We start from the raw sequence: 278,730 nt of genomic DNA on the forward strand, positions 1-278,730 counted from the left end.
TCTAGCTTCCTAATTTGCTTTTTGCAACAGATGACGACTTTTGATTCCTGGTACCTGTAGACTAGCTTCCACGCTTGGCCCTGTTTGTGGCTAGATTCCACGCTAGCCCTCTTTGGTTTTTGCCGTCCGTGCTTTGAGCACGTTTTTGTTTGCTCCCGTATGATTGAAAAAAAAATGATAATAATAATTTCCTACCTGCACGCTGTGTCCGAAGTCCGATATCATTCTGGGAGAACAAACCCTGCATTACCATGCGACCCGGACGTCACAATATATATATGAAGTGAAGTGAATTATATTTATATAGCGCTTTTCTCTAGTGACTCAAAGCGCTTTACATAGTGAAACCCAATATCTAAGTTACATTTAAACCAATGTGGGTGGCACTGGGAGCAGGAGGGTAAAGTGTCTTGCCCAAGAACACAACGGCAGTGACTAGGATGGCGGAAGCGGGAATCGAACCTGCAACCCTCAAGTTGCTGGCACGGCCACTCTACCAACCGAGCTATACCGCTATATATATATATATATATATATATATATATATATATATATATATATATATATATAATGTGTGTGTGTATACATATTTGTGTATATGTATATGCAAACACATAAATATATATATAGATATACCAGTCACTGGACACATTTTTTTCCTCTAAATTTAACCTAACACCCCCCACCACCACACACACTCAAAATAATTGCTTAGGCCTGCCAAAGATGAATTTTCTTGAAATCTTTTACAAACTGACACTATTCAGGCAGTCAATTTAGGGTGTTTAGCCCAATCACCATAAGATTTGGTGCACACCTTTAGGGGTCTGAGAAACACACGTCTTTAAATTTAAGCAAGATTGATTTTATGGCCACAACATCAAACAAAATATCTTTCCATGGCTGGATGGTCCATGATTTTTGGCCGATTAATTGTTATAAAATTACAGGATGTGTCTTACATGTGTGCTAGCTTGTCCTACAAAGCATTTTCAGCTGCAAACCATAGGAGGTGACAAAAAACCCCATGGAGTTTCTGAATTGAATTTGAAACTACTAAAAGACTGTACTAAGAATATCCTACATATAACAAGCATGACATTGTGAAATTTACCACTGATGTTAAAAGATTGTCAATATGAGTCCCTGTGACCTACTGGTAGTGATATGAGTGGGTCCCGAAATAAATTAAATGGTTCCCCCAATTTGGGAAAAAAAAATATTTATAACATTTTTTTTCTTAAATCGTAGAGTTATAATCCTTTGATGGTGGCATGGTATGATATGGTTATATTTAACAGTTTAAAACATGTCTAAAATTAAACAAAACTCTAAATCTGAATATTTTATTGCAGAACAACTGTCACAATGGAATGACGTACACAATTTAAAAAAAAATATTGTTGTAGCAGCATAAAATAAATAACTAAAATAAAATTAAATGGTATCAGTACCAAAGTACATTATCAAAGTGATGTTTTTAATGCATAAACAGAGATTACTCAACTGCTTTGTTGTGAATAGAGCAAATGTTGCAGTGCATATAATTGTCATCTTAGAAACAAGCCACTATTTTATTACAACTTGTTCCTAACACAGTAAAGCACCATTATCACAACACACATTTTAATATTGCATCACCAAGGAGCACATAATCATGCAGTGAATATATGGATTCATTTAGTATGAAATTTGTATCTTTAATTGTTGAACTAAAATCCGTGGCAACTTGATAGTTTGGCAGCGGTGAAACTAATATGTCGAAATATTGTGCGCAGGTGATCACATTTGAGCGTCGAAACAGCGATTATTCTGGTTTGTGGATATGATTTTTTGGCGAGTTATTGTGTTTTTAAACACAAGTTGTTCACAATGTATCGTTTTTTTATGGAAAAATGAGGTGCGTCACTGGGACGGATGGATTGTGAGTTTCCTGCTTCCTTTCAGGTTTGAATGTGTCAGGGGTGCAAGGACGTGTACCAAGAGACATCACTGTATACTAATTTTGTCCCGATACCAATATTTTGGTACAGGTACCAAAACTATTTTGATACTTGACCACAAAAAATTTTGTTATTGGCTTTATTTTAACCAGCAATGACACACCGTGACGACGACGGGGGTGTGTTTCAGAGCCGGTACAGTACCGAATATGATTCATTAGTTTTGCGGTACCATACTTATACCAGTATACCGTACAACCCTACTGTATACATTTTAGCATCTTAATGTTTTAAAATTACCAGCACATGTTGAGTTTAATTAACAAAAGAGTATGATGGAACTGAGGTTACCCTAGGCCTATTACTTTGAAGGCCAAAAGTCCAGAGCAAAGTCCAAATCAGCAAGCCAACCAATTGTTAAAACATGTACTACTTCAATGAATAATAAATGCTACGCAACACTACTTGTGTACTTGCACATAGCAAACACAACTCTGCCAGGGAGTAGCGGCCCTTTGTGTACTCAACACATCTGTCAGTGCAGTTCAAAACCTAAAAAACCTAGCACTTTGGAGGGTTAGTCACCTATGGGATCTCTAGATTCCAGACCCAACTAGTGGGCATTTATTCTTTGAAGGAGATGACAACAAAAAGTCCAATTTCAATGGCTCTTCTTTCGTGAAAAAGCAAGTTAAAAGTTGAAAGTGTCAAAATAAGTCAGGATAGCAGGAACAGACCCATTTATTTGATGAATACCTTTTTGTTACTGACAGTCTCTGGAGATTCCTAACACCAGGAACACTTCGAGCAAACATAAATCAGAGACAAACAAAAAAACAGGTGGAAAACAAGGAGAAAAGGGATGCGGAAAGCTTTGAGGATGAGACGAGGTGATGTATCGATCAGCCATTGACAAACACAATAGAAATTTTAGATGTGAGATGTGAGAGGCTCCCATCCATAATTTAGCGGCGGGCCAAATGTGAGTGACGTGGGGTGTGTGTAGAGGGGAGTATTGATTAGTGGGGAGGAGGCCGGGAGGAGAGAGCAGCGCAAAGAAGGTTCCGGAGAGACATGAAGGAGAGAGGGGGTAACCGACGCGGAAGGCTAAGATGGAGCACAAGAAAGCCATTAAGGCTGGCAGTGTTACCAGACACTGGCAGAGTGCAAAAAGAGAGGAGCGCAAAGATTGAAGAAGCAGAATGATAAAGAGGTCAGCAACCACCCCACCAACACCCACTTTCCTATCCTCCATCCCCAGACTAGGCCCAATCAATATGACCATGTCAAAACACAAAATGCATGCTTTTGCTCTTAAGTAAAAGATGTTTTAAGATTTTTAAAAGCATTGATTTTGGGAGAGGTCGATGGAAATCAAGGTGCTTTTTTTTTTTTTTTTTTACTTTTGCAAAGAGGGGTAATAACACCGGGCTGTTAATAGCACAACAGAGAGGACTTGGTAGTGTCGCTCAGGAGTGAAGCTGCACAGATTACTGCATGTCACGCGGACGGGGGAAAAGGGTCAAGGGGGCGGAACACGGCCTGTAAAAACGGCCTCTGAGATTTGTCTATTGGGAAAGTGATGATGGCAACAGAGCATCTGCCTTAAACCTTTTTTACACATTAAAGTGAGGCGGAACGGGACCAGAAGTTCTCACAGCTTCCAGTCCTGGGGGGTTATAGTCCATTAAGCACACATGAAGAGAAGCGATACTGTCAGTTTTGCAATAGCGACTCCATGGAGGAAGATGCCAGTTATGTTTTCAGCAAAGAATCCTTCAACTTTGATGTGACTTTCGTCGAATTTAATGCTAACTTTTTTGATTGCTAGTTGGCTGGGAGCTGGGTTCTTGTGTTTGGCTAATAACACATTGTGTTGGATGAAACATTGTTCCACAAATTATAGCTGATAAACGATTTTTTCAGCATTAATTTTCGAACAAATTAAGCACTGATGTAATCATAAATATAAATGCAAGTGACCATGCAAAAGGATATATATACACTTTGATTTATCGTGACTGTACTGTAGGACTGTTTACTGTAATTAAATGGTAAATGATAAATGGTAAATTGTAAATTGGAAGTTTATCCTCAACAAATTTACAAAAAAATTAAATGGAAGCATCTCTGTAAGTAAAAATGTACCGTATTTTCCGGACTATAAGGCACAATTAAAATCTTTTTTTTAATCAAAACTCAACAGTGCGCCTTATAACGCGGTGCGTTTAATGTACGGAATAATTCTGGTTTGCTTACCAACTTGTAAGTTATTTTATTTGGTAGATGGTGTAATGATAATTGTGACCAGTAGATGATAGCAAACATAAGGGATACGTGTAGACTGCACGATGATGGCAGTCACACACAAGAGATATGTGCAGACTGCAATATGACTCAAGTAAACAACACTAATATTAGATATGTTCCATTTAGAATAAGGAACACGGCTTTCAAAAATCTATAAAAATATTTTAGTACAACTTTGGTAAGCTATGAAGCCCCACCTGTTGATGGAATGTACTGTGCTTCAACATATGAGCATTATTATGTATAAGGTAAGACATATTATCTGGCGTTTTGTTTCGCAATATTATGCAAACACAACTTTTCTTACCTTCTGGTACCTGCTGATCCGTATTTGGGATCTGCATGAGTCCTGAAAAATTGCGCGAGAATGCCTTTGTAGTCCGTGCCGACTACGAAGTCGATAAGCTTCTTCTTTTTCTTTATCTTCTTGTTATAGGACATTCATCATCCGCTCTTGCCATTTCTAATATAAAGTAGTGTAAAGTTCTTACTTATACCTGCCATGAAAAAACTAAAACATAACGATAGGGCGAGTTTACATTATTCACCCAATAAACTTTAACTATTAGATTTCCGGTCGGATACATTTCGGGTGTTGTTGTTTCCGGATGAGGAAACACTCCTCCGTTATTGATTTAAGTAAAGTCTGAATGTCATTAAAACAGTTAGCTCCATCTTTTGACACTTCTTCCACACCCGTCCTTGCACGCTACACAGCTACCAACAAAAATGACGGAGAAAAGACGCTGTCAAAGGTGAGCCACATATATAAGACCGCCCACAAAACAGCACATCCGGAAGCAACTGTCAGAAAGCGGCAGTCTAAATTACAGCATGAAGATTTGGGGTAGTAACGTTTAACTCCACAACTCTTACAATTAAAATAGTACTTAGTGAAAAAAATGGCAGAATATATCGTGATTTTTAAACAATTAAAAAAAGTTAATTAATAGGACCATATACTTTCACTTTTTCAACATTGTGGTTCCGGTGCAGATTTTGTACATACATTAACATAAGTCTAACCTAATGAAAAATCAAAAAAGAGTAATAAATAATACATATCTACCCCGAGAGGGACAAGCGGTAGAAATGGATGGACGGATGGATGGACATATTGAGCATCAATGATTGTGCTATATATAAATAGATAATAAAATAAAACAAGGGACAGGTAGGTGAACATAACATGGGAGATTAAAAAAAACAAAAAAACAATAATGTGATTAAAAAGCGGGCGGTAAATTTGACTAACTTATTACAATTAATATGATGAATTGACACCCCTAATAATGTAGAATCACCATTGTATTATTAGGATATATTATTCACATATTATAAAAAGGGACAAACTTCCCACAAAGGTGTACAACAAAATACCAAACTGTTTTCGGGGCCAGCATCTAAACTACCGTAAATTCAGACTATTAGCATCTACATTTTCCTGGGATTTAAACCCTGTGGCTTAAAAAAACAGTGCAGCTAATTTATGGATGTTCCTTTGCTGAAAGCCATAATGCAAAAAACTAACAAAAAAAACAAGCAAATACACTGACTAGGTGTGTTATTGTTTGTGTTTTGGAAGCATCTTATGGACGAGTTTATGAACTGCATCTACTGCATTGCACTTCTGTTTAGTCTAGAGCTTTCAACCGGAAAATGTTGTCTATCTGTGTTGGCTTTGTGATGAAGTGGCAACTTGTCGAGGGTGTACCCCGCTTCTGCCTGACTGCAGCTGGGACAGGCTCCAGCACCCCCACGACCCCGAGAGGGACAAGCGGTAGAAAATGGATGGATGGATGGAATTTATTCTCACTAAAACGTCACATGTGTGATACCTGTGGAAATGTTTCCATGTACATTGTTCATGCTATTGCGATGTATGAAGCTAGCATCATTAGTATTAACTAATATGTTAACACGTTTACGAGTGTTTTGGTCAGAATGATTAACTTACAATGACATTCTTTTTGTATTGTTTCAGTATTGTACATTCACCAAAACATCTTCTTGAACTTATTAATAAGTCTGTTTAGCTGATTGGAGAGCTAGGTTCCGCAGCTAGTGGGTCCATGGCGATGACTTCTGTTTTGTTTGATCAGCTGTTTTACTGCCGTGTTACAGACACCGTTTGGAAACAATTAAGGTCTGCAAATAAGCATTTAATAAATATTTCCGTGTAAATAACTCATTTAAGAACGCATCTGCGGCCTGTAGTCTGGTGCGGCTACTTATGGAAACTTTTTTTTTTCTTTTAAAATTTAGTGGGTGCGGCTTAAATACGGGTGCGGTCTACAGTATGAAAAAATATGATAATACAATTATTTGCTTTTCTATTTACCAAGCGGGAAACCAAAACCTTGAATGACCAGATTAACTAATCACTTATGTGAGGGTCCACCTTTGGCAATGACTGGAATGAGGAACATGCTTGAAAAGGAAAATTGGGCCATAGCAGATCCAATGCCAAATCAGACACTTAAAGACAGTCTCTGAGGACCAGCTTGAGACATGTGTCGTTGAAATCAAAGCCAAGAAACTAGTTGGTCACTCAACCCGATTGGACGTGATCCGTGTTCGGTGCCAAAATGTGAGAATGTGGGAAATGGAAGCCAGCTGGGAAGTAATCTGGTCACCTGACCGTGGCTTGCTGGAGGAAATGATCGCCATGCTGTGCCACCGTGTGTCATCCAGGACCTCGGCATCATCAAGACATAGTCCAACAAGAAAATGGAGAAGTTCATTTATCTTTTGTTTTCAAGAGCATGACAAGTACAACAACGACAAACAATTTATGAGCCAAAAAGGAGAGCGCGACTTGCCTGCAACCAGCAGAGACATAGTTGATTCAGCCTGAACCAGTTGGTTGGCTTCACATACGTACATACACATATATACTCTACTGTCAGTTGGCATCAAAACAGGTTTTCAGATAATTGAAATTAAAATATCTACACTTTTTTTTAATTACACATTTTCCTTATTAATAATCTCATTGTATCCCATTGGGTTGAGTTTTTTCTTGCCCTGATGTGGAATCTGAGTCGAGGATGTCGTTGTGGCTTGTGCAGCCCTTTGAGACACGTGATTAAGGGCTACATAAATAAACTTTGATTAACTGATTGAAAATTAAGGATTTTTTTTTCCTGGTTACTACCTATACTCTCTAGTGTAAAACTTTGTTTTCAACGTGATTAAATTCTTCACATAAAGTGAAAAATTACTTTTGACCAATAAAATGTTTTCTGGTTTACCATACTGGCACTAGTACTATGTCGAACCATAATTGAAATGTGCAATATATATATATATATATTTTTTTTTTTCTTTCAAAAAGGCCAGATTTTTATATTTTGCTAAGCAAACTTGGTTCTCTTGGGAGATTATTTTGCTTATTTTCATTAATATATCTCACGTTTTTGTACATAATTCATATCATGAGCAATTGATTTGTTAATCTAACATTTTATCTATTGCAGTGTCCACATTTTGCTAATTCCCATATTACGATATACAGTAATATGTGCGTACTAATGGCTACTTTAGTGACCTGATTTTGATCTGTGTGCATTAGTTGGGCTTAGTTCAGCAAAATTAGACCTTGACAATCAATGTCCAGCTAAAAGAACACTTCATTATCCAGAGTGGTCTTCTGTTGCTGTAGTAAAAGCAAGGACAAGTGCAGCATTACAGTGTAGGGATATAACAGTATGAACATTTCCTATCACGGTTATTCTCGCCAAAATTATTATCCATCCATCCATCCATCATCTTCCGCTTATCCGAGGTCGGGTCGCGGGGGCAACAGCCTAAGCAGGGAAACCCAGACTTCCCTCTCCCCAGCCACTTTGTCTAGCTCTTCCCGGGGGATCCCGAGGCGTTCCCAGGCCAGCCGGGAGACATAGTCTTCCCAACGTGTCCTGGGTCTTCCCCGTGGCCTCCTACCGGTTGGACGTGCCCTAAACACCTCCCTAGGGAGGCGTTCGGGTGGCATCCTGACCAGATGCCCGAACCACCTCATCTGGCTCCTCTCGATGTGAAGGAGCAGCGGCTTTATTTTGAGTTCCTCCCGGATGGCAGAGCTTCTCACCCTATCTCTAAGGGAGAGCCCCGCCACACGGCGGAGGAAACTCATTTCGGCTGCTTGTACCCGTGATCTTATCCTTTCGGTCATGACCCAAAGCTCATGACCATAGGTGAGGATGGGAACGTAGATCGACCGGTAAATTGAGAGCTTTGCCTTCCGGCTCAGCTCCTTCTTCACCACAACGGATCGGTACAACGTCCGCATTACTGAAGACGCCGCACCGATCCGCCTGTCGATCTCACGATCCACTCTTCCCTCACTCGTGAACAAGACTCCTAGGTACTTGAACTCCTCCACTTGGGGCAGGGTCTCCTCCCCAACCCGGAGATGGTATTCCACCCTTTTCCGGGCGAGAACCATGGACTCGGACTTGGAGGTTCTGATTCTCATTCCGGTCGCTTCACACTCGGCTGCGAACCGATCCAGCGAGAGCTGAAGATCCCGGTCAGATGAAGCCATCAGGACCACATCATCTGCAAAAAGCAGAGACCTAATCCTGCGGTCACCAAACCGGAACCCCTCAACGCCTTGACTGCGCCTAGAAATTCTGTCCGTAAAAGTTATGAACAGAATCGGTGACATAGGACAGCCTTGGCGGAGTCCAACCCTCACTGTAAATGTGTTGTTGAATGTGCTCAAAAAGTAAAAGTAATATATTTATATTTGAGTGGTTGAATCAGGGGTGTCCAAACTACAGCCTGTGGGCCAAGTGCGGCCCGCCATTGTCTTCGATTTGGCCCACGAGTCCGTACAAGTTCAATAAAACATGGCAGCCCGTTAAATTCATATCTATACAAATAGGAAGAGGTCTGATGGCTGCCATTTTGTTGCCATCTGGTGGCCAACTAAAGTACCGCAACCATTAATTATACTTGCAAGAAAAATAGCACAGCAAATACTTATATGACCCAATCCGAACAACCTTCCGTCGTCATGATGCAGGAAAAAAAATCAACCAGCAGAAAAAGTCAACAAACATGGTCACACATAACACAACCTGCTCATTGAACTTTGTGGATATTATTCAAAAACATGCATAAACATTAATCAAATTTACACAAATTTAAATCCATTACAAGGGATGAAAAACTCTCCACACTTATCCACGCATTTTAGCTGTTAGATATTTCCGATTGTTCAAAAAACTTTAGTGAACAAGGTAAGAGTTTAACTTCCACATAATCTTAATTGCCAATTCAAATAATTATTAATTATAGATCAAATGTACACACATTATATATATATATATATATATATATATATATATATATATATATATATATATATATATATATATATAAATATATATATATAAATAATACTGCTGCAACGATATATTGGGCTTCACGGTGGCAGAGGGGTTAGTGCGTCTGCCTCACAATACGAAGTTCCTGCAGTCCTGGGTTCAAATCCAGGCTCGGGATCTTTCTGTGTGGAGTTTGCATGTGCTCCCCGTGAATGCGTGGGTTCCCTCCGGGTACTCCGGCTTCCTCCCACTTCCAAAGACATGCACCTGGGGATAGGTTGATTGGCAACACTAAATTGGCCCTAGTGTGTGAATGTGAGTGTGAATGTTGTCTGTCTATCTGTGTTGGCCCTGCGATGAGGTGGCGACTTGTCCAGGTTGTACCCTGCCTTCCGCCCGATTGTAGCTGAGATAGGCGCCAGCGCCCCCCGCGACCCCGAAAGGGAATAAGCGGTAGAAAATGGATGGATGGATGGATGGATATATATATATAAATATAATATAAATATTTTTTCAAAAGTATTTCAATAAACGTTATTGGCTACATAGACTGATATTATACAGCAATGATATGAACCCTAATGGTACGTCTCCGTAATCCAGGCCTGGGCCATTATTTTGACTCGGGGGGCCCAATTTAGAGCAAAAAATGTGTCTGGGGGCCGATATATCTATTTTTAGGAACACTTACACAAAACCTTACAATAATGTCTGATTGAATGCTAAAATCATTATGACAGACCACCTTAAAAACAGAATGGAATTGTACTTTTTTTACTGAATGAGACACCCAGAAATTACATGACAATAAAGAATGTGGGGTTTACATCATTAACTATGAAGGTTAAAACACTGAATATTGACAACATGTGAACGTCACAACTCCTCTCGATCGACATGTTTTACAATCAATCGAAATGCAACAAAAATGCAATGAACAGTGAAATATTAACGCGAAAGGTAAAAAAAAACAAAAAAAACTCCACCAACAATCTGATATATCACTAAGCTTTAGAACTTTTTTCTAAAAATCTCCTTCCGCGTCTGTCCCTGACATCCGTATTTCAGGCTGGCCGCTTTGGAAACACTCTGTGGAAATGCTCCCCACTCACGCTGAGCTGCTGTGACTTAAATTACCATAATACCTAATTAGATGACCATAGTAACTAGTACATCATGCAAAAGCGAAGATTCCAATCATTGAAATACTTGGTATAGTTCAAGACTTACGGTTATTTGAAATCATCACTGCACAGCATAATGGCGGGTACAGTTTTGATCTTAAAGATCCCCAGAAAATATTTGCGGGCAAAGTTGAAAAGATTAACAGGCCGCATGTGGCCCCCGGGCCTTAATTTGCCCAGGTCTGGTGTGACGGCACAATGCAAACTTTAAATATACTCAGATTCTAACACTATGAATTGGATTCGGGATTAGAGCTATCTGGTAGCAGTCAGTCATTAGTATTACCACACAAACAAATCTACATTACCATCTTGTATTGATACAGTGGCACAAGATAATTAGCCCAAAAGCGCTAAAGAGCCAGGCAATATTGTGCACACCCTCATAAATACAGATGTTCTGCTGATGCGCTACAGCTGTTTTCCAGCAAACCTTTTCCATTAAATAAAACTGCTGCAACGGTAACAGCGTTCAAGGAAGCGGGGTATGAAAAGCGCGTTAGCCCCGTTAAGGAAATTCAATTGCGCACATTAGACAGCAATCTGTCAGCGAGGCCGGAACATAATAACATCCACAAAAGGCGTCCTGATTGAAATGCACTTAAAACGGATCATGCTGACGAATGTGATTGTATCAGGGCGCTAATGTGGATGTCCCTCCTCTCCCTTAGCCACTTGAAATCCAATGAAATTCAAATATCCTTTGTTGCCATCTGATATAATCAGCTGGCTAGTCAGCAGCCAAACCCAAGCAGCACAGGAAGGGGTTGAAAGGATTTGGGGAAAAAAAGAAGAGGCAGGTAATCAATTTAAACCCGAGCATCGCTCCTATTGCCTTGACCATGTCATGACTGTAGATAACGAGGCATTTAAAGCCTTTTTTTTTTAAATAAAAGAAAGCTTTTTTGATCTTTGAGCTCATAATTACACTAAATTGGACTATTGGGACATTGAAGAAGAAGCTGTTCATTTGACTTATTTTAATATGTATACACCAGTGGCGGGCCGTGCATTTCCCACCTAGGCCTTCAATGATTACATGTCAAAATACCATCATTGATGTCACCACATTACCATTGCTGGAGAAACACTACACAGAAACAGATTTACTAAGCATTGAACCACCTCAACAGTGTACAAAATGGGTTATTTTCTGGCGCATTAAAAAATCAATAAGCCTGCATCAGCAATTAAAACATATCTTAAGTGGTATTGTCAAAATTTAAATTGTAAAAAAAAAAACATTAAACGTAAAAAATATATTTAGATAATAAAATATATAAAATACATTAACAAATGAAAAAAAAAAAAATACCGGTAGTCAAAAACAATAGTACCATTGGATAAGGCACACTTAAAATCTTTTATCTCTTAAAACGTGAGAGTGGGCCCCATAACCCGGTGCGCCTAACGTACGCTTTAATTCTGGTTTTACTTACCCACTTCAAAACTATTTTATTTGGTACATGGTGTGATGATAAGTGTGACCGGTAAATTGCAGTCAAACATAAGAGATACGTCTACACTGCAATATGATGGCAATATGACTGAAGTAAACAACACCAACATTTTCTATGTTCCACTGAAAATACAGAACATTACACACAACACTCAAAAATCTATCAAAAGGTTATAGTGCAACTTTGGTAAGCTATGAAGCCGCACCGCTTGATGGATTGTACTGTGCTTCAACACACGAGTATTATTATGGTGCGTGTATGAGGTAAGACATTATCTGGCGTTTTGTTTCGCATTATAGTGCAAAAGAAACTTTTCTTACCTTCTGGTACCTGCAAATGTGTATTTGTGATCTGCGTAAATCCTAAAAAATTGTGTGCATCCGCCTTTGTAGGTTATGTCGACAACGTAGTCGATAACCTTCTCCTTTTTCTCTATGTTCTTGTTATAGGACATTCATCCTCCGCTGTTGCCATTTCTAATATAAAGTAGTGCAAAGTTCTTAGTTATATATGCCATAGTTATTAGAGGGTTCCGGTCGGACGGTTTTTCACTGGTCATATTTCCAGCGGATGAGGAGATGCTGCTCCGTTATTGATTTAAGTAAATGGAAATGGGAAAAAAATGGAAAATCGGTTGTACTTGTATAGCGCTTTTCTACCCCTTTTTAAAGGAGCCCAAAGCGCTACACTACTTCCACATTCACCCATTCACACACACATTCACACACTGTTGGCGAGAGCTGCCATGCAAGGCGCTCACCAGGACCCATCAGGAGCAAGAGTAAAGTGTCTTGCCCAAGGACACAACGGACGTGAGTAGGATGGTAGAAGGTGGGGATTGAACCAGTAACCCTCAGATTGCTGGCACAGCCACTCTATTAACTTCGCCACGCCGTCTGGATGTCATTAAAACAGTTAGCTTTATCTTTTGACACTTCTTCCACTCCTGTCCTTGCACGCTACACCGCTACAACAAAGATGACGGGGAGAAGACGCTGCCGAAGGTGAGCCACATAAGACCACCCACAAAACAGCGCTTCTGAAAGCGACTGTCAGAAAGCGGCTTAAAGATGATCTGTAAAACGTAACCTATGGAACATTTTGACCATTACATGTTTTCCATTTAGAAAAAAATAATAAAAAAGGACTGCTTTAATGCACCCTACGTTTGAAAAAAGATTGAAAATAGACCATTCATCGGCAGTGCGCCTTATAAACTGGTGTGCCCTATGGTCTGAAACATACGGTAATATTACCAATAAATACAAATTAACCTTAGAATATAAAATGATCACCCGAAAATATTTAAAACAAATATTTTTTGAAATATATATTTTTTTCAGTGTTTTACAACGCCCAGTAAAACCCCTATATTTACCACCAATGTAACATACTGTCATTATTAAAAGGGACAACTTATAACAATGCGACTCCCATCCCAGGAACAAGCAGCAATCTTCATCCCTCATTTTATGTTATGTATTTTTATACTTGAGACTGTAAAATTTTAAAAATGTGATTTCAAACTTTGCCTGCACATTAAGAGGTTTTGCGTTGGTGAAAGTTTACCCTTTGACCCTTAAACCTCTTCTTTCTTATTTTTTTTAATTACGTGAATTTTAACAACACTGAAAATTTTGAGGGTTTATTACTGTTGCGATTAAAAAAACACTACTGGAGCTCGAACTGTAGTGGGAAAAGAGAAGCATGAAAATCAATGTTAAAATTTGTGTATACATATGTCTCCCTTAACGCTTGTACTTTACTTAGCAGTGCATGATGAGAACATTGTACTGGAATTGCCGACACTAAATACCAACACAGTATTTGTGCTTACTGCACACAAAGCTTTTCCCCTCTAATATATATATATATATTTGCAATACGTGTAAGCAAACACAAATAGACTGCTGATAAGAAAACAAAAAAAGTGTGCTATTTTTTGTGCCATTAGAGCATGTTTGCTGCTGAGCTGAGCAGTACTCTCCAAGGTAATTCTCCAGAGATGCCACTAGGGGAGCTTCTAACCCCCCTGAACACAAACTACGGGCAGACACAGCACAACACTCCGGGTTGTGGTTGACACAAAAAAAGGGGAAAAAAGAAAGAAAACGCGGGCTTACAAGTTTCGAGCATTACTGGAAGCTTTGTCGTTTTTGCATCAAGTCCCGAGCATTAACTTCTCACTGCTGATGAACAAGCCGCACATGTTGTATCATAAGAGGAATACATTGCAAACACGGAAAGACCTCCCTTTATGTATTACACATTAAGATATTTAAGCTCTTTGTGAGGGTTAAGACTTGGAGCCGTGCCGTGTCATTCTGTGGGGGATGATATGGAGCTTTAGTCATGTCTGTATTAGCGGGATGACTTCCAAAGCCTCTGGGATGGTGTGTTACAAGTGCTAGCTCCACTCAGTCCCCGTGTTGATACCCAATTCTGTCTAGGCCTAAGCGCCAGATGAGCGCCCCAAATAGGCCTTAGCATTCAAAAGGGCGGGTGGTGGGATAAGCCTTACCACGGGGACAGGCCAGTCATTCACTCACAAATCGAATCAGTAGAGGTTTATTGTGAGTTGAAAATAGCACATTTCCCCAAATAGTCGGCCCTCGCTCTCCATTAATCACTGTGTTGATTCACAGTAATAAATACCTCAAGTAGGTATGTATCCATCCATCCATTTTCTGCCGCTTATTCCCTTTGGGGTCGCTGGGGGCGCTGGTGCCTATCTCAGCTACAATCGGGCGGAAGGCGGCGTACACCCTGGACAAGTCACCACCTCATCGCAGGGCCAACACAGATAGACAGACAACATTCACACTCACATTCACACACTAGGGCCAATTTAGTGTTGCCAATCAACCTATCCCCAGGTGCATGTCTTTGGAAGTGGGAGGAAGCTGGAGTACCCAGAGGGAACCCACGCATTCACGGGGAGAACATGCAAACTCCACACAGAAAGATCCCGAGCCTGGGATTGAACAGACTACTCAGGACCTTCGTATTGTGAGGCAGACGCACTAACCCCTCTGCCACCGTGAAGCCCCAAGTAGGTGTGTACTTACCTTTAAAATACCACGAGGTGGTACAGTTTTATTCTGATTTTTAATGTGTGACGTTGGAGGGGAAATTCTCCTTTTGCCTATAATTCACAATCCCTAAGTAAGACAGAATCAAATATGTATTTCTGTTTTATGCGTTTTAAGTTTTAAAATACAGAAAGTATGAGGTGGCTAACAATGCAGTAAAACAGGAGTTGTGCCTCTAAAGCCCTCTAAAAACAACATTCGAAAACCGACAATACTCCATTTACAGTACATCTCCTGACCTGAATAATAACCAAGTCCGTCCATCTATTCAACTTCTTCCGCTTAACCGAAGTCGAGTCGCCTAAGCAGAGCAGCCCAGACTTCCCTCTCCCCAGCCACTTTGTCCAGCTCCTCCCGAGGGATTCCGAGGCGTTCTCAGGCCAGCCAGAAGACATAGTCTTGCCAACGTGTCCTGGGTCTTTCCTGTGGCCTCCTATCGGTCAGCATTCTGGTGGCATCCTGACCAGATGCCGGAACCATCTCATTTGGCTCCTCTCGATGTGGAGGAGCAGCGGCTGTACTTTGAGATCCTCCCGGATGACAGAGCTTCTCACCCTATCTCTAAGGGAGAAGCCTAACAGCCGGTGGAGGAAACTAATTTCGGCCACTTGTACCCGTGATCTTGTCCTTTTGGTCATAACCCAAAGCTCATGACCATAGGTGAGGATGGGAATGTAGATTGACCGGTAAATTGAGGGCTTTGCCTTCCCGCTCAGCTCTTTCTTCACTACAACGGATCGATACAGCATCTGCAATACTGAAGACACCAAACCGACCCCCCTGTTGATCTCACAATCCACTCTTCCCTCACTCGTGAGCAAGACACTGAGGTACTTGAACTCCTCCACTTTGGGCAAGATCTCCTACCCAACCCGGAGATGGCACTCCACCCTTTCCCGGGCGAGAACCCTGGACTCGGATTAGGAGAGACTGAAAAAGTGCAGGAATGCTCATCAAACACTTATTTGGAACATCCCACAGGTGAACAGGCTAATTGGGAACAGGTGGGTGCCATGGTTGGGTATAAAAGCAGCTTCCATGCAATGCTAAGTCATTCACACACGGATGGGGCGAGGGTCAGAACAACATTTCTCAACCAGCTATTGGAAGGAATTTAGGGGTTTCACCATCTACAGTGCGTAATATCATCAAAAGGTTCAGAGAATCTGGAGAAATCACTGCACGTAAGCAGCAAGGCTGAAAACCAACACTTTAGAAAAACACTGTCAGTAACTACAGTTCGTTGCTACATCTGTAAGTGTGAGTTAAACTCTACTACGCAAAGCGAAAGCCACTTATCAACAACACCCAGAAACGCCGCCGGCTTCGCTAAGCCTGTGCTCATCTAAGATGGACTGATGCAAAGTGTAAAAGTGTTCTGTGGTCTGACAAGTCCACTTTTCAAATCGTTTTCTGAAACTGTGGACGTCGTGTCCTCCGGAACAAAGAGGAAAAGAACCACCCGGATTGTTATAGGCACAAAGTTCAAAAGCCAGCATCTGTGATGGTATGGGGTTTATTAGTGCCTAAGGAATGGGTAACTTACACATGTGTGAAGGCACCATTAATGCTGAAAGGTACATACAGGTTTTGGAGCAACTATCCAATCAACGTTATCATGGAAGCTCCTGCTTTTTTCAGTGAGACAATGCCAAGCCAGGTGTTACAAAAGCGTGGCTTCATAGTAAAAGAGTGCAGTCCAGACCTGTCTCCCATTGAAAATGTGTGGCACAATATGAAGCCTAAAATACCACAAAGGAGACCCCGGACTGTTGAACAACTTAAGCTGAACATCAAGCAAGAATGGGAAAGAATTCCACCTGAAAAGCCTAAAAAATTGGTCTCCTCAGTTCCCAAACGTTTACTGAGTGTTGTTAAAAGGAAAAGCCATGTTACACAGTGGTAAAAATGCCTCTGTGCCAAGTGGTAAAAATGCCTCTGTGCCAACTGTTTTGCAATTTGAGGCTGCCATTAAATTCGAAGTTAATGATTGTTTGCAAAAAAATTAAGTTTCTTAGTTCGAACATAAAATATCTGATCTTTACTGTCTATTCAATTGATTATAAGTTGAAATGGATTTGCTAATCATTGTATTCTGTTTTTATTAACGATTTACACAATGTGTCAACTTCACTGGTTTTGGTTTTTGTAGAAGGATCTGGCCAAAAACCGACAAGTTGGTCAACCTAAACCTGAAGATGGCGAGAAGGACACTAAAAAAATAATGTTTGTTTGCAGAACTTTTTTTTTTACCGTTTGAGGATTTTGATTAATTCTTCATCCATACGGGAAAATTTAAACATCCTATCAGTCTGCAACCCAGTGAGAGTACACCTTTTAGTGGTTGTTTGATTATGTTTGAAGCTATACTGCTGCATGATCCTTAGTGTTGTTGTTGAAGGGAAAAGAGAACATTGATTGATTGATTGATTGATTGATTGAAACTTTTATTAGTAGATTGCACAGTTCAGTACATATTCCGTACAATTGATCACTAAATGGTAACACCCGAATATTTTTTTTTTTACTTGTTTAAGTCTGAGTCCACGTTATTCAATTCATGGTAAATTGTAATGCGCCAGAAATTAATACAGCACTGTATGCTTAAAATCAGCAAAACACAAAAATAGTGCATGTTATTATAATAAATGTGCCTGTTACTTCATTATACATTCACAGCATGTATATAAAATAATGATGGCGGCTTATGAATGTTTTTATATTTGTATAGAGCGACTTTCTTTGGCTCCAATTAAGCTCATATTGTTTATTTACGAGTTACAATGCATAAAAAAACAACATGTTACGGTCATGTATAAGTATGGCGAAAAATAGACAATCAAAAAAGCACAGTTACCCTTTAACAGTAGGGCTACTAAAGTTACATTTATGATTAATCACAAAAAATATCACTTAAATCATGTACAAACGCAGATTAATCAAGCACTTTATTTTGACTACTTAACTACTTTACCTTAACCAGGGATGTCTACCTAAAAGGTGGAACGTGTTGCTGTTTTGCCTGCGCAAAGATGACTCAAACTAGTGTACTCTGTGGCAAACTTCACTTCATAACACAGCCCAACTGGACTTTAGTTAATACTGTTAGCCCCTTTTGGTCAAATAAATAGCTTGCAATTAAGTAAAACATAGAACATAAATTATTTTGAAATTTCCGACGATAAAATTGCACTTGTTCCAAAATGTTGGAGTCTTTATTAGTTTAAATTATGTAAGCATGTAATTTACTGTGATTAATTGTGATTATGGTTTTGGATCAAAAGTGTGAAGATGTGATTTTTGAAAATGTATGTTTTGACAGCACTAGTTAGCTATGCCACATCTTAGAAGCAGGACAGCATGTACTTTAATTTCAGAATTGGATGCTGCGAGATCGTTATTATGAAAAACAATGACCGAGAGGAAGGCGAGAAACACTTTTTATTTCAACAGACTCTCGCGCCATACCTGCCGTCAAAAGCCTAAAGACCGACGGCACATTTCCTATCTTCACAATAAAAGCCCTGCTTCATGCTGCGTGTGCTAACAAAATAAAGAGTCTCGGAAAGCTGGCGTGCACCAGGTCATTTTTTTCTTGATAATGATCTCGCAGCAGCCAGCGTCATCTCACAAGACCTTCGGGTGCTGTGAATGTCAATCAAGTGACCGCTTGGTGAAGATTGATGATCGCTAATTTTTAGGTCTATTTTTTTAAAAGCCTGGCTGGCGATCGACTGACACACCCCCCGCGGTCGACTGGTAGCTCGAGATCGACGTAATGGGCATCCCTGATCTAGAAGGCCTTACTGACAACAACTCGATCTGATTGGCTATCGCAACTGTCTGTCAAATGTTTGTCCCCGTTCGGTTACAGTGCACAGACGCCCGCATTGTTGATTCTGAAGGCCTCTGGCAGATCTGTACAGCATGGCAACATAAGCTCGCTGAATTCTGATTGGATACGAACTAAAACTAAAAAACACAGCACTGGAACGAACATAATGACATGAAGAGAATATGAATACTTTTAGATATTTAGAGAAAGTAAATAAAAAAATAATTGGATCTTTAATTATGATCATGATTTCTGGTTATGTTAGGCCAGCAGAGAAGGCCTTGCTGGCCCACCACTGCCTGCCACGTGACTAGAAGGCGCCTTTTTTTGGGACCAACTCTGAGCCTGGGTTATGAATATTCTCGATGGACGGCTGTGGTTTGGTCAAATAGGGAACAAATGAAATTCTCCAATAAACTCCCGGTACTCTTTTCAGTCTGGTAGATTAAGGGGGGGAAAAAAGTCAGAACATCCTCCCTAAGGATTGAGCAAAGGCGCAAAGGTTGCGTTTTGGTTTCATGCACTGATCCAGCTTTACCAGACAGTTTAAGCAACGATGTGGTGAAGCAGGACCACAAACATCAACCAAGACAAATTCCAGGTCATGTGTCATCTTCACAAGTGAAAGCAGCAAGTGCCGCCCCCTGCCCACTCCTTCTCAGAGCATTAGAACACAATTCTCTTTCTGAGATAAATACCGCCCCATCTGTCTGGCGCTGTAGCGCTACGAGTGCCAACAGCAGAGCCCTTAAGGAGACACTTAACGTCTGTGTGTATATTTCCACAGTCTGATTGAAGTAAAACACAGCTTTTTAAATGTATCATTTCAAGTCAACGCCGTGCCCTGAATGAAAACACCTTCTCATAAAAAGCACACTTAATTGAAGGCTACAGCTTTTCACATAAAATATTTTTATTGTCTTCCAAATCAATATTCTCAACTTGTTTCCCAACAAATTAAAGCAGCCATTGTAAGAATGATCTCCCGAAGGACCGAGACTGAGAGACTGAAAGCAGTTTTAAATTTCAAGACACAAAACAACCCGATGGAAACCCAATCCTGCATGATCTCACATCGAGATATATGGGGTGATATATCAACCAAAAAGAGAGCAGGGATGCTATTTCTGTTTTGAGACTGAATATTCAAAAAGCCGAGGTAGAAAATAACCATGAAATCACAATTCCAAATGTTCTGCATACATTTGTCCTTATACTATAATATAATTAAAAAAAAGTGTGTCACAATAACAACCAGTTGACATACTTTCTATCACGAAAGACGACACTCCTCGTGTCATTCCTGTATTTTCGCCATAAAAACAAGATCTACAGGAAGCTTCGCCGGTACCTAAAAACCTCAATTAGGTTAATCAATATTTGATGGAATCGCTGCAATGTCCCCTTCCTCCCCCTTCCAGAGCCCCTGTGTCTTTAATTGTTGGCCCAAAGCGCTGGAGGCAGACATTACTTGCTCCGTAATGGAAGGCTGTGGTCCCTAACACGATATTGAGTTTAGCTGTCTGAGTGTGCGGCGGATGGAGAAAGGTGGATAAAAGTCATAGGGTGGTGAATAAAATATTAAACATGAAGCGTTAAGGAAGGTGGCCAAACTTTTTTTTTTCCTGTCAAGAGCCACAAACAGAACTGAAGAGAAATTACAAAAATCAAAGGATGAATGGTCCCCACTTTGATGTGACATGTGTTTATTAAACACACTAAAACCAACCTAAGGCAATTAGATATACAGTTGTGGTCAAAAGTTTACACACACTTGTAAAGAACACAATGTCATGGCTGTTTTGAGTTTCCAATAATTTCTAGAACTCTTATTTTTTTGTGATAGATGGATTGGAGCACAGACAAAAAAAAAATCATGAAGTTTGGTTCTTTTATGAATTTGTTATGGGTCTACTGACAATGTGACCAAATCTGCTCGGTCAAAAGTATAGATAGAACAATGTTAATATTTGGTTACGTGTCGCTTGGCAAGTTTAAATGCAATAAGGCACATTTGGTAGCCATCCACAAACTTCTGGTTGAATTTTTGACCACTCCTCTTGACAAAATTGGTGCAGTTCAGCTAAATGTGTTGATTTTCTGAGATGGACTTGTTTCTTCAACATTGTCCACATGTCAGGACTTTGGGAAGGCCATTCTAAAACCTCAAAGCTAGCCTGATTTAGCCATTCCTTTACCTTTTTTGATGTGTGTTTGGGGTCATTGTGCTGTTGGAACACCCAACTCCACCCAAGACCCAACCTCCGGGCTGATGATTTTAGGTTGTCCTGAAGAATTTGGAGGTAATCCTCCTTTGTCAAAGTCCAATTTACTCTCTGGAAAACACCAGTTCCATTGGCAGCAAAACAGGCCCAGAGCATAATACTACCACCACCATGCTTGACGGTAGGGTTGGTGTTCGTGCGATTAAGGGCCTCACCTTTTCTACTCTAAACATATTGCTGGGTATTGTGGCCGACCAGCTCAATTTTTGTTTCATCCAACATCACGTGGACAAAGATAAGACCTTCTGGAGGAAAGTTCTGTGGTCATTATGTGACGTTATGTTCTTTACGAGTGCATCTAAACTTTTGACCACGACTGTTGCAATTTGATACAATATTTGTGGTTGCCAATATGATTCAGGGACAACATTTTTTTTAGAACGATTCGAAATGATACAGTGAGTTGACATTCATTCAGTAACTTCTAAGCAAAACAAATCATTATGACAGTGAGATAAATCCAGCATTCTGTAAAATATAGGTGAAGTTTGTTATATTTATTGTAAGGGAGTTTTGTATAAATTAAAAATGGATACAAACAGGCAAGTAAACAATCAATGGCCAATGTTTTACTTCGACATCTTATTTGAGTAAAGTGCAACCGACACTTTAGGTTGAATTAACAAGAGAAAACATGTTCTGCGCACATCTCAAACATTCAAGCAATTTTCAAGGAAAGTACAGTAACCAACATTTCAACAGTAGAATTACCCGATTAATAAAGTTCCCTGACCCTGGTATACAGTATCTGTCCTCTGCCCTGGTATCGCCAATGAAGGTCAGCCTCCCAGTATGCCCCCTCATCCCTGTTGATGGTGTTTCCCCCTTGCTTCCTAATTTCCATTACCTCCTTCACCCTATTTTTGTATTTACTTCTGTCTTATGAAATGACATTTCCTTGTGTTCCGGGAGTCGGTGCTTCACAGTAACGTGCATGAGCTGTCATTTCCTTTTTCTCGGCAGTGTCTTTTGTGGTGTAAAGTTGTGTTGTGGCTTTTGCAATCATGCTGTAGCTGAAAGTTATGATATTGTAATGCCTGGCAGCAGAGAAGGAAATACAGTTGGAAATATTCTCTCAGACGGTTTCTTAAAAAGCGGTAACAAACTCAGGACACGGAGTCAAAACACACATATGCTAGAGTTGCCACAACTCAGGTTTAGACACTCGCCACACAGACACCCTAGCTTGTACATGTCACACACAACTCTAAAATGCCCACAGACACACATATCATATCAAAGACTATAAAAATGATGGCCATTTCCTCCCTGCTTGACACTTAGCATCACGGGTTGGAATTGGGGGTTAAATCACCAAAAATGATTCTCGGGCGCGGACACCACTGCTGCTCACTACTCCCCATCAAGGGTGATGGGTCAAATGCCGAGAATAATTTTGCCACACTTAGTGTGTGTGACAATCATTGGTACTTTAACTTTATATTACGAATATTACACTATTGTCTAGTGGCGTTTGCGTTTGTTATGACATTTTAGACCACCTTAAATATCCGCCAGTCTAACTTCTCTATTATTAAAAATGCTGAATGTCATGTGAAGGCTGCAGTTCTGAAATCCAAAATGTGACCGATTCCTAACAGTTTTCTTTGACAATAAAGAGCTGGAAACTAACAAAAAAACAACATTTAAAAAAACCAACCTTAGACGGATAGATCTGAAGCTGATGTAGACTCTAGAGATTGAAGGGTTAAATAAATAATGTATGAATACCCTGGCACACCATTATCATCATTTCATGATCCAAGCAAAAATAAATGTACACTTTTATACTGAAAAAAATACACCTACAACTTATTAAATACAAATCTAGAAACAAACTACCAGCAGCGGTAAAGTTTATATCCATGATGGAAAAAAGAAAGTGAATAAATGTTTATAACTGAAGACATTATACAAAATAAAACATTAGTTTTATTTTGTATTATGTTTTTAATGAATTAAGTAACGTTTATGACAACCTTTTTTCCGAAACACAATATAGAATGTGAGATATAACAGGATAATGCATACATTTATCATTTGTTTTCACATTGCTTACAAAAAAGTGGGACCCCATTTTTAAAAATTCCTAGCGCCAACACTATATATATATTTTTTAGAGATCAATAAAAAAATACTGCAATTATGGGAATGTGATGAGTAAAATGTGTATTATTGTATGTAAATATTTAATGTCTTTATTTGGAGTATGCTTAATAGAGTTTTTCATTCTGTGCATACAGATTGATAATGGAGATTTCTTGAAATGTATTGATTGAAAATACATTTTTTTATCACATTATCGTATGGTATAACTACTGTTGCCAAAATATGACCAGTTAGCCAGCAATTCCAACCACTAGTGAACACAGTTTGATTGGCCTTATTTCCTAAAGTGGCCATTGGTGCAAATGCTTCCTATTAGCTAGAAAGCCCAAATGGTTAAAGGGGAACATTATCACCAAACCTATGCAAGCGTCAATATATACCTTGATGTTGCAGAAAAAAGACCATGTATTTTTTTAACCGATTTCCGAACTCTAAATGGGTGAATTTTGGCAAGTTAAACGCCTTTCTGTTTATCGGTCTTTTAGCGATGACGTCAGAACGTGACGTCACCGAGGTAACACACCCGCCATATTCATTCTCACATTACAAACACCGGGTGTCAGCTTTGGTATTTTCCATTTTTTTGACTATTTTCTGGAACCTTGGAGACATCATGCCTCGTCGGTGTGTTGTCGGAGGATGTAACAACACTAACAGGGAGGGATTCAAGTTGCACCACTGGCAAGAAATCTGCCGCCAGACCCCCATTGAATGTACCAAAGAGTCTTCACATTTGACCGGCGATGTATGGATAACCTGCAGATGCATTTGCAACGATTAAGACAAATACATCACAAAGGTGAGTTTTGTTGATGTTGTTGACTTATGTGCTAATCAGACATATTTGGTCACGGCATGACTGCCAGCTAATCGATGCTAACATGCTATTTACGCTAGCTGTTTGTACATTTGAAACTAGATACCCACATTTAATGCGAAACAAACACTTACCAATCGACGGATTTAAGTTGCTCCAATGTCACAAGAGGCGAAAGTCCTGATCGTTTGGTCCGCACATTTTACCGGCGATGTTAATAAGGCAGCCATGCTATGGGCAACTTCATTAAGTACACCCACGCTATGGCCGAATAGCGTCAATAGCTTCAATTTCTTCTTCAATTTCGTTTTCGCTATCTGCCTCCATACTCCGACCATCTGTTTCAATACATGCGTAATCTGTTGAATCGCTTAAGCCGCTGAAATCCGAGTCTGAATCCGAGCTAATGTCGCTATATCTTGCTGTGGTAACCGCCATGTTGTTTGTATTGGCAGGCCTGTATGACGTCACAGGGAAATGGATAGTAGTTTCGAAGATAGCGAAAATAAGGCACTTTAAAGCTTTATTTAGGGATATTCCGAGACCGTTAAAATTTTGAAAAAAACTTCAAAAAATACAACAAGCCACTGGGAACTGATTTTTATTGTTTTTAACCCTTTTGAAATTGTGATAATGTTCCCCTTTAACTAGTGGTAGCCCTACTCTACACATGCACATGCTCTGTGTGAACCTGAAACAGATTTCTCCTGTCAGACAAAGAGTGTCTAGTTCAGGGGTTTCGAACTCATTTTAGCTCAGGGATCGCATGGAGGAAAATCTATTCCCAAATAGGCCGGAATGGCAATATCATGGCATGATAACTTAAAAATAAAGAAGAATCCAAGGTTGTTTTCTTTATTCACCTTTGGCTAAAAAATAGAACAAGCACATTCTGAAAAAGTACAAATCACAAATAATCCTCTGGACAAAACACTTCATGTTTGTTGAACATTCTGAGGAAATTGGTGCAGTTTAAAAAAACACAATGAGCTTAGACTCTGTCTCGGTGTATCCACAAAGCCAAAAATAAACTTTAAGTCACAGTCTTTCCCGGATTGAACAAAAAAACACAATATATAAACTCTTTTAGGTATCAAATAACTCCTTTCTCATGTCCACGTATCAATCCAGTGCTAAATCAACAAACCATAGGAATCGGAAGTAAAAACCATTCAAAAGATTCAAGTTTTCTCGTGTTGGACGGAGACATTATGGGGGACTAAGGGTGCCAAATAACGATGTGTTAAAAGCAGAAGACATAAAACGGCAGGTTTTAAGTTTAATTTGGGTTGAGGAGGAGCCACTGTCACCCTTTACAGTGTGGACCATTCGCTCGTCCTAACAGAATTGCTATTGTGACATCAAGTGGACACATTTAGAACAGCAGTTTCTTTCATAAAAAAAAAAAAAAAATGCACCTCATTTTAATACTTGGCAAACTCATCACGCGGGCCGGATAAAACCTGTTCAGGCCGAACGTATGACACCCCTGTTCTAAAGTGTATTTTATCTGATTTAAAAAAAAGTCTTGCACCCATCACTGCTCATATTGCTTTCTTTCCCGCTCTCGTCAATAGTGCCTTTTTAAGATTGTCAAGTCAAGGCATCAACAACATTAACAATTCATAAGTTGACACCCCTGGTCTAGGTCTACATGACCATCTCCGCCTCCCTTTCACCTTCTTGGCATCAAGCAGTGGCTTCCTCCTCCTCCTCCTCCTCCTCTATCTCCCTCTCAGGACCTCTGAGCTTGTCCTGGAAGGTGCCTTCACTGGAGGGATTCCTCTTCATTGACTTCTGGGCTAAATTGATTTAATAGCCAACGCTCGGGTCCCGTTTCTCAGTCTCCTCTTTCAAACAGTGGCAGGCTCCGTCACGCCCTGCCATATTTTCTCCACTCAGGATGCCTGGGCTATTTTCCAGGGCGTATTGGAATAAGAACTGACGAATCCCTTCCAAGGTCCCAAAGAGATAATCTCCTGTCATTTCTGATTTGCATAATATTATTTAAAATTTAATGTAATGGCATTAAGCTATGGAGGACCCTCCCTTTCCTGTGAGCCCACATCTGTTTGCGGTGTGTGTGTGTGTGTGTGTGTGTATGCATGTATGTGTGTGTGTGTGTGTGTGTGTAAGGACAATACCGGGGGAGTTTGTCTGTGATAGAGTAAAAGGAATCCCCCCGTCTCTTCCTATCTTCCCGGAGCGACCCCCACCTTCCAATCTGTGCCAGCGAACACAGACTAGGGCCGCAATGTGCAGAGATAATCAACAGATAGCTCAAAGTAGATGAAAGAGGCATCAGATCTCTCCTCGCACAGAGAGAGACACAGTGAAGCGCTATAACAAAGCAGGGTGGGTACAGGGGGTACGGGGCCAAGGCATAGCCCAAAGGACAGGAATGCCGGATAGCAATCCATTTGTCAGATGTGTACGTGTCCTACTTAGATGGCTGCGATGGGACTCAATTAACTCAAACCAAGACGGGCTGATAAATTAATGTATTAATGAATACAATGGAAGGAAGAAATAAAAGGACAGGAGCTTGTTTATTTTCTGGTTGGCCAGGCCAAACAGCTCCCATGCAAAACAATATTCTTGTTTGGCTCGGGCGGGGGTCAGCAACCCGATATGTTGCTCTTGAGTGCCGCCCTTGTGGCTCCCTGGAGAATTTTTTTTAAAATATTGAAAATAGAAAAAGATGGGGGAAAAATATATTTTTTTCGTTTTTAGTAAGTTTTTTGTTTGAAGACAATACTTCCCAATTGTTAGAAAGCCCACTGTTTGTATACAAACTCTGTTTCCATGAGTTGGGAAATTGTGTTGGATGTAAATATACACAGAATACAATGATTTGCAAATACTTTTCAACCCAAATTCAATTGAATGCACTACAAAGACAAGATATTTGATGTTCAAACTCAAACTTTTTTTTTCTAATAATAATTAACTTAGAATTTCATGGCTGCAACACGTGCCAAAGTAGTTGGGAAAGGGCATGTTCGCCACTGTGTTACAACACCTTTTCTTTTAACAACACTCAATAAACGTTTGGGAACTGAGAAAAACTAATTGTTGAAGCTTTGAAAGTGAAATTCTTTCCCATTGTTGTTTTATGTAGAGCTTCAGTCGTTCAAAAGTCCGGGTCTCTGCTGTCGTATTTTACGCTTCATAATGCAGCACACATTTTCAATGGGAGACAGGTCTGGACTGCAGGCGGACCAGGAAAGTACCCGCACTCTTTTTTTTTACGAAGCCACGCTGTTGTAACACGTGCTGAATGTGGCTTGGCATTGTCTTGCGGAAATAAGCGCCGTCCATGAAAAAGACGGCGCTTTGATGGCAGCATATGTTGTTCCAATACCTGTATGTACCTTTCAGCAATAATGATGCCTTCACAGATGTGTAAGTTACCCATGCATTGGGCACTAATGCACGCCCATACCATCACAGATGCTGGCTTTTGAACTTTGCATCAGTCCATTTTCGACGATCTCGAGCCCAGAGAAGCCGGCGGCGTTTCTGGATGTTGTTGATGAATGGCTTTCGCTTTGCATATAGAGCTTTAACTTGCACTTACAGATGTAGCGACAAACTGTATTTAGTGACAGTGGTTTTCTGAAGTGTTCCTGAGCCCATGTGGTGATATCCTTTAGATATTGATGTCAGTTTTTGATCCAGTGCCGTCTGAGGGATCGAAGGTGACGGTCATTCAATGTTGGTTTCCGGCCATGCCGCTTAAATGGAGTGATTTCTCCAGATTCTCTGAACCTTTTGATGATATTATAGACCGTAGATGTTGAAATCCTTGAATTTCTTGCAATTGTACTTTGAGAAACGTTTTTCTTTAACTGTTTGACTATTTTCTCACGCAGTTGTGGACAAAGGTGTGCTTACATATTGGTGACCCTCGGCCCATCCTTTCTTGTGAAAGACTGAGCATTTTTTGGGAAGCTGTTTTTATACCCAATCATGACACCCACTTGTTCCCAATTAGCCTGCACATCTGTGGAATATTCCAAATAGGTGTTTGATGAGCTATCCTCAACTTTATCAGTATGTATTACCACCTTTCCCAACTATTTTGTCATGCGTTGCTGGCATCAAATTCTAGAGTTAATGAATATTTGCAAACAAAAAAAATGTTTCAGTTTGAATATCAAATATGTTGTCTTTGTAGCATATTCAACTGAATATGGGCTAAAAATTATTTGCAAATCATTGTATTCTGTTTATATTTACATCTAATACAATTTCCCAACTCATATGTAACGGGGTTTGTAAGTTTGTGTGTGTGCCTCACTGAACATCGTTTTGTCCTACTAATTTTGGCAGTTCTTGAACTCACCATAATGAGGAATGTGACACAACAGTTTGTTTACATGTAAAATGTTCCACTTCTTCTTTGTCTCATTTTGTCCACCATAAGTTTTATACTGTGTGTGAATGCACTTAGAAGCGCTTTGTTGATGTTAGTGACTTGTTGGAGTGCTAATTAGACATAAGACGTAAGATCTATAACTTATTTACTCTTTTGATTTTTTTTTTTTTTCATCGAATAGACAAGTCGGTATTTCATGTTGTTGTTTGGAGGTGTGTCATTTGAGCGCGTCTCAATGAAACTGCTTCTTTTAGATGTTGCAAATGTTTCAGCATGAAGGAGAAAGGAATGTTTGGCCGCACTTTGCATTCTAAAAATCTCTGTGGCTTGTGCAGCCCTTTGAGACACTCGTGATTTAGGGATATATAAATAAACTTTGATTGATTGATTGATATTTGGCCAGTGCATGAATGACTGGAGACTAATAAATGCTAACATGCTATTTTTGCTAGCTTTAGGTACATATTGCGTCATTATGTCTCATTTGTAGGTATATTTGAGCTCATTTAATATCATTTACTTTGATCGTCTTTGTATGTATGTATGTATCTCTCTCTATATATATATATGTGTGTATATATATATATATATATATATATATATATATATACACACACACACATATATATATACACACACATATACATATATATATATATATATATATATATATATATATATACACACACATATACATATATATATATATATATATATATATATATATATATATATATATATATATATATATATATATATATATATATATATATGATGGGTTCCCACTTCTCTGTGAGCGCTTTGAGTATCTAACAATACAAAAGCGCGATATAAATCTAATCCATTATCATTATATATATATATATATATATATATGTATATATATATATATATATATATATATATATATATATATATATATATATATTTCAACAGTGTTGTTCTTTAATAAGTTTGTCACATTTTAAAGTTTAATTTGGGTGTATAAGTTCTTTATTTTGTGTTTTTATAATGTTTTTTTTTTCCAAAATTTTTAATTTTGGGGGTGATAGTTGAAAGATTGACACGTTGCTGCATGGAGCACCACTGATGCCACATCTGCTCTAAGGGTTGTGGTCAAGACATGTGACACATGGCAGCATTGGTCAAGGTAAAGGTAATTACAGCCATCTCGTGGCACAATCTCTCTATTTTTCACCTGAAGGGAGGTTATTTGCACAAGTGGAAAATTGGGGTGATTTGGTGTAATGATAGGGAGAAAGCTACATCAGGACATAATAGTAATAATGTGTCATACATAAAATGTATTTAGGGTATTGAGGAGATTATGTCGATAAACCTTCATGGTAATATGTAAATGATGTAACATTAGATTACAAATATAGAGGTTAATCATTAAATAAGGCCCTAGTGTGTGAATGTCTGTCTATCTGTGTTGGCCCTGTGATAAGGTGGCGACTTGTCCAGGGTGTACCCTGCCTTCCGCCCGAATGCACCTGAGATAGGCTCCAGCACCCCCCGCTACCCCAAAAGGGACAAACGGTAGAAAATGGATGGATAGATGCACATATCAACGTAAAAGGCAAAGGTCTACAACAGGGGTCGGGAACCTTTTTTGGCTGGGAGAGCCAAGAAGCCAAATATTTTAAAATGTATTTCCGTAAGACCCATATATTTTTTTTTATTAACACAGAACACAACTAAATGCGTGCATTTTTAAGTAATACCAAAATTTCTAGAGTCTAGGTCTCTTATTCTTTGTAATAACATTCTTATTCTGAAGCTAACTGAGGAGGGGCGTGGCCTGCAGGCCTGCAGCGAAGCGGGGTGTGCCAGGACCGGCCTCGAAATCAGCGACAGGTGCGTAGACGGCCCACCTGGGCATTGTTATCTAATCACCAGTCGCTATGTTATAGGCAGCAGCCAGGAGGAGAGACGGGGTTGGGGCTAGAGCCAGAGCGCGAGCGAGAACGAAATAGAAAAAGACAATTGCTGGAAAGCAACTGAGAGACTTATTGAACAATAAAACAATATTGTAACCCTGAAACAGGCTCTCATGTCGGTGCTTGGTGGTCTGAAAAAACCCCAGGAGGGCAAGCCCCACACTAACCAATAATAAATAAATTACTTCTTACCATTAACGCAACTTCTTGAACATAAAAAAGCATGAGAATGTTTTATATTTCGAACGTTATTTTTAACACTGTGATTACAAGTGGATTTATTCATTACTTATCGTGTCAAGCAATGTCAGCTCAGATGTATCCGAGAGCCAGATGCAGTCATCAGAAGAGCCACATCTGGCTCGCGAGCCATAGTTTCCCTACCCCTGGTCTACAACATCACTGCTCAAAATCAACAATACAAACACACCTAAACTTTTTATGTGCACACACACACATCTCTATTCTCCATGGTGGAATATTTTACAGACATTAGAAAATAAATTCATTCAGAGTTAATTTGGTGAATGTTTGCCAACGCGGGGCAGGAATACAATACATGTGAGCTTAGGGAATTGCAGATTGCTTTCCCCTCTCCCGAAGGCATTCCCTTTGTCTATCTATTTGGTGTGATTAAAAATACAATGATGAATGCATATTTCTTCCAGATGAATAACTTGAAGCAGTTGGCAGCAGATGAATCGGGGAGCAGACTGTTGGAAGTAGGGGGTGAGGGTTGAAGGGGGGGATAGCCAGGTCAAAGAGATTCACAACCAGATCCTTTGCAGGATGGACTCCCTCAGTCTGGTCACCTGGACAACAGTCTTCTCCTCCAGGCTTGTGTTAGTTTGGATTCTCAGTAGATTTTTATAGTAAAAACATCTGACTGTTTGGAGAACAGTGTTGCATTATTTCTTACTTGCTTCAATTAGTTCCAGATAAACATAATTGCATTAACGCTCCTAATTAGTAAATGCAACCCCTGCAGTTCAACCTTAGCGCGTCCACGGTGTGTCTAAGAACCGAAACATGGGAAACGTAAGCTTTCCCCAATGCCTGGGGAGAGTTTGGTGCTTGAAGGGGAGCGGTTGAGGCGTGTATCCCCCGTAGAGATCACTCCTGGCTGGGCTAGCTAGTAGAGGGCCCTCCTCCCCTTACATGTCAACTTCAGAGAGCATGCCTTTCGCTGCCTCAAAGCTTTGATACCAAAATAGTTCAGGAAGCCTCTGTCTTAAAAAAAAGTTTTTAAAAAAATCCCCCAACAGGCCATGGGTGTAGGGATGGAGGGCTAAAGCAGAGTGATTGAAAGCAAACAGAATGAAAGAAAAATGTGGAGAAACTATATGGGTTTGTTGTAACATTACTTGTTAAAATGTCGCACTCAACTTTGGACAACAAACCACCGCTATGCATGGCATCAGTGTATGTCACAAGAGATCACTTCCACGAGCATCCATGTTTTGTTTTTACATTTGACTTTCTGTTGCTGTTGATTCAGTCAAAACTGTCATAAACAAACTAACTGGCATGTATTTCCCTAAACTACGAGGAGGACTTCGTATTAATCATTTAGGTACAAAATATGAGCATGCTTGTCCCGATACCAATATTTTAGTACCGGTACCAAAATGTATTGATGCTTAGATACATTTTTAAAACTAAACAAATCTCATAATTGGCTTTATTTTTTTATTAATCGTACCATACATTAAACATATGTTTCTCATTGCAATCAAAGAACAACTTTGGCATTAAATAATAGGGGTGTCAGAAAAAAGATTTTCAAATTCATCATGTTTCTTAATTTATTAAAAATAAATAAAAATTTATTAAAAAAATATATACATATATATATATATATATATATACAAATATATACATATATACATGGATACATATATATATTTATATAAACACATATTGTAGCTGAGATAGGCGCCAGCGCCCCCCGCAACCCCGAAAGGGAATAAGCGGTAGAAAATGGATGGATGGATAAACACATACATAGATAAACAAATATATATATATACACATAAATATATACATATATACATGTATATATATATATTTATATAAACACATAAATATATAAACATAAATATATATATTTATATATACACATGTGTACATATATAAACACATCTACAAACATAAATATATATATATATATATATATATATATATATATATATATATATATATATATATATATATATATATATATATATATATATATATTTGAAAAAATTCCCTGAAGAGCAGGGAAACCTGTGAAACAGGCTTGTAGGGATGAAATAGCCTGTGTTTTTTTTCCCCGACCTAACATATATTCCGCTCAACCCTGGTATTGAGCACTGTATAACGGATAAACCACAGAAACCCCAACTATGAATGTATATATTCTTTTCTTTTTTAATCTCTCTTGTCCAGCCTTTCAGGCAAATCATATTGTTGTGGATGCTCATATCTGCTCTACACATTTACTTTAAAAAAAGGGAAGTGTGGAATACTTCTCTTGTTGCCTTATTAGTATTTGACTTTATGATATGTTCGGGTATAATTGTATAATTTTCTTTTAAGTAAAATAATAATAATGTATTAGATTTATATAACGAGAACCCATCATTAATTCACTCCACATTTCCAATGTGCTGGTGGTAAGCTACATTTGTAGCCGCAGCTGCTCTGGGGTAGGCAGACAGAACTGTGGCTGACAGTTTGCATCTGTGGCCCCTTTGACCACCACCAGACATTCATATTCATTTATAAACCAGTGTGAGTGGCATTGGGAGCAAGGGTGTATATGCCCATGTGGTAATTTTTTTCAACAGTTTGACATCAGCGGATTATCCATATTTGGTATTAATTTACCCAAAATGCTTCGCAGAAGCTCCATTGTAATCTGACGCTGTAGTCAGTGAGCTCCTTCTCTTTCATTATCCTCTTGTTGTGGGGCTGACTGGCTCATACATGCACATGCATCCTCCGGTAATTCCATTTCTTACACAAAGTATTATATCATTCGAAGTGAATCTGTCAGTAGACTCACTATGAAAAATGGCGGGAACAAGACGCAGTAAAGTGGAGCCATGTAAATCAAACCGGCCCACAAACGGCGAATCCTGAAGAGACGGTCAGAAAGTGTCTTTTTAACCAAAGAACCACCACTACATGTTATGTTGGTGACAAGGAAGTGTTTTAAATGTAGAAAAAAAAGGACGTTCCGGCTGAAAGTAACTAGCTATAACCTGGAAGATAGCAGAGAAAATAATAAAACTATGCACTTTTGAAATCTCACAGCCAGACCTGTGTGTTTATTTCTCTACCTGACAGTTTTGGATAAAACTGTTGCCTTCCTCAGAGGTTGTCACGTAAACACATAAGTCTGGCTATAACACGGGGTGTCAAACCTACGGCCCAGGGGCCGGATAAGGCTCGTGAACAGGTTTTACCCGGCCCGCATGATGTGTTTACCAAGTATTAAAATTAGCTGCTTTTTTGTTTTTAACAAAAGAAATTGTTGTTCTAAATGTGTCCAATGGATGTCACAATAGCAATTCTGTCAGGCAAGCAAACGGGGCCAAGCAAGAGGTACACAGTAAAGGGGGACTGTGGTTCCTCCTCCTCGACCCACATGAAACTTAAAACCTGCCGTTTTATGTGTTCTGCTTCAAACACATCGTCATTTCGGACCCTCGTTGCCCGAAAATGTCTCTGTCAAACACGAAAAAAGTGAACTTATCCCTTTTGAATAGTTTTTACCTCCGTTTTTTACGGTTTGTTGAGTTAGCACAGGATTGACACGTGGACATGACAAAGGAGGTATTTGATACTTAGAAGAGTTTACATGTTGTGTCTTTTGTTCAATCCCAGAAAGACTGTGACAAAATGTTTAATCCTGGCTTTGTAGATACACTAAGATACAGGTTCTAAGATCATTGTGTTTCTGAAACTGCACCAATTTCCTCAGAACTGTAAACAAACTTGACGTTTTTTGTCCAGAGGATTATTTGTGATTTGTACCTTTTCATAATGTGCTAGTTCTATTTTTGTCCGAAGTAAAACAAAGAACAACCTGGAGTTGTCTTTATTTTTAAGTTATCACGCCAGGGGATTAATAAAGTATTTCTGATTCTGATGATTTTACCATTATGGCCCACTTGGGGAATAGATTTTCTTCCATGCAGCCCTTGAGTTAAAATGAGTTTGACGCCCCAGGGCTGTAAGAATAAAAAAAATAAAAAAAAGCATAATTATTTGAGGACCTAATGAACCTAATTGGAGATTAATAAGAGTCCAGTGAAATAATATTTCACAAGATGTATCGTAATATGCATTTTAGGCCATATCCCCATTTATGGTTTATGGTAATTAGCGGTCTAAAGAAGGACGGGGAATCTATGTTGAGCTACCACATCCAATACGCTAAAATTCAATTTTTGGTGAATTGTACCAACAGATAAAGAGCAAAATCGAGTCCAATCCCTTCTCCAAAGTTTTGTGAAACTTGTTAAAGACTGCTGCACAAAAAAGCTGCAGAAAACATAACCTTCTCGTCTGCGGTAACTAAACTCCAGCAATGCATGCTTTGAGAGAAGAGGACACTTATGCTATAACCACACAAGAGAATGTTAGTAAATCAAGACTTCACACAAAAACCAAAACCGATTCATTATTTATCTGCAGAGTGTGTCTGTAGCTTCACAGCAGCAGATCGTGTGTTTCTCTGTCTGATTGTCAGGCAAGGGGGGGATTTGTTATGGCCTTTGAGGAAAAAGGAAAATGGTGTCAAAAAAGCCAGTTTGTAAACAACAAGCTAGGATTGTACGGTATACCGGTATTAGTATAGTACCATGATATAATTTATAATCATTTTCGGTACGATACCGCCTCTGAAAAGTACCGGTCCCACCCCCCCCACGCCGCGCCTGCGTCGAAGTCACGTCGTGACATTGCTGGTATACGAGAAGACGAACATGTTCGGCAGCGCACAATCACAGAGTACACCTACAAGCAGACACAGCGTGTAGACAGAAAAGGGAGAATGGACACACTTTGGCTTAAAAACTAACGATAAAGGTGACGTTATAACACTGAAACGTCCTCAGGAAGAGGTGCTTTAAGACATGGCTAGCTAGCTAGCGGCTAACGTCCATCCGCCGTCGGCAGTGTTTTAGCTACTTCTAAATCACTAATCCTCCCCTCAATGGCAACAAATAAAGTCAGTTTCTTATAAGTATCATCCCTGCAGGACGAGGAATAGCTAAACATGCTTCACTGCACACCGTAGCTCACTGGTATCAAAATGTAAACAAACCCCATGGGTGGATCTACACCTAACATCCACTGTCATCCACAAGTAGGCACTTATCTAGCCGATACTACTATGATAATGTCAATATTTTGTTTATATCTTGTTTAGGACTTTGAGTAGGACCAATGAATGATCCTGTAACGACTTGGTATCAGATTGATACCCAAATTTGTGGTGTCATCCAAAACTAATGTAAAGTATCAAACAACAGAAGAATAAGTGATTATTACATTTTAACATAAAAGTAGACAGAACATGTTAAAAGAGAAAGTAAGCTGATATTAACAGTAAATGAACAAGTATATTAGTAATTAATTTTCTCCCACTTGTCCTTAATAATGTTGACAAAAAAATAGAATGATAAATGATAAAATATGTCAGCAGACTAATTAGGAGCCTTTGTTTGTTTATTTACTAATAAAAGACAAGTTGTCTAGTACAGTGGTTCTCAAATGGGGGTACGTGTACCCCTGGGGGTACTTGAACGTATGCCAAGGGGTACGTGGGATTTTTCAAAAATATTCTAAAATGAGCAACATTTCAAAAATCCTTTATAAATATATTTATTGAATAATACTTCAACAAAATATGAATGTAAGTTCATAAACTGTGAAAAGAAATGCAACAATGGAATATTCAGTGTTGACAGCTAGATTTTTTGTGGACATGTTCCATAAATATTGATGTTAAAGATTTTTTTTTTTTGTGAAGAAATGTTTAGAATTAACTTCATGAACCTGGATGGATCTCTATTACAATCCCCAAAGAGGGCACTTTAAGTTGATGACTACTTATATGTGTAGAAATCTTTATTTATAATTCAATCACTTGTTTATTTTTCAACAAGTTTTTAGTTATTTTTATATCTTTTTTTTCCAAATAGTTCAAGAAAGACCACTACAAATGAGCAATATTTTGCACTGTTATACACTTTAATAAATCAGAAACTGGTGACATAATGCTGTATTTTACTTCTTTATCTCTTTTTTTCAACCAAAAATGCTTTGCTCTGATACTTGATGGTACTTGAAGTGAAGTGAATTATATTTATATAGTGCTTTTCTCAAATGACTCAAAGCGCTTTACATAGTGAAACCCAATATCTAAGTTACATTTAAACAAGTGAGGGTGGCACTGGGAGCAGGTGGGTAAAGTGTCTTGCCCAAGGACACAACGGCAGAGACTAGGATGGCGGAAGCGGGGATCAAACCTGCAACCCTCAAGTTGCTGGCACGGCCGCTCTACCAACCGAGCTGTACTGCCCCAATGGTAACAATGTAACAAAGATTGTCACACCCACAATAGGTGTGTTGAAATTATTCTCCGCATTTGACCAATCACCCTTGGTTATCCTCCTGAGAGGTGAGGGGAGCACTGAGCAGCAGCAGTGGCCGCGCCCCGGACTCATTTTTGGTGATTTTAACCCCCAATTCTAACCCTTGATGCTGAGTGCTTAGCAGGGAGGTAATGGGTCCCGTTTTTATAGTCTTTGGTATGACTCCGCCGGGGTTTGAACTCGCGACCTACCGATCTCAGGGCGGACACACTAACCACTAGGCCACTGAGCAGGTTTATTAATGGTGCCTTCGCAGATGTGTAAGTTACCCACGCCTTGGGCTCTAATACACATACTTGAATTAAAAAAAATGTTCACAGGGAGTGCATCACTGAAAAAAGGTTGAGAACCACTGGTCTAGTATGTTCACTCTTTTATTTAAGGACTTAACTGCAATAAGAAACATATGTTTAATGTACACTAAGTGTTTTTTTTAAATAAAGCCACTAAAGCAATTTTGTTATGGTCCCCTTTATTTAGAAAAGTAACAAAATAATTTCAGTACCGGTCCCAAAATATTGGTATCGTGACAACACTACAACAAGCTTAAAAGTACCAGCAACTTTGTGCATACTTCCACTCCTTAGCGTATTTCCCCCGTCTTCCATCATGATGTCCGGGCATTGCGATGAGGCGGCTCATCTCACATGCACTTATCCCGCTAATGACCAGCCACGGCCGTGCTTCTTCCACCGGCCTTTGATCACAACAGAGGGGAATTAAAATTGTGACGCTGAATTATGAATCCAATGACAAGATGCACTCTGAAGGCTCTTTCGAAGCACTGCAATCTCTCAAGATTGCTCTTATTTTTTTACTTCTTTCTTTTATTTAACGCCACCTCCCGTCCTCTTTCGGTCGCTCCCACATTCTTAAGGAGAAAAAGTTTCAAACGCTGATAACACACATTTTGATAAAACTGACAAGGGACTCAATTAAGGCCTCCCCCTCCCCCTGTCAAAACCCGTGTGATATTTTATTAAGTGGCGGCACGCCATACGACGAATACATCAAGCGACAACATCTGTAGACGAGAAGACGGCAGCAGTCGGGTAAGAGGGACACGTGTTGCCACTTTCAGGAAACATCAGTCAAAGCTCACTTCATCACTCAACATTTCAGAGGCCTCCGTATTTGGATGCGCGCTGAAATTTCTAATAAAGTCGTGGAGTCTACAGAGCATATCGCTGCCCTCATTTCCGCAGCTTCATTTTCAACACACGAAACACAAAAGGCCGCTGGTATTGTGCTTTTGATAACGAACCAAAAGAACAAGCGCAATGAGGATTCTGGCAACGCTAAAAAAAACAAGGAAAAACAAGCAAAGGCTGATTTTATCTTTTAGAAAGCAGATTTTTGGGTCAACCAAAGTTTCGGACGATTCTAAGTCAAATATACCACAAGCATAGCATGCAAATTTAAGCACAATATAGACTAGGGGTGTAACGGTACACAAAAATGTTGGTTCGGTATGTACCTCGGTTTAGAGGTCACGGTTCAGTTCATTTTCAGTACAGCAAGAAAACAACAAAATATTAATTTGGGGTTTATTTTTTTACCAAATTTGTAAACAATGGCATGACATACATATACACACAGGGTCCATTGCCAGGGTTAATGTGGTCAACATGTATAAAATAAAAACTAAATAAGGTAAGGCTCTGAATGGTTTTTTAACAAAACCTTTCTACATATAAAGTGCTTTTTTTGATTGATTGATTGATTGAGACTTGTATTAACCTGGCTAACTTGGCAGTAAGAGGATACATGGGCTCATTTTTCTTCCACCATATAAGTGGGTCAAAATTTACTTTTTAATGTAATATGGACTTAAATCTGCTGCTGTAAAAACATTTGTTATTGCTTTAGCCCTGCCTGACTCGCCGAGGAGAGGCTGCTTGAATGCGGTGGTGACGCTTCAAATGGGCTAGCATGTGTTATGAGAGTAGCGTATGTGTGTGTGGCCCTTTAATATGTGACAGCATGTGAGGTCACTGAGTGTGTGGGCGAGCGAGGTGAGGGAGCTTAGACCTCAATAAAGCCACGATTTGCAACTAATCGCTGGACTCTTCATTTACCCTGTAGTCCGGAGCTGTGGAGACCCACTGCCGGGTAGAGTGAAGGGTGTTGCCCCCGAGAATACACCAGCCCTGGAAGAGTGTCTCCCCTGCGCTGCTCGACCATGGTTTGAGAGCCGTAAGCAGGAAAGGTGCAAGACATGTTTGACGTGTTGTCAGAAGCAGCTGCTGAACAATATCGGCAAAACTTCCGTCCCCCATTGTTGTATCGCGCAGCCAAAGTGTTCCCAAACGGGAGATCTTAACGAGGCATGAGGGTCTTCCAAGCCTGGCTTTTACATGTTGTCCTAGTCCGGTCGCTGCTAGCATGTTTACTCGTTCGGTACACCTCCGAACCAAACCGAAACCCCCGTACCGAAACGGTTCAATACAAATACACGTACCGTTACACCCCTAATATAGACTAATTAGAAAGTCAAGAAAAAGACCAAAGTAGATTCAGGCCAAATGAGGCATACTGTGGTCAAGTGCAAGCTGATACCATGTAAAGACCAACACTTTGGAGAGTCGAGATTGAGTTACCTATTAAAGTTGTCACGATACCAATATTTTGGTACAGTTACCAAAATGTATTTTGGTACTTTGATATTTTTTTTTATATATAGGGAACGCAAAAATTGTTATTAGTAGCTTTATTTTAACAAAAAATCTTGGGGTACATTAAACATATGTTTCTTATTGCAAGTTTGTCCTTTAATAAAATAGTGAACAAACACGACAACTTGTCTTTCATATGTAAGAAAACAAAGGCTCCTAAATTAGCTGCTGATGTATGAAGTAACATATTGTGTCATTTATCATTCTAATATTTTGTCAAAATTATGAGATACAAGCTGTAAAAAGAGTATTATTAATCCATCCATCCATCCATTTTCTACCGCTTATTCCCTTTTGGGGTCGCGGGGGGGCGCTGTCGCCTATCTCAGCTACAATCGGGCGGAAGGTGGGGTACAAGTCGCCACTCATCGCAGGGCCAACACAGATAGACAGACAACATTCACACTCACATTCACACACTAGGGCCAATTTAGTGTTGCCAATCAACCTATCCCCAGGTGCATGTCTTTGGAAGTGGGAGGAAGCCGGAGTACCCGGAGGGAACCCACGCATTCACGGGGAGAACATGCAAACTCCACACAGAAAGATCCCGAGCCTGGATTTGAACCCAGGACTGCAGGAACTTCGTATTGTGAGGCAGACGCACTAACCCCTCTGCCACCGTGAAGCCCGAGTATTATTAATCTACTTGTTCATTTCATGTTAATATCAGGTTATTATTAATCTACTTGTTCATTTCATGTTAATATCAGGTTATTTTCTGATTTAACATGTTCTATCTACATTTCTGTTAAAATGTAATAATAATTTATTCTTCTGTAGTTTGGATGTTTTACATTAGTTTTGGATGATACCACAAACTTGGGTATCAATCCAATACCAAGTAGTTACAGGACCATACATTGGCCAAATTCAAAGTCCTCATGCGTCTAGGAACACATTTCTTGAGTTTATAAATATAATATAAATAAAAAACAAAAACAAAAAATATTATGCCATAAAATATCGATGTAATCATAGTAATATCAACTAGATAAGCTCCTGTACTTGGTATCATTACTGTGGATGTTAGGTGTGAATCCACCAATGGCTTTAGTTTACATTTTGACGCCGGTGAGCTACGGTGTGTAGTGAAGCATGTTTAGCTATTCCTCGTCCTGCAGGGATGATACTTGTAAGAAACTTACTTTATTTGTCGCCATGGAGACAAGGATTAGTGATTTAGGGATTTACATACCATGAATTGATTAACGTGGACCCCGACTTAAACAAGTTGAAAAACTTATTCGGGTGTTACCATTTAGTGGTCAATTGTACGGAATATGTACTGAACTGTGCAATCTACTAATAAAAGTATCAATCAATCAACCAGTAGAAGTAGCTAAAACACTGCAGACTGCGGATGGACTTTACCCGCCAGCTCATAAAGGGCCTTTCAATGTTATAACTTCATCTGTATCGTTAGTTTTTAAGACAAAATGTGTTCGTACTCACGGGGCTTCACGGTGGCAGAGGGGTTAGTGCGTCTGCCTCACAATACGAAGGTCCTGCAGTCCTGGGTTCAAATCCAGGCTCGGGATCTTTCTGTGTGGAGTTTGCATGTTCTCCCCGTGAATGCGTGGGTTCCCTCCGGGTACTCCGGCTTCCTCCCACCTCCAAAGACATGCACCTGGGGATAGGTTGATTGGCAACACTAAATTGACCCTAGTGTGTGAATGTGAGTGTGAATGTTGTCTGTCTATCTGTGTTGGCCCTGCGATGAGGTGGCAACTTGTCCAGGGTGTACCCCGCCTTCCGCCCGATTGTAGCTGAGATAGGCGCCAGCGCCCCCCGCGACCCCGAAAGGGAATAAGCGGTAGAAAATGGATGGATGGGATGGGTTTTCGTACTCCCTTTTCTGTCTACACACTGTCTGCTTGGAAGTACTTCGCAATTGTGCGCTGCTGTCTGCTGGTGAACCAGCAATGACACAAAAAGACGCTGACGGGGGGTGTGGATAGGTGTGGCGGGTTTTTAGAGGCGGTAGAGTACCAAATATGATTCATTAGTATTACGGTTCTATACTACTAGAGGTATACCGTACAACCGTCGGACATATTATGCAAAACCAATGTGTTATACCTACCGGTACCTGCTTTTGTGCACTTGGGATGTGCATAAGTCCTGAAAATGTGTAATCAAACAATGGAGGGATTGCAGAGATTTATAAAACAATCTTGACTTCCTTCATACTTCCTCCAAACGAGCCATTTGGAATTTGTCAAATTTGAGACATTTTTACCATTTGTGACGTTAGCAGATATCTCCATATGTAGCAGATATTTAGCCAAAGAGCTTTGCGCGAGTCCAGCTTTGTAGTCCGACCCTTAGTCAATAAGTTCGTTTTTTTCCCATGTTGTTGTGGGGCAAACTGGCTCGTACATGCACATGATTCCTCCGCTGTTGCCATTTCTGATACAAACGTATGGTATAGTACAAAGTTTGGTCATGCTTAGAGTCAGGAACAAACATGGTGAGAATGTGTTTCAGTAATATGTTCCTCAAATGTGGACTGGTCTTCCAGCAGATGTGAGAAAGGCATCAACCTTGGCGATGCTCAAATCCAGGCTAAAAAGTACTTGTATGTAATTGTGCATATTACAACTAAAAGTATTTAAAATACACTTTTTGACTGATTTAATTTTATGGGAATTATGATTATACAAAAGGGAATAAGCGGTAGAAAATGGATGGATGGATGATTATACATTTGTATGTTTGTGCCTACTTACAATTTTCTGTTAAGCATATTGAATTGCCTTGTGTACAAATTGTGTTCTGTCCCAAATTTGCCTTGCCAAATAGACTAAAAACTACAACATGGCTTACGGGGAATAAACGCAGTCGAAGTGGAGCCGTGTAAATAAGACCGCCCACAAAATGAAGCATCCTGAAGAGGGGGGCTTGAAGACTGTGAAACAAGCTATACAACATTCTGACCGAAAAACCACCATTACATTTCATGTAGACCACAAGGAAGTGTTTTAAATGTAGAAAAAAAAAAATATTAATATGATCCTTTTAAGACCAAGATCAAAGCAACGTTTGACCAAAAGGCTGAAGACTCAAGACCAAGATTGGACCAATGTGAGATAGTCAAGACCGAGACTTTGAGGAGCAAGACCAAAATAAAGCTACTGTAATGCGACATGCACCTGGGGATAGGTTGATTGGCAACAAAAAAAAAAAATTGGCCCTAGTGTGTGAATGTGAGTGTGAATGTTGTCTATCTGTGTTGGCCCTGCGATGAGGTGGCGACTTGTCCAGGGTGTACCCCGCCTTCCGCCTGATTGTAGCTGAGATAGGCGCCAGCGCCCCCCGTGACCCCGAAAGGGAATAAGCGGTAGAAAATGGATGGATGGATGGATTTCAGAAAAAGACCAAGGCAGATTAATACTAAATTAAGACTTTAAGACTTTGCGAAGTTGTCTTGGCTGAATGAGCATGTATCGACGCATTCTTGCTCATCCATGCAGACTGGACACTGGCCGAGAGTTAGTGGGCGGCAGAGGGTTGGGTCTGCTCCTATCTCTGGCCCAAACATTTTTTTTTCTGTTTGCCGCAATGGGGACTATACAAATGACAACATGAAGGGATGTAACAATATCAATATTTCACACTAAAATTTGTACAATTATTATCACAGTATTGTGGTTAAACATTTTTTTTTAATTACTTATTCACCTATTGAAATAGTCAGCCAAGTTTGTTTTCTTTTAAAATAGCCATCATTTTATTGTTAAGAGTTTTTAATTGTTTATCATCTTCTGTCTTAACTTGTAAATGTTTTAAGTGTTTAATGATGTTGGCAAATCCAGTTTATGTGACGTCATGGAGAATGACTTCCTGTTGTAAACACGTCCGTGTATGGCTCTTCACATGTATCACTCTAAGTAGGTTCAATGTGAAAACTTAATCGCACAGACAGCAATGGGTTCATATATGTTTAGATCAGGGTACGACGTTTGTAACAGGGAAAGCTAGCGATTAGTGTGCCAGATGCTTCTCCATCAAATGAAAAGCATCACCGGACCTTGGGTTTATCAAAGTGTGGTAATCCATCATAGTTTTATGACATTTCTAATTTGAAACGGTAATAAAACAGTTGGGAATTTTACCACAGTGTATAATTAATTTTGCGTACATCCCGAGCTACATCACAAAGAAGCATAAGCAAAACACGGTTGAAAGCTATTCAATAATTTAAAAGTCACAACATGGGACGTCTTGTAAGATTTGCACGAGTTGGTGATAGAAACCATTTAAGTAGCCTTACGTTGAAAGTGACTGATTGGATACTCAACTGTCACTCCCAAGTATCCAATCACAAGTTGTGATTTACAAAAGCAGAAAGTGGCACCGTAGCCATACCCGAAAAAAGCAGAGAAATCAGCGGTACTTAATTTTCTAACCAACAAAGAGGCAGAGCAAAACGTTGATTAGGAGGCGGATTTATATTTGCAAGGGCATTTGAAAGAAGGATATTTAAAGAGAAACCCTGAAAACGAGTTAAGATGTCCTGGCGGTGAAATGGTTTGTCTGCCACTTCAACTCAAATCAACCAACTACAAGCGGTATCAATGGCTTATACGGCATGATATAGCCGTTAAAAATTGTGAGTTCAAATATATTTTTTCACATTGAATATGTTATTTACAATTATTTTACTTTCGACAGTACCACGTCCGATTTGGGTTTATTGATTTTTAAATGCGCCAAAAAATATCCCGTTTTGTACAAACCCTGTTTCCATATGAGTTGGAAAATTGTGTTGGATGTAAATATTAACGGAATACAATGATTTGCAAATTATTTTCAACCCATATTCATATTTGATGTTAAAACTGATAAACATTTTTAATTTTTTTGCAAATAATTATTAACTTTAGAATTTGATGCCAGCAACATGTGACAAAGAAGTTGGGAAAGGTGGCAATGAATACTGATAAAGTTGAGGAATGCTCATAAAACACTTACTTGGAACATCCCACAGGTGTGTAGGCTAATAGGGAACAGGTAGGTGCCATGATTGGGTATAAAATCAGCTTCCATGAAATGCTAAGTAATGCACAAACAAGGACGGGGTGAGGGTCACCAATTTGTAAGCAAATTGTCAAACAGTTTTAGAACAACATTTCTCAAAAAGCTATTGCAAGGAATTTAGGGATTTTACCATCTACGGTCCGTAAAATCATCAAAAGGTTCAGAGAATCTGGAGAAATCACTGCACGTAAGCGATAATATTACGGACCTTTGAGCCCTCAAGCAGTACTGCATCAAAAACTGACATTAGTGTGTAAAGGATATCACCACATAGGCTCAGGAACACTTCATAAAACCACTGTCAGTAACTACAGTTGGTCGCTACATCTTTAAGTGCAAGTTAAAACTCTACCCTGCAAAGCGAAAGCCATTTATCAACAACACACAGGAATGCCGCCGGCTTCGCTGGGCCCGAGCTCACCTAAGATGGACTGATGCAAAGTGGAAAAGTGTTCTGTGGTCTGACGAGTCCACTTTTCAAATTATGTTTGGAAACTGTGGATGTGGTGTCCTCCAGAACAAAGAGGAAAATAACCATTCGGATTGTTTTAGGTGCAAAGTTCAAAAGCCAGCATCTGTGATGGTATGGGGGTGTATTAGTGCCCAAGGCATGGGTAAGCTACACATCTGTGAAGGCACCATTAATGCTGAATGGTGAGCAACATATGTTGTCATCCAAGCTACGTTATCATGGATGCCCCTGCTTATTTCAGCCAAACAATGCCAAGCCATGTGTTAAAACAGTGTGGCTTCGTAGTAAAAAAGTGCGGGTACTTTCCTGGCCCGCCTGCAGTCCAGACATGTCTCCTATCGAAAATGTGTGGCACATTATGAAGCATAAAATACTACAAGACCCCGGACTATTGAACAACTTAAGCTGTACATCAAGAAGGAATGGTAAAGAATTCCACTTTCAATGCTTCAAAAATTAGTTTCCTCAGTTCCCAAACGTTTATTGAGTGTTGTTAAAAGAAAATGTAAAGTAACACATTGGTGAACATGCCCTTTCCCAACTACTAATTCTAAGTTAATTATTGTTTGCAAAAAAAAAAAAAAAAAGTTTATGAGTTTGAACATCAAATATCTTGTCATTGTAGTGCATTCAATTGAAAATGGGTTTGAAATGGATTTGCAAATTATTGTATTCCGTTTATATTTACATCTAACACAATTTCCCAACTCATATGGTAATGGGGTTTGTACACTAGTGACAAATTAAGGTGGTTCAATGCCCAGTAGTGTGTTTCTGTATGGAATTTTTCAAGCCGTGGTCATGTGGCGAGGTAAATTATTGTATTTTGAGTGGTATTTGTCAAAGTCAGACTAAGTAGGACATCATTGAAGGCCTAGGTGGGAAACGCATGGCCCGCCACTGGTATATATACACATTTGCGTCCATTATAATTTGTTTTGTGCGTGGTGGACTACCACAACTATCTGGGTGCAGAAGTGTTCTTATTTTCCTCTTGCCTGAAGATAGCGTACAAATTAAAAGTCAGCCTACCGTTGTGTGCTCATTTTAAGTTGCTCTGGTTGAGAGCCTCTGTAAAATACAACCAAATGTAAAAGTGGATGTAGCTCTCTGAATAACATGACATGCAGGTCTAGGCATAGTATATTTGGAAAGTTCCTTCCTACTTTAAATTTCTCTCTAAATAAAAGTAAATCCTTGTGAGAGAGCAAACATTGTGGTGGTGTTAAAAAGAAAACAGCGTTGCTCTGATGCGCGAGGAAGACGCCACTGTGTTGCAGTAAGATGAAACTTTAATGTCGTTGTCTTTCTTGTAATTGAGATTGATCTTGCAGGATGCTGCACTCTGGTAAACAACACAAACGCGATAAAAAAATAGATATATTCATATGTGTGCGTTGGTGCTAAAGCGGGTCTACAGTATGTGTCATCTGATCTGCGGGATTTTTGTGTGCCGCCGCCTTCATCTTCAAAATGTGTCCTGCACGAGCCCTTGGCGGAACTGACACTTGCTCGTACGGGATCTGGGCGCTGACCATACATAGTCTGTTTCATCCAGAACAAAAGCTCTGTCGGAGGACAGAAAAGACACAGGTTCAAAAGCAAACTCAGGCGGTAGGGGTTGCCCGGCCCTGGAAACATGAAACAATCAGTGTAAAAGTGTCCACTGCTAAGAGGGCCATGAAGCAACAGTGCAGGAATCAGTCACTATGAGGCAATATTGGAAGATCAAACACTGTTGTGTTGCTACTACTGATTAGTATGTTGCCATCGACATGATTAATGCATGATGTGTACAATCAAAGCATCCCCTTTGTGTAGATATATTTGGGACGGGGGATTGGGGTTCAGAGGACATATGCTAATGTGTGGATTGCACCTCACATGAATGGTAAATGGCAATAGGTTATACTCGTATAGCGCTTTTCTACCTTCAAGGTACTCAAAGCGCTTTGACACTATTTCCACATTCACCCATTCACACACTGATGGCGGGAGGCCCTAACCATGACCCATCAGGAGCAAGGGTGAGGTGCTAAAGGACACAACGGATGTGACGAGGTTGGTAGAAGTTGGGGATCGAACCAGGAACCCTCAGGTTTCTGACATGGCCACTCTCCCAATCAGGGGTGTCAAACTCCTTTTAGATCGAGAGAAAAATACACTCCCAAGTGGGCCGGACTGGTAAAATCACGGCACGATAACTTTAAAAAAATAAAGACAACTTCAGACTGTTTTCTTTGTTTAAAAATGGAACAAGCACACTCTGAAAATTTACAAATCATGTTGTTGGTTGTTGTTTTTTTACACTTACAAGTTGCGGTTAATAGTACTCTCTTTATTTGTAGTTATTTATACTTTCTGAATAAATTATGCGCTAATGTTAATCAGTCAACTCTTAATTTTTAATCTATCAAGATAAAAAATATAATATTAAAATCAAATTACAGTATGTTTTTTATGTAGTTTGCTCATTTTCCTCGGCTGGTGCACTAAAGTCATGTGGTTTATTTTCTTTACATGTGTAGCGTAATCTACAAAGATACAAAGAATTGCAATTGCGACATCTAGTGGACACATTTTGAACAGCGTTTTCTTTCATTCAAAAATTCTGGCTCATTATAATACTTAGCAAACTCACTCTGCGGGCCGGATAAAACCTGTTCGCGGGCCTGATCCCGCCCGCAGGACTCTGGTTTGACACCCTTGTTGTGACGCTCAGCTGGCATCGTTATGCGGGTGGAGCTCTTTCAGGGTGCAGATCGGGCACGGACACAGCGTAAAGGTAAGAAGTATTGTTTTATTAAAACTAAAAACAGGCTAAGAACAAAAACACTGGTGCTAGGCAGAAAAAGGCAAACAAATAGCTACTAGCATGTGAGCTGGAGAAACAAAAAACTTGCACAAGGCACAACAGGTAAAACAAAGAGCTAGCATATGAGCTAGAAAACACAAAAGGCTAAGCGTGGAAGCTAGCGAGTCCAAATACAGAAACAGAGTCGTCACTTGTGAACACAAACAGTGTGTAACACAAACTACGAGGAAAGAACGTGTGAACGGAAAGGACAGGCTTAAATACAGAACGTGATTTATAAACACAGGTGTGCGTCGAGGCAGGTGAAAATTAAGTTACCATGGTGACAAAAACAAACAAGGAAGTGCACAAACTAAGAATCGGAAGAGTCTAAGAACAAACAAGATACACAACGGGACTCAAAAACCAAAACTATATATGATCCGGCCGGCGGATCATAACACCTGGCCTATACTGTGACAGTTGATACCACCTGGTATCACCGTCCACGTACTTAGCCCAACAGTCTGCAGGTTTGACATGGCATCTGTGAAGCTGAGGAGTTTAAAGAAAAACCCTGGTGTACGCACCGACATCAGATAAATATTAAAAACTATAATTTTAGACCGCGACAATCCCAAAAAAAGCCTGCGAAATCCCAGAGGGAGGCTCAATGCTTCATTGCAATGATCAGCTTGGGCCCTGACTGGCAGCTGTGCTATTTTAATAAAAACTTAAATCATATCATCAAACAATAAGCTAACCAGCCCTCCCGTCCCTTCATCAGTTTCTTCCTCCGTCTCTCCCGGGTTATTTACCGCTGATGAATCTGTGAGCGCCGCTGCCGAACAAATAATGCTTGCCACTTGTGCCGTCATCAGCGTTTGAAGTGTACCGGCGCAGCACTTGATGAGCTAATACTCTGCAACATGACATTTACATACAGCCAGCCCGCGCCACTAAGTGTGTTTATTTGATCGGCTGCAGGCGGGAACCCGATAGGGTATTACATAGTCTGTCATACGACTAACCTCTAATATAAAATTAATTTTGGCTTTGGCACTCTTGGATTCTTACCATATGAGTCATGGTGGCAACACAGCGGTATCGAGTAGCAACATGTGAGTAGGTGAAGGCCTTTTGGATATGAGGATTGGTGGTATTAATGTGGTGTATCAGCACAATAAACGGTCTATGAAGGAAGTCTGACTCATGGAAATGCACTCAAAGTTCTATATAACGCGGTCGTTGGGTCCATAAAATACCGATAGTTATTCCCGAGATTGTGTTATAAGGAAACTACGGGTGTAACGGTGCGGGTATTTCATCGAACCGTTTCGGTACGGGGTTTACGGTTTGGTGCGGAGGTGTACCGAACGAGTTTCCACACGGACATGTTAAGTAGCGTACTGCACGTTGTGTAACAATACTCAAAATGCCGGACATTTGAGGTATTTAAGAAACTCCACCCTGACAGCTCCACAAATATAGGACATGTCCGGTGAAAAGAGGACGTATGGTCAGTCTATGAGCTAGCCCGGTCGCTGCTAGCGTGCTAGTAGCGACCGGGCTAGGTCCTGACCACACATCCTCCCCTCACCGGACCCAAATCCCCCTCCTACCCGCGTGGACGCCAGGGCGGAGCCCTCCAAACGCTCCAAGTGTCCGACCCCGTGAGTTATGGTTGCGTGTATTTTCAATGTACGTTCAGTGTTAAGAAGGTTAAAAACAAAACAAATTGCACACGAGAGGGAAGGGCAGAGACAGAGAGAGCGCATGAGTCTGCTTTTTATCCATAGATTTATCAGATTTATTTTTTGTGTCAAAAGTGTGCCCCGGAGGCCATTTGCAGCCCACAGCTAATGTTTTAAAGGCCCACGGCACATTCTAAAAATACTATTAAAATAAACAAAAACTTAACAAAAGGGAAATAAAAAAGCTTAAAGGTTAAATGTAATTTAGAAAAAGTTGCAATGTTGACTAATAAAACAAAGATGTTTTTTCGTTTTTATTCTTTCAAACTGTCATTGCTCAAAACATAAACATATGTAGAGTATATGTAGTATATGTAGAATATATTTATATTATTTTTTTATTATATATATATATATATATATATATATATATATATATATATATATATAATATATATTATATTATTTATTATTATTTTGTCTATTGTGAGCGAACTGTGGTGCTGAATTTCCCCCAGGGATCAATTAGGTACTTTCTATTCCATTCTATAATATTGAATCAAAATCAATGTTATTATGAATTATTGACCTATCCAAGGTTCCCATTAATTCACATCCAATACTCCACTAAAAAAAATATTTCTGGTGGAAGATTTTGCAAATTTCGTAAATAAACAAAAAAGTATATTTTGTTGTTTTCTTACTATACCGAAAATGAACCGAACCATGACCTCTGAACCGAGGTACATACCGAACCGAAATGTTTGTGTACCGTTACACCCCTAATAGAAACCCCTATGTTTTACCTTTTTATTTTTGAAGGAATAGAACAATCCCCAAACCAGATGTGACCTGAAGGGTGGATTGTGCTCCCAGGTCACAGAATATGGCGGGCAATCTCAACCAGCGGGATTGGACATAACTGGGTCGATATTTTGTCAATTTTATTCAGTAACATTTTTATTTAATAACTTTCAGTTTGTAAAGGAAACATTTAATGTTCACATTGCTAATCATTCCCGCTGCTGTTTGGCTGTGCTCCTTTATTAGCAAAGTGAAGTGATATATTTCTACTTTGTGTGCTTCCTAACATTTCATAGCATTATTTAGCCCTTTGCCAACACATTTTGTAGTCCCAATGAATTGACAAAACACTTGCCCTGTGTGTTTCACCACTAGCTGCTAAGCTGGCCCCGGTCCAAAGCGCCTCTGCTCCGAAGACAGCAAGACCTTAAAAAATTGTGAGTTTGGCTTCGTGTTCATCTTGCACCCTTCTCATGGAGAGGCTGTGCCTGCTAGAGGGATGGGTCCGCCAGTTAAAACAGAGTAACTTCGCGACTTTAGATGCCGTGATCACGCTTGCTAGCTTTAGCTGTATTGAAGTAACTAGCCCAGTTTTTAGCAGCCCTAAAGTGGAGTTAAGTGACGAGAATGGCGGAAGCAGGATCGAACCTGGAACCCTCAAGTTGCTGGTCGGTCCACTTTTTATTAACAAGTCAAAACAACAAAAACAGCAAGCTAAACTGTCCTGTATGATATCTGCTCTGCCAACACGCGCACACACACAGAACTCCCTTTGGTGCCCACACAAATGATCAGAACTAAATAATCCATTACTTTAACAACCCTATTGCTACACTAGTAAAAGTAAAATCCATATACACAGACGCATATATACATACACAGACATATATATTATTTATATATATATATATATATATATATATATATATACATACACACAGACATATATACACACACATATACATAAACATATATATTATATAAGGGCTGGGCGATATATCGATAGGTTTGTGTCTGTGCGATATAGAAAATTATTTTAACCCAATGCGGCCCCCGAGTCAAAAAGTTTAGGGACCCCTGCTGTAGTGTAATGACAGCAGCTAAAAGCAACTGTGTGAGAACATATACTCGAAAGTTATGATATAGTCATTTTCTATATCGCACAAAGACAAACCTATCGAGTATATCGATATATCGCCCAGCCCTTATATATATATATATATATATATATATATATATATATATATATATATATATATATATATATATATATATATATATATATATATATAAAGATATATATCATATCACGCCATCGATTGGAAATTGCATTTTTAGACAATGTGATTTGCCTGAGCGGCTTGGAGACTCTAAGAGTATCAAGCAACAAGCGGTAGAAAATGGATTAGAAAGGACAGATTGGAAAAAAAATATATATATATTTTTTTTTTTTTTACTTGGGACTTCCCGCGGGCCAGATCTCAAACGCTGGGGGGCCGGATTTGGCCCACGGTACGTAGTTTGGGGACCACTGCACTCTGCTTTCGCGGAGCAGAGACGTAACAGCATGGGTAACGTTAGCTGTGATGCTAGCGGAGCCGTGCGAGTGGTAATTCTAGAGAAAGAAGGCGCCAATCTGGTATTAATGAGGGAAGAATTAATTCCCAAGAAAAACAGCAAGGGGTCCATCGTCTGGCGGTGGTTTGGCTTCAAGTGGAAATATGTCGAATAGACGACTTTAATTGGTCAAGTGTGGGGCACAAGCGTGACTACAAAAAGTAGCATTACTGCTAATATGTAGGATCATTTCAAAAGTCACCCGCTAGAGAATGAAGAGTGCTTACTCTGCATGTCAACATCTCCATTTGGTGCCACACGCCCACAACATCAAAATGCCGAGGCAAACATTCCCAGATCAACACCGTATGAGAAAAATAGTCAACAGAGGGAGATAATGTCCGCAGTAATCTACCACATAGCGAAGGATGAACACTATTTGATTTCCTATTATTTGACAGTTATTGAAATATCTTGTGTGACATCATGCACAAAAGTGCACTTTATTTGTTTTAAGCTATTGTATATATATTGTATTTATACACACACACGTGCATTTAAATATATATACATACATAAAAAAAAACAGTGGAAAATGACAACCGGTTTAGAATCACAACCTCTTTGGATAAGTCTCACTCACTTACTGTATTTGTGATTTCCTAATGATGAAACTGCTTTTAATGTGGATAAAAGACTCATTCCTGAGCAGGAGGCAACCAAACTTCACACACACACAACGAAAAAATGCAATTTAATCAATAAAATCAATATGGGCAAATTAACCACAGTATGATGTCAATTGTACCAGATTTAATTAGACTGAATTAAATAAAAAAAAACATCAAAGGAGTAGACATTAAAAAAAATGAATGACCACCTGCGTATTTTGTATTTCGAATACATCGGGAGCAAATAATGTCAGTGTGAATGTGTGATGGTTGAGATAGTGTTAGGTTCCCTGGTATAACCTCCGGGCTGCTGTGGTCTAACAAGGTACCAGGTGTGTTGTCAGCCCAGGGGCACTGTGTCTTTGTCGGCCAAGCTTTGGTCCCCTCACTGATGATTTTTTTTTGTGTGTGGTTTTTTTTCACAAGCAGCAGACTTTCACAACTCTCCAGCCGCTGTGTTTTACATGTCGAGTTGTGCCTGGCTTTGCTTTGTTCGGTTTCTCATGCAATATGCACCAATGTCACCCCGATGTTGACCATATGTTGGCTTTGATTCCAATGGTACAACTTGTTCAAATGAGAGGATTAACAAGTTTAACAGCAATGTTTAATAATTGCTTTTGCTGCAACTACATGAAGATATGCGCAGGAACACAATAAAAAACAAAAATCATTATTAGCTTCGGCCCGGCGCTCTAATTGGATCCACACAAACTTGTGCAGAAGAACTTAGTTGGCCTTTAAATGTTGCATTAATCAAACAACGCTTAATGTGAGCTGACACAACGCTGAGCCATTCGGCAGCCATCTGGAAGACAGGCCTGTCAGTCACGGCGAGGTACAAAAGAGGGATGGCTGAACTTTGGGTTAACCCGGACAGAACAATGGAGAAGAAAGACGGCGAACAAATAAGATAAAAAATATGTAATTACCCCAGGGGTGTCAAAGTCCTTTTAGCTCAGAGGCCGCATGGAGGAAAATCTACTCCCAAGTGGGCAGTAATAGTAAAATCATGGCATGATAACTTAAAAATAAAGACAACTCCAGGGTTGTCTTCTTTGTTCGACTTTGGCCAAAAATACAACAAGCACATTCTGAAAACATACAAATCACAAATAATCCTCTGGACTAAACACTTGAAGTTCTGTTGAAAATTCTAAAGAAATTGGTGCAGCTTCAAAAACACCATGAGTTTAGACTTTGTCTCAGTGTTTCTACAAAGCCAGGATTAAACATTAAGTCACAGTCTTTCTGGGATAGAACAAAAACAAATGTAAACTCTTTGAGGTGTCAAATACCTCCTTTGTCATGTCCACGTATCGAAACAATGCTAACTCAACAAACCGTAAGGATCAGAGGTAAAAACTATTCAAAAGGGTTAAAGGCCTACTGAAATGAGATGTTCTTATTTAAACGGGGATAGCAGGTCCATTCTGTGTGTCATACTTGATCATTTTGCAATATTGCCATATTTTTGCTGAAAGGATTTAGTAGAGAACATCGACGATAAAGTTCGCAACTTTTGGTCGCTAATAAAAAAGCCTTGCCTTTACTGGAAGTAGCAGACGATGTGCGCGTGACGTCACGGCTTGTGGAGCTCCTCACATCTGAACATTGTTTACAATCATGGCCTCAAGCAGCAAGAACTATTCGGACCAAGAAAGCGACGATTTCCCCATTAATTTGAGTGAGGATGAAAGATTTGTGGATAAGGAATGTTAGAGTGAAGCACAAAAAAGAAAAAAAAAAGAAAAAGCGACGGCTCCGGGCGGCAGCAGTGTGAGCGTTTCAGATGTAATTAGACACATTTACTAGGATAATTCTGGAAGATCTCTTATCTGCTTATTGTTTTAATAGTGTTTTAGTGAGATTGTAAAGTCATACCTCAAAGTCGGATGGCTGCGGTGAGCGGCAGTGTCTTTGATGGAAGCCATGGAGGAGCCAAGCTCACAGCTGCCTTTTTTGACAGCTGCTGCAGGAGGAGGTCCAGTAATCCACTGATGTATCCGGTAAGAGCCAACTTAATATCACAATTTTCCCATCCAAAAACATGCTGGTTGACGTAGAGAAACATGTTCGCTTGACCGCTCTGTGTTAAAGCTTCACAACACACAAAGAAACACCGGCTGTGTCTTGGTGCTAAATGCAGCTGCAATCCACCGTTTTCCACCAACAGCATTCTTCTTTATAGACTCCATTATTAATTGAACAAATTGCAAAAGATTCAGCAACACAGATGTCATAATTACTGTGTAATTATGCGATGAAAAGAAATGACTTTTAGCCCTAAGTGGTGCTGGGCTAATATGTCCCCTCCAACAAATAACGTCACAAGCATGCATCATCATACGCATCATCATTCCCTGACGTTTTCAACCAGAAACTCCGCAGGAAATTTAAAATTGTAATTTAGTAAACTAAAAAGGCCGTATTGGCATGTGTTGCAATGTTAATATTTCATCATTGATATATAAACTATCAGACTGCGTGGTCGGTAGTAGTGGGTTTCAGTTGGCCTTGAAGTTCACTTTTTTCGCGTTTGACAGACATTTTGGGGGAGTAAGGGTGCCAAATGACGATGTGTTCGAAGCAGAAGACATAAAACGGCAGGTTTTATGTTTGATGTGGGTCGAGGAGGAGGAGCCACAGTCATCCTTTACTGTGTAACTCCTGCTTGGCCTCGGTATAAACTGTTTGCTTGCCTAACATATTTTCTATTGTGACATCCAGTGGACACATTTAGAACAGCAGTTTGTTTCGTTAATTTTTTTTTTTTAAAAAGCAGCTATTTTTTATACTTGGCAAACTCATCAGGCAGGCCGGATAAAACCTGTTTGCGAGCCAGATTCGGCCCGCGGGCCAAACGTTTGATACCCCTGAATCAGCTGTTTCTGGATAGAAACCCTAAAAGCTGTAGGAAAATAAATGTTGGGTGCAGACGGACACAGTGTACCTATAAGTTGTGTTGTTTTTATTTTTTCCTCACGCACAGGCTTCAATCCACATTCCAACGTTAAGAGTCCCAGCTGAACTTACTTAATAGAAAAGTTGTGGTGTGACTGCAGCCCAGGAATCTTGTTTGTATGTAACTCTTTATTGTCCCGAATCACATTGTTGCCTGAAGATGGTGTTTAGAAACAAACTTAATTGATCACATATTTTTGTTTGGCTAAAGTTTATTTCAAACGTGTATACAGTTACAACATAATACATTATATATTTAACATGTCTGAAAAGGAGGAGGAAGAAGCAAAGCTTATTTAGCCCCACCCCTTTTCTACTTCATAGCAATTACGAGCACATATGTTCACTTCCTGTTCTCAATGTGCACACAGTTTACATCAATGCATGCTTAATACAACAGTTCTCTTGGTAAATGCTTAAGTCAGTTATGATTTACATAATGAGATAAATCATATTATTTTCATTAAGCTCAAGATGTCTGTCATAAATTCTTCTTTCTTGTACTTTGTAAACACTAAGTTTGAACAGCCTCTTAAACTGGTTCATATTAGTACGTTGTTTCCATTGCTTATCCCATTCCATAATTTAATTCCACATACTGATATACTAAAGGTTTTAAGTGTTGTATATGCATAAAAAATATTGATTTTTCTCCAAGGTTATATTTCTCCTCTTTTGTTGAGAATAATTATTGGGTAGCAGGTTATAATTAGCTTATTACATATATTTAGCTGTTTACGAATGAATCAGTTCATTGAATTTCAATGTTTTATTTAATAAATAAAGGGTTTGCATGTTCTCCATGTCCAGCATTATGAAATATGGTATATTTTTGGTAATACAATAGGTGAATGCAATTTTGTAGTTATTTCCCCAACTTACCGTATTTTTTGGACTATAAGTCGCAGTTTTTTTCATAGTTAGCCCTGCGACTTGTACTCAGGAGGGACTTAAGTGTGAAATTATTAACACATTACCAAAAAATATAAAATAATATTATCTAGTTCATTCACGTAAGAGACTAGATGTATAAGATTTCATCGGATTTAGCAATTAGGAGTGACAGATTGTTAAGTAAATGTATAGCATGTTCTATATGTTATAGTTATTTGAATGACTCTTACCATAATATGTTACATTAACATACCAGACACCTTCTCAGTTGGTTATTTATGCGTCATATAACGTACACTTATTCAGGCTGTAGTTCCCTATTCTTTATTTATTTTAAATTGCCTTTCAAATGTCTATTCTTGGTGTTGGGTTTTATCAAATAAATTTCCCCAGAAAATGCAACTTATACTCCAGTGTGACCTATATATGTTTTTTCCGTCTTTATTATGCATTTTCGGCAGGTGCGACTTATACTCCGAAAAATACGGTAAATATGGTAACACTATAGAGAACATGGAGTGATTTTGGTTTCCAACAAAATTTGTGCTTTATTCATTATAGAAGTATTTCTTGTCACCCTTTGTTGTAAATTTTTTATATGAGATTTCCAATTCATTTTATCATATATTATTACATTTAAAAATCTGATTTATTTTACTCTTTCAATGTCTACTCTGTCTATTTGTATATGTGTTTGACTTTCTCTCCTTAGTAATTGCATTATTTAGTTTGACTTGAGATTCAATGAGTTTTTTTTTGTTTTTTTTGTCACACCATATCTTAAATAGTTTAATTTATTCTGTTGTTGTTTACACACTTTTATTTACTGACTATCAGGACCAGATTTTGCTATGGGCAATGTGGGCGACCACTCAGAGCGCAATTTATGTGAAGCTGCACGCACACATAAAAAATATAAAAACAAAACTCACCAGTTTTCTACACTACTGCTACACTAGAAGGCGGCACATTTTCTCCAAGGTATGGGCAGCAATTTGCCAGTCTGTCTTTCAAAAACGGAGGTGTGGTAGTCCTCAGTTCCCAAATACGCCTCTGGTGCAGGTCATCCACGGGCCAGCACATTTCCGCCTCGAGTTCTATATAAAACTGAGGTGGTCGAAAACAGCTCCTGCATGAAAACAATTACCGAGCTGCCAAAAAACGGGTAAATCGCCGGCTATGTGCTCTGTAAGACAAGGGATACTGACACCGCAACTCCATGCTGAGACCAATATAGGACAACATACTTAAGGTCCACCATGTCACAGGAGCGTCTTTCTGGACTTGCCATCATCAGTGTCAATCATACAGTTGCAAAATAGATTTTGTATGATATTGTAATTGATGATTTTGCATCAAAGATGGTTAGGAAAGTCATGTTTTACATTCAATGTTAATGCCAGTTGCAAACAGGGTGAAAAATCTGCTCCGGTCATATTATGCTAATTATCTGCTGTTTCTCCATGTACAAAACTGGAGTGTTATAACTGAAACAGTTCAGATGCTTTAATTAGGATGCTGCAAAACAAAACTTTTACGTAAAATATGGAATAGTTTTTGCAGGAATTGTTTTACATGCTCGATGGAGTAGGTTTATTTTGTTAGCTTCCCTCAGGGATTTTTTTAAGCATGGTTATTGGATCTTGTGATGAAGGGTTTGTGCAATTCAGGTCAGTTCAGTTCAGTTTATTTCGAAATGCATACGATTCAATGGAATGCACCACATATGTCCAGTTGTTTTATTACAGCACGTCCAAAAAGGAGTAGGAATTGATTAACGTGGACCCCGACTTAAACAAGTTGAAAAACTTATTCGGGTGTTACCATTTAGTGGTCAATTGTACGGAATATGTACTGTACAGTGCAATCTACTAATAAAAGTATCAATCAATCAATCAAAAGAAGCTGAACTTATTTAATCCTACCCATTTTCATACCATAGCAGTTGTATAACATTTCCTTGTTCTCTGTAACAGAACAGTGAATAAATAAATAATATACAAATAATATACCGTAGTAAGTTAACAAATATTACATGCATAAATAAAAAACAAAAAATAACACAAAAAAAAAAACATTTAAAAAAAGGGTTCAAGATGTTTATCATAATTATTGTTTTGTGTACTTTGTGAACACTTGTTTGAACAGTTTCTTAAACTGAATCAGCCCTTGGAGACACTTGTGATTATGGGCTTTAAAAATAAACTGTAATTGATTGATTGATATCGGTGCTTTGATTTCTTTGGTTAATCCATTCCATAATTTAGTTCCACATACGGATGTGCTAAAGGTTTTAAGTGTTGTACGAGCATATAAATGTTTTAAATTAGAATTTCCTCTCAAGTTTTATTTCTCCTCTTTTGTTGAGAAGATTCACACTTTATATACTGAATTTAATTTATATTTATGTATCTTGTTTTTTTTTTATCTGTTCTTGTTACCTTTTTGTATTCAAGATTATATAATAAAATAAAATAAATTGGGAGGGCCATGTTGTTTTATTTTAAAAAAGAAGCTAAAAACAGGTGTTATATATATTTAAAAAGAAAACTGTGTTGTAGGTGACTTGTATTATTAATTAATAGTTTAAAAATGTCAGATTTTTCTCAATACGTTCCGATTTTTTTTTTCTGACATTTTTTTTACCGTTGCTTGATATCTAAAAATATATATATATATTTTTAAATATTAGCAGACACATTTGATGTATTTACACTAAGTATTAATATTGGATCGGTATCGCACATCACTAATGGCGACATCCGCTGATGAAAGCAAAAAACATCACAGAAAAGAGAAAATTTTGGCGGAAGTATGAAAGAAGGCAAGATTATTTTCAGTTAAAGTTTAAAGTTAAAGTAGCAATGATTGTCACACACACACACACACTAGGTGTGGTGAAATTTGTCCTCTGCATTTGACCCATCCCCTTGATCACCCCCTTGGGAAATGAGGGGAGCAGTGGGCAGCAGCGGTGCCGCGCCCGGGAATCATTTTATGGTGATTTCACCGCCAATTCCAACCCTTGATGCTGAGTGCCAAGCAGGAAGGCAACGGGTCCCATTTTTTTATAGTCTTTGGTATGACTCGGCCGGGGTTTGAACTCCCAACCTACCGATCTCAGGGCGGACACTCTAACCACCAGGCCATATCTTTGCAATCCTTCGACGGTTCTATTTCAAATGTTCAGGATTGGTGGGGATCCCAAACACACAGCACAAAACACATAAGCAAGTACCATCAGGTTAGAAAGTTGGCTTCGCATATTAGATCTCCTTTAATGCAGTGATCTGAAAATGGTGTTTCTGAAGTTGACTAATTTGCAGGTTGAACAGCTGCAAGGAACGTACTGTTGTCCATTTTTAAACTTCCACCACTGACTTGCGCTCGCAGCTAAGCCGCAGACAGGGGACACAAGCAGTAAGGAAAGAACAAGAAGCAAAGTGACACGACTGTGATACAAGCAACTTAAGATTCTTCTAGTCACTCGTGCTGCACTTTGATTCACTTGCTCCGGTGGTTAGAGCCATTTTGATTTTACCCGCCTGAAGTGTACTTAAGACTTTTCTCTTTTTGAAATCCTCAAGTCTGATATCCCATTGTTCTCCGACCTAAGTTATGTATGACAAACGCCTGAGGCCAAATCCCCATCAAAGGAGCCCGTCGCAGGAATACGGCGCTTCCGAGCTTCCAAAAGTGATGACAGATGTCACTTGAGAACCGAGCGAGGGGATGAAAGTGACGGGCGGCGTGAGGACAGCGCGTCCGCCGTGACCCGCCGCCGTCAGCGGCGCCGAGGCGTAATGGAGAGAGACCCGTCGGCCTCGGCCAGGTCTTAAATGTCACAGCCACCTAGATTACAAGCAAGCAACCTGGCAGCCCACCAGGCGAACACACGGGGCCTGGGCCAGCCTTCATCACGCTGCCACCGAAACGGGGATGGAAGTGTCTCCCTCGGTTTCACTGGCTGCTCTGGCATTAAATACGTCAGGGGGTATAGAGAGAATAGCTAATCTGAGGGAAGTAGCAGGCGGGAATCAAAAGGGCCACGGGCTTCTCTATTCCATGTGTAGCGGCGCTCACCTGGGTACTATCCCCGTTGTGACAGAGCGAGCGGCAGGAGGACTCGACAAACAAGGAAGAGCAGTGCAACTTTGAAACAAACAGGCAGCAGAGTGCAGGCGAACCAAAACAAACTTAAGTGAAGAAATCCACAGAATGCTCCCCTCCACTGCATTCTCCCTGCGTCTTTATTGTGGGCTTGATATGACACCACTGTCTATATATTTTACTTACTCAGGACTTCAAGTGGCTGTCTGTATTTTGCTGCGCCATAAATTATTCAGCGCCATGTGTCTCCTTAGTATCTGCGCCTTTCCGCTGGGTTGCTGTCTTGAAACAGAGCGGGGAGGCTAGCGGAGGAGGGGGGTTTTGGATGACGCTTTGAGAGAGAGTTTGCAAAAGGTAACACAGGAACTTCAGCATCGACAACCACTTTCTTAGTCGGAGCTCTTGTCAAGTACGTATATTTGTTCCAGCACAAGGAAAATATGTAAGAGGAAAAAAGTTGTACCTGAATAGGACAAGGAAATCAACAAGCACCACTGCTGCTACAACAACTTGGACCAGAAGCGCAGCTAAAAATAATGTGTGTCGCCTTTCCCCGGTGCACATGTGAGCCCACTAGGCTTGTACGGTGTACCGATATTAGTATAGTACCGTGGTACTAATGAATCAATGTCGGTACGATACCGTCTCTGAAACGTACCAGTCCCGCATCCCCCCCTCACCCAAAACATTACCGGTTTACAAGCAGACAAGCATGTTCGGCGGCACACAATCACTGAGTACTTACATGCAGACACAGGGTGTAGGCAGGACAGGGTGAACGGACGCATATTGGCTTAAAAACTAACGATAAAGGTGAAGTTATAGCATTAAAACGCCCTCAGGAAGAGGTGCTTTAAGGCATGACTAGCTAGTGGCTAACGTCCGTAAGTCGTCGGCAGCGTTTTAACTTATAAAAAATACTCACCTCCATGGCAAACAATTAAGTAAGTTTCTGACAATTATCATCTCTGCAAAGACGAGGAATAGCTAAACATGCTTCACTACACACCGTAGCTCACCGGCATCAAAATGTAAACAAACGCCATGGGTGGATCTACACCTGACATCTACTGTAATCTAGTCGATACTACTATGATTACGTCAACATGTTTTGGCATCACAACATCTTTTTTCAAATTTAAAAAATGTATGTTTATAAACTCAGGAAATATGTCCCTGGACACATGAAGACTTTGAATATGACCAATGTATGATCCTGTAACTACTTGGTATCCGATAGATACCCAAATTTGTGGTATCATCCAAAACTAATGTAAAATATCAAACAACAGAAGAATAAGTGATTATTACATCTTAACAGAAGTGTAGACATAACATGTTAACAGAGAAAGTTTGCAGGTATTAACAGTTAATGAACAAGTAGATCAATAATGTTCTATCACTTGTCCTTAATAATGTTGACAAAAAAATAGAATGATAAATTACACAATATGTGTATCAGCCGATTAATTAGGAGCCTTTGTTTGTTTACTTACTACTAAAAGACAAGATGTCTTTTAAGTTCACTATTTTATTTAAGGACCTAACTGTAATAAGAAAATATGTGTAATGTACTCTAAGATTTTTTGTTAAAATAAAGGCAATGATGCAATTTTTTGTGGTCCCCTTTATTTAGAAAAGTAACAAAATAATTTTAGTACTGGTATCAAAATATTGGTATCGTTACAACACTAGAGTCCACTGTATGTAAATAGCCATATGAGACTGCATAACATTACTGTCCAGACATCGAGAGGTGACCTGATCCCAATTAATCACACAATCCCGGGGAGAAGTGTCACATCCCATCTCCATCAGCTCTACCACCCTGCTCTGTCACCCCCTCCTGCTCCTCCATCTCGTCTGCTCTGCGTTCACTTGTTTCTTCCACGTCCACGCATTGCATGCATAACCTAAGCAGGCCCGACCCTCCCCCCCGCCTCCCGATCCCTCCTCTTATTTAAAACACACAAGCGTCTGAAGCTGACAGGTCAGCTGGCACGGGCCAGTCGGTCCCCACCTGTCCCCCCGGCCTCGTCCCCCAGAAGGCGTAGAGCCAGAAGAGCTGCCAAAACAGGACGAAGACTTGGGCTTTGTATCCCCCAAAGAGCTTCGGTGTTTGTGGTAGGGGAATATGTTTATTTTGAACACATGCACTACGCAAGAAGAACATAGAAACTCACATGCGGACATTTTAAGGTCGTCAAAGCAAATAAAATATGATACAAATTGGTGATGCCAATGACACATAACACCTTCCTGATGTTACAATGCATTCAGGTAGAACAGTGTTTTTCAATCTTTTTTGAACAATGGCTCATTTTTTTCATTGAAAAAATCCGGAGGCACACCAGCAAAAATCATTAAAAAATAAACTCAGTAAACAATCAAAAGTTGTCACAATTGCTGCATATGACTTTAAACCAAAACCAACCATGCATCACTATAGCTCTTGTCTCAAAGTAGGTGTACTGTCACGACCTGTCATATCACGCCCTGACTTATTTTGAGTTTCTTGGTGTTTTCATGTGCGTAGTGTTATAATTGTTGTCTTGTGCTCCTATTTTTGTGGCTTTGCCTGTGTTGTTGGTATTTTCCTGTTGGAGCTTCATGTCTTCCTTTGAGCGCTTTTCCCCGCATCTGCTTTGTTTCAGCAATCAAGAATATTTAAGTTGTTGCTATCTTTTTTTGTGACATGGTTGATTGTCATGTCATGTACAGCTGTACTTTGTGGACGCTGTCTCTTCTTCACACGCTGTAAGTCTTTGCTGTTGTCCAGCATTCCGTTTTTGTTTACTTTGTAGCCAGTTCAGTTTTAGTTTTGTTTTGCATAACCATCCCTAAGCTTCAATGCTTTTTCTTAGGGGCAATCACCTTTTGTTTATTTTTGGATTAAGCATATGATAGCTTTTTACCTGCACACTGTCTCCCGCTGTCGCATGCACATTGTGCTCACGACAATCGTCCTCTCACACAACATGTTCCCGACATCTACAAAGCAATGGTATGGTATAACAGTTACTCTGCCGAGCTCTAGACAGCACAGACACTCAACAAAGGCACACTATTTGCAGATTATAATTACTGGTTTGCAAAAAATATTTTTAACCCAACTAGGTGAAACTGCATAGTCTCCCAAGGCACACCAGACTGTATCTCACGGCACACTAGTGTGCTGCGGCTCAGTGGTTGAAAAACACTGAGGTAGACTATATGGTCTTAATTTGATTTGTTCATACATGTATTTCTTCAAAAGTCTATGAAACAAATGCAATATAATCCATTCCTGTTGCCATTAGGGATGTAAATAGATTTGTGATGAATGATTCACATCTTGATGCATAGGTTACAATGCCATTCAAAAACGAACTGTTTATTAAAAACTGAATGATTTGATGCTATTCAATTTAGGAACAATTCATTAAGATTTAAGACGGTGTATGAATAATTCAATTCCATGGTTAACATTTGTTGATGGACACATCACAAAAGAACAAAACCATTCCTTTCGGTCTATACGCTACTCCTCATGTTAGAGCATGCGTGTCCAATGTACGGCCCGCAAACAGGTTTCTCCGGCCCGCGAGATGAGTTTGCTAATATATATATATATATATATATATATATATATATATATATATATATATATATATATATAAAATCTGTTCATGAATGAGTATATACGTTCGGCCACCGTGTTCAATGGAAAAGTTCGATCTACAAAATTTGCAGGCAGCATACCCTTCCCCTTCGAGCTGTCCTCGATGAACTGAAATTATTTTTTCCAATCATTTTTGAACTTGCAAGCGTACTTCTTACTCGTTGTCGCCATGGCTCTTCTTTTTTCTACTGCTTCGTCTCTGTTATGTTTTTGGACATTACTACTTGCCGTAATTTTGAAGCAATGCATTATGGGAATCCGGATGTTGTGTGTCAGTGTATTAACGTGCCGGTTGGAATAAACACATGCTGAGAAATAGCTCCGTACCTGCCTACTTTATGGGTTATAGATACATCTATGCATAACGGAGACATATATAATAGTCTCATTTTCAGGTTGTAGAGGACGCTAAAGGCAGTGCCCCCAATATTGTCGTCCAGGTGGAAATCGTGAGAAATCCGGGAGAATGGTTGCCACGGGAGATTTGAAAATCAGGAGGATTGGTAGGTATGTTTCGCATTATTTTAAAGATTAACTGTCTACTGATTGCTAGTCTGGGCTTCACGGTGGCAGGGGGGTTAGTGCGTCTGCGTCACAATACGAAGGTCCTGCAGTCCTGGGTTCAATCCCAGGCTCAGGATTTTTCTGTGTGGAGTTTCCATGTTCTCCCCGTGAATGCGTGGGTTCCCTCCGGGTACGCCGGATTCCTCCCACTTCCAAAGACATGCACCTGGGGATAGGTTGATTGGCAACACTAAAATTGGCCCTAGTGTTTGAATGTGAGTGTGAATGTTGTCTGTTTATCCGTGTTGGCCCTGCGATGAGGTGGCGACTTGTCCAGGGTGTACCCCGCCTTCCGCCCGATTGTAGCTGAGATAGGCGCCGGCGCCACCCGCGACCCCAAAAGGGAATAAGCGGTAGAAAATGGATGGATGGATGATTGCTAGTCTCACGCGGCACCCGGGCCATGTATTTACGTCTTCTCTCGTCTCCAGTTATGTAGGTGACATAACAAACCGCGTAGTTTTGAAGACAAAAAACGTCAACGGATTTCTATTTTGGCGGGATAACCAGTTTAGGTGTCTATACTCACTTAACCTAAGGATTCACAGCTGAATCATATTGATTGAGGGGGCTGTAACTGGCGTAGTTGTACCGGTCACTTCTCGAACGGGATGTCTGGTCGCATTGGTTTATCCTTAACAAGCAGAGTTGCAATAATAAAACATTTATTTTATTATACAGTAACATGCAGAACGGGACATCCTGAATAGACTGTCAGAAAGGGACTTGAAAATGGTCTGTAAAACAATCTATGCAAAATGTTGACCAAAATGTTGACCAGTTATAAAGACTACAAGGAAGTGTTTAATATGTAGAAAAACATTATGATAAAACTCTGTTAAGCTTTCTATAAAAAGCGTTGCATGCCAGTGAGCATAAACGCCACTATGACAATAACTTCAAATGTGGTGCAAGAAGTCTTGGTTTTGCCTCAGTTCCAGACTTCCAAATGCGCCAAACGACTAGTGGCGTCATTGTGCGCGGGGCAGAGATCATCAAATAAGTATCCGTGCATAACAAAGTAATGTTTTAGAACGGTGTACAGTACATTGTTGTGATTTTCAAAATAAGACTTCACTCAGCTGCAGGCTCCCGTGATATGCTGACCTCTTGAAACTAGCTGAGATCTTGCAATACGGTATATACAGTTCAAACTTTGGGTCGTATTTTTCCTGAAAACATTTAGCTGTAGGGCTAAATATTGGCAAGGACTATGTCATGCGTATCATGGTGCTTGAGTCACAATACATTACAGTATTGTGATATGGCAATAAATTGACATTCTGCATAGTTCACAGATACATTTAAAATGACGTTGAAAATACAAGTTGTATATATGGACACTAGAAGACCGTAATAATTCATCCAGAGATGTGAGCACCCTTTTTGAAAAAAGAGAGAAACATTTGGGGAAAAATACTTATAAATAAAATTGGGGCGGCATGGCGTAGTGGGTACAGCGGCCGTACCAGAAACCTGAGGGTTGCAGGTTCGCTTCCCACCTATTGACATCCAAAATCGCTGCCGTTGTCTCCTTGGGCAGGACACTTCACCCTTGCCCCCGGTGCCACTCACACTGGTGAATGAATGATGAATGAATGATTAGTGGTGGTCGTAGGGGCCGTAGGCGCAAACTGGCAACCACACTTCCGTCAGTCTACCCCAGGGCAGATGTGGCTACAAATGTAGCTTACCACCACCAGGTGTGAATGAATGATGGGTTCCCACTGCTCTGAGAGCGCTTTGAGTATCTAACAATAGGAAAGTGCTATATAAATCTAATCCATTATTATTATTATTATTACTATTATTATTATTATTATTAAAATAAAAAATGAAATACAAACTATATTGCCTGCAATTGGGTGCATTTGTACACTATATTTTACCTTTATTCTCCTGCGATGAGGTGTAGCCCGCCTTACGCCCTAATACTGCTGGGATAGGCTCCAGCCACCCCCACAACCCCAAGAGGGACAAGCGGTAGAAAATGGTTGGATGGATTTATTTGCATTTCATTCTCAAGCACCAACTCTTTTGGCTGTTTTTTTACACTTATGTCCCTTGTAATGTACCACAGCAGGGTTTCCCCCTTAATGAAATGATTGTGGTGCACCGCCATGTGAACATCATAGCTGCCACACCTTGAAAACAAAGGGCTTTTTTTAACGTGAAAACAAATGAAAGCAATATAATGTATTGTAGCCTCCAAAATAAGTCATACAAAGTCAGACGCTATTTTTAACTTGTATTGCCAATCTTATGCTAACAAACTGCACAATTCCAACAGGTTTTACCTCCCGTGCAAACACTTTTGTCTCCGTGCTTCCCCAGACACACCACACTTCCTTATCCTACGCCAATCTGCTTTCAGGCACGTGCTCGCATACCCTTGTTAATGGTTTATGAACATGGGAAAAAATAACATTGAATCAAAACCACACAAACAATAAACATTACCAAAAGTAGGTCGTTACAGTATAAATGGATATATCGCCTATTATGTGTGCACTATTCAATGGTGATGCACCAAAAACCCGGCCAACGGAAAAAGACTTAGCAACCTAAAACAGCGCTTCCAAAACTGGATGTAAAGAAAACACACACGCCATTGTCTGGCACATTGTCAGCGATGTGGACTTAGCTGTAATATACTGTATCCCAATTATACCCAGAGACAGCAATCTACAAAATGTGCAAATATTAAGACAGGAGAGAAAATCCAACTTTAGCAGCAGTGCGAAGCAAGTATGACGTCATGCTCGCTGACGCTCTCTTTTCGTCAAGGGCATTGAGGGACAGAAGTAGTCCCTAAACACATTTACATTTTATAATAACAACAGAAAGATACTGGATTTTCTGACAGTCGTTTCTAATGAAAAAAATAATTAAGTCTCTCAACACGTGAACAATTCTCAGCAAAGTACATTGTACAATAAACAGCAATAAAAATATATGTTAATATTAATTTGTTTTGCGATGCATGTATACATTTTTTGAGACTTTTTAAAGAAAAGAAAATCATAGCATTGGTGACCATTCCCAACCACCACGAGTATCTTGGCAATTTAGGGAAAACCCACCACATAATTTGTAGGTTTTTTTCGTTGATAATTTACAAACATTATTATCATTGAAATTTTGATGTAAAATTATATAAAATGCATGCAAATAACTCAAAAGTTTCCCTTTCGGCAAATCTATTCCGTAGCTACGCTCCATCAGGTAATGTACTTTCTGTGTTGTGACCTCTGTTTACAAACGTTACGTCAAACATATACCTTCTCGCTGGGTACTAATAAATACTTAATAACTACAAATGATTGGGAACTAACTATGTTCGGGTTGTAATCATTCAAATATGATTGGCAGCAAAGTTGACAGCCGTCAACGTTGTGGCTCGGAGAACAAACAGAGGCGACAACAAATAAGCTGGCTAAATGGTCACCTAACTATTAATTTTGATTAGATCGTATTATTATTGAAAATTAGTCCCAAAAAAAATGTGCAAGTTATATTTTGACGCCAATATTAATGTTTAAAAACAAAGATTTGGCGGAATTTTCACAAACCATGACAAACTAGCTCAAAAAATATAGTCATTTAAAAAAAAATCAACCCTGCACAAAGTAGTAGTATAGCGGCACTCTGCACAGCAGATGTGTCAAAGTCGCCGTAGAGTTACAATTGGCCTAAACATGACTGAGAAAACAAATATAATAAAACCTAATGTTATATCGTTAGAAAATATATAGCGATATATTGCTGCATCGATATTTTTGTCCACCCCTATTAAGTTGACTACTGAATTGCACGTTGAAGGCAAACCTTTGACTTTTCTTACAAAGCATACTCATACCTGATCCCATACTTCCCTCTCTGAAGTCGTCTTGTGTCTGATATTTCATGCTTATGCGAGGTAATTTACATGTACATTAATATTCACCAAAAAAATCAACGCTCTGTAACTCAAAGGATAGCTTTAATAAGGCCCCGTCAGTCAAGTACATTCGTAAGATTAAACACGCCATAGTTGTTTTATTCTATTTCTTACAAAAGATGCCAACAGAGATCAGAACGGCAGGCAGGGATGTAGCGCACTGGATACAGGAGTCATGTCGAAGCTTTGTCTTAATTCATCATGAAGTACAGCCATTCCTAGTATTCTCTTTGAAAAAAGCTGAGAACTTGCATCTGGTGAAAATAACACACCAAGTGAAGTGTATTACACGTTAGAATTCTATTGTTGCGGCTCATACACTTGTTTTATATCAGCTAAAGTGTTATTTAAATTTTCAGTCGTCGTTTGGCTTATATTGTGAAAGTTGATGGTTTTAGAAAATTGTATTTTAGAACATAAATTGTGTTATTGTTATGCAGTAAATTACACCCCAAATTGAAAACTTCAGGGTTAAGACTTGGCCTACTGTAAACTACTTATTTATACTGGATTCAAAGAGGATTTATGATGGCGCAGCTCCCTCTGTTACATCCAAGTCCTCATTAGTGTTTGGTTTTTGGATGAAAAGCGCAGTATTGGTTGCTAAAGAACTTGAGTGGGAGCTCAGGGAAAGTGATCTAGGAAGCAGGGATCCAGGGGGTGCAATGTAAGACCTACATAGGGACCTGTGAAGGAGGGGAAAGCCCACATCCCAGGGAACCAACCTTTGGGGAGAGGAGGAGGAGTAAGGCAGGCTTGCATTCCCCAAACACCCAAGACTCCCCCCTCTTTCCACAATGTACCATGGAAAAGTGGGAAAATAGTAAAAATGGAACAGAGGGATGTGTATTTACTATGCTAATGAAGCCCCCAGTGTTTTGCACAGGTGTAAACCTTGATAATCATCTGCAGGTGAGTGAGAGCTGTTCTAAAAGGAATCCACAGAGGACCTTCAGCCGGATGTGTGTCTGCGTAACCACATATAATATACACTCTTTGATAACACCACATACTGTATGTGTACTTACCACTGAGAGAAACCCATGTGAGAGGTTATAGCAGGTCATTTATTTGGAAGGCTGGCAGGTCCCCGGTCATCTGGACAAACTTTGCAACTGCCTGACAATCATTCGAAGCCACTTGCTGCAGTTATTCCTTGCACAATTAAAAAACTGTCATGTAAAAAAACACTATAAAGCTTAGGTTCCCAGCTTTAGGGTACAGATAGTGGCGGGTGGTAATTTTGAAAAACATAGTATAGTGTAGCTGAGTCATAGAAATTTGAGGCCTCAAAAATAATAATCCACAGAGTCAAATGCCAAAGCACCCTTACTCAGAGTTCCTTGGGCTAATATGGGCTTTGTTTTGTCTCAGAGAGGATACTTGGGACAATTAATGTATTAAAGGGGTCTCATATGTCTATTTTTTCTACATTTAAAATACCTATTTGTGGTCTACATAACATGTAACGGTGGTTCTCTTGTCAACTTTTTGCATAGATTTTGTTTCACAGACCATTTTTAATGCACCGTTTTGTTGGCGCTCTTGTTTACATGCCAAAATCATCCTCCAGACCAAGCCCACTTCGACTGTGTCTCCATCTCGTCAGCTATGTTACAGTTTTTAGCGCTTCCATATCTAGGGAATTTATTGACTACATGTTTGGATTACAGCGTAATACAAACAGTGGACTAGCACAAAGCTCTTTGTGTAAACCTGTACAATATATAGAGATATCAACCTTATGTAACTAAGGCAACACATTTCACCAGTCTTAAATTCCAAAGAGCTTGTTCAAAGCAAGTTTGGAAGAAGGCAGGATTGTTTTATAAATATCTCCGCAATGCCTCTATAGTTTGATAAACATTTTTTGGAGGGTGATTGGATTTTCAAATACCGTATTTTCCAGACTATAAGGCGCACTTAAAGTCCTTATTTTTTCCTCAAAACTCAACATAGCACCTTATAACCTGGTGCGCTTAATGTAAGGAATAAGTTTGGTTGAGCTTACCCACCTCGAAAGTGATGTATTTGGTACATGGTGTAATGATAAGTGTAACCAGCAGATGGGAGTCAAACATAAGAAATAAGCGTAGGTTGCACAATGATGGCAATATGACTCAAGAAAACATCAACTTTTGATATGTTCCATTGAAAATGTAGAACATTACACACGGCACTCAAAAATCTATCAAAATGTTTTAGTACAACTTTGGTAAACTGTGAAGCCGCACCGCTTAAAGGGTTGTGCTGCGCTTCAACATACGAGTATTAATATGGTGTGTGTAAATGTTAAGACAATGTATTATCTGGTGTTTTGTTTCGCATTATTATGCAGAAGCAATTTTTCTTATCTTCATGTACCTCCTGATCGGTATTTGGGATTTGCATGAATCCTAAAAAATTGTGCGATTCCACCTTTGTAGTCCGTGGGGACGCCATAGTCGATAACCTTCTTCTTTTTCTCTATCTTCTTGTTATGGGAGATTCATCCTCCCCTGTTGCCGTTTCTAATATAAAGTAGTGTAAAGTTCTTACTTATATCTGTCAGTAAACTCGCCATAAAAGTGCTAAAACATACCGGTGCAGTGAGTTTACGTTATTCACCGAAGGAACTTTAGTTATTAGAGAATTGTGGTCGGACGGTTTTTCAGGGGACACATTTCCGGTGTTGTTGTTTCCCGATGAGGAGATACTGCTATGTTATTGATTTAAGTAAAGTCTGAATGTGATTAAAACAGTTAGCTCCATCTTTTTACACTTCTTACACTCCCGTCCTTGCACGCTACAACAAAGATGACTTTGATTGATTGAAACTTTTAATTGACCACTAAATGGTAACACCCGAATAAGTTTTTCAACTTGTTTAAGTCGGGGTCCACGTTAATCAATTCATGTTAAGGAGACCGGCAGAAGATGCTTCCAAAGATGAGCCACGTTAATAAAACTGCCCACAAAACGGCGCATCTGGAAGCGACTGTCAGAAAGCGGTTTGAAGATGATCTGTAAAACATAATCTTTAATTTTTATCCAATTTGATTTTCTTGTTTTGATTTTGTACGGGGTCCTTGAGTGCCCAGAAAGGCGCCTTAGAAATAAAATGTATTATTATTATTATTATAATCTATGCAACATTTTGACCAAAAAAACACCATTACATGTTATGTAGACCACGAGGAAGTGTTTTCAATTTTGAAAAAAAAATAAGAATAATATGACTCCTTTAATGCGCCCTATAATCTTGTGCGCCTTATATATGAAAAAAATATAAAAAATAGACCATTCATCGGAAGTGCGTCCTATGGTCCACAAAATACTGTACACAAAACAGATACCAACAGGTAAGAAAAGTTAGATTTGTATAAAAGGAGACCCCTTTATAGTTCAGTTTACCATGTCTGGGAGTACAAAAGGTAGGAGCTATCATTATCACCTCTATTTGTGGCATAAGCAAAATCATGCAAAAGCTACAGCCCTGTTGTAATGCAAGTTCCATTTAAATCAGGGATGTCGTTTTGAGTCAATGGCACATGTGACAAGCAAGCAAACATTTAAAAAATGAGCATTTGTAAGATTAAAGTTCCAGCAGTCCTGGGTCCAAATCCAGGCTCGGGATCTTTCTGTGTGGAGTTTGCATGTTCTCCACGTGAATGCGTGGGTTCCCTCCGGGTACTCCGGCTTCCTCCCACTTCCAAAGACATGCACCTGGGGATAGGCTGATTGGCAACACTAAATTGGCCCTAGTGTGTGAATGTTGCCTGTCTATCTGTGTTGGCCCTGCGATGAGGTGAAGTGAATTGTGAAGTGAATTGTATTTATATAGCGCTTTTCTCTAGTGACTCAAAGCGCTTTACATAGTGAAACCCAATATCTAAGTTACATTTAAACCAGTGTGGGTGGCACTGGGAGCAGGTGGGTAAAGTGCCTTGCCCAAGGACACAACGGCAGTGACTAGAATGGCGGAAGCGGGAATCGAACCTGCAACCCTCAAGTTGCTGGCACGGCCACTCTACCAACCGAGCTATGCGACTTGTCCAGGGTGTACCCTGCCTTCCGCCCGATTGTAGCTGAGATAGGCGCCAGCACCCCCCGCGACCCCGAAAGGGAATAAGCGGTAGAAAATGGATGGATGGATGGATTGATTTTCATCTTGCCAAATGTGAGCATTACGTGCATTACTTGGCTGCAACCAGTAGAGGCACTCAGTAAGTGTATTCTAAAAAAAAAAAAAAAAAAAAAAAAAAAAAAAAATTGTTAATTTGACCAATAGCCCATCGAAGAAACTTAGTCAAATGTCCGTTCTGAGACTAACGTTGCATCTCCTTCTCATGTACGGTCTGAGCAGTGCATGGTCCAGCTGCTTTGACATATCTACTGTAGACCAAGGCTTGGTAATTATGAGCTACAAAGCTCACTGACCTTGTCAAGATCCTCTTGCCCTTTCCCGGCAAGAGCAGTGTTTTGAGGGGGAGGGACATTTTTTGGGGGGGTGGGGTGGGGGGGGGGGGGCATTTTGCGGCTGTCTGAAGGCCCACAACACACACACACATGTACACACACACACACACACACACACACACACACACACATACACCTGCAACATAGCAGTTTACCCGGCAGGTTAAAGGGCTGAAGTCGGTGACAGAGGGAGGCTTTAACAAGGATGGAAGGAGGGTATAATATGCCGGTATAGAACGAAGGAGAGGGAGAGTGCAAAGAGGAGAACAAAAAAAAAAAAAGAGTGTGAGGGTGAATGGGGGTCACAAAGTAATGCGGGGGTTAAATGCCACAAATGCCATGTCTCAAAGCCTCATAAAGACAAGCTCTGCAGTGCTCCCAAGGTCAGGGCGTGCACCTGTGCAGTGCTAGTGGCGGTGCTAGCATGGGCAAGTTGCATCCACTATGAATGTGTTAGCACAGGCTGTAAATAAACCCTGCACTGCATTAAACTGGAATTAAAGATATATGGAGGTTCTCGCTGTGGCTAGTGACAATTCAAAAGGTGGACACTTGGAAGCAAGACTTGATGGAGGGGCGCTGGATTCAATTGCCATTTGATTAAGTTTTATTAAATTGACTCGGTGGGAAACATGTTTTAATTGGCATATACATTTCTCTAGAAAAAAAAAATCCGAAAAAGACCTTAATTACCTCCCTGCACACCTTTTACATCCGTAGTGATGGGGATCGAATCCGGTGATGTTGCGGTACCTGGGTTGTGTGTGACGTCACGTCCAGTTGGAGATTCAGCCGGCCTTTAACTAAGAATGCAGCTATAAACTGTAATAATGATGACCTTTTTGACGACGGTACATTGTTAGGTAGCTTGTATGCTAACATGACAAAAAGAGGCATTAATCGTTTCACCCATTAAGAAACACCTTGATATAAAGTTGTATAAATACATTGCTGTTTGAACAACTAAGATATTAAATTGTGCACATTGAACCTACAAGCTTTGTTTTCATTGCACAAAATGATCGATCCGAAAAAATATGAGAGGGAAGTGGTTTCACGGTGCAATCAATGATCACTTAAAAAGAGTAGGACAACCAAATAGGAGAACACATTACATAAATAATACAAGATAATATATTTTATTCGCAACACACTTTTAATTCAATTAAATAATGAAAGTACTACAGTACTAAATTAAAATCCCCACAATAAAAGTTTAGCCATTAAAACAGATAAAAAACTAAGATTAAAACATCAGCGAAGCATAAGAAACAGAAAATAGCGGGGTTTTCTAATAGTGTTTATTAATTTTGGATATTAAAAATATCCAAGGATTTCAGTGTGTGTCTAAGTATTTTGAGCACATTCAACACTAATGTTATGATAATAACGGTGCTAATTTGGTCATGATAGCCGTGACACAAAATGTTCATATAAAATGTTCATATAGTAACATCCCTAACACAAACACTTAACAGACTAGCAGACTTAACAAAACTGCTTCTAGGTAATGTTGCAATTTTCAATGCCAACAAAGAAATTGACTCAGAAATCTGACAATAAAACAAGATTTACCAACTTGACAGAGGTTGTCATCAATCAATCAATCAAAGTTTACTTATGTCTCAAAGGGTCGCACAAGCCACAGCGACATCCTCGGCTCAGATGCTACATCAGGGCAAGGAAAAACTCTATCCAATGGGCTACAATGAGAAACCTCGTAGGGGACCGCAGATGTGAGGGTTGAGTTTTTTCTTGCCCTAATGTGGGATCTGAGATGAGGATGTCGTTGTGGCTTGTGCAGCCCTTGGGCTATATAAATAAACTTTGATTGAATGATTGATTGATTGATGGTATACAACGGACATCTTGAAAACTTATCTGGCTCGGCAGTCAAAAGTTTGAAAATTCACGTCCAATGGTCCAAAGGTAAAACAAGAAACCAGAATTAAAAACAGGACATACAATTCCTTTTGATCAATGGATGAAATGTTTTGTGTGAAGGCAATTATTGTTTTTCTTGTTTGACAAACACTTTGTGAAGTTACTCACGGACCACTCAGGGTTTCTTGGGTGCCACCTGTGGGACCCAAATTGCCAAACACTGCCACATCCTTGTGAAGACTGAATCAACAATGACTTCCACACCACCAAAGCCCCACCAGCGGACCAGCTACAACCCCAAACAAAACATGACTGTGCATGACAGCCCGAGTTAGAAAGCCGCCATGATCATGACAGCGATTAAAAGCTCTCGACTTATCCTGATAGATTCGGTTAGAGCTTATGGAAGGAAAGAGACTGAAGTGTGCTATCTTCAGGCTAGCCCAAATTAGAGAACTTTTTTTAATAAGTACGCACACAAAAAGAACATACCCGAGAGTCTGACCGGCCCTAAAAACAGTACCCAAAGCCAGACAATCAGTGTGAGTCTGATCCGCTGATTAGGTCCAATATGCGGTAAAACGTTGCCACCTAAACCATTATTGTCTCATGGACTTAACAGCGCAGGCAGCCTTCAGCCAATTACAGGGTGGCATTTGTGTTAAGCAGGAGTGTGTGTTATTTGAGACAACCAATTAAAATCACTTATGGGCAGGGTAATATCCAGTGAAGAAAAACGGCTTTGGAGGGAGGGGGTGGGGGATTATCCTCAGCGTAACCTGATCTCATTCTCTTCTACTCATTCGGGAGCAACAGGCTTGTCTCACACACATTGCAACACACAGCAGACAGATGATGAGGCAACCTTGGCGTGCGTTGGTGCACATGCCTTTGTCATTCCCAGACGGGCAATGACGCGGATCGTTCTTATCTAGACGGTTGTCATTAACGACGCATATTTGATTAGATTTGCTAACCACCCTGCTTTCCAGGCATTCTAAACCCCAGACAGAATTAATGCAGAAGTGGTTTCAAAAGGTATGGTGATGTCAAATGGCTAATTGTATTCGGACATGTGAATTTTGAATGAAAGTGAACAAAGTGCCATCAAACCAACATGGCTACTGTGCAGCAAACAGAGTGCAAACTATCTGTGTACGCAAGGGGCCTAGATCTTACCTATAAAAGCAGATGCGAGCAAAAAAAACAAACTATGCAATATAATCTATCCCTGTCCGTTATCAAAATAAAATTCATGTGATCTAGAGGATTATCCGTCGATCGCGTTCCCAGACATGTTTAACTATCTGGTGCTCCAGACGTCATTCTACACGACAAAACAGATGAAAACTTGGAAAAGCATGGAGGTCTACAACTTCTTTGTGTGGCTGGGTCAAGGAGATTGGTATCAAGACTCTCCGGGATAAATCCTGCGTTGTTTTTGCTCGGGTAAAGTTGCATTTCATGGTTTAACTTCACGTCTACAGCCACGTTTGTTGCTTTGTCTTTGTTGTACGGGCCATTTGTGAGTTCCCCCGTCTTTATCAAATTATAACGTTAGATGTCAACACTGTGTGTGCTGAAAGATTCATTTATGAATTTTGCCTTTGGTAAAAGCTTGACTCTTTTAGGTTTTGCTCACATTTGCTTTCTTTTATTCAGACTTGCCGAGTTGATGCTTTGCGAAACATTTTTAGCGAAAATGTGTTTAAGAAATATAAATACTAAGAGTCGCGATCAAAAGTTTACATACACTTATATAGAACATAATGTCATGGCTGTCTTGAGTTTCCAATACTTTGCACAACTCTTATTTTTTTGTGATAGAGTTTTTGGGGCACATACTTGCTAGTCACAGAAAACATTCATGAAGTTTGGTTCTTTTATGAATTTATTATGGGTTTACTGAAAATGTGACCAAATCTAGTGGGTCAAAAGTATACATACAGCAATGTTAATATTTGGTTACATGTCCCTTGGCAAGTTTCACTGCAATAAGGCACTTTTGGTAGACATCCACAAGCTTCTGGAGAGCTTCTGGTTGAATGTTTGACCACTCCTCTTGACAAAATTGGTGCAGTACAGCTAAATGTGTTGGTTTTCTGACATGGACTTGTTTCTTCAGCATTGTCCACACATTTAAGTCAGGACTTGGGGAAGGCCATTCCAAACCCTTAATTCTAGCCTGATTTTGACATTCCTTTACCAATTTTGACATGTGTTTGGGGTCATTGTCCTGATGATTTTAGGTTGTCCTGAAGAATTTGGAGGTAATCCTCATTTTTCATGGTCCCATTTAAAAAAAACAGTTCCATTGGCAGCAAAACAGGCCCAGAGTATATAATACAACCACCACCATGCTTGACGGCAGGATGGTGTTCCTGGGATTAAAGGCCTCACCTTTTCTTCTCAAAACATATTGTTAAGTATTGTGGCCAAACCGCTCAATTTGTGTTCTATCTGACCACAGAATTTTCCTCCAGAAGGTCTTATCTTTGGCCATGTGATGTCAGATGAAACAAAAATTGAGCTGTTTGGCCACAATACCTAGCAATATGTTTGGAGGAGAAAAAGTGAGGCCTTTAGTTCCAGGAACATTATTTACGGTAAGTGTGTTTACCCTTAACATAACTAGCACTTAATTTTCCACACTAAGGCGTTTCTTTTATTAAATTTTTTTCAAATTACTGCAATATTATCATACAATGGCCTTAATACCGTGATGTCTTTACATCCCTACTGAACAATAACGGTAGACAGCGATAGTCATTCCTGCTTTAATACCCATACACTGGTTTATAATATAGAGGTGTATTACAAAGTAACTAACACTCTTGTACAGATGTACAAAAATAATCATGTAATAAATAACTCCGTTAACATGCAGGCATGACCTTCCGCCTCACGCTTTCCTCTTGGCAGCAGAAAAAAGCTTTTCAGGCACAGTGTTTGAACGAAATGAGTCATTGCACTGCTTACAGTATTCCCATGGTCTCAGCAAAAAGCTGTCACCTCCCTACTAGTTATACATTATATACACAGGCCTTAACCCAGCATGTAGCCTGGTGCACTAAGAATGACACCAGCAGTCAGTGGTGCTGTTTTTCTTTTCACCTATTTGTGGCTTCACTGTACTGCCAAAGCTGCCTTTAATTCTCCCAATGGGTCCTTAGAAGCATCTGGAGGAAAAAAAACATTGTCCACATCCCAAAAACCTTACATGGACATGCCCGTGTATGTGGGCTAAGTTTAAACCGGTAAAAGCAGAGTGTAGTGACATGCTCGGAAGACGGATTAAAAGATTCTTGTACTGGTTGCCTTGGCTAAATGTGTCTGCTGACTGTCAGGAAGGACAGCATTGTGGGTTTGTTGTGGTGGGCTCTGTGGCGTGACTGGACCTTGCTGTCTTACCACAAGCTCAATAAGTAAAGATAAACACAGAAACGACAAAGTAGAAAAGAGGACTATTAGGGATAAGGCATGAATGGGCAAAGACCATTATTGATAAAGCTGTTGCACAAATACAAACCCTGTTTCCGTATGAGAAATTGTGTTAGATGTAAATATAAACAGAATACAATGATTTGCAAATCCTTTTCAACCCATATTCAATTGAATGCACTACAAATGCAAGATATTTGATGTTCAAACTCATAACTGACAAACTGGCTCACCTGCACTGGCTTCCTGTGCACTTAAGATGTGACTTTAAGATTTTACTAATTACGTATAAAATACTACACGGTCTAGCTCCATCCTATCTTGCCGATTGTATTGTACCATATGTCCCGGCAAGAAATCTGCGTTCAAAAGACTCCGGCTTATTAGTGATTCCTAGAGCCCAAAAAAAGTCTGCGGGCTAAAGAGCGTTTTCCGTTCGGGCTCCAGTACTCTGGAATGCCCTCCCGGTAACAGTTCGAGATGCTACCTCAGTAGAAGCATTTAAGTCTCACCTTAAAACTCATCTGTATACTCTAGCCGTTAAATAGACCTCCTTTTTAGACCAGTTGATCTGCCGCTTCTTTTCTTTCTCCTATGTCCCCCCTTCCCCTGTGGAAGGGGTCCGGTCCGATGACCATGGATGAAGTACTGGCTGTCCGGAGTCGAGACCCAGGATGGACCGCTCGCCTGTATCGATTGGGGACATCTCTACGCTGCTGATCCGCCTCCGCTTGAGATGGTCTCCTGTGGACGGGACTCTCGCTGCTGTCTTGGATCCGCTTTGAACTGAACTCTCGCGGCTGTGTTGGAGCCACTATGGATTGAACTTCCACAGTATCATGTTAGACCCGCTCGACATCCATTGCTTTCGGTCCCACATCTGAGGTCCTCTCCAAGGTTTCTCATAGTCAGCATTGTCACTGGCGTCCCACTGGATGTGAATTCTCCCTGCCCACTGGGTGTGAGTTTTCCTTGCCCTTTTGTGGGTTCTTCCGAGGATGTTGTAGTCGTAATGATTTGTGCAGTCCTTTGAGACATTTGTGATTTGGGGCTATATAAATAAACATTGATTGATTGATTGATTGATTGATTGATTGATTGATTGATAAACTTTATTTTTTTTGCAACTAACAATTAACTTAGAATTTCATGGCTGCAACACATGCCAAAGTAGTTGGGAAAGGGCATGTTCACCACTGTGTTACATCACCTTTTCTTTTAACAACACTCAATAAACGTTTGGGAACTGAGGAAACTAATTGTTGAAGCTTTGAAAGTGGAATTCTTTCTCATTCTTATTTTATGTAGAGCTTCAGTCCTTCAACAGTCCAGGGTATCCGCTGCAGTATTTTACGCTTCATAATGTGCCACACATTTTCGATGGGAGACAGGTCTGGACTGTAGGCGGGCCAGCAAAGTACTCGCACTCTTTTACTATGAAACCAAGCTGTTGTAACACGTGGCTTGGCATTGTCTTGCTGAAATAAGCAGGGGCATTCATGATAACGTTGTTTGGATGACAACAAATGTTGCTCCAAAACCTGTATGGGCCATTCAGCGTTAATGGCGCCTTCACAGATGTGTAATTTACCCATGCCTTGGGCACTAATGAACCCCCATACCATCACAGATGCTGGCTTTTGAACTTTGCGCCTATAACAATCCGGATGGTTATTTTCCTCTTTGTTCCGGAGGACACCACGTCCAAAGTTTCCAAATATAATTTGAAATGTGGACTCGTCAGACCACAGAACACTTTTCCACATTGCATCAGTCCATCTTAGATGAGCTTGTGCCCAGCGAAGCCAGCAGCATTCCTTGGTGTTGTTGATAAATGGGTTTTGCTTTACCCACCTGTTCCCAATTAGCCTGCACACCTGTGGGATGTTCCAATTAAGTGTTTGATGAGCATTCCTCAACTTTATCAGTATTTATTGCCACCTTTCCCAACTTCTTTGTCACGTGTTGCTGGCATCAAATTCTAAAGTTAATGATTATTTGCAAAAAAAAATGTTTATCAGTTTGAACATCAATTATGTTGTCTTTGTAGCATATTCAACTGAATACGGTTTGAAAATGATTAGCAAATAATAGTATTCTGTTTATATTTACATCCATCACAATTTCCCAACTCATATGGAAACGGGGTTTGTAAAAACAATGCTTTAACATGTATCATAATGCTATGATTCTAGTTTGAATGGTCCCGCAATTGTCCTGTTGTGTGCCTCACATATTTTAGGAAAAATAAACGCCTTTTTTTTCCACATTATGCAATCATTGGTCATTATGGGGTTAACTCCTCAGCCCATTTGTCTTTTGCTAGTGTAACGGAGGCCAGGCAGTGTGGCTGGGCAGTGTGTACGTTGGTAAACCTCACCTCCTGACAACTTTAAAAGCTAGTGTTGAACACCATTTGAGCTTTTAGCTCGATGCCTCAACTCTCAGGCCGTAGGACTCAGGTTCAAATCTCGGGCTGACCGAAAGCAGGGACTGGACCAGGTGGGTTGAATTGGTGTCGTGACCCGGATGGAAGTGAGGTTGGCGGGTGGGTTGTAACAGAGACCAACCAGTGTGGATTGGCTATATCTGTACGTTGGTAAACCTCACTCCCTGACAACATTAAGAGCTAGAACCGGACAATGAGTTGACTGCTCTATGCCAAGTACGCTCGACTCTCATTCTGGAGGGCCCAGGTTCAAGTCACAGAAGAAAAAACTGAATCAGGTGGGTTACACCTGAGTCACAGTACCTAAAGAGTCAATGGGAATTCAACTATGATCTTCAATTTTGAGTTACAGTACAACCTGCACAGTATTAAGGATGACAGTGTCATTATTAACAATTAACATGAACTGCAACTAACAATAAATTAAATGGTCATCTAGTCACTGATTATTTTTCTGATTAGTCAAACTATAATTTCTAATATAATCGTATGTACAGTTTTGAGCTCACAGCTGAATTTTACTTAATTTTCAAAGGCTAGTATAGTAAAAATACTTAATGCTTTCCACTTACTACAAAAATATTGCCACAGTGAAATATAAATAAATGCTTAAAGTGCAAGATGTCCTATAAACGTTACATTTAGTGGAAAATAAATGTAAAGGATAGAAAATATTTATTTTATTCTACAATTGGGAAGCTCCACGGTTGCAGGGCACATAGAAAAAATTACCAATATTGCACCCATAAGCACAATAATGGTATTAAAACAGTTTTCACCCTTTACTGGGAGTTAGGATTATTAAATTGCATGCCATTATTTAGATGAATGAATTGTGGTTTACATATGAACCTTACTTGTAGTCATACTATTTTAGGTGCTATTTATTTACCACAAGTCATATCTGTGTAAACATGAAAAAATCTCATTATATTTAAAAATGTTAAGCCATACTACAAATTTGGGTATCAATACAATACCAAGTAGTTATAGGGACAAGACTGGTGATATGATTACAGTTACCTTTGATTGAACATATTCAATATGATTCGATCATTTTGTAATTTTGCCTTTTAATTTTTTATCACAATTTGGAGGGGAAAAACAGACCAGTATTGTCATATTATGAATTCAATATTTAAATGTCCTTATTTTCCTATCCATACAATCATCCTATGTCCAAAGCCTCATTTCATGAGATTATATATAATAACAAAACCAGAAAAAAAATGTTGTAGTAATAATAATAATTAAAATAAATTATGTAATCACGCTAGCATCAATCATATAGCAAGACTATGCAAGCTATCGGTACAATCGATATACATAGATCAATCTGCCCACCTTTAATATTCACAAATTAGCAGCCTGCTTAACGATTTGTTGTTCTTATACTTAGCAAAATAAAAGTTAAAACTAGATTGCATATTTGAACATTATCTCTTTTTATTATCTCTTATTATTATCTTAATAGATTTAGACAAAGTGGCGGGGGGAGGGAAGTCTGGGCTTCCCTGCTTAGGCTGCTGCCCACGCGACCCGACCTCGGTTAAGCGGAAGATGGATGGATGGATTTAATCAATTGAGTAAGTAACATAATGTCACACGGTACTTTAGCACCGCATTATATATCCGCTCTGTTGGCACACTACTAATAGTTGGAAAAACAATTGCATGTTGTGTGAATACTACAAAAATGATAGAGTCCATGCTTTATAGGGTGAGCGTTGGCTCAAGCTTACATGTGCAGCGGCGGTGTTTGTGATGGAGACGATACAACAGCCGGGTGTTCGTGTTTACGTCGTACAGTCGTGAAACAGGAGTTCAGCTTTGTCACTGACTTTGCTCGCTTATTTTGGAGGAAGAATTGTTTTCCAAGAAAAACATCACGGGGTCCATCGTCTGGCGGTGGTTTAGCTTCAAGTGGGAATATGTTGAACATTTATGCGGCAAAAGCGTAGCTACAAAAAGTAGCAGCACTGCTAATTTGTAGCATCACTATAGAGAAAGAAGAGTGGGTTGTACAAAAAGTGCACTTTAATTTAGTGTTGTTTTGATATGTCATCTTAGTGACATCATGCACAAAAGTGCACTAATAGCATGTTTTTAAATGTCTGACCATCTTGCACTTTTTTGGGAAATGACATGAATGTCTGCACCACTGCTTAATAACTGTTTAATAATTACAGTTTTGCTAAATTGACTTAGTTGGGATTTCCCTCTCTGCATGAAAGTTTACAATTAGCAAATATTAATGCAGTATGAACAATAATGTTTTAATGTAGACACATAGAATCATCATACTGATGAGATTATATGCATCAAGTGTTCATCCAAGGCTAAGGCAAAATATTGCAATATAAATCGTGAAATGGCCCAAAAATATCAAGATATTAATAAAAGGCCATATCGCCCAGCCCTATACCGCATATGAATCATTAGTATCGCAGTACTATACTAATACCTGTATACTGTACAACCCTATTTAATACACATTATTAGAACCACATATTACTGAATTTTGTTTCCTGCCGTTTTAGGGGAGAGGCATTGTTTAGCCCGTGGGCCACTAATAAAGAAAACATGTTACAAGATAAAGAAATCTATGTTTAAATTCAAGGTGTCAAGTGATATTTGTCTCACACAAATGGAATGGACCAAAACAATGCAGGGACACAGTTGTCCGAGTCGTAATAGAAACAGCTGACTTGCACAAAGCCGGTTAATCTTTGTCATTTCAATTCATCAGTCTAAAACATATTGACAGTCTGCCAAAATGTATGACACAGACACTCCATGACAACATAAATCCAGCAATTTGAAACCTTCGCTCACAAGCGACCATACAACGAACAAACACAGGGGATCAAAGGAAAACTGACCTTTCAAATGATTAAGCTGAAACATTATCATCATGTTCTCATATTTGCTCTTATTGCCTGCAACTGGATCAGAACAACTGGTCTGCCCAGTTTAGTGCTGGCATGGACAAAAAGCGCCATCTATGATTTCAATGCAGAGCTCGCCCGGGCTGCCGGGGGCCGCCCAGCTGGCCGGTGCCCATCTGGAGCGGCCTGAATGTCTGGCTCACTCGGGCTCAATGCACAGTGGTGATTACTGCCAGGGTCAACGGCAGTCATGCTAGCGTGGTTATAAATATAAGCCCCCGGTCTGATCGCTGTTGTTCATAAACAGAGGTTCCGAGCTGCTGTGGGGAAGCGAGCACAAAGGCTGGTTGGCCTCCGAGGGAAGTAGGCTCCGCTGCCAAGACACCAGCTCAGGTTTGTCTGGCCAGCTGTTGGCTTTCTCACAGGAAGGATCATTAGGGCAACTGAACGACAACACAAGCATAGAGGAAGTGCTGGCATTGAGAAAGATTGATGGAGGAAGTGATCTAAAGCTTGGAAGGAACACAAGCCACAGAGCACTGAATCAAGGATGCTCTGACAAGACTTTGAGAGAGTAAAGATGTTCCCATGAATCTACAATCACATTTTTTACATTTGCTGGTGACCACTTAGCTTAAACCCGCTTCATCTAATTAGAGGGGCAGCGGTTAAAGCGGCGACACTCTCTGGTCAAACTCTTGCCATGTTGCCCGCTAAGCTCGGCACGAGCAGCCCTCATCCGCTTTCTTAACCTCGATGGCTCATATTGTCTGCTCAAAGCCCAATCCTATATTAGCGTTAGCATTGAGGCTTAAGCCACTAATGCTGCCAGCTGTGCTCAAATGCTGAATATCAAAAAAAAAAAAAAAAAAAAAAACATGAAGCAGCATCAGGGCATGGCAGTGTGGGCGGGGTATCCCCTGGGGGGATAGGCAGGGCTTTGGTGCCCTCGTGTGCCAAGTTGTTTTTTTGGCTTGTTTCGTTTTTATTTGTAGGACTGTGGTAGTAGAAGATACCTCAAACAATATACAGCTAGAGTGGTTGTTAGATGACAACAGTAGGTTGGTACTGCCTGAAGCGGATGTACGCATTTTGAAGGACAGTGTCAACCACTCGAAGACATGGCAGTTTCCAATAATTCAACAGCAGAAGGAAGAAATACCCCGAAACATAATTATGTTGGAAAGTAAGGTGAAATTACATGATTTTCACCAGAAAGCAGTGCTGTGCCATCAGTGCCAGGAAAGCCTTCTCTGCTGGCCTAACATAACCAGAAATCATGATCATAATTAAAGATAAAAGTTTTTTTTTTTATTTACTTTCCTTAAATATCTAAAAGTATTCATATTCTCTTTATGTCATATTATGCTCCTTTCAGCGCTGTTGTTTTTAGGTTTTAGAGTTTTCATCCAATCAAAATTCAGCTAGCTTATGTTGCTATGCTGCACCAAATCTGCCCGAAGCCTTCAGAATCAAAAATGCGGGCGTTTGTGTACTTTAAGTGACCGGGAACATACAGTTGACAGACAGTTGCGATAGCCAATCAAATCACGAGTTGTTGTCAGTAAAGCATCATAGCTGGCCAAAGGCAAACATATATTGTGATGTTATGAGCCAGGTAACATAAGAACTCCACTACCCAGCATGCCACAGTAGTGAAGAACATGCACAGTAGCCCCGTATAAAAGCCATGCAGGCTGCGGGATGTTTTTGATGAGCACCTTGTGGAGTAACCTTTAAGAACTCAGCCAACAAGCCTTGTCTGTATCTTTCATGATTAGACAACACAAAACGTATTTGCAAGGCCATTTTCAAGAAGGATATTTAAAGAGAAACTACATCTTGTGAGACAATGTCGGCCAACCCCAGAAGCTTGAATGGGTTCTACAGATTGTGAGTTCAGATATTTTATTTCTTTATATTTTCACGTTTAATATGTTTTTTGCAATTTTAATTTTGACAGTACCACATAAGATATGTTTTAATTGCTGATGAGAGTTTATTAGCAGTGTAACGGAACGGGTGTTTTATCAAACCGTTTTCGGTACGGGGTTTCCAGTTCGGTTCGGAGGTGTAACGAACGAGTTTCTACACGGACATATTAAGTAGCGCACTGCACTTTGTGTAAACAATACTCAAAATGCCGGACATTTGAGGCATTTAAGAAACTCTGCCCTGACAGCTCCACAAAAGGGGACATGTCCGGTGAAAAGAGGACGAATGTTCAGTCAATGACTTAGCCCGGTCGCTGCTAGCATGCTAGCAACAACCTGGCTAGGTCCTGAACACATTTCCTCCTCTCACCGGATCCAAAACCCCCCAACCCCCACAGGGCCGCCCGGGCGGAGCCCCCCAAACGCCCCAAATGTCCGGCACCTCAAGTTATTGTTGCGGGTATTTTCAATGTACGTTCAGTGTTAAGAAGGTTACAAACAAAACAAATTGCGCGCGCAGCTGCATTCGTGAGGGAGGGGGAGAGACAGAGAGAGCGCATGCGTCTGCTTTTTATCCATGGATTTATCAGATTAAAGTTTGTGTCAAAAGTGTGCCCCTAATGCCATTTGCAGCCCACAGCTAATGTTTAAAGGCCCACAGCACATTCTAAAAATACTATTAAAATAAACATAAATATAACAAAAGTGAATGAAAAAGCTTAAAGGTTAAATGTAATTTAGAAAATGTTGACTAATAAAACAAAGCTGTTTTTTTTTTCTTTCAAACAGTCATTGCTCAAAACAAACATATGTAGAGTATATGTACTATATGTAGAATATATTTATATTATTTATGTATTATATATTATATATATTATATTATTATTTATTATTCTTGTCTATTGTGAGCCAACTGTGGTGCTGAATTTCCCCCAAAGATCAATAAAGTACTTTTTATTCTATTGTATTCTATAATATAGAATCAAAATCAATGTTATTATGAATTATTGACCAAGGTTCGCATTACTTCACATCAAATATTCTGCTAAGAAAAATATTTTTGGTGGAAGATTTTGCAAATTTTGTAAATAAATAACCAAAAAATGTATATTTGTTTTTTTCTTACTGTACCGAAAATGAACCAAACCGTGACCTCTAAACAGAGGTACGTACCGAACCAAAATTTTCGTGTACCGTTACACCACTAGGGTTTATTGATTTTTAAATGAGCCAGTTGTACACTGTTGGTGGGGATTCAATGCCCAGTAGTGCGTAAATGTGTTTTTGTATAGTATTTCCCCAGCAACGGTCGTGTGGGGACATAAATGATGGTATTTTGAGAGGTGATCATTGAAGTCGGACATCACTGAAGGCCTAAGTGGGAAACGCATGACCTGCCACTGCCAAACAGTGAAGTGGGAATAACTTTTCTTTTTTTAGCTTGTTTTTCAACTTCCAAATATATGTTTAGCAGAATTTGAACAGGCGAATATGTCATCCCAAGTTCCAAGCAGGATTTTAAGACGAATAACGACTTTTAGGTACACGTTTTGTTTCAACGGTATTAACAGGAAATACTAAAACTATCATGTTAAAAAGTTTTTGTTTTTTTTACAAAATGGACTTGCCAGGTTTTCAATGAACAGCAAATTAAGTATAACATACTATTTTATAGTGATTGATCATGCTTCAGTCTGTTCAGGCTCGATTTAGAGTTGGACGACTGACTTTTGAATGGGCAACCATCACAAAGAATGATATCGAACAATTACAGGATTGGGATGTTTGTTTGGCTGGAACAGATGAAGTGCGACTATATTTGAGTTTGTCCTCACTGTGCCTGTGCATCATTTTAGCATTAACATCAACGACCACAGACGGCATTAATTAGCTGATAATTTTGACATTTGGAAAGTAACAAAAACAACAACCTAAATGTGCCGATGAGCACTTCAATCAAAACATTCAGACTTTCTTTTGAGGGGAATTTACTCAGTCGGAATTTAAAAATAACACTCCTCGTGGAACTCCTACGGTGCATGCCCACATTTATTCTGAAGACCGATACATTTCAAATAAAAACACCCATTTTATATAAGTTGTTTTAGAAAATCTAGCTTGGCTCGTGCACTGGTATACTTAAGGCATGCCAAGGCTGTGTGGAAAAGGGCAGGGTTGTGCTGGCAACGCTGCTTTCTCAGTTAAGTTGATAATTGCCCTTACTGATGTATAAAAGATATCCCACAGAGCCTTGTGAAATACTATTAGCAGGCGGAGGCTGAATTGTTCATGAGCTGCCTCCAGATGAGGAAGAAGGGCTAAAAGGAGAGAAAAAAAGACTTCCCTTTCAGCGGTATAATGTGATGTATGCATGTGTGTTTGTGTGTAAATGTATTTTTTTTTAGCCATGCCTCTAAAGAGTTTCTATTACTGAAATGTTTGTGTTTTTTTTTTTCTAGATGGCTAATCAAATCAAGCGCTCTTAAATTAGGGAAAATAAAGTAATGTGTTTTAGCATACACATAAGACGGGTAATTTTCGTCATCATTTCTCGTTCTACTCATCTTAAAGAAATACATATGCACATAGTTAATAGTGAGGGCAAACTGTGGGGTCAAAGATTCTGTGTCGATGGTGTTTTTATTATTGACTGACATGAAAGGAAGTACTGGAGCAGGGGTGTCAAAGTAGTTTTAAATCGGGGGCTAAATGGAGAAAAATCTACTCCCGGCATGATAAATCTATTATTGTGACTATTAGTGGTACTTTAACCCTCTGTTTTCTTTTGTAGTTTTTACCGTAAACCAAAATCATAATTTAAAATACAATAAAAACATTTGGCCAAAATCGTGCAGCCCTGTAGTTAGTTACATACACATTTGTAATGAACTGTGTGTGGAAAATTAACATTGTAATACACATTTCAAAAGGATAGGAGAATCCCTTTGAAAGACCCAATCCTGTTTCGACAACAGTATTTTGTCAGTATTTGCCCTGAAGAGTTGTACCATAGCTGGGCTAAACTTAATTGAGTCGTAATTAACGTCATTTTGGTTGATTATTGCTGCGATGAATTATGGGGAAACTTCAAACATTTGTTATATTTAATGGGATGAAATAATACAACTGTTTCCAGTGGTTTATTAGGCAGACTAATGCAAGACAGGAGTCCCTTACCAGGGTCTGCAAATTTACCTTAGCTTCCACCGTAACGTTCCTCTGTTATAAAGTACCAGAAGAGTGGAAAGACAAGTTGTCTGTATATTAAATCTGTTACAACATATATCTTATTTATGACACCAGAAGAATTTCAACGTTTGCGAATAAATAGATATGATCAAAAGCATCAATCTCACTGAGATTCCCGAGCCATCTCGAGAGATAATGAGGAAGTCAGTCACGTGATCTATGAAGTAGCGTTATAAACCACATATATCTTCCCCATCAATAACTAAGCTAATCAAGCAGACTTTGTGAGAGCTAAAAAAATTTGATATTTTAAATTTTTGAGCCTGAACACAAAGAGGATGAGTAATACGTTTTAGAAGCTGAGCGCTAAATGGATGCAGTTTTTCTGTAACATTATAGCATCAGTGGCATTGCTAGGTGCTAAACCTAAAAACTAACTATAGTAAACCATAATAAAACAAGCACTCGCTGTACAATTTCCACTCTTGCTGGGATTCCGACGGACGGGACGCTAATATAATTCCGTTTAGATAAGGATTTAATCGCAATCTTCACAAAGGGTTAAAAAAACTGCTGCAACAACGTATTTTTTGCCATCTCGGGGGACGTGAAAGCCAACCAGCCTCTCAGTCCATGGCCACATTTGTCTAGCACCAGGTGAGAGATGCATAAATTATAATTTAGAATTTACTTTAGCAAGTTTGAGACAAAAAAAGCGGCCGCCATCTTAGTGTGTCAACAATAGCAGTGTTAGCTAGCATTGGCCCACTGCTATCAATGCGCCGCTAAATAGGCCGTATGTGTTGGCGCTTGTAACAATGTCGCTCATATTTGGTTAATATTCAGGTCACGATATGTAAATGGAGTATTGTTAGCAGTTGCTAGATGATTTAAAAGGGTTTAATGGGCACAGAAGTGGACCCTCCATCTTTTGACTCAATTGTTAGCTATTTATTTACGATTTCGAATGCATAAAAAAGCAAAGCATTTGTGTTCTTAGCTTACATAAGGATTGTGAATGATGAACACCACGTCTCATTACAATTTTTGTGTATTTTCAGTATGACTGATCTAATTATATGGTCAGGGTACAGAAGCGTTGCTCCAGTGACGGAGCAATATACGGAAATTACCAAAGATATTTGCAGTGGAATATTCAAAATGGCAGACTGAATTTGTGACATTTTGTGATGTCTGGACCGTATTTTCACATTCTATGCGAATTGTAAATACAATTGGATATGGTCTAATGGCTACAATGAAACAATTGGGCATGTTCTGTTATAACTAAAAGTTGTAAACTCTTGTTGTTGAAGTGTGTAATGCTTGTTATCTAATTTGCATTATTACATGTGTATTTATCGTCACCATGTGGTTAGGGCAGTTACTACACATTTGAGAAGTGTGTACTTTGAATCAAACTTTATTGACCGGAAGTTGCAGAAGCCAAGCAGAGAAGTTTACAACGTCAGCATGTACTTCATGGTGGTTATTTTCGAATAAATACTACAAATGTCATTTGTTTAAGGTTGCATCGCCTGTATCCAAAATAAGCTAAACTTGGAAACTTGGTTTTTGTCTAAAATATTTATAGCTAAATTCTCGATTTGTTATGTATAATGACATCTTTGTTATGCTCCTTGCCGATAATTTTCGATGTCATCTAAGATGGCATTGGTAGTACAACTTTACATTTGTTTACCTTCTTCATGCCTTGTAAGGTACCATTGAAGCATGTATATGTATACATGTGCATAACATATGTATACAGGTATATTGACTGTATTGTTTGTCTTTTTAGTTTCACCCTTTTGATTGTTAGAGGGGAACATTATCACAATCTCAAAAGGGTTAAAAACAATAAAAATCAGTTCCCAGTGGCTTGTTGTATTTTTTAAAGTTTTTTTCAAAATTTTACCAGTCCCGGAATATCCCTAAATAAAGCTTTAAAGTGCCTTAGTTTTGCCATCTTCGAAACCACTATCCATTTCCCTGTGACGTCATACAGGCCTGCCAATACAAACAACATGGCGGTTACCACAGCAAGATATAGCGACATTAGCTCAGATTCCGACTCGGATTTCAGCGGCTTAAGCGATTCAACAGATTACGCATGTATTGAAACAGATGGTCGGAGTATAGAGGCAGATAGTGAAAACGAAATTGAAGAAGAAATTGAAGCTATTGAGCGAATAGCTATTGACGCTATTCGGCCATAGCGTGGGTGTACCTAATGAAGTGGCCCATAGCATGGCTGCCTTATTAGCATCGCCGGTAAAATGTGCAGACCAAACGATCAGGACTTTCGCATCCTGTGACAATGGAGCAACTTAAAAACCGTAGATTGGTAAGTGTTTGTTTCGCATTAAATGTGGTTATCTAGCTTCAAATGTACATACAGCTAGCGTAAATAGCATGTTAGCATCAATTAGCGTAGCATGTTAGCATCGATTAGCAGGCAGTCATGCCGTGACCAAATATGTCTGATTAGCACATAAGTCAACAACATCAACAAAACTCACCTTTGTGATTTTGTTGACTTAGTCGTTGCAAATGCATCTGCAGGTTATCCATACATCTCTGTGCCATGTCTGTCTTAGCATCGCCGGTCAAATGTGAAGACACTCTGCTACATTCAATGGGGGTCTGGCGGCAGATTTCTTGCCAGTGGTGCAACTTGAATCCCTCCCTGTTAGTGTTGTTACACCCTCCGACAACACACCGACGAGGCATGATGTCTCCAAGGTTCCAAAAATTGTCGAAAAAACGGAAAATAACAGAGCTGAGACCCGGTGTTTGTAATGTGAAAATGAATATGGCGGGTGTGTTACCTCGGTGACGTCACGTTCTGACGTCATCGCTAAAAGACCGATAAACAGAAAGGCGTTTAATTTGCCCAAATTCACCCATTTAGAGTTCGGAAATTGGTTAAAAAAATACATGGTCTTTTTTCTGCAACATCAAGGTATATATTGACGCTTACATAGGTTTGGTGATAATGTTCCCTTTTAATAAACCTGCTGACGTAAGAAAGGTGTTAAACAGCCCTTACATCAGACATGCACCCCTAATGGCACAAGGCATATAAAGTAGGGCGATATATCAAATATACTCAATATATGGCAGGTTTGTCTCTGTGCGATACAGAAAATGACTATCATGATACTCGAGTATACATTCTCACGCAGTTGCTTTTAGTTGCAGGCTCTCCTCACTAAGACATAAAACAAGCGCACCTTCTTACATATGTCACATACTGTTGCGCGTGCAACGTCATACGCTCTCGCGGAGCAGAGAGGTAGCAGTGTGGGTAATGTTGCCTGTGATGCAAGCGGTAAGAGTGGTAATACGAGAGAGAGAAGGTGCAAATCTGGTGATAAATGAAGGAATAATTAATTCCCTAGAAAAACATCACGGGGTCCATCGGTGGTTTGGTTTCAAGCGAAAATATGTCGAACAGACAACCGTAATATGTCAAGTATGCGGAAAAAGCATCGCTACAAAAAGTAGTAGCTCCACTAATGTAGCATCATTTGAAAAGTTTGCTGAATATCCCCAGGGATCAATAAAGTACTTTCTATTCTATTCTAAAGTCACCCATTAGAGATCGAAGAGTGCTTGAAACTCTGCATGTCAACATCTCCGTTCTGTGCCACAGCCAACAAAATGCCGAAGCAACCATTTCCACATCCACACTGTAAAAAAAAACTGTCACCAACAAAAGGAGATAACGTTCGCAGGTACCTACCACATCGCGAAGCACATACACTATTTGATTTCCTATTATGCAGCTCATTTTTATTTGACAGTTATTAAAATATGTTGGTGACATCATGCACTTAATTTGTTTTAAACGATTGTAGTGGCGTTCTGTACAAAAAGTACACTTTAGTTTAGTGTTGTGTTAATAAGTCATCTAAGTGACATCATGCACAAAAGTGCACTAATAGCTTGTTTAAAAATGTCTGACAATCTTGCACTTTCTGTTATGGAAATGACAAATGTTTGTGCCACTGCTTAATGACTATATAATACATACCGTTTTGGTAAATTGACTTAGTTGTGATTTCCTTCTCTGCATGAAAGTTTAAAATGAGCATATATTAATGAAGTATGAACAATGTTTTAATGTAGACACATTGGATCATCATACTAGTGTGATTATATGTATCAAGTGTTCATTCAAGGCTAAGGCAAAGGCAACATATCGAGATATATATCGTGTATCATGACATGGCCTAAAACAAATTCAGACTGGACTCTTGCGGCTCGTACCAATGCACATCATTTTGTTTAAGTTGCCTTAAATCTCAATCAATGTTGTACAATTGACCACATTATTAGCCAGTTTTCTATAACCAGGTTTACTACATAGTTTAAGGTCAACAATAGATCCCGTTCAATCTTGGTCTCCCAACCTGCAGGAATTCTTGAATATTCTATTAAACTTAATAACTATGAGAAACTCTGACAGGGTTATCAATGAGAAATGTCATCTTGTCTTGAAAGCTAAGAATTCCCTTTGTGTTAGCAGGAGTCTTCCAGTTAATCCGGCATTTTTTTTTGATCTACTGAGAGGTTTTTGAAATGCACTGTGAGAATGCATTCGCCAGCGTGCACTATGAAAGGACATGGCTTTACGGAGTTGTGATCAATCCTAATGAGGACATGGAATAAGCATCCACTTAGACATCAAGTGGAGTTATTGCTTTGTTTTTGAAGCGTTGCTGGTTTGCACGTGTTGTGCACATGTTGTCAACAGAAAGTCTATAAATGAAGCGGGTATGACAGTTTCTACTGTGGGTATATACGCTCTGAAGAAATGCATGTAATCCCGTCATTACACCCCCACTGCCCGGCATGGAGCAAAATGGGGGGGTGAAGGGGTCAGGTCAGCGTCCTTTTTTTCCCCTGTAGCAAAGTGTCATCTTTTGGGCAGGGTAAACAAACAAACAGGGCAAAGTAGGTCTGGATGGGTGGCATTGCCAGGTCAGGTTTTAGGTTGGGACATGAGAACAAGGTTGGCAGGCCTCTGATAGATGCTGCTCATTATTTTTAACCTCCCTGAACCGGGACAATTACAAACAGAGACACTGTGGCAACTGGGGAAACGGTTCACAGGAAGGCGTCTTGTCGCTGCTGCCAGACTGCCAAATGAATACAAATGGCAGGTGCGTGTGTATTAAAACGCTTCAACTCTGTAAATCCACATTTGACATTCTTAACTTATTTCTTAAAGTTTTTCCTGCATTGAATTTATTGTGAAAACAGGGAAGCTCAATGATTAGTATTAGAACTGGCCCGCAGGCCACAGCCGTCTGCTGCTGTTTTACACGCACCAATACTCTTATCAGTGTTGGCGCTAGGATTTTTCAAAAATGGGACCCCATCAAGTTATGAAAATGGGGTCCCACAGTAAATATTTGGGGTCCCAATTTTCTGTAACCGTTTTGAAAACCTGATAAATGTATGCATTACCCTGTTTTATCGCACATTCTATATTGTCTTTTGGAAAAAGTTAGTCATAAACGTTACTTAATTCATGAAAAACACATTTTTATGCATTTGTAAATGTATTCAGTCATAAACATTAATTCACTTTAGACTTTCCTTCATGGATCTAAACTTTACTTCTTTTCTATATTTTTTATTGTAATATTTTCAGAAAATGTTTGTTGTATTTTTGGCCAAAGTAAGACAGACAAAACAATCTGAAATTGTTTTTATTTTTTAGTTTTAATGCGGATATTTTAATAGTCGGTCCCGCGTTTACCATGAATTCATTATCGTGGACCCAGACTTAAACAAGTTGAAAAACTTATTTGGGTGTTACCATTTAGTGGTCAATTGTATGGAATATGCACTGATCTGTGCAATCTACTAATAAAAGTATCAATCAATCAATCAATCAATCAAAAAAAGCGTGTGCACAGATGTTCCTCCATGCGGCCCTGAGCTAAAATGACTTTGAAACCCCTGTTCTGTTACAGTGGATATCGTCATTGCCTACTATAACTCTAACTTGCCTACTATAACTCTAACTTGCATACGCGCTCACTTCAGATCACTTTTCAGCCATTCACTTTTACGAGCAAAACTGTAAAATATCATTAAAATATGCTTTCTAACTCTGTTGAAATAAACCAAGTCACCAGGCAGTTACCAGCAACCCTAAATAATGTACAGCATGATTTAGCCGAAATTGGAGGCAAAGTTTGGCTGAGCTGATGTATGCATGTGTGCAGGGGAAAATCAGGTGGTTAAATTCCATGTAAAAAGTCGTAGCAAAGTTTTGAGAACTTTGGAAACATTGTTGAATTACGTTGTTTTAGTTTGCTAACCATGCATACAAGCCAAATTTACCGTTCATTTATTCGTCATAAGAAACACTTTTTCTGACACAATAAAAAAATCTTTGACATTTTGGAAGGATCTTCGATGTCTACGGGTATATACTAATTTAACTAGCTACTATGAACAGCCTAAAATGATAAAAACGCAAATGTATAACAGATAGTGACAGTTAAATCTGTTGATTTTTTGGGGTTGTAAATATATAAGTATAGGAAATTCAAAATGGTTCGCTAATTGAGCACTCAAAACACGTGTTTAAATGTAAGGTTATTGTTTAGGTTTGTTAAATCTCAAACTGTAACTATATACTTAAATCAGTTAAACTTGACCGCAAAATGTACGTTTATTCCTTATCGGTGCATTCTTTTTAATAAAACCTGCCCATTTGATGAGGATGTTTAATAAAAAAATAAATAAGTCAGTGAGAACGAGAGGCAATGAGGGAATCGTGCGTCACGTTGTCTCTCTGAACTACCTATATTTACTAGTGAAAGTGAATTCTTGATGAGCGCGGAGGAATCAAAGTCAAGTCCGATCAAAGAGGATTTAATAAGCTACCCACTGTTTGACGAAAAAACTGAACTTTAATGTTATGCGTTCTTTTTTTTTCCCTTCCCCATTCACTGGTTTTTGGGCTGACGCCAAAGAAGAAAAACCAACACTAGTGCCGCACCAGTCTTTGATTTGTACGTTTGTAAACTGTGTAACAGAGCGGTGGCATACAGCTAATGATTAATTTAGAATGTCACTTGATGTTCGTACCACGTGTTTAATTTGATCTGCTTGTAATGTTCATTTTTGTACAAGACCTGTTCTACTTTTCAGGCGAGATATGTTGCTGTACATTAGATGTTAAGGAACATGCCCTAAAACATCCACATACCGATAAGAAAAAAATAAATACAAATCTTAAAGCGAGCATAGCCATACGCTGGGGCACATACCCTAACTCGAATCTTCCAAGTCATATGTGGAAGTTCTTTATACTGTAGAAGGACCTCAGGAGGTACAGTATATGGTGTTATGTATTCCGTTCCTTGCTCCCTGAGGATTTACTGTAGCTCACGGTGCACGTCAGCTTGTGTCTTAGGGTACTGACATGTACTTTGGCTACTATAGTTCAGTGCCTAGTGCCTGTGTTACCCATCAGTGACTTGTGAATACATTGTGTGTGCCTCCAACAAACATGCACGGTATCAGGAATACATTGCAGGCTGCATTTGCAATTGTCATCACTTTTGTAACACAAGTGTGGAGTATACAGTGAACAGCAAAGGTGGGATTGTCTTGTGAGAGGATACCAAAAAGCGATGAGTAACGTAACCACAAAAATGTAATAACAGCTACATTATAAAACATTAAATGTCCAAAGCAGTGGTTCTCTACCTTTTTTCAGTGATGTAAACCCTGTGAACATTTTTTTAATTCAAGTACCCCCTAATCAGAGCAAAGCATTTTTAGTTGAAAAAAAGAGATAAAGAAGTAAAATACAGCACTATGTCATCAGTTTCGGATTTATTAAATTGTATGACAGTGCAAAATATTGGTCATTTGTAGTGGTCTTTCTTGAACTACTTGGAAAAAAAGATATAAAAATAACTAAAAACTTGTTGAAAAATAAACGATTGATTCAATTATATATAAAGACTTCTACACAGGGCTTCACGGTGGATGAGGGGTTAGTGTGTCTGCCTCACAATACGAAGGTCCTGCAGACCTGGGTTCAAATCCAGGCTCGGGATCTTTCTGTGTGGAGTTTGCATGTTCTCCCCGTGAATGCGTGGGTTCCCTCCGGGTACTCCGGCTTCCTCCCACCTCCAAAGACATGCACCTGGGGATAGGTTGATTGGCAACACTAAATTGGCCCTAGTGTGTGAATGTGAGTGTGAATGTTGTCTGTCTATCTGTGTTGGCCCTGCGATGAGGTGGCGACTTGTTCAGGGTGTACCCCGCCTTCCGCCCGATTGTAGCTGAGATAGGCGCCAGCGCCCCCCGTGACCCCAAAAAAGGGAATAAGCGGTAGAAAATGGATGGACTTCTACACATAGAAGAAATCATCAACTTAAAGTGCCTTCTTTGGGGATTGTAATAGAGATCCATCTGGATTCATGAACTTAATTTTAAATATTTCTTCACAAAAAAAAAGAAATCTTTAACATCAATATTTATGGAACACGTCCACAAACAATCTAGCTGTCAACACTGAATATTGCATTTCACAGTTTATGAACTTACATTCATATTTTGTTGTAGTATTATTCAATAAATATACTTATAAAGGATTTTTGAATTGTTGCTATTTCTAGAATTTTTTTTTTTTAAATCTCACATACCCCTTGGCATAACTTCAAGTACCCCCAGGGGTACGTGTACCCCCATTTGAGAACCACTGCTCTAATGTACCGTTTTAATATTCAAAGGATGGCAATCAGAGCTTCTCACTTCTTCATATGTTGCCGCATCGTTTACTTCACTAAAATGGAACATGGCGGAATGCAAATCAATTGTTTAAAGGCATTTTATAATGCAAGAGCAACTTTTCTCAACTGTTGGTACCGGTTTTTGTGTATTTAGGTTTCTCATTTGCCCCAAAAATTTGAAATCAAACCATAAAGGCAATATTGTGATATTCGAACAACACACTTGCCTTCTTCCAAACTTTCTTCTAACATCTGGAATTTGAGACGTTAGTGACATATTTGGCCTGAGGTACATTAACGGATATTTGCATACATAGTGAAATGAAGTGAATCATATTTATATACTGCTCGTCTCAAGAGACTCAAATCGCTTCACATAGTGAAACTCATTATCTTCATCTTAAAGCTATATTTAAACCAGTGTGGGTGGAACTGAGAGCAAGTGGGTACAGTGTCTTGCCCAAGGACACAACAGCAGTGACCTAGAAGGCGGAAGGAAGCAAGGCTCGAACTTGGAGCCCTCAAATGGCTGGCACGGCCACTGTGCCAACCAAGCCACACCCCACTTTGCGCAAAGAACACCGTAGTCAAAGGGTTCCTTACTTTTAATCTATCTTGTTGTGGGGCAGACTGGCTCGTACATGCACATGCATGCTAAAATCCTCTGCTGTTGCCATTTGTGACACAGAGTACTGCATAGTTTGAACTTATATCTGCCAATAGATGGGACGGCGTGGCGCAGTGGGAGAGCGGCCGTGTGAAACCCGAGGGTCCCTGGTTCAAATCCCACCTAGTACCAACCTCGTCACGTCCGTTGTGTCCTGAGCAAGACACTTCACCCTTGCTCCTGATGGGTGCTAGTTAGCGCCTTGCATGGCAGCTCCCTCCATCAGTGTGTGGATGTGTGTGTGAATGGGTAAATGTGGAAGTAGTGTCAAAGCGCTTTGAGTACCTTGAAGGTAGAAAAGCGCTATACAAGTACAACCCATTTAATTTATTTATCATTTAGATTCTATCTATAAGCACTACAAACTACAACACGGCTGACTGGGTGGGAACTTGGCCTGGAGCACGACTTTGGTACTCCATCCATCCATCCATTTTCTACCGCTTATTCCCTTTCGGGGTGGCGGGGGGCGCTGGCGCCTATCTCAGCTACAATTGGGCGGAAGGCAGGGTACACCCTGGACAATTCGCCAACTTATCGCAGGGCCAACACAGATAGACAGACAACATTCACACTCACATTCACACACTAGGGCCAATTTAGTGTTGCCAATCAACCTATCCCCAGGTGTATGTCTTTGGAGGTGGGAGGAAGCCGGAGTACCCGGAGGGAACCCACGCATTCACGGGGAGAACATGCAAACTCCACACAGAAAGATCCCGAGCCTGGATTTGAACCCAGGACTGCAGGAACTTCGTATTGTGAGGCAGACACACTACTCCCTCTGCCACCGTGAAGCCCGACTTTGGTACTAAATTAAAAAAAAGACCACCCACAAAATGGCAGCTTCCGATGGGAGTCAGAAAGCAGATTATAAATGGTCTGTAAAAAAAGAATCTATGCAGAAATTGCAACGAAGCACCACCATCACATGTTGTGTATACTACAAGAAAATGTTTCAAATGTAAAAAAAAAAAAAAATCTAAATAGGATTCCTTTTGGACATTTTTGCGCATATGAAATGAATACGGTCGAAATTCAGGCACATCTTCTGAAAATCTTAACAACATTCTGATAATATTGATTCTGTCATATTGGTCCATTTCATTTCTGGATGTTTACATAGAATTAAAATTTCATCATTATATGAGAAACTTGCTTGAACAGTGGTTGGTGTGTTGATACTGTACAATTAGCGATAATGATGCAATAAACTAAACAATGCTTTACAGTGCGACAAATGTACACACAAATGTGACAAAAATATAGGCATCGCGACTAAAAAAAAAAAAAAAAAATTGTGTCGCACATTTGCAAAAAAGGGATTTCAACCCTTTTATCGCATTTTGTTCCTGAAATAAAACCATCCAAATTTGATAAAACTAGAGTAACATGTTTGCCCATCTATAAAGCAAGTTTGAAATAAATGTAAATCATAACTAAATGAGAGCTGTGGTCATACCGCCAAGGGGAGGCTCCTTCTCACTCACACACTTGATGCAAACTAGATCTTGGTTGAAGGAAATGGTTAGTAAAAGACAACGTTTTTTTAACCACCACTTGACACCAACTGCGTTGCGCGTTAGTAACTAAGAGGGTCGGAGGGTTTATTGAACAAATCAATGATAGAAATTACAAACTTGCCATTCAAATAATGCCACGTTTGATGACAAGAACATTCAGCCACGGAAGCATATTCAATCTATTTATCAAGCAGATGTAACACAAACCAGTGAAAAAATCTAAAGAGCTGCTGTCACAGCCAACCAACTGGTGCTGCTAGCCTGCTAAGCCAAGGGTCTGCAACCCACCATATTGAAAGAGCCATACTGGACCAAAAATACAAAAAACAAACCTGTCTGGAGCCGCAAAAAGTTAAGAGCCTTATTTAAGTGTTATAATGAAGGCAACACATTAAGTAAGTATCACAGAGGGTGAGATAACTCCTGGAAATTACTGGCTTAAAGCTGCTAAAGGTATACATGTATGTGCCCAAGTTAAAGGAAAGGACAGGCGGTCTTCTTCTAATGGATTTATTACAATCATTGAAATCTGGGTAATGTTTGCTGTGGTCTGGAACAACATGGCACACATTCAGAAATGCAGCCAATATTACATACAGATAATGTGTCATGAGACATGCAAATGTAATTTAAATAGACAGAGGACATAAATAAAGTAAATTAAATTAACTCGAATATACTTACAAGTAGGGCTGGGCGATATTGCCTTCCTTTAATATCGCAATATTTTTAGGCCATATCGCTATATACGATAAATATTACAATATTTTGCCATGGCCTTGAATGAACACTTGATGCATATAATCACAGCAGTAAGATTCTATGTCTATAAATTAAAACATTCTTCTTCATACTGCATTACTATATGCTACTTTTAACTGTCATGCAGAGAAGGAAATCACAACAAAGTCAATTGACCAAAAGTGTATTTATTAAAGTTATTAAGCAATGGCCCAAACATTCAAGTCAGTTCCAAAACATAAATTGCAAGATTGTCGGAGACATTTTAAGTGTCAAATAAAAATGAGCTGCATAATAGGAAATCAAATAGTATTCATCCTTCACTATGTGGTATGTTAGTAATAAATGATAAATGGGTTGTACTTGTATAGCGCTTTTCTACCTTCAAAGTACTCAAAGCGCTTTGACACTACTTCCACATTTACCCATTCACACACACATTCACACACTGATGGAGGGAGCTGCCATGCAAGGCGCCAACCAGCACCCATCAGGAGCAAGGGTGAAGTGTCTTGCTCAGGACACAACGGACGTGACGAGGTTGGTACTAGGGGGGATTTGAACCAGGGACGCTCGGATTGCGCACGCCCACTCTTCCACTGCGCCACGCCGTCCCCCGTTAGTAAGGTTATGAAAGTCTCTTCATACTCTAGCGAGTGACTTTACAAATGATGCTACATATTAGCAGTAATGCTACTTTTTATAGCAACGGTTTTTCCCCCCACACTTGACAAATTACGCACGCCCACTCTTCCACTGCGCCACGCCGTCCCCCGTTAGTAAGGTTATGAAAGTCTCTTCATACTCTAGCGAGTGACTTTACAAATGATGCTACATATTAGCAGTAATGCTACTTTTTATAGCAACGGTTTTTCCCCCCACACTTGACAAATTACGGTTGTCTGTTCGACATATTCCCACTTGAAGCCAAACCACCGCCTGACGATGGAAACCCTGCTGTTTTTATTGGGAATTAAGTCTTCCTTCATTTGTTACCAGATCCGCACCATCTTTCTCTCGTACGGCTATGTCAGTAGCTAATGTTAGCCACGCCTCTATCCTCTCTGCTCTGCGAAGGCGAGTATGTGACGTATGACGTGACAGTTTGTAAAAATGTTGTACACATAAACCAACTACGGTGAGTTCAAAGACCGCCAAAATTAGTAGGACAAAACAGCACAGGCCAAATACTGTCATCAGTGAAGCATAAACATAGACATAGTAAACAGTAGGCTTTTTAACATTTAGGAAAGTTGGTGTCCTGTGTTTCTTTCTACAGAGACATTAGTAAAACAACAAATATATCTTTCCCCATCTTTTTCCATTTTTGAAAAAGCTCCAGGGAGCCACTAGTGTGGTGCCAAAGGGCCGCATTCGGCTCGAGAGCCGCGGGTTGCTGACCCCGTGTTAAGCAAACAAAAACAACTCAAACTCAGACAACTGAGTGGACTAGCTGACATCACACGCCACTCAGCTTTTTCAAAGAACATTTCAGAACACAGCATCATGAAGCAGTTGGCAGGTTGGTGTTGATGGCTAACTTTGTGTGTATGTCCTATAATAATGTTTATTGTTAAAGGTCAATTATATTTATGTTGCTGCTGACATTTAAACATGTCTTTTTAAACCAGGGCACTTTATTTCTCATTTTGTTCTTTTGTATTTATCTTAAATTATTTTCAAGGTATTTTCTTTGATATCTTTAAACACCACCTAAGTTGGCACCCTATTATGCAAAACCTACTTGTTTTACTTGTGGACGGCGTGGCACAGTTGAAAGAGTGGCCGTGCCAGCAATCTGAGGGTTACTGGTTCAATCCCCACCTTCTACCATCCGAGTCACGTCTGTTGTGTCCTTGAGCAAGACACTCCACCCTTGCTCCTGATGGGTCCTTGTTAGCGCCTTGCATGGCAGCTCCCGCCATCAATGTGTGAATGTGTGTGTGAATGTGGAAATAGTGTCAAAGCGCTTTGAGTTCCTTAAAAAAAAAGGTAAAAAAGTGCTATGTAAGTATAACCCATTTAACCCATTTACTTGTTGGTACTTGTTCGTGTATTTGGGATCCCCGTCAGTCGCGAAACTTGAAAAACAAGGCGAGGTGGAGATATTTAGTTACGTCAACGGATATTTCCATATATGGGTTAGTGTATGGGCCAAACTTTATCGGGATATGAGTTCTAAATAATATCGCCCAGCTCTACATCCATGTTAGCGACTGTTAGGGAAGTTATCTGTGTTTAATTAAGCGTTGCAGTAGGCCTTACGATGGCATTGTGTTTCAGTTTTTGGTCCGGCCCTCACTGACTTGGGACCATTGCAAAATTATGTGCGTCCCAAAGTCACCAGCCTTGGCGTCACTATAGACAGCGATTTTAAACTTGACAAACAAGTCAATGGCGTTTTAAAATCGTGTTTTTATCACCTTCGTCTTTTAGTAAAGGTTAAACCGTTTTTATCTTTTAACCTTTTTGAAATTAATCGCGCATGCTTTTATTTCAAGTCGCCTGGACTACTGCAATGCACTTTATGCTGGCATTAGCCAAAAAGCTCTCTCCCGGTTGCAGTTAGTCCAGAACGCGGCAGCACGGCTTTAAACAGGGGCCAGGAAACGCCAGCATATAACCCCAATTCTTCAGAGTTTGCACCTGTTCATTTTAGAATTGATTTTAAAACATTGCTGTTTGTTTTTAAATACTTACATGGACTGGCACCTCAGTATATCTCGGACCTCATCCAAATTTACATTCCTGCGCGTGCTCTGAGGTCAGAAAGCCAGTTCCAGCTCGTGGTGCCCAAGACCAGACTTAAAAATAGGGGAGACAGGGCCTTCTCTGTGGTCGGCCCTAAGCTCTGGAACACTCTGCCCCTCCATGTTCAAACTGCTTCCACAGTGGAGTGTTTTAAGTCTCGTCTTAAGACCCACTTTTATTCTTTGGCTTTTAACACTAAGTGAGTTGTGTGGTCCTCTGTCCTCTTCTTTGTTTTTTATACACTTTGATTTCTATTTTACTGTTTTAATTGATTTTACCCTTTAAAATTTTTTTTAATTATATTTATTTTATACTGTTTTTATATTGGTTTTATATTTATTTATTTTTTGTTTTTATTCAGTCATTGGTGGGGCATAATATTGTTTTTTAATATTGTTTTTAACATGGCTGTGCAGCACTTTGGAAACGTTGTTGTTGTTTAAATGTGCTATATAAATAAAGTGGATTGGATTATATTACTTATTTTGTGTCATATGTGTTTATGTTGCACAATCGCACCAAGAAAAATTCCTGGTTTGTAAACTACGTTTTAGGTTTTTAGCACCAAAGGCTTGGAATAACGTACAATTGAATCTTCAACTTCAAACCCTTGTTACATTAAATGAGTTTGAAGCTTCTGTGAAAAGATTGCAGTCGACCTTGTCCATATGCACATGTGTTGTGTGAGCAAGTTTTAATGTTGTAAATGTTATGTTTTATGTGTTGTTTACCGTTTTTAATGTAACTTTGCTGCTGCCCTCTTGGCCAGGTCCCCCTTGGAAAAGAGATCTTTGATCTCAATGGGATTTCAACCTGGTTAAATAAAGGCTAAATAATAGAAAAAATATGTTTGTTCTCAAACAAAAGCAACGAAAACTATTCTGATATGTATGCGTGCACAAGTGTACGTTGTTTGAATGTTAATAAGAAATATTCGACAAGACCGTGAGGACGCAGGGTATTAAAATCACCAGTGACCCACACCACATACTTCATAGTGAAATTGTGTTGATGCCAAATGATAAATGGTACAGATCAGCAACATAAAAACTCAACAGGTATAGATGTTCCTTTGTCCCACTGGCAATCAAAGCACTTAACAACAGTAAACTTTTGTCATCACCGGATGCAATAATAAGGAGTGCAATATTGGGATAGTGCAATACGAGAGGTGTGCAATACGGGGGGCGTCTAATGTGTGATCTCATAACGAACTGATGTACCTGCGCACTGTTCACTGCCGTCACTGTATTGCCGGATGAACTGTAAGTGTGTATGTAGAACGCTGTGTCTTGATGTCGAATACAAATGTATCCTGAGAGACAATAACCCTATATATTTTTTATTATTTTTAATAATAAAAATGTGATATTTATGACATTTCCTATTGCTACAAAACTGTGTCTGTGCTATGAAAAAAATTATGTGCTACTATTTTTTTTTTCTGTAGCAGCGGAGCTACGAGTGAAAAAAGCTAAGCTTACAGCACTGCCAAATCGATACTTTTATTGACACGAAATATAATTATCATTGTTGCTATAAAACAAGTACATTGAAAATGAGGAGTTTGCTAGGAATTAAGATAGAAGGAGAATATGGTTTACTATATACACTGTAAGAGGCTTACGGTAACACAGCCACTGGGGTTAAGTGACAATAATAGTGATAATATTAGCACAGCCTTCATCAAATATAATCAGTGAATACATTTAAATTTGTTTATTAAATTAACCTAAGGAGCAAAATCTGGGTCAAATTCCTGAAACGGTTATTCCTTTCAAGGCTGACGGGACCGGGTGGTCATCTATTAAGCTGTGTTTACTGAGACGATGAAACAACATCATCCATCATTCCTAAAGACTTGTGCTCAGATGGGAGACAATTAGAATGCATTACACACGTCATGCATCATCAGGCTAAACATGTCATTTCTATCTTGCTGTGAGCTTTTGTCTGCGCCGTGTCTGGCTCTTTGTATTTCACGCGTTTGTGTATTTTGGGTTTTTTTGGAAGCGCGTTTACATCTAAGTGCTCTGGTGGCTGCTCTCCCTAGGGCGAGTTATCCATCACCATCCAAGCGGTTTGCCACTGGCCAAGTCTTAGGCCTTGGAGCCTACTCTCTGTCCCATGAATATCTCCCCGGGGCCTCCCCCAGCCAATGTCAAGGGATACCACCTGCCCCAAACACACACACACATTCACACTCACACAAATCACTGTGACCCTCACACTCACTTAATGCCCTCATTAGGTGATTAGTCCCACAGGCGGGCCCATTCCCAAATAGAACCAGCTTTGCCCCTGTGGTTGATAGTGGAGTCAGGTGCAGGTACAATACACAAATAAACAAAACATTACTATTTGATTAAATTAACAGTGATATTTTATAATAATAAGAAGAACAAAAACATAATATCAATAGGAGTGGTAGTATCATTATTACATAATTTTGTTTAGTATTTATTAAAAAGTACCTTTTTATAAACAAACCTTTGGTCTTTAAAGATTCTTAGCCCATGTTTGGTTTGCGAAATGTGTATTGATTAATTTACATTAATGTATGTTGTACTACATAACCATGCGACCAATGATGGCTTAGAGGCAGATTTCGAGTTGGGGATGTTTACTAGAACCAACTTTAGGTCACCAGTGCAGAGCGGGCAAAAAATATATACAGTGCAACAATTAGTAAAAATGAAAAGTAAATACTACAAAAATAATAAAATTTACAAGTAGCAGCAAGGAAAAAATACATCTGCCGCTCACCAATCACCAACCACTGTCTGTTCTATTCTCCAACTCTCCACAACCAACCTGCTTACCTACTTCCACCCGACTGAATGAACAGTCTTCCTTTAAAAGTCCTAGCCCCTGCCTCGGGCATACCACTGACAGGTGAAAAGAGCGAAAAACAAGCTTGTACCCTCAATGTGTAATTGATAATATTTCATGCTGAACATGATTCAATATAAGTCTATATATCCATTACATATCAAATGGAACTTAATATTTAGCAACTCCATGAGTAAATAAGTCCACCTTACGACCACTTGGTCTGGTATACTGGTCAGGTGACCCCAAGGCGCAGTTATATGACGTCATCTTAAAATTACAATTAAAATTCTTGCAACATGCATTTTCTTATCCCTAGATCATTCCAGACGTACCGTCACAAGACTCGGCGCCTCCCAAAACGCACCTTTTTTGTGCTAAAAATAGGTTTTGTTGTCTACATGGCACTTCCATATACAGTAGGCCGGAAAAGATGGTACAAATTATATTGTGCAGTGAGGATGTGCAGTAAATCCTAATTTAAATAAGACTGTCTGCACCACTTGTTATCAAATGCATATGCAGTCTAAGTAGATCACCCGCATCATGCCCACTAATAATACATGCAATATTTTACACATGCTTATTTATGATCTTAGATAACTACTATGTATAGAATGGAAAACAATAAAAGAATTGACCGAGGGTGAAGCCTTTTGTGCGGAGTAATGAGTTGTGTCACAGATGTATACCAACACACCTTAATTTTTAACATCACTACATCAAAATAAGTGTAAAATAAATGTAACCACCATATTTGGTAACATGACAAAACAATAACACACCATGACATAACAATAACACACTCTGGGTCTACTTCACTTTAGGTAAGTTCAAGTTTTTCTTCTTAAAGGGGAACTGCACTTTTATGGAGTTTTGTCTATTGTTTTCTATCATTTTGAGAGACAAGAAGACAGATGTGTTTTTTTCCATGCATTGTAACATGGAAATAAACAAATCAAAGTCAGCTTACAATGGAGTCAACGGGAGGGCCTCTCTTCTGCCTAGAAAGCCCAAAAAATAACCATCCGAAACTCGGATTTACAGTTTGCGAGTGAATATTAACCAAGTGCAGCTGCTGACAGAAGCACATTGTATATTTGTTATATAATTTCATAGTTGGTTAAAATAAATAAATACAATGTATAAATAAAAGTTCATATTTACATTTAATGTGATTAAAAATGTATTTTCTTTGGTAATTTCATGGAGGGGAAAATATTTTTTGTTCCGGTTTGGTTACATTGTTGGGGAGATAATATGTGACGGAATAAGGGAAGCAGCATGAAACAACAAGCATTTGATGGAAGAGGTTAATAGAGTCTCGGCTTCAAAAGAAACGTTATTCCCTTGGAGTTTGTGAGGCCAATGAGTTATGATTCTTTCTGATAATGTATGTGAAATCAATATGTTATCTTTTACTGTATTTGATGTTAGACTAATTGTATGTTCTGTTTTTCTTATTCATTAGTTCTGACAGCATTATTTTGGCATCGTTGTTAGCGAGAAGAAGGCGTGGCTGAAATAAATGTCTGTGTAAGAAAAACGAACAACTTAAGCCTTGATTAAGACCTCGGAGGGAGTAACAATAAGTGATATTGTTATTGTAAGCGCTAACGAAGTCAAACTATCCATAGCTGTGCCGTGGTCACAGAGAGCTAACTAGCTTGTGCTGCTATTCTGACATCGGCTGGTGAGCTGCTTTCTCGCCTCGGAGCTTGTGAAAGTGTGTTCTAGCTCATAAATAATCCTTCTCACCTTGATAGTAGAAGGATGAGGACAGTATCCGACAACTGGTCAACTTTCGCATCCAATTTAAACCCGGGAATGGCGAGAAAGAAACAACACCATTTTTACTTTGCAAAGGTTATGAGTCATTCTTCATCCAAACAGGAATATATCAACCTCCAATCAGTTGGCATCCTAGTGACAGCGAGCAATGTAAAGTAAGTGATGTTTTATTAAGTTTGGAGGCACTCAAGAAGTCCGTAGTGAGTAGTAATCAGTAAAGTTGAAAAAGCGAACGTTGTGATGCATTTGTGAAATTAATGTGCAGCTGTATGCCTAAAATGTTCAAAATACATGCATATTACATGTTATTATGAATGTGTCTTTTACTACAGTATACTTACAGTGTGTGTACAAAACCTTGATGAAGGTGTTTACATGTTTTCTAAACGCATTTTAGGCTAAATAGACCTAGGTTCCATTGTAGGTAGACATTGCTCGCATTTACGAGTTAAAGTGCATGAAAAAAGAAAAACACAAGTGTGCTTGTTTGATTGTTCCCCCTTTAAGCAAGTCCTAAGAGTCACAAGACATGCAAAATATGTCCTTACATGAACTGAGGTCTCCCACTATAAAATTAATGTAGTAATGTGATATATGAACATATGCAATATTGCATTTAGAGCAACAGGTTTATTTCAAAATACATCCAGTATTACTATTTACCAAAAAAAAAGCCCAATAAGCATCCAAGACAGGCCTCAGGTATCCTTTGCAGAAATAATAACAAGCCAGTGACTTTGCTGTCATAATTAAGTATAAAATATTGATGTCCACATTGTACGTAGTGGTCACTGAAAGGGATGACTTACAGAAACACATGATAAAGAAGAAGAAAACATGTATGTCTATAAGCTACAGCCTCGGATGAATAATTGACAGCAACATAATTAACTCTGTGCTTTATTGTGTTGGCAATATTTTCAAACATCCTGGAGACATGTTCTACTCAGCAAAAAAAAAACAAATAAACACTGACAACACTTTGAGGTTGTTAGAAGTGAAATTATTGCTTAGTTCTCTTCTTGTTGCAGGTTCACTTAAATACTACCACAGGATATGAGATTGAAATGAAAGAAAAAGTTATTCCCCCTCCAGGCTGAATTCAGTTGATTTTAAGGTGTGTCCCAAGCCGACAAAGTGTATTTATCGAGCATGCATTTGCATGCATTAAGGTCAGACGCCTTCAGCAGCCCATTTAATACTAGTTTGTTAACTAATATATTACCCTACATTGGAAGCTCCAAAAGCAAACATGTCATAAAGCCTTGACTCATTATTTTAATAGATTGTTTTATAACTCAAACCAAACGTATTACACTGGAAACTTGGGATACAAGTGCCAGGCTCACAAGTTTTTCAGGCACTTTAGGTCACCGCCTTTTCATGTAAAAAATAACAACAAAAAACCCCTCTTTTTTAAGGTATAGTGGCCATTTTTTTTCCGTGGTGCACAGCCACAATAAAATACATTAAGGGGAAACCCTATAATATAGGATCTGGCACACACTGTTGAAAGACATTTCATGAAGGCCGAGTGTGTGCCTTTAATCGGCGGTGCCTGTTGCCAAGTGACGTGTGACGTCAGCAAGCGGGACATATAGAGGAGCATTAGCTCAGCTGCGCTTGTTAGGTCTTGCGGGACGGCAGCTCTGTTGTATCTTTTCATTGGATTGTGTTTCCTCTGGTTAATAAAGATATATGTGATTCCATGGTTCTAATTTCCTTGTCCACAAACAGGAATTGCAAGCAAGCTTTTCACTTTAATCATTGATTTGTTGTTTACCATTCCCACATAGTAGTAGTAGTAGTAGTAGTAGTAGTGTGTGTGTACTTGCTGTATGATGTTGGCCTCTCTAATTTGATATCTAGTTAATTTTAGCGTGGTGCTGGTTTTTGATTTCAATTGTAAAAGGATATTTCCTGCAATGAACTTGCGGTACTTCTGATGCTGTCATGTTGACATAAAACCAAATCAAAAGTAGCGTGCCACGTTAAATCAAACGTATTAGCAATGACCTTCTACATCAATATAGATTGATTACTTGTTACGAGTAAAAGTCACACACAAACCCTGGTGTTCAACAATGTTCAAAAATCGTGTTTTTATTTTGGTAGCGTTGTACTACCTGTTTTTGCTCACATTCCTATTGGTTTGATAGACAAGACATTTAGCCAATGTTTTCTAGCTTTCTATGAACAAAGAACTTTAATTTGGATGTTGTTTTAGAGTTGTTTACTTCCTTTGAATACGTTTTTGTTTTAGGTATTTACTGTAAGTAAGCACAAAAGTTATGAGCCCGTGTATATCTAGAAAAGAAAGCCTTACTTTGCTACCAGTCTACTGAAGACACTTAAAGGCCTACTGAAACCCACTACTACCGACCACACAGTCTGATAGTTTATATATCAATGATGAAATATTAACATTGCAACACATGCCAATACGGCCTTTTTAGTTTACTAAATTGCAATTTTAAATTTCCCGGGAGTTTCTTGTTGAAAACGTCACGGAATGATGATGTGTACGTGTGACGTCACGGACTGTTAGGAAATATTAGCGCTGTGCACACACACAGCTAAAAGTCGTCTGCTTTAACCAGATAATTACACAGTATTTTGGACATCTGTGTTGCTGAATCTTTTGCAATTTGTTCAATTAATAATGGAGGAGTCAAAGTAGAAAGATGGAGTTGGGAAGCTTTAGCCTTTAGCCACACAAACACACGGTGATTCCTTGTTTAAAATTCCCGGAGGTGAAGCTTTCCCATGGATCACAGCGGTCAAGCGAAAATTGATCCCGACCAAATGTCAACCAGCAGTTTTTGGTGAGAAAATTGTGGTAAAAAGTCGCCACTTACTGGAGATCAGCTGAGCTTGTGCAGTCCACACAGCTGCCGCCGACTTCCATCAGACACTGGCCTCAAGACACCAGTGGACACACACTTCCGACTATCAGGTACTATTTAACTCACTAAAACACTAGCAACACAATAGAAAAATAAGAGATTTCCCAGAATTATCCTAGTAAATGTGTCTAAAAACATCTGAATCCGTCCCAATGCAATCGCATTTGTTTTTTTTTAAACTTGATTTATTTATTTTTTTTCTAGTCCGTCGCTATCAATATCCTCAAACACAAATCTTTCATTCTCGCTCAAATTAATGGGGAAATTGTCGTTTTCTCGGTCCGAATAGCTCTTTTTGTTGGAGGCTCCCATTAAAAACAATGTGAGGAGCCCTCAAATGGTGACGTCATCGTCTGCCACTTCCGGTAAAGGCAGGGCTTTTCTATTAGCGACTAAATGTTGCGAACTTTATTGTTGATGTGCTCTGCTAAATCCTTTCAGCAAAAATATGGCAACATCGCAAAATGATCAAGTATGACACATAGAATGGACCTGCTATCCCCATTTAAATAAGAAAATCTAATTTCAGTGGTCCTTTAAACCAGCTTTATACTCCCAACTGTCTGAAAAAACACAAGTAAATGACTGGAAGAACACAAATCCACATTCATCTCTGCCATGGAATAAAATAATCCTGTTCATCTGCTCGGACTTGTAAACAAAACTGTTGACTCGCCGCTATCATCGCTACCAAACAGCTCTCGATTAGACGCTCTTGACAGTGTGGCATTCTGGCTGCAGACTCCATGTGAAGCTCTCCTCTCAATAGCAACACATGCAAACATAACCCCCTTCCCTTGTCGATTGAATGTCAGCGCTCCTGACATACAGCCTTGTTTGGAGCCAATGATTACCTCATAGCTAATTAATCCGGATTCAATCAATGCAAACCGTTCTGATACGGTGCTATGTTGACAGAGTAATCAGAGGGGAGGACCGCTGGGGGAGATGATGATGGATGGCACTGGGTGAGAGAGGCCTCAAACGTTCTAATCAGCAGGACCTTTTTTCTCTGTAGTAGAGGAGGTGGCTGCAGAGAGGATGGGGACTGATGATTGACAGTGGAGGAGTGTGTGTGTGTGTGTGTGTGTGTGTGTGTGTGTGTGTGTGTGTGTGTGTGTGTGTGTGTGTGTGTTTACAGGGGATTACTTGTGGAAAAAAATAGCATGGGGTAAAGATGAGTGACGATATGCTAATTAAGGAGTCACTATTCAACTTCAAACAGCCAGTGTATACATTCTTACATCTCTAAACAATCACTTTGCAACTAAGTATGTTATAATGATGCATGATAATTACATCAATGAGTTTGATACCTGTGTTTTAATGTTACCGACACATAAGTCTACATGTCATTTTTACACCTTTGCAGATAATATCAGTGTTGAAACAGAGGCCGCTCCTGTGTGTAAAGAGGCTTTTACACATTCCCGGTTTTGGTGGCAGTTTATGGCATTTGTCAAACCGCCATGAACCATGTCTTAACAATGGTGGAAAGACTGACAGTAAGTTTTGAGCAGGGTGCCAACGCAGAGGCGGGGTAGTACAACAGATCTCCAAGATAGGCGGTGGAGTCATTCACCCTGTATTTTGCACCAACCACAGCACGTCCGTGTAGCTCCTTGATGCATCAGTGTTTAATCGAGAAGTTATGGTGTTTACACCATGAAACTCCAGGAAAGAAAATGTGACTGGTGAAATAAGTCTTTATAAACACAATATTATCCCAGATCTTGTGGCGCAAATACGTACGTAGGCTGCATTTCTTTACGTGTCGTTAAGCATTTTGAACACAGCTCATTTCAGGACTATAATGACAAATTGAACATGTTATATTTTTGTTGGGTCACCGCGGCTCTGTGGGTTCATAGCAGTTGAGTAACAGATTACCAGATTTTGTGTTACTTTTAACAGTCTTTGGGGGAGCACGCCAAATTGTCGAACCGCCATCTAAACCGGTGCTCTGACGAATCAAGCTGCTTTGTCAAAAAGAGCTAGCCAACGCTACATAGCATCCGCACACATGCGCATCAATGCGAAAGTTTTCCTTTAAAAAAAATAAAAATGAATAAAATTAACTACTTTGTGCAGACTTTGTCACTTATGCTACAAGTAAGTAGTTATTTTAAATGATACTTCTTTAATTGTGTTTTCTGACTCTAGTAAGCATGCAGAAACTTGCAAAAAGAGGAAGATCATATTGTACATTAACGGATAGCAAGAAAAACATGTAGACAGTTACAGCTTGAGAAATGTCCCATTGACGCAAATGATGTTTGCAATAATGTTAAACAAGAATAGCAACAGGTATGTCTTTTTTTGACAGTACACTGGCTATGTATAAACGCCCCTTAAGGGAATTTTCACAGACGAATGATTTGTCATTTCATCGCACATTGTATTATCTGATTGTACAATGCAGGGTCGCTGTTTGAAAGCAAAATTTCAGCAATACCAGTTCTTTGTAAAAGGCAGGAGTGGATAAATGCTGGATTATATGTTATACTTGTTGGCCCTCTGTGTGAAAGAGGTTTTGTATAGCTATGTTGTATTTTTTAGTCAAACATGATTCAAGTCTTTGTTAAGACGCCAATCCTACAATGTGAGTGAGTATGTGTCGTTGATTCCATTTTCAAGAAAAGCACATTGCCAAAGAACTGCTTTTCTTTTTATAGTCACTCCTAGTCAACAGCACAAAACCACAAGAGATCCAGTGCATACATCAACTATCAAACAGCAAAGGCTCGGAGAATTAAAAGATGTTTGTCTTCTGCGGTCTTTTATTCATTAGCAGCGCTGAAGGAATTGTCCCCCGGCTCATGGGCCGTGTTGCTGGACTCACTTTAGAGAATCTCTATCAACGGCCTGTTTAAAAGAGCATGTGTAGATGTTCAACACAAACAAGCTCATTTAAAATTTCCAGGCCATGGTTTGTTTGTTTGTTATGGTTTGTTTGCATTTGAGTAAACATGGATGTCACAAACGTGTTTTATGAAAATATGAGAGTTCTAATTTATTTGGAGATTCTTTTTGAAATAAATCTTGTGTAATTAGTTGGTGAGCATCAATAAGTGAAAGGAAAAGCTGTCGCCTTTTGATATATATATATATATTCTTTTTTACACCAAGAGCCAGTAAGAGATTAAAGCTCGCTTTATGAACCACACAGTAGTTTGCCACTTTGCAAAAAGTCAGTGTACACACACACACACACACACACACAACTCAGCTTAGCTGTCGATTAATTTGCTTTGGGAAATACCTGTATGTGTGTCCTTAAATTCAATGGTGGGCCGTCGGGGCCAGCAAGTCTTTCTCTGCTGGCCTAACATAAATCATGATCATAAATTAATAGCAATTAATATTGATATACTTTCCGTAAAGTATACATCTTATTCTCTTCATGTCTCTTTAGGTTCCAGTGTTGCTTGTTGTTAGATTAGAGTTCTTATCCAATCAGAATTCAGCAAGCTTGTTGCCAGCGCTGTATGAATTCTGCCGGTTGATGGACAGTAGCGATAGCCAATCAGATGACCAGTTGCTAACAGTAGCCCATCAAGGTAGCCTAACACTAAACATGACTGTGATTGGATTTTCACTTGTCACTCCCAAGTGAGTATCCAATCACAAGTTTTAATTTGCAAAAAGCAGAAAGTGGCACCGAGGTCATACCCGGCCAGCAGAGAAATCATAGGTAAACAACAATGTCAAGTAAACAACACCAAAACTATAAAAGTACATTCACGGTCAGACATATCATTATATTTTTGTTAAAAAAAGTACGGAGGACATGACCTTTTTGACATCAGTGGTAGTTACGGCCATGTTTGGGTCACACAGTAAACATCGGAATTAGGGATGTGCCACAAATTGGTGTAGGCTGATTTTGTGAAAAAGTACATGATCAGTCATTGTAGATTAACGCTCTTTAACTACGGCGGGACATTTATGGCAACATAATAATCACTATTATTTTGATAGATATTATAATTACACAACTATTTGTTCATCTGAAAACATTAGTATGTATTGTGTCACCAAAACTAAAATTTTGTAAAAAAAACAAAAAACGCTATAAATTACTCCTAAACTACAAGTAAAATAATAACAAATCAATCATAGCAATATAAAAAAAATTAAATTCAGTTTTTCCGTTTTGTTTTTATTTTTTATTGTTTTACCTTTTACGCTTATTTTATCATCACAGTGTGCGCTTTTGTGTAAAAAAAAATAAAAAAAATATGCAAGATCAAATGTTTATTAATTGAATTAAAAAATCCTTACATCTATTGGGGCAACAAAGTTATGGACAATTTTGACCAATAGTTTAGGTCAAAGCATAATAATTGTGGAAACATATCAATAAGTACCTTATACTCGTTCGTGTAAGGGATACTTTTTTTTTAAAATCTCTTTTGTTATGGCGTACCATGCTTTTATTGTGGAGGGAGGAAGTACGATGTGCTGTTCAAGTGCAGGACTAATAGACTCAAGAACTCCTCTGTCCCACACGCCATTAGACTGTACAACTCTTCTCTGGGACGGGGGACGGGGGGTACTAGGATGACAGGGGATGCAAAACATTAACAGTGCAATATGTTTTCATAACATGGTCACTACTGCCTACTTTGTCTTGTTATATTCTTATTTTACTGTTATATTGTTATTCCCATTGTTTTTATTCTTTTTGTAATATTTCTCTATTTTGTTTCCATTTAAACCCCCATTATTTACTTTTTTCTTTAAATTGATCTCAACTCTGTACACTGCTGCTGGAATTTTAATTTTCCTGAAGGAACTCTCCTGAAGGAATCAATAAAGTACTATCTATCTATCTATCTATCTATCTATGACGAATGAGGACACAATTTGATGCTGTAAAAAAAGAGCGCTCCTGAAGTTGCGACTGCTGTTTGCACATTGATCTTACTTCCATGATGTCGTTCACAACAACACACGCTGATTAGATGTGTTGTAGGTGTAAGTTGAGTGTGTCGGGAATACATGAGTGATACACACAAATATCCATTCTCCTCACAATGACAGCATTACACTTACATGTATATTTATATCATATGTAAGCAGCCAAATTAGGAGCTTTTGTTTGCTTACATACTAATAAAAGAGAAGTTGTGTATTATATTTACAATGTTATTTAATGACAAAAGTGGAATTTGATTCTAAAATTAAATGTATGTTTAATGTATCATTGGATTTTATGTTAAAGTTGAGCCAATAATGAAATGTTTGTGGTTTTTATTTTAAAAAGTGTCAAAATACATTTTGCTACTGGTAACAAAATATTGTTAGCGGGACAACCCTACTACAGAGAGACAAGAACAACAAAAACAACCGGTGGAGTGTCAACATTGTCAGAGTCAGTACACAACATGTAAGAGGAGGGCAGCTGATTCGTATGGAGATGTTAAGAGCAGTATCAGTCTATGATCCATGCTAGACCGATTAGGTCACTATTTGTATTTCATAAAAATCTCTTATGCTTTTTGTGAATTTTTACAAACTCATGAATAATTTCCTTGGCTGGCACAGGAGGACTGTGAAGGCAAAATCAAAATAATATAGATTAATACATTTGGCTTTTGTTTAGTTATTGGTACTATCTACTTTGTTTTGTATATAAAGGAGGATGCAGAACTATCTAAAATAAATCAACAAGTGAATCATTTGCAGTTAATGCATGCGAACGGTTTCGGCCGATCTCACTCATGGATGGCCGGTATCAAAATCGTCGGGATAAAACCCTAATTGGAACGTTTAATCAAAATGTATAATTACTTGGTGATGTCTCGATAAGTGACGTCTACCATTTTCAGCAGCACTTTCCATCCAATCTGAATCATAAAATGTGTGGGAATCATTTTACACACAATCAAAATTGATGTGGTCAGAGGGAGGATAGGTAGTGATGTAAAAAATGAAGTGTATAAAACGCCTGAGAAATAGTACCTTCTGTCCATACTACATGGCTCCGAAAGTAGCTTAAACTATTTGATGTAGAAAACAGGTCGAGGTTAAGATCTACCAATAAATGTAGTTAAACCTGTAACGCAGCTATTTGTAACACCGCTACTGCCCAACACAGGTTATGAGAAAGTAAACATAACTGACCTCAGACTACTGTTTTTTCACTTGTCATGTACCATATTTTTGGACTATAAAGTGCACTTAAAATCCTTTCATTTTCTCAAAACTCGACAGTGCCCCTTACAATACGATGCACCTAGTGTACAGAATAAATTTGGTTGTGCGACCTCGAAGCTATTCTATTTGGTACAAGGTGAAATGATAAGTGTGACGGGTAAATGGCAGTCACACATCAGAGATACGTGTGGACTCCCATATAGTGGCAGTCACACATAAGACATACGTGGAGACTGCAATATCACTCATGTTTACCATGAATTGATTTACGTGGACCCCGACTTAAACAAGTTAAAAAACTTATTGGGGTGTTACCATTTAGTGGTCAATTGTACGGAATGTGTACTGAACTGTGCAATCTGCTAATAAAAGTTTCAATCAATCAAAACAACAACAAAATTGTATATATTCCATTGAAAATAAAGAACATTACACACGACGGTCAAAACTCTATCAAAATGTTTTAGTGCAACTTTTGGTAAGCTATGAAGCCGCACCGCTTGAAAGATTGTACTGTGCTTTAACATCAGAGTATTATTATGGCGTGTGTAAGGCAACTTTTCTTACTTTCTTACCTTATGGTACCTGCCATTCTTTATTTGGGATCTGCATAAGTCCTGAAACTGTGCGCGGGTCTGCCTTTGAAGTCCGTAACGACTCCGTAGTTGATAAGCTTCTTCTTTTTGTCTATATTCTTGTTATGGGACATTCATTCTCCGCTTTTGCCATTTCTAATATAAAGTAAAGTTCTTACTTATATCTGTCGGTAAACTTGCCATGTAAGCGCTAAAACGTACGGGAGTAGTGGGTTTAGATTATTCACCCAAGGAACTTTAATTATTAGAGAGTTCCGGTCGGACGGTTTTTCACGGGACACATTTCTGCCGTTTTATTGTACTAGTGAGTCACGGAGGAGGAGATTCTGCTCAGTTATTGATTGAAGTAAAGCCTGAATGTCATTAAAACAGTTAGCTCCATCTTTTGACACTTCTTCCACTCCCATCCTTGCACGCTACACCGCTACAACAAAGATGGCGGGGAGAAGACGCTGCCGAAGGTGAGCCACGTAAATAAGACCGCCCACAAAACGGCTAATCCTGAAGCGACTGTCAGAAAGCGGCTTGAAGATGATCTGTAAAACATAATCTATTCAAAATTTTGACCAAAGAACCACCATTACATGTTATATAGACCACAAGGTAGTGTTTTCAATTTAGAAAAAAAAAATATGACTCCTTTAATGTGCCTTTTGTATGAAAATAGACCTGACTAGACCCGCTCATCGGCAGTGCGCCTGATAATCCGGTGCGCCCTATGGTCCGGAAAATATGGAATGTTGTTGCCAATATCAATACAAACAAGACCAACTGGAAATGGTTCTCTTTTTAGTGAAATACTTTTGATGTAAAATTCAGGATGCAACCAAAATGTTGTCTTAAAAAACCCTTCTAAAATGAAACTAAAACCAGTTTGAGTCTTGCTTAACTCATAACTAATGGTGACAGCACACTTTCATGTAAGTTTGTGGCAGTCCTTTAGAATATCTTGTGTAAAACTGTCACAAACTGTGTTTACTGAACTCAGGTGAGGAATCATTAGGGCGAGCGTGGCATCAAAAGGCGGCGACACGACGCTGCCACCGCACATCAGACTGCTGCAATCATTACAATCCTACGTTAAATTTTTTCAAGGCCATCCTAATCCCTCTGGTACAGGAGCTGGAGGTGGATGATTACACACAGGCTTCACACAATTCAAAATGGCAGACACCGACAACATGCCGTCAACACGAAAAAGCTACGCCCACGTGGTTCAATTTGCACAGGGTATACAGGTGGCGCTTGGTGCGAGGACCGACTCCACATCAAAGGAACACCTCTGACACCTGCGATTGCTTGCAAATGATGACGCGCGGGGATGTTTTGCCACTACAAAGGCAGAACAGAAGAAGCGACATGAAAGGGAAGTCAATAAACATAAGGCGTTTGATAAAACATTTAGTTTTCGCTGCTGAATTCTTGCGCAAAGGTTGGCACGGTTCTCCTGTCAAACTGTACACTGTAAAAGTCCTGAGTCACCTTACTGACTGACGAGAACCAGAAGAGGTCCTCTTATTTAAAAGATAATTATAGATTTAACACAAAGCAGGAAAAACATTACTGAAAAGGGAGTATATATATTTTTGGAGTAATTTACCCAATGTGAGCTTTTTGACGTTTTCTTCTTTCACACTAGTGCATACTTGCCAACCCTCCCGATTTTCCGAGTAGACTCCCGAATTTCAGTGCCCCTCCCGAAAATCTCCCGCGGCAACCATTCTCATGAATTTCTCCCTATTTCCACCAAGACAACAATATTGGGGGCGTGCCTTTAAGGCACTGACTTTAGCGTCCTCTCTCACCTGAAACATTCACCCCTTAACAACCGCATGCTGCCCTCACTCAGGTCCGTATGCTGACCTGCGGACAGCCTGTTGTCACGTCCGCTTTTCCTCCATACAAACAGCGTGCCGACCCAATCACATAACATCTACGGCTTTTCACACACACAAGTGAATGCAATTCATACTTGGTCAACAGCCATAAGGTCACACTGACGGTGGCCGTATGAACAACTTTAACACTGTTGCAAATCTGCGCCACACTGTGAACCCACACCAAACAAGAATGACAAACACATTTCGGGAGAACATCCGCACTGTAACCCAACATAAACACAACAGAACAAATACCCAGAATCCCTTGCAGCACTAACTCTTCCGGGACGCTACAATATAACCCCCTCCCCCCCACACACACACACGACCCCGCTCCCACCCATCTCCCAAATTCGGAGGTTGGCAGGTATGCACTAGGGGTGTCCATACCTTTTTGACTGTGGAGGCCGCACTGGACTTAAAACATTTGGCCAGGGTCCCAAAGTTAACTACATGCAAAGTAACATGTAAACTAAGTACGTAAATGCTGTACTTTTTCGATTTGAACGTACAATTATTGGAAGAGTTACCTTTTTTGGCCACCTGATGGCGACAAAAAGGCAGCGGTCAGACCACTGGGTATTGTATATAGTAGATAGAAAAGCGCTATATAAATCAAATCCATTATATTATTATCATTATTACTATATGGATACACCGCTTCTGATCAAATTGTTTATTGAACTTGTGCCATCTTGTGGGCCAAATTGAAAACACTAGTGGGCCGCATTTGGCCCGCGGGCCGTAGTTTGGACACAACTGCTTTACAGTATCGTCAGTCATAACAAAAATAACACATAACTAAGCTGTAAAGGACGGGAAGAAAAGCTCTCACTCGCTTACAGGAAAGTTTTTTGGACACCCCTGCTGTTTTTCATGTCTAATACTACATTACTACACCTCAACTATAAAAAAATAACATTATAAAGACTTTTCAAGGGGAAAATGCTAGTATTTTATTGAGGCCAATAGAACATGAACTTGATATGAACACAATTATAATGAGGTACCCAAAAAATAAATTGATTCACACCAAAATCCTGATTCTTATTTATTTTTGATTTCATCCACCCATCCATTTTCTACCACTTGTCCCCTTTGGGGTCACGAGGAGTGCTGGAGCCTATCTCAGCAGCATTTAGGCAGAAGGCAGGGTGCACCCTGGACTACTCGTCACCTCATCGCGGGGCCAACACAGATAGACAGACAACATTCACACACTAAGTCCAATTTAGTGTTGCCAATTGATTTATGATGAAATAATCGCGATAAAAAAAAATTAAATGTACTTTATTTGTAAGAATTAATTTCAAAAATATGTTTTTTCAGCCATCTCTGCGCTTATTTGCTGCTTGTGCATGATTAATAGTTAATTTTCTACCACTTGTCCTTATTAATTTTGACAAAATAATAGAATGATAAATGACACAATATGTTACTGCATATGTCTGCAGACTAATTAGGAGTTACTAAAAGACAAGTTGTCTAGTATGTTCAGAATTTTATTTAAAGACAAACTAGCGGTAAGAAACATATGTTTAATGTACTGTAAGATTTGTGGTTATAATAAAGCCAATTAGGACATGTTTGGTGGTCCCCTTTATTTAGAAAAGTACGGAAATACTTTTGGTACCGGTACCAAAATATTGGTATAGGGACAACACTAATATGTATTAAATACTATTATAAGTTATCCATCTTTCAATGCAGTTTATTGACCACATACCCCCAATACAAACTGCAATTATTACATTATTTTTGGTGTAGGCGTGTGCTCTCTACAGAGTTGCACCATGCATTTACTCCAAAAGTCACTCAAAACAAACAAACAGAACAAACGGACAGCCAGTAACAGAGAATTCTGAACAGCAAACATGCCCAATGCAAAATAGGCCACAGAACCACTGAAGCTGCACACCAAAAGTACAAGCATAGCGGCAGCTGCACTCGTGCCCAGTGCAGGGGCAGCTGCTGCCTTACAGATGTTCACTGTCCCACAGCAGTTGTTGGATTTATGGCGGAACGTCTGCCCAGGAGGACCAAGAGCACAGAAACAGAATGGAACATGAGGTCACACTCAAAGCTTCAAAGCCCGCAGCACCTCAAACTGCCAACAGTCTGTGAGCAGCAACATGGAGTGAACACAAGGCACATGACTAATCTGGATGTCTTCACTTTCATGTATTCTTTTTATGGACAATCAAACTTGCCTACACTTTAAAGTCATAATAAAATGTTGTCCATATGGAAAACATAAGGCCTGCATTTTTCTTGAGTTAATGGGTCAACCAAAAGCAAAGACATGGAGCGTGAGATAAAAGTTATTACGCAAGTACTGCAAACATTCAACATAATTTAGGGCATATTTTCGAGCATATATGTCCATCCATCCATCCATTTTATACCGCTTTTCCCATTCAGGGTCACTGGGGCCTATCTTAGCTGCATTCGGGCGGAAGGCGGGGTACACCCTGAACAAGTTGCCACCTCATCACAGGGCCAACACATATACTGTAGACCAGGGGCGCTCACACTTTTTCTGCAGGCGAGCTACTTTTCAATTGACCAAGTCGAGGAGATCTACCTCATTCCTATTTATAATTTATATTTATTTATTTATGAAAGAGACATTTTTGTTAACAAGTTAATGGTGTTTAATGATAATACAAGCATGTTTAACACACATTGATTCCTTTCTTTCATGAAGACAAGAATATAAGTTGGTGTATTTGATTCTGATGACTTGCATTGATTGGAATTAGACAGTGGTGCTGATAACGTCCGCATTTTCAAATGGAGGAAAAAAAAAGTCCTCCTTTCTGTCCAATACCACATGAAAGTGGTTGGATTTGGCATCTCATTTGTCAAACTTGCATACTCGTTTTTAAACACTTTGTTATGAGAGTAGCATATGTGTGTGGCCCTTTAATGTCTGGCAGCAGGTGAGTGACGTCAGTGAGTGTGCGGGTGGGCAAGCAAGTGAGAAAGCGGTCGCTGAGGGCGGGGGAGAAATACATTGGCATCAAACTCCGTAGCTTGCTAGCTTGTGCACGCTAGCTTTCTGAGACTCTTATTTTGTTAGCACAGGCAGGATGAAACAGGTCTTTTATGGTGAAGACAGGAACCGTGCAGTCGGTCTTTAGAGTTTTGACAGTAGGTACGGAGTCTCTAGAAATAAAATGTGTTTCTCTGCGTCCGCCCTGTTAGTGATTTTTTTCTTAAATATAAGCCGCAGCAGCCAGCGTCATCTCACAATATCCTCGGGTGCCGAGAACGTCAAACAAGTGACGAAAGTGAAGTCTTGGTATGATTGATGATTGCTCATTTTATGTATATTTTTTAATGCCTGGCTTGAGATCGACTGACACACCCTCCGAGATCGACCAGTCGATCACGATCGACATAATGCCCACCCCTGCTGTAGACAAACATTCAGACTCACATTCATACACTAGGGCTCATTTTACTGTTACCAATCAACCTAACCCCAGGTGTTATGAAAGTAAATTGTTCTTACGCTAATGTATACCACATCAAAGGCCAAACTATAGCGGGCTGGCCAATTGTCCGCTACAATCGCGTGAGCCGTAAGTTTGCATTTGGGCACTTGGCAAAACTACCTCTAGATTATGTTGCAATTTTCAATGCCAACAAAGAAATAGACTGACAAAACGGTCCAACATACTGTATGTAAGGTAAGACTACACTTTTCCACAAATGCGCTAGCTTGATGCTAATATACATCGGCTTTGCTTTTAACATACTACTGATGAGCATTAGCGTATTTAACTTTTTAATTTTAACAACTTAAAATGTATCAATGAAAACTACAATTGAAATGCATGTTAGAATGAAACACCCGGACACAACTCTCGCTTTGGTTCTACAGAGATTGGATGGCTCTCAACAGGGTTGCCCTCACCCCGTACTCCCTCAGCACCTCCCACAAAATCTCATGGGGGACCCGGTCATACGCCTTCTCCAAATCCACAAAGCACATGTAGACTGGATAGGCATTCTCCCAGGCCTTCTGGCCACAGCTCGCAGATGCAGATTTTGCAATAGAGGCTTTGAACTAGGGCGGGGCAATATATCGATATACGGGTTTGTCTCTGTGCAATATAGAAAATGACTATATCGTGATATTCGAGTATACATTCTCACGCAGTTGCTTTTAGCTACGGGCATTACATTACAGGCTCTTCTCGCTCTTTCCTGTCTATCCTTCTCACAGACAGCAAACGCTTCTTCTTACACACGTCACATACTCTCACGTCATACATCACATACGTATACGTCCTCGCGGAGCAGAGAGATAGCAGCATGGGTAACGTTAGCTGTGATGCTAGCAGAGCCGTGCGAGTGGTAATACGAGAGAAAGAAGGTGCGAAGAAAGAAGAAGTAATTCCCAATAAAAACAGCAGAGGGTCCATCATCTGGCGGTGGTTTGGCTTCAAGTGGGAATATGTCAAACAGACAACCGTAATAAGTCAAGCATGCGGCAAAAGCGTTGCCATAAAAAGTAGCATTGCTGCTGATATGTAGCATCATTTGAAAAGTAACCTGCTAGAGAATGAAGAGTGATTACTCCGCATGTAGACATCTCCATTTGGTGCCATACGCCCACACCATCAAAATGCCGTGGCAAACAATTCCAGATCAACACCGTATGAAAAAAATAGTCAACAACAGAATTTAAAAACGTCCGTAGTAACCTACCACATGGGCGGCATAGCTCGGTTGGTAGAGCGGCCATGACAGCAACTTGAGGGTTGCAGGTTCGATTCCCGCTTGTGCCATCCTAGTTACTGCCGTTGTGTCCTTGGGTAAGACACTTTACCCACCTGCTCCCAGTGCCACCCACACTGGTTTAAATGTAACTTAGATATTGGGTTTCACTATGTAAAGCGCTTTGAGTCACTTGAGAAAAGCGCTATATAAAATATAATTCACTTCACATAGCGAAGGACGAACACTTTAATTGATTTCCTATTATGCAGCTCATTTTTATTTGACACAAAAAATGTTTGACAATCTTGCACTTTCTGTTTTGGAAATGACATGAATGTTTGTGCCATTGCTTAATAACTATTTAATAAATACAGTTTTGGTTAATTGACTTAGTTGTGATTTCCTTCTGTGCATGAAAGTTTAAAATTAGCATATATTAATGCAGTATGAACAAGAATGTTTTAATGTAGACACATTGGATCATCATACTGCTGTGATTAAAAGCATCAAGTGTTGATTCGAGGCCAAGGCAAAATATTGAGATATATATCGTGTATCGAGATAGGGCCTAAAAATATCGAGATATTAAAAAAAAGGCCATATCGCACAGCCCTACTTTGAACATTGTCCATTCCTGTTCAATGTCCCCAACCTCCACAGGGATGGCAGAGAAGTCCCGCAAGAGGTGGGAGTTGAAGTCCCTCCGGACAGAGGACTCCTCCAAACGTTCCCAGTTCATCCGCACTACACGCTTCGGTTTGCCGGGTCTGTCCAGAGGTCTCCCCCACCATCTGACCCAAGAAAGTGAACAACGCCAAAAGTCATAGATCAAGCATCAAACCTTTACCATAATTTCCCCATTGTGGGATAAATAAAAGTCTAAAAAGTCTATCTTAATTAATTGTTGGATTCAAAACAGCTCTTGAAGCATTTCATTTTTACAATCACCCATTACATAACCACGTCCAAGCTCCTGTAAGGCCTAATGACTCAACTAATTGTCCTTAATTATTCTAGTTTGAATAGATGTTGCAACTGGATTCAAGGGATTGACTTATTTAAAACTAAACTTGTTCCTGTTGCTCATTACTTCAGGTTGTATGTTTAAACGTTTGTGTTGCGTGTGTGTGTGTATAAACTGATGAATAAAACACACATACACACTCAAGGTGGTGTTATATGAATATGTTTGCTTTGCTGTGGTCTCCCTCAGCATGGGGAGCCTGGTACCTGGGGATGGAGGTGGGGGTGGTCGGGTCGTGGGGGTACACACTCTAATGGGCTACCAGGGGACCTGACGCCATTCTCCAGAGGGACATAGCAGGGGGGCCTGCACGCCTTTGTCAAAATGCACACTTCCTCAAATATTCCCTTTCAGTTCCATTAACACCAAACACAAATGCACGTCCAATTAGGCAAAGCAGGCCCACTTCTTAGGAGGGATACCATATCGTACAGAAATAGACACTGTACATGTAGCCTTAGAAAACACTAGTCAATTTGATTCAATTCTTGGGGGTAACTATTCCATTCAGAATCGATTCTCGATTCTAAATCAATACTTTTTGAATAACACTGGGTCCCAGTTCTATGATTAACTACATTACTCAATAAAATAGATAAACAGTTCTGATAAATGTATATATTACTTAAAAGAAAGCTATTTTTGTTGAATACAATTCTACCCAAACATTGAATGAATAAAATTCAAATAAGGCAACAAGAGAAGTATCCAACACTTACTAAACTAAATCTGTACAGCAGATATGGGCATCCACACCAACAATATGATTTGCCAGAATGGCTGGACAGGACATATTCACAAAAATATATGTTGGTTTTAAGAATTGTTACAAATAAGAATCACGATTAATTTGAAAATACATTTTTTGATGTTGAGCTTGTTGAGTTTGTTAATCATGACTTGAGGCAAAAATGATTGTACTATTCAGTTGCAGAAAGCAATCACACGATTCATCCATCCATCCATTCATATTCTACCGCGTATTCCCTTTGGGGTCACGGGGGGCGCTGGTGCCTATCTCAGCTACAATCGGGCAGAAGGCGGTGTACACCATGGACAAGTCGCCACCTCATCGCAGGGCCAACACAGATAGACAGACAACATTCACACTCACGTTCACACACTAGGGCCAATTTAGTGTTGCCAATCAACCTATCCCCCAGGTGCATGTCTTTGGAAGCCGGAGTACCCGGAGGGAACCCACACATTCACGGGGAGGACATGCAAACTCCACACATTGAACCTCAGACTACTCAGGACCTTCGTATTGTGAGGCAGACGCTCTAACCCCTCTCCCAGCGTGAAGCCCTGACACGATTCATTCAGTCTCAATTTCTGTGTAAATAACTTCCACCCATTTGCTACCTCTTGTCCCTTTCGGGGTCGCTGGAGCCTATCTCAGTTGCATTCGGGCGGAAGGCGGCGTACACCCTGGACAAGTCCCCATCTAATCACAGGGCTAACACAGACAGACAACATTCACACTCACATTCACACACTAGGGGCAATTTAGTGTTGCCAATCAACCTATGAGAAAGGTTGTCATAAACGTTAATTCATGGAAAAAAAAAATACAAAAGAAAACACACTTTTATGCATATGTAAATGTACCGGTATTCAGTTATAAACATTCATTCACTTTTTACTCTCCTTTATGGATCTAAACTTTACCACTGCCAGTATTTTTTTCTATATTTTTATTGTAATATTTTCAGAATGTGTTTGTTCTATATTTGGCCAAAGTAAGACAAAGAAAACAATCTGAAGTTGTATTTATTTTTTTGTTTTAATTCCATGAATTTAATAGTCTGGCCCACGTGTGCACAGATTTTCCTCCATGTGGCCCCTGAGCGAAAATGAGTTTGCGATCCCGGTCATAGAATATTGTATTGTAGACAATATTTCTTATTTTCCTTTTATTGAGACATGTTCCATGTTAAAATTGTGGTGTGTAGGGAAGAACAAGCGCCAATTAATTTGATTTGAACTCATTTCAATGAGCGAGACCGTTTCGCAATAGAGGTTTATCGAAGTACGAGCTGTGTCAGAGAACTAGTTAAATGTATTATTTATTTGTACTGTACTCACAGAAAAATATTGTTCAGGACATGTGTAAGTAATTGGGGATGCAGTACTACCTTCCAAACAGTAGATGCACTGTTGATTCACTATTGACCAGTTTGCTTATTGTAATAATATTAGTAATTGTGTAGGCTTTATTCTTAAATATATTTTTCTAAAAATATGTACATTAGTCTTACAAAGTGTGCGAAAACAATTTTTTTTTTGCCATAAAATATCAGCGCATTCTTGTGTCTGATCGACATGATTCATCACAATCACCTGTTCACGTTTGCCATAAAAGTGAGAACAATGCATTAAGTTACTCACGTCATTACATTTCTTGATGAATTGGACATTTTCAAATCAAAACAAGTGTGGGGAAAATAAAGTCAGGCTTATTTTTTGTGAATATTCCATATTTTGAATAAAAAATAACTGATCCTGAGTTTTTTGCAATTTAACACCACGGTGTATTTAGGGAAGTGTGCTAATTAATGACATCTAAAGTGTGTGTGCGTGACCATGCTGCGCAGTAAAAACATTCATGCAGCAGTAATCACGTTCTCTATATGTGTCAATCAAGAAGTTACACACATTTTGCGTGCCTGTATGCAATTGTGTATGCACTTCACCTGCACGTCGCCTCCTGCCCCTTTAATCAGCGTAGCACAATAGTAGGGGCTAAATCCGCTTTATCTGGACACAATCAGATTAGAGAGGATTGTTGCGCGGCTAAGCACCAGCAAAACTCAAGCGGGGCCTCCTACTTACGGATCAAGATGATTTGATTAATAATTTGGGACGGTATTATCCTTTAAGAAGCATAAATTGTTTCATTCTTATTCATTTATTTTCTATTTGTGTGTGTTATTTTTTCTCCTGCAGAGTTCCTAAGGCTAACAGAGATTGAAAGATTATTTCTCCCCACCTGGCAGAATGCTCCCTCCCATTTGATGGCCTGTACTTCATGTCAGCGCTGACAGTACTGAGAATTACCAGATGGGGGAGCTATGGCTGCTGCTGCACACAATGGAATGGGGAAAGGGGTGTGTGCCTCGTCCCCGCCTAATCTCATCAAAATAAACATGCCAGCAGTTGTCAGCTTCCTCGGCAGCGAGGAGGCGAGGAGGGAGGGTGCTATAGAAACAGGTCAGGCTAATCATGCATATAATTGCATTTTGACATTTTGGGCTACTGGGACCAGACCTTTGGATATCAGCTTCTCCTCCGAGCACTTAAGTGATTAACAAATGAAAATGCAGCTCTGAAACTTAATTAGATATTATGTCTTATCCTTGCCTACAGGGTGGGGTGCTAAGTTAGATGTTGCCAGTGGGTAAAGGTAGGGGGAGGTTTCTACTCTACATCGACAAACACATCACAAGGTGAGAGATGCAAAGGGCACATCATCGTTGAAAAATTGTTTTTCTTCAATGTTTTCATTTTGCAAATAAAAAAAACAGTCATGGATAGTTTGCTGGAGATTATTACAAAGTACAAGATCATTTATGTAATTGCAGTATGCTCGTCTATTTATGACCTATCCGTACTTAGTATGTCTGTTCCAGAGTCAAACTGTGATCGTCGTAAAACCTACAGTCGTGGTCAAAAGTGTACATACACTTGAAAAGAACATGATGTCATGGCTGTCTTGAGTTTCCAATAATGTCTACAACTCTTTTTTTTTTTTTTTTGATAGAGTGATTGAAGCACATACTTGTTTGTCACAAAAAACATTCATGAAGTTTGGTTCTTTTATGAATTTATTATGAACTTTATGAACAGAACTTTCCTCCAGAAGGTCTTATCTTTGTCCATGTGATGATGTCAGATGAAACAAAAAAATGCGCTGTTTGGCCAAAATACCCAGGAATATGTTTGAAGGAGAAAAGGTGAGGCCTACATCCAAGGAACACCAATCCTACCTTCAAGTATGGTGGTGGTAGTATTATGCGCTGGGCCTGTTTTGCTGCCAATGGAACTGGTGCTTTACAGAGAGTAAATGGGACAATGAAAAATGAGCATTACCTCCAAATTCTTCAGGACTACCTAAAATCATCAGCCCGGAAGTTGGGTCTTGGGCGCAGTTGCGTGTTTCAACAGGACAACGACCCCAAACACACGTACAACGTGGTAAAGGAATTGCTAAATCAGGCTAGAATTAAGTTTGTAGAATGACCTTCCCAAAGTCCTGACTTAAACGTGTGGACAATGCTGAAGAAACAAGTCCATGTCAGAAAACCAACAAATTTAACTGAACTGCATACATTTTGTCAAGAGAAGTTGGCAAAAATTTAACCAGTAACCAACAAGTATGTGGTCCAATCACTCTCACAAAAAAATAAGAGTTGTAGAAATTATTGGAAACTCAAGACAACCATGACATAATGTTCGTTACAAGTGTTTGTACATTTTTGACCATGACTGTATATTAACAGTAATGTGTTAAACATTTTCAATATTTTTAACTGTTGTACAGGTGTACAAACAAGTTAAATCGAGGGTCGGCAAACCAAAATGTTGAAAGAGCCATATTGGACCAAAAATACAAAAAAGAAATCTGTCTGGAGCCGCAAAAAATGAAAAGCCATATACAAGTGTTATAATGAAGGCAACACATGACGCAAGTGTCTATATTAGCTATAATATCATGTTCGTCCTTCGTTTTCGAAGATGACCAGGTGACTTCTCGATGATTTGTGTGTGCGAAGATGGCTGATGAGGCCAATCCTAGCACAGAATGACCGGCTGCAGTGAGGGCAGGTTATGGCTGGGGGGTGGCTGGCTGAGAGGGAGGAACAGTCCCTGGTCTTGCGGAGCTGTCGCTTTTGTTTGGCTTCATGGATGCATTTTTCCTCAAAGTCTGCTACACCATGCAAGACTGCAGAGCGCCAGTTTGAACGGTGTTGGGCATCGGCTTCCCAGGTCTCTGGGTCCAGACCACAGCCCTTGAGACTGGTCTTTAGGGTGTCTTTGAAGCGTTTCCGCTGTCCGCCGCGTGAGTGCTTTCCATGGTGCAGTTCACCGTACAGAAGTATTTCTGGTAGGCGTTTGTTTGACATATGGCAGACATGGCCAGCCCATCTCAGCTGGGAACGCTTGAGGATGGCATAGATGCTCTCCATCTCTGCCCTGTAGAGGACCTCAGTGTCTGGGATCTTGTCCTGCCACCTGATGTTGAGCAGCCTCCTGAGGGATCTCATGTGGAAGGCGTTGAGTTGTTTAGCATGCCGGCTGTATACAGTCCAGGTCTCACAGGTATACAGCAGGGCGGGTAGGACAACAGCACGGTAGACCTTAAGTTTGGTCCGTAGGCTGAGCCCTCTGCGCTCCCAGACAGAGCTGCGGAGTCGGCCGAATGCAGCACTTCCATGCGCTATCCTATGCATGACTTCCTCGTCGATGTTGCCCATGCGTGACAAGGTGCTACCAAGGTAGACAAACTTTTCAACAGTTTTGAGATCTTCACCATTCACGCTGACGAGGGGCTCAGTGTACGGGTCTCCAGGAGCATGTTGATGCATCACCTCTGTTTTCTTTGAACTGATGGTGAGTCCGAAGTCTGAGCATGCTGTGGCGAAGTTGTTCATACACAGTTGCATTTCCAGCTCGTTGGAAGCATTCAGGACACAGTCGTCCGCAAAGAGGACGTTGCGAACCTTGGTGGTCTGTACTTTTGTCTTTGCATGGAGTCGTCGCAGATTAAACAGCTTGCCATCAGTACGGTAGCGCAGGTCTAACCCCATGTCCCCAGACCGAAAAGCATCCGTTAGCATGGCTGAGAACATCATGCTAAACAGAGTGGGTGCCAGAACACAGCCTTGTTTGACACCATTTTCCACATGGAAAGGCTCAGATGATGAGACGTTGTCCTGGACTTGTGCCTGCATTCCATCATGGAATTCACGGACCATGTTAATGAAGATGTTTGAGCAGCCAAACTTGGCCATGATCTTCCAGAGGCCCGCTCGGCTGACAGTGTCGAAGGCCTTTGTCAGATCTACAAAGGTGGAGTATAGAGTGACGTTCTGTTCTTGGCACTTCTCTTGGAGTTGGCGAGTGGCGATGATCATGTCAACTGTACCACGACCCTGCCTGAATTCACATTGGCTCTCCGGTAGGAGGTCTTCATGTTCAAGATGTTCCGTCAGGCGGTTTAGCAGAATTCTGGCCAGGATCTTTCCTGCTAGACAGCAGAGCAGTGTCGCGGTGGTTGTTGCAGTCCTGCCTGTTGCCCTTGCGTTTGTATAAGTGGATGATGGAGGCGTCTTTGAACTCCTGTGGCAGTTTCCCTTGGTTCCACATGGTGCAGAATAGGACTACCAGTTGTTTGGTCAGAGGTGGTCCACCAGCTTTGTAGATTTCTGCTGGAATTGCATCAGCACAAGGTGCTTTGCCATTTGGAAGTCTTCTGATGGCTTTGATGACCTCAACTTCCGTTCGTGGTTCGTCAAGGGAGGTGTTGACAGGGACTTGAGGGAGGCGTGCAATGGCTTCCTCATTAATGGCTGAGGGGCGGTTGAGAACAGTGTGGAAGTGCTCAGCCCAGCGCTCAAGGATCTTCTGTCTGTGACCAGTGTGCTGCCATCAGGACTGAGGAGAGGGGAAGATCCTGATGTTGTGGGCCCATAGATGGCCTTGAGGGTGCTGTAGAACTTCTTGCTGTCAATCTGGTCTGTATAGGACTGATTCTCGTCAGATTTTCGGCAGAGCCAGTCGTCCTGCATCCGACGCAGCTCTCGCTGGATGGTTGTTTTGATGTTCTTGAGGGCAGACTGTTTTTGAGAGGATGTTGGATCACTGAGGTGGGCTTTGTGCAGACGATGTTTCTCCTGATCATCATTCTCATCAAACCAGTCCTGTTGCCTGCGGGCTGTAGGTCCTACTGCATTGAGAGCAGCAGTGTAGACGGTGTCTCTGAATGCAGCCCAGTCCTCCTCGAGGTTCCCAGAGGGTTTCAGGTCCTGCAGTTTGCTGTTGAGCTCTTCAGTCAGCGATTGGTTGACAAAGGCATTGGTGAGTCTGGAAACGTTCAAGCGCTGCGGAACTTTGGAACCTTGAAGCCTTCTGGGAGGATGGATCTTGATGTTCAGCTTAAACACAAGGAGCCTATGGTAAATCCAACACTCTGCACCGCACACCGCCTTTGTAACCCTGATATCCTGTCTGTCCCTTTGCCTCACGATGGCATAGTCCAGTAGGTGCCAGTGTCTTGAGCGGGGATGCATCCATGAGGTCCTGTTGCGCTTTGGGAGGCTGAAAACTGAGTTGGTGATCAAGAGTTCATGTGCCACACAGGTCTCCAGCAGAAGGGTGCCATTATTGTTACAGCTGCCGATGCCATTTTTTGCCGAGGACTCTTTCCCATGATTTGTGATCAGTGCCGACCCTGGCATTGAAGTCACCGAGGATGATGAGCTTGTTTGCCTTGGGCACTGCCACGATTTTAGCGTTCAGGTCTTCATAGAACCTCTCCTTCACATCGTCTGTGTTCGTCATCGTGGGAGCATAGGCACTGATGAGCGTGGCATAGTGTTTTCCTGGAAGAGGCAGGCGCAGCGTCATCAGGCCGTCACTGACGCCTTTGGGAAGTGCAGCCAGCTTATTGACCAAGTTGGATTTAATGGCAAAGCAAACTCCTGCTTCACACCGCTCTGCTTCAGTGCGGCCTATCCAGAAGAATGTATAGCCAGCACCAGTCTCTGTCAACTGTCCCTCTCCAGCTAGACATGTTTCGCTGAGAACAGCGATCTGGATGCCATACCGGTCCAGCTCTCTGGCGATCAGGCCAGTTCTCCTCCCAGGTCTTGATAGGTCACCAGCCCTATCAAGTGTGCGGACGTTCCATGCGCCAAGGGTGATCGGTGTAACCTTTTTCCTGTTTCCTTGTTTCTTACCGCTAGTTATGGGACGCCTGCCAGCTGCGGCTAGCTGGCCAGGTAGAAGTGAGGCAGGCAATTTTTGGGGCACCTTTTCTCGCCCGTTCCTCATGCCAGGAGGTAGGCAGTGCATACCTAAAGAGGGCTGCCTAGTCGCTCAGGGGGCTGCCGAAGTCCACTGCTGCCTCAATCATTGCACAGCGACCCTATGGCCTAAGCCGCCTACGTGCGAGTTTGTGACTATGGCTTCCACTGAAGTCCACACCTGCCACTTGGCCACGTGCCCGACGCCGCAGGACTTGGGTAAGGTTGGGGGAGATTGCGGGGGTTGTGTGTGTGTAAAGTCATGACTTGCACGGTGCATTGGATTTAAGTGAGGGTGGGTTGCGCAGCACCGACCTCACTCTCTCGCCCGAGTCCACCTGTATCCAGTGGCAAGACAGAGTTGAGACGGCTGGAGGTGGATCCAGGTGCAGTGGACGGCCTGGACACATTATAACATCCAGCCCGTAGCGCTCCACAGAGCCTGCTGGTGTCACCATTCAGCCCGTTGAACCTCTGAGGGTTTCTTCCGCGCAGTCAGCCGAGAACCAGTCTTCTATCCCAGTGTGCTGGCTATGCTAGGCACCACGGGAAGTGCCATACAGGCATGCAGGAGGACCAGGACTATCAGTAGGGATATTTCCTTGGCCAGAGGACCCTTGCTGAGGTAAGGTACTACCTCTCTACAGCCTGCGGTCTTAGTTTAACGTCATACCCAGGACTCAATTAGCTATAATAGCCTACTATTCAAATGACTATATGTCGCAAGCTGACGCAAATCTTCGTTGACAGAAATGTTGAAATGTAATATTTATTGTACACATTTTTACAACATTAGAAACCATTAGTAAATCAGAAGCTACTCTGAAGGTGAGAAAACTCTTGGAAATGACAGGCTTTTAATGGAAAATTGTATAGATGATTGCGTACAAGTTAAAGGAAACAGCAGGCTGTCTTCTTCTAATGGATTTATTACAATCTTTGGCAAGCTAGGTAATATTTGCTGTGGTCTGGAACAACATGGCGCAAAAACACAACTATCAGAAATGCAGCCAATATTACATACAGATAATGTGTCATGAGACATGCAAAACTAAATTATATACAAAGAGGATAAAAGTAAAGGATATTAAATGAGCTCAAATATACCTACACATGAGGCATAATGATGCAATATGTACATACAGCTAGCCTAAATATCATGTAATTGATTAACTTGCAGTCATGCCAGGACAAAATATGCCTGATTAGCACTCAACACAAGTCAGTAACATCAACAAAGTGCGCCTTTGTGCATTCATCTATAAAACGTTTGGTGGACAAAATGAGGAAAAAAGGAGTGGAAGATTTTACTTGTAAACAAACTGTTGCATTTGTTTATTATTCCACCTCCTTTTTCCATTTACAATCATTTTTTAGAAAATCTTCCAGGGAGTTACTAGGGCAGCACTAAAGAGACGCATGCAGTTCGAGAGCCACGTGTTGCCGACCCCTGAGTTAAATGCTAAGATTAAAATGGCTTTGTAGTGATTTAGTGATAATGTCACAGATACCGAAGTCAAACACTGTACATTTTAAAGGGGGCAATTTATGATATGTTTCTACATTTAAAACACTTCCTTGTGGTCTATATAACACACAATAGTGGTTCTTTGGTCAACATTCCAAATAGGTTATGTTTTATAGACAAGCCACTCTCTGACATTCTTTTCAGGATGCGCCGTTTTTTTGTGCAATCTTATTTACGTGCCTCCACTTCGATAGTGTATTCTCCCCTTCATACAGGTTTTTGTAGTTTTTTAGCGCTTCTATAGTGAGTCTACTATAACTCCAAAGTATATGCTAATTTGTACAACAAATGTCAACAACGGAGGATGCATGTGCATGTACGAGCCAGTCTGCCCAATGACAAAAGGACAGAGGAAAAAGAAGACGCTAATTGAGGACAGTAAGGGACTACAATGGCAGACTCAAGCAAAGCACTTTGGGTACATTTCTACCATATTTAGAGATAGCCGCTGACGTCACACTTGGGAAAAGAAAAATGAATTGGGCAAATTACAAACAACTCGTTTGGAGGAAATATGAAGGAAAGCGGTATTGTTTTATAAATATATTTCCCATGCATCCATGGTTTAATTCCAAATTGTTTGCACTTGTGGCAATCCCAAAATACACAAAAGCAGGTACCAGTAGGTAAGAAACGGTTTTGCGTATCAGGGCCCCTTTAACACAAATTATTATATGTACTTCCATAAATGCTCTATTATACGATGGCATTTGTTGACCTAGACCGCAAAGCACATGCACTCATGCATATAATCACGTTTCAAACATATACGTTGTTACTCCCCCGGGGGAAACTGGATAGAAACACGCTACAGTGCGAGCGCTTAACCTATTTTACCATAACAATGTAAAAGGTTAATACAATGCTCTACTTTTTCTTCCCCTCTATCTGCTTTCTTTTGTAATTCAGGTATTCCTTTTATTTCTATATTGCTGCATTTGAAGCAATTTTAAAGTTGACAATTGAGGTAATTGTTATCATTAATTCATTATCAATAGCATTATTTCTTTTGGTATTGTTGTTGCTCATTTTGTAGTGCAATAATGTTTATTGTAATTTCTGTGTTATTACTATCTGCTTCAGTAACCGGTTATTTGCTATAATTGCTGGTATATTTGTGCATATTGTATTTGCTGATGTTGTGTCTTTCTCTTATTCCCCCTCTTGTCACCATCATTTCCCCCACTGTCTTTTTTCCCCCTTATTTCTACCCCCACCTCCTCCGGTCTGGCTGTGCCAAACATTAAATTCATAAAGTCAAATACAAATAAAGCAACAAGAAATAGCCCACATTTCTCTTTTATAAAGTAAATCTTCACAGCCGATATAATATAATTTGCCTGAGTGGCTGGACAAGACATGCTTGAGGAAAAAAAAGCAAAGAAAAAAGACCTTGATCACAATGACAACATGGTGTGATTAGAAATTGGACATGAGAAATGGAGAGGCTAATATTTCCTAAATCTAAGGTGTATTTTTTAACTTTAGCAAATATTTGAAGTGCATAAAAAAAGTAGAAAGGGAATCTTAGCTCTCTATGTTATTTATAAACATGTAAAATACCGTATTTTCTGGACCATAAGGCGCACAGGATAATAAGGCGCACTGTTGATGGTCGAGTGTTGATCTTTTTTCATGTGTAAGGTGCACCGAATTATAGGGAGCATTAAAGGAGTCTTTTTTTTTTTCCTAATTTCAAACACTTCCTTGTGGTCCACATAATGTTGGCGATGGTGGTTTTTTGGTCAAAATATTGCATGAATTATGTTTTACTGATCATCTTCAAGCCGCTTTCCAATATTTGCTTTCGGATGCGCCGTTAGATGGGCGGTCTTATTTACGTGGCTCACGTTTGGCAGCTTCTTCTCCCCGTCATCTTTGTTGTAGCGGTGTAGCGTGCAAGGACGGGAGTGGAAGAAATGTCCAAAGATGGAGCTAACTGTTTTAATGACATTCAGACTTTACTTAAATCAACAACAGAGCAGCCTCTCCTCATTCGGAAACAACCACACCGGAAATGTGTCTCGTGAAAAACCGTCTGACCGGAACTCTCTAACAACTAAAGTTCCTTGGGTGAAAAATATAAATCTTACTACACCGCTATGCTTTAGCGCTTTCATGGAGAGTATAATGACAGATAAAGTAAGAACTTTACACTACTTTATTTAAGAAATGGCAACAGCAGAGGATGAATGTCCCATAACAAGAAGATAGAGAATTAAAAGAAGCTTATAAACTATGGTGTCGGAACGGACTATAAATTTTCAGGATTTACGCAGATCCCAAATACATATCAGCAGGTATTAGAAGATGAGAAAAGTTGCTTTTGCATAGTATTGCGAAACAAAACGCCAGATAATATGTCTCACCTTATACACACACCAAAATAATACTCGTATGTTGAAGCACATCAAGCAGTGCGGCTTCATAGCTTACCAAAGTCGTACTAAAACATTTTGATAGATTTTTGAGCGCTATGTGTAATGTTCTATGTTTTCAATGGCACATATAAAATGTTGGTGTTGTTTTATTGAGTCATATTGCCATCATACATCTACACGTATCACTTATGTTTGACGGCCATTTACTGGTCAAACGAATTATTACACCATGTGAAATGAAGTGAATTATATTTATATAGCACTTTTCTCAAGTGAATCAAAGCGATTTACATTGTGAAACCCAATATCTAAGTTAAATTTTTAAACTAGCGTGGGTGGCACTGGGAGCAGGTGGGCAAAGTGTCTTGCCCAAGGACACAACAGCAGTGACTAGGATGGCGGACGACAGACCGAGCTATACCGCCCCGTACCAAATAAAACTGCTTTGAGGTCGGTAAGGAAAACCAAAACTATTCCGTACATCAGGCGCACTGGGTTATAATGCGCACTGTCGAATTTTGAGGAAAAGAAAGGATTTTAAGTGTGCCGTATAGTACAAGAAACAACTCTTTAACGCAGTAGTCACTGCAAACGTATGCGTTCTTTGACTTTGCTCCCTTGTCCTGGAGTGTGTGCCACTTTTGTAGTCGCCGTTAGTGAAATCTTGCACTAGTCTGCCCTTCTTGATTACCTCTCGAAGAACTCTGAAGAAAAGTTTATCCTTTTTACGATTTGAACGTTTTGTACAGCCGAAAAGAACGCAAGCAGAGGGCCTTTGAAAAAGGATAAAAGGCACCTAGTAACCATTGAGAACAGACGCTGCTTGACCACCATGCATATTTAATAAACTAGCCATGACATCAATAAAATCCAAACAATTTGTTGTTTTGAAATAGCGGTTGTGAAACACACACAGAAAAGAGAGTGGCAGTCGCAGACTTGTGCATAGTATTGTATTGTATTGTTAGTCAGTAAAGCGCAAGTGCTTCGTCCAACAATAATGTCAACAATGTAAATACAAGTACCAATGACTTCTGTTCAGAACTCCTTCAATGAAAAAAGACAATGATAATAGCACTGTGACTGTTTCACGACAAAGCAGCCAGTCAGAGAGGGGAGGGATGTGAGGGAGGGGGGATGCTCAAGAGGCTTGAGGTGGAGGATGTGGAAGGATAGACCTGCAGGGAAGACTGGGACTCAGCTGTCAACTCTGTGACATCACATATGGTTCAGTGTCCTAGTGGCACGGTGCTAAATGACAACAAGGCCTCCTCTCCCTCAGCATTGCATAGACTGGTTTGAACATCTGTGTGGAGCTGCATACTTGAAGTAGCACTACATATACGCACATATACCCCCTGTCCCGCATATGCCAACACAACATTTCGAGTATAAACTCAAATACACTGCGATACACTCAGCGGCAATCTTGCTCATCTCCTGCATTTTGCATAGGTGACACTTTTCATTATTCAAAGCTTCTTTCTTAGGAATGCAGTGTGCACATAGAGGGGAGACGTCTCTCTCTCTCTCCCTCTCTAAACAAGGCAAGCCATTATGCATGCACAGACTACAGACAATGTGCGTGTGTGTGTGTCTGTGCATGTGTGTGTATGCGTGCGTGTCAAGGACAGTGTGTTGTAGCCAGGTGTCCAATTGTGAATGTTTTTCAATGTCTGACAAGACAGACATCATCTGGCTTTTCTCCATCAAGAAACATTTGAGTGTTTATTAGGTACTCTCAAGACCATACTTAATTTATTATTGCATTTATTGAGCATTTAGTTAACTTCTAGGAAAATTGTTATTCTTATTTGTTTTCAGAATTGTAGGGCACACCGTGTCAAATCTCCGAAGGACCACATACAAAATAGCCACAGGTTGCCCACCAGACGACCCTGTGTAAAGGTAACGAAGACCAACCAGTGTGGCTGGGCCATGTGTACGTTGGTAAACCTCACACCCTAGAGCTTTTAGACAGTATGCTCGTCTCTCATGCCGGACAACCATGGTTTAAGTTCCAGATGTAAGAGAAAGTAAGGCAGGTAACAGTGGTGCCGTGACCCAGACAAGAGGGTTTAACGGGGTGAGTCTAACTGAGGCCAGCTGGTGTGGCTAGGTCATTTTTACGTTGGTCAACCTCACTCCCAGATAACCTCTGGAGTACTGCTGGTTACCAGGTAGTAGTGTTGTCCTGATACCTGTACCAAAATTATTTTGATACTTTTCGGTACTTTTCTAAATAAAGGGGACCACAAATAAATTGCAATATTGGCTTTATTTTGACAAAAAATCTTAGGGTATATTAAACATATGATTCTTATTGCAAGTTTTTCCTTAAATAAAATAGTGAACATACAAAACAACTTGCCTTTTACTAGTAAGTAAGCAAACAAAGGCTCCTAATTAGTGTGCATTTTTTGTCATTTATCGATCTATTATTTTGTCAAAATTATGAAGGACATGTGATAGAAATGTAATTATTAATCTACTAGTTCATTTATTGTTAATATCTGCTTACTTTCTCTTTTCACATGTTCTGTCTACACTTCTGTAAAACGTAATAATCACTTATTCTTGTGTTGTTTGATACATCGCATTAATTTTGGATGATACCACACATTTAGGTATCAATCCAATACCTAGTAGTTACAGGATCATACATTGTTCATATTCGGGGACGGCGTGGCGAAGTTGGGAGAGTGGCCGTGCCAGCAATCCGAGTGTTACTGGTTCATTCCCCACCTTCTACCATTTTAGTCACGCCCGTTGTGTCCTTGAGCAAGACACTTCACCCTTGCTCCTGATGGGTCCTGGTTAGCGCCGTGCATGGCAGCTCCCGCCATCAGTGTGTGAATGTGTGAATGGGTGAATGTGGAAATAGTGTCAAAGCGCTTTGAGTTCCTTAAAAAAGGTAGAAAAGCGCTACAACCCATTTACCATATTTAAAGTCCTCATGTGTCCAGGTACATATTTCCTGAGTATATAAACCAGGTGTGTCAAATTCAAATACAGAGTGGGCCAAAATTTGAAACTGAACAAAGCCACGGGCCAAGGTTGAACAAATTAACCTTTTAATAGGGACCCAAACAAGTTTTGCATTGAATATTGAACAAGCAAGGCTTATATAACTTTATAGTGACATGCAAAATCGAGTTTCAAATAATAATAACAATAATTAAAAAATATCAATGGCATATCAAATAAAATTTAAATAAAAATGTAATGCCTATTTTATATTTACAGCCATCTGAGGTAAATATCAAAATAAACCTTTTCCACAGGCCAATAATAAATTTGAGAGTAAAATAACAATAAGGAATGAATCAAACATTCAAGCCTTGAAGTAGCAAGAGAAAGTGAATGAATAAAACATTATTGCTCAGTTTGCAACACTGATTTGCTTTAACAATGATTATACAACCTAATAGTGCAAAATCAACTTTCAAAAAACAAACGAAAAAACATCACAGAAATAACATTTAAATAAAAAATGTAATGCCTTTTTTCTATTTGCAGCCTTCTGAGGTAAATATCAACATTAACTTTTTCCACTAGCTAATAAATGTGAAAATAAAATAATGAGGTGGTCGGGGTTGGGGGGTGGCGGGGTTTGGTGTTGGGGGGGGGGTGTATTGTAGCGTCCCGGAAGAGTTAGTGCTGCAAGGGTTCCTGGGTATTTGTTCTGTTGTATTCATGTTGGGTTTAGGTGCATTTGTTCTCCCGAAATGTGTTTGTCATTCTTGTTTGGTGTGGTTTCAAAGTGTGGCGCATATTTGTAACAGTGTTAAAGTTGTATATACGGCCACCCTCAGTGTGACCTGTATGGCTGTTGAGCAAATATGCTTGCATTCACTTTTGTGTGTGTGTGTGTACAAGCCGCATAAACTATGTGACTTGGCCAGCACACTGTACTGTATATATGGAGGAAAAGCGGAGGGAACGACAGGTTGTGGAGAACGCTAAAGGCAGTGCCTTTAAGGCACGACCCCAATATTGTTGTCCGGGGAGAAATTCGGGCAAATGGTTGCCCCAGGAGATTTCCGGGAGGGGTACTGAACTTCTGGAGTCTCCCGGGAAAATTAGGAGGGTTGGCAAGTATGAGTATTAGCGGTGAATTCAGTGTTACAGTGGCACCACCACTGTATAATACCGGCGGGCCAGCTTTAATTTTAATTTGATATTACCTCAAGTGCCAAATTAAATTACAGGGCAGGCCAAATTTGGCCCGCGGGCCAGATTTTGACACCCATGATATAAACGATATAAATAAATAAAAAAACGAAAGAAGATGTGATGCCAAAAAATAGACGTAATCATAGTAGTATCGACTAGATACACGACTGTACTTGGTATCATTACAATGGATGTTAGGTATAACTTAACCAATAGCGTTTGTTTACATAGTGACGGCGGTGAGCTACAGTGTATAGTGAAGCATGTCTAGCTACAGTAGTCCTCGTCCTGCAGGGATGATACTTGTAAAAAAATCACTCTATTTTTCACTATGGAGGAAAGTATTAGTGATTTAGAAGTAGCTGCTGACTGGGGCTGGACTTTGGCAGCTAGATAGCTAGCCATGTCTTAAAGCACCGCTTCCGGTGGGCATTTCAGTGTTATAACTTCACCTTTATCGTTAGTTTTTAAGCCAAAATGCGTCCGTTCTCCTTTTTCTGTCTACACACTGTTTGGAAGTACTCTGCGATTGTGCACTGCCAAACATGCTCGTAAACCAGCAATGAGGGTATAGTACCGAATATGATTCATTAGTATTGCGGTACTATACTAATACTGGTATACCGTACAACCCTACCAGGTAGATAGCTCAGCCATTTAACTTGCTAGCTAGCTCCCATGCTGGAGAACCCAGGTTCAAGTCTCGGCCAGACCAAAAGCAGGGACTGAACCAGGCGGGATACATAACCACAATTGTAGATTTCATAGTTTAATTGTGTTGATGCTGACAAGCATTTAATTTTTGCTTGTTTCAAACTGTAATTTAATTGTTAACAGTGGTAACTTAATGCATGACGGCAGTTCTTGTATTGCAGTGAGAGACTTGCATTCGAAAATGCTGGTCAGTTTCAAGCTTTCATTCAGACGATGGCACCAGATTCAAAGTTCGCTGAGGAAGGCTATGGGATCTACGTGCCTTTGGAAGAGGTCCTCTCCTTTTGAGTGTGGACACCGCAGCGTATTAGAACACTGAGCATCACATTAACCAGCAGCAACTGGCAGCTCAAAGGTGCAGCAAGATGGGAATTTTCAGCTTGATTGGGTTTTGGTCTCGGAGTAAAGGGATGAATTATTTATTTTCAGTCTTGAATTTGTGTGTACGTGTGTTTGTATGTGTGTGTGTGTGTGTGTGTGTGTGTGTGTGTGTGTGTGTGTGTGTGTCAGAGCATACAAAAGCGTGCACGGTAGTACAAAAAAAGAAGACAGGCCGAGGTAAATACTTTAAAACATTCTACCTTTCACTTGATGCAGAAAAACAACAAGCTGGAGGGTCAGAGTGCAGCGTTCCCAAAAGTGAAATTCCAGTAATTATTCACAGGAGAGGGACAGCGGGCGCTCAGGGCAACATGCCCGCACCCTTGAGTGGGCAGAGGAGACTGACAGTCCCATTATAAAACGGCCTGTGTGACAGATAAATATTTCAGACACAAATAAATAAAGGATGCTTGGCGTTTTCCCTCTGAATGACTTTTCACAGCTGAATGCCCACGGCCGCTTGCCCCGGGATCTCCTGACGGCACCCTTCACCCCTCCCTCTCTATCACCCCACCGCCACCCCTAGCTCGATACAACCCTACCCCAAACAGGCCACCAGACCCCTCCCTCGTCGACACACATCCCCTGGGCTGAGCGCCGCCGGCAGCAACATGCAGGTATAGATGCCGCTCCTCTATTTGGGGGTACAAAGAAGCAATTCACGACCGTGGTCAAGACATGCAGTGTGCCTTTTGTGTCTCCCAATCTCTCCGGCGGTCCGGCTAATTTAGAAAGGCAGAGCCCATTGTTGCCCTCGTAATTACTTTAATGTGCAGAATAAGTGGTGGAATGTAATGATTTTTTATTTGGAGGGGGGCTGGGATGATATCAATAGGGTTGATTACAAATGCAGCCTCTCATGATATGTGCTAGCAAGTAAAGTAGATTTAATTTACTCTTAGATTAAGTGTGGTAAATGTCTGTGGCTCTAATAGGCATAGCTAAGCGTCTCCTTTTGCCCTTCCTAATAGTTTATGGATTACTTTGCTCCCGCTATTAGGAGTGGTGTGGCTGCCCACAGGAGCACAGTGGGATAATTCAATTAAAGGTGAAGTGAAGTGAATTATATTTATATAGCGCTTTTTCTCAAGTGACTCAAAGCGCTTTACATAGTGAAACCCAATATCTAAGTTACATTTAAACCAGTGTGGGTGGCACTGGGAGCAGGTGGGTAAAGTGTCTTGCCCAAGGACACAACGGCAGTAACTAGGATGGCACAAGCGGGAATCGAACCTGCAACCCTCAAGTTGCTGGCACGGCCACTCTACCAACCGAGCTATGCAGCTCCTTCAGCTGCTGCGGCGTGAGGAAGCGTGCGTCACAGTGCGAGTGGTAGCAGAAGTTCCGACCATCGTTTATGGTCGGAACTACGACGGTATCTGATCGTCTTCGAACCTCCGACTTTCGTTCTTGATTAATGAAATTTAATTATCAAACTCGTTTGCACTTGCACTTGCATGGCTTAATCTTTGAGACAAGCATATGCTACTGGCAGGATCAACAGAGGAGCAGGCGAGGAACCGCTTCCAGTCGGAGTTGGAGTTTATCCAATGTTTGGCAAATCCAAACTATCTCAACTTCCTTGCTCAGAGAGGCTTCCTGTGGGAGAGAACCTTCAACTACCTGTAGGTGATATCATGTGTGATGCAAGCGGTCCTGCACTGTGCTTACTTGTGTGTGTGTGTGATATCATGTGTGATATCACACACATGAAGAGTAAGGTGTGGGTAAGAAACTAAAAAGATGATGAGGGATTGAGTCAGCACAGTTATAGATTATTTCTAAGGAAAACTCTTAGAAAAGCTTCAGAATGGAAATATTGGTAAATATTTCAAGTTTTTTTTCGGCAACCATTTTCATCACAGTATGTATTCTCTAGAAAAAAATATAGAGGATATAGTGATGTAACACCCTTTGAGCAAAAAAGAGGAACATTGAAGATTTTTTTCGCAGCACTTTGCCACGTAAAACCCAAAAGAACATTTTTTAAAATCAACAGTACATTTCACACAAATGGGTGCATTTCTAGACTATAATCTACCTTTAGATTCATTCTCATCTACCAACCTCTATTGGCTGTCTTTTTGACACAATCATGTCCCATGTAAAGTATACTTAGTTTTTTTTAAGTAGATGATTTACCAACATTATAGTCATTGACAATGTCATGTAAAATTCTATAACACATATACTCAGAAAACCTTTCCCATTTGGCAATTCTGTCCTGTATCCACGCCCCCTCAAATAATATACTTCCGGTGTTGTGACCTCTGATTGCAATCCGTCATGTCAAAAATATACCTGCACGGGTGCCCACACTTTTTCTACAGGCAAGCTACTTTTCAATTGATCAAGTCGAGGGGATATACCTCATTTATATATATAATTTATAATTATTTATTTATGAAAGAGACGTTTTTGTTAAAAAGTTAAAGGTGTTTAATGAAAATACAAGCATGTTTAACACGTATAAATTCCTTTCTTTCTTGAAGACAAGAAAATAAGTTGGTGTATTACCTGATTCTGATGACTTGCATTGATTGGAATCAGATAGTAGTGCTGATAACGTCCACATTTTTAAATGGAGGAGAAAAAAAAAGTCCTCCTTTTTATCCAATACCACATGAAAGTGACTGGTTTTCGGCATCTTATTTGTCCAGCTTCCATATTCGTTTTTACAACACCTTTACAAGAAATATATTGGCGGCACATTCTGTAGCTTGCTAGCTTGTGCACGACAGCTTTCTGAAACTCTTATTTTGTTAGCGCAGGCAGGATGAAGCAGCACTTTAATTGTGAGGACAGGAACTGTGTGGTTGGTCTTTAGATTTTTGATGGCAGGTACGACACGACAGTCTGTTGAAATAGAAAGTGTTTCTGGCCTTACTGTCGGTCATTGTTTCTTAATAATGATCTCACAGCAGCCAGCGTCATCTCACAAGACCCTCGGGTGCAGTGAATGTCAGTCAAGTAACATTTTAGTGAATATTGATTATCAGAAATGTTTAGGTTTATTTTTTTAATGCCTGGTTGGCGATCCACTAACATACCATTCGCTATCAACTGGTAGCTCACGGTCGACGTAATGGGCACCCATGCTCTAGTACTACAACCGGTTTGGAACTAACAGTTTTCGTATTGTAATCATCCAAATATAATTAGCAGGAAAAAGTGGACAGCTATCTACATTGCAGCTTGGAGAGTGAATGGAGGCGACAACAGGTAAGATGGCAAGATGCTTAAGTTAACTAGCAAACTTTTTTTGTTGCGCCTAATTGTGTACCTGTCCTGCAACTCAGTGTGGCGTTTAGGCAACAGGAAACGAGTGTCCCTGCAGCAGAGGCAAACAAATTGTGTTTGGATGGTGTTTCTATTGATATTTAATCTAAAATACTCAAGCGATTTTGACTCGAATAGAAGTGTTTGAAAATGCGGAAATTCCACACGTCTGAAGATAAAGGAGGGTTGTCCATAGAATTGGGAATTTTATCCAGTTCGCAGTGTTTCGATTCGTAGGAATCATTTGCCAGTCTTGTTAATAATTCCCTTATCAATGGGCATTTTTCATGTCACCACGCATCAAATCAAATCAAATCAACTTTATTTATACAGCACATTTAAAATTTACCACAGGGGTAGCCAAAGTGATATACGATGGGCAGGTTAAAAACGAAAACCGAGCAAACACAACATAACAAAAAAAGAACATGATAAAAAAATAAAAAATAAAATAAAATAAAATAAATAAAACATAAAAACAGGTTCACAGCAGGTGTATAATGGGGCGCCATTGCAGGATGGATATTACTCAGTGTTAAATAAACCTGATCAGCACAAATGCTAGAGTTATTCACAAGAAAGGGCATCTTGCAATACTTACAAAGTGGATACAGTATTTTTCGGACTATAAGGCGCACTTAAAATCCTTTCAGTGCGCCTTATAACCCAGTTTACCTAATGTACAGGCATAATTTTGGTTTCGCTTACTGACCTCGAAGCAATTTTATTTGGTACATGGTGTAATTAATGATAAGTGTGACCAGTAGATGACTGTCATACATAAGAGATATGTGTTGATGGCAATATAATGGCAGTAAACAACACCAAAACTTTCAATTTTCCATTTTGTGGGTTCTTCCGAGGATGTTGTAGTCGTGATGATTTGTGCAGTCCTTTGAGACATTTGTGATTTGGGGCTATATAAATAAACATTGATTGATGATTGATGATTGAATATAGAACATTACACACGGCGCTCAAAAATCTGTCAAAAATGTTTTTAGTACGACTTGGATTGCCCTCACATTAAACATACAAATATTATTATGGTGTGTATAAGGACTGCAAAATGGCACCTATTAGCAGACATTAACTGGCGTTTTGTTTCGCAATGTTATCGAAAACCAACTTTTCCTACCTTCTGGTACCTGCTGATGTGTATTTGGGATCTGCATAAGTCCTGAAAATGTGTGCGCGTCCGCAATTATACTCTGTGCCGAAGACTTCCTCTTTGTCTCTATCTTCTTATGTGGCATTCATTTTCCACTGTTGACATTTCTAATATAAAGTAGCGTAAAGTTCTTATATTAGTCAGTAGACTAGCAATCAAAACCCTAAAAACTGTAGTGGGGTTACATAATTCACCCACAGAACTTTAGTTAGTAGAGGGTTCCGGTCGGACAGTTTTTCACGGGACACATTTGCGTCGTTTATGTTGCATTATTGAGAGACAGATGAGAAAATGCTGCTCCATTATTGATCAAAGGGGAACATTATCACCAGACCTATGTAAGCGTCAATATATACCTTGATGTTGCAGAAAAAGACCATATGTTTTTTTAACCGATTTCCGAACCCTAAAAGGGTGAATTTGGCGATTTAAACGCATTTCAATTGATAGCCTGTCGGAGCGATGACCTTTCACCCGTGACGTCACAACGTTAAGCGGTCCACCATTTTTTCAAACACATTACACACACCAAGTCAAATCAGCTCTGTTATTTTCCGCTTTTTCGACTGTTTTCCCGTACCTTGAAAACATCATGCCTCGTCGGTGTGTTGTCGGAGGGTGTAACAACACAAACCGAGACGGATTCGAGTTGCACCAGTGGTCAAAAGCTGGGAAAGTCCCTCGTTTGTTCCGCACACTTTACCGACGACAGCTATGCTACGACAGAGATGGCAAGAATGTGTGGATATCCTGCGACATTCAAAGCAGATGCACCAAACTTTTAACATTGTGCATGAATGCATAAAGGTGAGTTTTGTTGATGTTATTGACTTATGTGGAGTGTGCTAATCAGACATATTTGGTCACGGCATGACTGCAAGCTAATCGATGCTAACATGCTATTTAGGCTAGGTGTATGTACATATTGCATCATTATGCCTCATTTGTAGCTATATTTGAGGTCTTTTAGTTTCCTTTAAGTCCTCTTAATTCAATTTATATCTCATGACACACTATCTGTATGTAATATGGCTTTTATTTTTTTGCGGCTCCAGACAGATTTTTTTTTGTATTTTTGCTCTTTCCCTCTCCCTCACACGCTGCATCCAGCCTTTCCCTCCACCCACATTTAATGCCAAACAAACACATACCAATCGTTGGTTAGAAGGCGATCGACGAATTCGTCCTCGCTTCCTCCCGTGTCGCTGTCTGTCGTGTCATTTTCGTCGGTTTCGCTTGTATACGGTTCAAAGCGATATGGCTCAATAGCTTCAGTTTCTTCTTCAATTTCGTTTTCGCTACCTGCCTCCACACTCCAACCATCCATTTCAATACATGCGTAATCTGTTGAATCGCTTACGCTGCTGAAGTCCGAGTCTGAATCCGAGCTACTATTGCTATACCTTTCTGTGCTATCCGCCATGTTTGTTTCTGGTGGCGTCACGCTGTGACGTCACAGGATAATTGACATGTGGATATACCGATGGTGAAAATCAAGCTCTTTGAAGCCGTTTTTCTGAATATTGCGTGATGGGTAAAATTTTGAGAAAAACTTCAGAAAATAATACAAGCCACTGGGAACTGATTTTTATTGGTTTTAACCCTTCAGAAATTGTGATAATGTTCCCCTTTAAAGTCTGAATGTCATTAAAACAGTTAGCTCCATCTTTTGACACTTCTTCCACTCCCGTACTTGCACGTTACACCGCTACAACAGTCGACAGGGAGAAGACGCAGTCGAAAGTGACCCACATAAATAAGACCGCCCACAAAACGGCGCATCCTGAAGAGATTCTCAGAAAGCTACTTGAAAACGGTCTGTAAAAAAATATATGCAACACTTTCACCATAGAAACCACCACACTTTATGTAGACCACAAAACAGTGTTTTAAATTGAGAAAAAAATCATTATATGACCCCTTTAATGCGCCTTATAATCCTGTGCGCATTTTGTTTTATGAAAAATGACCCGAATAGACCCGCTCATCGGCAGTGCGCCCTATGGGCCGAAAAATACGGTATTTCATCAATGGGAGGAAATACAACAAAAAATATTTTCACACATAGCATGGGATATCTTTGAATGAATAAGGTGTTTTTCCACTCTGAGTGAGCCTCCAGCAGCAGTAGTTGTGTCAACATGGCACGTTCTCTGCTGTTAAGGTAATTACCTAACTAACACTGCCTGTCATGTTAGCGCCTCCGTGTAAAAGCTACTATTGACTGTAACTGTTAAATGAATGCTTCTCATGCACGACATGATGAGAAAGCATCTGACTTGCTCATAGGGTGCACGGCTCCTCCCTGTCTAAGAAGTGATCTCCACAGCTACGACACAATAGTAAGAGATCCCGTATTCTTCCTGAATAATTTTTTTTCAGCAAAATAATGGCAAATTTTTATAGCTAATGGTTGCAAAATTGTACAATGCAAGGTTTTATTGGACTTAACTTGCTTGTATTTCCCACTGGCTTTTTTTGTATATACTTTTGAGTACTTAGCTCATATATTCTTTTTAAAAGAATTTGAAATTCTATGAAAAAAAAAAATCCACATTTTACTGAACATTCTTTTGTAATTGTCAGAGAATAATTTGATGTATGTTGTTTATTTGTACAGTAGAATTGTTATTGTATTATATTAGAGGGTTGTTTTTTTTAGGGACCACAAGGGCCAATGTCGTGGCTCTCTTAAGACCTCACTGTTGGCTTTATACCCTCATGTTTTCCTAAACTAAACAAAGCTGATCAACCTGTTTGTTATGGGTTTATTTTTTTTTACAAATGACAATTGATAAGATAATCGATTTAAAACCAGAAGTCAAAAATAAAATTGGAATCGTAAAAATCTTAGAAATTCTAATCCCGAGTTGCACAAAATAGACAAAATAAATAATATTAATTTGTCCGGCGATAGAGCTTTTAGGTCAAGAGTTGTCTAACAAGAGAGCAAGAGATGTCTAACATCTACTAGTGATGCCATCATGGAGGAGAATTCCAGTAACAACCTGTGGGAGCATTGGTGGAAGTCAGTGCTGGTGGGTGCTCACACTACATATTGACAGTACTTTTGTACTCTCAAGTTCACTTACAAAGTAAAGACTTATAGAACACATTGGTTTCTGTAAAAATATTGATTTGCGTTTCTGGTTATGTTGGAGAGTTTGTATGAAAAGAGCTGAGATTTGTCTGCTTCTTTGACATATAGTTTTCCTTGAACAGCATAGCAGACAGATTTGTGTGTGTTTTACTTTCAGTATTTACTTTGACATTTGGAATTTGAGTGTTCGACCAATACAGGGATACAAGACGACTGCACTAGATGGGTTTAAAAAGCCGGAGAACACGACAACATTCTCTCTACAGTTACCACCACTCTTTCTCAATTACTCCTCTTTCAACTTCTCCCTGGTAAAAAATTGTGTAGAGTGGTGTTAGCAATGAGATAAAAGAAGAACGCTAAAATATTAATGTTGGGCAAGCTTTATTCTGTTGAGCGAGGAGACGTAACAATTCTTCTGGCTGCTAAAAACCAGGTCTGATTCATTAGTTGAGGTGTCTGTGAGGGGGTCCACAGAAGACTGCCACATCCATTGAAATTGTAGGCCAACCCCCCTCCCCTTACAACTCAAACACCCCACCTTTATCTTTATCGTCTATCATTATCCACCACTTCCATTATTCTCTGTGTTGTGCTTCTACCCTTAAAACTATCCCAAAACCTTCAACAGTTATAAGGTTCTGTTTACCTTCCTACAACCTAAAAATCCTACTTTTCTTCCCAGGCCTAAACCATATGGGTGTGAATAATGAATCTACTAGACATTAAATAATCGGGTAAACAAGCTATAGACAAAAAACTGCTGATGTGGTACTACTCTTTACCCCGGGTGACTGCCTTTCAGAGGTAGAAATGTTGTGAATTTGCACGTTTGAATTGTACCAGTGACGATTGTACCATAGGGAAGAGTCCAAGTGCTTTCTCACATCTTTTATTCTACCTCACTTTCTCTTTGAGATGATGATAATCCAACCGTAGAGAGTGGACATAGTCCCTTTGCAAACAAGAGAGGGGGGAGCCAAGAGAAGGTCGAGGAAAGATAAGAAATTTGAATCGCCAACTCTAACTCCCAATGATGTGGGTGCAGCAATTGCTATGACTTTTTATACGCTAACAAAAATAAAAACAAGATCAACAAGAGGATACAGAGAAGCGATGACAAGAGTCGATAAATATATTATTTTTTTGTCTTTTGTGAGAAACATGCAAAAGCATACTGGATTATTAAGGCTGGAATTCATAACAGATGTACCCAAGCTGTCCTGTCTGTTTGTGGTTTAATGTGCATCTATTGTGTTTTGTTGGCATGGGACGCTACTATTCTTGTTAGAATGGTTTGCAGTGGTCCGGTGGGAAGCCAGGGAAATGTGGGGGACACATGTTTGACTTGTTTTCTGTGTAAACAAGACTTGACAACCTCACCTGCTGGAAAAGAGAAACAAAGCGCCATGACGCCCCGCCCCAAACCCCCACCAAAAAACTGAGAGGCTTTCTCATCAGACATAAATAATTGTGCGATGAGACGTGCAAATGAGGATTGTTGGCTTTGTTTAATAAAAATAAAAAAAATCCATGTTTTGTTACAAATAATTGTGCAATGAGACTAGTAAAAAAATATGTGTTTTGTTACAAATAATTGTGCAATGAGACTTGCAAATGAGGATTGTTGGCTTTGGTTATTAAAAAAAAAACAAGTGTTTCGTTACATCATGCTACCTGTATATATAAAGTACCTGTTATATAGGTACTGTGTTCTATGCGGAATAGGAAAGTATCGCCAAGTTTCTAATGTTTCCTTTTTCCGTTTGGAGCCCAATTTAAGAACTTTCAGTTTTGGTAGATTTTGGCAGCGGCAGTGGACCTAAAGCGGTAGTGCTTTGCCAGAACAAAGACCACATTTCCCATGAGTACAAGCGCATACAGTGTCATACTGACGCTGTAATAATGGCAAAATATTGCGTTTCTAATGGCTATCCTGATGTTAAATAGACTATCAATAAACAATTTTGGATTGCCCTACAAACATGACGCTACAACCAATAATGTATCTGGGCAAATGGAGGTCCAAAGCAAAGAAAGACCGACGAGAGATTGTTTTCAAAGGACGTAGTGGTGAAACTATTATGCTGGTGGCTATTTATTGCTACCAGTCACATTTCTGAAAGCTAACATTAGCATTACTATTTTGATTTGAGCATCAAAAGTCACTTACTAGTCCAGCAAGAACACAGCCATGGAAGCATCGGCCTGCAATTTCTCATCGTTGAGCTCTTGCCAGCAACTGAAAGCGATCCTGACCTTCTATCCGGGTAAGCTTGTTTTTTTCTTTTTTGTCACCTTAGACACAACTTTTTGTTTCTTTGGTTATTTTGCAGCTCCTGCCATGATAGCAGTAATTGCACATAGGAGTTATTTTTGTTTTCTGGCAGCACAGAAGGGTTTGCATCGACTTCCGTCTTTCTGACAAATGGGGAAAGGAAGAGTGATGTATGCCGTAAAGAGTCAGCACATTGGTACGGCGTGGCTCGATTGCTAGAGTGGCCGTGCCAGCAACTTGAGGGTTCCTGCTTCGAGCCCCAGCTTCTGCCCTCCTTGTCACGTCCGCTGTGTCCTTCAGCAAGACACTTCACTCTTGCTCTTAATGGGTGATGGCTAGGGTTTTCCATGGCAGCTCCCGCCATCAGTGTGTGTGTGAATGGGTGAATGCGGAAATAGTGTCAAAGCGTTTTGAGTACCTTAAAAGTAGAAAAGTGCTATTCAAGTATAACCCATTTACATTTGTAGTTTTTTGTGTGGCAGGTTTCCTGCCACCCTACTCTGAGTTGCTAACTGCCAGTGAAAGAAATACGGACCCCCTCGGGCCATTACAGAGGTGTCATTTAACTAGTTGTAAGTCGATAAACTATCTAAAAAATTTTGAAAATATTTTATGAAGGTTGAAATGTTATTTAGTCCTGCTTGAATGTCAAAACATATAGACAAAATTTCAAGTTACGTTGCTACAGTATATACTCGGTTTGTAACACTTTTGTATTTTGGTTTCAAAGTGTTCAATCAATGCCGTGACGCGTCACAATATCAAACAAAAATTTGATGTGTACTTTTCTTTCCTGGCGCTTTGGCTTTTACCAGTTCTAAAAATAAACTGAAATAAACTGAATAAACTGGGACTGGAAGGCAAGATACACAAGTCGTCACCTTATAAACTGTCACCCAGAAAATATATTTGAAGTCAGTTAAGTCAAGTTTGAGAGGTATTTACATTATTAAAACTTTAATTTTTAACTTTTCTGAGGAACTACATCTTCCAAACTAAAAAAAATACATGTCCACTGTGGTGTACACTGATTCTCAGAAAGTAAAAGTTAAAAGACTCTGAAATGATCATTATTGTTTTACACTTGTTACACTGGATTACATTGTCACTTTAAAAACATGATAGACTATTTTATTTGTATATATATGTTTGCTTGAGACAGTGGAAATTCCCTGCACAAATCTTTGCATTCAAAAATGCATGGTTGTAGTACAATTAGTACATGTTAGCATTGTGTTTGTGTCCAGTTATAGTAATTGTGGTATTTTAAACATTCCTGGCACTTCATATTACATTCTATGGCATTTTTATTTATTTATTTACCTATACCACAAGAATATCATACCCTGGCCTTGATACCGTTATAATATCGTACTGTGGGATTTTGATACTGTTACATCCCTAGTATATACAGATTATGTTCATGGTTACAAGTATTAATAGGTCCTGTTTTAAAACCGAAAAATACAAGTACGAAAAATTTAACTTATCCAAGATTTTGTGCTCATGAAAAAGTTTTAGAGACACAGATAATTGTTGTATTTCTAAAACTTCAAATTTAACAATTAGGAACCTCTAATATCACAATATTAAAATGCAATCGTAGTATTTGCCATGTTTCCTTGAGAGCAAAAATACATGGCACACCAGAATACAGTAAAATATATGCTGCTAATAATAATGTAACACTAAACAAACATAGTAAATACAAGTCAATTTTGAAACAACAAAATAACCGTCCAAAAGCACTAATTGGTACCAGTCACATCTGTTAGACTTGGGTATGGCACATTTTTTAGTTAGTAGGTGACCAATCATACTGAAGTTACAGTAGGCTATTCATTTTACAAAATTAAGTTTAAATCCAGGATGAAATGCGTCTATCTTCAAATTATGTTATTTGGGGGTCGTGTCTCACGTCAGGTAAGGATACTATTCATTTATTTAGATATCTGGATGATTATAATCTATACAGTAGAGGGTTTTGTCTCTATAGTGTCACATGCACACATAAACTGGTCTCTCACACAAACAAACAGATGAGCCACTACAAGCCCAAAATCCCTTTATTAGCTCTCCTTTGTGGAGAGGATGCAGAAGTGGTTCGCCAAGTGCCTTGCTCACCATACAAAAACCCCTTAAAGCCTTGTCCTGCGCTTAATGAAAGGCTAGTGCAATCTGTACATAACCCTGTTCCCATATGGGCCAGCCTGTCCCGGGCCTTGTCTGCCTTTGTCCTGCAGATCTCTGAGGTCCGAGACCCGCGTAGGCCCAGCCTAGCTCCAGGCGTTTATTAAATATGCACCTTCCAGTTGCTAAGAAGAAAAAGATCCCAGACCGGGCTAATCTCATCACAGGCCAGGGTAAGGTGGAGGGTGGCGGGGAGGGGAGGCACTCCACATATGTAAATCTACATCTGTTCCCCTTCAAAGAAAGAGATTGGCTTGGATTATCTCGCACACAGGACCCGCTACAAACACACGAGGAAATAGAAGCTAACACGCTAGCAAACACTTAAATTTCTCTCATACGGTCGCTAGCAATAAAGGTATTGTCAAGATACAATATTCCCAAGACCCCAAACATTCCTCCCACATTTCAAGTAGCTTCGGATGAGCCAAAAAAGGTCTTTTTGTCAGAGCTGTGTATGGTGTGCGGTGACAAGGAGAGATCTTTTGAGACCTGCCCCTTGCCTGAAGGCTGCAACTGGCATTGTGGCACTGGAGCCGCCACACAGGCCCATAAAGAGTAATGCCAGAGGCTCAGGAAGCTGGCGCCATACTGAGAAAAACATCCTATGGCGCCCTGGGATATCATTATACATCCATGCAACAACGGGATTAACTTGCTCTCTGGCCTGGACCTGCCAGGAGGAAATCAGTAAAGCAAAGCAAAGACAGCTTTATCAGGCGAGCAGCAACTGACTGGCAGACGACCGGATGAGGGTAGTAACAGATAAAAGTCCAAACATATACCAGTTATGAACAAAACCCGGACAAGGGTAGTAACAGATTAAAGTCCAAACATATACCAGTTATGAACAAAACCCGTATCCTTTACTTATCACTGGCATAACTGAAAAAGATAAGCCGAAGCATGAAGTGGTTGAATACTAACACTTCAAAACAAAGTCAAACTCATATTGAGGTACCTTTAAAGTGCATCTGATACGTCGGCAATGCCAATGTGTTGGCACAAGTATGCAATCATACATGCTCTAACGAAAAAAAAAAAACTGTCTTCCCAAATTGCGCTGACTACTTGTATTATATGTAGGATTACATATCCCGCATAACTGAACCACCGTTTGCCTGGGGGGCTGCAGACAATAGGAGGAAGAGGTTTTTCCTAATTCATCATTACCTGCCGTGCTACCACATATGTTGTCAAAATGCATCAATCAATCTCCAGCACTAGTCCAACACTGTGTGTATGAAATACTCCTCACAATGCATGGAGACAGCTATGTCGCACAGGCACATAGTGTTTTTTGTCGAACATGTTGCAATACGCGCCCCCGTACCTTTCAGAATGTTAAGCTCGTACAAGCTCAAGTCACAGAACAGTTAATAGCAGTGGGAAATGCTTCAGATTCCAAAGAAAATAATACTCGATGGTTTACAACATTGGTTCTGTTGCTGCTGTGTTGGTCAATATGACCATGTGATAAAAGACATCAACATTTATCATTGGGGCGGTTTAGCTTGGTTGGTAGAGTGGCCGTGCCAGCAACTTGAGGGTTGCAGGTTCGATTCCCGCTTCCGCCATCCTAGTCACTGCCGTTGTGTCCTTGGGCAAGACACTTTACCCACCTGCTTCCAGTGCCACCCACACTGGTTTGAATGTAATTTAACTATTGGGTGTCACTATGTAAAGCGCTTTGAGTCACTAGAGAAAAAGCGCTATATAAATATAATTCACTTCACAATTCACATTTTCTCATGTACTCCTTGGTATTGTCAAAGATGCTACATAATGACTGTTCATATTTGATATATAACAGCCTCTCACCAATTCTTGCCAGCTTGCAATGAACATCGTGCTTTAGGTAAATAGATGACCGAGCTTAATTGCATCATTTTTGGTCATCAAATGAACATTCCCCACCCTGTTCAATGGCATAATACAAATGTAAAAAAATATTTAACCACAGTTTAAACCAACTTAAAGGAGTGATGGTGTACTTTTTTTCAACTGTTATTTTGAACTGTACATACTGTTTTGTAAAATGTTCCAAAATATCATTGCAGCAAGTTTAGCAAGAGCAGGGATCTCCTAGGAGTATTAACCTGTGACACATCCTACAGATAAAACAAAAATATGTCCGATTAGAACAACTCAAATTTTCAACGCAAAAAAAAAAAACAAGTACGACAAAAATGGCGCCGCCCAAAATTCCCTGAAAATGGAACTTTACAACCAAAATGGCTGACAACCTGTGCATCTTACTGAATATGGTCTTGGAGAATGTCCATGCGTCCTGTCATGATGAACCTGTTTACAAATTCCTTACATATTATGGTAAGTCAAGCCCTAAAAAAGACCTCAGAATGTTGTAGATGGGGGAATAATGACAATATTAGTGAAGACTAAAAAGAAAAAAACAAATAACTCAAGGGGGTCGGATTAAATCTTACACTAATTTAAAGTTTTGGGGTTATTGGCATCGTATTGCAATCTACACGTTTCTATTACCATAAATTGATTAACGTGGACCTCGGCTTAAACAAGTTGAAAAACTATTTCGGGTGTTACCATTTAGTGTACGGAATATGTACTGTACTGTGCAATCTACTAATAAAAGTTTCAATAAATTAATCAATATCATGTGTGACTACCATCTACTGGTCAGATGTATGATTTCACCATATACCAAATAAATTTCCTTTGAGGTTGGTAAGCAAAACCAGAATTATTCCGTACATTAGGTGCACCGGGTTATAAAGCGCACTGTTGATTTTTGAGAAAAAAAAATGCTTTTAAGTGCGCCTTGTAGCTCTAAAAATACGGTATATTGATTTACAATATTTGTTGGTTTTAGTATCTTTGATGTATTAAATGCTTCATTAAAATGATTTTCTGTTACAGAAACTTGTATTTAGTATATAGGCGTACCAAATTCTCACACGGTAAACATCTAAAGTGAAAGACATTAAGTGTTTCTTGCATCATCCATTTACTTGGTAAGCAAATACAAGGTCTTAAAAGCAAATTAGCTGTGGAAGCAAACATCCACACATGGAGGGCACTTCCCCAAACCAGGGGAGTGTGCATTACCACCATTGTTGCAATCGAGGTGTGGAAGCATGCATAGCATCTCTACAAGAAAACTAAGAGCAGCTCTTGACTACTGCCAAGAAGACATAAGTTTCTTCAAGCTCTGTCATTTGGCAACACTTCTCCTTCTCGGTTAAAATACCTTAACTGGGGCTGTACAAAGTGCGGCCCGGGTGTCATTTGTGGCCCGTGGCCCGTTGAAAATAAAACAAAAAGGCCATGTCGTAATGTAAATACGCTAACACTATTTTGATCTGATAAATATTGATGACCATGTTTTGTCTTTAAAGGTATGTGTGATGTTTATGAGCCTTTTTGAATATTGATAAATATTAAAAGAAGCAACCTACATCCTCGGTGTAAAAAGTTTCGACATCCCTCATATAAACAGACAGACAAGTAGCTAAAACAAAAGCAATGAACGCTCAGTATTGCTGCACTTCAGTCGGAAGGAACGTACATTTACTGAAAATCAAATCATTTGCACTGTATACCCCGCCTTCTGCCCGAATGCAGCTGAGATAGGCTCCAGCGACCCCCTGCCACCCCGAACGGGACAAGTGGTAGAAAATGGATGGATGGAGGGATATTCAAACTCTTACTGTTGTGCTTGCAATAACGGCCTTCTTTCATTTTGTGGAAATGAAACTTTGTAAATTATGATATAGTATATAATATTTATTTTATTCAAGGATATTATTTATTAGCTAAGTTTTGACTTACAGTACTAATAATTAACCAAACTGTGACCTTAATATTGAGGTACTTACCGAACAGTGATGATGTTGTACCGCAGGGATGTAACCAGATGAACATATCACATGAGGGTTATTGTGACCAAAATTATAATGGTTATCATTTTTATCGCAGTATTGTTGAATGTGTTAGAAATGTAAGAAATGTACCTATACACAGACTGAAATCTTTTAACCAAGTTTTATTAAAAAAAAAAAATAAAGACACAATATACGTTCTTGGTAGAAGAAAAAGCCCTGTAAAGTTTGTTGGGTGTTTTTTAATGATGAAGGCAAATCAAGTGTTGCACGTCCGGTTTGCAAATGACATCACTTCCTGTTGCAGAAACCTCGGTGTAATATTCCTCGGAGTATAGATCAATCACTTTTTACCAAATGCGCACACCCTGTAGTTTCAATTTACACAATTGAATAGCTTAGTTGCTCAGACAGCAATGTTTCCATATACTTTTAGATTTAGGTATGTCGTTCCTTGATAGGAAATGTTGTCCATGTCTCTTGTATTCACGTTTGCATTTAAGATGCAATGCTGCCTCGCTTCACGCTTAGAATGTAAGACTCATGCATTTTAAGCCTTTCACCTCACACGATATTTATAAATAAATAAATAAATGGGTTGTACTTGTATAGCGATTTTCTACCTTCAAGGTACTCAAAGCGCTTTGACATTACTTCCACATTTACCCATTCACACACACATTCACACACTGATGGAGGGAGCTGCCATGCAAGGCGCCAACCAGCACCCATCAGGAGCAAGGGTGAAGTGTCTTGCTCAGGACACAACGGACGTGACGAGGTTGGTTCTAGGTGGGATTTGAACCAGGGACCCTCGGGTTCCGCACGGCCACTCTTCCACTGCGCCACACCGTCCCTCGACATATTTCTCACGCTTATATTTCCCCATTCAATAGTCTATATTTGTTTATAATAATAAACTTTTTTCCCCGCGACATGTTGTACTTCGAGTACTGATTGACAGAAAGAACCAATCCCAGACCAAGCCATAAGATCTTGTGATTAAATCTACCCAACCACAAAAGGCACCACACAATGTAAACCAATCAGAAGCAACGTAAGGCGGGTCTTGGTGTCACTATCTTTCACACACACCACACTCAGCGCAGTGTTGCAAACTGTCTCGCTAAATCCTACATCTAGTATCTTTACAACTTCTTAGTTGTAAAGACTTCTTCTTTCTTTCTCAAAAGCGACTAGCGACAAATAAAATTACATTTTTGTATGTTTTGGAGACATGAAAGTCACTCTTATGCCTTCGACGTACAGGCGGTTGCTGAACCTTTCCTCACAGGTGGTCGGTCCCCTGCTTACTGAATGTCTGCTCTTAAACAGCTTGTACCAAAAACACATTTCCTTGTATTTTAAAAGTGCAATAACAAAGTTGCATTCCATCCCAGTCCTAGCATGCGCACACCCACTCCCTGCAAAACTCCCCCTGTTGCTGCCTTGATTTACAGAGTGAGATTAAAGTAAATGTTTCATCACGGTCACACTTGAAACAGAAATAAACCTGTCGTTCATGTTAATGAGCCAGTCAAAATAATTGGTTCGTTCATGAATAGCACACCACTTCCGTGTTATTATCAAATTTGATAATGTAAAACAAAACAAAAATACAACTAAAACAATCAACAGGAGAAAATTTATTTACTATTCAATAATAAATTTCATTTTTTTACCTTACTTTTTATGTCTCCGACTACGTTATTCCTCTCCTATAGCGTTCATTGTAATCATTTTTTTTTAAAACTTTAAAACCCATGCCTTAGAAAAAGATATCACTCTCGAATCAACACCAATAGATAATACTATGTTAGATGTTAATTACAAAACTAAACGTGGCATATAAACAATTATGGATTGTGTAGAGCATGTTATTGGTACAAATGTTTAACAAACATGTGTACAGGGATATTTCACAACTGTTTGTCTATGTCTTTACTGTGTATGTATTTGAACAGTGTTGTGTACAAGGTGTATTTATAATATGTTGTGTAAGGGAAATTGCATATTTCTGTGAAGCTCATCTTGTATTTGAGATTGTTCATAGGGTTAGGCGAAATAATTGCTCAACTTCAGCCTAAACCCTTTCGGTCTGTAAAATTGTCAATTTATTAAAGTAAAACTGTTTATTTTGTTGATCACTGACCGATTTAAATGATAAACTTATTTTGAAAATGAGCCAAAGACGTCATACATCGACTTCTGGCAACTTTTATGACAGCCAATTGCTACTTTCCTTACTAAGAAGTTGGCAACACTGGAAAATGAAGAGATATCAGAAGAGATTGAGGACAGTGAGGATGGAATTGTAAAAGATACACATTGAGAACACAGATGCAGAGGATGAGACAAAAGATCCAACAAAGAAAAGAGTCAAGATTATTTTTATTTCTAATTTCTGATTAATTCTAATCCTGCGCTCAGGATCTTTCTGTGTGGAGGTTGCATATTCTCCCCATAACTGCGTGGGTTCCCTCCGGGTACTCCGGCTCCCTCACACTTCCAAAGGCATGCAACACTAAATTGGCCCTAGTGTGTGAAAGTGAGTGTGAATGTTTTCTGTGTTGGCCCTGCCCCGCGACCCTGAAAGGGATAAGCGGTAGAACATGGATACATGGGATGGATGGGTTAATTAAGACCAGCACTAGGAGGCCACAGTGCGGGGAGAGCTGTTGGAGGTGAGGACATCAGTCTAAAAGTTATAAATCCACGTAAAACAGCCCAAATCAGTGTTAAAATATGTAAACGTTTTTTCAAACGCATCTCACTCAGTCTCACTATTGTCATTTTCTAAAACTTGGCAGCCCTGAAGATGGCCAGCTATTAGGGCTGTGAATCTTTGGGTTTCCCACGATTCCATTCAATATCGATTCTTGGGGTCACGATTCAAAAACGATATTTTTCCGATTCAAACGATACTGTATTCATTCAATACATAGGATTTCAGCAGGATCTACCCCTGTCTGCTGACATGCTAGCAGAGTAGTATATTTTTTTTAAAAAGCTTTAATAATTGTAAAGGACAATGTTTTATCAACTGATTGCAATAATGTTTTTTTTTAACTATTAAACACACTAAAAATATGACTTATTTTATCTTTGTGGAAACATTATTTTATCTTTGTGGAAACATTAGACACAGTGTAAGCCACTGTGACACTATTGTTCTTTTTTTATTTTTCATAAATGTCTAATAATGAAAATAAGGGATTTTTTATCACTGCTATGCTGAAATTATAACTAATACTGATACTGTTGTTGATAATATTATTTTTTGTTTCACTACTTTTGGTTTGTTCTGTGTCGTGTTTGTGTGTCCTCAATTGCTCTATTTATATCAGTTCTGAGTGTTGCTGGAATTGGATTGCATTGTTATGGTATTGCTGTGTAGTGGTTTGTTGGAATAATAAAAAATAATAATAATAAAAAAATAAAAAAAACATTTTTTTTTTAAAATGAGAATCGATTCTGAATCGCACAACTTATTTGAATCGATTTTTTCCCACACCACTAACCAGTTATCCATTACCATGTTAGTCTGCTTCTCCAATAGCAGTATTAGAGGTCCGTGAGTTTATCGAAGTGCAGTTTTTAATCACAGTAATTTTAATTTAAAACATTTATACTAATTGTTTAACCACGGTTTATCATTAAAACTTTTTATCTTATACCGTAGTGTTACACCCATAATGTTTTACAATATGTTTGTTTATAACAACAGATTAACAATATATAGTATACGACCACCAGAGCGATACACGCTCCTTCGTGGAACTCAATCACATAACGCTTAATTCAATTCACCTTATTACACGCATGTATTTTCATAAAAGCTGGCATGACTTAATTAGATTTAAAAGGGAAGGCTCCGACACAAAGAAGGACCATCTGACATGACATAACAGAGTAGCGGAGCACGGCTAAGTCGTGTTCGATAGATACGATTTGCATGTTTAATTAAGCTGCCCGCTCAGTTCAACGGAGATGCGAAACCTAAAGCCGCAGAGTCAACAGTCCCTGTAATAATACCTCCCTCCGGTCAGAAGTGGAGGGAGGAGAAGAGGGAGGAGGATAGAAGGAAGGCAATGAGGGTTTGAGGGGGCGCAGTCAGTCACTAATTTTCTGAAAAGAAATGCGCAAAGCTTTTCATTAGCACCCAGTGAAAGGTACATTCACACTCCAGCCCACTAATTATGTCTGGCCTCACTCACTTGGGAGTAGAGAAAAATGAAGAGATATGGGAAAATGAAAGGCAAAAAAAAAGTTTAGTGCGGAGGACGAAAACATGAGTCATGAGGAGGTAGAGAGATAACGGCTTTGCTCTCATCAGGTTGATTTTTTTTTCTTGAAGTTACTAGTCCATTGCAGGGCTCATTAGCTCGCCTCTGGCTGGCATCATTGTTCGGGGAGCGTTTGAAATCCACCAAAGAAATGGAGATTTGCTTTAATCCGGGCCCATCAAAGGTAACACTGATTCTGCAGTTGACGCCGCGCCTCTGGATTAGGCCAGCCCATCTTGAGGGGGCGGAATTAGCGTGCGAGAGAGGGAGAGAGAGATCCCCGAAATTTCAAATTCGGGGAAAAAAAAAAAAAAAAAAAAAAGGTGACAGGACTCAAGGGGAAGCGCTGGCAGTGGGGATGACACTTTCAGGCAGGCATTTGAATAATCTGGATGGTCTGGGTTACATAATGATGCCATGACAATTTGGGCACACATGTCAACGTGCACACTGGCAGCCAGTGTAGGGAAGCTTACGGCAACGGGGATAATCGCCACACTGTCCCTGCATTTTACTCTCCTCTGCCGTGCGCTGCTGCGAGGTGCTGATTTGGGAGTATTTGCAATTCTAAATAACTTTTTGAAAGGAATATTTTCCCGTCTCATGAATACTGGATTCTAGGGGGGGAGATGATGGGGTTTAAATTGCTCCTAGCAACAACAGCAGACCATTTGGCAGTGGCGGTGTCGAGACACTTATGATCGGCAAGGGCGCGATGTGTTACGTCATGTCCTATGACCAAGATTACATAATGTGATCCAAAAAGGCAGTCAATTAATAGCAGTCCTAGATTCTGAGTTAAATGTGACTGCAGAGTTGAGTCAACCAAAAAGTCAGCTGAAACAAGGCATGCAAAAATTCTACTACCACTTAATTTACATTGAAAACATGACTTCTTCAAAAGAACTGGAGCTCCCTTAAAAGGGAGAACATTCTTTCAATGGATAAGATCAACTAGATTAAAATGTAATGTGACAACTCATCTTGATTTATACTACTTTGTCTTTTCTGATAAGTGGCATTTTGCCAAAAAGCGCACAAAAAAGTATGGTAGATAGTTTCAACTTGCTTGTGCAAAATAGTCAATACTGGACTGGACTATGCACCTAATTTTATTTTTAAGGTGTGGTTTGAGAAAAGGTAGACTAACAATTATTTGATTAACTGATCATTGAGAATTTAATTTATCAATAAATATTAATCATGGCTCGATGCTTCAAAGACAAATCTGTGGCATTGCATTATTTTTATTAGGAGAGCCAAAGAGCCAACTGCCTTAGATTTTCAAAACAATCGTAAAAAAAAAGTCAACTGCAGTGGAATCCCGGTAATCTAACAGTTTTGAAGTCACATTAGTTTAAAGTTAGTTGACTAGTTAAAAGTTCATTTCTGATAAACCTGAAGAAAAGGCTGAGGATGGAAATGCTCAAGGTTTTATGCTTTTCACTATCAATTGTTTGCTTTAGTTTCTGATATTAAGGTTTGCATCACAGAGTGACATACAAATGACTATTGTGCCGTACTATAAGAACAAATATGAATATATATGCAAGGGGTTTTAAAACAAAATCGAATTTCGATTGAATAACGATTTTTAATATGTAATGATTCTTAAGCGATTATTTTTATTTTTTTATTTTTTTATTATATACATATACAGACACATATACATATATATATACATATATATGTATATTAAAATGTTCTGTCCAGCCACACAGGCAAATCATATTGTTGATCCATAATTCTATTCTGGGTACTTTGGCTTGTGCAGTCTTTTGAGACATTTGTGATTAAGGGCTAAATAAGTGAACTTTGATTGATTGATTGATGTAGATGCCCAAATCAGCTGAACAGATTTATTTTAGAAAATTGTTGCCTTATTTGTATTTAACTTTATTAAATGATTGTGTAGAATTTCATTTAACAAAACCAGGTTTATTTTATGTAATATAGATATTTATCACATTTGTTTATCCATTTTATGGAGAAATATAAATCATCGTAGAACTGGGACCCAATGTTATTAAAAAGTATTGATTTTGATTCGAGAATCGTTTTGAATAGTCTCTGAATCAAAGATCAGATCGAATCGATTTTTGTTGTGTAATTTCATATACCGATGTCAGTAATTTTACATTCTGATAAGACGTGAAGTACTACACGGTATTTCAGTGCGTTCAAGGACCGCTGAACAGAGTAGGACACCACAACGCCTGCCAGAAATAATGAAAAATAATAACAATACATTTTATTTGTTCCGCACTTTTCATTCTTAAAGTGATACAGTCCAAACAAATAACTTAAAACAAAAGCTCAGACAATAAAACAGATATAATATTAAGACTAAACACTATCAGTGGAGCATAAAAAAGTGTGTCTATTTATTTTAGTTATTTGGAAAAAAAGTGTGTATGTAAGTACTTTCAACAATACCGTGATAATAATAAATATGACAAATTTGGTAACGATAACTTTGATATGAAATTTTCATATCACTACATCCTTAGTCACTAGCAACTATGCGATAGCGGCATGTTTTGCAAGTAAGCCTACCGTTGTGTCGGTTACATACACCATTTTTTTTTTTTTTTATCCATAAAATCACTCGTTTGGACACTGTGATGAGAGAAAAAAATAACTGTATCCAAAATTCTATTCTGGGCACTATATCTAAAATAAATTTGAAATGACAAAAGTATTGTTCAAAGTTTAGGAAAGGGAACATTTTTGATCTCTGGAGCTGATCAAGTCTGATTAGACTTCCTAAACCCTTTCAATTTGAAAGCCAAAGAGCTTCCTGAAAAATAATTCATCAGGCATCCACTGGGACTGGACAGTGTGTAGGGCAGTGGTTCTGGCTGACCCATAACACGCTTACATGAGTTTCAACCGTCACCTAGCATGCTCAACAATGCTTTGCCACAGTGAAACCCCAAGCGATGGTCAGGACTTAGATGCGACTTAAGGGAGGTGAGGCAGCGAGCTGGAGATAAGTAGTGGTGGTGAGGAGGCCAAAGACAGCGTGGGTATCGGGGCGTGAGGATCACAGAGGGGAGCCAGGTTAAGCCAGTTAAGGGCATTAGACCTCCAAAGCTGATGAAAAGGGGCCCTGGCAGATAAAATTGAAGTAAATCTAGCCTAAATCCAGCCAACAAAGGGAGTTTAGAGTTTGCCATTGTAGAAGGCCAGAGTAAACAGGGGGTCCTCGGGTAAGCCGTCCCTCACGGGCTACAAAGGCAGGGGTTGACGAACTGATCGCAGCCCAGTGGGCCAATGTTAGCTCACAGATCACAGGGTTGGACACACTCAAACCTATCAGCTGTGACACAGGCCTGGTTGGTTGCGACGTTAAACTAAAAAAAAAGCTATAAATTTTCCACTACATTACGCGACACTATCATTCCACAACTGCCTCGAGATAGAAGTGAAAAAAGCTAAGATGACATATATCTCAAAAGGGTGCTTTCCTCACCCGCTAAACGGTTCCCGCACATCTTGACATTTTGCTTTCATAGGCTAAATGGATTGAGACTGCATTGTGGTTCTACGACAGCTGACGAATCGAACCTCCTCATCCTTTTCTTTAAAGCATGAGACTGACTGTTCCCAGACGGCCACCGGGCGCTTCGAAAACGGTATCCCGAGAAATTTAAAAAAAAAAATCCTCCTTGTTGACTCCACAAATGCAAGCGCAATCATCTTGTTAATGGTTCTAATTGAGGCCTCATCAGAGCAGTCACACTTCAGCTGAACCTAGCACCAATAAATGTGTGTTCAATTAAGATCAGTCAAGTGCTGCTGGAAAAACAAAGACAACTCCCCACCCGCTACCCCCCAAGCCCATGGGCCTTGTTTAATTCACCTGGCAATCATATTAAGACGCTCTCATTTTTGACCTGCTTCAAATTATCTCTGGAGAACAAAACTCCACTCTTAGCCAAGATGATTGTTCTTCTTCTTCTTCTCCTGTGCAGCCAAAAACTTTGGCAGATGATTGCATCTTTGTGCTGAGAGGTGCTAAGTATGTGCCAGGAACTATTACAGTCAAGGTCCAGCAGCACACATACACATGTAAGAGGCCCAACAGGCATTTGTGTCAAGCCTAAAGAAAACATTGATTTAGTAATTATTAGCTGAGGAAAGTATAATAGTGTTCACACAACAGAAAAATGTAAAAACAAAAGAGCTGTTCACAGGCTGTAATTCCCAAGGCACTTTTAAAGTGACGGCCATCAAGTCGGTTGACAGCAGCAGCGGAGTAGAATGAAAGGTAATGACCGCAGGCTACCAGGTGCTTCTTTCATTCCCTATGAGTCTGTTCACTGTTTGCTATGCACACACGTGAAAAGTAAGAAAAAAAATGGTTAATGGATTTGTTTATAAATGGCTCTACATTTAAACACACATATTATGGGACTTTATTTCTGGTAAAATATCGGATGTCAGTAAAGTTAACGTATAGCCACCTAGGATCATAATGTCGAGGTAAAGCAAACGCTCACGAACCTTATGAACGACATGACAGATGTAATATTTTCTAATCCAATCTAACTCGTAAATAAATGTAAATAAAAGTCTGCTGACAGCGGCTTCAATGGGAGGTTCTCTATTCCGCCCATAAAAAACAGATATAAAACCTTTCCAAAATACTCCAATACTCCATTTACATTTCATGATTTGAACCAAGTATTAGTGATATTGTTGTTAAAAGTGCTAACGTAAACAAACTATAAGAGCGCCATGATCGCTAGCGTGAATGCCTATATTTACATCATTGAGTATTAAGCTGCTTTTTCGCATCATTTGCTCGCAAAAGTTCATTGTAAATCATAAATCATGCCTCTCATCTGGATAGTAATAGGACGAGAATGTAAACCAACAAGTTGGTACACTTTGACAGCCAATTTAGGACCAGGTATGGCAGGAACGACAAAAAGACGCTCGGTTCCACTCCCCTTTATCGAAGTGGGAATATAACAAGAGTTTATCAGTCAGCATCTTAATGCCAGCAGACATTGTACAATAAGTGATAATTTATTATGTTTGTTGGTTCTCATAAAGTCTGCAGTTAGTAATAATCAGTGATGTAGTGGGGGCGGGAAAGCGAACGTTGTGAGCGATTTTTTAATTAATGTGCCGCATATGTTTAAAATAATCAAAACACGTAAACATTAAATGTTGTTATGAATGTTCCCTTTACTACATGACATATATATATATATATATATGCTTGCCCTGATCTGGGATGTGAGCAGAGGAATGTGTTGTGGCTTGTGCATCCCTTTGAGACATTTGTGATTAAGGGATATATAAGTAAAGTTTGATGGATTGTTTCACTGATACATACTTACAGCATGTATATAAAACCTTAATGGAGCTGTGTGGATGCTTTTTAAGGGCTGTTATAGGCAGAATAAAACCACTCCTAAAGGCTCCAATGTAAATGGACATTTGATGGCATGTACTTCTTGGTAAGAATGCATTTACAAAATAAAAAGATAAAATATGTGCTCTTGTTTTACATAAGGATTGTGAAAGATAGGGACAATTCCAAAACAATTACAGTTCCCCTTTAAGTCAGTCACTACTGGAAAGAGAACAAGGAAATGTTTGCTGAGATTTCTGTATCAGTGGAATAACTCAGTAAACAAGATGAGGCGGAATAACTGTATGCTTTTGAGTTTTCTAACAAAAGCTGTGTTTCGGTGCTCAGGCTTGGCTCCAAATGAGCAGGAGCACAGTCAAGGCAGACGATAGGAGATGATAAATAATCCAGCTATAGTCAGTCATAAGGAGAGTTTGCCTGTCAGTCGTCCTCCTCCAGAACAGCCTGGGGTTATCGCGATGTACTGGCACATTTGGTCCGAGTGTTTGACTGCTTCACCTCCTAATCGCGCCTCCTCTGGGCAGCAGTCTCCTGGGAGAACTACCATCTTTTTCCTCTTCGTACTCGGCGCTCTTTCAGCACAATGCTGAGTAAACATGCACAAGTGTATCGGGACACTTGCTAAGCATGAAGTTTGTGTTATACACTAATTGTAGTACAGACAAATTACTTCTTATGTAGTAGCTAGGCATGTGTATCAGAGAGGACCAAGCTTCTACAGCAGGCATGGGCAATTATTTTGCCTCAAGGGGCCAAATTTTGAAAAAAAAAAAACGTGTCTGGGGCCTGTACATCTATTTTTAGGAACACTAATACAAAACCTCACAATAATGTCTGAATACTAAAAACGTTATGACAGACCGACTTAAAAAACGAAATGGAATTGTATTTTTTTTACTGAATGAGACAAACAATGTGGGATTTACAATATTAACTATGAGCGATAAAACATTGAATATTGACAACTTAGCAACCCCTCTTGATCGACATACTTTACAATCAAGGGAAACGCAACAAGAATGCCACAAACAGAAATATGAATGCCAAGAGTAAAAAAAAAACATCTATGATCGGATATATCCGATACATCACTAAGCTTTACAACTTTGTTGTAAAAAATCTCCTTCTGCGGCTGTCCCTGACACCCGCATTTCAGGTTGGCCGCTCTGGAAACACTCTGTGGAAATGCTTCCCACCCACACAGCTTGGTGCCTAGTCTGAACTGCTGTGACTTATATTAACATAGTAACTAGTATATAATGCAAAAGTGAAGATTCCAACCATTGAAATACTTTGACAGTTCCAAGACGTACGGTAATTTAAAAACATCACTGCACATTATAATGGCGGCTACAGTTTCAATCTTAAAGATGTAAAAAAAATTTGGGGAGTGTAATGCGGGCCAGATTGAAAAGCTTAACGGGCTGCATGAGGCCCCAGGGCCTCAATTTGCCCAGGTCTGGAGCAAAATATATATCCTGAATCATACGGTGCAAATGTAAATTATTATACTTAATTATAGGAATATAGAGTGGAACTGGCTTTTGAAAGAAAACAGACGGATACTTAATATGAAAATGCATGTGTTTTCTGAAATATAGATTTGTTTTTCAATGACAGTGTGAAGAACAACTGAAAAACACATGAGGGACCCAAAATAAGGAAGGCAAATGTGTTTATGTAAAACTTGAAGTTACAATTAGGGCTGGGCGATATATCGATATACGCGATATAACTCGGGTTTGTCTCTGTATGATATAGAAAATTACTATATCGTGATATTCGAGTATACGTTCTCACGCAGTTTCTTTTAGCTGCGGGCATTACACTACAAGCTCTTCTCACTCCTTCTTGTGTCTCCTTCTCACAGACAGCAAGCGCAGGTTCTTACACACGTCACATACTGTCACGTCATAGGTCGCATACGTATACGCTCTCGCAGAGCAGAGAGGTAGCATGGGTAATGTTAGCTGTGATGCTAGCAAAGCCGTGCGAGTGGTAATACGAGAGAAAGAAGGTGCGAATCTGGTAACAAATGAAGGAAGAATTAAATCCCAAACAAAACAGCATGGGGTCCATCGTCTGGCGGTGGTTTGGCTTGAGCGGGAATATGTCGAACAGACAACTGTAATTTGTCAAGTGTGGGGCACAAGCGTTGCTACAAAAAGTAGCATTACTGCTAATATGTAGCATCATTTGAAAAGTCACCCGCTAGAGAATGAAGAGTGCTTGAAACTGCATGTCAACATCTCCGTTTGGTGCCACATCCACAAAATGCCGAAGCAACAATTTCCAAATCAACACCTTACGAAAAAAAAAATCAACAATTGTCCTCAGTAACCTACCACATTGCAAAGGACATACACTACTTGATTTCCATTTATGCAGCTCATTTTTATTTGACACTTATTGAAATATCTTGTATGACATCATGCACTACGGTGCAGTTTATTTGTTTTAAATAAATCTTTCTAGTTTCTAGTGTAGAAGCGTTCTGTACAAAAAGTGCACTTTAATTTAGTGTTGTTTTGATACGTCATCTTAGTGACATCATGCACAAAAGGGCACTAATAGCTTGTTTTAACATTTCTCTGACAATCTTGCACTTTCTGTTTTGGAAATGACATGAATGTGTGTGCCACTGCTTAATAACTGTTTAATAAATACAGTTTTGGTCAATTGACTTAGTTGTTATTTAAAATGAGCATATATTAATAAAGAAGAATGTTTTAATGTAGACACATAGAATCATTATACTGCTGTAATTATATGTATCAAGTGTTAATTCAAGTCGAAGGCAAATATCAAAATATATCGTGTATCGCGATATGACCTAAAAATATCGAGATATTGAAAAAAGGCCATATTGCCAAGCTCTAGTTACAATGACAGCAAATGACAGGGCATGTGATGTTTAAAAGTTCAAACCCAAAAACACAATCCTAAAAATATATTTATTATGGGTAAAGGGACAAGCGGTAGAAAATGGATGGATGGATGACTGGTTTTAAATCTGTTCACAATTTGATTGATGATATAAGCTTATGTGAAGAATGTACTGTAGCTGTATGACTCAGAAGGCCAAGTGCTTGACTCCAACTATTATAGAGGAAAAAGCACCCTCCTTTCCAAAAAGTGGCCATTATTCCACTAGAGGGAGTGGAGTATAATGTGTGTGCACTAAAGCATACAAGTTAAGTTGGGTTTCACTTTCAATTCTTAAGTTAAATTTCAATTCCTGCTGGCCAGGCGTGGCAAGCCAGACATACAAAACGGCTGGGATGACAGGCAGCTATTAGAGACACTGCTTTGACCTCCTGATAGCTCGTTCGCTCTCTCTCCAGGTTTGGTTTCCCCAGCTGTTTGTACCGATAATAAATTGTTAAACTGCAGTTCTAGTCACCCCTCTTCATTTTAGACAGCCTTAGAAAAAAAAAAGATCTGTGAGGACTCGGCCCTCCTGAAAAGGGAAAAATCTAACAATTAGGGCCGTGACCCGGATTCTTTGGCTGTCTTGCTCACCGCAGAGGGTCTTCATATTAAGGTAAAAACCTTTAAGTTTTTGAGCAATTGTTACACTTTGATTTATGGTGGAGTAGGGATGCATGTCGTCAGGCAAGGGAGTTCAGTTAAGTATCATGGAGTGCGTCTCTGCGCTAATGACTTATTTACATCCAAGAGAATCCCCTGTTGGCATCACAAGGGACTGGACTCCCATGATATTAACTGTATCCACCCGGCATCTATTGTACCGGTCACACTTTTCAACGCTTATCACAAAAAAGATCCTTTTTACAGTAACTTATACCAAGTAGCTTGTTCCTTCTGCTGAACGACACGGCTACTGCTGTTTGTGAATGTCCAAAAAGAATGCAGAGCGACCTCTAAGTTTTTATCACCTCCATTAAATAGACTACATTTCTTCACATATTATTATCACTGGGGAACCGGAGAAAACACATGAGCCAAGAGAGCAAAAGACAAAAAATCTGCTAATGCTTAACTAGATTGAAATAACGGAAAAATAAGCGCTTCATTCAATTTAACAGACGTGTAGTTGCGTTGTCTGACATGTTCTCGGCGTACATGTAAGAGTAGAACCGATTGATCCATTAATCCTTAAATATTGATACCAAGGATAGTATCAGTATATGATCAAAAGATCATATACTGATACTGTTGGATCAAAATGTATTTTCACAAAATGTGTTAATGTTTACAAATACAGGGAATAGGCTCTTGGACACAGGAGAACTTTAAGGGCAAAAAACAAAATATTTGCCTGAGTAATAGATGGCAGCTTTTTTTATTTGTTTAGTTATTGTGACCTATTGACTTTATATTGATTAAACAAGTGTATGAAATAAAAGACAATGAGTACATTGTTTAAATACTTAATTGCTATTGTTCCACTGCCTAATGTGTTTTTCTGCAGATTATAATTGTGATTGAAAATTTGAAAGAAAAATAATTTAGTGATTTTAAATATCTTAAAGTAAAAAGTATTGACATCAGTATTGGTATGGCCAATACTGCTCCTCTAAATACATAGTATTAGACCATTACTCAAATTGGTAATATGACCTACCACTGATTTATTTCCAAAAAGGAAGGTGACTGTATGGTTCCCTTTTTCAGGTCATATCATATTTTAATTTTCCTGAACGAATTCTCTTTCTATCTAATCCCCCTCTTATCCCTCACAATTTCCCTCTCTGTCTCTGTCTTTCTCTTTCTATCCCCTCCTGCTCCTGCCCGGCTGCACCAAATGATAATATAAATACTTTTAATAAAGTTAAATTCAAATAAGGCAACAAGAGAAGTATCCTACACTTCTTTTTTGTAAAGTAAATCTGAACAGCCGATATGGGCATCTACATCAACTATATAATTTGCCTGAGAAGCTGGACAGGACAAAAAAAAAAAAAACAAAAAAAAAAAAAAAAAACATTCCTGAATGAACTCTCCTGAAGGAATCCATAAAGTACTATCTATCTATATCATCAATGGATACTTACCACAAATATATTATAAAAATATACAATTAATAAATGTGATCGTATTGGCTGATCTCACTTACGAATGATTGGTATCGAAATTGGCAGACTGCAACACCCCTGAAAGTCAACATATATAAAATGAGCTTTTTGTGGTGCTTTGTAAAACAGCTCTTTCGCTGCAATGCACAAGCACTTCAAAATGCATCAAGGGCGATTCTTCAGGATAAAACGACTTTTTACGTAATTTACTTTTGTATCCTTGACCAAACAACATCTGCAACTAAAGTTTCTACAAACAAAAGAAACTTGTTAGTGTATTTTTGCGGAATTAATTAGTAAAATACAATTAAAGAAATACTGTAAGATACAAAAATAAATTAAATCCAAAGATTAATCTTTCCATCAAAAACATAATTGATGTAGCCTAAATAGCTCCGTGAAGCTCTTCCCTGATTCAGCTGAGTTGTCCGCAGCCAAAATCCGCTAGAAATCTATAGTACATCCGCATTGTATTCCCTTGTCATTGTTTTGAAGGCTACGTTTTTTTACTTTCTTGCTCCTCTACAAGTGACAGCGTAGTGGTTGTAGCCACCAGATTCGATGGTTTAAACAATCAAACACAGCTCTGAACTGGAGTAGTGGGTCAGATGCAAAGTGTAAGATGACCAATCGGAGCAAACTTAACCATTCAAACTGGGGTGGCACCTCCCGAAAAGCTTCTTTAATAGAAAATAAGTGAATAATGTGGACTCAAATAGGTCGTTTGAAGCGTGCCCAGCAAATAAGACAGCAAACTCTTGGGTTTAAATTATCAGAACAATTAATGTTGAGATCTTCTTAAAGTTACCGTTAATAGTCAGGTTAAAGCCAGGACAGACTGTCAAACTGCGAGATTGCACAGCTCTGTAGTTTGGTTCTGGGAGGCCTGGTCTGCTTTTTGTAGTTAATCTGAGGCTAGTTGCGTTTCGATTTGTGCAGGCAGACGCAAAGAAGAGACACTTGTGTCCACTTACACAAACTTTCCTCTTAAGGTAAAAATAAATAAATAAAAATGACAGGGCTACTCGAGAAAGCATCGACACTACGAGTGAGCAGGCGACTAGAACTTGCAGACTTAAATCATGCAAGAGGGTGGGCAGCTACTCAGGAGGATGAATCAGAATTTCTCAGTGCATGGGTGTACACTCTAAATATGAATTATTAAGGGGCTATCATACCCTCATAGTATGAAAATAAATCCAGGGGTGGATGGAATGAGAAGGGCTAAAGTTGTGGACCGGAATACTGATGTGGGAGAAGAGCTCCCTGAGGAGGTAAAGGTACTAAAAGGCCAGGAGGATCCCTGGTTTAGATCTCTTGCATCATGCGCTTGATTGTTCCTTTTAAACTAGTCCGTAGAAGATCACAACACAGGATTGCTCAAATCTTGAAGTCTGGATGGACACTTCAGTAATAATGCACTTTGAAAAGAGAATAACTTTACAGATACAAAAGACTCTTGAGGATAGCAGCCAATTAGTACTGCGCGATATTACTAAATATATATAAACAAGTCTAACTCTAAGTCTAAGTCTAACAATGATTCATGTTGGCAAAGACCCTGTGTGGGATCATATTTTCAAGCCATTGGAACATCAACTGAGGGAATCTACCGTCACACAACAACTGATTTAACATCGCTCGCATGAAAGCTAAAAAGAAAGTCTGGCTACTTGTCATCCGGGACATACTGTTTGTGGACAACACAGCATTGGATAAAGAACAAATCCAAAAGACATCCTCTGTGGGTAACTCGTGAGAGAATCACTGAGGTCTTCAACCACGACCTAAGGTCCTTTGACATAAGTTTTGCTACAGCTCAGGACTGCAATCAATTAGCGCTGGCTCTCCGCAGTTGGCTGCTCACAAAGAAAACAACCCTGTCTAAAAAGTATAAAGCAAAGGGGACAACAAAGGAAGCATCAGCAGCAGGACACGATACGACCACAATCAAGCCCTACCAAAATCTGTGACTTAAACTTGCATTTATGAACCGCATCGATCTCATCCTAGGCAGCAGCAGTCATCTGACGGAAATACAACAAGTACAAAGGCCGCCGATAATGTTAACTCTATTACCTGTTAAATTGAACTGAATGCCTTCTCATTTAGATGAGCATGAGGAGACATATTCTGACTGGTTTGGAGGCGGACAGTAATGGCTCCCTTTCACATCTGCTGCGAGTTTTCACCGCGACAGGGAAGAGTACTACTCAGCCAGGAACCACGAATGTCGCCAAGCAGTGACTAAGTTTGTGGTCAAAACAGTTTGCCACACAGATGCTCTTTTGGTAAGTGAATGTTCAATTCCCGTCAGAGAAAAGTTCCATGTTTTCCTACAACCACATTTTTGCTGTCATATTATAAAAGGTAGAACTCATTAAATTTGAATATTGTGTAAAAGTCCATTTATGTCAGTAATTAAACTTCAAATGTGAAACTAATATGTGATATTAATTAATTACATGAAAAGTGAGCAATGCCAAGCCTATATTTAGTACAACTTTAATGATCATGACTTATTTTTAAAAACACAACATATTCTGAGATTTTCAATTTAAGGTTTTCATAAACTGTAGGCAACAAACATCAACATTATATCAAAAAAGGTTTGAAATATCTCGTGTTGCATGCCATGAGCCCATGTCATACTGTACGAGTTTCACCTTTTAAATCCAAACAGAGCTTTGCACTGTATATTGCACAGTATAGTTTCTAGTTAGATAAAGTTTTTTAAAAGTTTTAAAAACTAAATGTTTCATTCTTGTGTAATTTGTACATGTTTTATTTTTTTAAATTACACAGATTTTTTTATATATCTATTTTCAAATGTTTTTTGTCTATGCTATGTGCCTCTTAAGACATCACTGTTGGCTTTGTAAGGTCATGTTGGCTTTAAACTAAACAAAATTTATGCTTATCCATCATATTGTTATCTTTTTTCCAAGTAAGAATCAATAAAGAACCAAATCGTTAAGCAGAATGCAAGTGAAATCGGAATCAAATCAAAAATGATCTAAATACATTTTGGTACAGGTACCCAAATATTGATATCAGGACAACCCTAATACCACATAAAAATGACTATTGCACTATTCTTAATGTCGTAATTTAACATCTGAACTGCAGCTAGAGTAACTGCACCAACGATGCTACTTTGCAGTAGCATATTTCCATCACTTAAAATAACTGTACAGTGAAAGCCGGTGGGAGCTTAGATGCCAACAACATTATGAAGACGGAGACCACAATGGAAACCAAACCAACAAAGCCCGAAGAGGAAAAGTGCCAAAAAGACGGAAGAGAAACTCCTTTGTTTGGATTAAATAAGTCAGAAACTGACTGAACAAGGGCAGGCTTATCTGCAAAACATGCCGCCAGCGACTTGAACACGTATGTTCCCTTCTATCACATGAAGACACAGCATGGAAAACAAAGCAGACACAGTGTTAAAATGCAACAAAGTACTAACATTACCTCAAAACCATGAAGCGATAAAAAACCAAACACAATAAGCTTAGAGTCATTCAAAGGCACTAATGAATGACAATCAGTCCAGCAGACAAAGAAATTACAGATTTAAATTTAGATTCACATGTGTGGACATTATCCTAGTATTCACGGCCGAAAAGAAGGGCTGGTAACAACAACACTTTCGATTGTTGTGTTCTTTTTATATGTAACATATATGCTTTATAAATCCATCCATCCATTTTCTACGCTTGTCCCTCTCGGGGTCGCGGAAGGTGCTGGAGCCTATCTCAGCTGCATTCAGGCGTAAGGCGGGATACACTCTGGACAAGTCTCCAGCTCATCACAGGACCAACACAGATGGACAGACAACATTCACACTCTCAGTCACACACTGGGGCAAATTTCGGGTTGCCAATCAACTTTTCCCCAGGTGCATGTCTTTGGAGATGGTAGGAAGTTGGAGTACGCGGAAGAAACCCACGCAGTCACGGGGAGAACAGAAAGACCGAACCAAGGACCTTAGTATTGCGAGGCACACAAACTAACTCCTGTGCCACCGTACTGCCCTGTTTTATACAAACCCCGTTTCCATATAGATAGATAGATAGATAGTACTTTATTGATTCCTTCAGGAGAGTTCCTTCAGGAAAATTTAAATTCCAGCAGCAGTGTACAGAGTTGAGATCAATTTAAAAAAAAGTAAAAAGTAAATAATGGGGGTTTAAAAGGAAACAAAATAGAGAAATATTACAAAAAGAATAAAAACAATGGGAATAACAATATAACAGTAAAATAAGAATATAACAAGACAAAGTAGGCAGTAGTGACCATGTTATGAAAACGTATTGCACTGTTAATGTTTTGCATCCCTTGTCATCCTAATACCCCCCGCCCCCCGCCCCAGAGAGGAGTTGTACAGTCTAATGGCGTGTGGGACAAAGGAGTTTTGAGTTGAGTTGAATATGAGTTGGGAAATTGTGTTAGATATAAATATAAACGGAATACAATGATTTGCAAATCATTTTCAACCCATATTCAGTTGAATATGCTACAAAGACAACATATTTGATGTTTAAACTGATAAACATTTTTTTTTTGCAAATAATCATTAACTTTAGAATTTGATGCCAGCAACACATGACAAAGAAGTTGGGAAAGTGGCATTAAATACTGATAAAATTGAGGAATGCTTATCAAACACATATATGGAACATCCCACAGGCGTGCAGGCTAATTGGGAACAGTTGGGTGCCATGATTGGGTATAAAAGCAGCTTCCATGAAATGCTAAGTAATTCACAAACAAGGATGAGGTGAGGGTCACCAATTTGTAAAGAAATTGTCGAACAGTTTTAGAACAATATTTCTCAATGAGCTATTGCAAAGAATTTAGGGATTTTACCATCTACGGTTCGTAAAATCCTCAAAAAGTTCAGAGAATCTGGAGAAATCACTGCACGTAAGCGATGATAGTACGGACTTCTGATTCCTCAGGCGGTACTGCATCAAAGACAGACATCAGTGTGTAAAGGATATCACCACATGGGCTCAGGAACACTTCATAAAACCACTGTCAGTAAATACAGTTGGTCGCAACATCTGTAAGTGCAAGTTAAAACTCTACTATGCAAAGCCAAACCCATTTATCAACAATATCCTGAAACGGCGCCGGCTTCTTTGGGCCCGAGATCATCTTAGATGGACTGATGCAAAGTGGAAAGGTGTTCTGTGGTCTGACGAGTCCACATTTCAAATTATATTTGGAAACAGGGGACGTGGTGTCCTCCAGAACAAAGAGGAAAATAACCATTCGGATTGTTATAGGCACAAAGTTCAAAAGCCAGCATCTGTGATGGAATGGGGGTGTATTAGTGCCCAAGGCATGGGTAACTTACACATCTGTGAAGGCACCATGAATGCTGAAAGGTCCATACAGGTTTTGGAGCAACATATGTTGTCATCCAAGCAACGTTATCATGGACGCCCCTGCTTATTTTAGCAAGAGAAGTGTTACAACAGCGTGGCTTCATAAAAAAAGAGTGCGGGTACTTTCCTGGCCCGCCTGCAGTCCAGACCTGTCTCCCATGGAAAATGTGTGCCGCATTCTGAAGCGTAAATAACGACAGCGGAGACCCCGGACTGTTGAACGACTGAAGCTCTACATAAAACATGTATGGGAAAAAATTCCACTTTCAAAGCTTCAACAATTAGTTTCCTCAGTTCCCAAAAAAAGAAAAGGTGATGTAACACAGTGGTGAACATGTCCTTTCCCAACTACTTTGTCACGTGTTCCAGCCATGATATTCTAAGTTAATTATTATTTGCAAAAAAAAATAAAGTTTATGAGTTTGAACATCATATATCTTTTCTTTGTAGTGCATTCAATTGAATTTGGGTTGAAAAGGATTTGCAAATCATTGTATTCCGTTTATATTTACATCTAACACAATTTCCCAACTCATATGGAAACGGGGTTTGTAAATACAATGATTAAACATTAGTGAAACTGGCATTCATTTACTTCTCAGAGATCTAGAAGCAATATTTTTTTTAAAACAAAAACACCATTATAAAATTGAGGGAACTTGGAGTGCCAACTGCAAAATTTACATAAAGCTGAATGGAGGTCCACAAGCAAAAGTCCTGGTTGTCAAACACAAAGGATCTGTACAAATATCAGAACTCCCAGCAACTAACACAACAACAACAATGGAGTCTGATGGAAAACAAACATTGACATTCGACTACAAAATTATATTGATCCAAGGGATTGCCAAACAAGATGATCTTCACTCAGGTGCACATTAATCTACACTTACAGACATTCATAGGGCAACACAAATGAATGGTGAACAGGAAAGTATGGAACTGAAAACCTTCAGCAGTATAGAATAGTGAACAAAGTATGGTATGACAACTTTCAAAAATGATCTGAGAAAACAAAGTTGGTACAATGTATACAGTGAAAATTATGTAGATGATGCATACGGTATTATTTGTAATACTGCCGAGATGCTTTATGAAAAACACTGTCCATTGAAACAACTTAGTAAGAAGCAAAATAAAAAATATCAACCATGGATGACAAAAAGAATGAAAAATGCTTGCAAAAAGAACAATACAATACATTGAACATTTTTAACACAAAGATCTACAAAAGCAGAAAACAAGTACAAAACTTAAAAGAACAAGCTAACTGGCATACTACGAACATGTAGAAAATATTATTACAGTCAATTATTGGACCGGAACAAAAACAATATGAGAGCAACATGGGGCAACCTAAATAGCATTATTAAAAATGGTGCTAGAAAGGATTATGCTAAATAATTCTCAGATGGAAATGTAAAGAAAGACAATATGAACGAAGTAGTTGAAAGCTTCAATGAGTACTTTAGTATCCCTTCATATTCTGTACTGTCTGCTAGTGTTACCATATCCGAATTATTGTGTAGAATTGTGTGGAAACAACTACAAATGTGCGCTTCATTCACTATCGGTGTTAGAAAAAAGATCAATTAGAATAACACATAATTTTGGCTATAGAGAATATACAAACCCTTTGTTTGTTGAATCACAAATATTGAAATCAACAATTTTGTGCCCTAATGTGTGAATGTGAGTGTGAATGTTGCCTGTCTATCTGTGTTGGCCTTGCGATGAGGTGGCGACTTGTCCAGGGTGTACCCCGCCTTCCGCCCGATTGTAGCTGAGATAGGCGCCAGCGCCCCGCGCGACCCCTAAAAGGGAATAAGCGGTAGGAAATGGATGGATGGATTAGCAACGCAAACTATAACCTGATACCAAAGAATGTACAACAATTCTTCTTAACAAAAGAGGAGAAAAACATAACCTTAGAGGAAAACCTCATTTAAAACTATTGTATGCTCAAACAACACTTAAAACCCTTAGCATATCCGTATGTGGAATTAAATTATGGAATGGATTAACCAAAGAAATCAAACAAAGCGGAAATATGACTTAGTTTAAGAGATTGTTCAAACTACAAGTGCGACTACATTGTATCGTATGCATGTTTGAAATAAACTGAAACTGAACTGCACTTTTACAATAAATCAGAGCATAAATTAATATGTACAGAAATGCTGACTATTCCCTCAGAGCTCTTTTTAACTGTTTGAAATAGACCATGTGTGAAAACCTCAGTCTACCGGTACATGTATTCAGCATTGAGCAGAAAAAACATGTATAGGAAAAGAAAAATATACAGCAGTGGTTGTTTGTCTGACCGTTCACCAGCCCCCGTATATTTCAACCATGATGTATTGGATGGGATTTTACGGTTGCTGCTTTGATTTCCACATAAAAGGTTCTCGTATAAGCCTGTTAAGAGAATATCCAAGAGCATCTTGCAAGCTTGGTCCCAAAGCATTCAAGATACACAACCTGAATTGTTAGCCATACCTGACCACTGACATTGTTTTTTCTCCTTTCTGCGTCTCCACTTTCTAGCATCTTTCACATCAAACAAAAAGGGGGGCAATCCAAAAGGGACATTTTGAGGGGTGAGAGTGATTTTATCTTTTAGGTACAGGGGAAAAACAGTATGAAGTAAAATGTGTGCGGGAAAAAAAGAAATATGAACTTTAAAAGGTATTGTGAAAATAAGGAAAAAATAATACATCGGGGCTAAGTTAGTGCTATCTATTGTGTTACAACTAAGGCTGTCAAACAATTAAAACGTAATTGCAATTATTCACATTTTCTTCATGGCTAACTTCTATATAATCACAGATAGACATTTTTTTGTGTGTACATCAGAAAGATTATAAAGTTTTTAATACTATCAACATGGGACTGTACAATGTGTTTGTGTATGTTTATGGAACGTAATGCTTTTTTTAAGCTGCTCAACAAAAAAATGGACACAATCATTCTTTTACAGACAAACTACAGCCAAAGTCGGACTCATTTTCATCAGTGGAGTTTCATGTCTCAGACCAACCCATTTTAAATAATTGCTGTGACTGACCTAATACAGCAAAACAATGTAATAACATCTTATAATGTGAAGTAATCATAATGCCTTGTAATTCTGTGTATTTTTAAAAGAGAAAATATGGTTTTCTTCACATTGCAGATTTATTTGAACATGAGCATATTTTTAACATATCTAAATATTAGAAATTAAAGTTTCCTTGGACTTCACTGCACCTGTATCATAAAAATGATTATCTGTAAAGCTTTATAACATTTAATTGGTAAAAAATATTTTGACTGAAACAGTACTTATGTAATCGATCGATTAGTTTGTTGGATTAATCGGACAAAATAGTGAAAATAGTTCAAATTAACAATGATTTTTCTGATTACCATAACCTTTATTCTTTTTACCAAATGAATGCACATTATCAAAATTGAAATTGCACTTTTAACATGTGTGCATTAAGGAAAAATGTAAATGATCTTAATCGATTGTCACCGCCATTTAGATCACGGCACCCGCACACCACTGCTCTCATGTGCACTCTACTGCAGCAACTGTACAGAAACTACCTGCATGTCCGCATATTTAATGTTCCGGGCGACTCTTTGTGGTACGTATTTTATAACTTTTTATTGGCTACACTAATTTAACGATTAATCAAAACAGAATACAAATAGAAGTATTTTTCTAATAAAATAAATTGGATAATCGTTGCTGCCCTGGATTTTTCCAATAACCAAACATGGAGGTTTATATCAGTACTTTATCCTACTGTGGGCTTTATAGATTTACTACAACCCCTGGAATATGATGGAATCACCAGAAATACAAATAACATAAATGACCAAAACTATAGTTATTTTATGTGATAATGTTCTGGCTTTAAGAAACAGTAAAATAAATCAAGAATATAAATTGTGGTAGTCTGTGACAGTTTCATTTTTGGATCAAGTAAACTATGGAATCAGTCAATTCTGGAGGAATGCAATAAGAAAAGCAACACCTGCGTCAGAATAAATCTGTTCATTAGTCTGCATTTAAAAAGGAGTGTTCACACCTTGGAGAGCTGTTGCACCAAGTGAATTGACATGAATCATGGCTCCAACACGAGAGATGTCAGTTGAAACAAACGGCAGGATTATCAAACGTTTTCAGGAGAGTAAATCATCACGTAATGTTGCAAAATGTTTTCATTGTTCAGTCCGCTGTCTAAAATCTGGACCAAGTACAAACAACATGGGAAGGTTATAAGAGGCAAGCATACCAAGCTAAACATCAAAGCGTCAAGACCGAAAACTAAAAGCAATTATGTCTTTAACAGAAAATGCATAGCAAAACAAATGGAAAACAACAAATGGGCAGAAATTGGAACCACCATTTGTGACAGAACTGTAAGAAACCGGTTAAAGGAAATTACATTTAAACAGAAAAAACAAACGAAAGCCGACATTAACATCTAAATATTAAAAGAAAAAAAAACAAGGTTCCAATGGTCTCAGGAAAAGCAATCGTGGACTATGGATGATTGGATGAAAGTCATATTGAGTGGTGAATTGCAAATTTGCATTGGCAAGGTGATGATGCTGGAACTTTTGTTTTGTACAGTTCCAAGAAATTTATGAAGACGAATGCCTGAAGAAAAAATGTAAACGTCCACAGTCATTGATGATACGGGGCTGCTGCATGTCAGTTGATGGTACTTGGTAGATTGCTGTCATTAAATCTTTGACATTGGCAAAAGTAGCAGAAAGAATGGTGCGCACATACTGGGAGATAGATAGTTATATGGATAGTTAGATAGTACTTCATTGATTACTTCAGGAGCGTTCCCTCGGGAAAATTAAAATTCCAGCAACAGTGTACAGAATTAAGATTGAATTTAAAAAGTAAAAATTAAATAATGGGGGTATAAATGGAAATAAAATAGAGAAATATTACAATAAGAATAAAAATGAAAAGCAACAATAAGAATACAACTATAACAGTAAAATAAGAATATAACAAGAAAAACTAGGCAGTAGTGACCATGTTATGAAAAACTATTGCATTATTATTATTGTTTTGCATTCCCTGTCATCCAAGTACCCCCCTCTCCGCTAGAGAGGAGTTGTACAGTCTGATGGCGTGTGGGACAAAGGAGTTTTTTAGTCTATTAGTCCTGCACTTGGAATGAAGCATTCAAGCATTGAACAGGCTCCTCTGGCTACTGATAATGGTATGCAGAGGCTGACTGGCATCATGGATGATGCCAGTCAGACAAATATATTGTACATACAAACACACATACATACTGTACGCACAATTATTCATGCATATATACATACAGTACATTTTTACATACATACGTGCCCACCTACATGCACAAACACAGTACTTACAAAAGGTACATAAGTTCACATGCACAGTCACTGTACAAACACATACAGTATACACATACTGTACATACACAAGCACAAGGGCATACATACACTCATGTATTTAATCACATTTCATTAAAAATATATTAAAAAATTGTACCCAGTGGAAATTGGGTAGAATACGACAATGATAAGACTTAATCTGTTTTTACTATAACAATGTACAATAGAATACAGTTAACTCCTCTTTCTTCCCCTCCATATATCTGCTTTCTTTTGTGATTCAAGTATTCATTACATGTATGTATTGCTGCATTTAAAACAATTGTATTGTTGATAAGGGGTAATTATTAGCATTAATATTCATTATCAATAGAGCTATTACTACTGTTTTTTCATTGCTCCATTTGTGGTGCAAAAATGTTCATTGTCATTTCTGTGTTGCTACGGTCTACTTCACCAACTGCTTCTTTGGTATCCTTTTTCGTATCAAATTTGTAATATAGCACATTCTGATGTTTTTGTTGTTGTCTCTCTGCCTTATCTCCCTCGTCTCCACAATTTCCCGTCTTCCTTTTTTTATTCTCTCTATCCCCTCCTGCTCCGGTCCGGCTGCGCCAAACACTAAATAAATCCATTTAATAAAGTCCAATACCAATAAAGTATCCACATCAACAATATTATTTGTCTGAAAACCTGAACAGGACAAAAAAAACAAAAAAAAGATTGACATATGGGACGCGTTTTGTATTCTATCAATGGAAAGGATGTTTGGGGATGATGTCATCATTTTTAAAGATGATAATGCATCTTGCTATAGTGCAAAAACTAATGATGTTCTTTGAAGAAAGATAAATAGGTCATGTTATGGCCTGCAAATAGTTCAGATCTGAATGCGATTAAAAAATGTGCGGTGAAAATTGAAGAAAAAGTTCCATGACACGACTTCCACCAGCAAAGCTGATCTGACAACTGCAATCAGAGAAAGTTAGAGCAAGCTTGATGAAGAGTAGTTTGTCACTCGTTAAGTCCATGTCTCAGTGATTGCAAGCGGTTATAAAAAACAAAGGTGGTGCAAAAGTACAAGTGGTGTCTTGTAGTGTTTTTTGTGACTCTACATTTACTTTTCTTAGAATTGAGTGATTCCATAATTATTATTCTCTGCTGGATCTAAAAATGAAGCCGTGATTAACACAATTTATATTTTTTATTTTATTTTTCTTGTTTCTTAAAGCCAGAAAGTTGATTTTGAAATGATTATATATGTTTGTCATGTCAGTTATATGCTTTTTTTCGTCCTGTTGTTTTGGGTGTTCTGTACATGTAAATATTGTGGTATCAGATATGTCAATTGAAAGTACATGTAAATAGGCCTACAGGGTCAATCAAGCACTACAGAAGAAAACTTGTCTGAAATGTATTTAAATTTGACAATGTATGTGATCCAAGGTAAATCTTTCACGTTGACGGCAAACCCTCAAAAAAAAAATTGGAGCACCTTCCTTCAGAACGGCTGGAAATTGAGATGAGTATTCCTGATATTGTATGAGCCCCTAATCAGCAGCCTGACAGACCATTTCCGTGATGACTGTCTGAAGGCTCTTCATTGGAGAAGAGTTTAACATCATTGCGTGTGATTGACTGGGCTCTGGAACATTTTGTGCTAAGGGGGCTCCTGGGGTTAGCCTGGTCAGACAGAACAAGTGAGAAAGAGAGACAGAACGAGACGCTGAAAAAGAGTAAATAGGTGGTCCGTAGAGAATAAGGCCAGCGGTCTAATGGAGGTTTCATCAGCCTGTCTGTCAGTCTGGTGAAACCAAGTCTAATAAGGTCCTAATGAAGTTGGCTTTATGGCAAGTTGTCTTGAAAGTGTAGAGCTATCATGCAGAAACTCTTATCATCCTTTATACAGTATGTCCATTCAGTTTGATTTAGTTCAGAAAAAGTCACTAAAAAGTGTATGCAATACTTTAAAACATAACGCCAGCAGAAGTGTTTGCTTGTGACAAAATGAGCCAAAACTAAATTATTTTAAATGGGAGGGAAGTCCATCCATCCAACCATCCATTTTTTACCGCTTATTTCCTTTCGTCAGGATTGAAATTAGGGAGCACAATATATTAATCAGTGTGATGAGCCTAAATAAAACCTTCATTTTAAAGGAACTGTTGTTTCCTAAAGACTGTGCTTATAAAGCCCACAGTGGAAAGTAGGTACGATGACAAAAAAAGATCAAACAGCCATTCAAAATATTTACAACACCTGCTCCCTTGGTACATGCTGGAACCCTACAGTATGGGCATACCCTCCAAAAAATTAGGAAATGCTTTTAGGTTGATTTAGTTAACAGTAGAAGAACCTCAAGAGCCAATCATCTGCACTGTCCATCCCAGCCCAGTAGCAATGCCTCGGGACACAGCCTCTGGGTGGGCCCTAACCGGAACCTGGCCTGCCATCTCCACGGGTAAGTGCTTTGTCACAAGTCTGCCAGGGGCTTCAGCATATGCCACCAAATCCCTGGCGTAAACACAGGCCTTGCTAATGGAGGCAATGCTCTCTGAGTGTAGTCTGACTATAGTCAACTTGCTCCTCCTTTTCTATAAAAGGGCGTCATAGCTGGACGATGCAAAACTATTAGACTGGCTATACGTTCAAAAATAAAAAAACATGGAGAACAATATTATTATATTTAATTTTTCCTCATTTCAGAGCAATACAAGCATTACCGGTGATCAAATACAGTTAGCTTGTGATTACGCAAACAGTTACTTTTAGGAATAATCACATATAATTGTACTGCGCAGTTCTGTCTGGCTACTTGTCCTGCTATGGGGTGGTCAGATTTTCCACTTCAAATGAAGATCAATGGAGTAGTCGCAGTAAAAAAAAAAAAAACCCTAACACAAAACATTAACAAAAAGAAAACAACAACAGTGAACAATGAACATATATTTTCTATTCATGTGGCTGTATCAAAGAGAAAATTGTAGGCAGCAAGAAAGTGGAGCACTGTAGAAACTTGGAGACTGTGGCATATAAAGCTACAGATATGGTGGAGCGAGCACGTTTGGAACCCAGGCTTACCAGGTACTTGACATAGTATCAGGTAATACCTGAGCCAGTGGAAAAGCACCCATAGCTCTAAAAGGTGTGCGGATAATGAAACATCAAATGTCTGGATAAAATTGTTTATGTGACTCCTTAACATTGATGATACAACAATATATTGCACTATCTATAACATTGTAATGCTGCATTAGTATAGAAGAATTGGGGCTATTGATATAGCTTGTGAGAATATACATATACATTAGCAATGATGACAATCATTACAAAATGATACGTTCTGTACAAATCTATAATTAGTTTTTCAGCCGCATACAGCATGTTTCATGGACAATTTAAGACTTACTGATAGTCCATTCAAACAGCAGCTGCTCCAGATAAGAGGAGAGCTACAGGGAGGAAATTTATAATTTGTTTCAATATCGGGTCTTCAAGTGAAAGCTTTCCCAGGCACTAAATCTGCTTTAAACCGTGATGTAAAGATTGGAGATTAGCTCTTACAGTGAGTGAGCAGCTCAGTCCCATCAACTAGAAAATGACATAATATAGCCTGAGTACTATTTAAACAAAAGACGTAAGGCTGTATTTTGGTTTATGGTCATGAATGCAATATTAAATCATGAGCATATGAATAACAGAAAGTTTTGGAGTGAATACAACTTACAGTACACTTCCCAGGGACTATTCATAATTGACGATTTCAGAAATCGATTACATACAGCATAAGTTGTCATTAAAATTTAAAATCACCTCTTTATGTGTCTCGCCAATGGCATGCACTGTAAGACAGGAGTCGCAAACCAGTCAATTGCTATCGACGGTTTGATCTATGGGACTTTACAGGTACTGCAGATCCAAAAAATTTAAGGAAAACATGTATTCATTATGACATCAGTACCCTCCCTTCCAGAGGAGTGATTAACAGAGCTGGCAACAGGGGCACACTTTAAAGGGCACTTCTGATAAAATTTGTCTTACACTGTCACAATGTTGAATACTTGTGTTGAACCATGTCAAAGCATCAAATTACAAGGTTCATGCATTTGGGCGTGAGATTGCATGCCGTTTTGGATGCCTCTGTTCGCGGGGTTTTGCAATCTGGCTCGTTGGGATGTTACAGCAAGGTGGACGTTCTTATCTGGACAAGGCAACCTCTGCTTCAGGCTATGAGGAAACACAAAATGCATGAGCATTATTATGCTCGTGCCATGATTAAATGGCACGAGCATAATGGCACGAAAGCGCAGCCCATCAAAAACTAATGTCTTGGTGAAAAAAAGTGACTGTGTAGAAAAGCATATCCTGTAAATATCTAGACCACAAGGAAGTGTCCTCAATGTAGATTGAAAGCATTATTGTTCCCCTTTAACTAGGTATGTAACAATATCAAATTCTCACTGTACGTTATTGTCAGGTATTAAGGTCATGGTACGGTATTATTGTGGTATAGTCCAAAAAAAAAAAAAAGGCTTGGTAAAAATGCCAGTGTGTAAAATGATGTGGCATGGTTGTTGAAGATAAACACACTTAGCATATTTGAGCACAAATATAGTTATCTGATGTTCTATATTTATTTATTTATTTATTTTTTCATACTTATTACAACAAACATTTTTTTAAATGCAATGAATAGGGCTGGAACATCCACTGCTTGAATCACAGATTATATTTTTTCTATTAAATAAATAAATAAATAAATGGGTTGTACTTGTATAGCGCTTTTCTACCTTCAAGGTACTCAAAGCGCTTTGACACTACTTCCACATTTACCCATTCCCACACACATTCACACACTGATGGAGGGAGCTGCCATGCAAGGCGCCAACCAGCACCCATCAGGAGCAAGGGTGAAGTGTCTTGTTCAGGACACAACGGACGTGACGAGGTTGGTACTAGGTGGGATTTGAACCAGGGCCTCTCGGGTTGCGCACGGCCACTCCCCCACTGCGCCACGCCGTCCCCTAAAGTTGAGTGTCTTTAAAATGAAGATGTAAACATCCAGTTTTACAAGCTTTGTGTCTTTCAACTTTTACTTTCTGAGGAGCAGTGTCCTCGACAGTGGACATTTTTTAATATCCATCCATCCTCTATTGTTTTTCCCTTTTGGGGTCGCAGGGGGTACTGGAGCCTATCTTGGTATAATTTTTGAAAATCCTGATAGTCAGAAAAAGTTAACTGACAATTTTACTTTTAATAACGTAAATACCTCACAAATTGATGTTCAGCTTTGCTGGCGTCAAAAATATTTTACAGATGATGGTTTATCAAGTAGCTTCTCGTATTACTTGTCTTCCCCGCAGTGTGCAGTGTCCTCGTTTCCCTCCAGGCCATGACCCGCTCTGTGTTGGAGCTTCAGACAAAGGTGACACACTTTGCTTTGCAGTACGCAGACTTTATTCCCTTCGCCAAGTAGTTTGTTTTCACCAGGGTTTGTTTGTCTGTTAGCAACACAACTTAATAAGTTAGACAGATTTTGATGAAATGAGGTGGCGACTTGTCCAGGGTGAACCCCGCCTTCCGCCCGATTGTAGCTGAGGTAGGCACCCCCCCGTGACCCCAAAGGGAATAAGCGGTAGGAAATGGATGGAGGTGGCGACTTGTCCAGGGTGTAAACCGCCTTCCGCCAAAATTCAGCTGAGATCGGCTCCAGCACCCACCGCGACCCCGAAAGAGACAAGCGGTAGAAAATGGATGGATGGATGGATGTCCAAAAAAACAATTCCTCTTATCTACTACAAACACACTTCCCCCATTCTTAGTCTTGTTCTCCCCATTACGGCATTCCACGCCCACACCTTGGCGGTCCGCACTGGGCAGAGGACTTTAGGAAATGTAGTTTATTTTTAGATCGGCCAACGCAAAAGCGCCACAAAAAAATACACTCAATCTGTTTGATACCAACAGTATCAAACGATATCAATTATTGTAAAGATTTTGAAACCGCAATACTGCTACATCCCCACTTTTAACGCATGAATATGCCTGCACTCATGCTCTCCAGGTATGCATGGTGTCGACATTGGCCCGACCCCCAAGCCCAATCCCCAAAAACATGCAGACAATGTTCTTGCACTGACTACCGCCGCACAGTCGAAGACCACACCAACTAAGAATTCAAGCATTCGTTGTGAGGGCTGGCCAATATTGACCAAAACAGATATCCCGGTATCTTCACTGGTATCTTGAAAAAAACATGCAAAGTGATTAACATTGCCTAAGTGTTTTATGGCTGCATAATCAGTGTTAAGAGTACTCACAATATTTAGTTCTAAGTAGTAACGTAATGTAACGTTTATTCTTATTAAGTAATTAGTTAGCCGTTACTATGTTAAAGCAGTTTTAGTTAATTGTGTTTATTAACGTGAGATTTACAACCTCATGCTTGTGCACGGGTAGCGATGGAGCTTCTTCTCGCTCACTGTAGTGAAGGTTGCTGGTTATTCAGTTTGAAACTACTTTTCAGGCACCCGACTACCATGGTAGTCCGCATGGGCTATGGAGAGTGTCACTTTAAAGCCAAGGAGTAACTAAACATTTGTCACAAGAGCAAACAGAGAGGAGTTATCGCTAGCTGCTGTGCTAAGCTGCTAACAGAGTTGAACAACAAAAACAGATGAGATTAGTGATAAAGTCGCTACAGGGAGAGATATACAGCAAGTTTTCAATCGAATTGGTGCCTGTTTAAATTATGCTGTAGTCACTCATCAATAGCCAAATGCAGTCGGTGATCAAAGCATTGGATTACTCGGGAATCGAGAAGTCGGCACCATAGCCGCCATATTCTTTTGAAAAGTTTGTTGTGTTGCTTCATTGTGCGTCAGATAAGCCTACGTAAACATGAAAGGGGTGAGGTTGAGCCAAAGGGAATGAATGCCCTGTGATTTGCCCGTCAGCCATAACAAATGCACATCAAAAGTTAAGTCAAAGTGCCAATGATAGTCACACACACACTAGGTGTGGCGAAATTATTCTGTGCATTAAGATATTGGTGTGGCAGGTTAGTCTCAAATATATAACTCTTTCTATATGTTATATAAATATATATATATTGATATATTGTAGTGTTGGATGGGTCAATAATGGTCACTAGTTGAAGCTGTCAAGGAAAGGCATCTCACTGTCCTATTATTGCCATTTTAAATGATCCTGTTAATGTTAAACTGAATAAAGGTCATACTTAGTCAATAGCCATAACGTGTCACACTAAGGGTGGCCGTATGAACAAAGCCAATACTGTCATAAATATGTGCCATATGGTGAAACCATACTAAACAACAATTACAAACACATTTTGGGAGAATATTTGCACCACAACACAACATAAACACAACAGTACAAATTCCCAGAATTTCCTGCAGCACCAACTCTTCCAGGATCTTACAATTTGTATTATACGTAATACCGTTTTACCGCCCAGACTTTTGTATGACATAGTATGGCGTTCATATGCAAACAATGTACAGTATTAAAAAAAAGATCTGCAGCAATGCATTTAGGCATCAACTATATTTTCCAGCGTCCAACATTTAACACCTCTAACCTCAACGGCTCGACAGTAACTTGAAGCTGACAAGCCAAATAGAGTGTTTGAACACTGCTCCAGAGCACTGTTTTTTTTAATTAATTTATTGTGGACACAAAATCAAGCATAGATAGATGGATTCATTATTGCCTTGGTTCATGGCTGACACCTTGTTGGTGACAACTACTGTAATATATATAATTTCCCAAATAGCATATATTAATGTTGGGGTTGCCTTGCTTGGGAATGCAAAATATTTTACAATACAAAAAAAATGATGAAAAATAATATTTGAGAGAAAGAAATGCAGATACAAGATGTACTGTAATATCACAAGAGAGCCAAGTACCTTGGGTTTCTGAAAGAGAACAGTTTGATTTCTTCCATATCTGCTGTTTCTCTGGAAGAGAACTTTAAAGGTCTTCTTAGGTGAGGAGTGTGTGATGGAGCAAGAAAACAAAGACGCAGAGATCCATAGCTCCAACTAAACATCTCTGAGGTTCCCTCAAAAAGTTGTGGACTTTAAAATTATGCGGTTGCATGGGAACTGAGGAAAAAGCTTGCAGCAAAGCGAGAACGTGTGTATCCTTTTCCCGGTGTGGTTTATAATTACTATTCTGGTTCTATGATTGTTAGCATATTTTCCCCTTTGCAATTCTTGTTGTAGTTACACAAAAATAATTTTAAATCACATATTTTGCCTTTCACTGTTCACATTGACATGAAAAAATCTGATACAGTCCACATATGGACAAAAGAAATCTCAATTATGAACAAGGCCTTAGATATAGTAGTTTTAACCTTGACATTAACAGTCTTCTTTAGAAAGGTTACCTAGGTACAGTAGTTTAAAAAATCTACTAAACCTAAATATTTTCTGCACATACATAATTAAAAATATATAGTTATAACCTCCATATCCCTCCTGGCATGAAAGTACCAGTATTTATACACTTCATATTTGGAAGCAGACCTGTTTACATTCCCATTGAAAGCTGCAAAAACAAATATTTGATATTACTGAATCAGAGTAGAAATAAACTTTGACCATTTTTATTATCTTTAGCTTCAAATAATACAACTCACAAGAAAACATAGCGATGTGATAAGTGACCACTTAATTGATTGTGTGCCATCATGCCCCTTTCCTAACATACGTGGTATTTTGGGTAAATGATGTCTTGGTTTCAGATGCTTGAATGGATGTGTTGTTGTCATGCAGTCACTTGCTATACGTCTGTTGCACAAACGCAAACCAGTTCCAAACCACTGACAATACTATGTCAACAAAGAAAAGTATCAGTTGAGTGGAAAAACAGGTTGCTTCTATATAGAAGCGATTATCGAATCTGATTTATGTCACCAAGACTTACAATGTTTGCGAATAAATAGTTATGATCAAAATAGTATCAATCTCACAGAGATTCCCGAGCCATTTTGACAGTTATTGAGGAAGCCAGTCACTTGATCCGTAATGTACCACAGATCCCTTCCCCATCAACAATGCTAATCAAGCAGACATTCTGAGAGCCAACACCGATTACTATGGGGAAAAAAATATGATTCAGAACTTTATATTTTTGAGCCCGAACACAAAGAGAATTAGCAATAAGTTTTAGAAGTCGAATACGTTTTAGAAGCCGAATGCTAAACAGATGTGGCTTTATTGGAACAGTGTAGCATCAGCGGCATTGCTAGGTGCTAAACATACAAACTAATCCTAACAAACCATAATCAAACAAAGACTTGGTGTACAAGTTCCACTCTAGCTGGGATGTCGACTGACGGGATACTTATATATTTCTGTTTAGATGAAGACTAAATCACAATCCTTACAAAGGATTTAAAAAAGTTGCAGCAACTAGCGTCTTTTTCACCATCCCTGGGAATGTAGGTCGACCAGCCTCTCGGTCCATGGCCACATTTGTCTACTACCAGGTGAAAGATGCATGAATGATGATTTAGAATGTACTTTAAGAAAGTTTGAGAATATTGAGATGAAGCCGAAGCAGCCGGCGGCTTAGTGAGTAAACAATAGTAGCGTATGTTAGCATTAGCTCCCTGTTAACAATGCACCAATAAAATTTGCCATCTGTGTGGGCGCTTATAACATACAGTATTTGGTAAACGTTCATGTCACGACATGTAAATCAGTACTGATGGCAGTATCTGGACGTTTTAGAGAGGGTATAATCGGCGCAATAGAGCATCCTTGATCGGTTGACTTAATTGTTAGCTATTTATTTACGATTTCAAATGCATAAAAAAAAACCTACGTGTTCTTGACTTACATAAGGATTGTAAATGATAAACAGCCCATCTCTGTCTAATTGTTGCGTATTTCTAGTATGATGGATCAGATAATATAGTCAGAGTGCAAAAGCTTTACAACAGTAATGTTGAATGTACAGAAATTCCATATTTGGAGTGGAAAATTCAAAATGGTCGACTGAATTTGTGGCATTTTGTGATGTTAACACTGTATTTTCACATACTTTGGGGCTTGTAAATACAATTAGGTATGGTTAAAGGCCTACTGAAACCCACTACTACCGACCGCGCAGTCTGATAGTTTATATATCAATGATGAAATCTTAACATTGCAACACATGCCAATACGGCCGGTTTAGTTTACTAAAATGCAATTTTAAATTTCCCGCGAAGTGTCCTGTTGAAAACGTCGCGGAATGATGACGCTTATGTTGACGCGTGCTTGTGACGTTATTGGTTGGAGCGGACATTTTATTCCAGCACCACTCACGGCTAAAAGTCATCTGCTTTAATCGCATGATTACACAGTATTTTGGACATCTGTGTTGCTGAATCTTTTGCAATTTGTTCAATTAATAATGGAGACTATAAATAAGAATTCTGTTGGTGGAAAGCGGTGGATTGCAGCTGCCTTTATCAACCAAAACACAGCCGGTGTTTGTTTGTTGTGAAGCTTTAATATGGAACAGAGCGGTCAAGCGAACATGTTTCCCGACGACATGTCAACCGGCAGGTTTCGGTGAGAAAATTGTGGTAATAAGTCGGCTCTTACCGGAGACATGAGCGGAGGTTGCATCCTCCTGCAGCTGTCAAAGAGGCAGCCATCAGAGACACTGGCGGTCACCACACCTCCTCAGACTTTCAGGTATGACTTTATAATCTCACTAAAACACTAGTAACACAATAAGCAGATAAGGGATTTTCCAGAATTATACTAGTAAATGTGTCTAATAACATCTGAATTGCTCCCAATGCCGTCGCCTTTTTTTTTCTTAGTGCTTCACTCTAAACTTCCTCATCCATGAATCTTTCATCCTCGCTCCAATCAATGGGGAAATCGTCGCTTTCTCGGTCCGAATCGCTCTCGCTGCTGGTGGCTATGATTATAAACAATGTGAGGATGTGAGGAGCCCTACAATCCGTGACGTCATGCGCACATCGTCTGCTACTTCCTGTACAGGCAAGGCTTTTTTATTTGCGACCAAAAGTTGCAAACTTTATCGTCGATGTTCTCTACTAAATAATTTCAGCAAAAATATGGCAATATCGCAAAATGATCAAGTATGACACATAGAATGGACCTGCTATCCCCGTTTCAATAAGAAAATCTAATTTCAGTAGGCCTTTAAATGGATACAATAAAACACAATTAAGAATAAAAAGGCAACTTGTTATTCCACTCTACTGGTACTTAAATTAATCGATAAAATAGATAAATGGCCCAGACCAGTTTCCAATAGTTAAGGGTTATTGAATATTCCTGACACAGTCAATTAAAATGGAACATTATCATCATGTTAAATACTTTGTATGCAGTCTCCCAGGCTGTGCAATTGTCCAGTGATTGTACAGATTACAAATAAATTATCTACAATTTCAAATCTAAATCACATGGCCACATCCCTTTCAGTATTTCGGTCTATTGATCATGCCATGCCATATCAGCGACACTCTTTAGGGAGGGGGAGCCTCCCTAAAGAGCGCCCGTTACGACACAATCGTTACAAATTGATTGCAAAATAGCTAACAATCATGATTAAGTCATTAAATGTGTGTCTATGCTTCAGTGAATGGGCAGAAAATTAACTTCTAACCAACCTCTTTTTTTAAAACAGGAAATAATGATTTTCTGGCAGTCTAATTACAAAGCCAACATCTGATCATGGCCGCATCCAGAGGGGATTATCACATGCGCCGGTATTAGACCTCATTACCAGCCTGAGTGCAGAATTATTACATCTTGTAATTGGATGGCGAGATTTATATACAGATCAGGCCTGTTTCTGTAAGATTGTAATTACAGGCTTCGATGGTTAGCTACTTATCACTCAGGAGTGGAGTACTGGAAATGGGCACGTGGAGGAGCGTTTGATTAACCTCTCACCCTGTCATCTGGGGAATTGCTCGTCGCTTCCATGTCTGTTTTAGGGGACAACAATATAGTTCGTACATCAAATAATTTATCACTAGCTCTCTTGCCCCCGCAGCATGATTAGATCTCACGGCCTGTGTTCTATCATGAATCACAATCAAGCAGAAACGATCGAGTAATTCACCAATTACTTGGGTTAACCTTAAGAAAGCAACGGAGGTGAACCACTGTGGTTTCATTAGGCGGAAGATTTTCAGTGGCTAATAAGTAATTGTAATGGGGTGGTGTCTACATGTCAATACATTGCAGGGACTTGCATTAATTAATTTAGCTTCACCCACAATCATTACTCTTCATCTTCTCATAGTTATGCACTTGTTGCCTTGCCTGCATGAGTTTGTCGCTGTTGCTCTTGTTGCCACAAATTCGGAAATGAAAACGTATAAATACAAACCCCATTTCCATATGAGTTTGGAAATTGTGTTTGAAGTAAATATAAACGGAATACAATGATTTGCAAATTATTTTCAACCTATATTCATTTGAATATGCTACAAAGACAACAAATTTGATGTTCAAACTGATAAACAGTTTTTTTTTTTTTGCAAATAATCAATAACTTTAGAATTTGATGCCAGCAAGACGAGACAAAGAAGTTGGGAAAGGTGGCAATAAATTCTGATAAAGTTGACCTTCGATCCCTCAGACGGCAATGTAACAAAAACCGACATCAATCTCTAAAGGATCTCGCCACATGGGCTCAGGAACACTTCAGAAAACCACTGTCACTAAATACAGTTTGTCGCTACATCTGTGAGTGCAAGTTAAAGCTCTACTATGCAAAGCGAAAGCCATTCATCAACAACATCCAGAAACGCCACTGGCTTCTCTGGGCCAGAGATCATCTGAGAAGGACTGATGCAAAGTGGAAAAGTGTTCTGTGGTCTGAAGAGTCCACATTTCAAATTGTTTTTGGAAATATTCGACATTGTGTCATCCGGACCAAAGTGGAAGCAAATCATCCAGACTGTTATCGACGCAAAGTTCAAAAGCCAGCATCTGTGATGGTATGGGGGTGCATTAATGCCCAAGGCATGTGTAACTTACACGTATGTGAAGGCACCATTTATGCTGAAAGGTACATACAGGTTTTGGAACAACATATGCTGCTATCTAAGCGCAGTCTTTTTCATGGACGCCCCTGCTTATTTCAGCAAGACAATGCCAAGCCACATTCAGCACATGTAACAACAGCGTGACTTCGTAAAAAAAGAGTGCGGGTACTTTCCTGGCCCGCCTGCAGTCCAGACCTGTCTCCCATCGAAAATGTGTGGCGGATTATGAAGCGTAAAATACGACAGCGGAGACCCTGTAAAGTACCAATGATTGTCACACACACACTAGGAGTGGCGAAATTATTCTCTGCATTTGACCCATCACCCTTGTTCACCCCCTGGGAGGTGAGGGGAGCAGTGAACAGCAGCAGTGGCCAGACCCTGGGACAATTTTTGGTGATTTAACCTCTAAAAATGATCCCAACCCTTGATGCCGAGTGCCAAGCAGTGAGGTAATGGGTCCCATTTTTATAATCTTTGGTATGACTCGGCCGGGGTTTTAACTGAGGACCTACCAATCTCAGGGCGGACACTCTAACCACAAGGCCACTGAGTAGGTACTTTTCTGTCTCGTCTTTGCATCCATGATTGTCACTTTTGCCTGCTTCTGCTTGAACATACGTATGCATAGCGCGTTGGCTGTGGACCTCAAATGAAGGTGAGTGGCCACACGTCTACCACGCCATGCCCACATGCAGGAAACGCAAGGGCTAGCTGTGTTTTCTAGCTCCTGGTATGGATGTGATTTGGAGGAGGGGTGGAGACGTGTCCTCTGTACTTTTTAATGTACCAAAATAAATGGTCAATCAATCAATCAATGTTTACTTATATAGCCCTAAATCACTAGTGTCTCAAAGGGCTGCACAAACCACCACGACATCCTCGGTAGGCCCACATAAGGGCAAGGAAAACTCACACCCAGTGGGACATTGGTGACAATAATGACCCAGTGGGACGTCGGTGACAATGATGACTATGAGAACCTTAGAGAGGAGGAAAGCAATGGATGTCGAGCGGATCTAACAGGATACTGTGAAAGTTCAATCCACAATGGATACAACACAGTCGCGAGAGTCCAGTCCAAAGAGGATCCAAGACACAGCAGCGAGAGTCCCGTTCACAGCGGAGCCAGCAGGAAACCATCCCAAGCGTAGGCGGACCAGCAGCGCAGAGATGTCCCCAGCCGATACACAGGCGAGCAGTACATGGCCACCGGATCGGACCGGACCCCCTCCACACGGGAGAGTGGGACATAGAAGAAAAAGAAAAGAAACGGCAGATCAACTGGTCTAAAAAGGGAGTCTATTTAAAGGCTAGAGTATACAAATGAGTTTTAAGGTGAGACTTAAATGCTTCTACTGAGGTGGCATCGCGAACTGTTACCGGGAGGGCATTCCAGAGTACTGGAGCCCGAACGGAAAATGCTCTATAGCCCGCAGACTTTTTTTGGGCTTTGGGAATCACTAATAAGCCGGAGTCCTTTGAACGCAGATTTCTTGCCGGGACATATGGTACAATACAATCGGCAAGATAAGATGGAGCTAGACCGTGTAGTATTTTATACGTAAGTAGTAAAACCTTAAAGTCACATCTTAAGTGCACAGGAAGCCAGTGCAGGTGAGCCAGTACAGGCGTAATGTGATCAAACTTTCTTGTTCTTATCAAAAGTCTAGCAGCCGCATTTTGTACCAACTGTAATCTTTTAATGCTAGACATGGGGAGACCCGAAAATAATACGTTACAGTAGTCGAGGCGAGACGTAACAAATGCATGGATAATGATCTCAGCGTCTTTAGTGGACAGAATGGAGCGAATTTTAGCGATGTTACGGAGATGAAAGAAGGCCGTTTTAGTAACGCTTTTAATGTGTGCCTCAAAGGAGAGAGTTGGGTCGAAGATAATACCCAGATTCTTTACCGTGTCGCCTTGTTTAATTGTTTGGTTGTCAAATGTTAGAGTTGTATTATTAAATAGAGTTCGGTGTCTAGCAGGACCGATAATCAGCATTTCCGTTTTTTTGGCGTTGAGTTGCAAAAAGTTAGCGGACATCCATTGTTTAATTTCATTAAGACACGCCTCCAGCTGACTACAATCCGGCGTGTTGGTCAGCTTTAGGGGCATGTAGAGTTGGGTGTCATCAGCATAACAGTGAAAGCTAATACCGTATTTGCGTATGATGTCACCTAGCGGCAGCATGTAGATGCTGAAGAGTGCAGGGCCAAGGACCGAACCCTGGGGAACTCCACACGTTACCTTAACGTAGTCCGAGGTCACATTGTTATGGGAGACACACTGCATCCTATCAGTAAGATAAGAGTTAAACCAAGACAGGGCTAAGTCTGACAAACCAATTCGTGTTTTGATACGTTCTAATAAAATATTATGATCGACGGTATCGAAAGCAGCGCTAAGATCGAGGAGCAGCAACATAGATGACGCATCAGAATCCATCGTTAGCAATAGATCATTAGTCATTTTTGCGAGGGCTGTCTCCGTGGAGTGATTTGCCCTGAAACCGGATTGAAAGGTTTCACATAGATTGTTAGACGCTAAGTGTTCATTTAACTGCTCCGCAACAATTTTTTCAAGGATTTTTGAAATAAAGGGAAGGTGAGACACCGGTCGGTAATTTACCATGAGGTCAGGATCGAGGTTAGGTCTTTTAAGAAGAGGATGAATAACCGCTTTTTTGAATGCTAGGGGAACAGTGCCCGAGGAGAGTGATAAGTTTATAATATTTAGCACTGATGGACCTAATAATACAAATAGCTCCTTGATCAGTTTCCCAGGAAGAGGGTCAAGTAAACATGTCTGTTTTATTCCATTTACACGTTGTAACAATTCCTCTAATGTTATTTCCTCAAAACGAGAGAAACTATTTTGGAGGGCAGTATCCGCCGTATATACAATCGTGTCAGTGTTAATAGAACCCCGTTGTAGCTGGGACGCATTGTATTTAATCTCCTTTCTAATGACTTCAATTTTCTTACTAAAGAATTGCATAAAGTCATCAGCTGAGTGGGTTGAGCTACTGGAAGGAGTCCCTTGTTGGGTTAGCGATGCTACCGTACTAAACAAAAATTTAGGATCGTTTTTATTACGGTGGATGAGATTTGAGTAATATTTAGCTTTAGCTAAGGTAAGCATGCGTTTATAAGTTATTAAACCATCACTCCATGCTTGATGGTGCACCTCAAGTTTAGTCGTGCGCCATTTGCGTTCCAGCTTTCTACATAATAATTTCTGAGCTCTAGTTTCTTCTGTAAACCACGGGGTGCGCTTTTTTGGAGCCTTTTTTAACTTTAGCGGTGCTATGTTATCAATGGTTTCGCGCAGGGCGTCGTTAAAGTTGTTAGTGAGGTTATCAATAGAGCCCACATACTTTGGGAATGGTGCCATTACCGAGGGCAGTAGGTCAGCAAGAGTTGTCGTTGTGGCTGTATTAATGTTGCGGCTGCTATAGCAGTTATTATTATTATTAGTTTGACGAACATGCGTCTGAACCTCGAATTTTATAAGGTAATGATCGGACAATACTTTAGTATACGGGAGTATCGTAACTTTGGAAACGGTGATGCCCCTGACAAGCACTAGGTTTATCGTATTACCGTTGCGATGCGTGGGTTCATTTATTATTTGTGTGAGACCACAGCTATCAATTACAGTCTGGAGCGCTACGCACGGTGGGTCCGATGGGGTATTCATATGGATATTAAAGTCCCCCATTATGATTATATTATCGGCGTGTGTCACTAGATCAGCAACGAACTCTGAGAATTCATTAATAAAGTCCGAATAGGGCCCTGGGGGGTGGTAGATAACAGCCAGGTGTAGAGGCAGCGGTGTGACAGACCTCATAGTAAGCACCTCAAACGATTTATATTTATTATTTATGTTAGGACTAAGGTTAAAGTTTTCGTTGTATATTAGTGCAACCCCCCCACCCCTTTTAAGCGGACGGGCAATATGCGCATGTGTAAAGTTAGGAGGACATGCCTCATTTAGCGCAAAAAAGTCGTTTGGTTTAAGCCAGGTTTCGCTGAGACCGATGACGTTAAGATTGTTGTCTCTGATAATATCATTAACTAACAACGTTTTAGGAGACAATGATCTTATGTTTAAAAAACCTATATTATAGGTAGTGGGCTGTTTTAGGGAGTTTTTGATCAAATTATCCGTAGTAGCAATATTAATAATGTTGTGTTTATTATGCCCAGTGCATTTAGTATAGTTACCACCATATCTAGGAATTGATACGACAGGAATTTTCCGATTGTTTGATTGTTGCTTTGATAAACTGCACGCATCATGGTTAGCCACCTCAGTAACGGGGATTTTCCGATTGTTTGTTTGTTGCTTTGATAAACTGCACACATCATGGTTAGCCACCTCAGTAACGGGGATTTTCCGATTGTTTGTTTGTTGCTTTGATAAACTGCACGCATCATAGTTAGCCACCTCAGTAAAACACATGTCCAACTCTGAAACACTCAAAGCAGAAAAAACTTGTTCTAATTTAACTGACTCCTTACCCAGACCAGTAGTCTCGCATTTTCCATCTAAATCCGTCTTCGGGATGGAGGAAAGTGGTGTTCTGTGGGGATTAGCCTTCTGCTTTGTTTTTAGCCCCGTTCGGCATCCGCGTTTCCGATCACACCGCTGGCGTCTGCTCCGTAGACGGCCCCCGCTGCTACTAGACTCCGCTTCTTCACAGGCCGCTGGATGTAGCCGCCGATGTATTCCCATGCTAGTTAGCAAGTCTAGCACGCAAGTGTCTATCAGTCCAAAACGGCCCGATATGTCCATATCCAGAAGTGTCTGGCGGTCGTACGTGATCACGGAGTGACCACGATGTGAGCCAGCCATGAAGTTTGTGGAATTGTCCGGTATTTCTGCCAAATGTTCCATCTTTAGCAGGAGCTCCTCGAGAGCGCAGCCCGTCTGGGCGCCGCCATCTTGGATAAATAAACTTGGATAAATAAAATGGTAAATGGGTTATAGCGTTTTTCTACCTTCAAGGTACTCAAAGCGCTTCGAAAGTATTTCCACATCCACACACACATCCACACAATGATGGCGGGAGCTGCCATGCAAGGCGCTAGCCACGAACCATAAGGAACAAAGGTGAAGTGTCTTGCTCGAGAACACAACGGACATGACGAGGTTGGTAGAAGGTGGGGATCGGACCAGGAACCCTCAGGTTGCCGGCACGGCCTCTCTCTCAACCGCGCCACGCCGGCCCCTAAAATATTATTGTACTTTTCAATTAAATTAGCGACAGGAAGAAAACAACCACTCAAATTGAAGCCTGTCCATATAGCCTGCCCACAAGCTCATTGTTTGGCTTTCTGTGACTGCTTTGTTGTCCATACATTAATTTTCTACCTCTTGTCCCTTTCAGGGTCGCAGGGGGTGCTGAAGCCTATCCCAGCTGCATTCGGGCGGAAGGCGGCGTACACCCTGGACAAGTCCTCATCTCATTGCAGGGTCAACACAGCTACATTCACACTCATATTCACACACTAGGGCCAATTCAGTGTTGCCACTCAACCTATCCCCAGGTTGTCAACGTGACAAAACATTGACCGCACACAGCAGCTGACCAATCTGTGGTCAGATTTGAGATAGGAGTGAGTTGGCCTCCACACAATAGGAATCACAAACAAGTAAGACAAAAAAATCCAAATAAGGGGTGTGTAGTGCTCAACTCAAAAAGTATTTATGTTGTTGATAAAAACTTGTGTTGAAGAAAATAAGAACACAAATTGCAGCTGAAGTATTTGTGATTCCTAGAAGTGTCAGTATTTTGTTCCAGTGGACATTGTTCTATTCCCAAAATGGTAAACAATGGTAAATGGGTTGTACTTGTATAGTGCTTTTCTACCCCTTTTTAAGGAGCCCGAAGCGCTTTGACAGTATTTCCACATTCGCCCAATGACACACACATTCACACACTGATGGCGGGAGCTGCCATGCAAGGCGCTTACCAGGACCCATCAGGAGAAAGAGTTAAGTGTCTTGCCCAAGGACACAATGGACGTGACGAGGATGGTAGAAGGTGGGGATTGAACCAGTAACCCTCAGATTGCTGGCACTGCCACTCTACCAACTTCGCCACGCCGTCCCAGCCAGGACATACAAGGTAAACAAACTACATCACAATGCAATTTTAAAAAACGGGCCGCGGGGGCCCCCCTACAGGGCCGTCAAAAAATATATGTTTCTCAGCTGTGGTCCGTATGGGTCGTAGCGGTACTCAGTTGTATTACAGTTTTCCACCACTTGCGGCATTAATGAGAATATCAAACAAAAAAAGAAGTCTGGCGCTAAAGTCATAAAGAAGTTTCTTAAGTGCAAAAATTATGACTGAATTGATAAAACTATTTTCATCTGCATGCATGGATGGACTTTAATTTTAATCACAGTTTATATTAGTATTTTTTTATTATCAATTTAGTTAGAATGTAGTTATTTTAGCGCCGCGTAATTGTGTGTAAATGTATTTTTCTTTTTTTTTTTTTAGTCCCTTCTTTTGCAGTATATTTATTTAGTATTTATTTTTGTAATTAGTCTTTCCCAACCTTTTATAAAAATCATTGTGATTAACACATGCTTTCATATCATTTGACAAGGTTTTTCCTGTCAGTAGGTTGAAGTAAGATTACTAATTCAGTGGTAATATTGAGTAGGCCCCAGGACCCTCTGCAGCGAAAAAGTTGGGCCCCGAGGTCAAAAAGGTTAAGAACCCCTGCTATATACCATCAACCTGCTGGGGACTGAAGATGGAAATTTGCTTTTAGCTACAGTCTGGCACAGTTACATTTTATATGTCCATTATTGTGCATTTTCCCATGTTACAAAAATATAACACATGGCGACTTTCTATCAGGAGTTTTATCATGCATGCTATATATCTGTGAACAAGCTTATTAGTGTGTTTAGTGAGACAAGCAAAAGTTAAGTCGGACAAAATGCGGTCGTTAATAAATTATTTAATGTTTCTGTGCGGCCTGGTATCAAATGTGTCACAGACTGGTACCTGTCCCCGGACCGCTGGTTGGGGACCACCGGTCTAGTCACTTCAAACCACGCCCCCATTCAAGCCAAGCCCCCTTGCGCAAGACAGTTGTGTACCCCTCACTTCTGAAATCAAAATGCTGTCCCTGGCTCTTGGTGTGATGTCTGCACAGAATGTGCAGGTTGAATCCCCTGCACAAGTAATGGTAAATGGGTTGTACGTACTTGTATAGCGCTTTTAAGGAGCCCAAAGCTCTTTGAGAGTATTTCCACGTTCGCCCATTCACCCACCATCATGGGAGCTGCCATGCAAGGCGGTCACCAGGACCCATCAGGAGCAAGGGTAAAGTTTCTTGCCCAAGGACACAACAGACGTGACTAGGATGGTAGAAGTTGGGGATTGAACCAGTAACCCTCAGATTGCTGGCACTGCCACTCTACCAACTTCACCACGCTGTCCCACAAGGACAGACAGATATGCTTTTCAAGTTTTAAAAAAAAAAATTACTAAAAACACCACATTTTTAATTTTGCAAATTATTGCGATTAAGGCTATTATGACAAATTTCCTAGATCTATTCGATTTTGAGTCAAAAAGTTTTAAATCGATTCGATCTACATGTAAATATTAAAAATTTTCTAAATCTCTTACAAAATCCAAATGTACTTGCTTTTTTCCTCACCATTAAAAACTTCAAAAGTTTTGTTTAGTAAGACTAACAAGCAGTAGGAAATGGATTAGAAAGGACAGATTTAAAAAAATAATAATTAGAGTCCGGGTTAACTTGGGACTTACTGCGGGCCGGATGTTGGACGCTGTCGGGCTGGATACGTAGTTTGGGGACCCCTGGCCTAATGAGTGTAACTAATAAAAATTGATCAAATCCGGACCACATGGAGTGACTGGAACTTTATATACGCTGACATAGTTTCCATGCAGCTATTGCAGTAGAGCGCACATACTGTAAGAGCGATGGTGTGTGGGTACCATAATCTCACCGGAAAGTTTTTATTCATCTGTTTTTTGTTAATACACACAAATTAAAAGTGCTATTTCAATGTTGATTATGTGCATTTTATCAAAAAAAGGAAGGTTATGGCAAGCAGATTTTTTATTTCTTCATTTTAACTATTTCACTAAAAAACTTAACTTAATACCCACGATGCACTGAGACCCTAGTAAATGAACTTCAAAGTAGCAAAGGAACAATATTTTTATTTCTAACAATTCAGAAGATGACCAGTAGTCCATAGTAGATGATGTTCCTCTATAATGGCCTTCTCTATTTGTGTCTGCGTCAACATATTGTAATAAACTAAAAAAAAAAACAAGACAAATGCAAGCAAATGAAATGGAAAAAGTGACAAAAGACTTGTGTATTGTAACGTGAAGTTGATGGACAACAGAGCTCATTTAGGGGTGCGGCATCCTGCAACTCAGCAGGAAATGTCTCGATCCGACATGTCAGGATGACACCACTGTGGAAAGTAGTGAAGGGGAAAAAGAAAACGCATCAGCACCTCCTCGCAGCACAACACAACTCACTTTCTCTCTCCACCCCTTTTACAATCAATACAGGCCGCCATTTTATGAGACAAGGAGTTAACTTGTTCAATTATGCCGCAGACAGCTCTATTCTTTTGTAACAAGTAATCTGGATAGTGAAATCAATAGTGACAGGCTCATGGCACAGCAGCTAATTACATATTAGCTGCAGCCAATGGCAGAGCGGCTTCTAATGGAGATGTAGTTCCACTTCATTATGGGAAGAACTGGGGAGGAGGCAGGGATCAATACCCGCACTGACTCTCACATAAGGCCATGTAAAACACACACGTTAAAAAAAAAAAGACTCGGTCTGCTTTTCTGCACACAAACTAGCAGGGAGGGCTACTTCAGAGACCGCCCCAAGGGACCACACAGAGCTGTTTGATGGCGGGCAGATGGGGCAGGGGCGTTTGAGGGTATGGGGTCGTAACCCTCCCACCTTCTATGAAATAAATTACATGCCAGTCGCTGGCAAACAGACGCGTCCACATACAAATGTGCAGTACTCCTCTCTAAAACTGTCAAGCAATCAGGGGGGTGAATATAACCCAATTTTATGCCACAAACACACCCTAACATACACACAGGTAACACTTCACAGCAAGGTCGCGATCTAAATGAGAGGTTCACTACTGAGGGGAACGAAGGGGTAAACAAAAAAAAAAAACAGAATAACCTTCAGAAGGCAAATGGAGCCTTTGACCTCTGGAGCTAATTGCAAATTAAACTGGATATCTTCTTTTGTTGAAACCAAATCTTTCCATTCTTTACCCCCCATTATTGTTATCACTGTGTAGGATTAGCAGGGGACTAAAAGAGATGATGTTGTCTAAGCCGATGTCAACTGTACAATTATGCTACTCATCCATGCCTTCGCCAAGAAAAATGAAGATGGCGATAAGCCGTCTTAGAAAGATAGAATGGCCAAGCAAAGGCTTTGAGGCACAAGAGGATTCTTCAAGCAAGTACTTAACAACAAAAAATAAACTCTTCTCTCAGCTATTTTGATGCATTGAACCGCGACCCCAAAAAGGAATAAGCGGTAGAAAATGGATGGATGGATGGATGGATGGACTCATTATGATCTTGCCAGGCTTTAGGTACAATGAGAGTAGCATTGTTTTGCACTAACATCGGAAACAATGGGCTACATGTGAAGAACACAGCTCAAATGCATTAGGCCAGAGCCCAATTAAATGCATCTTAATCTAAATATCCTTCAATATGCTTTATTGTTCTCCTCTAATTTCCTCGCCGCTATTCCATATGGAACGTCGCTTATCAAAGAGGCAGGCTCTATGAGTTGTGAAACACAACGGCTCATCAGTCCTCGGCCATTAACGCGCCGGCGATGAATGGCTCAGCGACACGGGGCACAGGCCCGGAACAAATGCCTACGTTTTTTCCCCCCTTCCTCTGGAATGTATTTAAAACAGCGCTATTAGCTGGAGGTATGCAAGCATCATTAGCATCTAGGGATAAACAGGATTAAAAACGTGCACATAAGCATGCCCTTCATCTGCAATAACACACTAACCTATGATGGATATAGCTTTGTGTACCCTAAATTAAGATACTCTGATTTTAAACTTAACTCCCTTTCCGTGATATTTTCCACTAAAGTCAAATAGTGCATGGTTTACCAAAGCAAAAAACTGGTGCTTGGCCAAAGAACTCAACCAGCTGTGGCAGTAGGAAACCTCTTGGTTTTGTTTTTCATTAGTTCCACAAGATGGATGCATGTTACACTGCCCATAGTGTTGTTTACAATCAACTCATTAACGCTATTTATGCTGACTGAACAATTTTTACCTTACCGCAAACGATGGCTCTGTCGTTCTGATTTGCAATATATTAACAATCTCAAATTACCGCCAATTAACTTCCGTACTACAATTACTTTAGCATTTACGGTACTTTAGACTAGGGATATTCAACACAATTGTTTAGGAGGGACCTTTCCAGAAAGCTGCGGACCCGGGGGGCCGGACTTCTCTTTTCATAATCATTTGTATTTTGTTTCTTCTGGAGAACCAGCATCCTCCACACTAGACCTTTGATTTCGGTCTATGTAGTTACAGGAGCGCCCTGCTGTTTTAAAGGCCTTCTAGAAAAAAGCTAGTCATTACTGCAATGCTGCAAACAAGGGAGCCTCTCAAGTTTTTGAACTGAACTGAATGGGCCACCATAGCCAAATCCTAAATGATGAAAAGGACAGGACCTAAAATGGAAACCTGAAGAACACTCCTGGTATAACTTGAATAGAACAAATGACTGCATCTAACAATAGTGCAACATCTTAGATACATAAATCACTTTATAAAAAAATGTGTAACTGCCAAAAAGGAGAGGACTAAAAGGGGCGCCTAAAGGAACACCTCAGTTATGTAAATCACAAATTTGGACCTCGGTGTTTGATGTTTGCTAGCAAGGTTGATATGTCAGTGCAAGGTTCTGCCAATGTGTTTACAGTGGTACAAGTGCCTCAATAAGCACTGTAGTGTTTTTAGAAATGTTATGCAAAAATATTTGTCTCCCAAGTTTCAAATTGAACTCCAGGCCAGTATGGTGTCATTCCAGGGTCGGATTTGGCCACTGGCCGGCAGTTGAATAGCCCTGCTTTAGACGGTTACCACCATAAAACCTCAATCTCAAAGACAGTTGAAGAAATCTCCTTTTCTTCTGGTACTCATTGATTGCTCCGTTTGATAAAACGGTTTCATATTACATGCATGCATAATTGTTCCAATACGTACAAAGGCATTTTTGCAATTTCAAAAATATCTGTCTGCATATTAATTCAGACACATGAGCTTGGAGTTGGGCTTTCAGGGGAACAATAACACCCCAGAGCAGGAACGCAATCAAGTATTATTTTGTCAAATTATAACTAATATTTCACAGAAAGTTCTCCATGTCCTCTGACTGGCAGTCATCAATGGCAATGATGGGCATCTTTAAATAAAAAACAAACAATACTACAATGAAGCCAAATGACTTGCTAAATCATGTGTGTGAGTAATGTTAACCGACTTCTGCCTTTAATTATGCTCATGGAAAAACTTACATAAGGACTTGAGATTACCTGAGCTCATCACTGAATTTCAGACCATTATAAAGAATCGAGAAACTCTTTATACTGGGCATTCTATTTTTTAGAAACCCAATGTCCCTTTGGGACAGAGGACCCTATTGAATTTCTAACGTTTTATTCTTTTTCTTTCTTTCTTTCTTTATTATTATTCCACAGCTTTGAGCTGTAATTTGACCCCCTTAACATACTTCAAAACTCACCAAATTAGACACACACTTCAGGAATGGCAAACATTGCGATTTAATCAAAAAACCTAACCCCAAAACTAAAAATTGCGCTTTACTGCCTCCTAGGAAGAAAACACAGACAAAACTGCCTGTAACTTCCAGTAGGAATGACGTAGCGACATGAAACAAAAACCTCTATGTAGGTCTCACTTAGACATAGATTTCATACATTAACATCCTTCAGCAAAAATCAACAGGAAGTTTGCAATTCCCCATTCAAAACAAAAGTTTTTTAAAAACACTCACCTTTGCCTCTTTGAGCTGTAATTTGACCCCATTAACATGCTTCAAAACTCACCAAACTGGACACACATCAGGACTGGCAAAAATTGCAATCTAATCAAAAAACCTAACCCAAAACTCAAAACTGCGCTCTAGCGCCCCCTAGGAATAAAACACAGACAAAACTGCTCCTAGGAAGAAAACACAGACAAAACTGCCTGTAACTTCCAGTAGGAACGTCATAGGGACATGAAACCTCTATGTAGGTCTCACTTAGACCTACATTTCATATATTGACAACACTCAGCAAATATCAAAAGGAAGTTTGTAATTCCCCCTTCAAAACAAAAGTTTTGTAATAAACGGTCACTTTTTCAAACATTATCTCCTCTGTCTGCGTTTGTCGTGTCAGCTTCAAACTACCACAGGAGAGAGATTGAACCCTTCTGATTAAAAGTTGATGAAAGAGTTTTTATTACTGCTACAGTTTTGATTTTATCAGCCTTCAAAAAACCGCTGCGCTGAAAACCATTTCAAAGATGGCCACCGTGCGCAGACACAGTGAGGGAGATGTTTTTTTTTCCATTTTTTTCCATACCTTCTGCTGCTGGTGCGCACGCACTAACATTCGTGAGGAAGGGACTGTGATCGTCTATACCAAGATGGCTGCCAGGTGCCGTAGCTAAGCCGGTATGTTTTAAAGTTGTCATTTGCTTGCATATCGTAAAAACAACCGTCCAACATCCATCCATCCATCCATTTTCTACCGCTTATTCCCTTTGTGGTCGCGGGGGGCGCTGGTGCCTATCTCAGCTACCCTCGGGCAGAATGCGTCCAACATTTTACAACTAATTGTAAACTTATAGGTGCCGACCATCAGGGCCGAGTTGGGACGAGAGAGTGTGTTGATGTTAAGATATTACGCCGAGTTGGTAAGTCTATCTGTTTGCAGTGGCTACTAGCCGTACCCATGTATTTTTAATGGGCGGTTAGCATTGGGTTTTAATCCCGTTTCCTCCTATGTTTCTGATCCGACTGAATTTCTTTGTATGTCGAGTCTCTATTTTGGGTACTTACATATGGTACCGGACTTTTTAGTCATTTTAGGGCCATCTGCACTTTTTATGCGCCGAGTTGGTAGGTCTATCTGTTTGCTAATAGTAGCTACTAGCCGTACCCATGTATTTTCATTCTAATTTATATCTGTCAGTATACACGTTATGGAAGATAAAAACTACAACATTTATAATACTAAGTAGTTCTAACTTATATCTGTCAGTAGACACGTTATGGAAGGTAAAAACTAGAACATTTATGACACAAAGTAGTGTAAAGTTCTAACTTATATCTGTCAGTAGACATTGATTGATTGATACTTTTATTAGTAGATTGCACAGTTCAGTACATATTCCGTACAATTGACCTCTAAATGGTAACACCCGAAAAAGTTTTTCAACTTGTTTAAGTCGGGGTCCACGTTAATCAATTCATGGTAATTCATGGACACGTTATGGAAGGTAAAAACTACAACATTTATATTAAAAGTAGTGTATAGTTCTAACTTATGTCTGTCAGCAGACAAGTTATGGAAGATAAAAACTACAATATAATACAAAGTAGTGTGTTGTTCTAACTTATATCTGGGAAGCCCAGACTTCCCTCTCCTCAGCCACTACCATATATACTCAGTCCCGTCCATCGCTGCTTGGAGCTTTAATTTTAAGTGGTTTCCGTCCATCGCTGCTTGGAACTTTAATTTTAAGTTGTTTTTACAGAAACATTTTATGCACTGTTTTGACCTATCACATGTTTTATTTTAAAATATGTAAATAATTTATTTTTTAATTGCGGCGTGTGATTGTTGCTGTTTTTGTTGTTCCTATATGTATTTCTGCAACTTTGTTTTGCTGCCCTCTTGGCCAGGTCACTCTTAAAAAGGGATTTTAATCTCAATTAGTTTTTAACTGGTTAAATAAAGGATATTTATTGAATTATTAGATTAGATAACTTATTTTATTTATTAAATATCCTGGATGAAAATGTTTACAATGGTCAGCACAGGTGCGGTCTTGGAAGTGAGAAGGCAAAACCATTTGTGGCGGAGGGGTTGCTGGCAGAACCATAAATTAGGAGCAGCGGGAGTGGCGGGCGAGAGGGATTTATAAAGATGGTGCGCTCGGCGGGCCCACTTGTGGACGTAGTGATGAATTCGCATAGCACATTGCCAAGGCAAACTACTTCATTATACTACGGCCCAGTGGTCATTAATCTCCCTGGGAGGCCGGCATCCTGAGGGATCGCCAGGCCAGAGAATTTATTCAGGCCTGGAGGTACCCATTTCATTAGCCATTCAATCTGTTCAGTCTCCCGCTCTCACTCTCTCACTTCATCCCTCACTTGACCATTGTTTGCCATCACCTCCAGTTTAAATAACCAAATGAAAAGTCTAATACTCTTTGTTACGCTCTGAGTGAAAATGTTTATTTACATCACGTGTGCCATATAATCCCATACAACAGGTTTGTATGAGGATGTGGATGTGACTTTGGATAATATGTCACATTTTCAGAAACACATGGACAGCACAGCTGAGTCACTTTGCAACAAGATGTGATGACATGTCAACATTCGGAGACTATTTTAGTCCAACACTTGGTGACAAGCTTAGCTTCGGTCCAACACAAATAGCACATCCTTTGAGCACGTACTACAGCTTCAGCAATAATGACTGTGGAGCAGTGGTTCTCAAACTTTTTTCACCAAGTCCCACTTCAGAAAACACATGGCTTTCCATGTATCACCATAGTGACCCACATTAAAATACAATAGCGTAGTAGGCCTAAGTATTCATTAAAACTAGGCAGAAGTTTTATTTAAATAGCACTGTATTTTTAATATTTTTGGCCACTGTAACATTAGACACAGTTTAAAAATGAGGATTAAGATAATGTTCTTCTTTGTTTACATGTGTTCCACAAGTTGATTAGGTGGAAGGATGGGAAAGGGAGATACAGGAGGAAAATGTGGAGAACATTCAATTCCTGTGCATGTTGAGTGTTAGAAATGTCGGAGTAGTGAGTGAAGTGTAGTGAATTATATTTATGTAACAGTGAACCCATTGTCTCCATTATTAAAGTATTTCTGATTCTGATCTTAAACCAGATTTAGACCTGTGTGAGTGGCACTGAGGGCAAATGGGTAAAGTGTCTTGCCCATGAACACAACAGCGATGACTAGAATGGCGAAAGCAGGAATCAAAAATGAAACTCCAACCAAGCAAGCCACACCGCCCCTAAATAAGTAAGACAGTTCTGTTTGTGTCTTGTTTATTTTGGCGTCAACTACTGCCTACAGGGCTCAGAATTTTAAGGACGCCCATTGAAGACTGATAAACCTTTATGACTCAAGTCACGTCATTAAGATATTTGATTAAGAGATTATTTGGCGTACCACTAGATGGAGCCCGCAGCCTAGCACATTTTGAGCATCACTGTTGTTGAGCAATCACATGCATGACTTTACAGCAGAGGCGCTGTTGTATGAGACAACTAATGTGCTGTAACCCAGAGGGTCACCAACACGGTGCCCGCGGGCACCAGGTAGCCCCGTAAGGATCAGATGAGTCGCCCGGCCTGTTCTAAAAATAGCTCAAATAGCAGCACTTACCAGTGAGCTGCCTCTATTTTTTTGTATTTAATTTATTTACTAGCAAGCTGGTCTCACTTTGCTCAACATTTTTAATTCTAAGAGAGACAAAACTCAAATAGAATTTGAAAATCCAAGAAAATATTTTAAAGACTTGGTCTTCACTTGTTTAAATAAATTCATTAATTTTTTTACTTTGCTTCTTATAACTTTTAGAAAGACAATTTTAGAGAAAAAATACAACCTTAAAAATGGTTTTAGGATTTTTAAACACGTATACAGAGGGGCAAAAAAGTATTTAGTCAACCACCGACTGTGCAAGTTCTCCCCCTTAAAATGATGACAGAGGTCTGAAATTTTCATCATAGGTACACTTCAACTGTGAGAGACAGAATGTGAAAAAAAAAATCCAGGAATATACATTGTACGAATTTTAAAGAATTTATTTGTAAATTATGGTGGAAAATAAGCATTTGGTCAACCATTCAAAGCTCTCACTGATGGAAGGAGGTTTTGGCTCAAAATCTCACGATACATGGCCCCATTCATTCATTCCTTAACAAGGATCAATCGCCCTGTCTCCTTGGCAGAAAAACAGCCCCAAAGCATGATGTTTCCACCCCCATGCTTCACAGTAGGTATGGTGTTCTTGGGATGCAACTCAGTATTCTTCCTCCTCCGAACACGACAAGTTGAGTTTACACCAAAATGGATACATGGATGATACAGCAGAGGATTGGGAGAATGCCATGTGGTCAGATGAAACCAAAATATAACTTCTTTTTTTTTAAATCAATGTTCAAGTAAATTTATATTTTCTTTATTGTAAAGAATAATAAATAGATTTTAATTTAATTCTTCATTTTTGCTTCTGTTTTTTCGACAAAGAATATTTGTGAAATATTTATTTAAACTTATGATTTGAATTTTAAAAAAATATTCTGGCAAATCTAGAAAATCTGTAGAATCAAATTTAAATCTTATTTCAAAGTCGTTTTAATTTATTTTAAAAATTTTGTTCTGGAAAATCTAGAAGAAATAATGATTTGTCTTTGTTAGAAATATTGCTTGGTCCAATTTGTTATATATTCTAACCAAGTGCAGATTAGGATTTTAACCTTTTTAAAACATGTCATCAAAATTCTAAAAATCAATCTTAATCAGGGAAAATTACAAATGATGTCCCCTAAATTACTTTTAGAATTTTTTCGAAAAGATTCAAATTAGCTAGTTTTTCTCTTCTTTTTTTCGATTGAATTTTGAATTTTAAAGAGTCGAAATTGAAGATAAACTATGTTTCAAAATTTAATTTTCATTTTTTTCGTGTTTTCTCCTCTTTTAAACTGTTCAGTTAAGTGTTTTTTTTTCATCATTTATTCTCTACCAAAAAAAACCTTCCGTAGAAGGAAAAAAAATGTACTACGGAATGACAGACAGAAATACCCATTATTTTATTTTTTTATATTTATCTGTTTCTATATATATATATTTATTATGAGAAATCATTAAGATGATCAGTGTTTCCACAAAGATAAATATAATTGATTATTAATAATAATAGAGTCAAAGGTAAATTGAGCAAATTGGTTATTTTTGGCAATTTATTTAAGTGTGTATCAAACTGGTAGCCCTTTGCATTAATCAGTACCCAAGAAGTAGCTCTTGGTTTCAAAAGGTTGGTGACCCCTGGTGTAAGCTATGTCAAGTTGAGCTATGACCAAGTAACCATCAACTATAGCTGGCAATATATTTTTAAATACTGCAGTTGGTGGGAAACAGAAGTTCAAGACATTCAAAGAAATGTGATCGTTTCCCTAAATTTTTTCTTATATTTGAGGTCTGGATATCCATCAACTACTTAAATGTTAGATTGCTGTATTTCACCATTGAAGTAAAGGTAGAAAAGCGCTATACAAGTACAACCCATTTATCATTAATTTATTTATTTACCATTGGCCAGTAAGCTTTACATATTCTTCAAATACCTGCACATATTTTTAATGTGCAATGGAGTGTCATTTGTATTTTGTTGTTTCAATATATTTCTAAATAATTGTAGTTGCAAATAATCATTCATGACACTGGTAATATACAGTAATTATTTCTTATTAATTTTCAGAACTCAAAATAATGAATAAATTATGTGTAAAAAAATAACAGATTTACAATTTTGTTTTCAATTTAAAGGTGGGTATACTTGGGCATCTCACGATTTGATTAGGATCACGATTCCAAAGGTGGGTCGAGTTCCCCCCAGAAGTGTACTCAAATAAGAGTACCGTTACTTTAGAATATGAGTGTAGTAAAAGTAAAAAGTAGTCATCAAACTTATTACTTGAGTAACAGTAAGTAAGCATTTCATGAAAAAACTAAAATTATTGAGTAACTTGTGAATAACTTCTGATTTATTTAGTAGCTATTTTTTTTAATGGTTCGTGGACTACAACCGTAGTTTGTGTGCGTGCATGTGCATGTGTGCACGCTTGCAATTTACTGCAGCATGTTTTTTCCAGTTGGAAGTGAAATTCTTGTAAGTTGAACATTTCTACAGACACAAATGACAGCACATTATGCAAATGTTATTGTTTACTAGATTGAAAGTTATCGAAGATGTGTGCAGCCTTGTCTGACATCATGTCACTTTTTACAGTCAGTATGTTTCTAGGCTCTAAAGTAGTCTGATTTGTCAAATAATTCAATTTCTACAATTTTCTCACCAACATGCAAAGTTTTAGTTTCCATGCTCTTATGTCTAATGTGACTGTTGGCCAAACGCAGTGTGCCTCTTGTACACTAGGGGTGGTCATTTCAGCTTGTTTAGCTATGTAATCATGTAAATACAGTAGAATAAGAGAATGCTACATGCCAACAAGCTAGTGCTAATAATTTTACAGCTCCGCATCTAACTGGTAATTGGTGTTGGTAATGCTTTAATGTTTTTCAATGACACTGGAGGTTTTTCAATGAATGTTCTCATTAATCCAGGTCATTGTCATCTCAGGGCATTCAATCCATCGCTACTGTACTGTTGGTTTTCTCTGCACAGCATAGATGGGCAAACTCTTCGGGCCGAAACTCAGCTGTCCATCTGCAACTCGGGGAGAAACAGCACTCCTTTGAAAACAATAATGTACAGATTCTGGACAAGGAGGATGGATGGTACAAAAGAGGAAAGAGGGAAGCCATCTATGTCAAGGTTGAAAAAACATCCTTGAAAAGAGGAGGTGGTCTGAAAAACCACCTGTCTCCCACATACAACACTGTCCTTTCTACCAATTCTAAAAAACATTCTGGTCACCTTCTGTGACCAGAATTCCATTTGTGCCATTTGATTACAACTGAATGAAAAGCTAACGTGAGGGATTCCGAATATTTTGGACTGTTAGTAGTTGATCCACAGCAATCATTCTGCCACACAATACCCCAATATTAACGAGGGGAAATTACACTTCAACGACCGACGTTGGCTTTGACAGTTAGGATTGCTCGTTTGCATCAAAACAGTTGTTTTTCTCACAACAATAGGGCGAAACCATCCTTGCCCAAGCACATCCTCACGTTTTTTTGGAGTATAAACATTTGGGGGTTTTGGCACCAACCGCTAGATTAGACCTGAGGTATCAAAGTCTGTGAGCACGAAACGATGAAGCCTAATCAGATGAGCAGCGAAATGTCTTCTAAGACACTTGTGGTTATTATGAACATCAAAAACATACAAAAGGATCACTATTTTAATCAACTGTTTTAGGAGGTTTCTGTTTACCAGTTTTCTCAAACAGTCAGGGTATGCTGGCATTATGTCACGTAATTAAGATGTCTTCTTCGGGAAAATTGTGACACTTATTGATAAACAAGCAAGTTTCTATTTTATCATATACTTTAAAATAGTGACCTATTTCAGCTTCTAAATCTGTACTTTGTGCTTGTATTGCGTAAACGGTAACTCACTGCCTACTTGTTTGATTGGTGAAATTGTCAAACGTCCCTAGTGCTTGAGTAAGATTGGCAAAACAGAGTAATGTGACAGTGCCTTTCGGAAGAAGGCTCGATTACAAATCAATACGTCTTTGCAAGCCATGATCACTAAATTATAAATAATTGTGATATAAATAAATGTGTAAAAGTAGTGTTTCTTCTTCACAAAAATAGTTAAGTAAAAGTAAAATGCATGTTGCATTAAAACTACTCTGACAAGTACAATTTAGCCAAAAAGTTACTAAGTAAATCTAATGGAGTAAATATTGCGGATTACCCATCTCCGTACCTTTCAGGGGCTACGATTTGATTATAAATTGATTATTCACGCATCTTTAATAGTTATATTGTCCGTCCATCCATTTTCGACCGCTTGTCCCTTGCGGGGTCGCGGGGGAGGCTGGAGCCTATCTCAGATGCATTCTGGCGGTAGGCGGTGTACACCCTGGAAAAGTCGCTAACTAATCGCAGTAGTTATATTGTATATTAATATATTGTTCATGTACTGTGTATATGTATATTATTATATTGTTCATTTACTGTATAAATGTATTATATGTGTTATCATGAATGTGTATAAAGGGCTCCTACTTTGGCTACTACTCTTTTGGCAGGTGATAGCGACTCAAAGGGGTCACTCTGCACTGTGTATGGAGATAAACACAGTTAGCAGTAGGGTTGTACGGTATACCGGTATTAGTATAGTACCGCATTACTAATGAATCATTTTCGGCACAATATCTCCTCTAAAACGTGCCGGTCCCGGCCATGGGTGGATCTACACCTAAAATCCACTGTAATGATATCAAGTACAGGCACGTATCTAGTGGATTCTACTTTGATTACGTCGATATCTTTTGGCATCTCAACATCTTCTTTCGTTTTTTTAAATGTATATTATGTTTATAAACTTAGAAAATATGTCCCTGGACACATGAAGACTTTGAATATGACCAATGTACAAACCCCGTTTCCATATGAGTTGGAAGTTGGGAAATTGTTTTAGATGTAAATATAAACAGAATACAATGATTTGCAAACCCGTTTCAACCTATATTCAGTTGAATGCACTACAAAGACAAGATATTTGTTGTTCAAACTCATAAACGTTATTTTTTTTTGCAAATAATAATTAACTTAGAATTTCATGGTTGCAACACGTGCCAAAGTAGTTGGGAAGGGGCATTTTCCCCACTGTGTTACATCACCTTTTCTTTTAACAACACTCAATAAACGTTTGGGAACTGAGGAAACTAATTGTTGAAGTTTCGAAAGTGGAATTCTTTCCCATTCTTGACTGCAGGCGGGCCAGTAAAGTACCCGCACTCTTTTACTACGAAACCACATGGCTTGTAACACATGGCTTGGCATTGTCTTGCTGAAATAAGCAGGGGCGTCCATGATCACGTTGCTTGGATGATAACATATGTTGCTCCAAAACCTGTATGGACCATTCAGCATTAATGGTGCCTTCACAGATGTGTAAGTTACCCATGCCTTGGACACTAATACACCCCCATACCCTCACAGATGCTGGCTTTTGAACTTCGCACCTATAACAATGAGGATGGTAATTTTCCTCTTTGTTCCGGAGGACAACACTTCCACAGTTTCCAAATATAATTTTAAATGTGGACTCGTCTGACCACTGAACACCTTTCCACTTTGCATCAGTCCATTTTAGACGAGCTCGGGCCCAGCGAAGCCAGCGGCGTTCCTTGGTGTTGTTGATAAATGGGTTTTGCTTTGCATAGCAGAGTTTTAACTTGCACTTACAGATGTAGCAACCAACTGTAGTTACGGACTTTGGTTTTATGAAGTGTTCCTGAGCCCATGTGGTGATATCCTTTACACACTGATGTCGGTTTTTGATGCTGTACCGCCTGAGGGATCAACGGTCCGTAATATCATCGCTTACGTGCAGTGATTTGTAGTCTAGATGGTAAAATCCTTAAATTCCCTACAATAGCTCGTTGAGAAATGTTGTTCTAAAACTGTTCGACAATTTGCTTACAAATTGGTGACCCTCGCCCGATCCTTGTTTGTGAATTACTTAGCATTTCATGGAAGCTGCTTTTATACCCAATCAAGGCACCCACCTGTTCCCAACTAGCCTGTACACCTGTGGGATGTTCCAAATAAGTGTTTGATGAGAATTTCTCAACTTTATCAGTATTTATTGTCACCTTTCCCAACTTCTTTATCACGTGTTGATGGCATCAAATTCTAAAGTTAATGATTATTTGCAAAAAAAAAATGTTTATCAGTTTGAAGATCAAATATGTTGTCTTTGTAGCATTTTCAACTGAATATGAGTTGAAAATGTTTAGCAAATCATTGTATTCCGTTTATATTTACATCTAACACAATTTCCCAACTCATATGGAAACGGGGTTTGTAAGATCCTATAACTACTTGGTATCGGATTGATACCCAAATTTGTGGTACCATCCAAAACTAATGTAAAGTATCATTCAACAGAAGAATAAGTGATTACATTTTCACAGAAGTGTAGACAGAACATGTTAAAAGAGAAAGTAAGCAGATATTAACAGTAAATAAATAACTAGATCATCATATTTATAATAATTAATTGTCTACCACTTGTCCTTAATAATGTTGACAAAGTAATAGAATGATAAATGATACAATATGTTACTGCATTTGTCAGCAGACTAACTAGGAGCCTTTGTTGGTTTACTTACTACTAAAAGACAAGTTGTCTTGTATGTTCACTATTTTATTTAAGGACTTAAATGCAATAAGAAACATATGTTTAATGTACAGTTAGATTTTTAGTTAAAATAAAGCAAATAAGGCAATTTTTGGTATCGTTATAACACTAGTTAGCAGTAGCCTCACCTTTCAAAAATTGGACCAAAATGCACAGTATCAACCAAATGTGATATTTGTGTGATCAGTATTGAAAGGCAACGATTGGCATTTAACGATCACAAACTTTTCCACAGAATTTGGCCAAAAATGATTGGTCTCTGATTGATTGGAACACCACTAGCGGCATCTTCTCCTCGGTACAGGGCCATCTTTTCACAACGTATTTACGTCATCGATGATGTCGATTGAATCGACAAATCTTTCCAGCCCTAGACTACAGGAGATACTTGAGAACTGTCGTTGCCTGCCAAGTGATAATATAAACAAATGTTCCTACTTGGGGTGAAGGCATCCTTGATTTAATTGTCTTGCCTTCTGAAACCATAGAACACTTTGCCCCAAAAAGTGGGATGTAGAAAAAAACAAAATACCACTTTATTTTATCCAAACCCTTCTGCAAACTTTGATCCGAAAAGTCAGTGTGAAAACATTTGGCCCAATGCGGCAGACAGATCCAGTGTTATGTCATCATGAATCTTGTTCCGACAGGGTTGAGGCAAAGGTGAAACGGAGGAAGTACTCCCAGTGTGACTCTCAACCTTTGGCTACTTCAGGAAGTGTAATCGTGTTGTGACATGCTTTAGGATGGCCAACACAGACACATTTACTTATTAATGAACTGTGCTCCACGTTAGCATTAAACAAAACATCCACTTCAGAAGAATGCAACAAAAATATGGCTGCCTGCGCACAAATACACCAATGCTGAAAAGTGAATGGGTGTCAGCTTAAAGGCCTACTGAAATGAGATTTTCTTATGTAAACGGGGATAGCAGGTCCATTCTATGTGTCATATTTGATCATTTCGCGATATTGCCATATTTTTGCTGAAAGGATTTAGTAGAGAACATCAATGATAAAGTTCGCAACTTTTGGTCACTAATAAAAAAGCCTTGCCTTTACCGTAAGTAGCAGACGATGTGCGCGTGACGTAGGGATGATGTTTGATAAGAAATTATCGAGTTTGAGCCTATTATCGAATCCTCTTATCGAACCGTTTATCGATTCTCTTATCGAGTCCAGATAGGTTGTTGCACATGAAAAAAAAATATTAGGTTTAACAAAAGCTCAATTTTATTATATAAGAAAAAAATAAAATCTAATAAATATTGACTGTTACCCCCCTAAAAAAAAAAAAAAATAATAAATAAATATTGACTGTTGTTACCCAAAGTATATTAAGTGGGATTTTTCAGAAAAACAAATATATACAGTAACACAAAAACAACCTGTCTCTGTGATCACTATAGGTGTATAAATAATAATATAGTGTTAAATAAAATCAGTCCCTTGGGCACAAAACTGAAAATAATACAGCTCTCCAAAAACTGCATTTCTGCTACTATTTGACATAACTGTTTGTTATGATGCTTTGACATTTTTGCACATTATTTCTTTATTGAAAGAAAATTCTATGGAGAGAAAATTAGTTTGCAAATGTGGTTACAATGCTAAAATATGAAAAGTTAAAGCTAAAAAAAGAAATACTTTATTGAGTTAACATTATTTCTTTATGAGCTAGGGAATATAACGACTACACTACCCAGCATGCAACGGGAGTGACGAGCATGCGTGGTAGCCCCGAAAAGTGTTGTTGCATGTCGTCAACCGGCAGTAAACGTCAAGAACTCAGCCAACACGCCTCGTCTGCATTATTTATAATTAGACTGACAACACATATACAGTGTGATTTTGCTTTGTTTACAAGGAAAGAAAAACTAAAGTTAAAAAAGGGGGATATGTTGTATATATATGTATGTGCTGCGGTTGCTTTAAGAACGTTGCGACAGCTGTTGTAAAGGAGGTGCGTTGCTAGCCTGGTTGCTATGTTTCCATTTGATCGTAAAAGTGTTGGTCATGTGTTTGTACCCTGCTCAAATCTCTCAGTAAAGTTATTCATTGGATTATGTCTTGTCATGCCCGGCTCTGTCGGTTAGTGTTTGGGGCACTTTGGTGCTCCGACCCGCAGGTGGAGCTGGTCTGTGAAGACGTGCAACATCTCAGAGGGCTGCTGATTGGGCGGCCTATAAAAGGCCTCCCATCAGCCTGCTCTGGCTCTCTCTCGTCCCACAGGCACATTCGTTTGGTGACCGTATGGTCACGGCAACGACGACCGGGATTAGCACCACACTTGCACCCTTTTGGACAACACTCATTTACTGATACATTCCTTGGTTAATTCACATTACTGATCACTGATACATGTTGTAAAATAAAAGATCTGTTGGCTAAAATGTACAAATCGGTGTGGTCTCCCTTAATGTTACAGCCACTAACGAGCCAGTGGTTGTGACATATGGGGGCTCGTCCGATCTTTGGTAGTAACTTTAGGCTATTGTAATTCCTTCTACTGGCTATGGCAGCGTAGGAAGGTGCGTACAGCTCTTTGTATTGAGTATTCCTTCTACTGGCTTTTGGAGCGTAGGAAGGTGAGTAGAGCTGAGTTACTAATTGTGTACTGCTGATAGTCAGTTGGGGCCTGTTATCAGTTAGTTAATTGGGGGATCTACTGATTTGTACTTTTGAGGCTTTGTTTGACCGTGCAAGTTAGGTAGACACTGAATTGTTTGTTCCAGCCATCTTGGTTTAGTTTCATTGCAGTTTGTAGCATTGCATTCAGCCTCTTAGGAGCTGTCGCCTTTATCCCCATCTAGTACGGGTTCTAGGTTCCTGCTGTCACAGAGCCTGGGCGAGGGCACCGCCTTGGAGAAACGGCTGAATCGGCTTTGTCGGGATGGTACGTCTCCACAGGTATTGGTGAGTAAATGATCCTCGTCCTCGGGCTCTGTGTGAAAATAGATTAGTCTAGTGGGGGGAAAATGTTTAGGGGGATGCTCCGAGGTTAGTTTGCTGTGTTAACATAACTGTAATGTTTTAGAGACCTGGTTGGATTGGTTGGAGAGAGAGAGCCTAGCGTAATTAGAGCTAGTTTTTGGTTGGGTTGTTTTTTCAGTAGTTTCATTGTTGGTTTGGTACAGTAGCCAGATTGGTACTGACGGCCTGGGTTGAGCAGGATGGAGGCTTTTGTGGAAGCACCATCTGAGAAATTGTTGTTTGCCCTTAATAAGGAACAGTTGTTGCAATTGGCAGAAAAGTATGGCATGGAATTGTCATCAGCCATTAGAACTGGTAAGAAGGGACCCTTGCGTGACTCCATTCACGAGTTTTTGTGTGAGCAGAGCATTTTGCCTTCAGGAAAAGGTGGTGACGCTCATGTGAAGGGTATGTCAGAGCCTATGCAGTCAGAGAGGGTAGGCATACTGACTTTTGAGCAACAAAGAGAGATGAAGGCACTTGAATTTGAGTGGGCGCAACAGGCTAAGGAGAAAGAACGTCTTTTTGAACTGGAAAAAATCAAATTAGAACGAGAATTGCAACAGCAAGCAGATATGGAGAGACTCAAATTTGAAAAAGAAATGGATTTGAAAAAAGGTGAAATGGACCTTACAGTACAGCTTGAGAAAATTAAAATTGAACAGGATCATTTGAAACTAATGTCAGAAGGTAAGATTAGTGGAAATCTGTCCGGGTCAAGTATGGATAGCATGGTAAAGTATGTTCCAAAGTTTGACGAACGTGACCCAGACGTGTTTTTCTCACTGTTTGAACAGATGGCCTCTGACAAAAAGTGGAGTGAAGAGGATAGAACGGTGCTTTTGCAAACTGTACTAGTAGGACGCGCACGGGAGGCATACTTGGCATTAACACCTGTTGATAGGCACAAGTATGCTGAGGTGAAAAAAGCAGTCTTGAAATGTTATGAACTGAATCCAGAAGCTTACAGACAACGTTTCAGAAACTGGCGTAAACGTGATAATCAGACCCATGCTGAAGTGGCAAGAGAGTTGAGTACTTATTTTAACCGTTGGCTCACTTCAGAGTCTGTCTCAACTTACGAAAATTTGCGTGATTTGTTGATTTTGGAGCAGTTTAAGAACATTGTACCAGATCGAATTGCAACCTACATTAATGAGCAAAAGGCAAAGTCAGTGGAGGAGGCAGCCTCGCTTGCTGATACCTTTGTGTTGACTCATAAACGTAAGCCTTACAGCAGTCCTCCACGGTATAATAGCCACCAACGTTATGATCCTGCTCGTTCTCCTCCACAACGTTCTCCTCCTCGTTATGGTCGTAGTTCAAATCGATCCAATTATGGCAATTCCAGTAATTTTCCTAAATTTGATAATGGAAGTAGCAAATCTCGCCCAAGCCCGACGGATAAATGTCATTACTGTTTGCAGGAGGGACATTGGAAAAAGGACTGCCCGCTGTTGAAAGGCCGTAAATCTAATGCCAAGGTAGCTGGGTGTGTTTCTGTTGTGCATCCAGTTGATTTTGGCGTCTCTGATCTAACACCGTTACCTCGTTTGGAAGTTCATTGTGAGCAAGTGATTGAAGATGGTGCATCTGTGTCAGACGAGCAGACGAAATCAGTAGAGTCAGCTGCGTCTGATTTCGCTCCATTCATTAGTGATGGCTGGGTGTCATTGGTTGGAGAGACACAAAAAGTTCCAGTTAAAATCTTAAGAGACACTGGGGCATCTGAGAGTTTCATTTCTGGAGCAGTTTTGCCATTTTCCACAGCATCTGACACTGGGAAATGTATTTTGATTAGAGGAATAGGCATGCAGTCATTTTCTGTACCGTTGCACAAAATTCACTTGTGTTCAGGATTTGTGAATGGGGAGGTGACTATTGCTGTGAGACCGTCTCTGCCTATGCAGGATATCCATGTAATTCTGGGGAACAATTTGGGTGGGTGTTTAGTTTCTCCACCTCCAGTTGTTACACCTGTACCGCTATCTGTAGAGGAGCCAGACGCGTGTTGTCAAGAATTCCCAGAAGTGTTTACTGCTTGTGCTGTGACTAGGGCAATGTCTCGCACGCAGGCGCAATCGTCGGATGTGTCCAAATCTGTGCCTATTTTTGTTCCTGAGTTGCCCGAACCTCTGTCATGTCAAGATTTAATTGAGGCACAAAAGAATGATCAGAGCTTTGAGAAATATTTTGCCTTAGTTTCTACTGATCCAACGATGGGTTACTTCATTCAGAATGGCGTTTTGCTGCATACGTGGTTGCCAGGTGTTGATCCTGAAGTGGCAGGTCAGGTGATTCAAGTGATGGTACCTGACAAATACCGTGATTTGATTTTGAGAACAGCCCATGGAGCAGAGTCTGGGCATTTTGGAGTTAAGAAAACCTACCGACGTCTTTTGGAACATTTTTACTGGCCACGGATGAAACGCCATGTATCTAGATTTGTCAAAGCATGTCATGTTTGCCAGGTTGCGAAACAGAGTACTCCAATTAAACCTGCACCACTTCAACCTATTCCGTCTGTTGGCACACCATTTGAGCATCTCATTATTGATTGTGTAGGTCCACTACCCCCTTCGAAATCTGGTTGTGTGTACCTCTTTACCATCATGTGCCAGGCCACTCGGTATCCAGCAGCGTATGCCTTGAGAACAATTACCACAAGGTCAATATTGAAATGTTTGTCTAAATTCATTTCTGTCTTTGGCATTCCAAAGGTAATTCAGAGCGACAGAGGGTCTAACTTTACCTCCAGAACATTTGCTGCAGCGTTGAAGTCGATGCAGGTGAAGCACAATTTGAGCAGCGCGTATCACGCACAGAGTCAGGGGGCATTGGAGCGCTGGCATGCCACGTTGAAGTCTCTCTTGCGCGCTTACTGTGTTGAGATGCGGAGAGATTGGGAGGAGGCGTTGCCATGGCTCTTGTTGTCTGCGCGTGGTGTAGTTCAAGAAAGCACTGGTTTTAGTCCAAATGACCTAGTCTTTGGCCACAAAGTCCGGACCTCACTGTCTGTTTTAAATGCCAATCTGGATCTGCAGAACACTCCCGTCAGTTTCACTGAGTATGTAGATGGTTTTCGTCGTAGGCTGTTGCTTGCATGGAAAGGCAACCGAGCATTTGACTAAAGCTCAGGTGAAAATGAAGCTGCGTTATGACCGTAAAGCTAAGATCAGAGTTTTCAATCCAGGTGATCAAGTTTTAGCTTTGCTGCCCATTCCGGGGTCACCATTTACAGCAAAATACTCTGGTCCATTTACGGTTATGAGCCAAGTGTTAGATCTCAATTATTTACTGTCAACTCCTGATCGTAAACGATCACAGCAACTGTGTCATGTGAATTTACTCAAGCCTTACCACTCTGCAGGTTCCGACAAGGCGGGTGGGATTGCTGCGAGTCCAGTGGGTCTAGCCGTTGGGGTTGGGGAACCACTCAACTGGCCGGAGGTGGCAGCTTGGGATGAAGTGCGCGCACCTGATGATTCAGTGTTACACGGGCGCTTAGATAATACTCAGCAGTTAAAGGAGCTAGATAGTCTCCTCGGTCATTTAAGTGAGGTACAGCGTAAACAGTTGTCGGATTTGATTTTTGAGTTTTTGCCTTTGTTTTCCGACACTCCAACCTGTACCACACTAATTGAACATGACATTGACACACAGGGTGCCCGCCCAATACGACAAAGATTTTATCGAGTGGCTCCCGATAAACAGAAGAGTATGGAGGACAGTGTGCAGTATCTGCTTGATCATGGTCTCGCCAAGCCATCTTACTCCAGTTGGGCATCGCCATGTCTACTGGTGAAAAAGTCAGATAACACCTATAGATTCTGTACGGATTATAGGAAAGTAAATGCTGTGACTAGACCAGATTCTTTTCCATTGCCACGTATCGAGGACTGTGTGGATCAGGTTGGGAGTGCTCGTTATGTCAGCAAATTTGATTTATTGAAAGGTTACTATCAAGTGCCTTTGACGCAGAGAGCGCAGGAGATATCTGCATTCATTACCTCTTCCGGTTTGTACTCGTATACTCGAATGAGCTTCGGTTTGCGGAATGCTCCTGCAACCTTCCAACGGCTCATGAATAGGGTCGTTGGGGGGCTGCAGGGGTGCGCGGTTTATTTGGACGACGCCGTTTGTCATTCAGACAGTTGGGACGAACATTTGGCTCGCATTCGAGCGCTTTTCCAGAGGTTGGTGGCAGCAAACCTCACAGTAAATTTAGCGAAATGCGAGTTTGCGCGTGCCACAGTCGTCTATTTGGGTAAAGTAGTCGGCCAGGGGATGGTGCGGCCCGTTAACGCAAAGGTGGCAGCTATTGATAATTTCCCTGTGCCGGCGACGAAGAAAGAACTTATGCGCTTTTTGGGTATGATCGGGTACTACCGCAATTTTTGCTGCAATTTTTCAACTGTTGTATCTCCTCTGACCAATTTGTTGAAGGGTGGCGCCAAATTCATTTGGTCGGAGGAGTGTCAGCAGGCTTTCCAGAATGCAAAGCTTTTGTTAACATCAGCTCCGGTCCTGGCTGCACCCAAACTGGATCTGCCATTCCAGCTGCAGGTGGATGCAAGCCAGGTGGGAGCAGGTGCGGTCCTCCTGCAGGCTGATGATGATGGAGTAGCCAGACCGGTTTGCTATTTTTCAAAAAAATTCAACAAATACCAATTTAATTATTCAGTGATTGAAAAGGAAGCATTAGCATTGATTTGGGCATTGCAACACTTTGAAGTCTATGTGGGAGGGGGTCTCCATCCAAATGTGGTCTACTCAGATCACAACCCTCTCACTTTTCTGCAGTCTTTCAAAGGGTCCACCAACCAGCGCCTGTTGCGCTGGGCACTGTTTCTGCAGCCATTCCACCTGTTGATCCGCCATATTCGCGGGGTGGAAAATGTAATGGCTGATGCGCTCTCTCGGGCTCTGGACCAGGAGGTCTAATCATCTCCACTCACTCCTAACCTGCGGTTTTTCTCTGTTTCCCTTAAAGGTCGCTGTCCGGGTACCAGGATTTGCTGGGTGCAGGGAAGGTCGGAGGGGAAGGAGGGTGTTTGGGATGGTTTGGGTTCTGGTTGGTCTGGGGTGGAGGGGAGGTGCGTCAGTGGGACTAGAATATAGCTACTGGGGCTACTGTAGTTTTTTGTTTTCTATTTTTTGATGGTGCTTCAGAGACCCAGTTAACACGGGTCTCTGTTTTTAAGGGGGGGGATGTCATGCCCGGCTCTGTCGGTTAGTGTTTGGGGCACTTTGGTCCTCCGACCCGCAGGTGGAGCTGGTCTGTGAAGACGTGCAACATCTCAGAGGGCTGCTGATTGGGCGGCCTATAAAAGGCCTCCCATCAGCCTGCTCTGGCTCTCTCTCGTCCCACAGGCACATTCGTTTGGTGACCGTATGGTCACGGCAACGACGGCCGGGATTAGCACCACACTTGCACCCTTTTGGACAACACTCATTTACTGATACATTCCTTGGTTAATTCACATTACTGATCACTGATACATGTTGTAAAATAAAAGATCTGTTGGCTAAAATGTACAAATCGGTGTGGTCTCCCTTAATGTTACAGCCACTAACGAGCCAGTGGTTGTGACAGTCTTCTGTTTTGAACTTGATTACACCTTGGAGTGCTTTTTCCCGTCCGTTGTTTTCCTGCTTTCGCTATCTGCGCCTAATGACTGAGCTACGTGACATCATTTCTTGTGATGTCTCACGGAGCATTTCTGGTCGGGACGGATTCGAATAAAGAACCAACTCTTTTTCTTTACTATAGTGGTCTCGATAATGGGTACCGGTTATCAAAAAGGGGTTCGAGTCCGACGACTCGGTTCTTTTCTTATCGAACAACCGGGAAAACCGGTTTCGAGTATCATCCTTAGCGTGACGTCACGGGTTGTAGGGCTCCTCACATCCTCACATTGTTTACAATCAAAGCCTCAAGCAGCAAGAGCTATTCGGACAGAGAAAGCGACAATTTCCCCATTAACTTGAGCAAGGATGAAAGATTCAAGGATGAGGAAATTTAGAGTGAAGGACTAGGAAAAAAAAAAAAAAGGCGATTGCAGTGGGAGCGGTTCAGATGTTATTAGACACATTTACTAGGATCATTTTGGAAAATCCCTTATCCGCCTATAGTGTTGCTAGTGTTTTAGTAAGATTAAAAAGTACCTGAAAGTCGGAGGGATGTGGCCATGGGTGAGTTGACCGCGAATGTCTCTGAAGGAAGTCACGCAGCGGAAGCTCCGCTGATGTCTTCGGTAAGAGCCGACTTATTACCACAATTTTCTCACCGAAAACTGCCGGTTGACATGTAGTCGGGATCTATGTTCGCTTGAACGCTCTGATGCATAGTAAAGCTTCACTTTCGGGAATTTTAAACAAGGAAACACCGGCTGTTTGTGTGGCTAAAGGCTAAAAGCTTCCCACCTCCATCTTTGTACTTTGACTTCTCCATTATAAATTGAACAAATTGCAAAGGATTCAGATACACAGATGTCCAGAACACTGTTTAATTATGCGATGAAAGCAGAGTACTTATAGCTTGGATCGGGCTGGAAAATAATGTCCGCTACAACCCGAGACGTCAAACGCACGGGTCATCATACCGCGACGTTTTCAACACGACACTTTGCGGGAAATTTAAAATTGCAATATAGTAAACTAAAAAGGCCGTATTGGCATGTGTTGCAATGTTAATATTTCATCATTGATATATACACCATCAGACTGCGTGGTCGGTAGTAGTGGGTTTCAGTAGGCCTTTAATGAATTCTAGAAATCAATATTCGTTTTCAGTCAAGCAGCTTTGGTGGTTTTGTGTGAAGCCACTAACATGCCAATGCTGTCATTTGTGCATGAGGAAGAAATTCCTGCTCTGTTGTGGGGTGTGTAACACCATATCAATATCATGTGACCTCGCATTTATAAGTGAAGAAAGAGAGAAGTCTTCATCTTCTATTCTCCGTCTTCTCCGTTCCCTTGCTCATCTCCCTAAAGGATTTAACCATATATATATGTGGAATAATTTCATCAACCACGCCGCCTCCCTGTGGACCCTTTCCACTTTAAACACTTAACGGGTTAAATAAATAATGATGGCTCGCGCAGTGCTGCGTGCGCTAACGTTAACGGCACCAGCCACTAGCCTCTGGGTCCCACAGCAGCAGGAGTCCTTAAAGTGAATCATTTGCTTTACGCTAAGGCCACCGCAGCCATTCGGTGAGCAGATTATGGGCCTTTAAGTAGCAGCCATGCCTGAAATGTGACTCTAGGGCTCACGGGCTGTCTGGGAGGAGGCGAGACTCCTGAGAGAGACGCAATGAAACAAGGGGGACAGAGGGAGACGGATAGGACTTGTAAGGACAGACCATAAATCTACAGCCAATGAGATGCGAGGAAATGGTAGTAAAAGGATGAGTAATGCAAAGACATGTACAAAAAAGAAATACAAACACCACAATATAGCCCACCGGGCATCTTTTGACACATCTTATGAATTCAAATACTGACAAAATTAAGGAATTACATTGTTTTCCTACAAATCCCTGGCAACAAAACATCTATAATTTAGTTTAAAAAAAGATAATTGAGACACTTCTGTTTGGCCCGTGTTAACACCTCAACTATTGTTATTAATAAACAAAATACAATTAACAAACCTACTGTGTAATACCGTAATGTGTGACAAATCTGTCTCTCCTCCCTAAAAAGCCTCTTCCAAAGATTGTTTACAAAAGAAAATATCATGCATTCATAAAATTTGCAATGAACATCCTATGTTTGGCAAATCTACAATGTTTGACAGCACTAAACTAGTGCTGTCAAACGTTTGTTTTAATCAGAGTATCAAAATATTGATTAATCGCAGTAAATTACCAGAAACTTGACGGTTGCGGGTTCGCTCCCCGCCTCTTGGCATCCAAATTCACTGCCGTTGTGTTCTTGGGCAAGGACACCTGCCCCCAGTGCCGCTCACATTGGCAAATTAATGATAGAGTGCCACAAATTGGCAGCCACCCTTCCGTCAGTCTACCCCAGGGCAGCTGTGGCTACAAATGTAGCTTACCACCACCCAAATGTGAATGTGGAATGAATGATGGGTTCTCACTTCTCTGTGAGCACTTTGACTACCTAGTCAATAGAAAAACGCCATATAAATCTAATCCATTATTATTATTATTACTATTATTATTGCATGCATATCTTAAATTAACTTTGAAAAAAGACCTCAATAGTTTGACTCGAATTAAATTTTATTGTGTGGTCAAAATAACGTGTGATTCAGCTGTGTTTGAACAAAATTAAAGCTAGCTATTGTTTGTGATTAATTACAAATGTATGCTAACACATCAACTTTGATGGTTCTAATGTAAACACAAAATGTTAACGTGATGAAACATGTATTTGGTAGAATAAATCACAACATAGGTGACTGGTTCAAAGTAAGCCGGACATACAAATATCCACAACAACAACAAAAGATAGAGGTAGTTATAAATGAACATAACATAATGTATAATATATTTGACATATGTATTCCCAAAGCATCATAAACATTATAAAAGCACTAAACAAGAGTGTAGTTGTATTTCCTAGGAGAGAAGCTTATGAATAAAATAATTAGTTAGGCGCCATTTTGGGGCAGTGTTAATTAAGATAGAAACTGTTGTTATTAACACATTCAAACGCAAAACTCACCAAATAAAACTTAGCGTTACTTGGTTAAATGAAACTAAGGTTTTCCCTTAATGTTACTGAGGGTGGCCCACCGCCATGGCAAAATCATAGCCGCTACACCTTAAAAATATATATATTTTTTTACGTGGAAACAAATGAAAGTAACAATGTATTTTAACCTCCAAAAGAAATCACACAATATCTGACACTATTTTAAACTTTTTTTGCCAATCTTATGATAACAACTTGCCCATTTCCAACAGGTTTTACCTCCCGACACACAACAATTCCTCATTCTCCGCCAAACCGCTTTAAGTAACAAACTGTGTGTTTGCGATTAAGGGAAAAATCTAAATCAAATTAAAACCACATAAACATAACAAATTCCCACCAAAAGGTTGTTACAGTATGAATGGATTCATATAGACTATTAGAGAGAGAAAGTCAGACAGGAGTAACAGCGCAAAGCAAGTGTGACGTCAGGCTCGCTGTAGCTCACTTTTCAAGCTTGAGGGACAGAAGCAGAGTCTCTAAACATGAGTACAGTTCTATAACACCTAAAAATATACTAGATTTGTTGAGTCGTTTAAAAAAAAAATAACAATAATTTAAAGTCTCACACTTGAAAAATTCTCAACAAAGTACAATATACAATAGCCACAACAATTAAAAATAGAGCAAAACAATAAAATCTAAAAATATTATCAACAGTTTTTTTTCTTTTTGAATGTATATATACATTTTTGAGCCTTTTTCAAGGAAATTGTATCGTCAGAGACAATTATGCAAATGATACACTGAAGTCATGGTGACCACGACCTTACCACACCTCCATTGCCACAAGAACCTTGGCAATCTAGGGGAACATAGGAAACTGTAAAGTAATACCTCAATTTACGATCTTAATTGTTCCTGTTTTACCTCTTAACACTTATCACAAATCAACGTTTCCCATTGAAATTAATCTAATAAAACTTAACAGCACACTTAACATGTACAATTCCTTTGGCAAAAACAAACTTTTAAATAAGACCTAGAATGTAGCACAAAAAACGACAGTAGTTTTATAATGTAATAATAATGTACTATATTTATCTTGGAAATTGGACTTCTACAGTATTTTCTTTCAGATGCTTCCCGTCAAACACATCATCAGCTGATTTTCAATATTTTCATGGATACATTTCCACTGTTTCGATATTATTTTAGCATTCTTGACTGACGTTAGACTCATTCTGCTTCTGTATGTGCAGACTAGCAGTGCTACGCTCTAGGTCACGTTTTTTGATGATTTTTTTCAATGAATTCAGAGATTATTATTCACTTCTTTTCAGCGCTTTCCTTCAAACTTACTATCTTCATTTTCATGATTTGAAAACAAAATTATGTCAATCTGTAGCTATAAGCTAATGCTAGCAAATAAAACCAGATGTTGGCGGATCTTAAAAGGTTTTTTGTGATATTTGTTACGACAACTATCGGTGGTGGGAATGCTTGAAACTCAAATTTTAGCGTGGAACTTAGAGTATAACAATTAGTTCAGTTTCAGTTTATTTCAAACTTGCATACGATACAATGTAATGAATCACATATTTCCAGTCGTTTCATTACAGCACATCTGAAAAGGACTAAGGAAGAAGCAGAGCTTATTTAACCCTACACCTTTTCATATCATAGCAATTTTATCCCTTTTCCATGCTCTCTGTTTGTAACTAAACCGTGAATACATAAATAATACGCCATACTAAGTAAACATATATTAATTAAATAAATAATAATTGTCTCAAAAAAAAAATTAAAAGGTTCAAGATGTTTATCGTAATTGTTCTTCTTTGTACTTTGTGAAAACGTGTAGTTTGAACAGTCTCTTAAACTCAATCATATCTGTGGTTTGTTTGATTTCTTTAGTTAATCCATTCCATAATATAATTCCACATACAGATATGCTAAAGGTTTTAAGTGTCGTACGTGCATACAAATGTTTTGATTAGATTTTCCTCTAAGGTTGTATTTCTCCTGATAAGATAGGAGCTGTTTCTTAGCAAAGAAACAGCACTTATCTCAAAACACCCATAAAGTGAGGAACCATCATTGTATTATTAATAATACTTTGCATTATTTGGTTAAATTGAATGCTACCATTATTCATTGAGAAACAAAGAACATTCAGAGTTAAGCAACACTTTCCAATAATTAAACAAAAAATGACTCCAGATTCTAATTTGTTAATAACCCCAATGCATTCACAGGATAAATTTTCCATTCCTATAACAGCATATTGAGGCATTCTTTAAAAGTTTGAGTCAGCAAGTTGTAAAATTAATTTAGTACACACAACAAGTATTATTTGGGATCATCACAAATAAAATACATTGCTGTGTGGAAGACACCGGTATTCACAATACCAATTTAGTCCAGTATGACATCAGAATAAGGGACGCTCACAGGTACTACAAGAAAGGGAGTTCCTCAGACCTCGTCCCCCCCAAATTCAAGACTGTCATGGGAAAAAATGCACTCTACTATTTTGCCACCACACAGTGGAATGCACTACAAACAGACCTTAAAATTTGAACTTCCTTACAAAATTTTAAAACTTCCATAAAATCCTGGCTCAGCTCAATCTCTACCTGATCTGAATAAAAATTGATCCCCAGCAACTTTCCGAAGCATCAAGCAGGTTTATATATGGTTATAGTGTATATATATTTTCTCATTCTGTTTTGGACACTCTTGGAGTCAACATGGGCATAGTCATGTACATTGTGTCATGTACATAGTGTATATACCCCCCCCCCCCAAATCACCTGACATGTATACTGTGTATATGTACATAATTTATCCATTTTATAATATAATGTTTTATAATCATGTTACAGGTTATATATATTGTATTATCTAATGTATCAAATGTGATGAATATTTAATGGACCACAATGGAAACAAGCCTTTTGGCTTTTTGTGCCATCCATTTGCCTTTTTAAAGCATCACATGGATTCAATTCTTTAAGATGTCAATACACTTCTTAATCAATCAATCAAGAATGGAGAAAACAGCAGCCTACCTTACCCAAAGGGATGTTCCAGACTTGAACGAATGAAAGAATGAAGAAAGCACCTGTCGCCATTACTGACAGTTTCATTTGGTGATAAATCCCTTAAAAACAATAAAATAAATAGAAATTAATCACCATGTTCTCAACTACTTAGCCTAATCCCACAAAATGTACATTAAGACACCACAATTTAGTGAATAAATTCATTTCCAACATGTTTTGCTTTTTCTTTAGCTTTTTGTGGCCCACCAAACCTCACTTGTTATCAAAGTGAAAGTGTTATATTGTATTTGCTGGGGTTAACGTATTTTCACACTCATATGACGCACTAGAAATAATAACATGTCATTTTAAAAAACTAATGACGGTGAATTTGACCCCGGAACACGTTTAGATCTTTATTTTCTAAAATGTTTTAAAATCCGAACCAACACACATAACAAAATGTGCTTACACTTTTAAGTTATACTCTATATGATAGGAGTGGGAATTTTTGGGCACCAAATTATTACATTTGATTCCGATTTGTGGGGTTGCAATTCAATACGAGTCTCGATTCGAGCTGATTTTTGCAATGCATTATTTAACTAACTAGAAAATTCCCACGAAAATTCTGATGGGCCTGCTATCTGTGCCCTGGTCCTCTGGCCGGGGGTTGCCAGAAGCTACCGTATTTGTTAAATGTTGCTGAGTGTCTGAGTTTTAGGTAAAACTGTACAAAAACAGCTACAGAGCTAGCCTAAAACAGAAGCATGTTTACAAAAAAATGCTAACGCTTAAAAAGTGTAGTAACGATAGCATGATAACAGTCAGTATGGTTGATATACCAAGTTTTACTACTCGAAGGATGCGGAAATGAAAAAAAAAGTGTAAAATTAGATGAAATTAGCTCGCTAGCAAGCTATTTTTTGCATATTAACAGGTAACAAATGTCACATACCAAGTTAGTATGGTAATATTAGCATGTTAGCAAGCTAAGGTTAGTTGTGTCACATACCAAGTTATATGACTCTAAGGTGCATGGCTGGGGAATTAGATTAAAAAGTGCAAAATGCATGGAGATGGCATAAAAAAAATATTTTTAACATTGATTCTAATTAAAAAAATATATTCTTTTTAGGTGGGCTTGGTTGAAAATGATAAATCAATATATAATCAGGATGCCAAACAATCAAATTGTGTGCACTCTTAATATATGACTGGCTATAATAGCAATTTCTTTAAAGCCTACTGAAATGATTACTCTCAAAACACAAGGGACTAACAATTAACTAATCATTTAGATGATATTGATTTTCTACCTAGCAACACCATTAAGAAATGGCATGAAAACGGGCCTCATGTAATTGTGTAATCCTGCTTGGATCAAAAGCCTTGGCAGCCTCTAAATAATTGAAAGGTATTAAGAATGCTAACACTAACGATTCCGTGTGCATCTAAATGTGATAACGTCCATCCTGGGTTCGGAGCTGATAACCGGATTAGAATACCACTATTTGATTTAAAAAAGAAAAAAAGGCTTTCCTGGTTGAAAAAAACAGTCAATAACATATTTCCCCAAATCTCTATGGTTTCGTTTAAGACACTTAAATGAAGCTCTTTAATTTGAATGTACTTTGCTCGAATGGAAAGCAGATGCAATCAGGCAATCTCCAAAGTCATCTCATTGTAGAAAAGTAGACAGCAACATAAAAAAAACCACCACAAGAACGTCAATAAACGGTCTCCACCCAGAATAAAAGCTGTATTGATTCCTAGTCGGATTAAAGATGCAACAGAGAGCAATTAAAAGAGTCAAGATGAACATGTTAACATTGTTGATACTCCATGTAGGATACATTATAAAAAATAGTTTATTTAAAATGAATATGACAACCTACACCATTGGTTCTCAACCTTTTTTCAGTGATGTACCCCCTCTGAACATTTTTTCAAATTAAAGTACCCCCTAATCAGAGCAAAGCATTTTTGGTTGAAAAAAAGAGATAAAGAAGTAAATACAGGACTAAGTCATCAGTTTCTAATTTATTAAATTGTATAACAGTGCAAAATATTGCTTATTTGTAGTGGTCTTTCTTGAACTATTTGGAAAACAAGATATAAGAATAACTAAAAACTTGTTGAAAAATAAACAAGTTATTCAATTATAAATAAAGATTTCTACACATAGAAGTAATCATCAACTTAAAGTGCCCTCTTTGGGGATTGTAATAGAGATCCATCTGGATTCATGAAGTTAATTCTAAACATTTCTTTACAAAAAAGGAAATCTTTGACATCAATATTTATGGAACAAGTCCACAAAACATCTAGCTGTCAACACTGAATACTGCATTGTTGCATTTCTTTTCAAAGTTTATAAACTTACATTCATATTTTGTTGAAGTATTATTTAATAAATATATGCATAAAGGATTTTTGAATTGCTGCTATTTTTGGAATTTGTTTAAATAATCTCACGTACCCCTTGGCTTACCTTCAAGTACCCCCGTTTGAGAACCACTGACCTAGACAATCATTAAAGGTCACTAAAGATACTTTTTAAAATTGCTGCTGTGACCCAATGTCACCTCCATATTCAGACTGTTGAGTGTGAACCAGAATGTGCAATAATGTTGTTGCTCCCTGTGCCTTGTATATAACATTTTTAATTTGTATTTTATTTTTATTTTAGCTTAGTACCGTGTGACTCAAAGGGTGGACGAGCAGAGCAAAGTAAGATTTTCATTGTACGGCAAACTGTCTGTTTAACTGTGCATATGACAATAAACAATCCTGAATCTCTTGAATCATAACGTGTCATTAAAGGCCTACTGAAATTACATTTTCTTATTCAAATGGGAATAGCAGGTCCATTCTATGTGTGATACTTGATCACTGCGCTATATTGCCATATTTTTGCTGAAAGGATTTAGTAGAGAACATCGACAATAAAGTTTGCAACTTTTGGTCGCTAATAGAAAAGCCCTGCCTTTACCGGAAGCATGTGCGCGTGATGTCACAAGTTGCAGGGCTCCACACATATCCACATTGTTTATAATGGGAGCCATTTGGACCGAGAAAGCGACAATTTCCTCATTAATTTGAGCGAGGATGAAAGATTTGTGAATTATGATATTGATAGTGAAGGACTAGAAAAGAAAAAAAAAAAGCGACAGCTCCGGGGGGCGGCAGTGTGACTGTTTCAGATGTGACTTTAAGGTTTTACTAATTACGTATAAAATACTACACGGTCTAGCTCCAGCCTATCTTGCCGATTGTATTGTACCATATGTCCCGGCAAGAAATCTGCGTTCAAAAGACTCCGGCTTATTAGTGATTCCTAGAGCCCAAAAAAAGTCTGCGGGCTATAGAGCGTTTTCCGTTCGGGGTCCAGTACTCTGGAATGCCCTCCCGTTCGAGATGCTACCTCAGTAGAAGCATTTAAGTCTCACCTTAAAACTCATCTGTATACTCTAGCCTTTAAATAGACCTCCTTTTTAGACCAGTTGATCTGCCGCTTCTTTTCTTTCTCCTATGTCCCCCCCTCCCTTGTGGAGGGGGTCCGGTCCGATGACCATGGATGACGTACTGGCTGTCCAGAGTCGAGACCCAGGATGGACCGCTCGTCGGGACCCAGGATGGACCGCTCACCTGTATCGGTTGGGGACATCTCTACGCTGCTGATCCGCCTCCGCTTGAGATGATCTCCTGTGGACGGGACTCTCGCTGCTGTCTTGGATCCACTTGAACGGAAGTCTCGCGGCTGTGTTGGAGCCACTATGGATTGAACTTTCACAGTATCATGTTAGACCCGCTCGACATCCATTGCTTTCGGTCCCCTAGAGGGGGGGGGTTGCCCACATCTGAGGTCCTCTCCAAGGTTTCTCATAGTCAGCATTGTCTCTGGCGTCCCACTGGATGTGAATTCTCCCTGCCCACTGGGTGTGAGTTTTCTTGCCCTTTTGTGGGTTCTTCCGAGGATGTTGTAATCGTAATGATTTGTGCAGTCCTTTGAGACATTTGTGATTTGGGGCTATATAAATAAACATTGATTGATGATTGATTGATGTAATTAGACACACTTACTAGGATAATTCTGGAAGATCACTTATCTGGTTATTGTTTTAATAGTCTTTTAGTGAGATTTTAAAGGTTGTGAAGGCATACCTTGAGGTCGGATGGCTGCGGTGACACGCAGTGTCTCAGAGAGAAGCCGAGAGCCAAGCTCACAGCTGCCTTTTTTGACAGCTGCTGCAGGACGACGAATAATCCATTGATGTCTCCGGTAAGATATATATCACAATTTCCTCATCCAAAAACATGCTGGTTGACGTAGAGAAAACATGTTCGCTTGACCGCTCTGCTTCACAACAAACAAAGAAACACCGGCTGGTGCTAAAGACAACTGCAATCGCCGCTTTCACCAACAGCATTCTTCTTTTAAAGTCTCCATTATTAAATGAACAAATTGCAAAAGATTCAGCAACACAGATGTCCAAAATTGTTTAATTATGCGGTTAAAGCAGACGACTTTAAGCCACGAGTGGTGCAGCGATAATATTCCTGACAGTCCGTGACGTCACGCGCACGCGTCATCATTCCGCAAAGTTTTTCAACAGAAACTCGCGGGAAATTTAAAATTACAATTCAGTAAACTAAAAAGGCCGTATTGGCATGTGTTTGCAATGTTAATATTTCATCATTGATATATAAACTATCAGACTGCGTGGTCGGTAGTAGTGGGATTCAGTAGGCCTTTAACGTATTCTTAACATTTTAAAAACTGTTAGATGATAGAAAAAACTTACAATTAGAGTACTTTGTTAGGGGGTAGGCCGCAGGCCACTACACCAGCAAAGCAAACACAATGACAACATTATTAAACATAACAATGACTAATACTCCTAAAACATGTTTAGAATGTTGCTTGTCTTACCTGAAGTTATTATTTGCGACAGTTAGAACCTAAAACACCAAGTTCTAAAATAGCATTAGTATTCAGGAGCCATTGAGGCTAAACAGATGAGTCAGCTAAAAATTAAGGGTTGATTGTGCTCCTCCCATTTTATAAACTTCTCTGGCCCAACACGGTGTTCTTCTTCTTCTCTCTGGAATGCACGTTCTGGCTCATTGCTGCCTCTCGCTGGATGGTAGAAAACAGTGCACATAACACCCTATGTTTTTGTTTTTTTTTCTACAAATGTAGCATTGACTATCAGTGATCTTCAACCACTGTGCCGCGGCACACCGTGAGATTGTACAGTACAGTACATATTCCGTACAATTGACCTCTAAATGGTAACACCCGTATAAGTTTTTCACTTGTTTAAGTCGGGGTCCACGTAAATCAATTCCTGGTACAAATATATACTATCAGCATAATATAGTCACCACACATCATCAGAGTATAGACATTGAATTGATTTACATTATTTACAATCTGGAGGGTGGTTTGTGGAGGAGAAGGGGGGGTTAGGTTTGGTTGATATCAGCCAGGGGCGCCACTAGGGATTTTGGGCCCCATGAAAAGAATCTTAACAGGGCCCCCAACACATAATTTCATATAATTTCATCATCATTAGAGGCCTCTCTGGGTACCCCTCCATCATGGGCCCCTAGAATCTGTCTCCTTTACACCCCCCCCTTTTTGGTGCCCCTGATATCAGCACTTCAGTCATCAACATAATGGTCATTGAAACATTGTAGGTCTTACTTAGTAGGATATGTACAGCGAACAGTGAACATAGTGAGTTCAGAAAGCATAAGAACAAGTATATACATTTGATTATTTGCATTTGGTTATTTACAATCCGGGGAGGTGGATGTGGAGTGGGGAGGGTGTTAGTCTAGGGTTGTAGTTGCCTGGAGGTGTTCTTTTAGTGCGGTTTTGAAGGAAGTGCATTCCATATTGATGTGGCATAGAAGGAGAATGACTTAAAGGCCTACTGAAATGAGATTTTCTTATTTGAACGGGGATAGCAGTCCAGTCTATGTGTGATACTTGATCATTTCGCGATATTGCCATATTTTTGCTGAAAGGATTTAGTAGAGAACATCGACGATAAAGTTCGCAACTTTTGGTCGCTAATAAAAAAGCCTTGCCTGTACCGGAAGTAGCAGACGATGTGCGCGTGACATCACGGGTTGTAAGGATCCTCACATCCTCACATTGTTTACAATCATAGCCACCAGCAGCGAGAGCGATTCGGACCGAGAAAGCGACAATTTCCCCATTAATTTGAGCGAGGATGAAAGATTTGTAGATGACGATAGTGAGCGTTAAGGACTAGAAAAAAAAAAAAAAAAGGCGGAGGGCGGTGGGAGTGATTCAGATGTTATTAGACACATTTACTAGGATAATTCTGTAAAATCCCTTATCTGCTTATTGTGTTACTAGTGTTTTAGTGAGATTATATGGTACCTGAAAGTCGGAGGGGTGTGGCCACGGGTGTGGTGACCGCCAGTGACCAGTGGTCCGGTGGGAGGAGGTAATAGTCCGCAGACTGCAGGAGGACGCAAGCTCCGCTCATGTCTACGGTAAGAGCTGACTTATTAGCACAATTTTCTCACCGAAACCTGCCGGTTGACATGTGGTCGGGAACCATGTTCGCTTGACCTCTCTGTTCCATTGTAAAGCTTCACCTTCGGGAATGTAAACAAGGAAAACACCGGCTGTGTTTGTGTTGCTAAAGGCGGCTGCAGTACACCGCTTCCCACCTATATCTTTCTTCTTTGACTTCTCCATTATTAATTGAACAAATTGCAAAGATTCAGCAACACAGATGTCCACAATACTGTGTAATTATGCGATTAAAGCAGACTACTTATAGCTTGGATCGGGCTGGAAGAACATGTCCGCTACAACCGGGGTGAGCGTCACGTGCACGTGTCATCAAACACGTCATCATTCCGCGACTTTTTTAACAGGATGCTTCGCGGGAAATTTAAAATTGCAATTTAGTAAACTAAACCGGCCGTATTGGCATGTTTTGCAATGTTAAGATTTCATCATTGATGTATAAACTATCAGACTGTGTGGTCGGTAGTAGAGGGTTTCAGTAGGCCTTGAACTTTGTTAGATCGGAATCTGGGTTTAACGTGGTTTGTGGAGCTCCCCCAGTAAATGTTCCCTTGTTAAGTGGCTGTGCTGAGGAACCGTGTAACATTCTTCCATAGCAGCAGGTAGCAGCAGGTAGCTAATTGCTTAGTAGACTTCGGAACGACGACATTGGTTTGCAGGTAAAAATGATTGAATTTGAACCAAATATGAACTAAAGGCGATTGCCGCTAAGAAAAGGCATTGAAGCTTAGGGAAAGTTATGCAAAACTAAAACTGAACTGGCTGCCAAAGTAAACAAAAACAGAATGCTGGACGACAGCAAAGACTGGAACAGACGGCGTCCACAAAGCACATCCATAAATTACATGACAATCAACAACAAAATAAGAGCGCAAGACAAGAACTAAAACACTACGCACAGGAAAAACACCCAAAAACTCAATAAGTCACGACATGATGTGACAGTACACCTACTTTGAGACCAGCTATAGTGACGCATGCTTGGTTATGGTTTGAATTCATATCAAACAATTGCGAGAACGACTTTTTATTGTCAATGACGGCTGCTGAGTTTCATTTTTTTCATGTTTTTTTTCTGCTGGTGTCCATCCATCCATCCATTTTCTGCCGGTTATTCCCTTCGGGGTTGCGGGGGGTGCTGGAGCCTATCTCAGCTACAATCGGGCGGAAGGCGGGGTACACCGTGGACAAGTTGCTATATCATCGCAGGGCCAACACAGATAGACGGACAAAATTCACACTCACATTCACACACTAGGGCCAATTTAGTGTTGCCAATCAACCTATCCCCAGGTGCATGTCTTGGAGGTGGGAGGGAAGCCGGAGTACCAGGATGGAACCCACGCAGTCACGGGGAGAACATGCAAACTCCACACAGAACCCAGGACTACTCAGGACCTTCATATTGTGAGGCACATGCACTTACCCCTGTAACACCGTGATTTTTTTCAGAATTGATCAGAATTTCATCAGAATTTTTTCAATGGAAAAAAATATGCCTCGGCTCAGAAAAATTTGAAAAACGCTGGACTAGATGTTTCAGAAAAACAAGGAAATTAATAAATTCAAAGCAATCATTTGAGATTAGTTAAAAGAAGTTATGAATTAACAATTTAATAAATAAACACTCTAATGATTAAAGTATATAAATACAGATAATTAATCAAATATAATAGATAATAATTATTTCAATTAGTAATATTTGTATATTTTGTTGAATATATTTAATTTTAGCAGTAACTATAGGCATTTAAAATTCATTACAAACTAGGGCTGTGAATCTTTGGGTGTCCCACGATTTGATTCAATATCGATTCTTGGGGTCACGATTCGATTAATATATCGATTTTTTGGATTCGTTTTGATTCTCGATTCAAAAACGATATTTGTCCGATTCAAAATGATTCTGCATTCATTCAATACATAGGATTTCAGCTGGATCTACCCCAGTCTGCTGACATGCTAGCAGAGTAGTAGATTTTTTTTCTAAACTTTTCTAATTGTAAAGGACAATGTTTTATCAACTGATTGCAATAATGTAAATTTGTGTTTAACTATTAAACGAACCAAAAATTTGACTTATTTTATCTTTGTGAAAACATTGGACACAATGTGTTGTCAAGCGTATGAGATGCGATGCAAGTGTAAGCCACTGTGACACTATTGTTGTTTTTTTTATTGGTATAAATGTCTAATGATAATGTCAATGAGAGATTTTTAATCTCTGCTATGCTGTAATTATAACTAATATTGATACTGTTGTTGATATTATTCATTTTTGTTTCACTACTTTTGGTTTGTTCTGTGTCGTGTTTGTGTCTTTATTGCAGTTCTGAGTGTTGCTGGGTCAGGTTTGGTTTTGGAATTGGATTGCATTGTTATGGTATTGCTATGTATTGTTTTGTTGGATTGATTAAAAAAACAAAAATATTTTTTTAAATGAGAACCGATTCTGAATCGCACAACGTATTCAATTCGATTCGTATTCGAATCGATTTTTTCCAACACCCCTAATACATACTGTATAAATATTGTGTAAGAGACAGACAAACAACTTCTGCACATTTGAACCATGGTTTGTAACAAACATGTGGGACCATGCTTAAGAATAATAAATATGTAAGTCCTGTATATCCATCCATTTCCTACCGCTTATTCCCTTTTGGGGTCGCGGGGGGCGCTGGCGCCTATCTCAGCTACAATCGGGCGGAAGGCGGGGTACACCCTGGACAAGTCGCCTTCTCATCACAGGGCCAACACAGATAGACAGACAACATTCACACACTAGGGCCAATTTAGTGTTGCCAATCAACGCTATCCCAGGTGCATGTCTTTGGAAGTGGGAGGAAGCCGGCGTCGTCCGGGAGGGAACCCACGCATTCACGGGGAGGACATGCAAACTCCACACAGAAAGATCCCGAGCCTGGATTTGAACCCAGGACTGCAGGACCTTTGTATTGTGAGGCAGACGCACTAACCCCTCTGCCACCGTGAAGCCCAGTCCTGCATGGACAAATCAAATCAAATAGTCCTGTGCACGTGTACTCAATGTAATGTTTGGGATTTTTTTGTGTTTATGAATGTATTTAATATATATATGTTAATATATTTGTCATATTGGTAGTGAATTACAGCACGACACATCCGCAGATGAGCAGTTGTACACACACACACACACACACACACGCACACACACATTTACCTGGTGCAGATCTTGCTTCCTACCAGCTGCGTCGCAGGTTCTGAGCTCATGTATCCTGATGGCACTGATGATGCGTCACGCAGACATCGGACCTCTGAAGGTTAACTCCTATGACCCCGTGCTCTCCTGGCTCAGGACTGCTTTGATAAATCGACGGGGACTGCATATGGAAACTTTACTGAGAAGCCAAATGGAGTGCCACCTGTTTACTTGTCAAAGCGTCATGTTGATGCATGATGACCAGACACAGAGTTATGCTATACACGCACATGTGCACACATAACTAAATTATTATATTATTAATAAATGACTATATATGTGTGGGTGCAGTGCAATAATTATTTAGCCTTAAAAATGGTGATTAGCTCCTGTTATCACAACTATATGCTCAAAAGGTTCTGACGTCAGTGGCTAACCCTGCACGTGTTGGCCAGCCAAATATGCTAAAAAGTCTAATGTAAATCACCATGTGCAATTGGGAAGGGATTAACATGGCCCCGTTCCCGCGTGCGAGGAAGGGAAGGGGTTATCCAATGCAGTCTGCTGAAAATGATGGAAAGCAACACTCTACATTGCAAACCCATGCTGTGGGTCAAAGTTGGGAATTGCAAGAAAACACATTTTAAGATATTCAACACCCAATTGTCCACCTGAACCCCGTCCTCCCAGCCCCCGTTGGTCACGTTTCATGTGTCAGGTGAACTGCAACGAATGGGGCCATACGAATCCCTTTTCAACTGTAACGTAAAAAGGCTGCTTGCATCAGTGTGTAGCGGCTAATGTAAACTCCCACTAGTTTATGCTGGGTTTTTTTTAGCTTATAGCTTGCTGTTTTAGCTTACATGGATGCTTCATCTTCCATCCATCCATCCATTTTCTACCGCTTATTCCCTTTTGGGGTCGCGGGGGGCGCTGGCGCCTATCTCAGCTACAATCGGGCGGAAGGAGGGGTACACTCTGGACAAGTCGCTGATTAATTTGAACATTTAACACATGCATAATGCTTATTAAATAAACTCAAAGAAAATACTTACTAAATTATTCCCCCTTAAGGGGCCACTCTAATGCTGACATTGGCAATGTTTTCATTTCTGGACAACAAAATTATGTCTCCAGGTGAAATTCCTGTGATAATGGACACGGTATTGATTTAGGGCTTGTTTTCTAACTGATTTTTTTTTTTTTTTCTTCTTTGTCATGAAAAAGGGAGGTTTTTGTGGTTGGTGCACTAATTGTAAGTGTATATTGTGTTTTTTATGTTGATTTCATAAAAATAAAAATAAAATGTAAAAAAAAAAAAAGAAAATTATTTATTTATTTATTTTTTTTTTTTTAATAAAAAATTATTCTGTGGCCCGGTACCAATCGGGCCACGGCCCGGTACTGGGCCGCGGCCTGGTGGTTGGGGACCACCGATCTATAACCCATAAAGTAGGCAGCCACATGTGTTTATTCCAGCCGGCAAGTTAATACACTGACTGATTCCCATCATGTATTGCTTCCAAACTACGGCAAGTAGTAATGTCCAAAAACATAACAGAGACAAAGCAGAAAAACGAAGAAGAGACATGGCGACGACGAGTATGAAGAAGAAGTATGCTTGCAAGTTCCAAAATGAAAAGTATGGGTTGGACCCGTACTTTTCAGAGGCGGTAAAGTACCGAATATGATTCAATAGTATCGCGGTACCATACCAATACCGGTATACCGTACAACCCTAATCAAGAGAACTTGTTAGTGACATTTCAGTGATCTGGACACTGTGGATCATTTAAAGTTTACGGTTTAGGCCGTCTGTTCATGTCTCTTGAGGGGGAGGAAAGTAGTAATATCCACTACGGGATGGCAAGTTCAGCCCGAATGTTTGCAAGACTGCAAAGTGAGCAAATCCAGGACGAGAACAAGTGCGGTAAGATTGAATCAGTGTTATCTACTCCTCATATAGTCCTTGCAGGGCTACATTCGTAGTGCTTACAAAAGGCAGTTTGCAGGCAGTAAATAAAGGGAGGAGAATCAATAGCAGTCAGTGATAAAGGGGATAAAGCAACTAAATATGAAATACAGCCTAACAAAATGGTATGGATTTCCAATGGGGCCACGTGACACCACCTGCTTTGAAATGCAAATTTTAACTTTTATGTACGGTGTCCTTCTCCAGCCTCGCCACCTATCGATCGGCTAAAACAAATTCCATTGATCAGTGAATATTTAATAGGTACAATTAAATCTCTCATGGAAGTACTTAGGGCCCATATCCACTTTTCAGCATCTTACCCCCCCCCCGACACCCGCCGCCGACTCACTTAAGATTCAGCACGGCTCAATTAGGAAAAACAGCTAATTGGGACAGAAATAGAAGACGTTTGTTTCTTGTCAAAGTGCTCTTCAGAGGGGAAGGTTGCGCGTGGTAGCTTCTTAGCGATTCCTTCTGTAAAGTATGATATTGAATACCTTTCAAGTTTAGATATTGTTCCCCACGTGGCATTATGAATAAACATCTTCCTTTTATGCAGAGAACGTGCTCGTTACATGAGTTTTCTACCATGTTTGAAAAGAAATACAACATTTAAAATCAAAGTTCATGTGTCAAAGTGTTACGTTGTATTCTTCCAGTTTAGTTTTTCGTTGTTCACATTTGCAAAAAAAAAAATGTTGTTTTATGTTTCTCTTCTTTATTTTTGCCGTGCTTTTAGTTGCTCACATTTTTCAAACAAAAAATAATACATGAATTTTTTCATATCTATTTCCAAACGTTCACCACTATCACTACTCGAGCTTCACAAGTGTCCCATCTGCACTAAATACGCATGAATGCTTGAATGGTCTTTAGGTATACACACTGTTGCATTTTGCCTGTACTAACGCTGACTGTAAGGTTGGAGCAAGCACGCCTGCTAGAAGCTCGGCGGGGCATGCGCCCGCTCGCACTGTCAAAGCAGCTGCAGGTAATCAGTAATCAGCGCACTTGGGCCTAATGAAGACTTACAGCATAAAGACCAGCGACCCGAAGATCCAGTGCCGGAACGTAGTTTACTCTCTGGCTTCCCTTACGCACTTGCTCTCTTTCTGTGGCTTCCCTGTTCCCGTGTCTTATGTCAATTGTGTCCCCCGCACTGCTTCCCCTGTTTCCCGTGATTGATCTGTGTGCCTTGACTTCCCCCTGGATTCTGGAATGCCTCCCTTGATCCTCGACCCCTGCTTGGACACGGACTCGCTGCTTCTCTCTAGCCCCCGACCGCTTGCCTGCCCACAGACTGCCATCTTGCCTTGACCCTCTGGTAACATTTACATGGTTAATTCTACACATCGTCTGACACCTTTCACTTAGAGTAGCATACACATCCCACCTGTTCATCAGACTCAATAATCCTATTGAATAGATTCCTGCCGTTGTGTCGTCTTCTTCCCCGCCGTACGTAACACAAGCTAAACAGTTGATGAAAGTTGTTTTGTGCGGGGGCCATTAATAACTGGCGGCCTTTTTTTTTTATTGTCCCGTGGCTGAAACTGGAGCCTATCACAGCTGCATTTGGGCGGAAGGCGGGGTACAGCCTCGACAAGTTTTTCCCTCATCACAGGGCCAACGCAGAGTGACAGACAACATTTACACACTAGGGCCAATTTAGTGTTGCCAATCAACATATCCCCAGGTGCATGTCTTTGGAGGTGGGAGGAAGCCAGAGTACCTGGAGTCACAGGGAGAAACATGGATACTCCACACAGAAAGACCCCGAGCCTGGGGATCGAACCCACAACCTTCCTATTGTGAGGCACATGCACTAACCCCTCCTCCACCGTACCCGCCAATGCCAATCAGTAACATGTATAAGTTATATCCAATGTAAATTATCATTAACCTAACTTGAAAAGTTGATCCCCTTACTTTTGAGTGACTTTCTATCAAAGATGCATGCTTTGTTGTCATGGAAAATTGCAACAGCACCTAAAGCAAGTCCACCACAGATACGCCTGTTTGTCCGCCAAGTGCTTTAGCCCAGTGTTTTGTGCCGCGGGATACAGTCTGGTGTGCCGTGGGAGATTATGTAATTTTACCTATTTGGGTTAAAAAAATGTTATTATAATCTGCAAATAAAGTGCCATCGTTGAGTGACGGTGCTGTCCAGAGCTCGGCAGACTAACCATGTAATACCATATCAGTAGGTGGCAGCAGGTAGCTAATTGCTTTGTAAACATCGTATGTAATGCTTAAACCAAAAATAAACAAAAGGCGGGTGGCCACCGAAAGGCATTGAAGTTAAGGGATGGCTATGGAAATGGAAAACTAAACTAAACAAAGTAAACAAAAACAGAATGCCAGACAACACCAAAGACTTACAGCGTGTGGAGCAGACAGCGTCCACAAAGTACATCTGTACATGACAATTAACAATTTCCACACAAAAAAGGATAGCGTCCGCACAGCTGAGATAGTCTTGATTGCTAAAACAAAGCAGGTGCGGGGAATAGCGCTCATAGGAAGACATGAAACTGCTACAGGAAAATACCAACAAAACAGGAAAAGCCACCAAAATAGGAGCGCAATACACTACACAACACAGAAAAACACCAAATAAGTCACGGTGTCGTGACACTTTGAGACACGAGCTATAGTGATGCATGGTTGGTTATGGTTTGAATTCATATCCAACAATTGCAACAATGACTTTTTACTGTCAATATCAACTACCGAGTTTACATGTTTAATGTTTTCTGCTGGCGGTGTGCCTCCGCATTTTTTATAAATTATAAATGATAAATGGGTTGTATTTGTACTTTTCTACCTTGAAGGTACTCAAAGCGCTTTGACACTACTTCCACATTTACCCATTCACACACACATTCACACACTGATGGAGGGAGCTGCCATGCAAGGCGCTAACCAGCACCCATCAGAAGCAAGGGTGAAGTGTCTTGCTCAGGACACAACGGACGTGACGAGGTTGGTAATAGGTGGGGATTGAACCAGGGACCCTCGGGTTGCGTACGGCCACTCAACCACTGCCCCACGCCGTCCCATTTTTTCAATGAACAAAAATGTGCCTTGGCTCCAAAAAGGTTGAAAAACACTGCTTTAGACTGCCAATGTATGCGACGGCACATGCAACCCAGGTATGAAAAAACTGTTACCATTATACGTGAATAGGTACTTGGTAGTACTGATGGAATTTGGCCAATACCTATAAAGGTTCTGAATTCGGTACACATCTCTACAGGTGTGCAATACATGGTCCTAGGCTGCAGGTTCCTCACAACTGCGTTTAACCATCATTAGAAAATCAACGGTGGTTCTGGAAATGCCACACATCTGTATTATCAAGCCTTTAAGTCTTTTGTATGATTTTTCAACATTACTTTGTATAGTGAATAGGGCTGGGTATCGGTACTCGATACCTGAAAAGTATCGACCGAAACAACCCGATATCAAGTAGTATCGAAACTGCGTCTGTCAAACAATACCTGCGATCGGTACTTTTTGTACCCGGATCAAGAAAAAAATGACTGTTTTTTCGATTCAATGCGCCATGTGATTGGTCCACCACCACAACAACAATAGATTGTAAGGCGGTAAAGCGGGTTAAAGCAGTTCAGAATTGGCTGGTCATCATTCCGAGATGCCGGCTGCAAAACGGTCAAAGGTATGGTTGTAATACACGCCAGTGGCGCCGGGTACAAAAAAATGCATACAATTCGACAAGCTTATTTCGGGGAAAACGGGGTATACCACTTAAAGGTGGAGAACTGTACTGTGTTTAAAAAGCCGGCTTTTACAACACCAGCATCGTCGTCGTCATCTCAACAGGACACTGCTCAACCGTCGATAACTTCAGGTAATATATAAATGGTTACTATGTAAACAGAACTCATCCCTGATGTTTTAAACCCTGTATTGTCAATTAAATCATTTTGTGAAGTGAAGTGAATTATATTTATACAGCGCTTTTTCTCTAGCGACTCAAAGCGCTTTACATAGCGAAGCCCAATATCTAAGTTACATTTAAACCAGTGTGGGTGGCACTTCATTTTGTGAAATGAAGTGAAGTGAATTATATTTATATAGCGCTTTTTCTCTAGCGACTTAAAGCGCTTTACATAGCGAAACCCAATATCTAAGTTACATTTAAACCAGTGTGGGTGGCACTGGGAGCGGGTGAATAAAGTGTCTTGCCCAAGGACACGTTGGCAATGACTAGGATGGCGGAAGCGGGGATCGAACCCGGAACCCTCAAGTTGCTGGCACGGCCACTCTACCAACCGAGCTATACCGCCCAAACGACTTGCCTGTTTGAGCATGTCGAAGGCATGTGAGCTAACGCTACCTTAGCTTGCTCGCTAATTTGATTTAATTAGCAAGTTAGCGCCCTGCTCAGTCACATCTGTCAATGTTCTGTTCCGTGGCTAGTTTACCGGTTTGGTGTGGAGTGGTGACAATTACGCAACCCATTGCATTTTTTTCACATGATTAATATTGAATGAAGTACTCAGTTGGTGTCGGTATCGTTTTAAAGGCCTACTGAAATGAGATTTTCTTATTTAAACGGGGATAGCAGGTCCATTCCATGTGTCATACTTGATCATTTTGCGATATTGACATATTTTTGCTGAAAGGATTTAGTAGAGAACATTGACAATAAAGTTCGCAACTTTTGGTCGCTAATAGAAAAGTCTTGCCTGTACCGGAAGTAGCAGACGATGTGCGTGTGACGTCACGGGTTGTGGAGCTCCTCACATCTGTACATTGCTTACAATCATGACCACCAGCAGCGAGAGCAATTCAGACCAAAAAAGCGAAGATTTCCCCATTAATTTGAGCGAGGATGAAAGAGTCGTGGATGAGGAAAGTGAGAGTGAAGGACTAGAAAAAAAAAAAAAAACTAAACGGCAGAGCGATTCAGATGTAATTAGACAAATTTACTAGGATAATTCTGGAAAATCCCTTATCTGCTTATTGTGTTACTAGTGTTTTAGTGAGATTATATGGTCGTACCTGTACAACCTGAAAGTCGGAGGGGTGTGGCCACGGGTGTGGTGACCGCCAGTGTCTCCAAGGGAAGCCACATTTCTGGACGAGGCAAAGGAGGCCGGTGGGGCCGGGCTGAGATTTTAATTATTTTCCCCTCCTCCACGGTGGAAGCATCTGATGGTCGGGGGTGGCCGGTGGGAGGAGGCAAGAGAGTCCGCAGCTGCCTCTTTGACAGGCGCAGGAGGAACGACGCAAGCTCTCCGCTCATGTCTACTTTAAGAGCCGACTTATTACCACCATTTTCTCACCGAAACCTGCCGGTTGACATGTGTTCGCATGACCGCTCTGTTCCATTGTAAAGCTTCACCGTCATCTTTCGGGAATGTAAACAATGAAACACCGGCTGTGTTTGTGTTGCTAAAGGGTGCCGCAATACACCGCTTCCCATCTACAGCTTTCTTCTTTGACGTCTCCATTATTCATTGAACAAATTGCAAAAGATTCAGCAACACAGTTGTCCAGAATACTGTGGAATTATGCGATAAAAAGAGACGACTTATAGCTGTGAACAGTGCTGGACTAAAATGTCCTCTACAATGCGTGACGTCACGCGCACACGACATCATACCACGACGTTTTAGCATGATACTTCCGCGCGAAATTTAAAATTGCATTTTAGTAAACCGTATTGGCATGTGTTGCAATGTTAATATTTCATCATTGATATATAAACTATCAGACTGCGTGGTCGGTAGTATTGGGTTTTCAGTAAGCCTTTAAGGGTACTGGTATTGGTACCGGTATCGAAAATTTTCAAACGATACCTCACCCGAATAGTGAAGCTATTCGTCGATGCAAATCATATGCGTGTCAGTTAAACAACGGACCGCAATTTCTCTCAAGAGCCTCATCCGAGAGTGAAGGGAATAGATCGAGCGACATGATTTATGACATCAGAAGACGTGCAAACAGGAAAAGGTTGCTGTCAAGATAGCCTAAGAGGGCAGCTCTTACTCGCATGAAGCGCTGTTACACAAAGTACCAATCAATAGCCCTTTTATTAGTGACTGCAATCAATGTACCTGTGACTGAGTGGGCCAATTAACGCTATCGACCGACAGGCCAGAAGAGATGAGAGGGGTCTGAAGGGGAAAGACATGGAATATTATGGGAGACGACAGGATGGGTTTCCAGTGTGTGTGTGGGGGGAGGGGGGGGGGATAACCCCTTACATAAAGCAGAGGCTCCCAAGAGGAAGTGACAGTGTGTATTGGCATGGGGAAGGGGCGTCGGCGGTCTCTTCCCACCACTTGTACGGACGGACGCCTGGAGGAGCTGCACTGGGAATGCAACGTTGCTCCTCTTCTCACCGCCGCTTCTGAATAGTAATGAGGTCACCGGGTCACGGCTGCACACGTTCCACGCTGGAGGGCCTCGGTCCCCAGGAGAATGAGCAGAGTGACACCTTGACTCGGGATGGTGTATTACATAATGCCTTTCCCCGTCCTACAAATCCAACATATAAACCAGTATGCTTGTGAGTGTATGGAAACACATACAGTGCATAGCTTGCATATTTGCAGGGAGTTTTCAATGTTACACTGACATCTGACACTAAAATGACGCAGTGGCCTAGTGGTTAGAGCAGGGTAGGGAACCTATGGCTCTCGAGCCCGATGAGGCTCTTTTGATGACTGCATCTAGCTCTCAGATAAATCTTAACTGACATTGCTTAACATGATAAGTAATGAATAATTCCGCTGGTAATCACAGTGTTAAAAATAACGTTCAAAATATAAAACATTCTCATACAAAAGTATTGCAAGATCTCGCAAAACATCCATTTCCCTTTAGGGCAGGGGTGTCAAACTCAAATACAGAGTGGGCCAAAATGTTTAACGGAACAAAGCCGGGGGCCAAGGTTGAACAAAATAACCTTTTAATAGGGACCCAAACAAGTTTTGCATTAAATATTGAACAAGCAAGGCTTATACAACTTTAGTGACATGCAAAATCCAGTTTCGAATAATAATAATAATAATAAATATCAATAGCATATCGAATAAAATTTAAATAAAATGTTATGCCTTTTTTTCTATTTGCAATCTCCTGAGGTAAATATCAACTTTTTTCCACAGGCTAATAAAACATTTGAAAATAAAATAACAATAATGAATGAACCAAACATTCAAGCCTTGAAGTAGCAAGAGAAAATGCATGAATAAAACGTAAATTATTGGTCAGTTTGCTGGAAGTTTCCCGGGAGAGTTAGTGCTGCAAGGGGTTCTGGATATTTGTTCTGTTGTGTTACGGTGCAGATGTTCACCCGAAATGTGTTTGTCATTCTTGTTTGGTGTGGGTTCACAGTGTAGTGCATATTTGTAACAGTGCTAAAGGTGTTTGTACGGCCACCCTCAGTGTGACCTGTATGGCTGCTGACCAAGTATGCCTTATATTCACTTGTGCGTGTGTGTGTAAAAGCCACAAATATTATGTGACACGCTGTTAGTATGGAGGAAAAGTGGACGTGACGACAGGTTGTAGAGAACGCTAAAGGCCGGTCCTTAAATGCACGCCCCCAATATAGTTGTCCAGGTGGAAATCGGTAGAAATTCGGGAGAATGGTTGCCCCGGGAGATTTTCGGGAGGGGCACTGAATTTCGGGAGTCTACCGGGAAAATTAGGAGGATTGGCAAGTATGAGTATTAGCGGTGAATGCGGTGTTACAGCAGCACCAACGCTGTAAAACACTGGCGGGCCAGCTCTAATGCTAAATTGATATTGCCTCAAGGGCCAAATTAAATTACACGGTGGGCCAGATTTGGCCCGCGGCCAGAGTTTGACACCCATGCCTTAGGGGCTCCGTATGATTGTAAACAGAATAGAGGACAAATATTCCAGGCAGATTTTAAGAATTTAAAATCAACAAAATAATCATACCTGTCATTTGCATTTGAATATATGGGTCACTTCTAAGGAAAATAAGGATTTTACTTGTCTTTTACTTATCTTTTTTTTTCTGTCTTGTGCTGTGAATCTTTTAAAATCAGTATTAGGGGCGGCATGGCTCGGTTGATACAGCGGCTGTGCCAGCAACTTGAGGGTTGCAGGTTTGATCCTCGCTTCCGCCATCGTAGTCACTGTCCTTGTGTCCTTGGGCAAGACCCTTTACCCACCTGCTCGCATTGCCCGCCCACACTGGTTTAAATGTAACTTAGATAATGAGTTTCACCATGTAAAGCGCCTTGAGTCACTAGAGAAAAGCGCTTAATAAATATAATTCACTTCACTTCACTTCACTTCATACATTTTAATCCATCCATCTGTTTTTTACCACACCTGTTCAAGAAGTCGCATTAATGGTAAGAAACATTTTATTTATCATTGGTGAGCTTCCGAAAAAAAATGTTATTAAAAATGACAAAGAGACTTATTATGTGAAGATCTGTCACATCATTTCTGTTTGTGCTTCTTTGTTTTGTATTGACTTCCCATCAGTGCTCTTATTTTGTTTCCATTTCCTGCTTGTACCGCTGAGCGCTGTGTTTTTTCCCCTCACCTGCTGTTGGTTGGCAGCCAGTCCACACCTGCTGCCAATCAGCATGTTTCTATTTATGCTCGTCTTGCGCGTCCCTCATCTTACCTACTCTTCGCTCTCCTGGTTCCTGCATCTTGGTGCCACTACTACTGCTGCCATGCGAGTTTGTGACATATTATACTCTATAAATGTTGATATTACTTAATAATGCAGACATTTTGTTGTATTCAGTGTTAAAAAGTATTATATGGCTCTCACGGAAATACATTTTAAAATATTTGGCTTAAATGGCTCTCTCAGCCAAAAAGGTTCCCGACCCCTGGGTTAGAGTGGGGTTAGAGTGTCCGCCCTGAGATCGGTAGGTTGTGAGTAGAGATGTCCGATAATGGCTTTTTTGCCGATGTCCGATATTCCGATATTGTCCAACTCTTAATTACCGATATCGATATACAGTCGTGGAATCAACACATTTTTATGCCTAATTTTGTTGTGATGCCGTTGGATGCATTAAACCAGTGGTTCTCAACCTTTTTTCAGTGATGTTACCAAAAAGAGGGTTACCAAAAAGCTCCATTTTGGTTTCATCTGACCACATGACATTCTCCCAATCCTCTGCTGTATCATCCATGTATCCATTTTGGTATGAACTCAACTCGTCGTGTTTGGAGGAAGAAGAATACTGAGTTGCATCCCAAGAACACCATACCTACTGTGAAGCATGGGGGTGGAAACATCATGCTTTGGGGCTGTTTTTCTGCTAAGGGGACAGGACGATTGATCCGTGTTAAGGAAGGAATGAATGGGGCCATGTATCGTGAAATTTTAAGCCAAAACCTCCTTCCATCAGTGAGAACTTTGAATGGTTGACCAAATACTTATTTTCCACCATAATTTACAAATAAATTCTTTAAAATTCCTACAATGTTAATTCCTGGATTTTTTTTTCACATTCTGTCTCTCACAGTTGAAGTGTACCTATGATGAAAATCACAGACCTCTGTCATCATTTTAAGTGGGAGAACTCGCACAATCGGTGGCTGACCAAATACTTTTTTGCCCCACTGTAGCTTTGAGGTCGGTAAGCACGACCAAAAATAGTCCGTACATTAGGCGCACCGGGTTATAAGGCGCACTGTCAAGTTTTGAGAAAATTAAAAGATTTTAAGTGCGCCTTATAGTCCGAAAAATATGTATATTATGTTACAGTATAATGGTGACAGTTTTACCCTGAAACAGATTTTTTCTCTTATCAATATTTCCTATGGGAAAACAGTTTGCCTTCTTGGTATTTTGGGGACGTTAGATGAAAGTCCAAAAGTTCAAAAAGCACGTCTGTAAAGCTGATGATGTTTGAAGACCGAGGTCATGACAGAGGTGCTTCTCTTGACAGACCCTTCTCTCGGTATTTGCACCTGGGTGTCCTTTTCCCAAAGAGACATAGGTCAGGGGGCCCTGCCTCATGTCATTTGACAGTGTAGCGCTCCCCTATCAGCCTCCCTCCGCTCCCAACGTTGACCTCTCCGTTCCTGCAGGAAACTCTCCGCACCGGCGTGACGACTGCTTGAAGGAGCTGCAGGGAGGCGGAAGGAAGAGGTGGCGAGCAGAGAACGAGACGGTAGGAAATGACAGTGCGTGTGAAGTGATAAGCCTGCGGCAAAGACCCTCGCACCCTGAGGGAGGACTGGGGGGCTACAAGACTTTGGCCTCAGTGCTCGCTTCTACACCGCTGTCCCACATGACCCCTCGGTCAGTCATCTCATGGCCAAGGATGTATAGACCAGACACACTTGAGCTATCTGTTTGCGTCTTCATTGGCACGGGTTCTTGCTGACAAAGCTTTTGTATTATCAGACTTCCTGTGTGGTAGCGACACAACCGAGAGTGTTTCTCTCCACAGTACATGCATGCAGAAAATGACTTCCTGTACAGCCTGATAGTGTATTGAAACGTGTACAAACTTGATAGTGAATGTGATAGCATCCGCAAAGCTGCTCTACTCAACTCAAACAGAGGATTGTGTCTGTTAGAGGGTAACTGCACTTTTTTTTGGAATTTTGCCTATCATTCACAATCATTATGAGAGACAACAAGACAAAATTGTGTTTTTTTTGCATTCTAACATGCAAAAATCGTCTCGTTTTTGGTGGCGAGCAATGCACCTAATGGGAGCAGTCAATTCTAACTTTAAATCAGAATCAGACATACTTTATTAATCCCCGAGGGGAAATTACAATTTTCAGCACAATCTCATTCAAGATCAGACAAACATTACAGGGAGACAGAACAGCATTGCTGATGGGTCTGCCAACTTCCGGCGTCCCTTACAAAAAAGGTGAGTTGCAGGTTAACAAGTAGGGGGGAATACAAAAAAAAAAAAAAATCACTTGAAAATGCGGTAGGCCTGGTGTTCCTGGGATTAAAGGCCTCACCTTTTCTCTTCCAAACATATTGCTGGGTATTGTAGCCATCCATCCATCCATTTTCTACCGCTATCCCATTCGGGGTCGCGGTGGGTCGCTGGAGCCTATCTCAGCTGCATTCGGGCTGAAGGCGGCGTACACCCTGGACAAGTCGCCACCTCATCGCAGGGCCAATACAGATAGACAGACAGCATTCACACTCACATTCACACACTAGGGCCAATTACCCAAATTTATGATGTCTTTGTCAATTTTTTGAGGTTGCGGGGGGTGCTGGAGCCTATCTCAGCTGCATTCGGGCGGAAGGCGGCGTACTCCCTGGACAAGTCGTCACCTCATCGCAGGGCCAACACAGATAGACAGACAACATTCACACTCACATACACACACTAGGACCAATTTAGTGTTACCAATCAACCTATCCCCAGGTGCATGTCTTTGGCGGTGGGAGGAAGCCGGAGTACCCAGAGGGAACCCACGCAGTCACGGGGAGAACATGCAAACTCCGCACAGAAAGATCCAGAGCCCGGGATTGAACCCAGGACAACTCAGGTCCTTTGTATTGTGAGGCACATGCACTAATGCTTATGTAATGAAATTTGGTTCTTATCTGTGCTGTGAAGTTCAAATTATAATGACAATAAAAAAGAAGTCTAAGTCTAACTCCTGTGCCACCGTGCTGCCCTGTATTGTGGCCAAACATCTAAAATTTTGTTTTTCATCTGACATCACATGGACAAAGATAAGATCTTCTGGAGGAAAATTCTGTGGTTAGATAAAACAAAAATTAGGCTATTTGGCCACAATACCCAGCAATATGTTTGGAGGAGAAATGGCGAGGCCTTCAGTCCCAGGAACACCAAACCTACTGTCAAGCGTGGTGGTGGTAGTACTATGCTCTGGGTCTGTTTTGCTGCCAATGAAACTGGTGCTTTACAGACAGTAAATGGGACAGTGAAAAAGGAGGATTACTTTCAAATTCTTCAGGACAACCTAAAATCATCAGCCCGGAGGTTGAGTCTTGGGCGCAGTTGGGTGCTCCAACAGGATAAATAACTGCAAACACACATCAAAATCGGTAAAGGAATGGCTAAATCAGGCTAGAATTAAGGTTTTAGAACGGCTTTTCCAAAGTCCTGACTTAAACGTGTGGACAATACTGAAAAAAAAGTCCATACCAGAAAACTAACAAATTTAGCTGAACTACACCAATTTTGTCAAGAGGAGTGGTGAAAAATTCAACCAGAACCCAGAGCATAATACTACCACCACCATGCTTGACGGTAGGATGGTGTTCCTCACCTTTTCTTCTCCAAACATATTCCTGGGTATTGTGGCCAAATAGCTCAATTTTTCTCATCATCTGACCACAGAACTTCCCTCCAGAAAATCTTATTTTTGGCCCCACATCTCCGGTCCCCTCCAGGGTTTCTCATTGCATCCCATTGGGTTTGGTTTTTTCTTGCCCTGATGTGGGATCTGAGCCGAGGATGTCATTGTGGCTTGTGCAGCCCTCTGAGACACTCGTGATTAGGGGCTGTGTAAATAAACTTTGATTGATTGATTGACATGAGTTCGCTATTGGCTGCTGCAAAATGACACGAGTACAACCCAATGTAGCACAGACAAACATACACACCACAAAATACAGTGGGGCAAAAAAGTATTTAGTCAGCCACCGATTGTGCAAGTTTTCCCACTTAAAATGATGACAAAGGTCTGTAATTTTCATCATAGGTACACTTCAACTGTGAGGGACAGAATGTGAAAAAAAAATCCAGGAATTAACATTGTAGGAATTTTAAATAATTCATTTGTAAATTTTGGTGAAAAATAAGTATTAGGTCAACCATTCAAAGCACTCTCACTGATGGAAGGAGGTTTTGGCTCAAAATCTCACGATACATGGCCCGATTCATTCTTTCCTTAACACGGATCAATCGTCCTGTCCCCTTAGCAGAAAAACAGCCCCAAAGCATGATGTTTCCACCCCCATGCTTCACAGTAGGTATGGTGTTCTTCTTCCTCCAAACACGACGAGTTGAGTTTATACCAAAATGGATACATGGATGATACAGCAGAGGATTGGGAGAATGTCATGTGGTCAGATGAAACCAAAATAGAACTTTTTGGTATTAGATTGATTGTACAGATATGGTGTTGTTTCTGCTGGGCAAGTATGCCTGACGCGCCTCCTACAGCGCCTTGGGTCAGCTGTAGGGTCATCAGCCGGGGACCACCGCTCATTGGAGTTTCGCTCTCTTTAACCCCGGAACGCCTCCTGGTGGCGAAGCGGTGGCAGGGACGTCTCCCTGCCACCCCCTGCAGCTGACCCATCTTATTGCCTCGACCCCCAGTACTTATCCCTCCTCCTCAGCCACAACCAGAAACTTCCCTTTTCTGCTTCCTCAGCAGGGGCCTTTGTTTCCCTTTGGAGTTTAGCCCCAGTTAATCCCACACCTCGGAGCAGCCTTATGGTTGATGTACCGACGAAGCCCCAACAGCCTACTTCCACAGGGTAGATGGTAGTGGACCAGCCTGCCTCTCTGCACTCAGCGGCCAGATCTGCATACTTGGCTGCTTTGCGCTCGTAGGCTGCCTGGATTCCCTCCTTCCACGGGATGGTAAGCTCTACCAGCATGGCAGACTTGGTAACAGCAGACCACAGCACAATGTCTGGGCGGAGTGAAGTGCTGGTGATCTCACATGGGAATTGGAGCTGTTTGCCAATGTCAGCCCTCATACTCCAGTCCCTTGCCAGAGAGAGGACACTGCGGGGGTCTCTTCGGCTGGTGTCTCCTTTGCCTTCCCCTGGCCTCACAAACATGACAGGACGTTGCTTGGCTATGGGTTGGCTGTTGGCCTCTCGTCTACTGCTCTCCAGGATTTCTGCCAGTTTTATCAGGACTTGATCATGCCGCCATCTGAAGCGACCCTGTGTCAGCGCGATCTTGCAACCTGATAGCAAGTGCTGCAGGCTGGCGTTGGGAGCACCACACAGGGGACAGCTCTCCTCCTGGCCGTACCACTGGTGGAGGTTTCTGGGGCATGGCAAGGTGTCATAAGTTGCCCTGAGTAGGAAGCTGAGTCTGGATTGGGGCATCTTCCACAGGTCGGCCCAGCTGATGGGTCTGCTGATGGTACCTTCCCAAGTGGTCCATCTTCCTTGGCGACCTTGAGACACGGCGTTGACGGTATATTGCTCCTGGTTCGCCCTTGAGACCTCCTCCACAACCATGGCTCTGCGTTCCCTCTTTGTGGCCTTGGACCACAGGCGTGGAGAATCTCCCCAGCCAAGCCCCGCTCTTCCTACTTGCACCCTGCCATCGATCTCCTGGTGTTGGAGCCTGCCAATGGCCTTGGCAACCTCTGGCCCTGCTGGCCACTTCCGGCCTGTTCGGATTGGTACATGTGCATTCCTCACTGTAGGATCTGAGGATTCTTTCAGCTCGAGAACCAATCTGGCCTTCTCCTGCTTGTAGCCCAGGGCGATGGACTGAATCGGCAGATGCAGTAAAGTTGCCCCAAATAAGCCAGTGTCGGAGAAGCAACGCGGTAGGTCCAGCCACTTCCGGATATAGGAGTTGGCTAATCTGTCCAACCCGTTGGCTGTTGAGGATGGAATCTCGCACATCTTCAGTGGCCACATAACCCTTTGGTACAGTGTGAAGTTGTAGCACCACAACTTGTACTTTCCGGGGAGCTGGCTCTTGTTGATGCTCGCTAGGCCTTCTGAGAGTTGTTTCCGTGCTGCCTTGCCTGCATGCTTGTCCGACAGGTGCGCATTGTACTGCCTCCCCAGGCTTTGGATGGAGTGGTTGACCAGTAGAGGGATTTGCTCTCACAGTTGAAGTGTACCTATGATGAAAATTACAGACCTCTGTCATCATTTTAAGGGGGGAGAACTTGCACAATCGGTGGCTGACTAAATACTTTTTTGCCCCACTGTAAGTGAATAAACAAGAAATACAGTGATTCTGGGGAACAACTGTTTATGAAGGTGTAAGAGAACTAGTGTATGGGAAGGATTATATTGAGTCCATTTTCTCCCAGAATGTCAATAGGGATATGGGAGTTGATCACTTGCTGACTTTGATCTCAGGGTATAAGTTGTCCTCCGTTTAACTGTGACTAATGTGTCAACTTTGGCCTTGGATGCATTCTGCATTCATATCGTATGTCACTGCCTGCACAACATCACCCCGGACATGAATAATATGAAGTGTGTTTGGAGGAGTATGGTATTCAGGCTGGCTTCTTGTCACTTTGTGCATTCCTTGCGCATGTAAGGTCTTGATTGACAAACTCAGAGGAGGACGCCTGCAGCAAGAAAGTGCAGTATGTTGGACAGGCCGTACTACGACTAAATATGACAAGAATACCACATAGATATGTTGCAAATCATAGCTTCTTGTCACCACGAAAAGTAATCATTTATTAAAACACTGTTGAAGCTATAAGGTAGAACAATAATCTCACATATTAGTAAGTGCATATGGAGTGAGTGGTTATAGGCACTGAAAAAAACTCAACAGGATTTGACCTCTGACCTCGGACACTCCCAGTGTCAAAAATGACAAAGCAAACATAATTGTTGCTCGTTTGTTCCCAATGGGTTGAGTTTTTTCTTGCCCTGAGCTAAGGATGCCGTTGAGGCTTGTGCAGCCCTTTGAGACGTTTGTGATTAAGGGCTATATACAGCCGTGGGCAAAAGTTTACATACACTTGTAAAGAACATAATGTCATGGCTGTCTTTAGTTTCCAATCATTTCTACAACTCTTATTTTTTTGTGATGGAGTGATTGGAGCACATACTTGTTGGTCACAAAAAAATATTCATGAAGTTTGGTTCGTTTATGAATTTATTATGGGTCTACTGAAAATGTGAGCAAATCTGCTGGGTCAAAAGTGTACATACAGCAATGTTAAAGGCCTACTGAAATGAGATTTTGTTATTTAAACGGGAATAGCAGGTCCATTCAATGTGTCATACTTGTTCATTTCGCGATATTGCCATAATTTTGCTGAAAGGCTTTAGTAGAGAAAATCGACGATAAAGTTTGCCACTTTTTGGTACTTCCTGAAAAAGCCTTGCCTTTACTTGAAGTCGCAGACAATGACGTCACATGTTGATGGCTCCTCACATATTCACATTGATTTTAATGGGAGCCTCCAACAAAAACAGTTATTCGGACCGAGAAAACGACAATTTACCCATTAATTTGAGCGAGGATGAAAGATTTGTGTTTGAGGATATTGATAGCGACGGACTAGAAAAAAAAAACGAGTTAAAAAAAAAAACGCAATAGCATTGGGACGTATTCTGATGTTTTTAAACACATTTACTAGGATAATTCTGGGAAATCCATTATCTTTCTATTGTGTTGCTAGTGTTTTAGTGAGTTTAATTGTACCTGATAGTCGGAGGGGTTTGTCCACGGGTGTCTTGACGCCATGTCTCATGGGTGTCGACGGCAGCTGTACGGACGACACAAGCTCAGCTGATATCCGGTAAGAGGCGACTTTTTAACCACAATTTTCTCACCGAAACCTGCCGGTTGACATTCGGTTGGGATCCATGTCTGCTTGACCGCGCTCTGATCCATAGTAAGGTTTTAGCTCGGGGGTTTTTAAACAAGGAATCACCGTGTGTTTGTGTGGCTAAAGGCTAAAGCTTCCCAACTCCATCTTTCTACTGTGACTTCTCCAATATTAATTGAACAAATTGCAAAAGATTCAGCAACACAGATCTCCAAAATACCGTGTAATTATGCCGTTAAAACAGACGACTTTTACCTGTGTGTGAGCATAGCGCTCATACTTCCTAAAACCAGTGACGTCCTGCGTACACGTCGTCATTACACGACGTTTCCAAGATGAAATTTAAAATTGTAATTTAGTAAACTAAACCGGCCATATTGGCATGTGTTGCATTGTTAATATTTCATCATTGATGTATAAACTATCAGACTGTGTGGTGGGTAGTAGTGGGTTTCAGTAGGCCTTTAATATTTGGTTACATGTCCCTTGGCAAGTTTCACTGCAATAAGGCGCTTTTGGTAGCCATCCACAACCTTCTGGCAAGCTTCTGGTTGAATTTTTCATCACTCCTCTTGACAAAATTAGTGCAGTTCAGCTAAATTGTGTTGGTTTTCTGACATGGACTTGTTTCTTCAGCATTTTCCACACGTTTAAGTCAGGACTTTGGGAAGGCCATTCTAAAACCATAATTCTAGCCTGATTTATCCATTCTTTTACCATTTTTGATGTGTGTTTGGGGTCAATGTCCTGTTGGAACACCCAACTGTGCCCAATATCCAACCTCCGGGCTGATGATTTTAGGTTGTCCTGAAGAATTTGGAGATAATCCTCTTTTTTCTTTGTCCCATTTACTCTCTGTAAAGCACCAGTTCCATTGGCAGCAAAACAGGCCCAGACCATAATACTACCACTGTTGCGATCTGCTGCTCAGATCTTCACATGTTTGTTTTTTCATTCTCAGTCTGACCCGTTTATTTCCTGTTTTTGTCCATCACTATGGTTACACATCAGTCCACCTGTTAGTCTCGCCCCGCACACCTGCTACCAATTTTCACCCTCCTATTTAAGCTCACCTTTTCTGTTAACTCATTCTCGGATCCTAATTTGCCCACGCGCAACAGTGACGACTCTCATCATTCTATGTCTGTATTTTCTCGCTAGCCCTCACGCTAAGCCACTTTATTTTCCAGCTTTCATGCTGAATGTTTTTGTTTACTCCTTTGTGTCCTCGTACCAAGTTTTAGTTTTCCTTGTGTTTTATCCTAGCTTTCACGCTAGCGTCTTTTGTTTACCTTTTCTCTTTACACCAGTGTTTTTGTTCATAGCCTTTTATTATTAAATAAATACCCTTTAACTTACCTTGTTGTGTTCATCGCTTCGACGCATCCCTGGAAAAACCACACCGGCATTACCATGCCGAAGAAGAGTCTTCACAACCACCAGCATAATTGACGGTAGGCAAAAATTGAGCTGTTTGGCCACAATACCCTGCAATATGTTTGGAGGAGAAAAGGTAAGGACTTTAATCCCAGGAACACCCTGCCTACTGAAAAAATATTTTGATACATACAACAAAGGGAATTGATTGATTGATTGTTTGATACTTTTATTAGTAGATTGCACAGTTCAGTACATATTCCGTACAATTGACCACTAAATGGTAACACCCGAATAAGTTTTTCAACTTTTTTAAGTCGGGGTCCACGTTAATCAATTCATGGTACAAATATATACTATCAACATAATACAGTCATCACACAAGTTAATCATCATAGTATGTACATTGAATTATTTACATTATTTACAATCAAGGAAGGACATATCTATTATATATTTTAAATAATATGTCATGTATTGTTTTCTGTGATGAGGTGGTATTCATTTTATACAAATTACGTTTAATGAAATGATGATTCCCAGCAGGCACATGTCATTAAAGACCTACTGAAACCCACTACTACCCACCACGCAGTCTGATAGTTTATATATCAATGATGAAATATTAACATTGCAACACATGCCAATACGGCCTTTTTAGTTTACTAAATTGCAATTTTAAATTTCCCGCGGAGTTTCTTGTTGAAAACGTCACAGAATGATGAAGCTTATGTTGACGCGTGCTTGTGACGTTATTGGTTGTAGCGGACATATTATCCCAGCACCACATACGGCTAAAAGTCGTCTCTTTTCATCGCATAATTACACAGTATGTTGGACATCTGTGTTGCTGAATCTTTTGCAATTTTGTTCAATTAATAATGGAGACTATAAACAATAATACTGTCAGTGGAAAGCGGTGGATTTCTCTATGTCAACCAGCAAGTTTTTGGATGGGAAAATTGTGATATGAAGTCGGCTCTTACCTGAGACTTGAGTGGATTATGGGACCTCCTCCTGCAGCTCAAAAAGGCAGCTGTGATCTTGGCTCCTCGGCTTCTCTCAGAGACATTGGCGTTCACCGCAGCCATCCGATTTTCAGGTATGACTTTAAAATCTCACTAAAACACTATCAAATAATAAGCAGATTAGGGATTTTCCTGAATTATCCTAGTAAATGTGTCTAATTACATCTGAAACGGTCCCACTGCCGCCTGGAGTAGTCGCCTTTTATTTTTATTTTTTTGTGTTCACTCTAACTTTCCTCATCCACGAATCTTTCATCCTCGCTCAAATTTATGGGGAAATTGTTGCTTTCTTGGTCCGAATAGCTCTCAAAGGCTGGAGGCTATGATTACAAACAATGTGAGGATGTGAGCAGCCCTACAACCTGTGACGTCACGCGCACATCGTCTGCTACTTCCGGTAAAGGGAAGGCTTTTTTATTAGCGACCAAAAGTTGCAAACTTTATCGCCGATGTTCTCTACTAAATTCTTTCAGCAAAAATATGACAATATCGCGAAATGATCAAGTATGACACATGGAATGGACCTGCTATCCCCGTTTGAATAAGAAAATCTCATTTCAGTAGGCCTTTAATACATCCATCCATCTATCCATTTTCTACCGCTTGTCCCTTTTAGGGTCGCGGGTGGTGCTGAAGCCTGTACCAGCTGCACTTGGGCGGAGGCGGGGTACACCCTCGACAATTCTCCACCTCCTCACAGGGCCAACACAGATAGACAGACAACATTCAAACTCACATTCACACACTAGGGCCAATTTAGTGTTACCAATCAACCTATCCCCAGGTGCATGTCTTTGGCAGCGGGAGGAAGCCGGAGTGGGAACCCACGCCGTCACGGGGAGAACATGCAAATTCAGCACAGAAAGATTGTACAGTAAATACAAGTCCTGTAAAACAGACTTTGAAACAACATTGCAAAATAGTTGTATTGTAAAGTGAGACAACATTGATGTGTAAAGTTGGATCCAAGTGGTTGGATGGGAAATGACCAAATTTTAATTGTCATATCAACGTTACAACAATTTGATTGTACCATGAATTGAATTACGTGGACCCCGACTTAAACTAGTTGAAAAAAATATTCTGGTGTTACCATTTGGTGGTCAATTGTACGGAATATGTACTGTACTGTGCTATCCACTCATAAAAGTTTCAATCAATTAATCAATGAACAAACGTTATCAAAAAGCATGTTGTTGTAGAATAATGGTTGGAAAATGCCCCAAAGTCAATGGTCAAATCAACGTCAGACACAACAATGATTGAACGTTGTCAAAAAGTATGTTGTTTCAACGTTAGGTTTGAGTTGCTCAACGTCAGGACCTAATTCAACAAGTTCTCAACTTTGTTTCAATGTCTTGTGCCTGCTGGGTTGGGAGTATTACTGTTTTAAGCGTGAGGCCTGGTTCGCCAAAGCACCAACAGGACAAAGAAAAAGCACGCTTAATGCTTGCTGAACTGAATGCTGATACAGTGATACCTCAACTTAAGAGTGTCCCAACTTGAGAGTGTTTTGAAATAAGAGTTGTCTCTAAGCTAATTGGTGTGCTTCAATTTATAAGCAAAAATTTGACTTACGAGCGTTCCTTTCATTAGTTGGCGTAGCAAATATAGAGATCGACATAACTTTGTCTTTCCAACCTTGGGAAGGAAGAACGTAAGTGTGAAGGACAGTGCTGAGAATGATGGCCAATATTAATTGACTATCAGGATAAAATGTTAAAATACCGTATTTCCTTGAGTTGCCGCAGGGCATATAGTATGCGCCTGCCTTGAATTACTGCCGGGTCAAACTAGCTTCGCAAAATAATTAGCGCATGCTTAGTATTACCGCCTGGTCAAACTCGTGACGTCATGAGAGACACTTCCCCTGTCATCATTTTCAAAATGGAGGGGGCTGATTTCAATACTGGTAATTTGAAATCAAATTAAGGGAAGAAGATTAGGAGCTAATCAGTAGGATTTAAGGTCCTAAGCTTATATCACACTAACATTTTTACTGCATGCCTTTGGTAAGTGCCGGAGTGAGAAGAAGTTTTAAAATAATTAGCGCATTCTTACTTTTACCGCATTTCTTTGGTAAGAGCAGGAGTGAGAAGAGGTTTTAAAGGAAATACGGTAATATCTAAAAAGAACATTTATTCTTGAAAATATGGAAAAGGGAGATACCAATGTATTTTTCAAGGTATATACTGCATATTATTATTACATTGCTTTTGAACAAAGTCACCATTAATTGGTTGGTTATTAACATGCAAATTAGATACACATTGACTCTTAATTATTCATTATTAAATACTTATTAATGCCTTATTCTGCATGGCCTTATTATTCAACCAGTAAGCCATTAACTAATAGTCTTCCCTCAATAACCTCAGAATTATTGCTTATTAGTAACCCTAACCCTATTATGTTCCCCTAGTGTCCAAATAACTCTAATAATAAATAAGTTACTTAGAATATGTTCCCCATACTAAAGAGTTACAATCTACTGTAGTTGTTAATAGTACATTTTATTGTATTGTTTTTACAGAATATTTTTTTTAGAACAGTTTGTATTTCTTTTAAAAAGGCATGTTCCATGTTAAAATTGCAATGTTTTGGGGAAACCAAGCATCGATTCAATTTTTTTCTATACATTTCAATGGCAGACGTTGATTTGAGTTAAGAATTCCAACACAGAACCAATTAATATCATGAATTGAGGTACGACTGCACCACGATTTTGCATTACTTTTACGGGCATTTTTTTTGTAGTTGTTGTTGTTAAATTTTTGGTCAAATTCAGGCTAGAGGGCATATGAATTTATAGATTCCTTCTACAATTTCATTCTCATATTCCATAAATTCACCCAACAAATTGTGAAAAAGGTGAGTAAGAAATGTTACTCTTACGTTTTAGAGACTTGAGATGCAGCATGCAAGGACAGAAAAGGCCAAGCCCCATCTGGTCCTGGTTCTATCATGTGTACTGTAGAGTGGTGCCAATACAAATAACCCTGTGAGATGTTTGCTTGCATGAATTGTTTTGAAAAGCTCCACTAAAAGTTTTTGGGTGCGGATTATGGAGGGCAACTGGAGGAGGGGGCGGGCAACCGTGGTGGATTAATCCTCGCCGACTTGACAGTGAGATGTTTTTCCTAAAGAAAGGATTGTTTTGGATCTTTTGTTCTCGGCCTCATCCATGTTTTGCAGTGAATTTGGATGGGCTTTTGGTGTTTTTTTGTTTATTATTATTAATTGTGCATGTTTCATCCTGCATTGCAGCGTCGATTTCAATATCATCAATGTAACATTAAACACATGTTTAAAAGTTCCACGGAAAGTTCAGAAGCTTGATGTTTGTCCCACGTGAGTGAAAGCAAGCACGTATGTGTCGAGACTTAGATCACGTTTGACAGAATAAATCAATAAAATGTGCTTTAGGCATGTATTATTTTGCTGTGAACGCACACTACCATGCTGTGAATAAAAGAGCAATTTTAGATGATTACAGTAGTATGTTATACTGGACAAGGGTGGACAAAATAATTGGCCCTTTTTGACACTAAGGGCCTGATCTACTGAGATCCAAATACAGCCGTTAAACAGCGTATGAAACTACAGTCTATAATTGTGTGTACTATTAGCATGTTGCGTGTGTCAGGTTCAAACACTGATGACATCTATTGAACAGACGAGATGCAAGGAATCATGCAGAGACAGAGTTCAATTTGGCTCAATGACGAGACACGTGTCCTGGGCTGTATTCTAGATTAGATAGTACTTTATTTCTAGTTACAGATCCAAACTACGTTCCAAAAGTCCAGCCCGCGTGCTTCCTCTATTTATTTGAGAGGTCCCTGGTTACATCTCTGAAGCTGTCCCTGAGAGAAGGGGTTAATCTTGACAGCTCCAGTTAGGCACAATATATGATTATACAAGGATTGTAAATGTGTTGACACTGGTGATATCGCCTTGTCTCTGCTGGGTCTGCATCACGGCGGTGTTCGGCCTTGGAAGTTAGAAGGCCGTTCCTGGACACAGACACTGATACGAGACTGGCTTGCAATCTTTTGGATTGCCAGCTGGGCACAGACAAAGAAAAATACCACTTCAACACAATTAATAATTATAGCAATGGCCCTTAAGCATAACAGTTGTGTGATAATATATACATAATTATTCTAACAGCGTGTGATCTTGTAAGACTGCTTGTGCAATTGACAACCCCCCCCTCGGGCGACCGCTACAACGGACGTCGAGTGGATCTAGTTAATAGTGTGAGAGTCGAGTCCATAGTGGGGCCAGCAGAGGATCATCTTGAGTGGAGACAAGTCAGCAGCGCAGAGACGCCCCCAACTGATGTACAGAGGAGGGGTCCACCCCGGGTCCCGACAAGCGAATTATTTGTGGTCACCTGATAATCTCACCACGCACGAGATAGGGACAGAGCAGAAAAGAGACGGCAGATCAACTGGTCTAAAGGTGGGGGGGGGTCTATTTAAACGCGAGCGTATACAAATTTGTTTTAAGATGGGACTTAAATGCTTCTACTGAGGTAGCATTTTTAACTGTAGGGCATTCTAGAGTACTTACTTTCTTCTAGAGCACCTACTCAGTGGCCTCATGGTTAGAGTGTCCGCCCAGAGATCGGTAGGTTGTGAGTCTAAACCTCGGCCGAGTCATACCAAAGACTATAAAAATGGGACCCATTACCTCCCTGCTTGGCACTCAGCACCAAGGGTTGGAATTGGGGGTTAAATCACCAAAAATGATTCCCGGGCACGGCACCGCTGCTGCCCACTGCTCCCCTCACCTCCCAGGGGGTGAACAGGGGGATGGGTCGGATGCAGAAGACAAATGTCACCACACCTAGTGTGTGTGTGTGACAATCATTGGTACTTCAACTTTAACTTGGAGGCTGGATAGAAAACGATCTATAGCCCGCAGACTCTTTTTGGGCTCTGGGAATTATTAATAAGACAGAGTTCTTAGAACGCAGATGTCATTCTGTATAAACCTAGTGAGGACATTTTTTGGGACCTGTTTTCTTCAATGCCGGGGGCTCTTCAACGTTTTTCAGGCCAAGGACCTCTAAACTGATGAAGAGATAGAGCAGGGACTCCTTATTTATATATCCATTATAAAATCATGTTTTCAAATAAACTGGTGCTATAGGTACCTTGTTGTTGTGCAATACCAAGACATTCAAATAATACAGTACAAACGAGCACTGCTAATCGCTAGCTGGAAAGTAGCACTGATAATCACTAACTAGTAACTAGCACTGCTAATCGATAGCTGAAACTAGTCATGCTAATCGCTAGCTAGTAATTAGCACTGCTCATCGCGAGCTGGCAACGAGTGCTGCTAATCTCTAGATGAAAACTAGCACTGCTAATCTTTAACTAGAAACTAGCATCCCTAATTGCTACCACAAATTTAGCACTGCTAATTGCTCGCTAGTGAAGAGTATTTCTGGTCTTGTTGGCCCCTCCCGGGCAGTAGGACGATCAAAAGAGTTGTCTGAGACGCTTTGCTGAACAAAAAATTTGCTTCATTACAAGCCAGCGTCATTTAAACAGGTTTGCAGTAACCGGACGTCAAAACATGGAGGTCTCCTCACTTGTCTGTGTGTGTGGGCGCTATGTCAGGAGAGCACATCTTGACCATAAAAGGAGATGTTTGTGTGTAAATATCTCGAAAACATCTGCTTTAAGTCATAACTTAAATGTTGGCATTGAGTAACCTTGAATTGATTAACGTGGATCCCGACTTAAACAAGTTGAAAAACTTATTCGGGTGTTACCATTTAGTGGTCAATTGTACGGAATATGTACTGTACTGTGCAATTTACTAATACAAGTTTCAATGAATCAATCAATCAAAGTTGGACAGGTAGTTTCTTCTCAAGGATATTGTTATCACTTTTGCATTCCGAAGTCCCAATTAGGGCCTTTTTCCTACAAGAAGTGATCCAATCCACCTGCGAATATCAAACTAAGGGGCCTTATCTTATGATGTGCTCAAACTGGAATACCACTGTTTAATTAAACTTGAAGGTTTGCTTTCTCCAAGATGAATATGAACATTCACCGTATGCAGAACATAATATGAGTTGATTAATTCACTTCACTAGCATCTACTACACTAATTTTCTTAAATGCTCACTAGAATATGATGATATAAATGTTTATTCACATTTTCATTTCAAACCCGCAGGGTACTGTGAGTAGGGTGGCCATGCCAAGGCCGTTTGTAAACTACATTGCAGTGTTTTGGATCACTCTTAATGTGTATTGGAAAACATTTACATTTGTGGAAAAATTGTGATTTCTGCTCGCTATTTTCCCGCTTGTGGCCTGACAGAAACTGGATGCCATTACATTTTTTCACACTACCGAATGTCCTGAGGGTCAAAAAGGATTCAAGACGCATGCACTTAGAATTAACTCATTATTATCATACATTTTGATAGCCCTAATTATCCATTATTATTATTAATATGATTCATTTGATTAAAAATGCTGTGCAGAAATGTGTTTAAATAAAAATAACACTCTAGGTAAAATTGAATTTTTTTGAAAGAATGTCATGAAACACTTAGATAGGTTAACATCACTCATTGATCCAAGTTTCCTTTTGGCAATTTCTTTCAAATTAATCTAAAGGTACATTTCCAGAAATATTATGGTAAAAATTCTGAAAAGTACATTTTATATTCTTTTGAATTTTTTCTAAATGACCGGAAACTAAAGTCCCCTCTTTGCAGTTTTGTGTGTGTGCGTGCGTGTGTGTGTGTGTGTGTGTGTGCGTGTGTGTGTGTGTGTGTGTGTGTGTGTGTGTTTGTGTGTGTGTGTGTGTGTGTGTGTTTGTGTGTGTGTGTGTGTGTGTGTGTGTGTATGAGTGAGACAAGCTACAAATCCCTGACACCACCAATGATAGCTTTTCCAGTAGAGCCTGAAGGGGGACTCTACCACACAAACATCCCACACTAGTGCATCAACAACACCCGCCCCCATCCCCTTTCTCTCCATGCGCTTGTCTCTTCTCACCTTCTCCCATGAGGAGCCCCCGAGGGCCTCTGGGATGCACGGCTCCCAACACAAAGTGCCTTGGGTTTGTTTGAGTTAAACATGAGACTACAAGCCGTCACCATGACAGGGCTACAAATGAAACACGAATCATGCCTCTTTGCTCATGTGCTGATTTGTTTCGAGAGAAAGTCGAAATGAACAGATTTATATACGGCGTGTCATCAAAGCGACTAAGTTGTCGACGCACTCATTGTCTTTTATCCCTTTGTTGCCGATTGATTTATGGAGACGGTCCTAATGATGTCACACCCTCGTTATTGGTTTGGATGACTCCCTCTGTGTGTGATGTAATTATTCACACGCCTCGCAGATTGTTTGTCTTAGCATTAACAGGCCACTGGTGTGACAACTTGAATAATTATTACTTCTCTTTCTATTTCGGCTAATTTAGACCAAGCCTTCACCATTCAGCTGTGTGAGTGTGTGCAGGGTGACTAATATATATATATATATTTTTTTTTTGGTGCATAGCAATTTAGGCTGTAATGAGATCACACACGTCCAGGTGTAGGTGCAGCTCGTCTCATACCGTCCCCTTCCACTCTCTCCTTCCTTCCCGGTGTGCGCTTATTACCATTTCATACGCGCCTCCCCTTTTATTTGATGAAAAAGCCCATAAAAGGCTTGGCGCGGTTCATTAAGTCAGCATAGGAAACGTATTAAATAGGAGAAGGGGGTGTTGGGAGCTATTGAGTGTTGACTTAACCTTTCCGGTATTTTCTTTTCAGCGCCGGGATACTTTTAATGAAAGAGGCCGGCATCACTCAGCCTCATTAGACACCAGCAGATCAGACGGAACAGTATCCTGTACTTGGGCAACACGACTGACAGTGTATAGACTGTGACGACCTTTATTGGGTTGTCAAATACAGCAGTTTTTTCTCATCAAGTACCACCTCAGAAAGTCCTCCAAGCCCAACCATATTGACCAATACAGTAGCGTAGTAGGCCTAAGTATTCATTAAAACGAGGCAGGGGTTTTAACTAGCATATTTAATAGTTTGGCCACTGTAACACTACACACAATTTGAACAGTAACACTGTATTTGAATATAGAAATAAAACACTGTACTTTAATTAGGTGATTCTTTGGTGCTGTCAAACAATGACTTGGACGTGGATTGTTTCTCCAACGCAGAGGGAAGTTAGCACGAGCGAGACGTGAATGTGAGTATATATTTTATTTTAACACTATAACTAACAAAAAACAAACAAATGGCGCTCACAAGGAGGTACAAAGCTTGGCTATGGAAACAAACACTATGGCATAAACTATGGACATAAACAAAAGACTTAGCACCAAGGCAATTAACTATGAACTATAAACAAAAACTTACACGACATGGACCTGCGGACGAGGGCATGAAGGTAGGAACAGCATGGGTAGGGTGTGAAGATGCAAGGATGAAGACAGAAAAAGAATGACTTAAATAGCAGCTGTGATGATTAGTGAAAACAGGTGTGAGGCTGGGGACAGGGACGTGACTAGGAGACCAGGTGAAACTAATGGGTTGGCATGGAGACGAAAACAAACCAGGAAGTGCAAAGACAGAACTAAATGTCCAAAAAAATAAACATAACCTGACCAAACATGGCAAAAAACAAAACATAATCTTACAGGCGTGATAGGTGTACCAACGATGGAGCCTTTGTACTACTAGTGGTAAGCGTACCACAGTTTTAGAATCCCTGAAATAGAATATATTGTTACCAAAAATAGATACATTGTTACGGGGAAAACACCTGCCCCCTCTCACTGGCATTTTTCTCCTGCAGCAGCCGCACCGCCGCACTCACTCTTCAATCCACACACCTGACGCTGATGAGACCCCTGCCTTCATAAGCGAGCGCGTCCTGCGTTCCAGTGCCAGAACGTAGCTACATGTACCTGTAAAGTCGGTCTTGCACGTCTTTAGCTTCCTCGCTCTTTGCGTTTCCCCTCCGTTGTGCTCATTGTGTCCTGTCCTGTGTCGTCATACAGCGTCCTTTCGTCATCCCCTGGTTTTGAGCTGTGTGTCCGGTCTCCTCGCATCCCCTCTAGACTGCCTTCCTGTAACTCGACCTCACTCCAGCCCCCGGACAACGACGCCTCGCCTCCGAGCCTGCTTGCCTTTTCTGGACTTCCGCACCGATCTCAACATGCACCTTCCACACCATCCGGTAACACTCCACATATAATCGCTACATATGGTCACATTCTGATTAGTAACACACTTAATTTATATATTTTAATATACACGCTGCAAGCTAACGACGTCCCTGCCTCTGTGCTATCTTCTTTTCCCACTGTGCCATTACATAAATAAACAAAAATAAAAAAACAATATAGTGCCACTTAGCAAACAAAGTATGTTGACATTAGGTGTGCGTGATAAATATCAGTTATAGCATTACACATATAATCCGATAACAATTTAAAAAAACTGCGATAAGCAATATTAAAAAAATAAAAAAAAACATATTGTGCTATTTTGGGTGACAAATGAAGCGCTATTACCTCAGAGAAAAGGGGTGTTCAAACTACGGCCCCCGGACGCCTTCAATTTGGCTCCTGAGACTCTCATGACATTAATAAGGAATTTTACCAGCAGGGAGAATGGCCGTAAAATAGGGTTGATACTGCTGTTACGTCATTGTCTTGTAGAGCTGTGACCATTAATTATGCTCTGAATAGTAACAAGCGCAGCATTCACTTATATGACCCAATGCAAACGACCTTCCCTTGTCATGGTGCAAAAGAAACATTAAAAATCCAACCAACACAAAATGTCAACAGACATGGTGACACATCACACAAACCTACTCACTGTAGCTTGTGGACATTATAAAAAAAACGTCCATGCACCATAAAAAAATTCAAAATGACACCTATTTAAATGCATTACAAAGCATAATCGGGGAAAATGAAAAACACTTTTCACACTTATCAATGTTTGCCGCATCAGAGCTGCTTAATATTTGGGATGGATTACAAAACTTTAAGAAAGTTGTTAGAAAAGTAAACAAGTTAGAAGTACAAATTTAACAATTATCCAATATCCAATTATATATCCATTATATTATTATAAAATAATATGTACACATATATGTGTATAGGCTATATATATATGTATATATGTATATATATATATATATATATATATATATATATATATATATATATATATATATATATATATATATATATATATATATATATACATATTTTGTTCTCCCGGGATGCAAACCGACTATTCCGGACAAGGCTTGCAGGTAGGAACATATTTAATAATCATGTTATCCTACACAGCAGAAATGATAGGAACCAAAACAAAAGGAAAGTGTGCCGTTCACAAGAGAAGCTAAGGCAAAATACTTAGGGCATAAAACATGAAACTATGGTCATGAACCTCACTAAACTATGGCATGAAACAAATAGCATTAGCTATGGAATTGCATGAAATAAGCAAGACTTACTGTGGCAAGAAAAGACCATGAAACGTCAAAACTATAGCAAGGCATGAAACAAGTCAGCACAGAGCAAGAAAAGAACAATGTCACCAGCCAACTGACTGGCAAAGACAAGCTTAAATACTGCCTCTGATTAGTGCTCGGGAAGCAGGCGAGCACCAAACAGAGACAGGTGAACACAATGAGTTACCATGGCAACCAAAACAAACAGGAACCAAAGGAGTCCAAAAACTAACAGAAAACACAAAAACATGACCCGGACCAAGGATCACGACAATATGCCAGAACTGTCCATTGTATAGGACTGAGACAACGTTGGTGTCTAACGTTGGATCCCGTTGTTGGTTGGGAAATTACCAAATTTCAATTGTAAAATCAACGTCAGAACCCATTATTGATTAAACGGCGTCAACAAGCATGTTGTTTCAACGTTATATTTGAGGTGCTCAATATAAGGACCTAATTCAACAAGTTCTCAACGATGTTTTAACGTCTTGTGCTTGCTGAGGTAGTACTTTGTCAGTGGTACTCGACAGAGACATGTTGTTTCCCCGAACAAGTTTTGTTCTTGTGCACTCCCTCGCTGCACTAACCTTATTTTGTACTTTTACCTGCATTCCACCTGCCGCTTTCTGCATCCTTGAGGTCATGCTGCAGGCAACCCTTCCCATGATGACCGACAGCACATTATTCAGCATTACTGGTCACATACTTGCCAACCTTGAGACCTCCGAATCTGGGAGATGGGGAGGGGGGGTTTGAGGCAGGCGGGGTTGGTGGGGGTGGGGTTTGGTGGTAGCGGGGGTGTATGTTGTAGCTTCCCGGAAGGGTTTGTGCTGTAAGGGGTTCTGGGTATTTGTTCTGTTGTGTTTTTTTTGTTTTATGGTGCGGTTGTTCCCCCGAAATCTGTTTGTCATTCTTGTTTGGTCTGGGTTCACAGTGTGGCACATATTTTAAACAGTGTTCAAGTTGTTTATACGGCCACCCTCAATGTGACCTGTATGGCTGTTGATCAAGTATGCCTTGCATTCACTTATGTGAGTTTAAAAGTCGCATATACTGTATTATGGGACAAGGCCGGCACGCTGTTTGTATGGAAAGCGAACGTGACGACAGGTTGCAGAGGACGCTGAAGGCAGTGCCTTTAAAGCACGCCCCCAATATTGTTGGAAAATCGGGAGAAATTTGGGAGAATGGTTTCCTCGGGAGATTTTCGGCAGGGGCACTGAAATTCGGAAGTCTCCCGGGAAAATCGGGAGGGTTGGCAAGTATGATTGGACATGCAGTTATTGGCAAAATAAAAGCGGTACTAGTCACTCTTTCTTATGCTATAGAAAAAGGCCAGTCGAAATGCAATCAAATATACACTTTTAACCACGTCTGTTGTATTTGAACTGTGGTGTAAAAGTACAGGATTTTGCGCAATATTTGCTGCATTTCATCCAATTTACTTTTTGTTGTTGTTGTTGTCCTGAAATGCATATTGTGTGTGTGCTACTCCTACTTTGTCGTTGTAGCTCTAAACTTGACATGAAGATGACTTAAACCAACCTCAAACACAATACCAGGACGAAGTGATTAAGACTTTGAGGCAGTGGTAAAAAGGAGTTGTGTCATTGTGAAGATGCCACACCGTGTGGAGAAGGAAGGGCACAGTGGTCAGTCTTCCGCCACAATTAGGTGTTCATTTGGGCCAGATTCAGGGAAACGACTGCTGGCCATGCATTATGCATGAGGGTGTCCATATGCACTTGGGCCATCATGGATGCCCTTGTAGAAATGCATCGACCACCAGCCAAGCAATTACATTTTGCTTGCTCCAACTTTCTCTCGCCGCGTAATCGCCTATGTAACACTGCACCAAGCACCAGAAAGGACGATTCTTTCATATTAGGATCATTACACAGTGTCAAGTGATATAGTCCGCCCTACCTTGACTATATAAAGTGTGTATATCATAAACATTTTAATCCGCTAAAGTGTTAAAATTAGATGTTCCAAATGCTTAATTTTTTAATCAATGATTTTGGAATTTGGATTACCTTATTTTCCGGACTATAAGGTGCACTTAAAATCATTTTTTCCCCCTCAAAACTCGACAGTGTGCCTAATGTAAGGAATAATTCTGGTTTTGTTTACCGACTTCAAAACAATTTTATTTGGTACATGGTTTAATGATAAGTGTGACCCGTAGATGGCAGTCAAACATAAGAGATATGTGTAGACTGCACAAAGATAGCAATATGACTCAAGTAAACAAGACCAACATTGTGTATGTTCCATTGAAAATACAGAACATTACACATGGCGCTTTAACATCTTTCAAAATCTTTAAGTACGACTTTGGTAAGCTATGAAGCCGAACCGCTTGATGGATTGTCGGCGCATTAAACATACAAGTATTATTATGGTGTGTGCATAAGGTAAAACATTATCTGCCGTTTTGTTTCGCAATATTATGCAAAAGCAAATTTTCTTACCTTCTGGTACCTGCTGATCTGTATTTGGGATCTGTATAAGTCCTGCAAAATTGCACAGTTCCGCCTTTGTAGTCCGTGCGACACCAGAGTCGATAAGCTTTTTCTTTTTCTGTATTTTCTTGTCATTGGACATTCATACTCCGCTGTTGGCATTTCTAATATAAAGTAATGTAAAGTTTTAACTTATATCTGTCAGTAAACTCGCCATGAAAGCGCTAACACTTACCGGTGTAGTGAATTTACATTATTTACCTAAGGAACTTTAGGTGTTAGACAGTTCCGGACGGATGTTTTGTGGTCTTGTTGTCTTGTTGTTGTTTCCGGATGAGGAGACGCTGCTCTTTTATTGATTTAAGTAAAGTCTGAATGTCATTAAAACAGTTGGCGCCATCTTTTGACACTTCTTCCACTCCCGTCCTTGCACGCTACACCGCTGCAACAAAGATGACGGGGAGAAGACACGGCGACGGTGA

General features: G+C 39.9%; 1 long non-coding RNA gene across 2 annotated transcripts; it reads right to left on the minus strand.

Moving 5' to 3' along the window:
* Positions 1–37,844: 37,844 nt before the first annotated feature.
* On the minus strand, positions 37,845–239,457 carry LOC133569685 (uncharacterized). Of its 2 annotated transcripts, none has more exons than XR_009809852.1 (3): positions 239,410–239,457; positions 234,629–234,720; positions 37,845–38,039 (listed from the first exon to the last, which is right to left on the minus strand). It is a non-coding gene; the product is annotated as an uncharacterized LOC133569685 (long non-coding RNA). The 2 variants fall into 2 exon arrangements; XR_009809851.1 differs by lacking the exon at positions 37,845–38,039 and adding an exon at positions 125,096–125,573.
* Positions 239,458–278,730: the final 39,273 nt, after the last annotated feature.

Source organism: Nerophis ophidion, linkage group LG02, assembly GCF_033978795.1.
Source record: "Nerophis ophidion isolate RoL-2023_Sa linkage group LG02, RoL_Noph_v1.0, whole genome shotgun sequence".
In the NCBI taxonomy this organism is placed as follows: Eukaryota; Metazoa; Chordata; class Actinopteri; order Syngnathiformes; family Syngnathidae; genus Nerophis; species Nerophis ophidion.